This window comes from Elgaria multicarinata, chromosome 7 (genome assembly GCF_023053635.1).
Source record: "Elgaria multicarinata webbii isolate HBS135686 ecotype San Diego chromosome 7, rElgMul1.1.pri, whole genome shotgun sequence".
In the NCBI taxonomy this organism is placed as follows: Eukaryota; Metazoa; Chordata; class Lepidosauria; order Squamata; family Anguidae; genus Elgaria; species Elgaria multicarinata.
In genome coordinates, this window is record NC_086177.1 from 5,179,094 (window position 1) to 5,423,027 (window position 243,934).

At 42.2% G+C, this 243,934-nt stretch overlaps 8 protein-coding genes across 18 annotated transcripts; 4 read left to right on the top strand and 4 right to left on the bottom strand.

The window, feature by feature from the left end:
- The first annotated feature begins 8,151 nt into the window (after positions 1 to 8,151).
- Positions 8,152 to 25,417, top strand: STING1 (stimulator of interferon response cGAMP interactor 1). Its single transcript, XM_063129705.1, has 7 exons — positions 8,152 to 8,225; positions 11,744 to 11,988; positions 13,305 to 13,488; positions 15,275 to 15,383; positions 17,783 to 18,021; positions 21,811 to 21,997; positions 25,221 to 25,417. The coding sequence occupies exons 2-7, from the start codon at positions 11,744 to 11,746 to the stop codon at positions 25,406 to 25,408; spliced, it is 1,152 nt and encodes a 383-aa protein (XP_062985775.1). The 5' UTR covers positions 8,152 to 8,225; the 3' UTR covers positions 25,409 to 25,417.
- An 8,232-nt stretch (positions 25,418 to 33,649) lies between these two features.
- SMIM33 (small integral membrane protein 33) lies at positions 33,650 to 34,042 on the bottom strand. The gene has a single exon (XM_063129995.1). It carries the CDS (start codon positions 34,040 to 34,042, stop codon positions 33,650 to 33,652), a length of 393 nt encoding a protein of 130 aa, XP_062986065.1.
- A 10,227-nt stretch (positions 34,043 to 44,269) lies between these two features.
- ECSCR (endothelial cell surface expressed chemotaxis and apoptosis regulator) lies at positions 44,270 to 65,971 on the top strand. Of its 2 annotated transcripts, none has more exons than XM_063129706.1 (6): positions 44,270 to 44,438; positions 52,009 to 52,122; positions 56,635 to 56,733; positions 62,793 to 62,829; positions 64,567 to 64,653; positions 65,685 to 65,971. In XM_063129706.1, the coding sequence occupies exons 1-6, from the start codon at positions 44,381 to 44,383 to the stop codon at positions 65,710 to 65,712; spliced, it is 423 nt and encodes a 140-aa protein (XP_062985776.1). In that variant the 5' UTR covers positions 44,270 to 44,380; the 3' UTR covers positions 65,713 to 65,971. The 2 variants fall into 2 exon arrangements, with proteins under 2 accessions (XP_062985776.1, XP_062985777.1); XM_063129707.1 differs by having other exon boundaries at positions 64,567 to 64,643.
- Positions 65,972 to 70,605: 4,634 nt separating this feature from the next.
- On the bottom strand, positions 70,606 to 137,325 carry FAM193A (family with sequence similarity 193 member A). Of its 3 annotated transcripts, XM_063130139.1 has the most exons (16): positions 137,217 to 137,325; positions 128,651 to 128,795; positions 123,511 to 123,585; positions 106,884 to 106,996; positions 105,744 to 105,992; positions 99,355 to 99,505; positions 99,088 to 99,267; positions 97,558 to 97,809; positions 95,839 to 96,025; positions 94,094 to 94,366; positions 89,050 to 89,329; positions 83,250 to 83,436; positions 81,465 to 81,695; positions 79,270 to 80,047; positions 72,895 to 72,976; positions 70,606 to 71,428 (listed from the first exon to the last, which is right to left on the bottom strand). In XM_063130139.1, exons 2-16 carry the CDS (start codon positions 128,714 to 128,716, stop codon positions 71,335 to 71,337), a joined length of 3,198 nt encoding a protein of 1,065 aa, XP_062986209.1. In that variant the 5' UTR covers positions 128,717 to 128,795; positions 137,217 to 137,325; the 3' UTR covers positions 70,606 to 71,334. The 3 variants fall into 3 exon arrangements, with proteins under 3 accessions (XP_062986209.1, XP_062986212.1, XP_062986210.1); XM_063130142.1 differs by lacking the exon at positions 105,744 to 105,992; XM_063130140.1 differs by lacking the exons at positions 123,511 to 123,585; positions 128,651 to 128,795; positions 137,217 to 137,325 and adding an exon at positions 110,912 to 110,936.
- Positions 137,326 to 150,107: 12,782 nt separating this feature from the next.
- On the top strand, positions 150,108 to 204,487 carry KIAA0232 (KIAA0232 ortholog). Of its 7 annotated transcripts, none has more exons than XM_063130143.1 (12): positions 150,108 to 150,235; positions 166,142 to 166,651; positions 173,489 to 173,626; positions 183,075 to 183,141; positions 184,661 to 184,745; positions 186,342 to 189,612; positions 191,639 to 191,747; positions 196,721 to 196,825; positions 197,123 to 197,197; positions 197,559 to 197,660; positions 200,567 to 200,682; positions 201,839 to 204,487. In XM_063130143.1, exons 2-12 carry the CDS (start codon positions 166,421 to 166,423, stop codon positions 202,016 to 202,018), a joined length of 4,479 nt encoding a protein of 1,492 aa, XP_062986213.1. In that variant the 5' UTR covers positions 150,108 to 150,235; positions 166,142 to 166,420; the 3' UTR covers positions 202,019 to 204,487. The 7 variants fall into 7 exon arrangements, with proteins under 7 accessions (XP_062986213.1, XP_062986214.1, XP_062986219.1 ...); XM_063130144.1 differs by having other exon boundaries at positions 184,664 to 184,745; XM_063130149.1 differs by having other exon boundaries at positions 166,142 to 166,183.
- Positions 204,488 to 206,217: 1,730 nt separating this feature from the next.
- Positions 206,218 to 211,601, bottom strand: CFAP184 (cilia and flagella associated protein 184). The gene is made up of 2 exons (XM_063129996.1): positions 210,450 to 211,601; positions 206,218 to 206,802 (listed from the first exon to the last, which is right to left on the bottom strand). The coding sequence occupies exons 1-2, from the start codon at positions 211,599 to 211,601 to the stop codon at positions 206,257 to 206,259; spliced, it is 1,698 nt and encodes a 565-aa protein (XP_062986066.1). The 3' UTR covers positions 206,218 to 206,256.
- A 293-nt stretch (positions 211,602 to 211,894) lies between these two features.
- Positions 211,895 to 217,979, top strand: TADA2B (transcriptional adaptor 2B). Of its 2 annotated transcripts, none has more exons than XM_063130156.1 (2): positions 211,895 to 212,164; positions 214,363 to 217,979. In XM_063130156.1, exons 1-2 carry the CDS (start codon positions 211,895 to 211,897, stop codon positions 215,353 to 215,355), a joined length of 1,263 nt encoding a protein of 420 aa, XP_062986226.1. In that variant the 3' UTR covers positions 215,356 to 217,979. The 2 variants fall into 2 exon arrangements, with proteins under 2 accessions (XP_062986226.1, XP_062986227.1); XM_063130157.1 differs by having other exon boundaries at positions 211,895 to 211,939.
- Positions 217,980 to 219,855: 1,876 nt separating this feature from the next.
- GRPEL1 (GrpE like 1, mitochondrial) lies at positions 219,856 to 232,598 on the bottom strand. Its single transcript, XM_063130161.1, has 4 exons — positions 232,503 to 232,598; positions 223,628 to 223,793; positions 222,006 to 222,087; positions 219,856 to 221,090 (listed from the first exon to the last, which is right to left on the bottom strand). Exons 1-4 carry the CDS (start codon positions 232,583 to 232,585, stop codon positions 220,744 to 220,746), a joined length of 678 nt encoding a protein of 225 aa, XP_062986231.1. The 5' UTR covers positions 232,586 to 232,598; the 3' UTR covers positions 219,856 to 220,743.
- Between the last annotated feature and the right edge of the window lie 11,336 nt (positions 232,599 to 243,934).

Consider the following 243,934-nt stretch of genomic DNA (forward strand, 5'->3'; position numbering starts at 1 on the left):
TAAGATCACATGTTTTGTCCTCAGTCACAAGGAGGGTTTTTGTTTTTGAAAAAAGAAAAAGAAAGAAATACAAACAATAGCATTTTATTGCATGAGGTTTCACATGAAGGGGTTCCCCTCCATTATTTCTTTTTTTAATTGTCATATATTTTAAAGTATTCTAAGATGATACAGCTTATGTGGTTTCTCAAGCCCCTGTTGCCATGTGACTTGTGTGAAGGGGCAAAGTATGCTGAAGGGGCTGCTGGAGGAGACCTTTAGCCTGATGCCTCCAACATAGCATGGTTCCTCCCAGCCTTGCACCCACGGACATCTGAGGCATGGAAGCCTTTGGGTGTGTATGTGTTGACTTGCATGCTTCCCTGGCTAGAGAGATAAAAGTTACAGAAAATGTCAAGCCACAAAAGGAAAACTATTTTCATTCCAGTAATAAATGAAATTTGGTGTATGGAGAATTGAAATATATTAGGGTGACCATATTTTGGAAACCAAAAAGGAGGACAACATGGCCGCCCCCAAGGGGGCGTGCTCACCAACATGTCCAGCCCCCAAAGGGGCGTGCCCACCCAAGTATTGCCTTGGTCACATGTCTGATTTCACAGCACACAATTAAGACAAACTTGTTCTAAATAACACCTTAACGTTAAAGTTACTGGAATAAAGAACAAGTGAGACATTCAACATATCTGAAATTAACTTCACTCATTCCAACTTTTGTAGCTTTTGCTGTACTTTGAAGCTTTTGCTATACTCTGTGTTACAGTCTCCCCTTTCCGCAAATATCTTTTCTGACTGCAAATCCTTCACTGGATAAATATAGTCTCACCTTTCCTAACATTTAACACTCTTTCCCCATCACCTTTCTCATATGCATACTCACACATTCAGCAAACTGCTACCACTGAACAAATGACAAGTACAGAAAAATCTAGTACAACAAAACAGCAACCAAGCATTCAGAAAGAGTATAAACTATTACCCTGCAAACAGCCATGGAACAAAATGGACTAAAAGCTAGTACCTCTTAGCTTGTTTCAACTTCAACCAGACATAACAGTCAGAAACAACAAAGAAAAACACACCTACCTCATTGACATAGCAATACCTAATGACAAAAATGTTGCAGAAAAGGAAGAGGACAAGAGAAAAATATACACTGCTGGCTTTGGAAGTTAAAGAACTATGGCAACAGGAAAAAGTTACAATTATTCCATTGGTCACATCAGTCACCAGCATCACATCATTTATTTATTTTTACAGAAAACCTTCAGAAATGAGACCTACCAAAATACATGCACGTCAACATCCAGAAAGCAGTCATACTTCAAACATGTTCAATAGTCAGGAAATTTCTGGATCAGTAAAAGACACCATGACTTGGAGAAGCTCATCATGTTCATCTAGAAAAACCACCACAAGCAAGGAAAGAGAGATAGATGATAATGATAATAATAATAATAATGGCAACCCTGTTAATTTTTTAAAAGGTTTTTAAGAAGGATGAACAATTATCAGCCGTCGTTAGGAATGTTCTTTATTCCAGTGATTTTAACATTAAGATGTTATGTAGAACAGGTTTGTCTTAATTGTGTGCTGTGAAATCAGACATGTGACCAAGGCCGTGCTTGGGTGGGCAAGCCCCCTTGGGGGGTGGGCATTTTGGTGGGCACGCCCCCTTGGTGCGGCCATGTTGTCCTCCTTTTTGGTTTCCAAAATATGGTCAACCTAAGTTCTTATGCCAGAAGGAAAGGATGTATAATACACTCAATGAACAGTCCAGAATCAGGTCCTTTAACCAAGAAAATTGCCGACATCATCCAACATCAAAGTTTGTGTAAGAAATTTGGTGGAATGATGATGGAGGGTCTAGTGAGTTGGAAGGGGAAATGAACAACTGTTCCAGATGTCTAATTCCTTCCTTGCAGATCACTGAAAATGTCAATGGGCCATGAACCTGCAGGACATGATGATACAATGGAGTGGATTTTCTGGAAGAAACTGTTGTATGGAAATGTTGGGTGCTGGAATAGTATTGGCTAAGAGTGGGATTGGAAGAGATGAACTAAAAACTGGATTATTAACTTGCAACCAGTAAAATTAAAGATGACTCATGTGTTCCTTGAGAAAATACTGCAACTTTGTATGCAGATAGCAAAGGGTTGTGTGTATTATCATTTAAATCTGTAAATAATAAATAATAAAATAGCCTTTCTATTTGCAATGCTCAGAGAGCAAATTATACTTAGTAAAACAACAAACAATAAAACTAGGAAGAAACAAAGTTTCCATCATGGTGGCTCATATAATTCAGAGTGTTATGTTTACTATTAATCATTTACCATCAATGATTGAGGCTACAGTGGTCAGAATTGTCCATTCTAAAGACCAGTTCATGCATCTGAGCCCATGAAAGTTTATGCCACAATAGATATGTATAGTAAAGAGTGAATATTGTATAAATCTTACTTTTAATTATCACAAAACTATTTTTGTAAGGGGGGTTGCAATGGACTAATATGGCTACCCTTGTGGAGGAACCCTGAAAAGGCAGGTTCCCTCTAATTGGGATTCGCTGAGTGGCGGCCAAAAACTCTTAAGACATGGTTTCTCTCATTTTAGAAAAAGTTTATTACGAGCAGCCTGCAGTGCTGCAAAGTGGGAAACCCTAGAGGATCTGAAGGACTGCCCAATATTTTCAGGCAAAGCGAACGTACTTATAGGGTAACATCCTCAGAAACAATGGCAGAACTTCCTCATATAATTCACCAATCATAATACAGTAGTAGATAAGCTTTTCTAACCAATGGTAGGCAAGGATTGATATGCATGTGCAGAGTTCTAAAGATAGGAAAAACAAGACGATGAGTATTGCAATCCTGGAACATCTGTTTCTTTGTGGTTACTACTCTTCCTGTCCTCGCCAGGAGCTCACATTCTGACTAATGTGTCACCACTTCTTGTTGGTTGAGGAAGTGTTACTCAATATATTTTCAATTACAGCTTTTATCAAATTGCTACAGAAGGTTTAATGGAAAGGGCTTACACAAAACAGGGTGAGCACATATAAAACAGCCCACCTACACATTTCCTCGACACCTGTGGCGTTACACCCCACAAGTCAATTCCAAATATATGTCTGCAGTTTGTAAGTCTGTGGTTTTTAGAATGTTGGCCTGAGTGGGCGGAGTTAGAATGTCTAGGGAGGGGGAGGAATGATATATAATGTGATATATAGAATGACTGAGGGGATTGAGAGATCATTTCAGGGGGACTTGTTAGGTACTCTTAGAGTCTGTAGTGCTCTCTGTGTTTATGGTACTTAAGTTCTGGGAAATTTGAGGGTCAGTGTAGTGAGTGGTGTCTTTAGAGTGTAGTGTGCACGTAGTGGATGTATATTAATACTGATAATAAAGAAAGTTCAAGAGTGATTGTGTGAGAAAAAGGAAAGCGCGTATGTGAATGAGTGACAGGATTGTATGAAAGGTTTCAAAAAGGGTTTTAATTGTTTTATTTGAAACAAAGCTTGTTAACTTTTAAAAATAAATTTTGATTGTTTTGTTTTTAAACTACCACAAAAATCCCACTTGTCTGTTTGGCATTTATCATCTTAAGTTTACACATTTAACACTCACTCTGACAATCATTCACCTAAGCAGATATAACTCACAGCACATTATTATATATATTAAAATCCTTCTCCATTTTAAACCCCTTTCTCCACATAGTTTGGAGGAAGGTGGTTTTTATCCCTTGCCTCAGGCGTATCAAGCGGTGGTGCTGGGCTTGAGCAGGGAGTAGCCGCGGCCGGGTCTGGTGTTCAGAGCCTGTGTCGTGGCAACACCCTCTAGTGTTGGGGGCACAAAAAGGACAACACAGATATACTATAGCAGTGGTTCCCAATTAGCTAAGTACTGCAGACCCCTTGTTTTTCAAATGCCAAGCCATGGACCCCCTACTTTTGAAAAATTTGTTATCTCTATGGTAGTTACCTGTGCGAAGCAATTTTTTTGGAGAAAATAAGGGGTAGCCCCTAATAAGCAAAGGATTTTAGGGATACTAAAAAGCAGACAATAAAATTTGTGATATTTGTGATATTACCACATAAAAATGACAATGATTTAGTTAGGAATATAAAGTTAGTTAGGTTAGTTTACAATTGAACAAATTATGACATGTTTAGCAGCTACTAAACCTAAATGTGATGGGAAAATCATGCCTCTTTTTGTCCCGAACAATCCCTTCCACATCTGGTTCAATATTTCCTACTTTTAATCTCAAATCTGGATCAACATCGAGCCGATTTCTATGCTTGTTCTTCATATAACAAAATGTTGAAAATGTTTGTTCACAAAGATATGGGGGGGGGGGAAAGGGAACTAGATGTTTCAAAGCTTTTTCACTTAACTTCTTATAATCAGGAAAAACCTTCACCCAGAATTGGTCCAGTCTCTATTCCTTGAAAAATGATTTAAATGAACCATCACAAGTCACGTCAACAAGTGCATCTTCCTCTTCCACAGACAGAGTTGTTAGCTGTACATCACCACATTCAAAAGGATTCCTTCTCCATGAGTTTTCAGGATTAGGTGCAGGGAAGTAATCTCTGAAGCGAGTCGCTAAATCACGCAGGTGCTCAGTGATGTTATATTTTACTTCTGGTAGGAATTTGTCGTCATTGGACTCCAGAAATGAATGGTGAGTATGTGAATGGTGCCATGGACCCCCTGGGTGGGTTATGCAGACCCCCTGGGGTCCACGGACCCCCAATTGGGAACCACTGTACTATAGCAAAAGATTATTACAGTCAGAATATTTTGTCAGGATATTGTAATCAGTTATTGCAAAGGTAATAACAAAATAGGATTACAAAACTATGTTAAGGCTGAAATCCTAAATAGACTTACTTTTTTGAACATTGTTGGACTTGTTTCCAGGTGAACATGCATAGGATTCCACTGTCAGGCTGCAATCCTTTTCACACTCACCTGGGTGTAAGTGCCACTGAAGTCCAACTTACACGGGAAGAAAGAGGAAGTAAATAATGACCATGTGGACCATTCAGTGGCCATTTTTATCATGCCACTTTTCCTGAACACAACCGGAAATGGTGGCACATTTCATATTCATATATATATATATATATATATATATATATATATATATATATGATTTGAAGGGGTCTATTTTGCAAGGGAAAGAAGGCAAGAAGGAGCGGGAGATGCATTGGAGGCAGATATTGTCGTCAAAAGGACCCTTACGCCTGGAACACTCTTCCAGAACATCTGAGATCCACAGGTTCAATCGCAGCTTTTAAAGCTCAGCTAAAAACTTTTCTTTTTCCTAAGGCCTTTAAAACCTGATGTTGTTTGGACTCTATACTGTTAGTTTTACCCTACCCTGTGCCTGTTTACCCTACCCAGTGCCTGTTTGCATTCTCTTCCCCTCCTTATTGCTTTACTATGATTTTATTAGAATGTAAGCCTATGCGGCAGGGTCTTGCTATTTACTGTTTTACTCTGTACAGCACCATGTACATTGATGGTGCTATATTAATAATAATAATAATAATAATAATAATAATAATGAGTGTGCAAGAAAATGCTTGTCTGATGACACTCTCTGCCAGATGTTGAGCAAGCACGTCACTGGACTTCCTTCTGCCTTCAAGGTAGTGACCTTTAAGTACTGTTCATTAGATGCAGAGTACTTCCACTGTGTTTTCTGTCTTCAACTTGCCCATTTTCTTCAAAATTCTTTGTGACATCTTGAACACCACATCTTGAAAATCCAGTTCAGCTCATTAAGTTGAATCAGATGTGCTGGTGGTGGAATTTAACAAATACATTCCATGGAATGAAACTGTACATGGCATGGCTGGGGTACCTGGAGGAGAAGTTTGGGAAACAAACCTGCGTTCTTCTAGCCATCTCACAAGATATCAATAGCTCTTTGGGAAACACAAGGAATTCTTGTTACTTTTTAATTGTATTAATGTTTATTTGTATTTATTATAATGTTATATAGTGATTTTTCTGACCGAATAAACACTTAATGCCCACATAAACAACTTTAAACATAATTGTCTTGGGTAACCTAAGACGTGTGTGTGTGTGTGTGTGTGTGTGTGTGTGTACGCACGCACACACACATATGACTGAAAGAGCTAACCTGGTGGTGATGGTCACTTTAAAGTGCAGCAATCTGGACATCACCTCACAGGCAAGGTTGGGGAATGACACAATGGAGTTCCTGTTAGATTTCTGTGAGGCAAAGAGTTGTCAGTGGGTATCCCACAGACTTGACCAAAAAGAAAAAGTGATGGTCGATATCCCTGCAATGTATTCCCATGAAGACTAATGTAGACCACAGTATCTCTTCCTCTGCTTGGCTTATTTGATGGGTTTCTGCTTATTCCTAGTGTCACCTGCCTGCATGTCTGCTGAGATAAGCTTATTTATTTGAGATGCAGAAGACTGGTAAATCACACGCTGGGAGTTCCAAAATACTTATAATCCTGTTATTAGGCCAACTGAAACATCACAAAAAATGTGCTAGCCATCAGGCAAGATGTTACATGCATGCACACACGCGCACACACACACACACACAGACAGGTTGGGTTGTGTGGTGTGTAGACTTTCCAGACGTTAAAGTCAGACCATGTTTGCATGGTCAGAGCCTTAAGATGCTGGGAGCTGAATACATTGTCCCTGCTGTGAAACAAGTGGGAGCGCCAGCGCCCACCCACCCCTATCCCAGCTCCACCACACCACTGCTGTTCTCCAATGGAAAATATCTCCTGTCTGCAGGGCCAGGCAAAGCTGGTAATAGGGCCGGGCCAGATGGGAAATGTAGGCCTCATTTCATACTGCTCACTAAGTGTTTTTTTAATCAGTTCTAAATACATATGAACTAGAACGATTTATAAAACAGGTAATGGCAAGCACTTTTATTCAAGATGTATATAGGACATCAATCCTTCACATTCAGAAATGCGTTACGTAGGGTAGGGTGACCATATGAAAAGGAGGACAGGGCTCTTGTATCTTTAACTGTAATCGAGAAAAGGGAATTTCAGCAGGTGTCAATTGAAGAGGGTGAAATTCTCTCTACATCAACACAGTTAAAGCTGCAGAAGCCCTGCCCTCTTTTGTATCTGGCCACTCTACTATAGCTAGTGTAGCTTTAACTGTTGTGATGAAGAGGGCATTTCACCCACTTCAATTAACACCTGCTGCAATTCCCTTTTCTACATTACTGTTAAAGATACAGGAGCCCTGTCCTCCTTTTCATAGGGTCACCCTAACGTAGGGTGACCCTATGAAAAGGAGAACAGAGCTTCTGTATCTTTAACAGTTGTATTGAAAAGGGAATTTCAGCAGGTGTCATTTGTATATATGTGGAACCCGATGAAATTTCCTCATCATAACAGTTAAAGGTGCAGGTGACCTGCCCTCTTTTAAATCTGGTCACTCTAGTATAGCTCCTGCAACTTTAACTGCTGTGATGAAGAGGGAATTTCACCAGGTTCTCCATATCTACAAATCATACTTGCTGAAATTCCCTTTTCTATGCAACTATTAAAGATACAGGAGCCCTGTCTTCCTTTTCATATGGTCACCCTACTTTACGTGCTTTTCTTTAGGCAAATTCATCATCAACAATAGAAAAATCAAGCAACTTTGCCCAGGGGGACTTGGAGTAGGCCCCCTCAAAATCGTAGGCCCATGCCAACTGCCCCCCCCCTGCCCCCCCCTGCCCAGCCCTGCTTGTCTTGTACAGCTAGTCTCTTTGAGGGGGCGGGGGGGGGCTGCCCTTCGGAGTTGTACTCTCCCCTCCCCCTGCCTTTATTCTCTGTTTAATTGTACGGGTTAGCCTACTCCCTAATGGAGTACACTAATTGCCTGACACATTACACAAGAATCTTATGAGTCTGTGGAAATAGAACAGGAACCATTTGCTAGTTTTTCTTTCATTATCACATCAGAACCTTCCTTTTCCAGTAGAAACATGTATTGGAATAAACTCCACCCTTCTTCATTTCCCCTCTACAGAATCTCACGTCTGTCAGCTGGCAAATCAGAGCCCTTTTTTTACCACAACGAGCATCCGCTCCTGTTTTATGAAGCAGACGGGGCCCAGCCCAGACACCAGAGCAGCGGGCGGTGGGGGAGCAGCTTAAAAACACCGATTGCTCTCAGACACGTTCCTTTCAACAGGCTCAGGTGAGTATTGAGAGGAAGGTTGTCACATTAATTTCTTAGAAGGGTCACGGATAACTGGTAAGTGTTGATTCTTTGAAGGTCTGGAAAAGGTTTCCTCAAAAGTGAAACTGACTAAGCTCGAAGCTGCTTTCAAGTGCCTGATTGTGAAGAAGCGTTCCAGCAGAGAAACAGCAGGCTGATGGAGTTCACCCTATCAAGTAGAGCCACTGGCAACAAGGAGACTTAGGGCCAGTTGCATTCGGATTGATTTGATATGACAGGCAAGCCAGCGTTAGTTATCTGGGAGTGGATCTACTGATGAACAAACAACTTAGCTTTCTGTTTCAGGCTAAATGTCCACCATGGTGTCTGAGGAATGTTGCAGGGGCAATAAATTTGGGTGACCCTATGAAAAGGAGGACAGGGCTCCTGTATCTTTAAATGTGGAATTGAAAAGGGAATTTCAGCAGGTGTCATTTGTATATATGGGGAACCTGGGTGAATTTCCTCTTCATCACCACAGTTAAAGCTGCAGGTGCCCTGCCCTCTTTTAAATCTGGTCACTCTAGAATAGTTCCTGCAGCTTTGACTGTTGTGATGAAGAGGGAATTTCACCAGGTTCCCCATATATACAAATGACACCTGCTGAAATTCCCTTTTCAATACAACTGTTAAAGATACAGGAGCCCTGTCCTCCTTTTCATAGGGTCACCCTAAGTAAATAATGGAAAGTAAGAAAAAACTCAAAACCCTAAACACACCTGGGATGTAGAGAAAATATTTCTATAATATATTAAATGGTGTGAACTGTGGGGCAATATTGAGTGAAGGCTGGGGTACATAGTTCCTGAAACAAATAGAAATGAGGGGATCGCTGAAAGGGACTGTAGTAACATGCCCTTACAGTGCAATCCTGTACATACCTACTTGGAAGCAAGCCTCGTATTAAATTGTTTGGCAGCAGTAGTTACAAATGAGCTAGCTGTGACCCTTCCTTAATAAGGAATTGGCCACAGAAACGTCTTGGACTGACTACTATTGTAATTCAGTCTTACGTGGATCTATCCTTGAAGATACTTCAGCTGATCCTGTATTCTGCCCAGTTGCTGTCAAGGGAAAGATGTAGCAAATGAGATGGGGCTGGTGTTTATCGATTAGCTTTGAGGCTTAATCCAAGGTACTCTTTAAAGCCAAGATTTAAAGCCAATATGCTCTTTAAAATCAAGAAACTTAAAGGTATCTTCTGGGGTGGGAAGTGTACCTCTTCAAAGATATGTTTTCCTTTGCATGAGTAAAGAACATCTGGCTCATCATAGTAAAAAAAAAAAAAAAGGATTAACTTCCCCAAAGATTTAATGGATGCCTGAACAGATGGCTGTGCATTAATCTGTGCCCTCTCTTTTTGAAAGATAAAACAGTGTTATTGTGTGTTCAAAGTTCGCACAGTAATCACCAAGCAAGCTTTCAGTGGTCCCCTGCTCAAGCACGCCATAAGCAAGTGGAATACAATGGTGTGCAGTGCCATCACAGGGAAGGGAGCTGCTGCAGATATACTCATAACCACAACAGGATTTTTTAGGATTTTTTTAAAAAATCCCTCGTAAATGCTTTTCGTGGAAGTTTACAAGTGCGATGGATCGCTTTTCCTTTTCTTTGATCATGTGAAGCTGAGCATCTCCAAGTTTATAAAATAGAGCTCTGCTGGTTCCCTTCCTCAAGAGTAAATCCCATTGATTTCAACTACATTTACATCCAAGTCATACTAAAATCCCTTGCATGCTTACCTTTGAGTTAGGGTGACCCTATGAAAAGGAGGACAGGGCTCCTGTATCTTTAACAGTTGTATTGAAAAGGGAATTTCAGCAGGTGTCATTTGTATATATGGAGAACCTGGTGAAATTTCCTCTTCATAACAGTTAAAGTTGCAGGTGCCCTGCCCTCTTTTAAATCTGGTCACTCTAGTATAGCTCCTGCACCTTTAACTGTTGGGATGAAGAGGGAATTTCACCAGGTTCTCCATATATACAAATGACACCTGCTGAAATTCCCTTTTCAATACAACTGTTAAAGATACAGGAGCCCTGTCCTCCTTTTCATAGGGTCACCCTAAGTAAGTCTGTCTCTGTTCAATGGACATGAAAGTGCCCAGCACTCAATTCTCTAAGGAAACGGAGGGAGAAACCCCGGATGAAAACTGGATTTAAAAAAGGAGGTGTGATGGAGCCCTGTGTCAGGCAGCTCCCACATGGGGTGCTTCCAGAGGGAGGCTGCTAGCCCTATTACTCAGAAGGCCAGGCACTACACAACTACTCTGCCTCTTTTTCTTAAACAGAGTTTCTGTGGTAGGACAAAAAGACAGAAGAATTGGGGGGGGGGATGCAGGAGGGCTGTGAGGGGAAGATGAGGTTATCTGGACTTCCCGCATTTAATGATGGCGCATTGAAGCCTGGCCTGGAAGCAGCCCTGGCTGGAAGAATGGCTAAAAAGTCCTGAGTTAAGCTGTGCTCTGAAATACACTTACTACGTTCCATTGAAAGTGGACTCTTCACATTCAAATGTCAGCTCACATGTGACTGAAGGGCACTTCAGGGAGTCATTCTAGTGATGATGTTCACAGTCCTAAATAAGGGGCAACCAGGAACTGAGGAAGGGAAACAGAGGGGAAGACAGAAGAATGAAAGGTGGTCAGAAAAAGGGGGCACCAAAAGTAAATGGAATCCAGCTAGCCCATTTCTGCCCCAAACTCCAAATCTCAGAGCTATGCCAGTTGTAAGACTACAAGACAGGGAACCAAAAGGTGATGTGCTTTTCATGAGCTTATTTTCTGACATAGGATCTCTATGAGATCTTAAATCTGAGGATTTAGATTTAATTGGGGCCTTGCTAGACAAGGCTTTAGCCCAGTGCGAGCCCCGGGCTAATCCCTGTGTGTCCAGAGGGAAGTGGGCGGGCGGGCAGGGCATCGAACGTTGCAGCAGGGGAAATCGGGGGCAGAGGGAGCGGGGAACCCTTTTTTGTTTTAAACTACTTTCTCGTTGATGCACTCCTGCGCACATGGCCCCTTTAAACAAAAAAAATGGCCGACGTGACGGGGCTTTTCTTTACCCCATCGTGTGTTACATGTAGACAGGAGCGACAGACCATGCTACTTCTAGCATGGGCTGGCCTCTCTACAGGCCCGGATTCCCAGGTAGGTCTAGCAAAGCCCTTGGTGGCCTAATTTTGAGGTTTTGGGAGTGCTTGCAAGCAAGGTGCAGTTGCATGGCTTCATTCATAGACTTTTATTGCGCGGGGGGTCGGGGGTCGGGTCCAGGAGACAATGTCTTCCATTTGTAGCCCTCCCATGTGGTGGGGAGTCTGTTAAGGAAAAAAGGCGAAATAGCTTCACCATGCTTTTGATGGTTCATGCTAAGAGCCCTCTGCCTGGAAGCATGCTTGCTATGAGAAGAGACTGCTGAGCATCCAATTAATAGTGGACCACACTGAAATCTGAAGAAGCAGATGAAGGGAAATCTTTAGAAGGTTCTTATGTTTTGCAGATGCCTTATGAGGAGGATCAACCCAATGAAAAAACCTACGCTATTATCCCCAAACCTCGGGGAAATCGGGCTCAGCGTATGAGCTATGTCTTGCTTGCCCTGTGTGCCTTCATCCTGTATCTCATTGAACAAAACTTCAGTCACATACTCCGGTGCCTTATTGTCCATTTCACAGCCCTGCAGGCTGGATCACTGTTGAAGGGTATTTGCAACTTCGCAGAAGAAATGGATCATGTGACATCCAGGTGACCGAGCTTCCAGGAGAAGATGGGTGCTAGCAGGGTGTGGTGATGATCCTCAAGCAGACTTAAGGCTAGCTGATTGGAAGTACCATGGGCCAGTGATCAAACACTGCAAAAAGAAGAAACACCAACAGGCAGAGAACTTGCTGGATCTGAGAAAGCAAGGCATGACAGGCCTCGCTTGCCCAAAGAAGCATGTCATGGCTTCTCTCTCTTACCTTACAACCTTGAGGAGCAGCAAAGACAAAGTTTACCCGCTAGGAAAGAAGGGTTGGGGTCTGTCGGGGATGCTTTAGGGTGGATTCCTGCATTGAGCAGGGGGTTGGACTCGATGGCCTTGTAGGCCCCTTCCAACTCTGCTATTCTATGAGTGTGAGATGAACAAATGCCTTCTCAACCTGGTGCCTTCCAGATAGTTTAGATTTCAACTCCCCAAGAGCTCCCATCAGCCCCAGCCAGCATTGGCAATGGTCAGGACTGCTGTGAGATGTCATCCAAAACATCTGGAGGGCAGCAGGTTTGGGAAGGCTGTCACTGAGCTGAAAGCTCTGGTGTAACATGGCTTTCGTCAGTGGGGCCGCGCTCTTCCAACTTGAGTCCTGCTGTCTAGGACTCTGACTTTATGAAAAGGGCATTCTAGGTCCCTTGGACCCTGCTGCTGCTAGGTAATGTAGGCTTCCCTACTGCTTACCAGTACTTGCTGACCTGCTGTCGTGTGGATGTTTAGCATGTGGAGAAGAAGCACACAGGGGACCGAGATGTTTGGCACTAAGGCATGGTTGTGATAAGCAAAGATGTTTGTATCATCTGCACAGCCAGGGCCAGGCAAAGCTAGTAGTAGGCCCAGGCCAGATGGGAAATGTAGGCCCCATTTCAAACTGCTCATTAAGTATTTTTTAATCAGTTCTAAATACATATGAACTAGAACGATTTATTAAAAAAGGTAATGGCAAGCACTTTTATTCAAGTTGTATATAAGACATACAACTACTCTGTACAGCACCATGTACATTGATGGTGCTATATAAATAAATAAATAAATAAATAAATAATAATAATAATAATAATAATAATAATACATCACTTCTCATTCAGAAATGCTTTACGTGCGTTTCTTTGGGCAAATTCATCATCAACAGAAAAATCAAGCAACTTTGCCCAGGGGGACTTGGAGTAGGACCCCTCAAAATCATAGGCCCATGCCAACTGGCCCCACTGCCACCCCCCGCCCCCACTGCCCAGCCCTGTTCACAGCATGGAGAGCTGTATCGAGGGTTCTTGTCGTGCTGTTCTTTCATGCCCATCTCTCTTTCCTACAGGTATCATGGGAGCTACGGAAGGGCCCTGAGCGCCTGCCTGGACTTACGCAGACACGCTCTCTGCTTTGTGTTCTTGTGTGGGGTGGCCTACTTTTTGTGCCTCGAAGAAACTGGCCTGCCAGTGTATTTGAACCTGACCCTTATGAGCCTTTGCCAGCTTTTGAGCATTATCTTTGGCATTCAGGTAGGAGCCGAGCCAGGGATCCACACTAAATAGCAATTTGAAAGTGGGTGTACTTCTGCTTAGCGTAAACTGCTTTGAGTTTTGTGAGAAAGGCTTTCAGTTTTGTGGGAATGCAGTATTAAAATGTTAAAAGTAAGAAAAAATGTTACTTTTCACAGGCATCCTATAGTACATGAATGTGCTTTGTGGCCCAATCCAAGGTGCTAGTTTTAACCTATAAAGCTTTGCATGGCCTGGGATCGTTAGACCTTAAGCCAGGGTGGGTAACTTCAATGGATCTGGAGGCCACTTTTGATACCCACTCCCAGGGCCGGTGCCAGACTATTTTGCGCCCTAGGCAAGGTGAGCTACTTTCACCCACCCATCCAAAAAATGCCAACTTTGATTTTTAAGAACAGATGTTTCCTGGAAAAAAATAAGAAGCACAAAACTTGAAACTGCTAAATTTATATTAAAGTGCAAGAAATACGTCATGCCAATTACAGCAAACAAATTGGAAAGGAATGTCTATGGGTCTAAAATGCATTATTTAATAGGAATATCACCTCCAAATCATCCCCCCCCATTCACACACGCGTGCACACACACACACACTCAGCATCACTCACTCCAAACAAACACATGCATGAACACATGCATTCACTCAAAGACCCCATGCACCCCATTCAAGTTCCGGAAGTCCAAACGTGGAGCTGCCCCCCACCCCACCCCAGAGTCCCTGGCTTCGCTTCAGTGGACAAGATGGCGCCCTACGCCCGTCCAGCCAAAGCAAAGCCAGGGCCACCGGGGTGGGGCGGCAGCTCCACGTTTGGGCTTCCGGGTGGCCAACAACGCCCGTGAGTGCTGCACTGCACCCAGTGCCCCTCTTAGCTTGGCGCTCTAGGCAGCCACCTGAGTGGCCTCTATGGTAGCACCAGACCTGCCTGCCCACCCCTGCACTCCTGCTACTGCCATACAGTCTACACACACACAGAGCTGCGAAGCATTTGGAGATTGGCATGAGGGGATGGAAGGAGCTTGGGCCCTTCCCTGAGGGCAACAGGTAAGCACTTTCCATCCCCTCGAGCCAATCTCCACACGGATCACAGGGCAGGATGTGTGAAGGGATGTGGACGTCCCTGGGAACATGTGGAGAACCCCCAATCGCTCCACTCCACCAAGGGACAAGATGATTGATGGCTGCCGAAGCACTTCCTGGGAGGGGATTATTTCCCCTGTTGATAGAGGTGCATTGGGCAAGAGCGCTCAATGAATGAATGAATGAATGAATGAATACCTTTATTGAATAAGTCTACTGACCATTTCAAAAAATCACTGCCACTTTTGTCTGGCAACTCTGTAGACGTGGGGAAAACACCACAGAGCCCACCACACGACACGCAACACAACGGTTGTGCAGGAGCTGTCCTCTGCACAGCATTGATATTCTGCGTGGAGTGTTTTAAAAAAACATGGAGTTTTCCCGCCAGACAACACATTTCTCAACAGCGGTGTAAAAACTCCACCGTGGAGTTCTGAAACCACTTTTGAGAAATGTGCTGTCTGAGCTGTGTCTTCATGTGACCTACCTTGTGCCCTCCGAAGCTAGCTTGCTGCCCTTAGATGTGGTGGAGGACGCTTTCATATTGCCAGGACTGAAGTAAGATTTCAGTCAGCCTTTGTGCATGGTGGAATGGGAAGAGCGCCTTTGCCTCAAGCAGAAAAATGTCTTACGCCAGCCCTGGAAGCCAGCTGCAATTTGCTTTGGAAAACATCTGATTACAGCTTTTATTCCTTCTATATGCAGCATCCCTCAGCCGCAGAGATTTCTGAAATACATGAACAAAACAACTGCAATGTAGCACAAGGACTTGCCTGGTCATACTATATTGGGTATTTAAAAGTCATTTTGCCTTGTAAGTAGTCATTTGTAAGTGAGTCTCATCTATTAGCTAGTAATATAAAATGACTTATAATGTCTAAAATTCTACAGCAGAAAGTCAGATTTCAGGATATTTTTCCTGCTAGAGCATCTACCCTCTTCATGTGTGACAAAGTCCTTAAAAGACTGATTAATTAGGAGTAGAGTAATTCACTGAATTCCCAGTTCACATGTAGCTCTTTGCTTCTATTCTGCACCCACCCCCCAGTTTAGAAACCATGAGTTAAAACTCTGAGTTGTTTCTCCCTCTTCTGGGTTCGCATGTCATGGAAACTGGAAAAAAAGTGGAAGTGGCTAGCAGTCAGGTGACAGGATGCTCGTTTGCTCCCACATGGCCCCAACTACCCATGAGTTAAGCAGCCGCATGGTTAGTCCCTACGTGTGAAGTAGGTCATGCCCCTTTATTCCCATTAAATCCCCTCCCATAAGGACTCTTCTAGCTTCAAAGAGCTCAGAACCCTTAAAAGTGAATAGCCTCCTGTGGAGGGGGGAGGAGTTAGAATGCGGGTGGGGGGGGGTTGCCTCTTGGTGCATGTCCAATGGCCATAATCCATCTTCCCCAGAATACTGTAAACAGTTTGGGACTCAAGCAGGCCAACCCCCTTTGACACTTCTTGTTCCCATTCGATGGCTTCTGGAAGGCGGTGAACCAGTTAGGGAAGAATTTCTTTTCTTTCTTAAAAAATCTACAGGGGAGGCTGGGTGAGTTTCATGTTTGTTGTCCTTTTTCTGCCAGGCAAGGATGTTTTTATTCATACAAGCTTTTGGCTTGGTTGATTGCAGTAGGTTATAGGTGGGAGATGCTATTTATTTCTTGTTATGGATGTGTTTTTAATTAATTTCCTTTCATATTTTAATTATATTTGAGTATTTTAACACCTTTGGCAGGTACATGATAGACATGGGATCACCAGCTCTATAGGTTGGGGGACATCAAGGAATTGTGTGGTGATCAACAATTGTTAAGTTCTCCCCATAAGTAGTGAGAAACCTCTGAGCTCTGGGGCAAGATGATCCTCTTGAGGCCCTGAAACTTAGCAATCAGTCTAACCCTCAATCCTCCCAGAGTGCAGGACACGGAATAACAGGCTCAAGTTAAAGGAAGCCAGATTCCAGCTGGACATCAGGAAAAACTTCCTGACTGTTAGAGCAGTACAACAATGGAATCAGTTACCTAGGGAGGTTGTGGGCTCTCCCACACTAGAGGCCTTCAAGAGGCAGTTGGACAAGCATCTGTCATGGATGCTTTAGGGTGGATTCCTGCATTGAGCAGGGGGTTGGACTCGATGGCCTTGTAGGCCCCTTCCAGCTCTGCTATTCATGATTCTACCTCCCCATGTGATATGGGAAAGTTGGAAGGGGGCTTGAGATCAGGGTTTATATGCCTAATAACTCACACCCTGAATTCTAATTTTACTTTTCTTCCTTCCCAGATACTTTAAGATGATGATCTCCACAGTTTATAGAGTTCTTACAGGGGTGATTATTCTCCAGCCTCAAAACAGGAGCCTCGTAATGCTAACCAGGGCTTAAATAGTGGGCAAGGTTTCAGGAAAGGGGAACAAAAACAGCCCCTTCCCCTCACACTTCTGAAGCACTCGCCTGTTGTGCTACAGTTTCAGAGATGCTGCCAGCTCCAAACCTTGAACATTTTATTGGTATTATAGCCAGCTAGAGGGAATGTGTTGTGGTGGGAAGCATCTGAGCTCCTTAGAACAGCGTTTCCCAAACTGGTTCCCACCAGATGTGTTAGACTACGAGCTTCATCCCATGTACCTGTTTCCCTCGAATTATCCCCTACAGCGCTAAGCTATCGCTGTTGCTGTTGTTGCTACCGGGTGGCTAGATCCTTTGCATACCAGGAAATGGGTTTAAGGGGGGAAATGTAAAAAAAATCATTAAAAAATCAACGGATGACCCAATCTGATTCAAATTTGGTATGCTTAAAGCTCTCCTTAATATCTATTACTGTGCCAGTTTTTATCTTTAGCTTTAAAGCTTACACAGTGCGCCCCAGTGACCGCTCATAAAACAACAAATGATACGCTCGAAAACTAGTACCCAAATATTGCACTTCTTTTGGTTAAGAAGCGCAATTAAAGCAGGGTGCATGGGAGTACTTCACATTCCCACCCAGCATTTGGAAGGCACCAAGTTTGGAAAAGCTTATTTAGACGAAGGAGATGGTACAAATGTAACCTGAAATTCTCAGGATTTGGCACTGTTTGTCAGATACCCCACATTATATTTATTTTTTCGGCAACAAAACTCAATGTTTACAGATGCTTGGCAAACTACCACCCCTGGTTGTAATTAAAATATTGACTGACAGTGCACCCCAATTGTCTTTCCTCAATGCATTTTGCTTTGAAGCCCTGAAAGACTTGATCAGTGATTTCAACAGAAGTCATGGCGAGTTGCTGACATGCAAGAAGACTTGGAAATTGCACATTCTGATTCCCCTAAGCTGTGATGTGTATGATGACCTGCAGAAAGTTGACAGTCATATTCAGTTCATAAACAACCTCCCTGAACTGAGAGTGGATCGTGCTGGTGTTAAACAAAGAAGCTACAAAAATAGTGTCTATGGAATATTGGGTGAAGACCAAAAGGTATGTTTCTCAATATTTACCTCCAGTGGTACAGCTAGATAACTTTAGACCATGGACTCATGGGGAAGGGGGCACTGAGACAGCCTCGTGTATTCCTTCAGTTGTGAAATATGCAACAACCATTTCTCTACCCACCACCACTGTCATTCCATGTTTTACAACGTTCTGCATTCTGTATATGTTAGAATGTTCGCTAACCCGGTGTGGTTGAGAGGAATACATTGAGTATTTTAAGCTCACTATGGGGGAATCCGCACATCGTTCTGAGATCGCTTCTAAGCGACCCCAGTGCGGCGTGAAAGCGATCGTGTAACTGGCCTTTGGAAGAGCCGACGAAGAGACGTCCTTCCCGCCGCCCCCCGCCACCTGCAGACCTCCTCGCCGACCGGCGAGGAGAGCTCAGCTGAAGAAGGCGGGGTTGAGGGCGGAAGAAGCTCTTCCCCCGAGCTCTCCGTCCCAGCCAGCGAGGAGGTCTGCGGGTGGCGGCGGCGGCGGGAAGGACGTCTCTTCGTCGGCTCTTCCAAAGGCCAGTTACACGATCGCTTTCACACCGCACTGGGGTCGCTTAGAAGCGATCTCGGAACGACATGCGGATTCCCTCTATAATTATAGCACCACAATGACTACAGGAATAAAACGGAGTTTTCTTCTACTACCTTGATGCCCTCATCACCTACCACTTTCTGGGGATAATGGGGGTGGGGGATGGGTTGCAGGACCTTGGATTTTGCACCATTGTCCACCTCCTTCAATTCAGTTCTCAAAAAATAAATAAATCATTCCTTAATCAAGATCCCTAGAGTGTGTGTGTGTGTGTGAATGAAAGCTGAATTTCTCAGGATTCCACATTCCATGCCAGACATCATATTCTGAAAGGAGAATTTGTTGTGTTGCTATTTTAAAAGGGTATAACAAAATAAGCAATTGTTTGACCCTTAGGGTTAAAAACTGGGGCCGGAAGGTGAGGGGGGAGCTTTAGAACTTCACATATTACTGGAATAATTTTTGTGAACCGCCCAGAGAGCTTCGGCTATTGGGCGGTATAAAAATGTAATAAATAAATAAATAAATAAATGAAAAGCTGGATCCCTTTCCTGAAATGTTTTTAAAGGTACTTCTGTGCTTTTGTTTTCATTATTATTGATGTTCCACACATAGCCTCCTCAGGACAGAGAATTCCATCGTGATCAGGATGTTGCCTAGGCTGCCAGTTCTTCAGGTGGGGTGGGGTGGGGTGGGGTGCAAGAGCTCCCCTCTGCCGTTTCCCAGGCTCTCCCACCTGCCTATTTGAAGCAGTGTTCTTTTGAACACCTCTCCCCTCTCTGTGCAAACCTACTGATTTTCCTGCCTGTAGGGAATTGAGGCCCCCTTGCCTCGATTCTCACTTCCGGGTTGGCCTGCGGCTTGGAGTGTCCCAGGCTACAACTGAGCCAGGTTGGCACTGCTGTGACATGGGGCTGGCAAGTGAGCTGGTGCTCATATGGCACTCTGCTACCAGAGACCAGAGTGAACCTAAGGGACTATTTAGCTTTTGTCACGGCTTTGTCCCCTAGTCTTCCTCTATTTGTCTTTATCTGCTGTTTGCTGCTCCTGCTGGCTCTTTTATTGTTTTCTGTTATTACTGAGGGTTTGTTTGATTTTTTTACATTTCTCCCTGATCCAGCTGTACTCATGTGTAAAAAGTCATTAATGTATATCTGATTGTGCAAAAATGTGGGTAGTAGTGAACATGTGAAAGAGTATCAAAATGTACCTCCCACTCAGAACATTGCAATGTGGCTAGACTGCATTCTCTTACTTAGGTGTATGCTGGGGTGTGCATTTGAGTGGACATCTGATTTATGCCTTCAATCCAGAAAGCAATACATACACACATATGGGAATACACATGCTTAAGCTGTTTATATGCATGGATCTCTCCAGCTAGGTTAGGGAGAATGCCTTTTGAGGTTGTTGTCGTTGTTGTCCTTCTTTTCTTGCTGGGTTTTCCTTCTAGTTTGCTCCCTTTGTTCCTTCCTTTTTTATTTGCTGTTTTACTTGCCTTTACTTTCTTCTTCTATGGGCCTGACCCTTCATTATAACTCAGATTTTCCTTAGTTTTAAAGGAATTTGTGCTAAATTGGTGCATAATCTAGCCAAAGGTAAGCATTTTTAAGTTTCATCGATATAATCAAGAAATCAGCATGCATTGCAGGCATCCAAATACAAAGCTATCAGCACATGTATGATAGACTAAGAACTTTATCACACCAGAGTTATACTGTGCAATAACTGCAAATTGCATGCAAAGGACTCCGAAGTTTTCCAGTTTATAATCTGCTTTGACTGTGAAGTACTCCCATGCATCCTGCTCACATCTGCATAAGTTTTAAAGATAAAGACATCAAAATTGGCACAGTAATAGATATTAAGGGGGGCTTTAAGCATACCAAATTTGAATCGGATTGGGTCGTCCGTTGATTTTTTAATGATTTTTTTTACATTTCCCCCCTTAAACCTTTTTCCTGGTATGCAAAGGATCTTAGGAGCGCTGCCGCCCAGGGTTTGATTTAGCAACAACAACGGCGACAGCTTAGCGCTGTAGGGTATACCTGTTTTGAGGGAAACAGGTATGTGGGATGAAGCTATAACAGTGTAATTCTGTGCATGTCTACTCAGAGGTAAGCTCCATTGAGTTCAATGTAGCTTACTCCCAGGTAAGCATGTATAGAATTGCAGCCTAAGTCATCTTTACCTAGACAGAAAAGAGCTGATAAACTAGCCAAAGCTGCTAATAAAAAGGTTGTAGCCACAGTTGCTAAGTTCCCACCATCAACCTTTCTAGTGATTTTGATAGATGATAATTAGCATGGGAGACAAGATCAATCTTTTCAGGCAATAAGTTAAATTCCTTTGCATCCCTATGTATTTCTCCTATTTATTTATTTATTACATTTATATACCGCCCCATAGCCAAAGCTCTCTCAATCAATATAGTTTACAACAGCCTTCCCTATCCTGGTACCCTCTCCCTGGGAATGTTGGGAGTTACAGTTCAACAAATCTGACGGGCAGCAGGTTGGGAAGTCTGGCTTTACAATGACAAGCCTAGAAGATCTAGGTTGATCAAATAGGTCCAGGGAGGGTTTCTTAAGCAGTTATTTCTCATAACCATCTCTCTCAAATGGATGTATATTCATAATCTTTGGGTAATTCCTACTAGTCAGTCTCCCACAGAATTAGCCCTGATGCGTAAGGCACACATGTGCTACACCGAACCTCTCCTGTCCACATATTTAGGCAACAACAGCTGAAACGTACACAACCTAAAATGGCAGACAGGCACACTGAATACCTCTGCATGACGGAGACAAAGTGAATGAGGAGAGGAGGCAATGCAATAGTCTTTCCCTGTGCTCTAGGTGTTCTATCTATATCAGCCTTCTCCAACCTTAATGCCTTCCAGGTGTGTTGAACTACAACTCCTATAATTCTATTGGCCATAGTCACTGGGGTGATGGGAGTTGTAGTCAAACACTTCTGGAGAGCACCAGGTTGAATGCTATGCTAGATTTTGCAGATAGATGGTTCCTGTAGGAGTCCAGCTCCAAGCCACATCCCAGAGTGATTTCCTGCTGGCCATGTAAAGCTTCTCTCCTTCAGTACTACATTTTGGATATTTAACCCAATTTGCCTGCTGTAGGTTAAAAAAAAAGCAGGGAGAGAGGAGCTTGGGGGTTGATTTCACTGGGAATCAAGATGAATCGGAGCAATTTGTTGATCGGCCTTCCCCTTTCTCCATTCCTCTAGATGAATTATTGTGTTTTAGAGTATGCCACCCCTCTAAAGTCCCTCTATGCCATGTCCCAAGATGAAAATGCTGGCTTCAGCAGTCAAGACCGTCTGGAACAAGCCAAGCTTTTCTGCAGAACACTGGAAGAAATCTTACAGAAATCTAAAGAGTGTTCTGACTGCTACCGGCTCATTGTGTATGATGGTAAGGAGTGGGGTGACCATCCAGCTCTTCGTTTTGGGGGTGGGGAGGGCAGTGGGGTTCAATTGGCCTCCACAGAGAGTTCCGCATCATTTCAGTGTAGCTTAAAAGGGGCACTGAACCTAATGTGCTATAAGAAGAAGGGAGCTTAGAAGGCGCTGCATCTAGGTTCTTAGGTTTCCTTGTCCCTGGCTTTAGAAGGAGTCATATTCTGTTCTTATCTCAGGGTAGTGATTCGTACCCCCATCCAGAGATCCTTACATGCAGCAGCAGACAGTATGAATTCAGTTGCATGCATAGCTTTAGCAATCTAAACCATCTTACTCCAGTGCCCTCAAAATCTCTTTTATAGCTAGTTCGGACCCCATACACTCTTCACTTTAGAATGGAATGGAATGGAATGGAAGTTTACTTTAAATCACTTTATACTTTCTTGCGCTGAATGTCATTTGACAGCTCATAGTCAATTCATCCAGTTTAGACAAATCCTTTTGGAGTTCTTTCCAATCATTGTTGAATGGAGCACCCAAATATACATAGGTACAGGCTGAGTTCAGACAACACATTTCTCAACAGTGGTTTTAGAACTCCATGGTGAAATTTTTACACCACCATTGTCTGGCAGGGAAACACCATACAACAGTGGAGGGTTAGTTTGTTTTTTAAAACACTCCATGAAGAATATCCATGCTGTGCAGAGGAGAGTTCCTGCACAACCATTGTGTTGCCTGTTGTGTGGTGGGCTCCATGGAGTTTTCCGTTGCATTGTAGTGACTTTTTCCACTGGCTACAGAGTTCACTGGCAAGAGCAGTGAAAGGAGCGAGTGCCGCTTTAGGAGAGCTGTCTGGATTGGGTTTTTTGGCAGCAGTGGCTGATGGGATAACCATTGGGAGTACTGGGGGAGGACAGAGGAACTGTCAATCAAATGCCATGTTGAATTTTACACAACTCCTCAGCAGCCCACAGTCACACAATGGTGGAGTTAGAACATGCTGTGTTGGGAGGACCTCCTAAAAACTCAACCGTTGAGTGGAGTTTTCACACTGCATTGACTAATGTGTTGTCTGAACTGAGCCACAGTGTAGGATTTCCTCATTGGATAATCATTGACAGTTTATCCTTCCCAGTCTTTCCTCACCTAATAAGGAAGGTATGGGGAAAATAGTTTTTCCATAGAATTCTGTAAAATATCTTCTTAAACAAATAAATACTTTTCTCTTGAGTGAGAATGATGCCTCTCTGAGAAGACAGTATGTAGTCTCTTCCTCTTGTGCTGAGATGCTTCCAAATATATGTCAGCATATTTACTAAGACCCACTTTTTAAATGGTAGGTTCTTTTTCTGTAGAGCAGCTAATCACTGAACAGCATTAAATAGTTTTCTATATATATATTAGTTGAAGAAAAAGTTTTGATTATTACTTGGTTACTTATATTGACATATTTTAGTCTTGCCTTCAGGGCTCTTTAATGAACAGGCACACCCTCCTGCCTTCCGTTCAGGGTGGAGCCACCTGGAAGGTGCCTTGTGTATCATTTACACATGAGTAACTGCCACCACTACAATAGATATCCTAAATCTGGACACATGAAAATCAGTTCTGCAGGGGGGTGGGTTGTGGCAGTGGGGAGAGGCAGACCTGAATCAGTACTGGCCCCTTTCCATTACTTAAGTATTTAACATTAGATGAAGTAGTCAGCTGTGGGTGAGATCATCCGAGTAAGAAAAATGGAAGATTGCACAATAATAAGATAAACAATAAGTGCATCTTTTTACCCCAGGCAAACAAAGACAGAAACAAAACCATGCGACTGTGTTTCCAAGAAGAGCTATAACTGACAGATGAAGGAAGGGGAAACAGCCATTCAGACTCTGGGTCTTGCCAGATCTGCCATGTATGCAGGATGACAGTACTTAGCACCTGGCTACTCAGGGAAATAGCTTTTAGGAAAGTATTTGTTCTTAAGCTGAGCATCTCAGAAGATGAATATTTAGCACTTTGCCGTTTAGAGGATCTAGGGAAAGAGGTGTGAATTTGGAAAGATCCCTTTCTGTGTATTTAAGAGTAGGAAAGAGGGGGAGAGGAAGGAGAGAGAGAGACACTTGCAACAGGTCTTAGTCCTTTCTTTAGAGAGTGTCTAGCAAAAGAAATAAATATTTGTAGAAAGCGTTGAGCTTTGTAATTGTTACAGCCTCCATTAGTAAGAAGAAAGCATCCTTCCTTATCAGAGATCATAACTGCAAAATTCAAAGTGAGACCAGGGCCAGATCTACACTAAACAGGATATAGCACTATGAAAGCGGTATATGGCATGTGTCAATGGCCCCCAACCATTGTTAGTGCACTTCAATACTGCTACAAAGCAGTAGTGTGGCTCCTGCCTCTTATATACTGCTTTCATAGTGCTATATCCTGCTTGGTGTCGATCTGGCCCAGGACTGATTCCCATAATACTGCTTTTTTTAAAAAAAAAATGTTGAGGAGTGGAAAATATGGCCTTGATGGTTTTAGTAAAACATTAAAATACCTTTTGTTTTTCAGATTAAGGATTGTTTGCTATGGCAACATTTTGCATCTCACCCCTCCTGGTGCCACCACTCCCCTAAGTTAATGAGACTTTTTAACATAGAAAAGTAAACATCATGTAAGATGTTATGCTATAGGTCCAAACCCGTGCTATAGGTCCAAATGAGATATCTACATAGCTCCCAAATGTGATTGCTGGTGTAGTTGCGCATGTCTGCAGGAATGATGTTAGTGGTACATCACCCTTTACAATGTGCTCTAAGGTTTCAAATGTGTAATATTCTAACAGTGCAGTTTTGGTTTTTATCTTATGACTAGTGGTCTGAACAAAGAAATATGTATCTCTCTCTTTTTTAAGTACTTTGCAAAGCCTCCTCTCGCATTTTTCTTGATTGAAACAAGAGAACGTGGTGCAAGCATTGCCTTTAACAGATGCTTTATCTTCTTTGACAAGCAGTCTTCCATATATTCTACAGAGACCTTATAAAACTCCCATGCTCTCTTTTTTCATGCGGTCCTGTCTTCTAACAGGCAGCTTCAAGAATCAGGATGGTGACAGACAAAAAGAAAGAGGTTAAATATATATATATATACTGTGTGCTGATGCAACTGTGAGTGGGCATTTGCCAGTTGTCCCCAGAGTTTCACATTCTCTTCAGAAAAGACCAATAAAGTGGTATCTGATTTTGTTTTTCCAGATTCAGAAAACAACGACACGCACTGTTTATCCAAGGCTCTCTTAGGACACATAAGGCAGCAGCACCAGGAGGAGTATAATGTGCATGAAAGGCTGCAAGGCTGCATAGAGTCAGAGAACTTACCATCTAACGGGACCCAGCTCCTGCTAAGTGGGTCAGATCAACCCCAACCTTTGCATAGTTTTTAGGGATGTGCTCCGCTTCTCTTCGGTTCAGAGAAGCAGGAGCGAGGCGGCCTAATTCGCCTCCGGAAAAGGCGGAGGCGAAGAGAGTCAGGGGGGCTGCGGATCGAGGCGAAGAGGATCGCCTCAATCCGGAGCTTCACCTGCAGGTAAGTGGGGGGGGAGGGGGACTAATCTTGCGGCGGCAGCACCAGGTAAGGGAGCAGGGAGGAGGGACGCTTACCTTCCTCCGTCACAGGCTTCAATTGAGGCCCTGGTTGAAGCCGGAAGTGAAGGCCGAGGCCTCTTCCGGCTTCAACCGGGGCCTCAATTGAAGCCCGCGACGGAGGAAGGTAAGGGGGCGGGGGCGGGGGCCTGGCCTACCTGGCGCTGCCAGCGCCGCCATCCATGCAGCAGCAGCAGCGCCAGGTAAGGGAGCAGGGAGGAGGGGCGCTTACCTTCCTCTGTTGCGGGCTTCAATTGAGGCCCAGGTTGAAGCCGGAAGTGAAGGCCGAGGCCTCTTCCGGCTTCAACCGGGGCCTCAATTGAAGCCCGCGACGGAGGAAGGTAAGGGGGCGGGGGCCTGGCCTACCTGGCGCCACCGGCGGCGCCATACATGCGGCGGCAGCGCCAGGTAAGGGAGCAAGGAGGAGGGACGCTTACCTTCCTCCGTTGCGGGCTTCAAATGAGGCCCCAGTTGAAGCCAGAAGTGAAGGCCAAGGCCTCTTCCAGCTTCAACCAGGGCCTCAATTGAAGCCCGTGATGGAGGAAGGTAAGGGGGCAGGGTGGGTGGGTGGCTTATCTTGCACTGCTTGCACCGCTGGCACCGCCGCCGTCCATATAGTGACGGCGGCGAAGCCGGATCTCGCTCTGCAGAGCGGAGCGGGAGACGGGCGGAGCGGCGCGAAGAGGATCGGGCCCAATCCGGATTTTCCGGATCGGGCCACGAAGCGGATTGGGGGGTCCATGCACGCCCCCAATAGTTATGGCTACTGAAATAGTGGGAGTCCTTTGCACTCATCTCACATCTCCATGACCCTCCTCCTGGAAATTAGGATTGCTTCCACGGAATGAAGGCTAACAGTACTAAATTTTAATCTGCGAAGACAGAGGTCAGCAAGACTTAAAACCCTTCTAGATAATATGAAGATGTTGGTGAAAATGGAGGCAGAACCAGTATCATGACTTTGTGGGTGCAAAGATAAGACGAGACTTAGAGGACAGCAAGCTAAGAAATTTGAATGAATCTCCATCGTAATCTCCTTTTTTTACTCGAAAAGAAAGTGAATTCATGACTGAAACCAACTTGGACTTTCAAATACTCCCAATTTTCAGCTTTTAAGATTTTTCTAAGAGTATTGTGTAATCATATTCGCTCTCAGTTACAGTTTATATTTTTTATTCACACATCTGCTTCTTTGCTTTGGAGGAGAATTTGATCATGACTACACTGAAAGTGAAGAAAGACTCAGGAATGCCACCTACCCTACCAAAGTCTCCAAAGCTGAGCCCAAAGGAAAGGATCTGCTTGCTCTGGTAAAAAATATATATCATTATGGTTATCTCACCAGTTGCAGCCAATCCAGGATTCTATCAAAATTCTCCAGAGGTCCATCTTAAACTGAGGGAGTCAAAAGGTAACGTGTTGGAAGAGCAGTTTACAGCTTCTCACAGTGCAATATCTGCTTGAGTGGTAATTTGCGTTTCCCTGGAGTTTGGGAACAGCCTACAGAGGTCGGTCTGACAGGGTCCAGAGCGGGCCTGTTTACGGGCTTCAACCAAGGACTTTCTGCTTCACACGGCCAGGCAGAGAGGAGAGCTTTGGTGGGGCCTCAGCCAAAGATCAAATCATGCTTTATCCAGATTACACCAAGGAGGTTTCAGACCAAAGAAGAGAATTAATTATGGCAAGAATCTTGGCAAGAGAGATCAGGTTGCAATATCATATTTGCTACCAGACCAATTTTTTATGTCACCTATCAAGATCAACTTAAAAGGATAAAAATCATAGGTTTCTGCCTCTGGTGTTGTTCCTTAAGATGTTGAACGTGGCCTTTAGTCAGGCCACAGCTAGACCTCAGGTTTCTCCTGGGATCATCCAGGGTTCGCCCCTGCTTGAGCACTGGATCCCCTGTGTGTCACCTAGGCTGTAACTAGACCTAAGGGATAAACCTTAGGCCTAGCTATGGCCTCAGTTTTTAGTTGTTAGCTCATGTTTATGCCATGCTTTATTCCACTTCAGAGCCTTCTTCTCACACTTTTTCTTTCTCCCTTAATTTTCCTTTATATACCTTTATATGCTTATATATGCTTTCTATATTTACTCATTATAGGTTATATACATTTAATATACTTACAGCCAGATAAAAATATTTCCCAAAATATCTATTTGTCTTTCTTTTTCGATTTGTGTATGTATTGAATAGGGGGTGGTGCAGGATGAGGGGACTGCTTTACTGTCCTTTTACTGGAAGGCAAAATTTTATCTTTAATTTTTTGTTTCCTTTTATAATAGTTTCATTATATTTTGTGAGGGACATTGGTACTTTTTGGGTTATTTTTTTATTATTGGGTATTTCCATTTTTATTTTTTCCTAATTTTAAAGATTTTGTAATAAATATTAGCTTGAATTGTTTTGACAATTTTAGATTGAAATGTATCATATTAATGATTTGTATGTTGTAAGATCTCAACATAGGTAACTTCTGCAAAATTGGTAAAATCTGTTTGAGTGGAGGGGCAAAACAATACGTTGGGTTTTTTATTGGTTCAGTGTGATTTCTTGGGGCTTGCGGAACTTAACGTCAAGGGGTTGTGGAACTTAAATAAGCAGAAGAGAGTGCTTCCTAAGCTAAAAGACCTTAACTCTGACGTTTTACAAGAAACCCATTTGATGTCTGTAGATAAACATTTGTTGAGAAAAGATTGGGTTGATGAGGTTTATGTAACAGATATTTCAACAGGGTTTAAAGAGGTTACAATTTTAATACATAAGCAACTTTCTTGGTTGGTTTTTTTTATTCTGGTTGGGAAATATATGGATAAAATAGTTGCTATGATTAATGTGTATGGGTTATGTTTCATGAAAGTTTTGCAAACTGGTTGACATTGCTTATGACTATTTGTGGGTGGGTATTTTAATGAGATTTTAGATCCTTTGCTGGATAGGATTCGCACTTCAGGCGTATCAAACTCAGTTTGATTGATGTTTAGAGAATCTTTTATACTGGGCCAAGTAATCACCTAGTTTCCTACAAGAAAAATAAATAAATGACTGAAATCAACTTTTTCAACCACTCTGTACTATGCTGCCACATTTAATCCTCAAATTGTCTATAAATCAATACAGGTTTAGATTGCAACTCAACTTGCGTTCTAAAGTCTTTCAAAAATCAAGATGAACAAAAACATGTTGTCCTGTGATATACCAGTCAGGTTGCATAAATGTTTTCTGAAAGGGCAGATGCAGAAAGCTGCCATTTGAATCAGAACTTTCTGGGAGGGAAGTTTGGGGGACACTTTTCTCTTTCACTGAGTGCCATATTTTAATTAAAACACACACACAAAGAGAGAGAGAGAGAGAGAGAGAGAGATTGTAGACTGAACCAGATATTACCATAATTAACAATTCCACAAATGTTTTTAAAGTAAATGTGGGAAGATTCCCCACCCTTGCAGAAGGCCAAACCCACTGACAGCCTAAACTTTATGGTCATGGTCTGCCCATGACAAAGGAATAAACCTGAACCACCCAAGATAAGGTGGTTGTAGCATAGATGTTGAAGTCCCCTACGATGATAATACTGGGAGTCCTCAACATCATGTTCAAGACTACTTCTATCAGCTCAGGCAGGAAGTCTGCAAGGTAGTAGGTTGGTACTTATACCAACAGCATTAACAACCTGTCCTGAATGCCCAATACAGGGTACAAATGCTGCAGATTAATATTGCCTTGACCCAGATGCCTAGAGATGAAGATTTATTATTATTATTATTTTATTATTTATTTATATAGCACCGTCAATGTACATGGTGCTGTACAGAGTAAAACAGTAAATCGCAAGACCCTGCCGCATAGGCTTACAATCTAATAAAATCATAGTAAAGCAATAAGGAGGGGAAGAGAATGCAAACAAGCACTGGGTAGGGTAAACAGGCACAGTGGGGTAGAACTAACAGATAATTGATAGTGACTCCTACTCCCCAACTCCAGCTGATGCTGTACTAAATACCCAGGCAGGTAGCTGTCTATATGCAGGAAAAGCCCCACAGTGGCTGTGGAACTGAGCCCCATCAGTTACACAATGCAGGCACAGATTTGCAGCCACCATGGGGCTTCTCTGTGATGCTGCGTTTTGAAAAAGTCAGGGATTTACCCCAAGTTTTTCAAAGGGAGCAACATCAACATGGTGCTTCCACTGTGTAACGTCACTCCATGACCAATCCAGTGCCAATCTGGAGGTGGAGCCTGGTGGAATGCAACCAGTGATTGGTTGTCTTCAACCAGGAAGAGGGCGGGGGTGACTCCGGGACCCGGATGGCTACCCCAAACCCCCGTGCTCCCTTCTCAGCATCGGGATTACCTGACACCCAGGAGAGGGAAAGTGTGGGGTTGAGGAGGGAGGTGGCACTAACCCGGTGCCGTGAAGACAGATTAATTCCCTCCACCTTCTACACCCAAATCCCAGTAATACAAACCAGAGTAGCCCCGTCATCTATGATTAAATCATGGATTAAAACATGAATGATAGAAAGATGTGGCATTCAAATGCACCACCAGCCAGTCAGAGGATCGTTTCCACTTTGGGAATGGCTGGAAAATGTCGATGAATCCCTCTTCCTCTCTCCTGGCTTATATAAACCTAACCGCTGTATATACCCAACCTAGAAACACTCTGAAAGGGCAACCCATCCCCCGCAATTAACTCAATCATCCATGCACATTATTAAAAGAGCAATAAAAACAACAATACCCTTGTCCTCGTGGGTACTGAAAAGTTTGCAGTTCCTGGAAAATGGAGTGTTTGATGTAAAGGCACAATATTTCTGATAAGCTTTATTATATGCCTATTCACATATGCACAGGGTGGTTTTCCACCTGGCTTGTGTTTTATTACCCCCAAAAAATCTCAGCACAAATCCAATCTAGAACAAACAAAACAACCACAGGACAACACAGAAAATAGTGAGTTCATAGAATCATAGAATAGCAGAGTTGGAAGGGGCCTACAAGGCCATTGAGTCCAACCCCCTGCTCAATGCAGGAATCCACCCTAAAGCATCCATCCCTGACAGATGGTTGTCCAGCTGCCTCTTGAAGGCCTCTAGTGTGGGAGAGCCCACAACCTCCCTAGGTAACTGATTCCATTGTCGTACTGCTCTAACAGTCAGGAAGTTTTTCCTGATGTCCAACTGGAATCTGGCTTCCTTTCACTTGAGCCCGTTAGTTGTGACAATCTGTCAGCCACATCAACTCAGAAGCAATGGGCTAATATGTAAACAACTAGAGAGAGGACCTCAGTGTAGAAATGGGAATGGGAGATGGAAAGGCAAGGCAAAACAAGGAAAACCTCTCCCCCCCCACCCCCATCATTTTCTCAGGGATCCCAACATGTAAGAACTAAAGGCTCTGCTCTTGTGAATGATTTACCAGTAGCTGTGAAGCTGGTTCTGTTTGGGAAGCAGCAAAAGGCATCTTTCTAGGTCCCTCTGGTTAGAGTATTATGTATGTTGGAATGCTAATACACTATATTAATCTATGACAAGAAGATTAATCCAGGTACCAGTCCCTACTCAGCCATGAAGCTCACGGGTGATTTGGGGCTGGTTAGTGATTCCCAGCCTAACCTACCCCAGCTTGTTGTGAGGATTACATGGAGAATAGGAGGGCCATGTGGGCCGCCTTGGTTTCCTTGCAAGAGGGGGGGAAAGCAGGATAGAAATGTAATAATATATTTTTTAAACATTTTACTGGAAGCGGAAGTCTTTTATTGGTTATTGAAATGTACATTATGTTGAATTCAGAAAGCACAGCAACGTGTGTCACAGAGTGAACAAGCAACACCCCTGCTTTACATAAACATATATTTTTCATTATGATTGTGGCTACTGAACAAAAAGAAACAAAGAAATCTCCAACTCACACCCTTTCTGACAACTGTTTAGGATCCTCATTTGGATCTCATTATTTGTACTCTATGTGTCACCTCCTATGGATGTTTGATGTCATTCTTGATAAGAATGCCTGAGTTTCTACTGAAAAGCCTAATCATAGATGTCTCATAGGGTGTGTCTCATCAATCTCTGAGGGGAGAAAAATAACACCATTCAAAAAAGAAATCAATATAGGCTTACTTGCATTGAAGCATACTTCGAAACACACATCTGTGTTACTTAATTGGAGCTTTGTCCCAATAATTCTTGACCATGTCATCTGCAGATGTTAATATATGGGGATAGTAACACTATCCCATCTTGGGTTGTTGTAAGGATGGTGCTATATGTCAAAACCTATGGTGCTATATTTATTTATTTATTTATATAGGAACATAGGAAGCTGCCTCATACTGTCTACACTGACTGGCAGTAGCACTCCAGGTTTTCACATAGGAATGTTTACCTGGAGGTGCCGGAGATTGAACCGGGTACTGTTTGTGTGCAAAGTATGTGATTCATCAATTAGCAACACCCTTAACACTTTTTTATTTCCTAATTAATACATTACCAGCTGTATTCTGGACGAATTGAAGGTTCCAAACAAATACCCAAAATCACAAATCTGATTCTTTGGGGAGACTGCAGCCCCCATGCAAAACAGTCTGGATACCAACTCCATGGTCAACTTGGCCCCTTACCAAAGAACCTCCATGCTGTCTGAATTGACCCACAGTTTACACACCAGCATCCAGCTTATTAATTAATTAATTAATTAATTAATTAAATTTATATACCACCCCATAGCTGAAGCTCTCTAGGCACCTGTTCATCCATATCAGATGAAAAAGACTGAAACAGACCCAGGTCAAGGAAGGTTTTATTAAAGAGTGATCTCACAGCTGCCCCCTTTAAAGAAGCTGGGATCACCCCTTCTCTCAAAGTCAAGGGGCCACTAACCACCTAACAGCCCCAGCCATTCACTCCCTTCAAATAGATGTTACCAGCTATGATTTATTTATAACATTTATATCCCACCTTTTTTCCTCTAAGGAACCCAACGTGGTGTACATAATCCTCCTCCTCTCCATGTTATCCTCACAACAACAACCCTGTGAGGTAGGTTGGGCTGAGAGTCTGCGACTGGCCCAAAGTCACCCAGTGGGTTTCCATGATCAAGTGGGGACTAGAACCTGGATCTCCCGACTCCCAGTCCAACACCTTAGCCACTACACCACACTGGGCAAAGTTAGACTATACAAGTGATAGGTCACGCCTTTCCAATCACACTGTCAGCTGACAGAATGTTACATATCTGTGCTGCAAATAATGGATACGAGTGATGTTATCTGTGAAATGTTTGATCAATAAGTCTCACCAGGCCAACCAAAGACTTTGGTAGTCCATCTTAGGGATGCACATGGCGAAGATCTCCAATCACTGGATAACTTGGACTTGAATTAGGGTGGCTGTGTGTCCTACTTGACAGAGGACAGTCCTCTATTGAAGGTGTCCTCTGTTTAAAGATCTGTTCTGTCCAAGTCCAGTTTAAAGATAAGGAGCCACAAGAATGAAGAACAAGAGGCGCCTAGAGGTTGCCCCTCATCAGCTGGCTCCTGGAGAGCGACAGAGTAGGCCACACCACACAGGGCATCCAGTCACAGTCTTCCCCAGCATAGTGAGATGTATTGCACTTCTATTAAAATTATAGTAATCATTTCTAAATTTGCATCTATACATATAAATTAGCACATGGAAATTGTATGTGAATACATGCCCACTTTTGTCCTCTATTTGGGGTGGTGTGATGTGTAAATGGCTACCTCGTATTGCATGGGCACAATGGTAGTGGAGAAGCATTTTTTTCTTCACTGCCATCACCACTACAGAGTAGCCCCCCCAAATGTGCTCTTGCCCATATGTTTACTCTGAGTTTTTCAGCACTTTAGCTGTTGTCCAAACTGGAGTGTGGGACAGTGCCCGAGAGTGGCTGTATCAGTTGCCTGAGTCATCTCTGTGTACCAGAGACCAACCAGGGCTTCCACAAATGCACCAATCATGTCAGAGGAAACCCCCTGTGGGACGCCAGGAAACAGTGAGCCCTCCAGAGGTTTTCATAGGTAAGTGATTTCTATGACATTTGGCTCTCCACTTCCACACTGAATGTTTAGGCCAGCAGCAGCAGCAGCATTATTCTCCAAAGCCAGAGCAGATTGCATGTTACATTTTCTCTGAGAATCTAGTTTCTTCCATTCCGTTAAGTGGATCCCATTATCCATGTCCTGCGGCATAGGCTCATGGTAAAGAGTGATCTGGACTGTTCGTAGCTGTGGGCCGTAATGAACTGTCACAATGATGATAATAGCCAGGAAGACAAAAATGGCAACAATGATGGAGATCATGGCGAGGCCATCTCCTTTCCTTGTTGTGACAGAGCCTGGGGTAAAGTCAACCAAGCCCTGGACTTCGTATTGCTTCAGTTGATTGTTTGCAATGGAGAAATTCATTGCTTAAGGTTAGAAAAGAAGAGTATTCACCTGTGACAAATAAAAACAGTTTTTCAATGTATACAATGAAACGGGGCAACATTAACAGATTGCTTCGGTTAACTATCCCCCAAATTTACCATTTATCAGAACATGTAAAGTTCTCCCTGGATTTTAGGTTCCAAATGACCTGATTTTATTTGCAGAGCAATACCAGTGCATGAGTGATCCAGCATCCCGCCCTTTTTATTTTTTTATTCCAGACTTAGGATCATAGGAAGCTGCCTTAAATCAGGCTCAATACTGTCAACATTGACTGGCAACAGCTTTCCAGGGTAACGGTCAGAGGTCTTTCCCAGGCCTACTTAGAGATGCCAGGAATTGAACCTAGGATCTTCTATATGCAAGGCATGTGCTCTGTCACTGTGGCACAACCCTACTTTTCCCCATGCCAATCCCATGCCAAGCTCTCTTTCTCATCGTAGGGATCTACGTTCAGTGACTGGACCTTCATTATGTGTCATGACTTGTATGAGCAAGAGAATAAATGGGATACTTCCAAAATTCTCCTCATTTTATTTCCCCCTTGGAATTTGGAGTTCTGAATTTGCTGGTCATGTTTTCAAAGTGGAACCAATGCATTAGAAATCCTCCCTTGTTCTGTTTCTTATTTCCACATTTTGAATAGAGACTGCACATTTGCAATGTGTCACAGCTTTGAATTTCCTTCACACCACCCGCCACACTGTGACAGTTATGCATGCCCACATTCATAACGCATTGCAAAGCAACCTCTCTGATGTGATTGCCATTGGATGTGATTTGACTGACTGCATCAAGATTCTTATTATTATTGTGATTTTACTCATGCATTTATATACATTAATAAAACCTTGCAAAACAAAAACAAAAAAGTGCTCTTGATGTAATAATAACCAGTATCATATCAAAACTGCTGTTTTGTGTGCAGAGTTTTATCAATGCACACATTCACACTGATAGCACAGAGCATGGGAAAAATTAACTGAAGGAATAGAATGCTGTAGCAATCTATGCATAATCCAATTCTGGGATTAATTTTAGAAATTCTGCCTGTTAAACTGGAATTCAGAAAGAGTGTATTGCAGGGCAGACCCAGTCCACAAAACAACAAAACTATGGAATGGGGGAAATCTGCTCATCCTTAAATATATAAGAGACAAACTGAGACCAGTGTGGTGTAGCAGCTAAAGTGTTGGACTGGGAGCCGGAAGATCCAGTTTCTAGTTGGCCATGGAAACCCACTGGGTGACTTTGGGCCACTCACAACCTACCTCACAGGGTTATTGTTGTGAGAATAAAATGGAGAGGAGGAGGATTATGTACGCTGCCTTGGGTTCCTTTGAGGAAAAAAGACAGGAAATAATAATAATAATAATAATAATAATAATAATAATAATAATAATGAACAAACTGCAGTAAAAATGGAGGAATCTGATTGCATTAATCAATGGGAACAATTTGGGAAAGCAAAGGAATAACTGTGACTTTTATTTGTGCAGCACGTTATGAGAATAATGTGGGCTGATCCTCACATCATAACCATTATGGAAGATCAATAGATGTGCTTCCATGCAGTGGAATGTGCTTGAGAAATCCGGACTGCATCCCTCACCATCTGGTTCTCATCAGAAGCACAGCATGGCCCCATCAAACCCCACACTGACCAGTATTGGAGGGGAGAATTCCTTTACCTGGATTCCTGTAGAAGTGCCAACTCAGCCTGGAAGGGGTTCGTCCACCGAGAGGGCGGTTAGTAAAAGTGAGGGGCAGGACGAAGCCTTTTCATCCTCAGCCTGCCTCTTTGTCTCAGCAGCAGAGAGGCCAAAGGCTGGTCAGAGAGAGGCATCAGAGCCAACTCAGAGCCCATCTGGCAGCTCTGTCATTTCCCAGCAAGTCAAGGAAACTGCCCAGCATCAGGTGAAGACTGTCGAGGCAGAAAGAGCACAGGGAGAGTTTAAACCCGGGTGTAGCTTTAGCGCTGACGGCAGAAGTTGCATTCTGGGAATCTGACAGCTTGTTCTCGGTTGTGATATTTGCTTATAGGAGTGTCTGTTTGCATCTACAATGCTCTGATTGTATATTTGTAAATAAAGTAAATATTGCAACGTCACCAGATGTTTTCAGTGCTCTCTCGTCCAAAAGGGAACTAAACACTGTAGCACTCAGCCTGGGGTTTTTCCCCACTCAGAGGACTGGGGAGCACGTAACCGAATTCACACACACGTAATTGAGGCTTGGGTGGAGAGATGCAAACCTACAAAACCAGGGTTTTTGATTTGTTTTTAAGTAGTTGGGACGATACAACTGATTCAGAAAGATTCTGTTGCTTACTTACTTACCTTGTGGTTTGCTATTAGTTGCTGTATGATACGCTTCTATTTTTATAGTTGAGGGGCGGGGAAGCAAGACTTGTTACTTATGACTCCTGAGCAGTACAGGGGCTTTAAGGTTAAGGAAGTAAAATGAAAATAAGTCTTGAAACAAATGGGACCTTCAACAATATGTTGCAGTGCAGAATGCTTCCTGTTCAGGTTTCCATCCACTCCATTCCATCTCCCCCCTCCAGGTTTTCTTCTCATCCACCCCCAAGAGTTAGTCAGCTTTCAGTCTCCGTTGAGCTACTTGTGAATTTCCCCCACTTAGGGTTCTCCCTATTTTTTTTCTTTTTGTACTTCTGCAAATGTTGATACTTCCCTCTACTAAGTGCTGTCTACTGCTCCAGCCTGGCTCTGTCACCTTATCTCTGTGAGTGTCCCAACATTAAGGGGAAATTGCAGTGCTTACTGGGAGTGCTTACTGGGAGCTTTTTGCTTCCAGCTTCTTTTGCATGATTGTTAGGGGCAGCATTACGTGGGCAGAGAGGGGCAACGACGTGGTTTGAATTGAATGGACCAGCAAACTTCCATGAGTGGCCAATCACGAGTGTGCAATAAATCACTCATTTAGAGATGGTCTGTGTGTAAAATAAGTGCAGGGGCTATGTTTGCACCTGGTGACTGTCTTGCTTTCAGAGTTGGAAACATACACTTAGGCCATAACTAGACCTAAGGTTTATCCCTGGATCATCCAGGGGTCAAACCTGTTCATCTAGATGACACACAGGGGATCCAGTGCTCAGGCAGGGGTGAACCCTGGAGGATCCCAGGAGAAACCTTAGGTCTAGCTGTGGCCCTAGTCTGAGTCCTGTTTACTCTAGGTCCATTAATCCTCTCAGGCTACTGCAATCCTAAAAACATCTATCAAAGATTAAGCACCATGAGGCACAATGGGACTTACCTCTGAAACGACATGTAGAGGATGGCACTGTCAGTGACTTCGAGGCACTTTAGGAGCTGATAAAAGCCTGAAAAGCCTGCCCATCGTTTTTAAAGCAACAACAACAACAACACAACTTTGAAATGTGAAGATACCACTTCCAAAATGCCATATTGATCAAAAGCATCTCTAAAAGTAATGGCCTCATTTGCAGGCAGTTAGAACAATGGGAGTTCGGAAAGCAGAATTCTTCGTGCTCTTTCTCAATCTTAAATGCTAATATACATGGAAATTTATATATGCCTCATATCACAGTCCTTCCTCCCATATTATATCTCTATACAGAAAAGGTTAAGGTTGAAACGAACGTTAAACTTGATATAGATCAACTGGAATTTTCTTTTGGAATATAAGGACACACTAATTAAATAGTTAATAAATCCTCTTCCCCATTCCTCCTTCCATATCATTCCTTACCTTGAGGTAGCTTCCAAAGAGATTGGAGGTTAGACTGAATGTTGATAAATATAATGGATATTTTTATACATATGATAAAGCTAAAGCTGAAAGAATATCTGTCCCTTTTCAGATCAAAAGGCTTAATGCAGAGATTTTGCTGTTTTGGTGATCAGCAGCGACTGAGAATTTGTATTTCAATCAGAGTAAAACCTTAATCTAGGAATCTAGAGATTAAGCTTCCATCTGTGAGGGAAACGTCAATAATGTACCATTTGTAAACTCAAGAATGCTCCGGAGTTCTCTGGTCTTGTGGTTTGGTGGATTTGGACTGCCTTAAAAATTACCAGTGAAATTCAACAGACTAATATAAAACTCACATCACCATCAATTTAGTTGGTACCAAGCCCTTGAAAATGATACTTTGAACCTTTTTTCTTTTCTTTCCTTTTTTGGTGGTGGTGGAGAGAAGAAGATATGACTAATCCTTCATGAATATATTGAAGATAACAAATTGAAGTCCTGTATACTATACAATGGATGGGTGTCAATGTTTGTCTTTGAATATTACTGTTTATACTACTTATACTGTTTATACTATAGAGCCTCATATGGCGCAGAGTGGTAAGCGGCAATTACTGCAGCCGAAACTCTCCCCACGGCCTGAGTTCGATCCCAGCGGAAGCTGGTTCTCAGGCAGCCGGCTCAGGTCGACACAGCCTTCCATCTTTCCGAGGTCAGTAAAATGAGTACCCAGCTAGCTGGGGGGAAAGGGAACTGCGACTGGAGAAGGCAATGGCAAAACACCCCGCTACAAAGTCTGCCAAGAAAACATCAGTGAAAGCAGGCATTCCTCTAGGAGTCAGCAATGACTCAAGTGCTTGCATGAGAGGCTCCTTTCCTTTTTCCTTATACTACTAGATCAATTGTTTGTGGTTGCAGCTTTATTTATTTATTTCTTTATTTATTTATATCCTGCCTTTCCCCCTTTTTGTAAGGAACTCAAGGTGGCTTAAGAGGTTCCTGACTTGGAGCTAAGCAGAAGCAGGGAAGAGCAGCTGGCCCAGCTCAAGTAGGAGCTAGAAAAGTAAGCCAGATTCCCAGGGAGCGAGCGAACAGGGAGTGAGCGAACAGGAAGAGCAAACAGGAGTTTGACAGGGGGAGTTCGGCAGGGGAGGCCAAAGGGGAGGCCTCTAAAAAAAATTAAAAAATAAAAATAAAAAATAAATAAATAAAATAAAATAAAATAGAATAAAATAAAAAATAAATAAAAAAAAGAGGTGGGGAAAACAAAGAAAAACATAAAGAGAAAAAAACTCCACAAAACCACCACCAAAAACCCCCACCAAAAACAACCCACCCACCCCCAAAGATCTTACTTTCCCTTAAGACATACTCATATAGTTGTGTATCTTCAGAGAGGACACAACAAAGCAAAGGCAATTCCACTATAATCAAAAAGGAAAAAACCAAAGCAGAAATCGACAATATGGATGGAAAGGAGTCCCTAGAGGTGGTGACCTGCAAAGGGTGTGCAATGTCCGTGTTTCTGCCTGAGCTCAACATGGCGTATACCTGCAACAAGTGCAAGCTGGTGGCACTTTTGGAAGAAAAAGTGAGAGGACTTGAGCAGCGAGTGTCCACCCTCTAAGGAATAAGAGAAGTCGAGGAGTTCTTAGCCCGAACGGTGGAACTGCAACAGCAACAAGAAGCACATGAGATTGAAGAACAACAGCCAGCTGAAGCAGAAGTGGAGTATGCTGAGGGGAGGGAAGCCAATGAAGAGGAAACTCCCTGGAAAAGAGTGACAGTTAGGAGAGGGGGAATTAGAGGGCGTTCTGCACCGGTGGAGCCATTGGAGTTAAGCAACCGCTTTCAGCTTCTAGAGAATAAGACTGAAGGACAGTTTGCAGAAGAGGAAGTACAGGAGACACCATGCAACAGTGACCAAGAGGCAGAAGGTAGGTCAACCAAGAAGAAGAGAAGAGTATTCGTTGTGGGAGACTCCCTGCTGCGTGGGATTGAAACCCAAGTATGTCGTGAAGACCCATGGACTCGCCAGGTGTGCTGTTTCCCTGGAGCACAGATTAGAGATGTGACTGAAGGGTTACCGAAGCTCATAAAGCCCACGGACACATACCCCTTTCTTCTCATCCATGTGGGAACAAATGATGTCGCCGAGCAGAGCTACGAAGAAATCATTTCAGACTTTGAAGTTCTGGGAAGGAAACTGAAGAACTTTGGGGCCCAGGTAGTTTTCTCATCCATCCTCCCGGTTCTTGGAAAAGGATTAGAAAGGGAAAGAAAAATACTCCGGATGAATGACTGGCTTCGAAGGTGGTGCCGTCGTGAGAGTTTTGGATTCTGGGACCACGAGCTACGCTACTTGGAACATGGACTGCTGGCAAGGGATGGGTTGCACCTCACAAGGGCTGGAAAGAATGAGTTCAGCCACAGCATGAAGAACTTGATCAGGAGGGCTTTAAACTGAATCTTACGGGGGTGGGAGATGTAAATTTTGAGGCAACAATGGATGAAGGCCAATGCACCACAGTACAGAGAACAGCTCCAACAGTGTCCCAAAATAGTGTCTGCAACAAGGTAGGAACAAAGCCAGACTATAAAACACATGGTCTTCGATGTCTATATACTCATGCCCAGAGCATGGGAAACAAACAGAATGAACTTGAACTCTTATTACATGAAGGCAAATACGACTTGATAGGTATAACTGAAACTTGGTGGGATGACTCCCATGACTGGAATATAGCAATTGAAGGATATAACTTGTTCAAAAAGAACAGAAGAAACAGAAAGGGAGGTGGAGTTGCACTATATGTTAAAAATACCTATCCCTGCACAGAAATACAGGCGGATGAGACTGGGAGCCCAGTCGAGAGCGTATGGATTAAAATAAATGGGGCTAGGAATAAAAAGAATATGATAATCAGAGTTTACTACCGACCACCCAATCAAGGAGAAGACGAGGACGAAACTTTTGAGAAACAAATTGCCAGTGTTTCAAGGAAGTGTGATGTACTAGTGATGGGGGACTTCAATTACCCTGATATCTGTTGGGAGACCATTACTGCCAAAAGCGGCCCTTCCAAGAAATTCCTGACATGTATGGGTGATAACTTTCTCCTACAGAAAGTGGAAGAAGGAACTAGAGGATCGGCAATCCTTGACTTGTTATTGACCAATAGGGATGACTTAGTGGATAAAGTGGCAGTCACGGGAACTCTGGGGGAAAGTGACCACGTCATACTTGAATTCTTGATTATGAAGGAGACAAAAGTCGAGCATAGCCATACACGTACTCTGGATTTTAGGAAAGCTGATTTTAATAAACTCAGAACTATAATAAGTAAGGTCCCGTGGCAAGTGAGCCTAATGAGAAAAGGAGTGCAGGATGGGTGGGAGTATTTAAAAATGAAATTTTAAAGGCACAGTTACAAACAATTTCAACCAGGAGAAAATATAGAAGACAACAGAGGAAACCAATGTGGCTCCACAAAAAGCTTAGAGATGACCTGAAAACAAAAAGGGATACATATAGGAAGTGGAAAGAAGGCCAGGCTACAAAAGAAGAGTACAGACAAGTGGCGCAGAAGTGCCGAAATGGCGTCAGGAAGGCTAAAGCTGTGAATGAGCTGAGATTAGCGAGGGATGCTAAAAGCAATAAAAAGGCTTTCTTCAGATACGTGAGTAGTAAAAGACAGAGGAAAGAAATGGTGGTTCAACTGCTTAATGAGGATGGCAAATTGATAACAGACGACAAAGAAAAGGCTGAAGTGCTCAATTCCTACTTTGCCTCAGTCTTCTCCCAAAAGCGGGTCTATGATCCCCCTGGAAAAAGTGAAGCAGAAGTTGAGGGGGCAGGACTGCAGTTTGAGATTGATAAACAAATGGTCAAAGAACACCTAATTTCCTTGAATGAGTTCAAATCTCCAGGGCCCGATGAACTGCATCCAAGAGTAATGAAGGAGCTAGCAGAAGAACTCTCAGAACCTTTGTCTATTATCTTTGCAAAATCATGGAAGACAGGTGAGGTGCCGGACGACTGGAGGAGGGCTAACGTTGTCCCTATCTTCAAAAAGGGCAAAAAGGAAGAACCTGGGAACTACAGACCAGTCAGTCTGACATCCATCCCTGGGAAAATTCTGGAGCAGATTATAAAGAAGTCAATCTGTAAACACCTTGAAATCAATGCAGTGATTACTAGAAGCCAACATGGATTTGTCAGGAACAAATCCTGTCAGACTAATTTGATCTTATTTTTTGATAGGATAACCTCCCTTGTGGACTGTGGGAATGCTGTGGATGTCATATATCTTGACTTCAGCAAAGCTTTTGACAAAGTACCACATGACATTCTGATTAACAAACTAGCTAAAAGTGGGCTAGATGGAACAACTATTAGGTGGATCCACAGCTGGCTTCAGGGTGACTCGAGCCACGCTGTTTGAAATCGTTGCTGAGCTGACTCCTGCACTCCAGAGGAACCAGACGGCCATGAGGCAGCCGCTTTCAGTTGCTATTTGGAAGCTGGCTAACCCGGGGTTCTATAAAAATGCAGCAGAGCAGTTTGGGGTTGGCCACTCGACAGTTGGCGAGGTCTTTGTTGAAGTGTGCTTGGCAATGGAGCTAGTTCTTCTTCGTCGCACAGTCTTTCTTGGCGATCATCGAAAGGTATTTTTTATTTCTTCTTAGAAGAATTGGATGCACAAGTGAAAATGACGTTCAATTTTCCGCAGTCTTTCGCCATTCCCATTTTTTTTTAATTGTTCTTAGCTATGCGCATAGCTGTCGAGTGGCCAACCCCAAACTGCTCTGCTGCATTTTTATAGAACCCCGGGTTAGCCAGCTTCCAAATAGCAACTGTAAGCGGCTGCCATTAGGAGAATGGATACCTGCCCCCTCCCCCCTCCCTCTCGAAAGGTGAAGAGGAAAAATGGCTGCTTTTCGCGCCAGAATTGACCCTTGCCCCATAGAGTTCAATCTCCGCTGCAATCTGTATGGAGAATATTAAACGTATATGCACTTATGCTCCTAACTCAGAACAATTAAAAAAAAATTACAACGGGGAATGGCGAAAGAGGGAAGGCTTGGGAGAAAGGATACCTGCCCCCCCCTCGTGCGAAAGGTGAATAGGAAAAATGGAGGCTGCTTTTCGCGCCGGATTTGGGGCTTTGCCTATACTAACCAGCGCTCTGTAAAGAGCCTTTTAAACGAATATGCATTGATGCACATAAATCAGAACAAATAAAAAAAAAAATAGAAATGAGAAAGCCAAAAGTGGAAACGACTGAGGTAAATGGAACCGACCTCACCTGTCCTCGCACGCGGAAAAGTTGATGATTAAAGATTAAAGATGGATGGTGTTGTTCGGACAGGAAATGTAATCGGAAGAGGAGAGGAAGTCAAAAGGCAACAAAGTAAGTCTGGTGGGCGGGGCGGAGCGGAGCGGGACGGGGCAGGGAGGAAAGAGCGACTAATTGATTCACACCTTGGAAGAAGGGACGCCTTAAACTGACCTAAGACGGACTAAATAACAGCGCCCAAAAGCCGGGAAAAGGCGCTTTGAAAGTATGCCTGTGTGTACCGATGAGCTTCGGGGCGCACTCCAGACACAAGCAAGTGATTTCGGAACGACGTGTGGATCCCCTCATGCTTCAACCTTGGGAGGGGGAATCAGAGCTCCAATCCCCTTCTCCCTCGAAGCCAGCATGGGAATAAGTATGCCAGCTGCTCTCCAAGGTCAAGAATGCAACCTTGGAAAGGAGGAGAAGGGAGCGTTCCAGTGGGCAGAGAGGGGAGGACACTGTAGATGCCAGAATACAAGTTATCCTGTGCCTCCTTCAGCCTCCTTCCCTCCCCCTCCAAAATACCCCACCTAGATGGGCAAAAATGCCCAGCTAGTGAAAAATGCAGAGCAGGATGATGAGAAGGAGAACATCACCTGTGCTGCTCCTCTCGCCTTGCACTGGATGCTCTGGCTTATGATCATTGAGGATGCAACCCATAAGATTGCACCCTAAGGTGCTTTAAAAAGAAGACAGAATTGAAGGCATTCTGTTGGGTAACACTTCCTAAAACATTGTTATGTCCGTTCTATACACATACACACGCTGTGAACCAGTGAAGGGCTGTGAGGACTGGACAAGAAGAATGTGGTTGCCCAAAGCAAGCACCGTGGATAAAATTATTATGCTTCAAGAGCTCCTGACTTCTAATTTAGCACACAGGTTATTAATCCCACCTTCAAAGCAGGATTAGCGCTAAAAGTTTCTGTATTGTGTTACTATTTTCATTCTCCACAGATTTCTCATAAGTAAAGTATAGACTTTCCTGACAACAACAGTGCTGAAATTGCTTTTATATTTGGTAAATTCTGTCTCACATCCTTGGAAACTGTAATGGGCAGTAGAAGAATTCCACAGCGTCCGTCCCCTTGTTGATCCAGCCTGTTTCCTTCCATTATTCCACAGGAAGCCCCTGGACAATCAGCGCATGCAGGCAAACTTCTCTTCTCCTGTTGTTGTTTTTTCTGATCACGGAATGAACGGAGCTGTAGGGCACTAAGGAGTGGCAAGTGGAGGCACCATGGAATCTTTAAAATTGCTGGTGCTTTTGTGGATATGGAACTGTGTTCTTCTGCAAGGTAAGGGACTTCGTTGCCCCATCCTAGGCATGCCTGCTTAGAAGTGAGTCCTCCCGTTCAGTGGGGATTACTCTCTAGTAAGTGTGTTGAGGGTCTCAGCTTTAATCATGTTCAGCTGGCAGTCAAATACACGGTCTGCATGCCTCAGTTGCAGTCCTTGGCATTTAGAGGTAGAGGTCTTCTGGACTGGGCAAGACTTCTGACTGCCTGGGACTCTGAGGAGCTGTTTCCAGTCAGGGGATACAATGTGGGCCTAGATGCACCTACGTGCTGACTCAAAATAAATGCATCAAGAGATAAACTAAAGCAGTTCTCAGTATGCAAATTGGTCTCTTTCCACTTCACTGTCTGAAAGAGAACAAATCTGTCTAGAAAAAGCTGCAGTCCCCAAACCTCCTGCTGTTGTATTGTGCTATAAATAGATTTTGGCACTTGGGGATTACAGACTGACTACTATTTACTACTATACACAAATGATATGATACGATAATAAACTTTTGCAGAGTGGTTGTTTCACCAATTGGAAGATGGCATTTCACGCAGGTTTAATGATTACTAGAAGAAAACCTGAGGGAGCTGCTAAATAAAACAAATACTGAATAAATATAAGATATCGAACACAAAAGGCTTTTCAAATCATGTTTGTAACTATAGATTATTATCAGTAAATATGAATTATATTATCATTATACAAATTCATTTTTGTAACATAAGTAATGCTTCTTTTCTGACATAATCAGGATGTATGAATGTACATATTTTCCAAAACTTAGAAACCACTCTATACATAAAAAGCAATGAACAGTAAAAAATAAAAAAAATAATTAAAAAAAATCATTCAATCAAAATTTAAAAGGATACAAATATTTAAAATAAAGTTTTATGAATAAAATAATGACTAGACATTCAGTAAAAAAAACTTGTTTGAATAAAAATGTCTTTAGCAGACACTGAAAACAAAGCAATGTTGATGCCTGCTGGACATCGTTATTGAGGGCTAAAATACAGTTGGAGAACAGATTCTGATGTGTACAACCTTTATAAAGAATTGTCCTTGAAATCTAAATCATGTTTTAGCTCATAGCATGTCTTCTGGAAGTACCACTTTCTCTTTCACATGTGTGCTTACACGTTCTTACTTGACATCTAAAGTGAGTTTTGGAAGGCTCCCAAAGGATAGGAATTAAAATGTGATATGCAGGATTACCAACAACAATACCATGCAGTAGTCAGAGAACAATGACAGGTCTGGGGAGACATTGCAGGACTAGTAATCTGCACCCCCAGGATCTGTCTCTGATGCTGCCATGGCCTGGCAGGCAAATCCACACACAGTCTTCAGGGCGCCTGGAGTGCGGCTGCAGTGCGCCCCGAAATCGATGCTGTAGACAGTACCTTAACCGTTCCAAGAAGAGGCGGAGCAGGAGGAGGAGGCGGCCCCGCATCGCCCCTCGCGGGGACGGGGTGAAGAGTTGCCGGGCCTGGCGGCTTCGCCAGGGAATCGGCTGCGTCCTTGGCGCCGCCCACCTGCCCGCCGGTCTCCTGTTGCCGGCGAAAGAGCCACCCGGGCCCACCCGGGTCGGAGAACTCATCGGAAGAAGCCGCCGCTGGTTTCTTCCGCAGAGCTCTCCGACCCGGGTGGCTCTTTCGCCGGCAACAGGAGGCCGGCGGGCAGGTGGGACGCAGCCAATTCCCCAGCGAAGCCGCCGGGCCCAGCAACTCTTCACCCCGTCCCCGCAAGGGGCGATGCGGGGCCGCCTCCGCCTCCTCCTCCGCCTCTTCTTGGAACGGTTAAGGTACTGTCTACAGCATCGATTTCGGGGCGCACTGCAGCCGCACTCCAGGCGCCCCGAAGACTGTGTGTGGATTCCCTCGAAGCCGCAGAAACCAGTTTGGCTGGTTAAGGAGAGACCCATGAGAAGCATGAGGACCCCAGCAGCAGCCACTTCCAGGAAGCCGAGTTCTCCCCCTCAACAGGGAGCAATGAGTTGTGGGGGCAAGCACGTCAGCAGCAACGCAAGAACAGCTGGTAAAGAGTGGCTGCACAGTCCCAGCAGAAGCATCTCTTTCCCAAGACAGGACTGCTGAGCCAATCAGCGTGATGATGAGTTGGGGCCAAAGAGGCGGACCCTGCAGCAGAGTGAGGTCTCTCCTTTGTTCTGCCTCCAGCTCAACCTGAGGCTCCCAAAGGCAGACCTTTCGTGCGGCTCCAGGATTGCAGATGCTGCCTTCCCCACCCACTCACTCCTGGTAGGAAGATGTCTTGCAGGGGCAGAAGTAGTCGCCAATTAATGGGGCTGGGAAGGAATTTTACCTTCCCAGGGTTGCACTCTCCCTAAAGGATCGGGTCTGTAGTTTGGGGGTGCTCGTGGATCCAGAACTGTCACTTGAGGCACAGGTGAACTCAGTGGCAAAGAGCACCTTTTATCAGCTTAGGTTGATATACCAACTACGCCCTTATCTGGACAGAGATAGCCTAGCTACAGTTATCCATGCTCTGATAACCTCTCGTTTGGATTACTGCAATGCGTTATACATGGGGCTGCCTTTGAAAACGGTCCGGAAGCTTCAGCTGGTACAAAACAGGGCAGCCCGTTTACTAACAGGGACTGGCCGGTGAGATCACATCACGCCAGTCCTTTTACAACTTCGTTGGCAGCCAGTCCAGGTCCGGGCCCGATTCAAAGTGCTGGTATTGACATTTAAAGCCCTAAACGGTTTGGGGCCAGGTTATTTGAAGCAACGCCTCCTCCCATATGTACCTGCCCGGACCTTAAGATCATCTACAGGGGCCCTTCTCCGTGAGCCCCTGCCAAAGGAAGTGAGGCAGGTGGCTACTAGGAGGAGGGCTTTCTCCGCTGTGGCACCCCGGCTGTGGAATGAGCTCCCCAGAGAGGTCCGCCTGGCGCCTACACTGTACTCCTTTTGTCGCCAGCTGAAGACCTTTTTATTCTCCTAGTATTTTAACACTTAATTTTAACTTAAATTTAAATCTTACTGTTTTAAGTCTGTATTTTAATCTTATATCAATTTTGCTGCGTGGTTTTATCCTGGTTGTGCTTTTTATACTGTATTTTGTATTTGTGCTTTTCACCTGTTGGTTGTTTTATTATGGTTTTAATTTTTGTGAACTGCCCAGAGAGCTTCAGCTATTGGGCGGTATAAAAATGTAATAAATAAATAAATACAGTAAATACCTGCACAAAGACTTGGCGGGTTTTTTGCCTTCCCCCATTGCAAGATTAATTCTATTGTAAATAAGTTATCTGGACTATCAGTAAATCCTTTGTGAATGCTTCATTTTATAACACTTGTCACAACTTACATTAGCTTGATAGGCATTGGACTGGATCCACTGGGGAGAAGAATGGCATTGGGTCCCCTGCTCCCCCATGGAGAGGATTCCCATAAGGGATCTTGGGGAAAAGGTGCCAAGACAAGACCCGCATGGAGACTGCAAGCTGACCACAGAGAGTTTTGTGGTACCTTACACACTCATATTTATGATGAGATATGTTACATGAACTAGAGTCATAGAATCATAGAATCATAGAATAGCAGAGTTGGAAGGGGCCTACAAGGCCATCGAGTTCAACCCCCTGCTCAATGCAGGAATCCACCCTAAAGCATCCCTGACAGATGGTTGTCCAGCTGCCTCTTGAATGCCTCTAGTGTGGGAGAGCCCACAACCTCCCTAGGTAGCTGATTCCACTGTCGCACTGCTCTAACAGTCAGGAAGTTTTTCCTGATGTCCAGCCGGAATCTGGCTTCCTTTAACTTGAGCCCATTATTCCGTGTCCTGCACTCTGGGAGAATCGAGAAGAGATCCTGGCCCTCCTCTGTGTGACAACCATTTCATCAGATTTATAAAGAATTATTTTAAGCTGACAGGTATATAGAAACGTGTGGATAAACAAAATAAATTTCTCAGGTCAGAGGAGAATGAAATGCAAAACAAAAATAAAAATCCCTGTGGCCTTACCGTTAAGGACCCAGTTCATAGGTAATGGTGGCAAATCATGGGTTTCCCCCCAACAGAGCAATAGCAGCTTTGGGTGGGGCAGTTTTCTATCAGGAAAATAGTGAAAGGATAAAAGTTTTGTTAAGGTGTAAGAAGTCAAAGAGAAATGTTGTTGAGTTGGGCTGGGATATTTAAAACGTTTTGCTATTATGTGCAAAGGAGTGGGCCATTTGGAGACAAAATAAAATCAGATTTCACAATCATTACTTTAGATACCATACAATTTAGGGAAATGAACACTTCCCTATAAAAATACCCTATTTCTTCGATTCTAAGACGCACTTTTCCCCCCATATAAACATTTCTAAAAATGGGGTGCGTCTTAGAATTGTGAGTGTGTCTTAGGGTTTTTTTTGTTTCTGTTGGTGGTACTGAAATTAGTGTGCGTCTTACAATCGATGGCGTCTTACAATCGAAGAAATATGGTATATCCTAACAGATTTACTATTTTTCACTGGTTTTGCACTGAGCCACAGCTGCATCAAAAATTCTGGCATTGAACTAGGAGGTCAGAAATGTAGCAAGGGAAGAAGGCAACAACAGCCAACGGAATGAGTCTAAAAAATGAAAACATCAGAATGTATTTCTTAATTTAAAACTTCCCTCTCTGTGGCTTAAGGCAGTTTAACATGCATACTAACATGCATAATAATTAAAGCATACTAATTGATTGCAGCAGTGAAGACCCCCAACCCAGAGGGCTTTCTAAAGAGGTGCATTTTGGAAAGCTGGGTTGAATACACTGGTGACAATATAAGCGGTGATATTTTTGTTGTTTATTCGTTCAGTCGTTTCCGACTCTTCGTGACTTCATGGACCAGCCCAAGCCAGAGCTTTCTGTTGGCCGTCGCCACCCTTAGCTCCCCCAAGGTCAAGTCTGTCACCTCCAGAATATCATCCATCCATCTTGCCCTTGGTCGGCCCCTCTTCCTTTTGCCTTCCACTTTCCCTAGCATCAGCCTTCTCCAGGGTATCCTGTCTTCTCATTATGTGGCCAAAGTACTTCAGTTTTGCCTTTAATACCATTCCCTCAAGTGAGCAGTCTGGCTTTATTTCCTGGAGTATGGACTGGTTTGATCTTCTTGCAGTCCAAGGCACTCTCAGAATTTTCCTCCAACACCACAGTTCAAAAGCATCTATCTTCCTTCGCTCAGCTTTCCTTATGGTCCAGCTCTCGCAGCCATAGGTTACTACAGGGAATACCATTGCTTTAACTATGCGGACCTTTGTTGTCAGTGTGGTGTCTCTGCTCTTAACTATTTTATCGAGATTTGTCATTGCTCTCCTCCCAAGAAGTAAACGTCTTCTGATTTCCTGGCTGCAGTCAGCGTCTGCAGTAATCTTTGCACCCAGAAATACAAAGTCTGTCACTGCCTCCATGTTTTCTCCCTCTATTTGCCAGTTATCAATCAAGCTGGTTGCCATAATTTTGGTTTTTTTGAGGTTTAACTGCAACCCAGCTTTTGCACATTATCCAGCGGATATTGGCAATTTGGTCTCTAGTTCCTCTGCCTTTTCTAAACCCAGCTTGTACATTTGGCAATTCTCGCTCCATGAATTGCTGGAGTCTACCTTGCAGGATCTTGAGCATTACCTTGCTGGCATGTGAAATAAGTGCCACTGTCCGATAGTTGGAACATTCTTTAGTGTTTCTCTTTTTTGGTATGGGGATATAAATTGATTTTTTCCAGTCTGATGGCCATTCTTGTGTTTTCCAAATTTGCTGGCATATGGCATGCATCACCTTGACAGCATCATCTTGCAATATTTTAAACAGTTCAGCTGGGATACCATCGTCTCCTGCTGCCTTGTTATTAGCAATGCTTCTTAAGGGCCATTCAACCTCACTCTTCAGGATGTCTGGCTCTAACTCACTGACCACACCGTCTGAGCTATCCCCGATATTATTATCCTTCCTATACAGACCTTCCGTATATTCTTGCCACCTTTTCTTGATCTCTTCTGTTTCTGTTAGGTCCTTGCCATCTTTGTTTTTGATCATACCCATTTTTGCCTGGAATTTACCTCCGATGTTTCTAATTTTCTGGAAGAGGTCTCTTGTCCTTCCTATTCTATTGTCTTCTTCCACTTCCGCACATTGCTTGTTTAAAAATAATTCCTTATCTCTTCTGGCTAACCTCTGGAATTTTGCATTTAATTGGGCATATCTCCCCCTATCGCTGTTGCCTTTTGCTTTCCTTCTTTCTTGGGCTACTTCCAGTGTCTCAGCAGACAGCCATCTTGCCTTCTTGGATTTCTTTTTCTTTGGGACAGTTTTTGTTGCCACCTCTTGGACAATGTTGCGAACTTCTGTCCACAGTTCTTCCGGGACCCTATCTACTAAATCTAGTCCCTTAAATCTATTCTTCACTTCCACTGCATATTAATTAGGAATATTAGTGAGCTCATATCTAACTGATCTGTGGGTCTTCCCTATTCTCTTTAGTTTGATTTTAAATCGTGCAATAAGAAGTTCATGTTGTTTTTTACAACCATACTTTTGGATATATTTATTTTGATTTTAAGTAGGAATTTTTAATAAATAACACTTTTAATATAATGATGTCTTTGTATTTACAGGTTTTAACACTTCAATAGTGCTTTACTGATATTTGTGTTGTATGTATTGTGAATATATATATATATAGATTGTAAGCCTATGCGGCAGAGTCTTGCTATTTACTGTTTTACTCTGTACAGCACCATGTACATTGATGGTGCTATATAAATAAATAAATAAATAATAATAATAATAATAATAATAATAATAATAATAATTATACAAGAGTGTATGTTTACTATTACACCGAAGAAGACCATTGGACGAAATATCAGTTTTTAAATGTTATACTATTGAGTTTTTAGTGGCCCAATATATATTGGTATTTGTTTTCATTGATTAAATAATTTTACATTGTTTCATCATCATTGTTATCTAATTGCTACTATCACTGCTTATATGTCACCAATATACCCAACCCAGGCCACAGCTAGACCTAAGGTTTATCCTGGGATCCTCCCTGCCTGAGCACTGGATCCCCTGTGTGTCACCTAGATGAACAGGTTTGACCCCTGGACGATCCAGGGAGAAACCTTAGGTCTAGCTATGGCCCTAGTTGTTCTGTTTCACTGCTGTATTTTAAGGGGTTGGGAGACATTTCCAGTTTTTATAGTTTGCATTTTAGAAACCTGGCAGAATATCATGAGAATAGCTTGTACCCTGCGCCTCCTCCTTTGCCCTTCCCATTGCTACTGACAGCCATGCTTGTTTATGCTGTGGGTTCCATGTCCAGAAGCTGAGGCGAGGGAGAACAGTGAGCAGAAGTGAAGCTGGTGAGAAAAAGCACATGGCAAGTTGGGTTCTCGCACTCAGGCCAGCCACCCACAGTACCAAAACTCCCAGCTGTGCTGCTGCCTGTGTAGACAGGCCCAGTCTCTACCCTGCCTCATGAGCAAGGTGATGTAGGCCCTTACATTTCCCCCCTCTATAACTGGTGTATAGCTATTCTCCTCTACTTCTCTACTCCCTCCTCTTCCTAATTTACACAGGCATATCTCAAGTGGTGACTCCCACAAAAGGTTTCCAGGACGCAAGGCCAGATGTCCTCACCACCCCTTCCCCTGCAGAAGACAAATCAGCGGCACTAACAGTGGCAGCATTGGGTGAGTAGGAGCATCAGGAGGTGACATCACAGTCTGGAGAAGAAAGGAGTGACACAGATGATTTAGTCTTATTGGCATGGAGTTGTTGTTTTTTAAAAACTTTTTATACTTGTTAGACACTTTATAACAAGTTCTCTGGGCATCGTCAAAAAATTGATGAAAATATAATAATACTATAGTAAATAAAAATCCAACCAGAAATCTTAAAAATTGAATTTGGCAACAAGAAAACCAAATACACAATGTCAGCGCAGTAAAACACAAAAATACCACAATACAATACAATTTGCAATCGGGAACACTGCACAGAGCACTCACTCATCAACACACAAATACTGCCATGCCATACCATAAGGATCACAGTGGAGGCTGGTGACTTCGATTTTGGTGGGGCCATGATTCCATTCTGGGTTTCAGCCAGAACCAGAACAAACAAAGGAAGGGAAATGTACATATACCTTGATGCACAATGTACAGAAAAAGTCACAGGTATAACAATATTACTGCAATTTAAAAATCACTAATACAATCAACTATATATGTAGAGCACAAATTTTATTCAAACTGAGGATGTGATCCCCAAATATTTAAAAGATAATAATAATAATAATAATAATAATAGACAATTGTGTTCAGTACAAAATAATGTATGACAAATTTTCAGAGCCCAACACTGGCTACGTAAGAATGAAAAAAGTCAATATATGATTGATAAGCTGAAAATAATGGAATAGTGGTTCAAATCACTCCTTGCTGAATGCTCATGGAAGTAAGAGGGGAAAGAATTTTTGGCACGATGATCTCTAAATGAGGCCAAACGCATTCCGCCCCCTTTGGCCTTCCTCAGTGGCTTAATCAAAACAAAGAATAATTCTTCTAAAATAATGTATATTATTACACATATATAAAATTATAATGCTCACTAGTACATAAAAAAATTTCTCATCAGAATAGAGCCAGTTGCTGCTTGTATAATTCTTAATATGCAGCACACCTACCCAATTTTTATTGGTGTATCAAATAACAACAGTGCTCTGTAAGAAATAGTACATAGAGCAACAATGCCCTCATTTTAAGGTTCTGAACAGAACTATTTTTTGAAAAAAGAAATATTTAGAGCAAAGTTCTAACCACTTACCACTGCTTGTTCCACACTCAGTAAATCAAAGTCTGTGACTAGGGGGCTGTCTAAATGCTCTGAAAGTCCCAGGGTGAGTACTCAATGGTGCGGCGTTGATTATACGATGCAGCTGCAATCGTGCACCCACCCCGGGGCTTTCCACCAAAGCTTCAGAGAAAAAAAGGCGGGGATTTACCCCAACTTTTTTCTCTGGCGAGAGGCAAGGATGCGCAAGAGGACATCAAGACAGCCCTTAGCCTTGCTCCAAAGTCACAGCTGACGTGTGGCCCAGCGGTGCTTGGTGAAGGACAACCTGCAATTGGTGGCCTTCCACCAGGAAGGGGGTGGAGGCAGCTCCTCTTCCTGGATGGCCTCCCAGAAACCCTGCGCTCCCTCCTCAATGCTGGAATTACCAGCACCACCCTGACAGATAGAAGCTGCGGGGGTTTCTGAGGGACAAGGTGCCAACCTGGTACCATGAAGACACCCCCTAGGTGTTCTGGCAAGTGGAGTTTGTGATATATCAAGCCTCACTGCATTGCACACCTGATTAAGATGTTAATCAGGATCTAAACTGGTATTATTCGTGGTGCTCTATATTCTGAAAAAAAATACATTCAACTTTTGATCTCAACAATATTCAATCCAACCATGGCGAGAAATGTATTTTACTGAACAAACAAACAATCAATATCCTCATTCAGTCCTTGAGGTATGATGGTATTAAGTTCATAAATCCATCTATCCTCATCCTTTCCAAGTTGCATAAGTAGTTGTTTCCTTGCACCTAGTAGCTTTTCAATGCAACTAAATTTTTATGCATAGGGTGACCCTATGAAAAGGAGGTCAGGGCTCCTGTATCTTTAACAGTTGCATAGAAAAGGGAATTTCAGCAGCTGTCATTTGTATATATGGAGAACGTGGTGAAATCCCCTCTTCATCACCACAGTTAAAGCTGCAGGTGCCCTGCCCTGTTTTAAATCTGGTCACTCTAGTATAGCTCCTGCATCTTTAACTGTGGTGATGAAGAGGGAATTTCACCAGGTTCTCCATATATACAAATGACAGCTGCTGAAATTCCCTTTTCTATGTAACTGTTAAAGATACAGGAGCCCTGTCCTCCTTTTCATAGGGTCACCCTATTTATGCATTTGCATCATATTGTTGTTCAGTGAAATGTTTCATCATTGGTGCATGCACCATTTCAGTTCTGATGCAGCTTTTGTGTTCCCCTATCCTGACTTTGATTTTCCTAGTAGTCACGCCAATATACAAAGGCGGGCTGCATGGACACTGCACAGCATAGATGACTCCTGATGTATTACTGTTGAAAAATTCTTTAAGGTGATACTTTATTATTTTTGGAGTTCTTAAAAGATTAAACCAACACAGTTGTTGTAGATACTGCAGTGTAGGACAATTTGAATTATCCTACATTGATATTATCTATAGTTGTATTATTATTGTTATTATTAATATTTATTACATTTATATACCGCCCCACAGCCGAAGCTCTCTGGGCAGTTCACAAAAGTTAAAACAGTAAACATTAAAAAGTATACAAAATTTAAAACCATCAGAAACATAAAAACAACAATATAAAAACAACAGTATCCATTTAAAAAACAACAGTTCTGGGGTCCGTTAGAAAACAAACTTAGCATTGTTAAATGCTGTTAAATGCCTGGGAGGAGAGAAAAGTCTTGACCTGGCGCTGAAAAGATAACAATGTTGGTGCCAGGCGAGCCTCGTTGGAGAAATCATTCCACAGTCAGGGGGCCACCACCGAAAAGGCCCTCTCCCTTGTTGCCATCCTCCGAGCTTCCCTCGGAGTAGGCACTCGGAGGAAGACCTTAGATCAGTGGTTCTCAACCTTCCTAATGCTGCGACCCTTTAATACAGTTCCTCATGTTGTGGTGACCCCCAACCATAAAATTATTTTCATTGCTACTTCATAACTGTAATTTTGCTACTGTTATGAATCATAATGTAAATATCTGATATGCAGGATGTATTTTCATTGTTACAAATTGAACATAATTAAAGCATAGTGATTAATCACAAAAATTACAAATAAATGAAATTTTGTCTTGAAGCATGGTGTAGCATGGGTAACACTTTTAATAAAACAATAGTAAACTACATTGCTACATTTTGCGACAGTATGCGTAAAAAGCCAACGTCAGTACGAAGGTTGAGATTGCTTTTTTCTCACCAAATCAGAAATTCTCGGGGCAGTCTTAGGCGACCCCTGTGAAAGGGTCGTTCGACCCCCAAAGGGGTCGCGACCCACAGGTTGAGAACCGCTGCCTTAGATGCTGAGCACAGTGTACGGGTAGGTTCATGTCGGGAGAGGCGTTCCATCAGGTATTGCGGTCCCAAGCCATGTAGGGCTTTGTAGGTTAAAACCTGCACCTTGAATTGGGCTCGGAAATGTTTAGGCAGCCAATGCAAGTGGGCCAGAATCAATGTTAGCAATGTTAATGGTGAGTCCCACTTTTGTATGGAATAAGATGTCTTTCAAATTGGATGCCCATTTGTATGCAAACATAGGAGTATTTTTGCATCTTGGGATGTTGTCTAATAGAGACCAATAGTTCGCCTCGATCCGGAGCTCCGCAAGAAAGGTAAGTGGGGTTTACCGGGCCCTGCCGCTGTCGCTGTTGCCCATGCAGCAACAGCGGCAGGGCCCGGTAAAACCCCCCCCTCCTCTCCCTTACCTGCGTCCATCTGTGGTCACTCGGCTTCTTCAATTGAGCCCGCGGCTCAACCAGGAAGTCTGGGCCGCACTTGCGGCCCAGACTTCCTGGTTGAGCCGCGGGCTCAATTGAAGAAGCCGAGGGACCGCGGACGGACGAGGTAAGGCTCCCCTCCCCCTTGGTCTCTGCAGGTAAGGGAGAGGAGGGAGGAGGGCCTTACCTGGCCCCACTCCCCTCCACTGCGGAGCTCCGATTTGGAGCAGGAGCTCCGCGGCGAAGAGGAGCAGACTATGGGCGGAGCGGCGCGGAGCGGGCCGATCCAGAAAATCAGGCCACGAAAATCATGGCCTCGGCCTTCACTTCCGCCTTCAACCGGGGCCTCAATTGAAGCCCGCGATGGACGCAGGTAAGCGTCCCTCCTTCCTGCTCCCTTACCTGGTGCCGGCGCCGCCACCGCCGCATGGATGGCGACACCGGCAGCGCCAGATGAGTCCCCCTCCCCCCCCACTTACCTGTAGGCGAAACTCCGGATTGAGGCGATCCTCTTCACCTCGATCCGCAGCCCCCCTGACTCTTGCTCCTGCTCACCAAATCAGCGGAGCACATCCCTAATTGTCACAGATTCCAACAAGACGTTGAATGGAAGTCTAGTAATGGCTGTGATTATGGTTGTTCCTTTCCCCCATTACACAGGTGTTATCATCTTCATAGCAATTCTGGTGGTTATTGTGATCATCCTGGTCAGTGTGGTCAGCCTAAGATTCAGATGTCATCATTGCAAAGATGTAGAAGGTATTTAACGATGCTTTCCTTTGTAGTAATAACATTGAATGGGTTGTAGTAATGCCAGATTGTCAGTTTCATTTTATTGACCACCTTGCAGTTGTCCACAATAGCCCTAGTTCTCTGTTCCCCTTTCTTGAGTTTGATTCTGAGTCCTTTATTGCCTGTTTAGGGGAGTTTAATATGCATTGTGATTCTGCTGCTTATCCAGTGCCTTCCAATTTGCTATCCTTCTTGCTTCCTTCATTCTTATTGGCCAATACAATTTCACAGCTCATGCTGGAGGCCGTATTCTTAGTTTTCTCAGGCCATGGCAAACCACCCCGCTACGAAGTCTGCCAAGAAAACATCAGCAAAACCAGGCGTCCCTCTGGGAGTCAGCAATGACTCAAGGGCTTGCACGAGAGGTTCCTTTCCTTTTTGCTTCTCTAATACACCCTTTCTCCTGTCTCCCACCATGTTTCTCTTTCATATTACATTCCTTACTTTCCTCCCCTCCTGTTTCCAGATATTTTGCAATTTATGGTCTCTTAAACTTGCTAGGGTTTTTATTCCTTTATTCACTTTTTAAACCTTTTTCGCTTTTCAGTCTCTTGACAAATTATTCTCTATTCTTGTCACTGCACACTCTTCTTTCTTAGGCCACAGCTAGACCGAAGGTTTATCTCTGGATCGTCCAGGGGTCAAACCTGTTCATCTAGGTCACACACAGGGGATCCAGTGCTCAGGCAGGGGTGAACCCTTGATGATCCCAGGATAAACCTTAGGTCTAGCTGTGGCCTTAGAGTATCCTTAATTCTTTGGACTCACTACCTTCACTACCTCGGCATCTTTGCTTATACATCCACATGAGCAACGAAGGCATAAATTTGCTCTGAGGGTAACTATTTTAATTATAAGTTTATATTTGGATCTATATCGGTGCTTTGTTCTCCCTTGTTCAACACATTTGTTCTTTAATTTGCTGTCAACATTCATCACTTAAGCACCTCTTTCACATTCTTGAACCTCCCTTTTCTCTGTCTTTTTCTCCCAAAATGTTTGGATACTTTTTTCTTAATTAGTTTGTAGTTATCCACACTTTACTTGTTCCTTCTTCTCATTGTTCTGATATACCCTGTCCACCTCTTCGCTCTCTCTCCCATCTCAGCTTCTAATCTGGGTAGTATCTGATAGTGTCATTCCGCAAACCCAAATAGTGCTAGTGGAGCACCACCAAACCTTTCAGTTGTGTAAGTGGTTGCACATTACACTTTCACAACCCATTATTCAACCAGTTGCACAAGCATAAGGGGGAACTGCTTGCACAACAGGTTGCACACAAACATAACTTTAGTTGGGTTCTCCTCTTTCAAAGCTCCATCACACCAGCGTTATAGTCTGCTGTTGCGGTGAATTACATGCAAAGGACTCAGATGATGCTGACCATGTCCTGCTGTGATTGCGGTTGTCCCCCCACCCCTCTTAGTGACATATTTTGCCGCAAGGAAAGTCTGGTTCTTCTGGTAATGTGAAAGCACACCACTCAAATTTCAACGTGTATTTTCATCCATCGTTTTCAATCCAATGTTCTGTGGGCGTGTTTTCAAGGGGCTGTATTGCTGACGAAAGTGTGTTCAAGGGGTGGTATTGTTGATGAAAGAGAGGGGTGTGCCTTTTCTCTGGCAGGTGCTTTTAAATTCAAATTCAAATCCTTTCCTTCTGCTTCCTGCCTGCTGGGTTGAATGAAAAAATGGTCTATTGTACTTTTGATCCTCCACCTTTGCTTCATGACTTGCTTTGGTGAGGGGGGAGTAAGAGGGGGATGCTTTGGTAACATCATAGAGGGGGGCTGCATAGCTTTTCTCCCCCCCCTTTTCCCTCTCAAAGTACGTGACAAGGGGAACACAATGCAACCTCCAGTGGCGGGTGATAGGAGTTTTAGTTGATTAATCAATTAATCTATGGCTTAAATTTGCATGTGGGTTATAAGCAGTCCCTCTGGAGCAAGAAGAGGTCCCATTGAACTCTATGTTCTTACTCCTGAGTAGGCATTTTCACCTTAAAAGAAATGTGGATAAAGCACCCTCCTTGCCAGAAGTGCCCTCATTTTTTAAGATAAAGAGATCCAAATTGGCACAGTGATAGCTCTTAAGGAGGGCTTTCAGCATACCAAATTTGAATCAGATTGGGTCATCTCTTGATTTTATATGATTTTTAAAATTTCTTCCCTCAAACCCTTTGGAGCTTATAGTCTCACCAGTGCGAAGGATCGTAGGATCACTCTTCTATTCCTTTGATCGTGCGAAGCTGTGCATCTTCAAGTTCATAAGCTACAGATCTGCTTGTTCCCTTACTCAAAAGTAAATCCCATTGATTTCAACTGCCAACATCACATGCTGGCTTACCTTTGAGTAAACCCCATTGAACAGGGAGAGTCTTACTTCTGAGTAAACACATATAGAACTGATTTTTAATAGTGTGGTCACTTAGAAGCTTTCTTTTTAAAATCTTAAAACAGCAAACTGGAAAGAAGTACTCTGTAATCCCATGCTTACTTCTGAGGTCTTATTTCTGTTTACTCAGAAGTAAGTCTGAGAGCTTCAGCTATTGGACGGTATAAAAATGTAATAAATAAATAAATAAATAAATAAGTCTCTCTGTTCAATGGGGTTTACTCAAAGGTAAGATGCCTTCATCTGATTTTACTATGTTCATGCTCCAAAGCCTCCAGGCAGGGTGAGGGGAATGGGCATAGCCTAGGCAACAGGGAATAACAACGTAGAGAGGAAGGGCACAGTGTCCAACTACCAACAGCCAATGAACTATAGGAGGAGGTACAAAGGAGCTCAATGGGCAGAGGTGATGGCAAAAACAACAAGGTGAGAGTGAACCTCAGTGGGATAACAGCAATGCACTATGGACGTACAAGCACACAAGTCTAAGTTTACAAGCTTTCATACGCTATGGAAACGGAGTGGGATAATTCAAGGGAAAACCAGGACAAATGTGTAGGTGTGATGGAGCTTTCAGTCTCTCTGAACTCCATACTTAACTCTGTTGCCCCATTGCTCTTCTCTTCTTCACGGTTTGATCATTTCCCCCAGTCCTTCATTATCTCTGCTGGCTATCCAAGAAATTCTACATTCATTACAGTTTATTACTACTAACTTTAATATCTATTAATTCACTTAATCCTTAATACATGTTGTTATGTGCGCTTCTTCCAAATCCATAATTTCCACACTAATCATCAACCCTTTTTATTAGTGGTTCCTTACCTTCAGGTAGCCTTCCCCAAAATGGGGGCCCTCCAGATGTGTTGGACTATAACTCCCATGATCTCTACATATACAAGAGTAATTTATGGAAATGCTGTCTTCATTTAAAAATTCGAGAAAACAAATATTGAGATCCTGGTGGGATGAGAAAGATAAATGATCTGAAATATGGAGCATTGCCACTGTCTCACACAGACTATAAACCCAAGATCAGTTAATGCGGCCTAGTTATGTCCTAACAGCCTTTAACGGCCTTCCCTCAGAGAGGCTAAACCATGGTGGGTGAGTGTTTTTCATTGAGTCATAGTGTAAGGCCTACTTAGAGTAGTCCCGTTGACATAAATGAGGTTTAAGTTAGGCTAATAATGGATACAGCCCATTCTTTCAACATATGCTTATGGGTTAAGTAGGTGTATTGAAAATAAGTTGGTATTTAACTAGAATCATAGAATAGCAGAGTTGGAAGGGGCCTACAAGGCCGTCGAGTCCAACCCCCTGCTCAATGCAGGAATCCACCCTAAAGCATCCCTGACAGATGCTTGTCCATCAACAACTAGGGATGATTCAGTTAAATAACATGTGATCTTGAGTATAGGCTACCACGACAAACCTCCATTCAGAAAGAAATGTCCCATCCTTTCCTTCATTTTTGTATTTCTCCTCAACCCCCAACCTCCCCCCGCCCTGCCCCCTTATGGTCACAGTGAAGTGCAGAACTTGCCCAGTTGCCTAGTTTTGATTCCTGTGATTTGGGTGTGCTTGTGTGAAATAGTATACATTATATTAATAGCTATGGAGGATGCTCTAATGCAGCTGAATATGTGTTCCTATAAAACTCTCTGGAGTTCATCAGCCAAGGCTCAAAACACACACATGCCAAAAGCTGTCTCTTTAGCATCCAAAGCTCCCCAAGGTACATTGAAAATTGATTAGCTTCCTTCCTGAGGAAGTCTCTTTTGAGCAGTGACGTTTGTTTTTCTACACATTCTGTTCTCTTTCTCTGGATATATTCAGGTATTCATTTGTGTGGGATGTTATTTATTATCAGAACAGATAAAATGAATTATTTCTTCACACAGCGCATAGTTAAACTATGGAATTCACTACCGCAAGATGTGGTGATGGCCACCAATTGGGATGGCTTTAAAAGGGGGTTGGATAAACTCCTTGAGGAGAAGGCTCTCAATGGTTACTAGTCCTGATGGCCATGTGCTACCTCCAATATCACAGTAAGCCTATATACACCAGTTGCTGGGGAACATGGGTGGGAGGGTGCTGTGGCACTGTGTCTGTTTGCGAGTTCCTGGTTGGCAGCTGCTTGTGAACCGAGTGCTGGACTAGAAGAACCTTTGGTCTGATCCAGCAGGGCTCTTCTGATGTCCTTCTCCTCTCATAGTTTATACTACGGCTGCATAGAACATTTCCAGACGAACACTTTTGGCACAAAAGAGGAGCTTTAGGAAACTTGATTTCCCCCCCTGAAAGCACCCACCTATTCCCCCACCCCCCCGCACACACACACACAAAGCTGCCTACCTCTTTCACATTAGTTTGGATATTTGCCATATTTTGATGCCCCAAACAGCTGCTGTTGTGGCACCATTAAAAGAAAATAGGTCCTTTAACTCTATCAGCATGATAGTTTTCACAGCCACTCAGATTTGGCTTCATGACATCACCAAAGACAGACAAGACTAATTCAGTGTGAACACACTTAACATTGTTTTCCCTCAGTGGTATTGTCACATAGCCAAAACTGAGTGGCTATGCAGATTCACTGTTTCCTATAGGAAGAAAGGCTTGCTGTAAAATTGTGTCACAGCAGCCAATGATTGGGCTTACAAAGATAAGCTCACGGGGGCACCAGCACACCGCCACCTAAATGCCATATGCCTAGCCTCAAAGCCCCATCACATCTAGGTAGGAACGCGCAGCTCCCATGTCGCTTCTCCGTCGTCACTTCCAGAAAACAGGAAGTAACAAGGCCCATTCAGTCCGGCAGGAGAAAGCAGCAACTGGACTTTTTTCGGGGGGTGGGTGGGTTGCGGTGCAAGGAAGGCCGGAAAGGGCGGTAGACGGGCGAGAGGCAAACAGCGTCATGTGAGCAAACTCCGTGACTGCCCAGTAACGAGCGTATAGTAAAACGCTCGTCGGATGGAGCTTTGAGTGTATATGGGGAGAAAACACTTGCATATAAAGACGGGGTAAGTATTCAAAAGAGTGGCATTCCAAAATGTGAGCCCTCTACTTGAATAGAGTGACCTAAATTTAAGGAGGGCACCCACACACACACACCACACCACACCATACTGTCAAGCAAGCTGTTCCTTAACTTGGGGCTCACACCTCACCTCTGCAGCCCCCGTTGCACCAACCAGTGCTTTTGGAAGGTTCGTGGTGTCATCACATTTGGCATAACCTTTTGCACACCACTGAACGCTTTTACACAGCCATCAGCAAACCCACATTTACTACTCCACTTTGATATTGTTTATGGAGGAGCACTACATATTAGTTGAGTTGTGAAGTAGTTAAATGATTGTCTCATAAGGCGCTGAGAGGGTTTAACCTTAAAAGCTGCCTATAATATTTTAAAATAAATAAAAGTCAACATGTACAGAACATGTGTGTGTGTGTGTGTATCTATCTATCTATCTATCTATCTATCTATCTATCTATCTATGTATCTATCTGTCTATTCACCAGTTAGGACAAGATTAACAACATTATATTGACTTTATTTAGTATTTATTTTTACACATCTTCAACTTCTAATGTATAACTAATAGATTTTTTTATTCTTCACAGATAAACAGAAACTTCAACATCCAATGGTATCTTATAGGTAAATGTGTCTTTTTAAATTGCCTGCTTCTTAAAAATGACCTAGTATTATTTTTTTGTTCTGCTGTGAATTGGGATAAATTCCTAATTCTTCCCTCCTTTGCTTTTGAAAGGGGTCTTTTCTGTCTCTGTTTGATGCATTGTTCTAAACACAGATCTAAAGTGTTTACTGAGATTGGGTAACTTTTCTACTCATGTGGATATAAATTCTGCAGGAGGACCATCAAGGCTAATATATTCAAGTCAGCAGACAAAAGTCTCCCTTTCTGTCCATATCATCCAGCCATAGATACTGAAGATATTTTCCCACTGGTATTTTCCAGAAATGGAGGATCAAAAATTTATTTCTCCTTCTCCTTCTCCCCAGTAACCCTTGGGAGAGTCACAGATAAATCTGATGCCATTTCAGTATCTGGTAGAGTCTAATATGGTCTGCAGCCTCCTTCTGTTTTCCATCTTAAAGACTGTAACCAAATAAAGACTCCATGGCTTGAATATTAGCCATTTTTATCCCCCATTTATTTATTTATTTATTTATGCTTTGTTTAACATCTTGCCTGATGAAGGGTTTTCGAGAACGCAAAAGCTCGCACAGTATTTTGCAGCCCTTGAATTGGCCTAATAAAAAGTATTACCCTAATATCGATTTTGTGATTTTTCTTTTGGCCCACTTTGCTTCTTCTTTTTTTATTACTTCAAATGAAGGGGACTAACCCATCCCACTAACTTCTATACAGAAATTAGAGTTTTTAGAATCCCCCTTTTTTTTCTTATTCAGCTTCTTTCAGCCTTTTTCAGTTATTCATTTCCACGGTGAAATGACTAATTTGCCTCCTGTGGGTCCCCCCCCCCCAAGCTTTTCAGGAGGTGTTTTGTTTGTTTAGCAACTTTTTACACTCTAGGTTAGCCAAAAGCTTCTGATGAGTTTCGTTTTCCTCTAATAGGACTTTCCGTTTTAATCCCTGCAAAGGCAAGGGCCAATACAAAGTCATGTGCTTTGAAGATGGGAGGCGTGCGCGCTTCCCTGCTCTCTACCTCCCTCAGCTGTAGAATCTCAGCATGGCACTGAATTCATGGGGCACTCTGGTGGTCCTGTAAAGTCACATGCTTTTTTGAGAGAGTGAGCTAGGGGAGAGAGGGAAAAGGGGCTTGCACCCTGAAAGCAAGATGATCCATTACTGTCCTCCCTGACAGCACATATACAGTAGCACTGAGAGTGTTCCCAGCTATTTGATTAAGAACCCCATCACATCTAGGTCAAAATGCGCGGCTCTCGCACTTCTCTGTCGTCGCGCTGAAGTCGCTTCCTGAAAAGAGGAAGTAATTAGCCCCATTCAGTCCAGTAGGAGAGCAGCAACTGGACTTTTTGGGGGGGGGGGGGAGTTGCGGCGCAACAAAGACCAGAAGGGGCGGAAGACGTGCAAGAGGCAGATGACGCCATGTGAGCAATCTGTGAGTACCCGGTAAAGAGTGTGCAGTAAAACGCTCGTCAGATGGAACTTTAAGTAAAAGAAGTGACCCCAACACTAGTAAAGCACATATTAGATACACCCCTGGCTAGGCCCCAACATATTTCTTATTTTCAAGCCAAATCAATAAACTCCAGCTTTGGGTCCGGCTCGTGATTGATTCCTCCGCAACTGAGGTGTCCTTTTCCAAAGTGTCAGTAACCTGCAGGTAGAAACACATCTTATGAAACAGCCAAAGTAACGTGCTGTGCATTCTCTCTTTTTGGCAGCTGCTCTGAAGCCGATGCCACAGCTAGCAAGAAGAATGTCCTGCTGGTCTCCATGAAGGATTTAAACACAAGCAACAGTAAGGAAAGGTCTGCGGTGGGAGAGGGTGGACCAGTGACCTGGAGCTTTTTCTAACTTACTGGGAGGGGCCATTCCCCTTTAGGCTGACTAATCCAGAGACACAGCATTTATAAAGGCAAAAAGGCTGGCTTGCCTACTTTTCTCAGTGGGAAAATAGATCCATTACAGATGCAATATAAATTCTTCTGAAGTGTTTAGAGGCTATGATGCATTCATTTAGATCACTTTTAGTTTTATGGTCTGCTTAATCCATTAAGATGGCAGACTCAATGATTATAGGAAAGAGTTAAATCCTTCCTGAGATTTCTGTTCATATTGGATATACAATGGTGTTCCTGAAACCTAGTAACCGAATTTAATTCTGTTGTATTATTATTATTATTATTATTATTATTATTATTATTATTATTATTATTATTTATCATTCTTTAATATCCTTTACTAAGGGTGCAATTCCATGCATGTTTAGGCAAAAGCAAAGTTGCTGGCTGGGAAATGCTTTTCTCTGTCTAAACATGCATAGGTTTGCTCCCTAAGTGTTGTACACAGACTAAAACAAGAAAATCGCTACCTAGAGGATTACAACCTGAAGGTGTGAGGCAAAAAGAAAAAGGAATGGGGAGGAAAGAGGGAAACAAACTCAGGTACTAATTCTGAAGCATTACATATTTGTTTGCATCATGATCAGCTTGAATAGAACAATTCAGGGAGGAGGGAAGCCGAATGGCAGCTGTTCACTCAGCTGAGCCAATGGAACGAGCTGCCCTCACCCCATCTTGCCCCCCCCCCCCCGCTGCATCAAGGTGAATTGCAAAGTTAAGGAGAGTCTGTTCAGGCAAGTCCATTAACTTCCTATGTGGCCAGAGTTACTATTGTTGGCTATATATAGTTTTCTTATGAATTCTTCTATCCTTTAGATAATATTGATCCGCCTCGCCCCACTGGTCTAGTCACAGAAACCCCAAATTAAGAAGATTTCTTCATATTTTGTACCTAAATCACTGAAGTCTACTAATTTTGTCTTATTTATTTTTTCCAGTTGTTGGGAAGACAATGGTTGCGCATGAAGAATAAGAAAACATTACAACGTTGCAACTTCATTTTAGTCATGATGTGTGTTGTGTGTGTGTGTGGTGTGTGTGTTGATGAAATAATTCCTGTTTGTATCTGGGATATAAACATATGGATTTGCCTTCTCAATCAGCCCATTGGTCCATCCAGCCTAGTATTATTTATTCTGACTGACAGGGGTTCCCCATGGTCTAAAGCTCCAGAGACCCTCCCAGAACCCGTAACTGGAGAGTACGGGCCAGTTCACATGCCATGAGAAGTCATGCTGAGAATAAGGCCATAGCTAGACCTAAGGTTTATCCCAGGATTGTCCTGGAGTCAAACCTGTTCATCTAAGTGCCACACAGAGCATCCAGCGCTCAGGCAGGGATGAACCCGGGATGATCCTGGGATAAACCTTAGGTCTAGCTACGGCCTAAATCACTGTGGTTGGTTGTTGGCTCATCAACCCACGTTACTCCCGACAGACTGTTGGGCGCTCTGCGGCTTGCTGTGGCTTGTTTCCCCCTTAATGGTCCTAGCACATATCCCACCGGCCGTTGCGGACCTCAGCAGGACAAATTTCTATCCCTTCTGTGTGTGTTGAAATCCCACTAGTCAGTCTTGAAATGTCAAGTTTCATTGTCAGTTTCCTCCCCCGACTTCAACGCTTCCCTTCCCCCGAACTCCTAATGCAGCAGCTGATCAGAATGGAGCTATGTATGTGTGCACTTACCATGAAACAGTTTTTTTGTTTTGGGATAGGAAAAACAAACCAACCCATTTTCCGAGTAAGTACACATACTCCTGCAGTAAGTACAGCCGTCCACCCCAGTAATTCTGTCCTGTTCAGCTGCCATTTTCAGAGTTGGTGCCAAAGAGAGGGAGGAAAGTGACAAGGAAACTTGTCAGTTCAAGACATATATACTAAGATGACATTGACTAGTTGGAGTTTATTGGTCATTGTCCCCCAACAATCACGTTCCCTTTTCAGAGTAATTACTTAATGTTTCCTTTTGCGGTGCTTCAGAAGCGTGCAAATGAATCCTTCATAATTGCACAAGTGCACAGATTCACCTGTCAGCTATGTATAGTCTGCAGTAGTGCCATTGCCATGTAAATTTCCTTGTAGAATCATAGAATCATAGAATAGCAGAGTTGGAAGGGGCCTACAAGGCCATTGAGTCCAACCCCCTGCTCAATGCAGGAATCCACCTTAAAGCATCCCTGACAGATGCTTGTCCAGCTGCCTCTTGAAGGTCTCTAGTGTGGGAGAGCCCACCACCTCCCTAGGTAACTGGTTCCATTGTCGTACTGCTCTAACAGTCAGGAAATTTTTCCTGATGTCCAGCTGGAATCTGGCTTCCTGTCACTTGAGCCCATTATTCCGTGTCCTGCACTCTGGGAGGATCGAGAAGAGATCCTGGCCCTCCTCGGTGTGACAACCTTTGAAGTATTGGAAGAGTGCTATCATGTCTCCCCTCAATCTTTTCTTCTCCAGGCTAAACATGCCCAGTTCTTACAGTCTCTCTTCATTGGGCTTTGTTTCCAGACCCCTGATCATCCTGGTTGCCCTCCTCTGAACACGCTCCAGCTTGTCTGCGTCCTTCTTGAATTGTGGAGCCCAGAACTGGACGCAATACTCTACATGAGGCCTAACCAGGGCGGAATAGAGAGGAACCAGTACCTCACATGATTTGGAAGCTATACTTCTATTAATGCAGTCCAAAATAGCATTTGCCTTTCTTACAGCCATATCGCACTGTTGGTTCATATTCAGCTTGCAGTCTACAACAATTCCAAGATCCTTCTCGTTTGTAGTATTGCTGAGCCAAGTATCCCCCATCTTGTAATTGTGCATTTGGTTTCTATTTCCTAAATGTAGAACTTGGCATTTATCCTTATTAAATTTCATTCTGTTGTTTTCAGCCCAGCACTCCAGCCTATCAAGATCACTTTGAAGTTTGTTTCTGTCTTCTGCTATCCCACCCAATTTTGTGTCAACTGCAAATTTGATCAGCGTTCCCTGCACCTCCTCGTCCAAATCATTAATAAAAATGTGGAAGAGCACTGGGCCCAGGACTGAGCCCTGTGGTACCTACTCCATTCTGTGCTTCCCTTGGCTACAAACTCTGAAAGCACTAAGGTGGAGTAGGTAATTTACAAGGAAGTTAACAAGGTGACTATACTGTTGCTGACTATACATAGTGTCTAGCAAATCTGCACACTTGTGAAGACTGGGGGTGGGGGGAGGATAATTAAAAAATTACAAACCTGTTTCCATACCTCTGAAGCACCAACAAATGCATTTTTTAAAAGGTTGCTATTGATTTTTGGCCATTCCAAAGTGTCGTGTCGGTATCAGTGAAGGGGGCACTAGCAAGGCTGCAAGGAGCAGCACAGGCTTGCTGTCACTCTTCCCAGGCGGCTTTGTAGCTGTGCCGAGAAGATGCTGCTAAGCCACATCAGGTTCGGACATCATGTCAAACCACCCTGAGAACAAGCCTCCCTCAATAACCCACGGGCTCTCAGGGTGGCTTGTGCATGGTTCACAAGCCATGCTGAATTGTCTGCACAAGTAACCCACAAGGGCACAAACAAGCTCACAAACCACTGTGGTTTATCCTATCATGTGAAGCCAGCCAATGTGGATTGTACCTGGGACTGTTACCTGCTGACTGCACTCATGCACCTTACTATTGTCTATCATCCTTCCCAGTTATTCTCTTCAGCGAACTAATGAGACTAAAGATTGCATCCAGGGAGACGCCCATAACAGAGCTGGTGGAAGCCGACTCCACCAACCCTTCTCGCATGGCAGCTCCTTGCTAAAGCTTCCCTGAGCGTGGACTGGGTGGACTTAATTGGGTGCACTGTGGGGCTGGGAGTTGGCTGCTGCTGGAGTGCGGGGAGGGGTGGGGTTGTCAGCTTTCGCCAGATCTGCTACGTGTGCTTTTCTCTGGATCTAACCCCAAATGATGAATTTCTTTAGAAAGTTCAAGGTTGTGTGTTTTTAGTGTATCCCTGCCAATCCTTGAGGAGAAACAATGTCAAGCACTGCTTCCTTACCCTACGTTCCAGTTGTTTGCTGCACACTTTGGGTCTATATTACACTTTCCATTTTAACACAGCACATGTAGGTGTCATATTTTGATGCACAAGTTCCTTCTCCTTCGCTTACCTTGTTAGGAGCTTTTATTCCTTGCTGCCCCACTTGCATGAGTGGAGTTGATATTCCTGGTGGATGTTCCTGTTTGAAACCCTGGACAGGGGATCTGAAAAGATTGGTGCTACTATTAATTTGCCCTTTATTCTTTGTGTTCTCCCTGTTTGTTGTTTGTGCAAAGTGTCTCATCACCACCGTTCCTACTTGACTGCTCCTAATTTTCTAGAAGTGGGGGCAGAGTGGCATGGTCCTCTGTTTCATGTTTTGACATGAGCAGAGTTCCCTGGTCTTTTATACTCTTGGTGATGTACTGCAAATGGCTGCAAAGAATCACAGCCTCTCATACGACTGGGGGAAGGCTTGTGTCCCAGGTTCATTGACTCCAATGAGAATATTTTAATTTATGCCACCACTTTTGCAGGGGGAACATTACACTATTGTTGAGTGCAGGACCAACTTCTGAGTGAGCACAATATTCTGACTCGCTTCCATTCTTCCCCTGCCACACTCCAATTCAACCCAGTTTTCCCCATAGTACTGGTGAAGTCCTGCTAATGTAAGAGCTTTGCCAGAGACAGATTGCTCCCTGGACAAAGTTCTTACGTTGTTGCTCTACTAGCATAGTGTTGTGCTCCACTGCACACAAGGATTGGAGAACAATTATATCATACTAAATGGGCATGTCAGGGATAGGATCACAATGGTACATAGAATTTAAATTGAGATATTACATTAACTTCAACTTTTCCTTCTGAATTAATGTATTCTACCTGTTACACTCTGAACTCCTACCTAACAGCCTAAGCATATCAGATAATTGAGTGGCTCTTGTTCAGACAACACGATAGTCAATGGTAGGGTAATAATCAACTCGACAGTTGTTTATCTAGGGGTACTCCCCACACAACATGATAATTATCAACCGTGGTGTGGATTAGGATCAGCGTTGACTATTAGTCCACACTGAGTGGACTCACTCATCCCCCACCCTCTCTCCCCCCTCAATCCTTCTGCTAACATCCCATCAGCCATTGCTGCCAAAAATCTATCCTGCCAGCTGGAGTAGAGCAGCAGCCACCGCTTTGACCGCTCTTGCCTTGCAACTCTGTGGCTGACAAAATAACCAATGGTGGCCAATGAAATAACCAACAGTGATCTCCACACAACACAATAACCAGTGGTGGTTCAAATAGCCAACTCTGCACAGCGTTAGTTATTTGTGTTGGTTATTTTGGCCAAATAACCAACCATTTGTTTTTTAAAAAAACCTCCATATAACACGATAACCTGTGGTAGGTTAAATAACAGATCACTGACTATTTAAACCACCACAGGTTATCATGTTGTCTGAACCCAGACACCCCTGTTAAAGAGGTGTGTGAGTTGCACACTCTATTCTATTGTGGGTTTTTATCTCATTCTTCAAAGGAAGTTTTCTTAAGGCACTTTTACAAACACATAAAAACAAAATATACAAATCATCCATATATTGGCTCCATTCAGAAGACACCTTAAACCACAGGTTTTACCGTGTTGGTAAAGCCAGAAAGCCGGGCCGTGTTCAAGCCATGGTTTAAGGTGTCTTCTGAACACGGCCCGGCTTTCTGGCTTTACCAACACGGTTAAACCTGTGGTTTAAGGTGTCTTCTAAATGAGGCCATGGTCTCTCTCATCTACAATGCATTCGAAACACTGGCTTTCCATCACCTTCCACTATCGCAGCAAAAAACACAGAACAGAAAACTTTTGTGATTACTAATGTATTCCATCTTTCAACAAGAAAGGCATGATTTTAATATTACTTAACAATATGTTAAAAATTAGCCAGATAGTCTTCAGTGTTAATATAGCTATACAATTTTACTGATTAGATATACAAGTACTCTTGTTTGGTAAACTTTCTTCTGCAAGTATTTTTTTTTTACACAACCTGGCTATAAATCAGGGATCAAAACACAAATAGCTTAACTTGTACATTCTTAACAGTAGATTGTGAAAAACAAAAGTAGATGCTTGTCCCGGAAGATGAATTTTTCCACGACACTTTGTTCAGAAATGTCTATAATAGCAGAGAAGTGCAGAGTTTGATGGATCCATTACTCTATATAAAGGACAAGTCACAGCGAAATGGCAAACACCATGGCAGCTGAGGCAAATTAGGAGCTTTGTTTCAATGCAGGTGCTTAAAACCTTTGAGGCCAAGGTTTCCTCCCAAGACTGGAAACATGCTACTGTTTCAATTCCAACAACTGCAGGCTACAATCAGGAAAGTTCCATTCACAGACTTCAATCACAAAAACTAATAAATGTAGGGAGAAAGTAGCAATGTTTCAGTCTTCTAGAATAATCAGGGGGAAGGCTAAATTATCAGTGAAGATCCACACAGCACTGCCAATGAAGTTGTTTCAAGGCCACAGCAGTTTTCAGCAAAGGGGAAAGTGAAGTTAGTAATTCATACTCCATATTGTGCCCTCTACTGGGCAGCAAAGGTGGTTTTCTTCAAGCTAAAATTGGACCAATTGATGGAAAGTCGTTGCCTTGTTTGCCTGGCAGAATCCAAGCAGAATCTGTAGGAAATAAAAAGGAAATCAATCACTTATCAAGGAAGGATATTATCATCACAATTTCTTTTGATCAGTTACCAATGGCTAGCTTTCTAATTACTAGCTATTTAAAATATAACTTGTTAATGCTTGGTTAGAGTTAATTTTAACTAAAAAAGAAGAGATAATGTAGACACATAGAATCATAGAATCATAGAACAGCAGAGTTGGAAGGGGCCTACAAGGCCATCGAGGCCAACCCCCTGCTCAATGCAGGAATCCACCCTAAAGCATCCCTGACAGAGGGTTGTCCAGCTGCCTCTTGAAGGCCTCTAGGGTGGGAGAGCCCACAACCTCCCTAGGTAACTGGTTCCATTGTCGTACTGCGACAACGGAATCACTCTAACAGATGATCAAAAAGATCTGATATAATTACTAACTTGTTTGAATATTTTTCAAAGATAAAGGTTCTTTACAAGAATTCACCAGCCATTATCCTTTTTCATTCACCTGCTAGCAAGCAACCATCGCATGCATAACCACAATGCTGACATACAGGACTGGGCTGCACGATAAAAGTAAGCAACCATACTTGCCCTCAGAAAATGTATGAGACAATATGTTTGGTTACCTGGAAATAAGTCCTAGTGGGACTTAATCCCTGGTGAACATGCATAAGATTGGAGCCTTCAAAATATTTTACGAAAACGTATTTAAAAACGTATACCTATGACAGTTTCCACATAATACTTCTTTAACCATTTCCTTTTAAGAAAAAACAACAACCCCGACAGTCTAATGGACTCAAGCCATAATAGAGAAAGGCAACTGATAGCCCAGAAGTCCAGTTTACACCCAAGGTCCCATTTGATTCTCAGTAACTCCCATATTCCAAGGATCCTCCCCCATTATAAATCTGGATTTTTCCCATCCTCCCCACCCAAAGGGCAGCTCTTGTTCAATGGGAATTAACAAAAATGCTTACTGCTCCATTTTTAAAGATAAAGCGATGAAATGGCACCACGAGAACTCTTAAGTAGGGCTTTAGCCATGCCAAATTTGAAGCGTGTCTGTTCATCCATTGATGTTTAGGTTTTTTTAAAAAAAAGTTCAAGGTTTTAAAATTATTATTTTAAAAAACCACTGGAGCCATATCCTTCAAACTCAGGTTGTCAAACCTCCTCTTTGGGGTCTTGCACTTTGAGCAGTTTCAGCCCTAGGCATTGAGGGGATCTTCAGTTTATAGCTAAGAAGTGCTTGGTGAGCAGGGCACCTTTCCTGGTGCAGATCTGCTGGGCAGTCGGGCACCTGGAGCTCAGCAGAGGCGAGGCATCCACAGATCAAAATGTGGGAAAGGAAAGGCCAGTCAAAGCATCCCACAGGGCAAAACAGAACAGACCAGAGGCCTTTTCCTCAGAGTTCCACATCATGGGTAATGAAGGGTCATCCTTAGAGAATAACAACAAGGCAGGCATTTTTTATATGTTTACCTTTTAAAATATTCCACTTCCCGCTCCGTTGCATCCATTTCCACACTGTCTAGGTCAACGTCTTTGGGCAAAAATACATCGTCTGCAAAATCAAATAGTATGAAGTTTAATTTCAGATCGTACTTTTCTTTATAAAACAAATGAAAATATATACATTGAAGCAACATTGGAGATTAAACATACATTTTCTACTAGATGAAATTATGCATTTAAATACTTCACTTTAAGAACTTTAATTTGGTCTTTAAACTTAATGTTCATAAGTTTTAAGTTGTGGGATTTTGCAATATGAAACCTTTCATATCTGAGTTGTAACCTACAAACAATCACTATCACATGATGGGCTCAAGGGCGGTGATTTGCAGGTACCAAGAGACAATGCAGGTGTTTCTACATACGCAGAAGAACTTCAGAAGCCAACAGAAAGAAATTTTCCCATTAAAAACAGTATCTTTTCATTAAAGGAGACAACTCCCTTCCTGTTCTGGGGAAGCCGACGCATGCACAAAACCCTCCTGCAGGAACAGAATGTTCTGAACAATTAAATCAACCATGGTATCCTTCCACATTGGCTAGCTGAGTTAGGTTTGGGGAGCATCATGTTACAGTGGCTCTGATCTTACCTGTCTAGTCAACCACATTAGGTGGTGCTTGGGGATTTCTGCTCTGGCCTTTGGTCTGTGGAGTCCTGCAGTGCTGCATTCTGTCCTCCATCCTATTTAACATCTACATAAAAGTACTGGGGGACATCATACATAGGTTTGGGCTGCTGCGTTACCAACATGCAGATGACACATAGCTCTACCTTTGTTTCCACCTACTAAACCCAGGGAGCCTGTGGTATTCCTGACTAGGTGACTGGCGGCAATTCTGGAATGGATGAGAGTGAACAAGCAGAAACTTAATCCAGACAAGATGAAAGTACCTCAGCTACAGAAACCTTCAGATGTAGATAGAAGGATTCAACTAGCATTGAATGGGGTTGCACTCCATCTGAAGGGCCATGTGCATTGCTTGGAGACCCTTTTGGACTCAGCTGGTACAGAATGTGCCCGCTTGCATCTTTGTTGGGACTAGATGGTCGGATCATATTGTACTAATTCTGTATTAGTTGCCACTGCATTTCAGGGCCCAATTCAAAGTGTTAGTGTTAATCTATAATGCCCCAACTACTTGATCCAGGTGATTTGAAAGGCCCCCTACACTCGTAGGAGCCTACCCACACTTTAAGAACATCTCTGGAGGCCATACTCACTAGCTTGCCACTAAGATCAGTAAGGCTGACAGGTATTACAGAGTGGGCCTTCTCAATGGTGCCTCCACCCTACAGAATTCCGTCCTGAGACATACATGGTCGGCTGATTAACTGATTTTAAGAGGGTTTTAAATACATACTGGTTTTCTCTAGCTTTTAAATAGAAAGGTTTTATAGTATTTGCTGCTATTAGGTATTTGAAATTGAATTATATTTTTAACTGGCTTATTTAAAAATTATTTACATTTTAAGGTGCTTTTATAATTTGATATGGAATTCTACTGTTTTTATATTGTAAGTCACCTTGGGAAGATCATGGTCTTGAAAGGCTGCTAAGAAATATATCAAATATGTAAATAAATAAATATGTGAGGAGCTACCACCACTGTCCTCTTGGAGTATTTGTGGACCTCCCAACTTGTAAATCTAAATAAGGAAACAAAGCCAAACTAATCAACAAGTTACAACAAGAATTTTAAGCACATAGAATTCCCACAAAGTATAATACATGTTGTATGAAAAAAAAATTATATTTTATTTCTACCCTGCCCTTCAACAGGCTGCCAGGGTAGCTTGATTGAGAAATAAACCTGGTATTAAGAGTTGTGAAGACCCAGGAAAAAATGGATACTTGGGGGGGGGGATGTTCCTGCCTACCCCTAAGCTCCCCCCCCATATTCTAACTGAAAAATGGAAGCCTAAATTATATGCTAAATTACATATAATGTATTTTATGCCCTTAAAGAAATAATCTAAGTTGAGAACTGACTGTAAGAAAAGCATGTTTCAAACTCCTAAATATCCCCTCCTTATTTGCAAAAGTTCTAGAAATTTTATATCTCTACATATGCTTGAAGAGAAAGTTAAGATGTTTTTGCTTCACAAATCATTGCAATCCAGTGTTTGCATGAATGGAAGATGTCCCACTAAGTTCAACAGACTGAGACCCACGTGAGCATAAAGAGAACTGTAGGTTTAGCTAACACTACTGTTCAGTTGATACAATGTATGGGCATGCTCCAGCCAAAACTAAGCACTAAGGCTGCAATCCTATACCCACTTACCTGGAAGTAAGCTCCACTGAACTCAATGAGACTTACTTCTGACTACACATGTATAATATTGAACAGTTAGCCACACTGACTTCAACAGGAAATTGAATGCACTTAACTCTTCAACTGGGATAAGTGGATTTTTTAAGTGCTTTAACTTTGGCCTTACTGAATAGTTTATGATTTTCATACTAATTATTATTATTATTTATTTATATAGCACCATCGATGTACATGGTGCTGTACAGATAACACAGTAAATAGCAAGACCCTGCCGCATAGGCTTACAATCTAATAAAGTTGTAGTAAACAATAAGGAGGGAAGGAGAATGCAAACAGGCACAGGGAAGTGTAAACAGGCACCAGGAAGGGTGAAGCTAACAGTATAGAGTCAGAACAAACTCAAAGTTTAAAAGCTATAGGGAAAAGAAAAGTTTTTAGCTGTGTTTTAAAAGCTGTGATTGAGTTGGTAGTTCTCAGGTGTTCTGGAAGAGCATTCCAGGCATGAGGGGCAGCAGAGGAAAATGGGCGAAGCCGAGCAAGGGAAGTAGAGACCCTTGGGCAGGCAAGAAGCATGGCATCAGAGGAGCGAAGAGCACGAGCGGGGCAATAGTGTGAGATGAGAGAGGAGAGATAGGCAGGAGCTAGACCGTGAAAAGCTTTGAACATGCAGCATGTGATACAAGAAAATTGAAAATGTACATTTACGGCAAACTCTTATTCTCGAGGAAGGCAAGAGGGCAGTCATTATTTTTTGGGATACCCTCTCCTACTAGCTAGGAGGCAGAGCTGACTTGCTGATTGACTCCTCCTTGGGAAGAGACCTCAATTTCCCCAGACCAGGTGGGGAAAGTTGCAGGTTCCCAAGAAAAAAAGTGTTAACAATAGAACTAATATAGTAAACAAGTACATGCCAACTGGATTGTGTACTAGTAAAAGAAACCATAACGCTTCTTAAAGAAGGAGGCAGAAGACCCAGGAGACTTACGCTCCCTACATATTGTTATTGTCCAGAAGGAAGAGCTGATCCCAAGAACGCCTTCCTCAAAATCAAGGATTTACAGTAAATATTAAAATTCTCATTTTCTCTTAGGAAGGGCAGGAGGATGATGATTATCCTTTAAGATATATCACAGCAGTATGTAGCAGCATTAAAAAGCGTGGGAAAATGTTTGGATCATGAGTCCTTGCTGTCACAGAACATTTTGCAGAATCCATTGTCTGAATCCTGCATCAGCAAATGCAAACATGTCCACCTTGTAATGCTTTGTGAATGCACTTACCCCATTTCTTCGATTCTAAGACACACTTTTTTCCCGATATAAACATCTCTAAAAACGGGGTGCGTCTTAGAATTGCGGTTGTGTCTTACGGTTGTTGTTTTTTCTGTTGGTGGTACTGAAATTAGTGTGCGTCTTACAATCGATGGCGTCTTACAATCAAAGAAATACAGTACTAATGTCCATGCTGCTCCTCAAGAAATGACGGGAGGCGGACAGAATGCAACAGGAACAGTTGCACTCTGCAGGGAATGCACTATGACACTTTGAGGCGGAACTTTGTTCAGAAAATTATAAACTAATACAATATCGTTCTTTACCCGCAGAAATAATGTGTTCTTGGACATCATCTATCCTAACAGGAGATTGAAGGACACAAATAAAGACTCAGTCCTTCAGTTCTAGATACGTAAAACAAGGGGCCCAACTGACATCCGGTTCACACCAGAATTGTTCCTGTGTGTGAATGGAATTAGGGCAGAGGGGAAGAGAGTATCTCATGAATGGTGAAAACTCCAGCTGACCATTGGCATAAAGACAGGATCTGGCATCAATACCATGTTATCACTGTGAACAGTACAAAGTCCTTGATTAGATAAGAGTGCTTCTAGTTTGGAAACCTTTCTAGCTAAGTTATAGAAACTATAAATGTCATCTTAGAGCTAAGCATCTTTATTGGAATTGTAGTCATAGGCTCAAAAGGTGACTGCATGTTTTCAGCAATCAGTTTAGATTTCAGTTGAGGAAACAATCTATTGTGGAAAGATTAATCAAAGCAGTTCCCTTCAGGAAATGCCAAATATGCAGATGTGCTGCCATTCATTCTCTTTTAAAACCCACAATACTGTTGAGGGTAGCAGCCCAGCTTTTTAGGTTGTTACAAACTGGCCATTTGTAGACCATTCTGAAAGAATTCCAAAATCACAAGAATGTTGTCTTTGTCTGAGTACAACAGATCAGGTATGTTTTCTCTAATTAGTAGAGAGTCTTCAAGAAACCAACAGGGTCAACAAAACCAAATCTAATTAGCCAGATTTACTCAACCACTTCCACTCAGCCTACATTATTTAATTGAATATATTGAGATTTGGATGCTGTACTGGCTCTTGAGTCAATAGATCCTAGTGACTCAGAAGAATTCAGTGGAGGCGAACTGACAAGGCCAAAATCACAGGCAACTTTGGTCTCCTTGGCCAGTGAGGGGGATATTAGAATGTTTGATGGGTCTCAGAATATGCCCAGGGGACTATCTCACTAGCTTTGCTGTGAAAAGAGAACAAGAAAATGTGAAGAGCTGTGTCTTCCAGCCGCCACTGCTCACTTCACAGCCAAGCCGAAGCAAAAAGGCAGACATGAAGCTACTGCCTGCAATTCGTCCTCTGGTTGTACCAGGAGCAGAGGGCAACAACGTTGCCACTTGCATCACTCCTGCACAGCAGGACAGAAGGGAAAAAGGACAGTTGCTGGAGGGTTGGGAGAGAAGGACTGTCACCCCCTTCCATGCTTGGTATTCAGTGGGCCTACTGAAGAGCCTACTCACAAAATCCTGTGGAGGGCTTAATCCTACTCAGGATGTGTTGGAGCAGGAAGGAGAAGAGCCAAAGTAAAAACAAGGGGAAAGGAAAGGAAAAATCATGATTTAAATTTGAAACCATCTGGCTTTTATGGGGCCTTGCTGAGACTCTGCTATCCAGCTTCTAGGCAGAACAGGGCAGGGCAAGTTGAAAATCCCTCTCAGAGAAGAGTCAATCAGAAACCTGGCTCTGCCTCCTAGCTAGTGGGAGGGGATATGACTGCCCTGCCTCAAAGAATTTAAATTCGTTTATTATTTCTGTCAGCTGCAATCCTGCTCCATGTACGCAAATGGAACCAGGTGTGGAACGGCCTCTCATTGGTCGGTGTAGTCCCCTCCCACACCAATGCTCACTGCACTGCTATCGTGCCAAGTGTACGGCGTCACAGCAAGCCCATTCCTCTAACCGGAGGCCCCTCCTTGCCTCACCTTTAGGCACACAACTACAGGCTCCCTTCCCAGGCCATCCAGCACACAGACCAAAGATGTGCCAGGGATGCTCTAAGGCTAGGTGCTGTGTGGCATGTCATATGAGGCGGCATAGAAAGACAGCTGTATGACCAACACAAAGGCACTAGGGCAGGGGGGGAAAGGCCACACACACGCTTGGCTTTAGCTTGGGATGACAAAGGACCTGATAACACAGGGAACGTAAATGCAGGGTGAAGCATGTGGAAAAAAGTATAGAGAAATTAGACAGCTTTTTATAGCAACAAAGCTGGGGATTGTTTTAGATTGTTCCCACCTACCAAGGAACCTGTGTGCTTCATCTAAGGATGGAGGCAGTTCTGAGTAAAAGTTGGATTTCATATTTTCAACCATTTGTTTGTTTCCTCACCCCAGCAGCCCCTCACCCTCACCCTCACCCTGGTAAAGCCTAATTTGAATGTCTGCAAGCTTCTCCCACATTTCATCTCAAGACTGTCATCATGCAGACGTCACAACTTCAACACTGTCAGACTTCCCTCCCACCCTCCTGTCCCTCCTCCCATCCTAGAACCTGCTTTTTGTAACGTCTTACCTGATGAAGAAAGGAATCTGTAGATTTCAAAACCCTGCACATTTTTTATGACCTTTGAATTGGCCTAATATAAGTATTGCTCTAATATGGTTTTTGGGATATATTTTTTTACAGCCAATACAGCTACCTTTGCTTTTGGGGAAGCAGCAGAGCTGTTCAAAGCAAATCAATCTAATGGTTGAATACAGGCTTACCAACTGAGAAGTTGCCTTTATCACTTTTCTTTTTCTTATTTTTCTTGCTCTTGCCTTTTGGCTGAGGACAATCTTGTAATAGCAGCTTGTTATGCAACTGTTCACTTGGAAAAAAGGAACCTCTCAGAAAAGGTGATTTTGTTACAGGGTTCAGTTGCTTTGTTTTAATAGTGCTTAGTTTTTTCTCCTCTGATTTGGGGACAGTACATGACTGAAGTTCTGCCACTTGAGACTTGGACTGAATTTTGTTTTTTATTTTAGGCTGCACATCAGTCTTTTTGGAAGGCTTTTTCAATTGTTGAGCAAACAGCTTACTTATTTGTGTTATCTGCGGTTTGTTTTTATCTTCTGTGTGGTGGTGCATTATATTAAGGAGCAAAGAAAGGGGCTCATGTGATTTCATTGTCATCTCTGGCTTGAAGAGCAGCTTTGCGTCTTTACTATTTATTGGATTAGACACCTCACAGAAATTTTCAGAAGCAGGCCCCTGTTCAACATAGTTTACATGTTTTGCTGCTGAATCAGAGTAAGTTTCAATTTTTTCCAGTAGTTCATTCTGAATGCTTTCCGGGGTGTTTGGGAGAGACTTCGTCATTGCTTGACAATTCTGAGTATGCACCTTCACTTTCTGAGTGCTCATTCTCTCTTTTTTCTTTTTCTTTACAGCTTGTAGCTCTTGCAGTTGTTGTGCCTCCTCATCTTCTGGATGTTGCTGTTCAAGCAGCTGGTGATGCTCCTGTTCTCTAGCGCCTGTTTCAATGTGGGCCTTTTCTTTTAACTGTGAAAAAGACAATTTGTTTTTAAAAAACGACAATGGGGATTCCAAAATTAATTTGATATAGCTCTAAAAAAATTTTTTTGATATAGTTCATTCCTTTATTTATTTATCTTATTAATTATTTTATTAAAACATTTGTATCCCACCCTATATCATTGGGATCTCATGGTGGCATGCAGAAAATAACGATTCAACCAGTATAAAACATTAAATAATGTACACTGCTAAAAATGTATTAAACTATTAACAAGCTAAAACCATTAGAAAAATTAAAAGCAATGAAAAACAATAAAACTATGTGCAACTTTTAAGCAAATGTAGCCCTCAAAGGCTTTGAGAAAAAGCCATGTTTTAACTTAGTGCCTTCGCATAATGCATAACATATTTATATTTTGTCACAACATGAAATAGATTTATCATGTACATTCTCACACTCTGACCTTGTTTGCACAATCATTGCTACCCACTGTGGCTTGTTTAAGCGATGGTGGACTGCCTGCAGTGTCAACTGGCCGTTTTTGAATATTCAAGCCGCAGCTTGCGTCATTTGAACCTGGGCAGCGGGGGATGTGTGAGGGTTAAACGAGTAAGTGAGCAGCCGGGAAAAGCCACGGAACAGCTAGACTTTCCCGGAGCTGCGGAAAAACCCTGCCACAAGTGGATCCGATTATCCCGGGCCAAGGGAGGGTTTAGCCCAGCCTGACCCTGGGATCCCCTGTGCGTCATCTGCACGCACAGCAGGGAGCCCGGGCCTCGCACCGGGCTAAACCCTCGTCTAGGAAGGCCCTCAGTCTCATTCAAGTTTGGCATTCTGTCCAAATGCAACCCCCATCTCTCAGGGAATCTTGAAAACAAGTTTGTATATAAACTGAGGAGGGTTTATTTGCAAGTAAAAAAACTTTTGTGGTTTCATACATACATTTGCATATAACAGTTAGTTCATCCCTCACTTTTGTATTCATTAATTTTAGACACCAGTATCAAGCCATTTTCATTCATGCATTAAACAATTTATCCTACCTTTCCTCAAAAAGAGACCAATTCAGCTTACAATCAATAAAATATAAAAACAATATCATACACATAAAAAGCTAGAAAATACATTACAGAAATGAGAACAACAGATTAAAACAACTATGAAAATGCTCATTGAAACATTTTCCAGAAGTGTTTAAAATATAAAACCCCAAAACCTTCCTGAAAAGGAAGGTTCACTGTTTGGCAAAAAAAAAAATATTAATGAGAAGACAAATTAATTACTTCCTTTGGAGTAAACTCTTTTACATTCCTTAATAAGGGAACGCAGCCTACCAAAAATAGTGTATCATCTTGTGGATGTAATAATGCCTTTAATAACTCAATGCCTACTTTCATTCCTTTCACTGTATGGCTCCCTCTAATACAGATTTAGGCTTACCTTCTTTTGCTTATGCCTTGCTCTTTTGGCTGTCCGAGTGCTGCTTACAGGCTTAGTCTCAGGGCTGTTTATAAACTGTAGCAAATCTTCCACTTTTCGATGATCAACTATATTTTCCTTATCTGTGGTCAGATCTGGTTTCTGGGGTTGTCCTTCTTTCCTCTTTGTTAATCGCAAGCGAAGTTTTTCTCTCATTTCAGCATAATTTCTACTAGTTGGTGCCGCTGGTGGCTAATAAAGAATTTTAAAATCAGAGTAAACAGAGCTTCAAAATTTAGAAATAGTCCAAAGGAGGTGTAATATCAGAAGTTTAAACAACCTAGTGTAATAATTAGAAGCACAATAACAAAGCATTTCTGATCAGATATGAAGCTCCAACTTAATTAACTGCTAAAATTATACTGCGTGAACTTTAAAACAAAACAACACTCTATAGCTAGAAATGAGAGAAGTTCAAGAATAACTATTTTATATGTAAAATTTGGTCCGTTTATGGCAAAAGGTACAATTATTCAGTTAAATTGTGAGAGAAAGGAGGCAACATATAAAAATAATTTTAAAAATATCGGAATATTTTAAAGAATTGGTGTGCTTTCATTAATTTTTAGAAAGAAACAATACTGTCGTGTGTGTGTGTGTATGTATGAGTGTATGTATATATAATTTTCAGAACTTTTAAAATTTGTTTATGATTCCTTTGGTTTAAAATAACAAATGTTATTCCATTTTGTTCTCTTAAATTCACAATAAAAGGAAAGAAAGATGAATTAAAAAACAACCAGAAATAATATTAGAACCTGGGGACCTCCCGTAATGCTAAATAGTGGAAGATTCAGGACAGACAAAAGGATGAACCTCTTTCACAGAGCACATAGTTTAAAATTTGCTACTGATGGCCACCAACTTGGATGGCTTTTTAAAAAGTTTAGACAAATTCATGGAGGACAAGGCTATCAGTGGGTACTAGTCATGATGGCTATATATTGCCTCCAGTATCAAAACCAGTCTGCCTCTGTTTGCCAGCTGCTGGGGAACCCAAGCGGAGGAGGCTGCTGCACTCACGTCCTGCTTGTGGGCCTTCCCAAAGGCATCTGGTTGGCTACTGTGCATACAGAACGCTGGACTAGAGAGGTCTTTGGCCTGATCCAGCATAGCTTTTCTTATGTTCTTACTGTTCCAAGGCTCTGCCATTTGTTCCTTTAAAGCTGGGAGATTTTGAAACAGGCTGACTGGAACAGACACCCCGTCCTCCTCTCTGTGCAGTGGGGTGTTCCCCAGGCAATCAGGACAGGGAAAAGCAGAGGGGAACTGCCATGCATGCATTTTTTTATTTAAGCATTTGTATCCTGCCCTACATCACTGGGTCTCAGGGCAGCTGAATGTGACAGTTACTTTTACATGCAAGCTTTGCTAAAAAGCACAGCAGCACTAATTTGTTCAGAGATGTTTTTTCCTCCCTTCCAAAAGCACCCCCCGCCCCTATATTTCTTAATCATAGAACTATTAAGCCAAGGAGTGGGAAAGGACCAACAAGCCATATCAAGCCCTCCAATGCCGATGAGAGTCACACAGACCCCAGGCTTTGGAAGTGGTCAGAAGCCGTGAGTCTTTCTCTATCTAGCTTTGACGTTTTCCAATGTCCAACATGAAGTGTGGATTGCCTAACTAAGCTGGCAGCTCTAGCTAATTCAGTATGTTTTGCAAATACAATCAAAACTAAAATATACAAGTAGCAGTAACATATTTTAAAAAAACAAATCTGTGTTAGACAAACAGATTACTTACGCCTCCGTGACCAAAGAATTCACAGTAGCAACAGTCACAGTATTTTCCTTCTCTCTGGTTGGTGGATGTTGAGGTACTTGAGCTATGCTCTGAACAGCTGTCTTCATCTTCGCTGTCCTCACCATCGTACTGTTGATGGTCATACATATTGCTGTTCTCACAATGATGGCCTTCACAGTTCGGGTCGCTACATTACAGAAGAAAACCTCTCTTAAAACCCATTCTAGACATCAACAACAACAAAATTAGTTGAGGACAACACTCCATACATCTGATGTGGGCTCTACTCTACAAATGCTTATGCCATAATAAATCTTTTAGGTGCCACATGGGTCTCTGTTGTTTTTGTTTAAACTGACTTACACAGCTACCCCTCTGGAACAAAAGACCAGTAATTAAAACCAACACTTAGGCAGTGTAATTTGATGTGGTAAGGAAATAAAGTAAAACTTAAAACAATTTCTTGGGGGGTTGTAAAATTACCTGAATAATAGATGAAACACATCTGACTCCACCTATCCCGTTAGAGCCTATTGTAAAGGGGAAAGAGAAAAAGAGGACGGGGGACACTGTCCTTGGGAACAGAACCAGGATCTAGCTATGGGAATGCCAACAGAAATTCAGGGAAGGAAAAAAGGAAAGAACCTGACACCACTACAAGACAAGTAAGATACACCTCTACTTCGCAGGAAAGCGGCAAGGGTTATACTTTGCCTGCTTCACTTGTTCTTAATATTCAGTGAGCACATGGTTTGCCTGCCCCTACCACTAAACAGAATACCCAATGCCTTTATCTACTTCCAGTGGAAAAAGTGCAGTATGTTTGCCCCCCAGCTGCCTGAGCAGTCATCTCTTGCAGCACGATCTGACACACATTGACCCATTTCGCATGTCATGGTGGCAAATCATGGGTTTCCTACATTTGCAACCTAGAGCAGTGGTTCCCAATTGGTGGTCCATGGACCCCAGGAGGTCCGCATAACCCACCCAGGGGGTCCGTGGCACCATTCCAATATTCACCATTCATTTCTGGAGTCCACTGATGAGAAATTCCTACCAGAAGTAAAATGTAACATCACTGAGCACCTGCGTGATTTAGCGGCTAGCTTCAGAGATTAATTCCCCGCACCTAATCCTGAAAACTCATGGATAAGGAATCCTTTTGAATGTGGTGATGTTGTACAGCTAACAACTCTATCTGCGGAAGAGCAAGATGCACTTGTTGACGTGACTTGTGATGGTTCATTGAAATCATTTTTCAAAGAATAGAGACTGGACCAATTCTGGATGAAGGTTTTTCCTGATTATAAGAAGTTAGGTGAAAAAGCTTTGAAACATCTAGTTCCCTTTTGTTCCACATATCTTTGTGAACAAACATTTTCAACATTTTGTTATATGAAGAACCAGCATAGAAATCGGCTTGATGTTGATCCAGATTTGAGATTAAAAGTAGGAAATATTGAACCGGATGTGGAAGGGATTGTTCGGGACAAAAAGAGGCATGGTTTCTCCCATCACATTTAGTTTTAGTAGCTGCTAGACATGTCATAATTTGCTCAATTGTAAACTAGACGTTAGTAAAATTAAATTCGCCTTTATATTCCTAACTAAATCACTGTCACTTTTGCGTGGTAATATCACAAATATCACAAATTTTATGGTCTGTTTTTTAGTATCCCTAAAATCCTTTGCTTATTAGGGGCTACCCATTATTTTCTCCAAAAAATTGCTTCGCACTGGTAACTACCATAGAGATAACAAATTTTTCAAAACCATCTACTTTTGTTTTTCCATTTGAAAAACAAGGGGTCTGCAGTACTTAGCTAATTGGGAGCCACTGACCTAGAGCATTTCTACACCAGGGGACACGTTGCAACTTTATTGTGCCTTTCTGCTTCTGATTTCCTCACATGATCACAACATGCTCCCTTTACAAGCGCTTTCCCTCCCCCTCCCTTTCCCCCCCTTTATCCACGAGTTCTTTATGTTTCCTTTATACAGCCACAAGAAGGTGCAGCGGGGTCTGTCTCATCTTATTGCAGGATTTCCTCTTTTCAAACTGAGATGGAAAACGAGTCCTTTTGTTACTAGTTTATTTCCGTTTCAAATTAAGTCGTGGAAATCCTTGGAAGGTAAGAAAGAGGTGCTGAAAGTTGATGTCGTTATGGAAAGGACCCGCAAACCACTGTGAGTGGCTGATCACGAGCGTACAATCAATTGTTCATGTAGAGACACTCCTATTAACGTGGCACTCATGAGTTTGGTAGTATGGTACGGAGTTTTAAATGGACAATATGGCTGAGCACGGTTACCTCACATTTAAAAATTGCAACCCAGGTCATGCCAGGTCCAGGAGTAAATTCCTTGCATGGTGTGGTTTTGGCAAGTTCCTGCCTTATTGGGAGAAACAGGTCATATAATAAGCAGGGTGGGTCACGAAGGAGGTAGCATTGCCTATCTTTCCCTTGTTTGCACTCAACAGTGGTAACCTTTCTACAATGACACCGTAACGCTTTGTGACTGATTAGTTTAGGAAAAGGATGATTAAAGGGGGGGAGGGGCCCCTGATATCGGTTAACAAATTATAAACCAATGGAAGGGAGGGGTCTGGATATGACATTAGGTGGTCCAGTCTTGAAGAATGACTACTACATGCAAGGAGCTCTGTCTTCTTTGAATGAGTCATATGTAATCAAACTGTTTGATCTGCTGTTTTTGTGTTTATTGCTTTTAATCACTTTGCTGCATGCTTTCCTAGGAGGTTGCAAGGCAAGTGAGCATGCTAGATGAACACAAAAAGAGAGAATAGTCTCAGGATGACTGACACATTTCAGCCTCTTGCTTTTTATTAGGGCTTCTTCAAGGAGCTGTTATCTAGTGGATTTTGAAAATGGAGAAGCGTTGGAGTGGATCTTGAAATTAAATGCTCAGTCTCCATGGGGGCTAAATGTGCTCTATGAACCATTTATGGTAATATTGAAATTTTGTTATTGTTTACAGGTATGCACAGGCTGTGCTCACAATATGCTTTTCTACTTGGTTTCTTTTTTTTAGTTGTGTTATCTCATTCATGTTTTATATATGTATTGCTACAAGCCCTTGAAGAAGGCCTAATAAAAAGCAAGAAGCCGAAACGCGTTGGGCTTTTCTTCGATAAATTTGTTTATAGCCTCCTGAGACTATTCTCTCTTTTTGTGTTCTAGAAGTTAAAGGGCAGCACAGAAATATTCTACTTAAAAAAATAATGAAAAATCTGGGAGAACAGCAAATGGTATATCAGGCAAGAAAACATAAGCCTGACATCTCCCAGTTGGAAAAAATGCCCAGAGTAATGATTATGTGTAAAGCTGCAGGCTTGCACAAGACTCCACAGGATATTCAGAGAATGTACCTAAATTCATATATACCTTGCTGAAAAGCATCACCAGACAGTCTATTCAAAGGAGGCACAGATTTCTAAGAAAACCTATACGTGGAAGATGTGACAGCGTCATCTGTTGCCTTTGCTATTTATTTGCAAAATCTATACTGCTTTTAAGTTAACCTTACACAGTGGTCCAACATATGTACTGTAGTAAACCCAAGCTTTCTGTCTATCCCAATGCAAACTAAAGTAACTGAAATAATAAAATAAATAAGGAAAACAAAAAAAGAGCAGAAGAAAGGTTGGTGGTGATGAATAGGGAAAGCAGAGAAGATAGTATGGAAAATCCATCCAAACAGGTGAAATTCTGAATTTTAAATAAAGATTCTATCCAGTTGGAGTCATAGGTATCCAAAGCCTGACATTTGTGATGTTATTGTTTCCTTACTATCAAGATCTAACATGGTTTCCTACTTATAATTCAATTTTGGGAACATAATTTGATTTCCAGTGCTTGAAAACAGTTCCTCCAGCTTGAAAGGATGCAATCCTATATTCACTTATCTGGGAATATTTCCCACTGAGAGCTCAAGTTAAAGGAAGCCAGATTCCAGCTGGATATCAGGAAAAACTTCCTGACTGTTAGAACAGTACGACAATGGAATCAGTTACCTAGGGAGGTTGTGGGCTCTCCCACACTAGAGGCATTCAAGAGGCAGCTGGACAACCATCTGTCAGGGATGCTTTAGGGTGGATTCCTGCATTGAGCAGGGGGTTGGGCTCGATGGCCTTGTAGGCCCCTTCCAACTCTGCTATTCTATGATTCTATGAATGTTACATGACATATTTCTGCACATAATTGCTCTGTAAGGCAGTCTTTTGTATTCGGTACTTTGCCTGCTCTGATCACTCCCAGATACTAGGGCTATACCTCAAGGGTAGATGATGATGATGATGATGATGATGATGATGATAATAATAATAATAATAATAATAATAATAATAATAATAATAATAATAATAATTTACCCGCCTCTCCCTCTGGATTGATGAAGGAAAACGTGGATCAAAATTAATTTACATGGGTTACAATCTCTTGCCAGGACTGGGCTATATTTCTGTTACGCCAATACTTTTATTAGTTCACCTTGTAGGTTATACATGACTTTTAGTGATGCTGGAATGAGTTTGATTATTATTTTGTATATTTATGTTTTGTATTATTAGGCACCTTTTGCCTTTCTAATGCAGAAAGGCAGGATATAAATATTTCAAATAAATAAATAAATAAATAAATAAAGAGTAAATTGGCGTGCAGTTCCCTGCATCTGCAACTTCTATCATAATTAGAAATTCCACAGTTTTTAAAAAAGGACAACTGTAGTTTTATTTCTATGGGAAATAATCAAGACAGATTACAAATGATAGAAGTAATAATCTAGCAATGTGGTTTTAAGATTATGATCGTATCTATACAGCTTAACTTAACTATAGAGACATGTATATCACACCGCAGCCCATAAATTGGATCAATTGGCTGTCATTGTTTAAGAAAATATTTAAGCTTAAGGGAATAGTAATAATTCAAAGCCCTAAACGGTTTGGGGCCAGGTTATTTGAAGGAACGCCTCCTCCCATATGTACCTGCCCAGACCTTAAGATCATCTACAGGGGCCCTTTTCCGTGAGCCCCTGCCAAAGGAAGTGAGGCAGGTGGCTATTAAGAGGAGGGCCTTCTCCGCTGTGGCACTCCGGCTGTGGAATGAGCTCCCCAGAGAGGTCCGCCTGGCGCCTACACTGTACTCTTTTCGTCGCCAGCTGAAGACCTTTTTATTCTCTCAGTATTTTAACAATTTTAACTTAAATTTAAATTTTACTGTTCCAACTCTGTATTTTAATCTTATATCAATTTTGCTGCGTGGCTTTATCCTGGTTGTGCTTTTGATACTGTATTTTGTATTTGTGTTTTTAACCTGTTGTTAGTTTTATTATGGTTTTAATTTTTGTGAACCACCCAGAGAGCTTCGGCTATTGGGCGGTATAAAAATGCAATAAATAAATAAATAAAAATGCAAGGCAGCATTTCAGGTCTCAATATAAGCCACCAATTGTGGAGGTGATCTTGAAATGTCTTGCTTAGAATGAAAAACAGCAAAAAGGCAATGCTCCAAATGAGATTATCTGCTGTGTAAAGGTTGCATAGGTGTATCCTAATTGATCAACAGTCTGAGTCATATCTCTGGTAAAAATGATTATTATTCTTGGATTCAAATACAAAAAGAGAAGTCAAAGTCCAGTCTCAGAAATATACCTCTCGGATGCTGCAAGTGCTGAAAATAATTAATTCAGTAATTAATCATATATTGTGGGTGTGTTGCAATCTCTTATATTTTTATAGCGGCTTTTAAATCAGATGTGAAGACAAACAAAATCTCACCTGCAAACACTTGATGGAGCACTAATTAAGCTCTCTTTGGCTGAAGGAGATACAACTGCTGTGGGACAAACACCTGAATGGGGATCCACAAAGCAAGGAACAGTTGTGTTAACTCTAGAGAATGATGGAGCATTAGGACTTGAGAGATGGGCAGTAGAAGCTGGAGAAAGCACCACAGGAGAAATGGAAGGAAGTGGTGCTAAACTAGTGGGATTGTTTTGTGGTGAAGCTGACGACAAACATCTGTGATCCTCAGAACTGATTTTGTGGAACACATCACCTAAATATGAGAAAGAAAAGTTACTCAGTTTTCTCAAATTAGAGTTAACAGATATCTTCATTTCAGTGGCAGCCATTTTAAGTAATCTGGTTGCCTTCACTTTTAAAAACAGCTATTCTAATTAATATCTGCAATTAGAAATGTTTGGTTGAGTGAATTGGGACTTTAACTTTAACATGCCTTTTGGCACTCCATTTGTTTATTCCATAGTATTTCTGAACATTTAAGCTGAAGCAAAAGCAAGGAACCTTTGCTAGGAACCTTCTCCTCTTCATTGCCTGAAACCCTCCCTGTTTGGGTCCACCATTGTCTGAGCCTGTGGAGGCACCCTGCACATGAACTCTCCTTCTAATGGGAACTTTGGATTGCTAAGAACTTGCCAGGAAAAGTACTGTGATGCTTTTCATAGACTTTGAACTCTTGTTTGCTGCGTTTTGTGTTTCTTCCTTGTCGTCAGCTCAGAGTGCTGGCAGGCTGGGTTTGATCCTGACTCTTAGATTTTTCCCTGTCTAGACTCCTGCAGCGTGGAGTTACCAAGGTGAACGTGGTGGCCTGGAACTCTCTGCACGTGTAGATTTTCTCTTGGACTTAATAGGCCTTGACCATGTAGAGCAGAGATCCCAACTGAAGTTCTAGGTGGAATGAAGTGTCTCTGGGTGTGGATGTGTTTGGGCCTTTGCTAGAACTTTGCCTTTGATTGCCTGGGAAGGATAAGCCTAGGAATCATTCCAGTTCCTTAGGCTGTTTGTGCAAATTCATGTCTTTGATTGCTTGGGAAAGTTGACCCCAGGAATCATTCAGGTTACTGACTATTATCCTCCATTTCCTGGGAAGGATGACCCAGAAATCCTGAGCCCCTTTCCTGTGTTTTGAGCCACAGAGATTTCAGTGGGGAAAACCTGTTATGTGGATCATGGTTCTAGTTTTTAGCTTGTGACTGTTCTGGAATTACATCAGTTATATGATTTCTGAAGAGTGTAATCATTAAACTTTGGCTATGGGATTTCCTGCAATGAAGAAAGTCTTGCTGATTTGGTTGTCCTGTGTCAGTTCGCCAGTGTGTGTGTGCTGGAAGGATCAGGAGTCACGACAGTGACTGTTCCCAAGCTCTGAAAACCTCTTCCAAGGAGAGCATCTTTACTGTCCTTCCACATTTTTATTCAGGCAGGCTTCTGGTTGTTAAGCTGTCTTGTTTTCTAAACTAGGTTTTAAGCAGTGGTGCTGCTTATTTTATTTTTTTACTTCTCCTGCACTGCTGTGTGTTTAACTGATCTGGTCATTTCTTAATGGTGTTACACTTTAACAGTATTTTATTGTTAGCTACCATGAGCACTATTTTTAGTGGAAATGAGGGGTATAAATTAGTGAATCAATTAAGGGAGCAATCCTATGGCCACTAGACACTTTCTAAGGGGCTATCGGATTCTTTGGTTTCTGGGAACCGAGGTCAGAACCAGGGTTCCAAACTTGGAGCCCAGAAACCACTCCCTATCTCCTTATAGCCAGCATGGTTCTCACCGTGCCAGCTATGTCTCTGCACTTGGAAGTGGAGCATGGAGAGGGTGAAATGGGGACAGTCCCATGTGTGGGAAAGGAAGGAGACTGCAGAAGCTGCTTTATTATTGGGTCTCGAGGCCCCTTTCCTTCCCCTCCCTGAAGCTGTGCCTAGACATGCAAAATCGCTGATCTGGGCAAAAAGTAAGGGCAGCTGGAGCATGGAATAATGGGCTCAAGTTAAAGGAAGCCAGATTCCGGCTGGACATCAGGAAAAACTTCCTGACTGTTAGAGCAGTGCGACAATGGAATCAGTTACCTAGGGAGGTTGTGGGCTCTCCCACACTAGAAGCCTTCAAGAGGCAGCTGGACAACCATCTGTCAGGGATGCTTTAGGGTGGATTCCTGCATTGAGCAGGGGGTTGGACTCGATGGCCTTGTAGGCCCCTTCCAACTCTGCTATTCTATGATTCTATGGAGGAAAGAATCCCCTCTGTGTTCCAGCCAGCCTGCATAGAATAGCCGGCAGCCTTCAATTTTGGAGGCTGGCAAGTATCCGGATAGGACTGCACATGAAATAAATAATAAAGTAACCTATAGAGGGGCTGGATGAGGAGAAAAGGCTTGCCAATTTTTCAAGAGAAATGGGGGAAAACAAGGGAAGTGTTGGTGGTAGCGTATGAAGAGAGAGCTGGTAAAGGAGGGGCATGGTGGAGAAAACTCATTAGAGTGGATAGTTTCAATTTTAACATTGAAGAGAGGCAAAATCGAAAGTAAAGGATGAGGAGATGGAGGCAGTAAGGCATGGTTTAATAGAGCATCAAAGGTAGAGAAAGGGCCCTGGAGTTTCACCAAGCTGGCATAGATCAGGATAACAGAGTAGTGTTGCTTATTCAGGCAGAATGCACAGAAAAAGTTTTAAACTTTAAAGTTCACAACTTGAACCTTACCTGAGTACCTAAGAGACTACCTTTCCCATACATGTGCCATCCTGTACACTACAACAGCAGCGGCCCTGCTCCAAGTGCCTCTGCTAACTGAGTTTTTGAAAATATCTACTAGGAATAGGGTCTTTCCAGTGGTGGTGCCATCAGCGTCAGACACTACAGAATTAAATTTAAAGTACCAGACAAAATACTATCATTTTCAACAACGTTTGGATTAAAATAAAATCGTTTTGCTTTGGCCATTTTTATTTTGGCTGGCTGTTGTGGATTTTATCTTTTTTATTAATTCTTTTGGTTGCCTGTCTTTGATAAAAAAAAAAATCCCTTGTGATAGATCTGCTTTAAATGCTGTATTTTTGGTTTGTTGTTGTTTTACAAGATAAGGTGGGATTTAATAAAAAATGAATTTATAATAGAATATCTTTTGTTGAGAAGTTAAATGGCACAAGAGCAAAAACATAGGCTTGGAATGAAGGGAGGAAGCCATGGCTGGGGATTATGGGGCTGACCAGCGTTTGAAGATACAAATGACTTAAAGGAGCAGACAGAAACGTTAATAGAGAAGGAGAAGGAAAAGGGCAAACGGTTTCTTAATCAATAGACTGTAGGTTACTGAAGGCGCAAGAGACAGTGTCAGACAGGATCAGTTCTTGGATGCTGCTGGGATATATTTGCTTCCTGCTTCAGCAGTGTTCCAAGACAACTGTGTTGGTGGCACAATTTTTCCTGTCTCTTTTTCATAAATGGCCTTATATAAAAAAGAAGTGATTCCTTCAGAACCAAACACGGAGAGAAGAAAATTCAAATTCTCCATTATGGCACCAGTGCCCTGTGTTTCATGAAACCCACCCCCTCGCTTTTAAATTAACCCTGGTTAAGACCATGGGCTCATCTACACCAAGCAGGATATTCCACTATGAAAGTGGTATATAAAAGGCAGGAGCCACACGACTGCTTTATAGTGGTATTGAAGTGCACTGACTACTATTGGGGCCCTTTGACACATACAATATACCACTTCCATACCGCTATATCATGCTTGGTGTGGCTCCTGCCTTTTATATACTGTTTTCATAGTGGAATATCCAGCTTGGTATAGATGAGCCCTATATTTACTTCGTAACTACTACAACAATATTCCTTAGCTAAATTTTTAAAAATAATTTGGATGGGTATATTAATAGTTCACTGCATATTGTTGTCACTGTACTCCAGTAGAAAAAGATAGAGAACTTATACGTCAAGCCCTTATTTATGAATCACTGAATGCCTTTCATTTGATTCTTGCAAAACTTACTGATTCCCCATAACAAATAAAATAAATTCAATACTGCTCATTTCATTCCAAGTAAGTTTCCAATACTTAATGGTTTCAACATTTACTGCTATTAATGTTCTCCTATTTTAATTATTTTAGCCTACTGAATCGTTTTAATTTGACGGTTTTGTTAGCTCTCCCAGAAAACATTTAGAGTTGAAGAGTGGTGCATACATTTATGTAAATAAAAAAAAAGGTGAGGGAGCAATCCTATGGTCTGCGCCCTCGCTGCCCCAAACTCAAGAGGCTTCTGAGATTCCTATGCCAAGATGGACTCCTTTATTTTTGCTAGATGGGCTTTTCAGCCCATCTAGCGAGGGCACTTTGGAAGGGGAGGAAAGGAGACTGGAAGAGGCTAGGATAAATCATATCCTGGCCTCTCCAGACTCCCCTCTCCCCGTCCATTTTCCAACCCTGCAGAGGCAGCTGATGTAGTTCTCTGCACCTGATGCAAGGGGTTGGAGTCGGATTTCCGACTCCCCCTTCCAAGATCAGAGCACTGTCTCCAACCTCGGAAGGGGCCTATGGTCCCTTGGATGCTCAGCCAGTGACCATAGAATTGCTCACTAAACCATTCTAGCAGCCTGCTATCAAATTGCCCCAATCTCATCCATAAACCACTTACTAGTAAGGGAGCAGTCAAGATGAGGAACAATATGTGGCTACTACCATTAAGGCATAGGACTATGCAGTGAAGGAGTGTAGCCTGATCTGATAACATGATAACACTGCATCAAGTGTTTTCAACTGTGGTACTCCATCTTTGGAACTTCCTCCCCCGGGAGGCTTGCCTGGTGTTGAGTCTGTTTTCTCTGTAATGCCAAGTGAAGACATTTTTATTTGCCCAGGCTTTTAGAGCTAATCAGATTAAACTTGTTTTAAAGCTGGAATTTTATTTGATCTGCTGGCTGTTTTGTACTGTGTGATGTTAAAATGTCATGTAAGCTGCTTTGGGAACTTTGTTGGCTAGAGAGCAAGGTAATAAATGAATTAAATAATAATTACCTAGTGATGATGATCTTTTAGATGAAACTTTAAACTGGTTGCTACTTGACTGTACTGTAGTAGCAGTGCATGAGACTGAAGAGGTTGCTGAGGAAGTTGCCATAACTACTTTGTTAGTGTCCATAAATGCATCTTGAAAATGATAGAGACATTTTTTCTTTGAAGTATTTTCCTTCTTTTTGCTATCAGTTACTGTCATTCCTTCATTTCTAGATGTTACAGGAAGTACATCAGGTCCCGGTTTTGAGAAAGTTGATGCTACCACATCACTCCCTTCAAACACAAGAGAAAAACATAAACTAATTAAATTGTGTGTGTCTCTCTATTTCTCTATATATGGACATTGATATATAGGAATAGCCATTATTACTTCTTCTTTTTTGTCTCTGTAGCTCTTTGTGCAACCTAAAATCTGTTCAACTCTAGTAAAAAATAATAAAGTCTGCACAACTCCTCCTGCACTTCATCTTATAACTATTACAAACTACAGCTTTTAGTGCCTTACCAGTATGCCATCATGCCCCGTTTATTTAACATCCAGCCTGAAAAAGAGTTGTGGAGAACTCAAAAGCTTGCCCATAACTTTGTAGCATTTTGGTTGATGTGGATAAGTGTTTGGGGTTTTTTCTTAGATGAAACTTTGAACTCTCATATCACAATTAACCTACACAAAAACGTCAGCTAACTATGAAATCCATACGTAACTTTTTGTAACATGGGTCTCTTAGATAGGCAATTACCTGTAACAAACAGTTCTCCTATGGTAGAGGTCTAATTCTAAACAGAAGGAAATACCTTCTGCTTAGATTAAAGTTTTAACTCTAAAAGAATAGAACCCCACTACCAGGTTATAAAAATGATCAGTTTAGCACTTTTTTGCATCTCTCATTTAGCTACTAGAATTTCTCTCAACTTTTGTTCTTCTGAACCTATGTTGTAGGTTCATTGCCTGGAATCTTTGCTTGTCTGTATGTCTGCTTCTATAAAGCTTGAGATCTAGGAGATGTGCAGTAGGAGCCTCTAACCCTAGATGAAGGATGGCCACCAATACTGCCTATAGCAAGGTGTTGAACCTGTTTCAGCCAGAAGGTTGAATTCCATTTCAGAGAAACTCTTGGGCAGGCCTGAAGACAAAGCATCTCCAACTGACAAAGCATTCCAGAGAAAAACACTGGACCAATGAAAATAACTTAAACATGCCTAACTTTGTGCCAGATTATGGCCATGACATTTACGATCTTACACCTTTAATAAAACTGTTGTTTACAAAAGTTTCTTAGCAGTATACAACATCCCTGAAATTGCATAATATAAATGACCAAAATAGTGCAAACATTTTATTTTCTTGTCCTTTGATCGAATGTGTTCTGCCTGCAGAACTAAAAATAATTCCCCATCACTGCAAAAAATTAAAAGCCTGCCTTTCACCCCAGAAAAGGAAAGAATGAAAGGAAACAGTGTGGAGAGACAGGATTGAGCTAATGATAATTTCCCTATAATTTCTATTACTACTGATGGAAAAGTTTATACACAAGCCCACAATCCTGACAAAACCAGCACACCTGTAAATATCACAGATGAAATGGACAGCTGTATTTGATTCCACTTTCCATCCTATTGTTCACACCATAACACTAAAAGAGAATCAAGATAGTAAATCTAGTTTAGTCAAGAAGGCAGGGCTTTACTAGGCTATCCAGAATCAAAATGCCATTTTTCAGAGTGAAGCAGAATAATACCCTCACCAGGAAGTGCATCTTGCAAAAAGGTGGAGGCATTCCAGTCCTTCTCATTCATTACTTCTGATCCCCAAATGCTTAGAAATTTAGAACTCTTCCAGTCTGTAGTACTTCCAAAACCACTTGGGTAGATATAATCTTGGAATGATGTCCCAAGGGCTTGCTGATTGTTTGTATGATTCTGAACCAATGCCTACAACAAGAGTATTTTCTAATTAGCATTCTGCTTGTTCACATCAATGCCAAAATTATTAGGCACATTCAAGGAAAAATGTTTCAACTGAGATGCCACTAGTAACACCATCTTGCCCATTTTAAAATAGCTTCAGGGGTTCCTGTCACAATTCAAAGTGCTGGTTTTAACTTTTAAAGACCTTATGATTTTGATATCAAAAGATTTCTCTCCCTGTTTCTTAAGAACACAATACCCCACTGGCCAGTGGGGACAGCCATCTTTCCTCCGCCCCAGCAATGCCTCTGGGAATGTGCTATGTCATGACATAGCAGTGTTCTCATTGGGCCTTTGTATGGGACAGAAGAATGCTGACAAGCTTCTGACTACAACTCCATCACTGCATCAAGTGGAAAGAGAAAGAAGCTGAAAATTCTCTGCTGCCTCATCTTATATGGATAAGTTTCTTACCCTCACCAAAAAGTATTAGAATATGGTGACACCCACCACTGTCTCAAACAGCCTCACAAAAGTGTGTGTATAGCAGTGGAGGGGGGAGAGATATTTGGACCAGCACTAGAAAAGTCCCTGGATAAGAAAAAAACTTTTAAGGAGAGAATGGACTTCAAAAATATATTGTAGAACCCTTCAGCCAAAGCCCCCTTCTGCCAAGAGGGTCCTGCTAGCTGCAGAGAAGAGAGGGCCCTATTCTTGAATGAACGCACATGGTTGCAGACCAGCTAAGAATGCTACCAGAGGACCTATGCAACTGCAACAATTGCCATGTGGGAAGAGATCCATTCAACAGGGTAGAGACATCAGGGAATGATTGTCAATACACTATGCTCAAAATCACACTGTTTCACAGAGAGAAGGTGATCTGCAGCTTGCTGTTTATGTCTAGGAATGCATGAATGCATCTTTACCAGAACATTTTGGAAGTAACAAGTACCACTGCACTCTTGAATAAGACTGTAATTTCAATACAAACCTAGAGCATCTCTACCAAATTTTCTTTTTCTGGGGGCTTTCTGTGTTTGCTATGGGCTCCTTTAGACAGTGACCAATGGCGACCACGTGATTTGTAATTGAAAACTTCCCCTCTCAGCAATGTTCCATAAAGTTCAATGAAACAGCCCCATCTAGTAGCTGCATTATAGTGCATCGCCGACTTTTCACACTAGGGATATCCCATGATAATTTTAAATAGTGCATTATCTCTGATCTTTTAAAAAGTGAGATTACTGGGGAAAGGCGCGAGAGCCATCCTTAACATTGACAGCATCATGTAAAGGACCTGGAAGCGTGCAATAAATTGCTTGTGTAGAGAAGCTCATAATTCCTTAATATTCTAGTACTTCATTACATAGATTCGTGTGTTTTAAAAGAGCTCAAGTAAATAATTTTTTGTAAAAGCTGCGAAAAACTACTACAAATCAGTCTCATTGATAATGATTTTTGATAACTTCTGCTTGCTCAAAGAATGAGCTAATAATTTTAACTGATTAAATGCAGTTATGAATGTCTGAAGACAACTACTCTGACAGGCTTACCTTATTCTGTGCAAAAGGGGAAGCTGTATATAATGAGGGGTGGATTAGTGGAGGAGGTAGGTGAGGAATAGTATGAAGTGGTATTTGTCCATGGATGTGAGGATAAAGATGAAGAGCAGGGTGGGCAGGTTTTTCTGGGATCCGAAATTGATGCCCAGTAGGAAGAGATCTCACTTCAGTGTCTGAAGCAGAGGGGCCTGGGACATCCTGTTTGCAGACATGGCACTCACAACAAGCTGTTCCCTGATCAGTCTGCCAGAAATGAAAAGAAAGCATGACTTATTAACAACACGGCAAAATTAAGAGAAACATTTTCTTCAACTTTAGAAGACGTATAAATTATTCAGATGAAATTTGTGGTGTATATGTGTGTGTGTTAAGTGACGCATATTCAATTCAGCAAGCTACAATAACGAAGCTTAAAACTATTTGAATTGTTTCTGGTTTAATAACTTGGTCTCAAATCTACTCTGACAATGGAATCAGTTACCTAGGGAGGTTGTGGGCTCTCCCACACTAGAGGCCTTCAAGAGGCAGCTGGACAACCATCTGTCAGGGATGCTTTAGGGTAGATTCCTGCATTGAGCAGGGGGTTGGACTCGATGGCCTTGTAGGCCCCTTCCAACTCTGCTATTCTATGATTCTATGATAAGTAAGGTAGCATGCTGCTGGTTGACCTGTACCTTTAGCCATTAAAGGACATATCATTTCAGGACCCCCGACAGCCCAACTCCTTACCTGAAAATTGCATTAACAGTACAATCCTATGCATATTTATAGAAGTAAGTTAGAATCCAGCAATTGGTTGCCTTCCACCAGTAAAAGGGTAAGGAGGGAGGCTCCGGGACCTGGATGGCCACCCAGAAACCCTGCACTCCCTTCTTGGCATCGGGCTCCGAGAGGGAAAGCGCAGGGTTTGAGAGGGAGGCGGCACAAACAACCGAGCACCTGAAAACAGCCCCCAGGAGTTCCGACGCTAGTGTGTCAACTGCCCTCATTCCTATAGCGGTCCAATCTGGGTATATGTTTTTAAAATAAACAATAAAAGATATTGAGCACAAGGGCTTTGAACTTAGGAAACTTGTGATTGACATGGGAGTGAATAGTGGGGTGGGTGGGTGTTGCCTAACCTAAACAATGAAAGATCTGAATGGTTCTGGCAGCAGAGATATGGTTTGAGGTACAAAGGCAGAGAGATGTTTGCTGTAGTCAAGGAAAGAGATGTCCAGGGCATGAAGGTTTTAGCTGAGTGGGCAGAAAAGTGTAATGTTTACAACGGTGTGCAAAAAGAAGTGGCATTGACTGGGCAATAGATTGAATAAAGGAAGAAAAGAAGTGGACGGTCAAAGGTAAAGCCACTCTTGAGAGACTGGGATGGAGTTTTCCCCTTACTGGTTTATGTTCTAGCAGATTTTCAGCCAAGCTGTTGTGCTAGGGACTGGTCCCCATTATGGCACACTATCTCCCTGAAGAACAGGTGAATAACCCAAAGTTGATGTGGAGCAGCCCTAAGAATTAAAGGATCCGTACCTGCTGAGTGGGGTAGGATGATAGAGAACTGTCCATTTCAGCTTCATCCTTCCTTATCACATTTCTTCCAAGCAATAAATCACCTTCTTGAATTCTTGCTAGATTACTGCCATTCTCCACATCTGCTTCTTCTGAATCTGCTTCTGATGAACTGCTACTAGTGCTGCTCCCCTGGGGAGACTGATAAATAGTTTAAAGACAAATTCTACTGAAGTTCTCATTTGACAAACACATCTACGAAATACATTTAATTCAAAGTGACAGTACCTCAAATGTTAACGTCATGTTCTTGACTCCACCATTTAACTGTTTGTGGATTCCATTCACATTTCCTATGTCAGCATTATAGTAGTGGTTAGTGGAGTAAATATCACCACGTTTTTCTGATATTGGTGCAATATCTTCATTTTCGATATTACTGTGAAGAAAAAGGCTTATTTATGTAACAAGCTCAGTAAGCTATGTAGCAGAAATGAAATTAAAATGCACAATACCCACTGGTCTAGAATTGAGAATTTTATCTAAAAGTATTTTATTTATTTATTTATTTATTTATTTATTACATTTTTATACCGCCCAATAGCCGAAGCTCTCTGGGCGGTTCACAAAAATTAAAACCATCATAAAACAACCAACAAGTTAAAAATACAAATACAAAATACAATATAAAAAGCACAACCAGGATAAAACCACGCAGCAAAATTGATATAAGGTTAAAATACAGAGTTAAAACAGTATAATTTAAATTTAAGTTAAAATTAAGTGTTAAAATACTGAGTGAATAAAAAGGTCTTCAGCTGGCGACGAAAGGAGTACAGTGTAGGCGCCAGGCGGACCTCTCTGGGGAGCTCATTCCACAACCGGGGTGCCACAGCGGAGAAAGCCCTCCTCCTAGTAGCCACCTGCCTCACTTCCTTTGGCAGGGGCTCACGGAGAAGGGCCCCTGTAGATGATCTTAAGGTCCGGGTAGGTACATATGGGAGGAGGCGTTCCTTCAAATAACCTGGCCCCAAACCGTTTAGGGCTTTAAATGTCAATACCAGCACTTTGAATCGGGCCCGGACCTGGACTGGCAGCCAATGAAGTTGTAAAAGGACTGGCATAATGTGATCTCGCCAGCCAGTCCCTGTTAGTAAACGGGCTGCCCTGTTTTGTACCAGCTGAAGCTTCCGGACCGTTTTCAAAGGCAGCCCCACGTATAACGCATTGCAGTAATCCAAACGAGAGGTTATCAGAGCATGGATAACTGTAGCTAGGCTATCACTGTCCAGATAAGGGCGCAGTTGGTATATCAGCCTAAGCTGATAAAAGGTGCTCTTTGCCACTGAGTTCACCTGTGCCTCAAGTGACAGTTCTGGATCGAAGAGCACCCCCAAACTACGGACCCGATCCTTTAGGGAGAGTGCAACCCCGTCCAGGACAGGGCAAACATCACCTCGCCGGACAAATGAACCACCCGCTAACAGTACCTCCGTCTTGTCTGGATTGAGTCTCAGTTTGTTAGCCCTCATCCAGTCCATTACCGTGCCCAGGCACTGGTTCAGAACAGTCACTGCCTCACCTGGGTTTGATGAAAAGGAAAGGTAGAGCTGGGTGTCATCCGCATATTGATGACACCTCAGTCCACATCTCCGGATAACCTCCCCCAGCGGCTTCATGTATATGTTAAACAGCATAGGGGATAAAATAGAGCCCTGCGGAACCCCATGGCTTAGGAGCCACGGCACAGAGCAATAATCCCCCAGCACCACCTTCTGGAATCGGCCATCCAAGTAGGAGCGGAACCACTGCAACGCAGTACCTCCAACTCCCAGTTCAGACAACCTATTCAGAAGGATACCATGGTCGATGGTATCGAAGGCCGCTGAGAGGTCCAGGAGAACCAACAGGGTCGCACTCCCCCTGTCTCTCTCCCGACAGAGGTCATCCCACAGGGCGACCAAGGCAGTTTCCGTTCCAAAACCAGGCCTGAAACCCGATTGAAATGGATCTAGATAAAAGTAGGTAGTTTGCGATTGCTTTTAATACCACTTCAGTGGAATTTGTAACAGAAACATGTACCAAGGCTAAAAGACAAACGTTCTTGGGACAAAAGTCCCCATCCAAACATGAACACTTGTGAGGGTGTGCCCAGATTTTCAATTTAAAAGGGAATCCCTATTGCATTCTAACTCTGACAGTATTGATTCAAACACATGGCACATACTACTTGCATAATGGATAGCTTGCTGTGGGATATGGATTAGTTGTGATGTTGTCCTTTTCCCTTTCTCCCCACTTTTTTTAAAGGAATAGTGATGTGTGCTCTGATGCAGCGGTCCCCAACCTTTTTGGCACCAGGGACCGGTTTTGTGGAAGAGAATTTTTCCACAGACTTGGGGGGGGGGGGGTTGAGGGGTTAGGGAAGCGCCAAGGGGTGGGCCGCCCCTTTCCTTGCCAGCCGCAGCCACCCTCCCTCCCTCCCTCCTCCTCCCACCAAGCATCACCCCACGCTGCAACCTGCAACGGCGCCGTGTGCCTCCAAGCCCATCCACGCGCAAGGCCCACTCCTGCCTGCCGACCCTGGCAGCGGCCAGGGTCGTGCCCGCCTGGTCCCCAAGAGGGAGGAGCGGAGCTGCGGCAGTCTCCCCACCCCCGCCGCCGCACTCGGAAGCCGCTCTCCCACAGCGGCTCTGAGAGATGCTGGAGTGGGGGGCGTGGCTTTGCTTCAGCTGGGTGGGCGCCCAGCTGAAGCGAAGCCAGGACGCTGGCATGGACGGGTGGCTTTGGAACGGCACGCCTGGAAGTCGCTCTCCCAGAGCGGCTTCCGGCAAGGCGTGCTGTTCCGAAGCTGCCCACCCCCACCCCCGCGTCCTGGCTTCGCTTCGGCTGGGCAGGCGAGATGGCGCCCTGCGCCCAGGTACGCTGGGGTGGGGGTGGGTGGGTGAAAGCAGCTCACCTGCGCGGCCTGGTTCCTAACAGGCCACGGAACGGTACCAGTCCGCGGACCGGGGGTTGGGGGCCCCTGCTCTGTTGCATATAAGGCGGAATGCTATGCCTACAAATATGGGACGTGCATCACAGCTGAATAATAATGAATCTGAAGGCACTTTTAAGCACATTACGAGTATCACCATGGTAGTCCACTACAGACTCCAGGTAACAACGGAAGGCTTGCTGCCAGATGTAAGATTGACACAGGGCTTCTCCCCACTTTACCTTGTGATCAATACATAACAGATCCCATGTAAGTGAAATTGCCCAGGAAGAAATATGTCATTCTACTAAAACAGGGATAGGCAACATGGTGCTTGTGGGCCCTAGTCTGCCTCTGGGCACCTTTCTTGGCACCCACCAAAGTGGCCAATTGCTCCCACTTTTTAAAAGCAAATAATAACAAGGTTTTGGTTGGTTCTGTAAAGTGCGGTTTTAAAGGAGCTGTTTAGTGTATTGGGCTCAGACCACACCTCTGCCTTGTACACAGTCCTTTGGGCAGGTTACTTGTTCTTTGTGACTAGCCATGCCTCCTATGACAGCCATTTTGTGGTGGTGGCCACAACAGTTTCCCATCTTGCCAAGTGTACCCTGGACCCAAAAAGGTTGCATAACCTTGTATTAAAACAATAACCTCACATGCTTTTTTTTTTTAACTGATTCTGGATAGAAGTTGGAGAACACAAGGCAATGAGTATGAGTCTACCATTCCTACTCCTCATTATTCTTCCCCAAAATAGATGTTTTAAGAAGTTGGGAAAAGGTGGAAAGAGATGCAAGTGTGTGAATTTAGGGTAGTGGTGGGTAACTTTAGTAGGTCTGCTGGCCAACATGAAATGATTATTTTTTAAAAATTAAGAAAAATAATGGTGTCCATAACACTACATGGCATCAGGATGATCAAATTTACTTAGTTTGCAAGCTAAATTTGACATTTTTCATGCTACAAATGTCATTTTTCCTTTCAAAAAACCTATTTTTGGGTGCAGGGGATGCAAGTAGCCTATGGAGCGCATATTGCCCATCCCTGATTTATTGCAGAACCTGGTGAAATTCCCTCTTCATCACAACAGTTAAAGCTGCAAGAGCCCTGCCCTCTTTTGTATTTGATCATTCTAGTATAGCTCCTGCAGCTTTAACTGTTGTGATGAAGAGGGAATTTCACCTTGTTCTGCATGCATACAAATGACACCTGCTGAAATTCCCTTTTCTACACAACTGTTAAAGATACAGGAGCCCTGTCCTTCTTTGCATATGGTCACCCTACTACTAATTAGCCTGGAAGTTCTAAACTTTCCATTTCAAGACTTCGACTGCATCACTAGATTATGCTTCCCCATTATCCAAAAGTTAATTTTCTAATCCAACTACCGTATTTCTTCGATTCTAAGACGCCATCGATTGTAAGACGCACACTAATTTCAGTACTACCAACAGAAAAAAAGCTTTGATTCTAAGAAATAATAAACGCACCCGCGATTCTAAGATGCACCCCGTTTTTAGAGGTGTTTATATGGGGGGGGAAGTGTGCCTTAGAATCGAAGAAATACGGTAGTAATGATAGTTATGATTTAGTAATAGTTTCATATATGGAGGGGAGGCATGCAGGCTTTGTTTGTGTTGGGAGCGTTTGGAAAGAAGATGAACCACTGATCATATCCATGCTTTTTATATTAAAAACACTTATGAAATCAGAACTAACAGGAGTAACAGTTTGTGCTGTTGATGAAATTAGTAAAATGCTATATTTAAGATAATATTAAGATAATTGTTGCTGTTTATTTATTAATTATATTACTATACATTTCCAATATCTGAAGCTCTCTGGGCAGTTCACAACCATTAAAACCATAAATACAACATGATAAAATACAATGTAAACGTTTAAAACTACAGTATAAAATAATTTAAAATATCCAAAATAAAACCTAGCAGCGATGCAAAGGTTTAAAATATGGTAACATATTTAAAATAACAGAAACTTTTTGTTATTTAAGAGTTATTATTATTATTATTATTATTATTATTATTATTATTATTGTAATTTTAATGGATCATAGTTATATTCTGCTGGTTTTATTTATATCTGTTCCAAAGTGGTTTGGGGATGGAAAGAGCCTTGGGCGACCCAGTGAATGGGCAGGGGGGAGCGCAACCCTATTGGTTCACCTGGACCTCTCAGCAGCTTTCAATACTATCAACCATTGAATCCTGGACCAACTATCTGGTTTGGCTTGGGAGGGACAGAGTTGTACTGCCTGGGGACCCTTGTTGAATCACATGGCCATTTAGGTGGTTCCCCAAGATTCTATTTTGCCCCCTCTGTTTTTTAATATCTACATGAGATCAGTGGGGGAAGTCATCCAGAAATTTAGGCTGAGGTATCTTCAATATATGAATGACACAAACCCTACATCTCATGTCCACCTACTTCATGATATGACCCTCGGTCATATTATGAGAGGGAGAAAAATGTTTCCTATCCACTTTCCCCCAGATTTTTACTAAGCTAAACTGTCCCAGATGCCATAACCTTTCCTCCAGCCCCTTGATCATTTTAGCTTCCCTTTTCTGCTGCTTTGCTTATTGATTTTATTATAATTTTATTGTCATTTTTATCGTTGTTTTATTATATGTGTGTTTTTAATTTTGTATTCTGCCTGAACAATGTTTTCCCCAATGGAAAGCTTTTAATTCTTTAGAAATAAATAAATAAATAAATAAATAAATATTCTTAGGCAAACTGCAAACTTCTTCCAGTGTTTAGATTCTAAAGCGGAGGATAAAGCCAAATATAAAATATGAGCAAAGTTTGACCACCAAACTACAGGATAGGATAATGCTTCAATGAGGGGGAAATCTGGCCTCAGCCCTTAAAAGTAGGATTGCTTGTAATACACAAACCTCCCCTCTGTGTATACAGTCATAATGTTGGTGTTTTGCATTAATGTCACTTTCTCATTAGAAATGACCAATTGCAGGGAAAAGATCAATGGGAAGAAGACGAACATCATGGCTAAAGAACTTGAAGGAATGGTATAGCAGTACTTCTATACAATTGTTTAGAGCAGCGGTGTCAAAAACAAAAATAACTGTAATAATAGCTAACCTCTGACAGGCGAAGGCACCATAAGAGGAAGCCCTCTGACTATTAAACATCTTAGGACATGAGTGAATTTAAAAAAAAAAAACACAATAAATTTTGCTAACTCAAAAAATAAAGTTCAGGTCAGAGTTTGATGTTTATTTCTTCGATTTAAGCTTTAGAAGTTAAAATTGGTGTGCAGAGTTAATTGCAAGTTTTTAAGAATAATTTTCCTACTATAAAATTATGCTCTCGTCTAGCTTTCTAATAATTGTTACAATGATACCAAACAACATCATTACAAATTTAAAAAGTTAAGAGTACTTCTAAACCTGATGCCCAAAAGAGCCTTGGGCTTTTACATATGCATCAACGTTTCATCTTTTGCCTTCTGACGTGCCGTTCTGAGCGCTATGCCAGGGCTGCTCCCAGGCTTCCCTTCTCCAGTTCCAGGAGCAGCTTGTCAGGGGGGCTGCCCCTGGAAAGGAGCAAGAGCCCAGAAATCCCACTGCACGTATAGAAGTTCTTTGCATTGCCTTTTAGTGTCGCATTCCAAAATTTCACATTTTGCTCTGATCAAAAGAACAGCTACACTTACAAAGGTGATTCGGAGTCGTTATCTGTCAGAATGAGTCTTGGTTTGTCTATCTGCTGGACAGTAAAAGGGGAACTGGAACTGGACCCTGAGCTTCCTGAAGACATACTAGGTAGGTGGATGTCAGAAAAATAATCCGGAGCAGAATCGATTTGTAGTGGTAGGTGGTTACTATGGATGTCATCGGTAACTGGTGCATCAGTGATTCCACACATCAGAATATGAGACAGACTGCAGTCATCACAAGTACATCTGTTCATAAATTTAAAATATCAGGAATGTTATTAACAGCACAGATTTTAATTCAATTCCTTTAAGTGTACTGGCTGCGATTTAGCTGTAATAGTGAGTAACTAATCACACATAGCTACTGGTGGCCCTGGATACAGATTCATTCCCACTCTCATCAAACAATGCATCCCGACAAATCAACAGGGCCTGAATTAACATCATATGTGGAAAGGATCCATAACATATATGAAAGTTCAGTTCTGGGCTCCACAATTCAAGAAGGACGCAGACAAGCTGGAGCGTGTTCAGAGGAGGGCAACCAGGATGATCAGGGGTCTGGAAACAAAGTCCTATGAAGAGAGACTGAAAGAACTGGGCATGTTTAGCCTGGAGAAGAGAAGATTGAGGGGAGACATGATAGCACTCTTCAAATACTTAAAAGGTTGTCACACAGAGGACGCCAGGATCTCTTCTCGATCCTCCCAGAGTGCAGGACACGGAATAACGGGCTCAAGTTAAAGGAAGCCAGATTCAGGCTGGACATCAGGAAAAACTTCCTGACTGTTAGAGCAGTACGACAATGGAATCAGTTACCTAGGGAGGTTGTGGGTCTCCCACCCTAGAGGCCTTCAAGAGGCAGCTGGACAACCACCTGTCAGGGATGCTTTAGGGTGGATTCCTGCATTGAGCAGGGAGTTGGACTTGATGGCCTTATAGGCCCCTTCCAACTCTGCTATTTTATGATTCTATGAAAGGCTGCTTATGTTCATTGTTCTCCCTTACTGGATTGAGGCCACCATGTTTTATACTATTTAATGTCCTATATTCTCCAAAGCTAAAAGGGCTAATATTTCACTATGAAATCATATTAAAATAATATTTTACGGATATAATAGCAAAACATATACTCACCTGCGCCTGTAATTGCAATTGGGACAATCAGAAATGCTCAGTCGTGATGACAACAGATGCCTCATTGTGTCTGTGAAGTTATTTTCGCCAGATATTGCTTTCTTGCCATTTAACTAGAATTAGAAAGAGTTTAATATATACTGCAAATTATTTTCAGAACAATTTTTATTATAAGTGACAAAGCAATTAAAAAATTCCTCTTAAAGCTAAGTTTAAAATGAAAAAGAGAACTTTATAAAACACATCTTGATAATAAATACATTGACAAGATTTTTTTAAAAAACAACAACTATAAAATACTTGGAAATAACAAATACTAATCCACACCTCCTAAAACAAGACCTGGGAGAGAAATCCTACAGCCCCTAGGCAATGTCTGGAGGGACCACAGGATAGTTTTGATTCCTGGATCTGAGGTCAGAGACTGAACCCCGACCTCGGACCCAGGAGACTGAGCTACCTTCCCTGTCCCCACTGTGGCTGGCACCTGCTGTCTCGCCAAGGTCACAAAAGCAACCTTGGAGAGGGGGGAAGGGGGCGGTTCTATGGGCGGGGAGGTTACTGTGGAAGCAGGGAGACAAGATATCCCCAACCCTACCCCGCCTCACCCCTTCCATCTCTGCAGAGCCCTAGCTAGATGGGGGAAAATGCAGAGTGGGAAAATTGGGGAAGCAACTATTACTTCCACGTTCCTCCCACTCTGCATAGGATGCCTGTCAGCCTCCAAGTTCAAAGTGTGACAGGCATCCAGATAGCTGTTTTAAAGACAAATTACCATTCGCACGTTCACCTTGGGTGAGTATAAATTGCCCCCAGATGATAAGGGTTTATCAAGACTTCCATGTTTTCGGCTTAACTTCTGCGTGAGTTCGGCCTTTTAAATAAAAAAATAAATCCATTACACATGCTCAATGCAACATTGGGAGCATTCAGTACTCATGCTTCACTTTGGTATATGAAGTGTCCTGATTTGTTTCACAAACACCAAAGTTATTGTAGCTGCCCTTTGTGGTCTTATATAGCTAATTGAGAGCCTGTAACTCAGGGGTCCCCAGTCAACATTGCTAAGTTGACTGTGTTATCACGTAACACTGCTCTTGTAAAGGATTACAGAACTTATTTTGAATACATTCAAGCTATAATTGAATTGTCCCTATCTGCACTTTTTGCATCTTATTTCCCTCTGACCTTAATGTTTACAATTCCCCACAACCATCCATGTGTATATATAACTGCATTTAATGATAACTCTCATTGCATCCACAAAAAGCTAATGCCATAATAAATTTGCTAGTCTTTAAGACACCACAAGACATATCTTGAAGGTAGAAATAGTAAAATATTATCTACCATTTGGTTTACTTTTTGTATACTAATCCTTTGACTAAAAATAGGGTGACCATATGAAAAGGGCTCCTGTATCTTTAACTTTTGCATAGAAAAGGAATTTCAGCAGGTGTCATTTGTATATACGGAGAACCTGGTGAAATTCCCTCTTCATCACAGCAGTTAAAGCTGCAGGAGCTATGCTAGAGTGACCGGATTCAAAAGAGGGCAGGGCACCTGCAACTTTAACTGTTGTGATGAAGAGGAAATTTCACCAGGTTCCCCATATATACAAATGTCACCTGCTGAAATTTCCTTTTCAATACAACTGTTAAAGATACAGGAGCCCTGTCCTCCTTTTCATATGGTCACCCTACTAAAAACAGCTTTTAGATACCAATTATATTTAAAGATATACTATACTATTTAAAGGATTTTTCAAGTCGTTTTTGTTTTGTGTCTATCTGTCTGAGCAAGCAGCTTAGTAAAAAAATGTGGGCTGCTAACTTTTATAAACATTTGCAAGGCTGTTCTCACATTAAACAATAAAGAATATATACAACTCAATATAATGTAGTTGTATATAGGTTGGTTTTATTAGAAATGAGAGCTCTAATACTTTGGCCTATAATTCATTAATTATACAAATTTGGATTTTTAAAAAACCCTTTAAATGCACAGCATGAAGGCATAGGGTATTTGTATGTATGGACTGAAGTATAGTGAAGAAAAAAAGTCTATCCTTGGGCACAACTCCTTGATATATCACCTTTTCTGGTGTAACAATGGAGAGAGCAGTTAGGAGTCCACGGCCTCTGACAATTGGCTGTTCCTCAGGTCTAGTACAATCATCACAGGTGAACTCAGCAAAGAGCACCTTTTATCAGCTTAGGCTGATATACCAACTACGCCCTTATCTGGACGGAGATAGCCTAGCTACAGTTATCCATGCTCTGATAACCTCTCGTTTGGATTACTGCAATGCGTTATACGTAGGGCTGCCTTTGAAAACGGTCCGGAAACTTCAGCTGGTACAAAACAGGGCAGCCCGTTTACTAACAGGGACTGGCTGGCGAGATCACATCACGCCAGTCCTTTTACAACTTCGTTGGCAGCCAGTTTAGGTCCGGGCCTGATTCAAAGTGTTGGCACTAACATACAAAGCCCTAAATGGCTTGGGGCCAAGTTATTTGAAGGAACGCCTCCTCCCATATGTGCCTGCCCGGACATTAAGACCATCCACAGGGGCCCTTCTCCATGAGCCCCTGCCAAAGGAAGTGAGGCAGGTGGCTACTAGGAGAAGGGCTTTCTCCGCTGTGGCACCCCGGCTGTGGAACGAGCTCCCCAGAGAGGTCCGCTGGCGCCTACACTGTATTCTTTTCGTCGCCAGTTAAAGACCTTTTTATTTTCTCAGTATTTTAACACCTAATTTAAACTTTGCTGTTTTAATCCTGTATTCTAATCTGATATCAATTTCTGCTGTGTGGTTTTATCCTGGTTGTGCTTTTTATATTGTATTTTGTATTTGGGTTTTTAGATAGTTGGATGTTTTATTATGTTCTTAATGGTTTTAATTTTTGTGAACCGCCCAGAGAGCTTTGGCTATTGGGCGGCATAAAAATGTAATAAATAAATAAATAAATAAATCACACAATAGCCAAACCTGTGCTGCTGGCCACCATGAAGCAGCTAACTGTTGCTCTTCTTCAGTCTGGACAACTCTCTGACAAGGAAGGGCACCAGACTATTCCTCTGTGCTGCTTGCCTGACTACCTCTTAAGGATTGGGTTGAAGGGTGTTGCTTTATCCCAGCCTTTCCCAACCGGGTGTCCTACAGATGTGTTGGAAAGTGAACAGGAATGCTGGGAGTTGTAGCCCAAAACATCTGGAGGGCATCAAGTTGGGGGAGGCTACTTTAGGCAAGACATCTTAAAGAAACCCCCCAATGCACCTTTAAATTACATCATAATGCATATTGCTGAAAGCTTAGTCAATTTGTGTAGAAAATGTGTTATAACCATCATATATAATGTCCAACCTAATGTTAGCATGAAATCAAATGATTTTCAAATTCCCCCAATTGAAAAAAATACATTCCATTCATGTAAGAAGTTATATGGCTGAGACCAATTTGCATGGAACTGTAGTAAAAAATATGAAGTCTGGCAATATTCTAGGGTGTGGGGGCGAGGGTCCTCAATCAGATATCATTTTTACACAAAAGGCCTTTTGCTAATCTGAAAGGATATGACAGAAACCATTCTGAGAGGCTTTATGAGACACCTGGAGACAAAATAAGACCAGATGCCAAACTAGCTTACATCCCTACTTGGGCAAATAGGTGTGTATTCCATTTAAATAGGCCTTTAGTCAAAAGGAAACAAAACAGAATGATAATTTCATAGCATATCATAAGTGGGTCATCAGATCTACAAAAGTTATATGATCATGATATGACTAATGCAAGTGCAAAACAACCTTCACCATACAAGGAAAAGAAACTCTACAGTTTTTCAATGCTTTGGGGAATAAACTTGAAAAATCTAACAGGTCCCATGTAGACACAGAATCTGGAATACTGGTTGCAGGATCACTGGAATAATTTATTTCAGTGTTAAATTTCAACTGATGCAAACATCTGTATCAAATATCAGTTTGAAATTTTCTATTTTGAAAAGTACTTGTAGAGCAGACCCTCATACCTGATGCGTTCTTCAGAAAACTCGCATCTTTTCTTGATAAATCAAGTATACTATATGAACATTCTTCAATACTGCATGGAATTATTGTGGGATATGAAGCATTCTGCAAAGCAACTGAAGGTGTTCAATTCGGGATGCAGCAAAGTACTGGATAACTTACATAAAGTTCTTGTATTTCTTTCATGAATTTTCAAAGAGTATTAGGAGACTCTAGCCTACACATTTAGGGCACATTGAGGCTTTCAATTCTTTTCTTTGCATTTAATCAGGCTAACAAGAGGGTTGATGTAATTTCACAATAACCTGCTGAAACCGGAGGAATCTCATTCAGGAATCAAAGCTGAATTCAACAACTACACCTTTGAGTTCTGAAGAACATTTCGCTGAGACCTGTTGTTTTCACTCTGGCACAGTGAATGTTGAACAGGCTATTTGCTAACTCCATTTCAACAAGACTTGTGGGCACAAGCCATGAATGACATCAGAACCTGCCTTCTTTTGTAACCGACCAATTTGGGGTTGTTTTTGTTTTTTAAACAAGGAGAGCTTTCAACCTCAAAGAACGTAAAGGACATGAGGTTAGTCACTGATGACACGAAAGAGCACCTCAATGCTTTTAATGGCAATGTGCTCAAGGAAATCTCTTAAATATCAGTTCTGGAAAGACTGCAAAGATTGCAACCAGGGTTTTCAGCCTGAATGTGAAGAACATGGTAACAGTTGTCAGGAAGCATTCATTACTAACAGATCTTTGTATAACTATTAACTATCTTCACAGCTGGGATGATGTCTATATCCAAAATGTCACCTCCCACACACAAAAGGGAGGCATCTGCAGGCTCAAGGGAATCCCAAGGTTTCCAGAAATATCAAAAATCTTTAGAAATGCTAAACCAGGAAAGATCCCAAAACAGCCAAGTGAAGACTGAGCATGCTCAGTAGCTAGAGAATGCTGACAGATGGTTGAGAGGGGGGAAATGTAGTAGAGGGGAGCAATGAAATGAAGTTGCAGGTCATATAGTAAGAGTGATATCAATTCTTCAGATACTAGATGTAGCCAAACAGTACCATCTATGCACAAGAGGGAAGAATCATCAGGCTTGGGGAAAGTTTTGCAGGAATACCAAAAAAACAAAAACAACCCACCCCCACAAAACAACTTTTAGACTGGTGGAAAGGGGAAGAATGGAAAACTAGGCAGCAGTAGGAATTGGATGGAGTGTTTGAAATCCTAAATAGGAGAACTTCATAGTACATGTTATTGCAGGTCCCACTTGCCCTAGCAGATCTGAGCATCTAACATGCTACACAAGTATCTTTTATTTCAGATATATGAAGACAAAGAAAATAATGTTAACAGAAAATTCTTCAAATGAAATTGGGCAGAGACTGAAGGGGAGAATCCTGCGGATTGTACTTGGGGGAAAAAAGTTGACAAAGCTTAGCTGTTCACAGCTACCAATTCATATACCACTTGATTCATGTCATATTGATGAACGAATGTGACAAGCCCTTTCTATTAAGGCACTGTGAAAGTTGTGTAACAAGTGATTCACCAATTACTGCAGTTTGTGTAATGTAGATAGCATTTATCTCATTGGAAAACTGCCAGTCATATTGGGGGAGCTTATTCTCTACATTTGTGAAACTGTGCAGTATAGCAGCTGAATAATTTGATGTACTAGGTGGAACTATTTCACCATCTATCAAAATGCTGAAGTGAGACAAAAGATATGACACTAAAGATGTGACACAGAGGATTAAGGATTTCAGTTTGTAATTTCTGATGCAGCTTAGCAAAGACTAGATAAAATTTCTGAAGGCACTAGGGAATAACTTTGAACACTGATTTCATACATGGTTGAAACTTGGTAGACTGACATTGCTCAGCAGCAAGGCAATTTATACCTCATGTAATAAACCTACAATAGTAATTTAGAAGTGTAAATACAAGCTAAGGTAGTGTAGTGGGTAAGAGACTGAGCTATAAATTGGCAAGTCCATGATTCAAATCCCACGTCTGCCCTGAACTCACTAGGTGGCCTTATGTAAGATACTTGCGTCTCCACCTCCCCACAATATCTATAATATGAGAAGAATACTAACCTATCTTATAGTGGACAGATTACAATGTGTATATGACAAAAACAGTGCTATATGAATGCTATTATTATTAAATGAAAGAATTATTTGAAAATTCCTAGAGGCCCAAATGTATTGCTAGAAACCACCCTCCAATATTTTGAAATGACCATTTCGTAATGACCGTTCAATGACCAATTGGGCTTGTCATTGTGTGAGGTCATTCCTGCTTTTCTTGCAGTGATCATTCTCCCACTTTCAAGAAAGGCAAAGGTGAAGCCACTTGCCACCTTTGAAAGGAATAAAAAAGCCCAGAAAGCCTTCATTGCACTGGTTATAGCAGATGTCATAGAAGAGGAAGAATACCTGGATTGAGAAATTACTCTTCACCACAAATGGTAAGAATGGAGTCCAACAAGCTCATTTCAAGGAGGATTTGCAGGCATTCTGAAATGGACCTCCAATTTTTGTGATAGGAAAAGTAGTCTCCTTTGTTAATTTGGAAGCCATTTCTCCAATGCGGATATATGCATTGGATTACTTCATGTGTCAAAATGAATCTGAACCAATTCCTTTTTATATATATTTAAATTATTTATATTTTTTATTGTAAACTGCTCTGGGGTCATTTTTGATGCAAGGTGATATATTAATTACCTAAATAAAATAAAGTTATCACAAATGTAGGTCTCTCTGCCATCAGAGAAATTTGATACCAAGAGACAAAATATAGTTTTCTATAGCTAATTCAGTAGGTCAAATTATTTCTTCTCATACAATAATGTAAGTTTTCAAAGGGTTAATTCTTTATTTAAAGTATACAATAAGAAAAAGGAAATTAAGTGCTACAAACACAAATGAATTATCAACTTTTCTTACAATACTGTACATGTAACCTGGGGTTATTCCAATAAAGTACAAATCTATTCCACTGTTTACTGAAGTAGGGAAATTTATGAGACACAGCTAGTCCAAGTTAATTGTAAGTAGTTCTTACAAGTATGTTTTTGTTCCTAAATATAGAGTTTAAATGTTTGATATCAGTAAACTGTTAAGACCTTGGGACATGTGTCTAGTTTGGGATTTGATTGTATTAAGTAATGCAATTTACTTCATTTATAGATTATCACTCCTCCATTTTTACCCTTTTATACAGATTCTTATAGAACATTTATACAATTACTCAATAGAGATGCATAGATAAATTTTTTGAGTAGGCTTCAATTTTGTTAAAAACACACACAAATATTAAACATGGTTATGGAAGCTGTTCATGTGATTTAATTAGAAGGGACTTTGATCATACAAGTTGAACCACATCAAGTAGATGATACAGATTGGTCAATTCCTCTTGTTCAATTTCTCATTTTCATGTATTCATAATTGTGTATTCTCCTGTATTTGTGTGGCAGCTTTGCACTGTACCACCTCTGGTTTCATAATTAAGGCATCTGTCAAATTGGACAACACCGGCACCCTACTGAAGCTCAGTTTCATCTCATACTAATACAATGGGCTAGTTCGCACAACATGGCAGTCTCACTGCGGGTTATTTAACCCAAAGTGAAGCCACAGTGCACACGGCCACTGTTTTAAATATGCACCCCCTGCTTCGGGGGTTATCATATCGTGCAAACTTGGTAAGAATGGATTAAAGAACCCCTGCATAATCCATGAACAGAATATAGGTGGTGCATGGGTTGTTGTTTAACCCTCACATAACCCACATTCACCCGGTTTGCACAACACTCCAACATCAGAGGGGGGTTGCATGTGCAAAGTTGCACCTGCTCATCAGTTTAAATAACCTACAACGAGTTCTGCCATGTGATGCAGACCAAGTCAATGCTTGAATTCAGACCTAGCAATAACAGCCCAACAGAGATGTTGGCGTTGAGTTTGTTAACTGCAGGTTATCTACGGCAGCTGGATAGTCTCTTAATAACATACGAACTGTGGAAGAGTATCAGTACATTTGGGACATTGTAGATTGTATGTTTAGTAACTGTAGGTTTTATATATTATGTTGCTATATTATATCAGGTGGTCCATGATTTATTGAGAGGGCCCTCCTTCTATTTTCTGTGAAAGCTAGGCATATGTTTGCAAAAATAGCCAAGCTCAAGGAAGGCTGTTCCACTGCAGCAAAGGGATCAAAGGAAAGTATTTTTCTCCATGGGGTTCTGTCACACACTTGAAGATTTGGCACATCAATTTAGTCTATGGATTTTTTACCAAATGCAATAATAAGACATTGATCAATTTCCCTTCCACATCTATTACAATCAAGTGATTGGGAACTACTAGTATATAAAGTATGCTTGCAGCAGGTTTGATGAACAACAAATTCCATCCTCACTTCAGGACATTCTTCTCAGTCTCGACATAGTTTCTCCTCAGTTTCTGAGGATGAGAACAACAACGTGGAAAGGGAAATGCTGGCAGTGATGATGATCCAGATGATGACATATTCAAGAGAATTTGTTCTGAACTGTTCAGAATCCCTATATCATAGATAAAGTTCTTTTCCATGTTCATATAGAAGCTCAGACTCCATTTTGGCAGCTCTCTTACCTTATTTTATTATTTATTTCATTTCTATACCGCCCAATAGCCGAAGCTCTCTGGACGGGTCTTACTGTCATAAAAAATATACACTATATATCTGTAAACTGATGCAACTCATTAGGCTTGCTATGCATTGTACATATTCTGTATGTTACACTGTAAATAAATAAAAATGTTTAGTAGATCTATTTGCTTGATTGACTTAGGAAACATTTCCACACAAAATAGTACAGATTTTAAGCATGTACCTCCTGAGTACATGCCAGACATGAGAAAAATGTCTAATTGAACAATACCCTCTAACACAGCGGTTCTCAACCTGTGGGTCGGGACCCCTTTGGGGGTCGAATGACCCTTTCACAGGGGTCGCCTAAGACCATCGGAAAACACATATTTCCGATGGTTTAAGAAACTGTATTGACTGAACTATGTCATGTATCATCTTTTGTATTATTAAAGCTATTGTTATGTATTATTTTCATTAGCAAACCATCCCATGACAATGGATCGTGTAGAGAAGAACGAAAATAATTTTATGGTTGGGGGTCACCACAACATGAGGAACTGTATTAAAGGGTCGCGGCATTAGAAAGGTTGAGAACCACTGCTCTAACACATCCCAGACTATGTTTTATACATTATGATACATATCCACAAAAATTAGTGTTTGTTTCAGCCATGTGCCTTTTGATGCAAAATAAGATATTGGAGGTGGGGCACACTAATGGTATCAAGTTTAGTTGAGCCCTGTTAAAGTTTTATTAGTACATTTCTATATAAAATAGTGCAGGTTTGGTGTATGTAATGAAATCAAGAATTTCTGCTGCTGCTCTGTAATTGAAATGGCCACAATTTTGCTTCATGAGATTCACATTTCTTGTACACATGAGTAAGAGCAGAATTTATTGCTTTTAACAAATGCTTGGAAAATAGGTACATTTAAGGTAGGCAAAAATATCACAGACATGAAGAGCCACTGGAGGAATTCCAATTCACTTCTCAGGAGAGCACTGAAGGAGGATAGGTTAAGATGATGTAGACCCAAGATAGCAGCAGTACCAGACCAACAACATATACGTACATTCAGTGGTGTTCGCTTACAGATTCTTATAGTTTTAAATCCTACTCTGACCCTGAGGGTCAGGGCAGCACAGAGTACTCAAACTAACCATTATATAAAATTAAAAGTTTTGATTATAGAACCACATATATACAACAAACACGGCCCATGTTTATTTCTGGCCATCAATTTCTTCCCAAATAAGACCAATTAACACACTCTCCAAAAGCAACTTTAATCACCCTATCAGGATGTCAACAATCAAGAATACCTGACTGCTTATACTTTACACACTGAGAGCATTATTAAATAGCTATCCCTAGATAAATAATGTCAGGACATATTATTTCAAGCAACAGATCAAACGCAACCTCCTGAATTGTGCCCAGAAGCTTTAAAACTTGATTTTGATCTGACTTTTATTCTGTTAGTTTTATTCTACCCTGTGCCTGTTTGGTGCATTCTCTTCCCCTTCTTATTGTTTTATTATGATTTTATTAGAATGTAAGCCTATGCGGCAGGGTTTTGTTATTTTATTGTTTCACTCTGTACAGCAGCATGTACATTGATGGTGCTATATAAATAAATAAATAAATAAATAATAGACTAGGGGGGTATTTGGACGAACCTCAGAGACCACTTCATGGATGGCTATTTGCATGGCTCACTTGAGCGATATGCAAATAAATCCTCTGTTGAGTAGGCCATAAGGGGGGTTGACTATTGCTCTTCCGCCCCGCTCCCCACGGAATCCCCTTACCTGATTGAGGCACTGCCATTCCGTGGGGATGGGGGAGAGAAGCCCCCTGCCCCTTCTTGCTGCAGAGGCGCCCACGACACATCTCCCTCCAGAGCCATAGAAACAAGGAAGGGGATGGCTCTAGCAATGGTAGCTGAAGTCACTCCCTTCCTTGATTCTATAGCTCCGACAGTGGTGCATCTCCCTCCACAGCCACCACGGCAAGAACCAATAGGCAGAACTTCTCAGGAAGAAGCTCTTCCACCTCCTTTTTGCTGCAGCCAGCAGGGATACTGCACAATCAGACCATGCAGCATCCTTGAGTTCCCCCTCTTTCTGGCTGTAGTGAGTACCCACAGAACCCACAGCAGCCAGAAGGAGGCATGCATCCCTGTCGCGGATGCATGCGCCATGGAGCTTGTAACTTCCCACAGCCCATGACTCTCCCATTAGTTTTGATGCCAAGATCGAGTGGAGAGCTGCTGCTGATACCCCTAGCCTCGGCGTCAAAACAAACACCATCGACGTTGCTCCGGCGACTGCATGTCTTTCGCCGCAGACATCACTGGAAAAACAAGTGGTGGCAGAGGCATTCCCCTTTCAGGGAGGTGCATTGATCCCATCTCCTGACAGAAGATGGGATCAATGCACCTCCACTGACAGGGGAAGCGATCTGCCTGCCAGTTCTTGCCACAGCACAGCCTCTTTCTTCAGCAAGGCCACAGCAACAGAGAAGGGGGCGGCTATAGCAAAGGGGGCAGCTGTAGCAATGCACCCCCTTCCTTGTCTCTATGACCCTGCTGAGGAAGGAGGTGTTGCAGAATGCCTCCTTCCCCATTTGTTGCTTATGCCTGACACTGTCAGGAGACTCTCTCCAGATAGCTTCCCCCCGCCCTTGGCACAGCAACAAATCACAGAGGGCAGGACGCAGGAGGATGCACTCACTCTTCCTGTGCCCTGCCCTCATTTGCCACAAAGTGCTGGGGACAGGGAGCAGCAGCAGGAGTTCCTAGCATCCCCTATCCCCAGCACTTTGTGGCAAATGAAAAGGCATGGTGGAAGGATATCTCCTGCGGTTTGACATTACACATCAAACCATGGGAGACATCCTTCGCCCCCTGCCCAGCAAACCATTTGGAGGTCAGCTCAAGGGTATGGAACAAGCTCCTTCCATCCCTTTGAGCCAATATCCAGATGGATTGTGGGGTGGGGTGGGGGGCAAGGGAGGTGCATGTCCCTGGGAAAATGTGGGGTGCTGTGATTGGTGCCACCCCACTCAGGGACGGCCTGTGCCCATCCTGGGAAGTGCATGGGGCACTGCCAATCGCTCCCCAAGAGCTTCCTGGGACAGCATTATTTCCCATGCCTATAGGGGTTTCTGCCACTCTTGCCTCACAACTCTGTAAGCATGTGAAATAATCAATGGAGCCCACTACATGACACAATAATCAACAGTTGTGAAGATAATCAACTCTGGAAACTGTTGTGTGGCTAATCATTAATTTTTATTTTATATTTTTGTATATTAAACATTATGGTTTCATTGTATATATATCCTTAACTTTTTGTTGAGCATTGCATTGATCAGGAGGGCTTTAAACTGAATCTTACGGGGGCGGGAGACATAAATTTCGAGGCAACAATGGATGAAGGCCAAGGCACCACAGTACAGAGAACAGCTCCAATAGTGTCCCAAAATAGTGTCTGCAACAAGATAGGAACAAAGCCAGACTATAAAACACATGGTCTTCGATGTCTATATACTAATGCCCAGAGCATGGGAAACAAACAGAACGAACTTGAACTGTTATTACATGAAGGCAAATACGACTTGATAGGTATAACTGAAACTTGGTGGGATGACTCCCATGACTGGAATATAGCAATTGAAGGATATAACTTGTTCAAAAAGAACAGAAGAAATAGAAAGGGAGGTGGAGTTGCACTATATGTTAAAAATACCTATCCCTGCATAGAAATACAGGCGGATGAGACTGGGAGCCCCGTCGAGAGCGTCTGGATTAAAATAAATGGGGCAAGGAATAAAAAGAATATGATAATCAGAGTCTACTACCGACCACCCAATCAAGGAGAAGACGAGGACGAAACTTTTGAGAAACAAATTGCCAGTGTTTCAAGGAAGTATGATGTAGTAGTGATGGGGGACTTCAATTACCCTGATATCTGTTGGGAGACCATTACTGCCAAAAGCGGCCCTTCCAAGAAATTCCTGACATGTATGGGTGATAACTTTCTCCTACAGAAAGTGGTGGAAGGAACTAGAGGGTCGGCAATCCTTGACTTGTTATTGACCAATAGGGATGACTTAGTGGATAAAGTGGCAGTTACGGGAACTCTGGGGGAAAGTGACCATGTCATACTTGAATTCTTGATTATGAAGGAGACAAAAGTCGAGCGTAGCCATACACATACCCTGGATTTTAGGAAAGCTGATTTTAATAAACTCAGAACTATAATAAGTAAGGTCCCGTGGCAAGTGAGCCTAATGAGAAAAGGAGTGCAGGATGGGTGGGAGTATTTAAAAAAGGAAATTTTAAAGGCACAGTTACAAACAATTCCAACCAGGAGAAAAGATAGAAGACAACAGAGGAAACCAATGTGACTCCACATAAAGCTTAGAGATGACCTGAAAACAAAAAAGGATACATATAGGAAGTAGAAGGAAGGCCAGGCTACAAAAGAGGAGTACAGACATGTGGCGCAGAAGTGCCGAAATGGCGTCAGGAAGGCTAAAGCTCAGAATGAGCTGAGATTAGCGAGGGATGCTAAAAGCAATAAAAAGGCTTTCTTCAGATACGTGAGTAGTAAAAGACAGAGGAAAGAAATGGTGGTTCAACTGCTTAATGAGGATGGCAAATTGATAACAGACGACAAAGAAAAGGCTGAAGTGCTTTGACATCCATCCCTGGGAAAATTCTGGAGCAGATTATAAAGAAGTCAATCTATAAACACCTTGAAATCAATGCAGTGATTACTAGAAGCCAACATGGATTTGTCAGGAACAAGTCCTATCAGACTAATTTGATCTCATTTTTTGATAGGATAACCTCCCTTGTGGACTGTGGGAATGCTGTGGACTTCATATATCTTGACTTCAGCAAAGCTTTTGACAAAGTACCACATGACATTCTGATTAACAAACTAGCTAAAAGTGGGCTAGATGGAACAACTATTAGGTGGATTCACAGTTGGCTACAGAATCGGACTCAAAGAGTACTTATCAATGGAAACTTCTCAAACTGGGGAGAGGCAACGAGTGGGGTGCCGTAGGGCTCAGTCCTGGGCCCAGTGCTCTTCAACATTTTTATTAATGATTTGGACAAGGAGGTGCAGGGAACGCTGATCAAATTTGCAGTTGACACAAAATTGGGTGGGATAGCTAATACCCTGGAAGACAGAAACAAACTTCAAAGTGATCTTGATAGGCTAGAGTGCTGGGCTGAAAACAACAGAATGAAATTTAATAGGGATAAATAGAAACCAAATGCACAGTTACAAGATGGGGGACACTTGGCTCAGCAATACTACAAACGAGAAAGATCTTGGAATTGTTGTAGATCGCAAGCTGAATAGGAGCTAACAGTGTGATATGGCTGCAAGAAAGGCAAATGCTCTTTTGGGCTGCATTAATAGAAGTATAGCTTCCAAATCACGTGAGGTACTGGTTCCTCTCTATTCGGCCCTGGTTAGGCCTCATCTAGAGTATTGTGTCCAGTTCTGGGCTCCACAATTCAAGAAGGATGCAGACAAGCTAGAGCGTGTTCAGAGGAGGGCAACCAGGATGATCAGGGGTCTAGAAACAAAGCCCTATGAAGAGAGACTGAAAGAACTGGGCATGTTTAGCCTGGAGAAGAGAAGATGGAGGGGAGACATGATAGCACTCTTCAAATACTTAAAAGGTTGTCACACAGAGGAGGGCCAGGATCTCTTCTCGATCCTCCCAGAGTGCAGGACACGGAATAACGGGCTCAAGTTAAAGGAAGCCAGATTCCGGTAGGACATCAGGAAAAACTTCCTGACTGTTAGAGCAGTGCGACGGTGGAATCAGTCACCTAGGGAGGTTGTGGGCTCTCCCACACTAGAGGCATTCAAGAGGCAGCTGGACAACCATCTGTCAGGGATGCTTTAGGGTGGATTCCTGCATTGAGCAGGGGGTTGGACTAGATGGCCTTGTAGGCCCCTTCCAACTCTGCTATTATATGATTCTATGATTCTATTCTTGTTTAAGCATTTCACCTTTCCTTGCTCTTAGTTTTTCCCCGACAAATGACACAGTAGTCAACGGGGGACTAGTTAAGCAACTGTTGCTTAAATAGGCCACCGTTGACTAACGTGTTGACTGAACCGAGTCAAAGAGTTAGACAAAACTGGAGAACATCCGAAGTTATCCAGTGAAAGCAAAAAACTGAGTCTCAAGATGTAAAAACTAACTTTGTTCCTCAAATTAGCCCAACACATTTCAGCCCTGCACCCTATGTTTCTGGGCCTTCTTCAGGGCTTAAAATTAGAGTGTAGCCTGCAGAGATCTTTGAAAAATGTCCCCAATGATAAATACTGCAGGATTTATAAAACTTCAGTTTTTACATGTTGAGACTCAGTCTCTCGTTTCATCAGGTACATCAGAGACAAGCCATCGGATGCTTAACAGCAGTCCCATATGCAACACAACACTGTTAGTATCTTCATATCAGACAGACAGTCACTTGCCCTTTCCAAAACTTGCAATGCAATTTACCCAGAGTAGCTTTCTCAAGAGCATTATTAGCTCATATCTCCTCCATCACTGCTGTCTATTCCCTAGATTCTGAAGTCTCCATCTTACACACATTTCTGTCCTCTCCTCCTCACTCTTTTTGTCCCAGCCTCCCGTTTGTTTGCTCCACTAATCCTTAGGCCTAACTTACTATCTACATCACTATCTCTCATGCTTTTGAGCATCTGAGCACTTCTGGAAGACATCAAGACATCCAACTTGACTGCTCACTTTAAATTTATGCATTCCTCCTCCACTACCTGGCAAGCACCATGACCACCTCACCCAAATTCAGACCTATTCTACATATTCCTAGAGTTCAAATGTGTTTGATGCTTTAATGCAGGGGCGGAGAACCATTTTTGTCCTGCAGGGTGAATTGGCCCTGGGACACGACATCGAGGCCACATGCCAACAGTTAGCAGAGCCATTGCAGACATGCCCCCTCCCCATATTTTCTTATACAATTCACACACATACATCTTCCCAGACACCCACTTCTGAGCTGATTCATGGGCCCTCTCCATTCCTTTAAGAGAACCTACCTGTACCCAGAAACTTTCTATATAATGACCTAGTTCACACAATATGGCAGACCACTGTGGCTTAATTAACTCTCAAGCAGCTGAGGTGTGTTAGTCGCCATTACGAATAAGCAACCCCCAACTGGTGGGTGTCATGTTGTATGAACTCTGCTGCTGGGAGCTATTTGAGGGTTAAAACAACCCTCGCATTACCCATGCTCTGTTGCAGCATTGTTATTTTTAATCATAAGACTGAACTGCTCATTTTTCCTTCCATCTCTTCCCAATATCTACCAACACCTTCATCTACTGTGTTAACAAGGCATGGAGCCTTGGCTTTATCTTCATCTGCATCCCTCCTCCACCAGTCCAATTGGCACTAGCCCGCTAAGAAGCCTGAGTTTCTATTCTGACCATGAAGGAGACTTCCCTTCCTCCACAATCGGCATAGAAACAGGGGTGGGTGGGTTAATAGCCTCTTAGCAAAGTAGTTAAAAATTTCTAGGCTATAAAATGTAGCTTTATTTATAAGGCTGTTATAAAGGTAAGTTTTATAGCATTATAGATATATGTGTACATTGTAGGTTTTTGGTATATTCAAAAAAATGTAAAACAAATGAAACAAAACATGTTCTACGTGTTGGTGGTTTGTGGAGCACACAATGGGGGCACTTGGAGAAAAAATATTCTCACCAAACACCACACAAGGGATCTTCCATTTCTTTACATATGAAGACGGCAACAATCCTATGCACATCTGCCTGGGGTAAGCTCAATTGAATACAGTGGAACTTACCTCTAAATAAATGTGCATAGGATTGAGCTGTGCATGATGCATGTATATAGCTTTACCTCTTCTATGATATGCCTCTGTTTAAAAACTTCCCAGTCTTCTTTCAGAAAGTGTTGTTTTGTTCTCAGTGCCACCTGGAACAAAATTAAGACAAATTCATTGATTAAATGCTGTTTAATTTCTACTTCACTGATTTCAGAATATACATGCTCATTTATGATAAAGAAACATATTGGTTTCAGATCAAGGAATTTAGCAGCTTAAAGCCATAAGGAGGCATGATCAATTTGAATTATGGTATTTGGAGGTAGAGGAAAGATATGGATGACCCATTCAATTACATGTAATTGAGTTGGTTTCTACCTTTTGTATTGTAGAAGCTACCATGGTTAGATACTTGATAAATACATGATAAATACTTGTATATATAAACCAATAAAGGTGCAATCCTATGGGATGTGCCCTGGCTACTCATAAGCTTCTGAACTCTGGGGCTTACTCCTGCTCTGCATTTAAGCTAGATAGGCATTTTTGCCAGTCTAGCAGAGGCTTCGGTGAAGAGGAGAAAAGGAGGCTGGGGTAGCCATAGGAATTGTCATATGGCTGCCACCCCAGTCTCTTCCCTTCCCTGCCCCTGGGAACGCCTCCTTTTCCACATGGCTGCACTCTATATTGCAAGCACAGAGAGGTAGTCGGCATGGTTACCAGAGTAGGGAGCATGGCTTCCTGGTTCCCAGTTTGGAGCCCTCTCTATGAGCTCAGAGCCAGGAAACCAAACAATTCCCCCGGACAACGTCTAGAAGACATAGGATTGCTCTCAAAGTAGTACGTTTTACATGATCAAACAGGGTGGATCAGGTTTACTATTTCCTGAAGCTCAATAGAACCCCCAATTATCATTTCAGGTGCTCAGAGAAGCTGAACATGCTTACCTTATCGTTTCCCACAAAATTGTTACCAAAGGTCTTGTACTAGGGCCTAAATGTTTTGAGAATATTCACCTCCAGAATCAGGGTATGGGATCTAAATATACCTTAGATTCATTTAGCCGAGGGGGGGGGAGGGAAGGACGGAGAGAAAGGATAGGGAAGATGACACTGATTTTTCATTCCAGAAGCAATGTCTTGTGTTTCATAAAATCAAACCCACAGCTCCAAATATACACTGATTAAAGCCATATTTTAGTTAGCAAACTGGAATGTATAAGTGTGAATTTGTTTTTATAATTCACTTTTTCGTGCTGTCCCTATACTCTAGTAGATAAAAACAGACAACTGATGGAAGGCGGTGCTGGGTAATTATTGCTCTGTGCTATGCTATTGGATTCCATGGGGTTCTATTCAATCCCCTATGCTGTTCAACATCTACATGAAACCACTGGGGGAGGTTATCCAGAAGTGTGGGCTGAGGTATCATCAATATGTGGATGACACCCAGCTCTAAATCTTCTTTTGATCTAATCCATCTGAGGCTGTGGCTGTTCTGAATCAGTGCCTGGGCATGGTAATGGACTGGATGAGAGCCAATAATCTGAGACTCAATCCAGACAAGATGGAGATTCTGTTAGTGGTGGTTCATCTGCCCGGCTAAGTGATGTTCCACCTGTCCTGGAGGGGGTTGCATTCCCCCTAAAGGATCAGGTTCATAGTTCAGGGGTGCTCTTGGATCCAGCATTGTCATTAGAAGCACAGGTAGAGTTGGTGGCATGGAACACCTTTTATCAGTTTAGGTACCAACTATGTCCTTTTCTGGACAGAATATCCTAACTACAATTATCCATAGTGCAATGATCTCTCATCTGGGTTACTGCAATGTGTTATACATGGGGCTGCCTTTGAAAATGGTCCAGAAGCATCAGCTGGTCCAAAACAGAAGATTGTTAACAGGGTCTGACCAATGTGATTGTATTATGTCAGCACTCTTCCATCTGCATTGGCTGCCAGTCCATTTCCAAGCTTGATTCAAAGTGCCGGTATTAATATTCAAAGCCCTAAATGGCTTGGGGTCAGGTTTCCTGAAGGAATGCCTACTTTCATATACACCTCCCTAAGATCATCCTCAGCGGTCCTCCCCCGGTGGGGGGCACAAAGGAAGTCAGGTTGGTGGCTACTAAGGAGGGCCTTTTCTGTTGTGGCACCCCGGTTGTGAAATAAACTTCCCAAAGAGGCTCGCTTGGCACCTACATTGTGCTCCTTTCAGTGGTAGGTGGAAATCTTATTTTCCCAGATATTTCAGTCTTTCAGTTTCTGTTTAAAATCTGTTACTGTAATTTTAAAACTTCAAATTGCTGCTAGGTTTATTTTGTTTTTAGTTTGTACTGAAGTTTTAAACTTTTATATTGTATTTTATGGTTTTAATTTAATTTATTTATTAAATTTCTATACCACCCCATAGCAGAAGCTCTCTGGGTAGTTTACAAAAAATTGCTGTGAATCACCCAGGGACCTGCTTAAGTGTTATTTTAATTTGATTATTTTAATTTAGCCTCTCTGGAAACCTTTTCGAGCTGAAGTGCAAAGTATATATTTATGTAAATAAAAAGTTAAAAAATACTTAAATAATTTTAACACTAGCTATCAAATTCTATATGCCTTATCTGTGAACTTCACCAGTAATGTGGTAATCAAGACAACGAACAGTGAGTGCCACATAAGTATATGAACGCATGGAGCAGGGCTTCACAGTCCTGCAATCGCCTGATTTGATAACACCATACTCAAGAATCACTATTACTTTTTCTGCTGCCACACCCAGGCTTTGAAATGTAAGAACATATGTAAGAGCCATGCTGGATCACACCAAGGCTCTATCTAGTTCAGCACTCTGTTCACACCAGCCATCGACCAGGAACCCGCAAACAGGACACAGTGCAACAGCACCCTCCCATGCATGTTCCCCAACAACTGGTGCATATAGGTTTACTACCTCTAATACTGGAGGTAGCACCTAATCTTCAGGACTAGTAGGCATTGATAGCTTTCCCCTCCAGGAATTTATCCAACCCCTTTTAAAGCCATCCAAATTGGTGGCCATTACCACGTAGTACTGAATTCCATAGTTTATGCGCTGTGTGAAAAAGTACTTCCTTTTAACTCTCCTGAATCTCCTACCAATCAACTTCATGGGAGGACCCCGTGTTCTACTATTGTGGGAGAGAAAAATGTCTCTCTATCTATATTCTCCTTACAATGCACAATTTTGTACACCATTATCATTTCTTTTTCTAATAATGTCTAACATGAAGTTTGCTTTCTTTACAGCAGCCACACAATGGGTTGATATTTTCATCAAATTGTCCAACACAACCCAAAAGTCTCTTTCTCTGTCAGTCACTGTCAGCTCAGTTCCCATCAGGTTTTACTTGAAGATGGGATTTCTTGCCCCAATGTGCATAACTTTACACTTGCTTACATTGGGCATCCAAGTGGCAGATGTGGTTTATTCTCTGTTTGGAGAGATTCTTTGGAGTTCTTCACAATTCCTTTTTGTTTTAGCCACCTTAAATAATTTGGTGTCGGCAAACCAGTCCATTATCCAGGAAATAAAACCAGACTGCTCACTTGAGGGAATGATACTAAAGGTAAAACTGAAGTACTTTGGCCACATAATGAGAAGACAGGACACCCTGGAGAAGATGCTGATGCTAGGGAAAGCGGAAGGCGAAAGGAAGAGGGGCCGACCAAGGGCAAGATGGATGGATGATATTCTGGAGGTGACAGACTTGACTTTGGGGGAGCTAGGGGTGGCGACAGCTGACAGAAAGCTCTGGCGTGGGCTGGTTTATGAAGTCACGAACAGTCGGAAGCGACTGAACGAATAAACAACAAAACAATCTTGGCCACTTCACTGCTCACTCCTAATTCCAGATCATTTATAAACAAGCTGAAAAGAATTGGTCTCAATACCGATCCCTGTGGAACCCCACTATTTACTTCCCACTGTTGAGAGAACTTATCATTTATTTCTCCTACTCTCTGCTTTCTGTTCTTTAATCAGTTACTGATCCATAAGAACTGCTTAGGGATATCCATTTTATCTCCTCCTTGACGGCCTTCCACTGCAAGTAGTAAAAGCGTTCTGTTGAAAAGAAACTTTAAAGGCTTGACTTTACCTCCTAGCCTATGAGATTTTTTTAAATGATATTTTATCACTGTCTTTTTTACCTGGGTTTGTTTATATTTTAATAATCTCTTGTTCTGCCATTTTGTTTCATTTTGTGATTTCACCCCTCCCGCTCTGCATTTTACAGAGGCTTCGGGGAGTGGGAGGGCAGGAGGCTGGGGACAGCTCAGGATACTTTGCTGCCCCACATCCATAGTCTCCACCCCTCCCCATCCCGGAACAACCCTCTTCACCTCCTACAAGCTCGCATTTGCAAGCCTGGAGCAGCAGCCAGCACAGTTCTTTCCGCACTGGCTGTGAGGGGGCAAAGGAGGGTGCGGGGAGCACAGTTACTTCTCTCCGATCTCAGAGTCAGGCAAATGAAATATCCAATATCTCCCAGACATTGTCTAGTGGGCATAGTATTGCTCCCCACATGGATGTTCATACATATGATGCACACATAAATATTATATAAATAGATCTAGCTTTCACAAATTGTCATTGAAATATATCTATCTATCTATCTATCTATCTATATATCTGTGTGAAATGGAAGTGATAAGGAGCAACAGGGAAACTAACCCCCACCCTCACCAACAACCGTAGTAGAAGAGAGTAGAAATCTACTGGAAAAGATGAGTGTTCCTCAGCATATCATGCACAGTTCTTTGGGCTGCTAAAATTAATTAGTGTCAACAGTTTTCAATACATTTGTTTGTTTTTCTTAAATTTCAACAATGTAAGGGAAGTAATGTTATTGTCTTTACATTTTTACAAGTATTCTAATACTTGTCAATATAATATATCATTGAAACCACATGAAATCTGCTTTAATTTTTCCACCTCAAATATTTCAGGTTAAAAGCTTGTGACAAAAAATTAGCATGGGGTACTTTGTTGTTTATTATATACAAATAAAATAAAGACATTAAATTAGATCCCTCTTTAGAGCATTTGAAATTTTTCTGATACAAGCAACCCTGTGTAAATTTGCCTAACTTATTTTTCTCTGAAAATCCTTCATCACTGCATATATCTTTACACACTTCTGATAAGACAATAAGAAAGCAACACACCCCAATATAATATTCTTACCTGTTCATCAACATAATCCTCTATTCTCTTCTGGCACTCAAGCCATGCCTCAGCAACTTGTCCCATCTCCTCTTCCAACTTGCAATATTGTTGAAGCAATATACTATATGTATCTTCACTGTAGGAGTCATGTGCTACCCCTAGCCTAAAAATTAAGATAGCAATGGGTGAATAGCCTGAACTAGAACATATTAACGTATTTAATAATGTCAACTAGTATTTTATTATATCCAGAAAATCTAGATATCATGGGAAGTTGCCAAGAAAACAAGTCTTAGTTGTAGACAAATTAAAATTCATTAAAAAATATTTTGGGACTAACTCAGCCCAACTCTTACAAGGATAGGATCAAACAAAGATAGGAAACTTACTTAATCTCATTTTTTGTGTAAATTTCTGTACTATATTTGACTCACATCCTTGTGTCTCCCATGATCTATGATAGCAAACTATTAGGTCTTTAGATAAGAATTGGGTTTAAGTCTAGATGATCACTGTCATTTCTGGTCAGAAGGGGCTGCTGTTTCTATTATCTCTAGTCAATTGCTCTTCAAAACATATTGTACACTCTGCAGTATTTGAACTAGCTTAGCTGAAATTATTACATACTGCAGTTGAATAGGTTCTATATACCTATGAGACGTCCCACTGCTGAGGTGGGAAATCTGTGGCCAAATATTGTTCAGGTATATACGATTTCATCAAGATCCATCTTGGTGGGTACAGCCAAGTATCCATAAATATTTAGAGAGTGCCTCAGAGAAGCTATGGGGAGATTCACTATTAATTGAACACATTTTATTCACAGGGGGCAATATGAAGTTTGAAATGGGTAGATAACCCCTTTTTATACAACACATTAAATTTTTTGGAAGAAATTAAAAAATAAATTTGTGAACTGCCCAGAGAGCTCCGGCTATTGGGCGGTATAGAAATGTAATTAATAAATAAATAAATTCCAGAAATAGCCCCATTGCTTCAATTTCTGTTGCATCCAGATTTTGCTTGTGAAGATAAACAAGATCAGTAAGTAAAACGGAAAGAAAAAGGATTTTCTAGAACAAGAGATTTCTATGAAAACGAAACCTCTCTTACTGTAACAAAATTAAACATGCGTCAGGGAATGCAAATTAATTGAATTCTCCTTCACCAAATATATCTTACTATGAATCCTCTAGTATATCCTTCCCCATCCTGGCTGGAATTATAGGAGTTGCAGTTCAACACATCTGGAGGTGCCAGGTTGAAGAAGGCAACACAAAGTAACACAAAGTATGACTAGAAATATGACCAAAATTTAAACGTATATTATTATAACATATGGCCAATACAAAGCATTAGTCTAAAATGTATTCACATCTTTCTGAAAAATAATATGGGAAGATGATGTTGGGATAACAATAGAGCAAAATGTATGGATTATGGATGACTCAATGAAAGCAATCCTAATAATTCTTAGGGAGAATTTGTTATATTGTTACCCTGATGATACATTACACCCGTACATCTGGCAAGGATAGCAAACAGAAATAATTCAAAATGTTAGACAAATTACTATCAACAAGGTTTATATATTCATGTGTGGTGATCATGTCCTGATTGCTTCTATTTTACATCTCTAAGTGAATCTTTGTGGTTGAGTGTTATCACCCTTATTATGTTTTAATTTTGGAACATGATATTCTCAAAAATGGTAAATATTACATATCAATCTATATCTTACATCAGCACTGGTTCTATTACCAAAATAGGAAGAACAAGATGCAAAAACAACATCTAGGGAATAAATTGTGATCACGCTGATGACAGTTCGCAGGTTAATTGCTAAAAGCTGGGAAACTGCAGAATGTCTAACACTGAACTCTGGGTACATCGAGCTATAGAAAACAGTCATGGCAGAAAAACTGAATTACCAACTGAAATTAGCTAAAGGCAAAGGCAAAATATCTGTGTATGTTCTATAAAATATGGCATGATTTTACTTTAGATACAAAACATAAACATACAAAGCAATATTTATCAAAGCCTTTCATCAGATTATGGAACAGAGACTAAGGGAGCAAACCTACAGCCCCTAGACAGTGATTGAGGAGGCACAGGATAGTTTGGATTTCCTGATCTGAGGTCAGAGGCAACTCTCTGACCTCTGAGGGAGGAATTGGAGATCCACCCCCCTCCAGCTCACAGCCAGGGCAAAAAGAACCGCACCATCTGCTCTCAGAGGTTGGAAACCCGACCTCAGAGAGGGTGAAAAGGGGGCATTTTAGTAGGTAAGGAGGGGAGGAAACTGGAGAGGCCAGGAGACAAGCTATCCTGAGGCCACTCCAGCTGCCTGCCTTCCCTCCCCTCCGAAATGCCCCATCTAGACAGGCCAGGAGGGTGTGGTGGCAAAGATCACATCTGCCGCTCCACCTGCCCTCTATTGTATACTCGTAAGTCTCTGAGTTTGGAGGGCTTATGATAACTGAAGATGCAACCCATAGGACTGTGCCCTAAATATAATTTGTTATTATAGAGAACCTTAAGAAAAATTTGTAGGCAGCCAATAAATTCCACCTATGTTTTTCCCTGTAAAGAGGAAAAAACATTACATGTACTATTCTCTGTCAATAATTTGATGTATTTTCTTGTTTGTCATTGTAAATAAAAAAATTAAACCATTTGTCAATGATGGAGTGACCTGGATATTTTTCAGTTATATGGGGTCGACCTTTCATAAAGAGTCTAGATTCAATAATAATATAGTCTGTGTGAATTATGGGGAATGGGGGATTCAATATTCCCTATGTGAGGTGGTATTATCACACTTACAAATCAGTATGGCTGTGATAATGGTTTAAAAAGATAAATTTATATCATGGATGTCCTTCAGAACAAAGTTCCATGAAATTACATCCGACGGATTTGGTTTGATTTGTCAACATTACCAAAACATGTATTACATTGCAAATAATTTTTAAAATGCTACGTAGCTGCATTGGATAAATATCAAAATAAGGTGGCATTTTAGTAAAATCAATATGGATGAACATTGTAATTTAGATGGACATCTGAGAAATGTTAATCGTTGGTTGAACTATGATATTGGTAGGTATGAACTGATGCTAAAAGTAGTTAATCCCATGATTAAGTTTTAAAAGAAAGGGGCAAGGAAGAAAACACCCTTTCCAGTCTGGATGGAGCCTTGCACAGGACAACTCCTAGGTCAACTCCTAAGTGAAGGTACACTACAACATTTTGCTGGAGGTCTCACTTGTGAATTCCCTATAGCTGAGCTTGTTCCTTCATGAAATCCAGGCTGAGCTGCCTTTGTCCTCTCTAGACATTCCACCTGACTGTAGCTGAGGGAGAGATGGGACAAGCAAGCCCACTCCATCCACTTGCCTGGGACTAACTACCATTTCACTCTATCATCATTATCATCATTTATTTATATGCTGTTTTTCCAGACTATGCTCAAAGTGGCTCACAAGAGCAAACAAATCAATATAAATGTATACACACATAGAATTATAAATATATGAAACACATTTCATATTATTTCCATGTTACAGCCAAACACTAGTTCTAATCAGACATTCAGAAAGTACTCCAAGAGGCAAGCAGGAAATGGGGTTGTGCTATACAGCTTCCCCACCACGTCATATGCATTATGTAGTCCACCCCCTGCCATCTGTATATACAATGCAAAAGTCTTTAGGGAGGGAGCCTACGTGCCAGTAGCTGTATTTGTGTTGGCTCCCCACCTGCAGACATTTGCACAGTACACAAATGCTGGCTACGCTGCGGGTTGAACTACATGGCATAGCCCTCTTCACATGTTAAGGTAAGGCAACTATTGACTGCCCATATAGGGCTGTAGAAAGATTTCCTCTACAACCCCCAAGGGGAAAGGGGTGACTTTACTCACAGTCCCTACAGCCTCTGCCCTACAGAGGGAGGGAAGGCTGAGTATCCTCACAAATGCCTACTGCGCATCCAGGTTGAGGGAGTATTTTTTCCAGCTGCGGACTATTACTAAATGCACTTTGTGTTTGTCTCTCATTGCTTTTCACTGGCCACTCTTACAGATACAAGATCAGTTTTGATCAATGGAGACCCCCATAACCAGCAACAGTGATCAAGATGTTCTGGGCTGTTCCTCCATGAAATTGTCTACTTGTTCCAGGCAGGTTCCTGCACCCTTGCATGACAGACAATTATGCAACAGTTGAAGCTAACATGGAGCTGCTACCATAAGGGACACAACATCTGCTATCTATTGAGCCACTAGGAATCTGCTGGGGTGACTGGGTGGCAATCCCATGTCTTTTCCTTTCAGTCCATGCCAATTGATAAAGGATGCAAGTTTTCCACATGTGGTGTTCCTTGTGAGCAGGGATTGATAGCTAGGATCCCTTTCCCACAATCTAGTATGATCTGGCTTTAGCTAGCCTCAGGATGGGACAGTAAGAGGGGGATATGGGGCTTAATGGGTTCAGGGGCAGTGACTCAGGTAGGTACCATGTACTACAATGTATTAAATGTCTTAGTAAACAGGCAATTAAACTTGAGGGGCCTAACATTAAGAATAATTCATATCAGCCAAATGCACCTGCAGTATTAGCATTAGTCCAGCTCCTGAAGTATAACTGCATGAAGAAGAGGAAATTGAAACCCAACCAGTTAGACACAGAACAGATATTGAGGCATCACTTCACATTTACATGACACTGATGTTACATGCTCCAACAAGAGAGAGGACGCATTGACAAGTTCTCTTGTTTTTGGTCTGAGCATTTCATACAATTGTGTTCTTCATCTCTCCTCTCAGTTGGACAGTGGTGTGTATGAGCAACACCACAGTTCACCTAGTTTATACAGAAATGTCTTTGCTACAGCAGTAGTTGACAACAAGAGACAACAACAATTCCAACTTAACAGTTGCAGCAGATTCTTTCCATGGATCAGAATTCTCCCTTCTCATATAAATGTGAGCATTGAATGCGGTTTTCTGAGGCTTAACTGTGAAGCAAGTGTTAAGACAACTAGACCACTACCATACTTCCATACAGATGTACCTCTGATCTTGTCAAGACTGTAAGATATACATTTGATCTTGTCACCATTCCAGTGACCATGATCACCACTTTGAAACATCCTCTTTACATTTCATGTGAAAAGAAAGAATAAGAATAAGAAAACTTATTTATGATCAACAACTTAGCTACAAGAATTCCTCATGGTCTATCCAGCAAGCTGTTCACCAGCCTGTGAAGAAAACTGCTGCCACTGTTTTTTGTGATGCTCCGTGCAACGATGATGGATGCTGTTAAGAATGTTTAACACAGTGGACAAATACCATCCATAACCTTTGATGAGCCATTGCATGCAACTGTTAAAACAAATTCAATGGAAATAGCCTTTTATAGAGAGATAAAGGCTTGGAAGACTGCAGGTGACTGGTTGTAAGGAAGTGGTTGGAGGAAAACTTTGCTAGAAGCAAATATTGCAAAAACTGGAAGAGCAGAATAATTCCTTAAAATATCTCACACTGAGAACACATGACATACCAGATTAAAGCTGCTGCACTGGATATCCTACAGCATCATGCCCATAAGCAATACATTGGAACAGAAAGTGGACATGGACGTCAATACTTGGTATGCACAAAAAAGAGGATGTTCAGTTTCATTGCTGGTCAACTGTATTGTCACTGGAACTTTCCATTCTGGTGTATGTGCATTCTTTGTGTGTAGAAAATGACAAGTACCTAGCTGTTCTAGAAGCACTTGTCACATGGCTTTTTACTCTTGACCACAACAATTATGCTTGATGGATTCCTAAGGGATATGAATTACTAAGAAAGCATCCAGATGTTTCACAGGCGTTTAATGCTGGAAAATTCACAGGACAGAAAAGCAAGTGGGCATTCTCAGCCACTCCTATCAATCAAGCACATAAACAGTTGAATGCATGTATCAAGGCCAAAGGACGAACTGTCATACTAGATGGAAAAGCATCAGCCTATAGACACTGGATGGTTGCTAGAACGGTAGATTAATTTGAGCAACAAAATAAGATGAAGACAGACATCATCATGACCAAATGCCAAGTGTGCAAAAAGTATTTAAAGTTGTCAGGGCTCTTTAGGAATTTGGACACCCATTTTGTCCTTCATACTCAACAGATAGCAGATATATCTATAATCAAGTCTATTCAGTGTATTGAATGTTGGACCTTATGTCAGAGAATGGGAAAAATTGCAAGCTACCTTGAGTGAAATATGCCCTAAATGATCCTATCTCACAATACATAAACATTTCTGGAGCAGTTCCCAAGGGCATATGTACTCAAAATACACAAATGGCCACATTTCTTTGCAAGACTGGCTTACAGAAATGAAGGCACATTAGCATTTAAGCTCTTCTTATGGGGATATGGACTCTCCTAAACAAGATTAGGGCAGCAAGAGGAATTAGGGACAGAAACACTCTGCATTGTTTACATTCAAATGGGCTGTTGCCATAGCCTAGCAGATGCAAAATAATAATAATAATTTGCTGAATATTATGTGTATGTCACCTGCAATCAGCACCCTAGATGGCCTTAAAACAAAGAACAGTTCTGGGAAGGGTAAGCCGTTCCCTGCCACATCTCCCTACACTTTCTACCACTATTACCAGTTACTCACTTCCATACTATTCTAGCCTGTCTTAGCCTTTTAAAGACCAACGTGGCAGTACAAATACCACACATTCAAGTTTCCAAGTTAGAAGCATAGTAAAAGTAGCTAGAAGCTACTCTTTCCAACACACATCCATACAATAGAATATTTTTTCTTAGTATGTATGGAGGAAACATTAAAGAGCCCATGAGAAACCAAAGAAACCAGCACCCTCCAGGCCTTTTGTGAAGCAACCCTATCCTTTCTGGCCAAGAGCACCATCCTTGTCACAATGGCATTGGGGCTCCAAAATACTGGGCCTACAGATACTGTTTTCCTATTGCCAGGCAACCAGTGCTATATCTGCTGCTGAACCACAGTCCAGGAACTGAAGATACACAATTCACACCTCTCTCCAATCCCAAAAAAGTGGGGGAGGGGATCCCCGCCAAAATGCAAGATCAGTACTTAAAAGTTTAAAGTTTTAATAGCTGAAGTACAGTTTTCTTAATCAAAATTTGAGACATATTTTTTTAAACTCTTACATCTAAAAAGGTTTACTTCTAGAGCGTGTAGTAATTATCTGCCCCAAGAGAATCTTACACTTTGTTTCCACAAATCACTGATCTGATAGAAGGGAGAAAAATCCAGAACAATGATTCATGCAGGGAAACAAAAGACAACTGTGCAAGCAAGTAATTTTGCTATATGTCTACATGAGGAGTGACCGAATTACACAGCCACATCCAATGTAGAGGCACAAGGAAAAAAAATCTGACCACAGAGGAGGCTAACAGAAAGGAGGCAGAGCAGTAAGCCATACAGAGATGTGATAAGTAGCATCCTCCTTGAAGGCTCACAGAAGCCTTTATTTCTCACATCGAATTTGTCCTCCACAAACATTTTAGGCATCCCTTGAAACAGTCTTCCCAGAAACATAACTGAAGAAGTTGCATTTTAACAAATTACTTCCCAAATATAAACATGCAAGTTTACTTTATCAAAAGATAGTCCCCAAGAACATAATTGAGTAAAATACTATCTATTCAGACTTAAGGATGAAAAACAATCAACGAGCAGAGAGAGGGTGAAGCAGATACCAAGTTATTTTGAGAAATAAGTACTTTACTTTCTTCCTCACATCTGCAGGATGAAAATAAATAAATCCTGGTTTTACTTGAATTGGACACTCACAGAAATTCTCAAAGTCTTGATTTTAACAACTATGCGCCTCTACCATCCTGGAGATAGTTTTAGACAAGTTTATTTGCGGTAGGGAGAGAAAGAGAGAGAGAGAGAGCTTTCCAACCCGGAGAACATGAGGGCAAACCAAAGAGCAAAGGGTGCCAAGGACCGCTATTCTAGAGATGAGCAAAGGAGAAATAATGCCATGCTATTTATTGCCTGGAGGAAGAACAGGCCTGCGGGCCCCTCTGCAGCTTCAGAGCAGCAAAACGCCCAATTTCAACTCCGGCAGCTCAATGTCGGCCTTCTCTGCGCTGCTGCGTGAAGCGCCTAAGAGGGAGGGAGGGAGGGAGAACCTCAAGCAACAGATTCCTTAGAAAACGGCCCTCGGGAGGAGAACACAAAGGGGATTCGGTTCTCCCCACTCAGAAGGAGCGGAACCGGGGGGGGGGGTGCGCCGTGGCCCCGTCCCCCAGCCCGGCCCGGCCCGGCCCGCCCTGCCCCGCCTTGAGGGCAGGCATTAGAGCAGACAAGCGGCGCGGACGAGCCGACCTCAGAGGCCCAAAGTCAAGGGGAAGGAAGCGGGTGGCTGCGCTAGGCCGCCCATAAGGCCGCCCAGGCAGCCGCCCTTCAACAGAGGAGGACGGAAGGGAAGAAGGGGCCAAGCAGCCTCACGCTCGGGCCCTGCGGCCGAGATGCCCGGAGACCCAAGGCGCCTTCCGCACCGCACCTCACCTCGGGAACCGTCCTCGGCGGCAGCGCGACTAGGCCAGAAAGCGGAGCTGCGGAGGAAGACAAGAAGGCGGCGGCGGCGAGGAGGAGGAGCAACTCCTGCCGGCTCCACTTGCGGCAGCCCCTCCTCTTTCTCCAGGTGCTCTGACCGTACCACCCCGCGCGAAGTGTTGTAGGCTGCGGCCTCTTGCTTGCGCCGGTAATGGGAGGATTCGCTTCGCTGGGCGGAGTGCGAATGAGCAAGCAGGCAGGCGCCCGCGCTTTGTTTATTTATTCCTTGCAAGAGGCGGAGTGGCACTACGGAGACGTCTTCCTCACGACGTCACGGGATCCCTTCGGTGTCTTTGCTCACCCAAACCGGTCCCGCCCGCGTCTTATAACAGAAGCAGGCTTGGTGCCACAGGACGAGGTGGCCGAGTTCTGAAGTGACGGGACGGGGGCGGTTTTACCACCTCAGTTTGCAGGGAGGGCAGGATGGGATTTTGAATGCTCCTCCATGTAAAACAAAACCCTAGCCATACTTGCATCCTGCTAGGCTAATTTTATACTTCTTGCTGAGCAGGGCTGGTGCCAGACTATTTTGCGCCCTAGGCAAGGTGAGCTACTTTCTCTCTCTCACACACACACACACACAAAATGCCAACTTTGATTTTTAAGAACATATGTTTCCTGGAAAAAATAAGCACAAAACTTGAAACTGCTAAATTTATTTTAAAGTGCAAGAAATACGTCATGCCAATTATAGCAAACAAATTGGAAAGGAATGTCTATGGGTCTAAAATGCATTATTTAATAGGAATATCACCTCCAAATCACCCCCCCAACTCACACGCACGTGCACACACACACTCAGCATCACTCACTCCAAACAAACACACGCATGAACACATGCATTCACTCAAAGACCCCATGCCCTCCATACATTCTCTCTCTCTCTCTTCCAGGCGCGTTCTGGAAGTCCGAACATGGAGCCACCCTACCCCCACCCCAGCATCCCTGGCTTTGCTTCGGCTGTGCAGGCGTGGGGTGCCATCTTGCCCGCCCAGGCCCAGCTGAATCCTCGGGCGGGCTGGGCTGACTCACAGCCAACGCGCATGAGTACTGCACTGTGCCCAGCGCCCCTCTTAGCTTCGCGCTCTAGGCAGCCGCCTGAGTGGCCTCTATGGTAGCACCAGCCCTTTTGCTGAGTTGTAGTAAAAGAAATGACAATATAAACCATACTTGCCCATAGGGATCCATGGGAAAGCACTTGCCCATAGGGAAACATAGGACAGTCCTTGTCCATAGAGAAACCATACTTGCCCATAGGGATCCATAGGAAAGCACTTACCCATAGGGATCCATAGAACAGGTCTTGTCCATAGAGAAACCATACTTGCCCATAGGGATCCATAGGAAAGCACTTGCCCATAGAAAAAGCATACTTGCCTACAGGGAAACATAGGACAGTGTTTGCCCATAGCAAACCATAGGATAATACCTGCACATAAGAAAAATATACCACCCCATAGGGAACCATACTTGCACATAGGGAAAATATACTTGTCTATAGGGAAACATAAGACAGCACCTCCCTATATTGAAACCATGGTTGCCCGTAGGGGAAACATGGCATTCTTAGTCATATGAGCTCTATGATTCCTGTGTTGCACAGTTATAAGCCATAGTTTGAATTATACTTGGTACTCTTATTGGGAAGCTCGGAGGATGGCAACAAGGGAGAGGGCCTTCTCGGTGGTGTCCCACCCCACCCCGACTGTGGAATGATCTCCCGGATGAGGCTCACCTGGCACCGACATTTTTATCTTTTCAGCGCCAGGTCAAGACTTTTCTCTTCTCCCAGGCATTTTAACAGCATTTAACAACATTAAGTTTGTTTTTAATGGACCCCAGAATTGTTGTTTTTAAATGGATACTGTTTTTATGTTTCTGATGGGTTTTTAAATTTTGTATATTTTTTAATGTTTACCATTTTTAACTGTTGTAAACCGCCCAGAGAGCTTCGGCTATGGGGCGGTATATAAATGTAATAATAAATAAATAATAAATTGAATGATATTGTTTTTAGTGTGTTCAAAGCACTTGGTTGTGCTTTTATATTGTATTTTATATCATGTTTGAATACAGTTTGTTTTATACTTTGAATGGTTTTAATTTTGTGAATCGTGTGGGGAGCTTTGGCTATTGGGTGGTATAAAAATGCAATAAATAAATAAATGAATGAATAATAAATAATCAGCCAATCGTACCCTAAGCAGTGCTGTGCCAAAAATTTCACTTATGAAAATTTCAACCATTCTCATTCAATTTGATAGAAAGGAAATTGCTTTTGAAAAGAAATTCAAAGGACAAGAAATTTTGGAGAAATTCTCATGGATTTGGTTTAGGGTTCTTGTGCTTTCCTTACACATGAGATGGCTGAGGACTGTGCATGATCGTCCTGTCTTTCATTGTACAACCATCTCTCTGACATCCTGTAGCCTCCTTGGCTTCCCACAATTCCTGCAAAGGGGAAGAGACTATGAATTTAATCCTCCCATTGGGCCTCTTCAGATCAGGAAGTGCAGGCAGCCTGGGAAATGACACAGCAGTGGAGAGATGTGTAATGAGGGGATGAGGGGGAATGATACACACACAGTGCCCTTGACCACCTCACAGTGATTGAGGCCAAAAACATCACCAACACACATTTAAAATAAATGACAAAACGCCCTGAGAATGAGGCAGAAAAATGGAAGTCTTTTCATGGAGGAAGAGAACTTTCTGGAAATTGGAGGGTGTATTTTGGCACAGTGATAGCTCCCCCTTTTACACGGAGATGGATGCAACACTACCTTTTTTTGTTGCCTTATTTTGTACTGTATTATTAATAATATTAATAGTGTCATTTGTGGACTGTTCCTTCAATCTCAGTTTTTAAGGCTCAGCTGAAACCTTTTTGTTTGTTGTTTGTTTTTTTTGTAAATAAATTTCATACAGAAATAAAGAAATGGAGACAAAATAAACTTGAACATGATTATCCCTCCCATCCCCCTATCTCACTGGAAATCAGTGAACCTATTATAACTATTACAGTATGTATTATATAACAAAATATATATCATTCTTCAGATCTTAAACATCTCCTTCCTTTCTTTATAGATCAGAAAAAAATTAGCAAAAATTAATCCACCACAGGAGAGATACTTTTCATTATGCCAACAAAAAAATTAAAATACTTTTGGGATTTTATTCTCTCATTCTAACCAAGTTGTATATACCACAAAGCAATGCCTATTTATTTATTTATTTATTTATTTGTATGTATTAAATGTGTCTTTAGATCTTGTTCCTCTTACAAATCCCAGTTTATTGGTCAGTTTCTCCATTAAGGCTGTGTGCCAAACTTTGCTATACCAATTTATTAGTGTGACGACAGCCAAATCCTTCCAGTATCTAAGAATTACCAATCTGGCAACAACCAAAAGAAATCATATTAATGACTTAAATAGAACTTTTTCATTATCCTCCTGAAATAATTCTAACAGTGCTAATACTGGGAATTTAATAACATTTTTCCCAGTTATCTTTTCAATTTCATTAAAAATTAAGTTCAAAAAACTTTTATTTTAGCTCAGTTCCACCACATATGCTGAAAAGAGCCTACATCTCCACAGCCCTATCCTGTGGATCCCTATAGGCAAGTATGATTTCTCTATGGGCAAGTACTGTCCTATGTTTCCCCATGTGCAAATGCTGTCCTATGGCTCCCTATGGGCAAGTATGGATTCCCCGTGGGCAAGTGCTGTCTTATGGATCCCTGTGGGCCACTGGGAGGCCTGAGGGAGGACATGGAAAGGGGCGGGCACAATGTCACTCAATCACCATGTTGATTATTAGCTTACTCAACAGGAGCCACAGCTGCTCGACTGGGGTGGGGCAACATGTGTGGGGAGTACCTGCGCATGCGCAACAAATCACTGTGAGTTGATTATTTCCTCCTCTGTTGACTAAAGTGTCATCCGAACCCAGCCTTTGAGTGCAAGCAAGTTTAACCCTTGATGAGATTTGGAATGCAAGCTAGTATTAGGCCTAGGAAAGGAAAAGAAGGAAGGCACCAAATGCAGTAGAAGAATGAAAGAAGCCTGTGTCCATGGTCTCCAAAGGAGATCCCAAAGTACCCCTGAAGAATAATTCATATTTGAAATCTGAGGCCTCAAGAAAACACTTGTGTACCTGGAGGTTTCCTCCCATTTCTAATATCAAGCCAAACCTTATTTCAAAGGTTTAGAAGCCTGAGGTGAAAAATTACAAATGGCAGCTAACTGACATTTATGATTAAGTTAAATCAAATAAATTTCAATGGGTGTACACTAAGGATGACTAAATCTAGATCCAAGCCATTATTTGGTATTCGGAATAAGTTCTAAAGTAAAGAATTGGCATCTGGTATTACCTTAGAACAAATCTTTATTCCTTCTAGTTCTATTTGTTTTTATTGGCATATTAAAAACTGTAGTAGAATGATATGAATAAAGCATTGAAACATATCAGTAGTATTTGGTATTTTGTAGAAAGCAAATGTTATTTATTTAATGCATTTCTTAGCTGCCTTTCTATAGTGCAATCTTCTCAAAGTGGCTTCCAATATAAAATATACAATTCTGTGTAACAAGTTCATAAAATCATAACTTAATTTTAAAACCAATTTAAAAATGACCCAACAAAAGAAGCATATAAACATTACAATTAAAAGTTAAAGAAAATAAATACATTTTAAACACTCTTAAAAACAACAATTGATGGTGCAAGCTGCATATCCCTTGGGCAGGAATTCCAAAGGCCACTACTGCAAAGGCCCAGACTCTAGAGCCCACCATTGTACAGATACTCATGGCAGGCCAATGAGTAGGGCCTCTGAAGATAATCTTAAAGCACAGGCAGGTTCATAAGGCAGTCCCAGAAATAAGCTGGACCCAACCGGTTTAGGACTTTAAAAGTCAAGACCACCACTTTGAATTAGTAATGAAACAGTACAGACCTAAGTCTGCTGTGAAGAAGGCAAACTCCATGTTAGGTAGGGTGACCCTATGAAAAGGAGGACAGGACTCCTGTATCTTGAACAGTTGCATAGAAAAGGAAATTTCAGCAGGTGTCGTTTGTATATATGGAGAACCTGGTGAAATTTCCTCTTCATCACAACAGTGAAAGCTGCAGGAGCTATACTAGAGTGACTATTTTAAAAGAGGGCAGGGCACCTGCAGCTTTAATTGTTGTGATGAAGAGGAAATTTCACCAGGTTCTCCATATATACAAACGACACCTGCTGAAATTCCCTTTTCAATACAACTGTTAAAGATACAGGAGCCCTGTCCTCCTTTTCATAGGGTCACCCTAATGTTAGGCATTATAAGAAAAGGAATCGAGAATAAAGCTGCCAGTATCATACTCCCTTTAAAGAAATCTATGGTGCAATCACACTTAGAATACTGTGTACAGTTCAGGTAACCACACCTAAAAATATATATTATAGCGCTGGGAAAAGGGCAACTAAAATTATCAAGGAGCTGAAGCATCTCCCCTATGAGGAAAGATGAGCTCCATCACATCTACTTTTTTTTTAATCCAGTTTTCATCTGGGATTTTCCCCCACCCCACCGTTTCCTTAGCAAGTCGAGCACTGGGCACTTTAAAGTCAGTGCATCGTTGCGCTCTTCTTTTCACCTGGAGTGCTACTATGCCAACAAAATCTCCCGCCCTGCCCCCTGCATTCTCCTTTTCCTTGCAGAATTTTTTATTTTTAAAAAATATTTATTTCTGCAGAAATATAATAGTATGGCAGCCTGAAACTGCACAATTACAGTAAAACAACACAACACACTTTCCCCTAAGAACATATTAAACAAACTCCAAGGAAGGGAGGCTGTTTGTAGGAAGCAGGAGGGAGTGCATGGGCCGAGACTGTTGCTGTCCCTTGGCTTGGGAAAGGTTTACAGGGGAGGAGGAGCAAAGTTTTGTTTTGCTCATTTCAAAGGGCGGGCAGCTGAACAATAATTTTAACTAATTTCTTTTGTAAAGGTGTTCAGGTCCCCTCCTTTGCTCCAAGGTAACCAAAATGCTTACATCTGTGTAATTTTAAAAAGATCAAACTTGGCATTGTGATAGCTCTTAAGGAGGGCTTTAGCCACCCCAAGTTTGATTTTAAGGGCTTTTTTAAAAAAATTGAAATTAACAAAAATGCTTACATCTGCGTAATTTTTAAAGATAAAGTTGTGACACTTGGCACAGTGATTGCTCTTAAGGAGGGCTTTAGCTATGCCAAGTTTGAATCAGATCGGTTCATTCCTTAATTTTTAAGGATTTTTTAAATTTCCCCCTTTAAACCTTTTTCCTGATAACCCAGAAGACCTCAGAAATAAGCATAGGGTTGCAGAGCACCTCTTTCCAGTTTGCTGTTTTAGACTTTAAAAAAAAGCTTCTGAGTAACCACACTAGTAAATCTCCCTATTCAACGGGATTTACTCAAAGGTAAGCATGCATCAGATTTTAGTATGACTTGGATGTAAATGTAGTTGAAATCAATGGGATTTACTCTTGAGTAAGAGAACCAGCAGATCTCTATTTTATGAACTTGGAGATACACAGCTTCACATGATCAAAGTAAAGGAAAATTGATCCTTCAGAAATGCAAACAGGTGGAATTTTGCACTGGTGGACTATCAGGAAAAGGGTTTAAGGGGGGATTTAAACAATCCTAGAAAATCAAGGAATGAACTGACCTGATTCAATCTTGACATGCTGAAAGATCTACTTAAGTGCTCTCAAGGTCCCAAGTTTCATCTCTTTATCTTTAAAAATGAGGGAGCTGCAGGCAAGAAGGGTGCATTTTCCACATTTATTTTAAGGTAAAAATGTATCCCTAGTCATGCCTACTCAGGAGTAAGAACATAGAGTTAAATGGGACCTCTATCCCTCCCCCTTCATGGTTCAGCGGAGAACTGCCCTAATGACAGCAATACACGGGAGGGAGGAGCGCATTTATTTTGTGTGGAGGGGGGGAAGACTTTCCCCACTCCAAAAAGAAATTAAACATGGAAGGGAAGAGGAGAGATGAACTGCATTCCAGGCGTGATGAGTGTATGGTAAATTGCTGGTGCTATGGCGCTTGATAACAAGAGCTGGGATTATTTAGCTTGTAAAAAACAAGGGTGACATGATATAGGTGTACAAAATTGTGCATAGTGTGAAGAATGTGGTAGGGATAAATTTTCTCTCTCATAATAGTAGAACTGGAGTCATCTCATGAACCTGATTGGTGGGAGGTCAGGACAAATAAAAGGAAGTACTTTTGTAGATATTAAACACAATGTGGAGTGTATAGTAATTGCTTGAAATGGAGGCACGAAGTTACTTAACAAATCTTCATAGTAATCCAACATTATCTTTGATACCCTACCCTGTGCCTGCTTACCCTACCCTGTGCCTGTTGGCATTCTCTTCCCCTCCTTATTGTTTTACTATGACTTTATTAGATTGTAAGCCTATGCGGGAGGGCCTTGCTATTTACTGTTTTACTCTGTACAGCACCATGTACATTGATGGTGCTATATAAATAAATAAATAAATAATAATAATAATAATAATAATAATAATAATGGTTGGATGTTGAATGTTATCGGTCCATCAATAACCCAAACTTCAAAGGAAGGCAATTGGGCTTGAAAGACCAAGGGAAAGTGTGGGTGCATGCATGCTAAGATATATGTGTGCACAATATATAAGACTATATAACACATTTATTGCTTACATGGAAGTTAAGCCCAAGTGCCTTCACTTACAATTTCATGCTTTTGGTGCTTGTGTGACTTAACATTTTTCTTAAGCCAAAAGCTTGGTTTTTTGTTTTCAAAGCAATTATTAATATGATTAATCACTGAGGGGCTAAATGGGGATATTTTTGGAGACTGAGACAAAGCAAATACCAAAGCTTTGAGAATGATTTAAAGGGATATGATGCAGCAACCTTGCTGCAGCTGGAAAGGTTTGGTTCTGGTCAATATCTGTTGGGAGACTGCCTAGGAAACCATTTATATATAATTGAAAATTGGGAGTTAGTTGGCCATCCCTTTTTGACTGCCTTCCTGTTGACCAGTTCTCATGAAATATATTGCATTGGAAAGTTCTTGACATGCATGGATTCCACGAATAACAATGGTTTTCACTATAATTCAAAGTTAGTATATTTATGTCCAAATAGGTTTTTTTTAAAAAAGAATTAGGCTATCTTCTCTAACTATGTGCTGTAAAGTTTTATTTTTAATATAAAAAATGTCAAGTATAATTAAACAAACTTAACTGCAAATCAGAGCAAAATGAAATATGAACACAAAAAAACTTTCTGTACTCCTTTATAAACGTAGGTACAGGTCAAAGTATAATGTAACATACGGCCTACTAACAAATCATGAAGGGATACATCTACAATTAAAAGTAATCAAGTCAAAGTTTAGTAATTGCTCAGCTGTTAAATGTTACAAAATAACATTTAAAAGTCTCTGTACAGCTTTAGTTAAGTTAAAAATTTAATTAGATTTGATTTTTCTCCATGAACTCCTTGTCTTCAGGCTTACAATCTAAAAGACATGACACAAAAGGAAATCGGATTGGGATGAAGGAGGAAAAAAGCAAAATTTAGGCACCAGTTCTTAGTTTCAAAGTTCTTACAGATGTTCTTTCTGGCAGGGAAGGGTGAAACAAGTTCTAGGCAGCCGTTCCTTCTCTGGGTGATACATAGGTCTATGTTGGTTTCACCCTTATTTTTATTAATTAATTAAATTTATGTGTCATTTCCCACCACAAAAAGCTGACTGAAATTGACTTACATGCACAACATAGAAATCAAAATTAATAACAGGGGAAAACAAAACAAAATAAAGATAAGCTATAATCAGCACAATACTACATATATAAATGAATATATAATCCAAAAACAATGTAATATGAAAAGTGTTCAGCCACAAAACCTTCCTCCATTCATAGCTTAGAATGAACACCACAAAAGCAACAATTGGGCCATAACTAGTGTCCAAATGCCTGGGAAAATAAGTACCTGGCTACAGAAAGATGACCACATCGGTGCCAGACAAGCTTCCTTGGGGAGAGCATTTCATAAACATGGAGCTATCACAGAAAAAGCATGTTCCCAAACTGACATCCCCGCACACAGACAAGCTTCTCTTGGTGTGGACACACAGCAAAGGTGCTTTGAAGTTGACCTCAGGGACTGGATAGAGTCATATGGGAAAAGGCGATCCTTGAGGTGCTGGGGTCCTAAGTAGTGGTGTGAAGGCCCAGAAAAAAAGCCAGAAAACGTGTGTGTGTGTGTGTGTGTGTGTGTGTGTGTGTGTGTGTGTGTGCTGTCTGAAAGCAACAAAGTGACTTTAGATCTGCAAAAAGTGCTCAAGAATTAAGTAATACTTATTTTCAATTTCCCCCCACGTTTCCAATTTTTCCAATCCATCCCTCTGAAATCCCTATTCCCCCCCTCCCAAGACCTCAAAATCTCCAGATATTTTACATCTCTAGTCCTAAATCCTTGCCATAATGTTCTTCCTGGAATGCAGCAGGTGCAGCCTTCTAGCATCCCTCGATTCTCTGGCGGATGGACAGGCCAGAGTCTGCAGTTTCAAGGAACCCTGTTTATCCTGCCTGAAGTTCCATCAAATTTCTGAAAAGATTAGTGGAATTGATACTTAATATCTTAATTTTAGCAATGATATTAATTACAAGATGGCAATCTACAAGGCAGGAATTAGTAGTATAAATCTGGGAAAACAGAAATGTTTTACAATTAAAAATGAGTGCCATTTTTCTTGGTAGAAAGGTGGGATACAAATAAAATAAAATAAGCTGGGAACATTCCTTTCAAGGTAAAATGGGTTTTATCTGCAAATTACTGGGATAATGACAATCATTGTTCAAAGTCAATCAGGACTGCACAGTTTACAGTGGATTCCTATACATGTCTACTCATAGTTGAATGTAAGTGTGTTTAGGACTGCAGCCTAAGCAAGTGGGCTTGCCTTTCAACACTCACAACTCTGTAAAACTATCATATTATAAGTCGATGTAATGCAACATCAAACCTGCATCATGGCCTGCTGGTTGCATGAAAATTTCCATGTTTTTTTTTTTCAGGCAGAGAACCAGTCTGATGTAGTGGTTAGTGTTGGACTGGGACCTGGGAGATCCAAGTTCTAGCCTCCACTCTCTGGATAATTTTGGGTCAATCACTTATCAAAATGGAGGGGGGGAAACACTATGCGAATCCAATGAAAAAGAAGAGATAGTCTCTAGTGTTGGAAAATAGAAAAAGTTTTTTATTGTTTGCTATGTATGTCTTCAATCTTTAAAAATTGTAGTGTTGTAAAAGGACTTAAAGTATAAAAAGCTCGACGTTTCAGATCTCCCAATCCTTCTTCAGGAGCTTCTGAAACAAAATAACATCCGTGAACCACAAGTCCAAATAGAGTAAGCTAAAACAGCTAGATGCAACAGTTTTTTCGTTCTTTCTCTGCTATAGACGTTCTATTGAACGAAAAAACTGTTGCATCTAGCTGTTTTAGCTTACTGTATTTGGACTTGTGGTTCACGGATGTTATTTTGTTTCAGAAGCTCCTGAAGAAGGATTGGGAGATCCGAAACGTCGAGCTTTTTATACATTAAGTCCTTTTACAACAATACCATTTATAAAGATTGAAGACATACGTAGCAAAAAATAAAAACCTTTTTCTATTTTCCAACACTAGAGACTATCTCTTCTTTTTCATTGGGGTCAATCACTTAGCCTAACCTACCTCACAGGATAAAATGGAGAAGAGGAGGGTCATGTAAAACACCTTGGGTTCTTCGCAAAAGGGAAAAAGGCTGGTTATAAATAAATAAATATATAAAATAGCAAAAATAGGTAGTTTAATAAGCTTAGAGTGTGTGCCATCATTCATGGTTGCTGCACTGCAGTCACATCAAATTGCACAGAAATCTTCTGCTTATTTTGGTAGTTATAAACTATATTGTTCTACACAGTTGTGTTTTATTAAAGGAAATTAATTACAAAAAAAAAACCACCCTTCTGAAATTATCTCAGAGATGATTATGACTTTTCTGAACACAAATAGCTAGAACTATTACTGAGTTTACAGAAAGGGGATTCCACAAATACCAAAGCAAGGAATGCCTGGAAACTGAGCACTTTTGTTTAGATTATGTTAAGTTGCAGTCTTATTATACATTGGCATCTCATTGGGACTAAAATGGACAAAAATTTATCAATGTCATTTTCATTAGTGTAAAACTGGAACGAATATTCTGCTTTAGGTTGTCCCTCTCTCCTATCTAAAATCCTTTGGGGGGTGGTGGTCAAGACTAGGGTGACCCTATGAAAAGGAGGACAGGGCTCCTGTATCTTTAACAGTTGTATTGAAAAGGGAAATTCTGCAGGTGTTGTTTGCATATAAGGAGAACCTGGTGAAATTCCCTCTTCATCACAACAGTTAAAGCTGCAGATGCCATGCCCTCTTTTAAATCTGGTCACTCTAGTATAGCTCCTGCAACTTTAACTGCTGTGATGAAGAGAGAATTTCACCAGGTACTCCATATATACAAACGACACCTGCTGAAATTCCCTTTTCTATGCAACTGTTAAAGACACAGGAGCCCTGTCCTCCTTTTCATAGGGCCACCCTAGTCAAGACGTTAAATAGGGTGACCCTATGAAAAGTAGGACAGGGCTCCTGTATCTTTAACAGTTGCGTAGAAAAGGGAATTTCAGCAGGTGTCATGTGTGTAAAGCAGTAGAGAAATGAGTACACGCCACCCGGTGGGGGGGAGCAGGGAAAACATGCCCTAACATGAAGGAGCTTATTTGCATACAGTGTTGTGCATGCAACAGTCTCTTGCTGCAGAAGGAGGAGCTGAACTTTGACATTGTTAGTGTTGGAGGTGGTTCCTGTTTTGGGCCTGCTGAATCAGCTCTCTTGCAGCGCACCCCAGTTCCTGGTTTGGGCCTACTGAATCAGTTCTCTTTGCAGCGCACCCCAGTTCCTGATGCTGCTGAGTTACAGCACCATGTACATTGATGGTGCTATATAAATAAATAAATAATAATCATAATCAGCTCTCTTTGCAGCACACCCCAGTTCCGGTTGCTGCCACCTACCATCCACCTTATTGCATGCCTGGAGGATCCCTATTCATTCACTGTCTCCTGGGCTTGTGAATAAGGCTAAAGGACACAGGCTTCCATTTTTGTTGCTTGTTGTCAAACTGAATAAATACCAGTACTTATACCTCAGGTGTGTGGGTGAGGTTGCTACTCAGACATCTCTAAATTGGTGTCCCAGGTTTCCTGGGTGGGGGCTTGAGCCTGAGCTAACCTTAAGGGAAAAACAAACAACCCCTAGACATAGAACCCGGCCCTGGGTACCGACCCAAGGGTTACATGTGTATAGATGGAGAACCTGCTGAAATTCCCTCTTCATCACAACAGTGAAAGCTGCAGATGCCATGCCCCCTTTTAAATCTGGTCACTCTAGTATAGCTCCTGCAGCTTTAGCTGTGGTGATGAAGAGGGAATTTCACCAGGTTCTCCATATATACAAAGGACACCTGCTGAAATTCCCTTTTCTATGCTACTGTTAACGATATAGGAGCCCTGTCCTCCTTCTCATAGGGTCACCCTAGGTAAAAGGACCCCACAGTTCCTCCTGCCTTCGAATTGAGCAGGGAACTCGAACTCCTCTTTCCTCCCGACCCCTGACTATGGCGGCACCAGAAATACACGCAGAGCCGCTGGGCAGAAGGATACGGGCGGAGTTAGTTGGCGACGGCACTGCGCTTGCGCAGTGAACGGCGAGGGCGGCCCGCCCCATCCTTCTGTCCCTCCCCTCGGCGGGGCCGGCGCCGGTTTACGTAACGCCTCTCCGGGCGAATTCCGGCTCGGTCCCGCCGCCTGACTCGGGACGGGTCGCCAGAGGCCCCAGCAGGTAAGCGCGACCTTGGGGGAGGCCGCCCCGCTTGCTCGAGGGCGACATTGTGCGCGACGCGTCTCGCCCCCCTCCCCGCTGCGGCCTGGGCGAGGCCTGTCGCGCTGTTGGGCAACGGGCAGGACAGGACAAGTAGGCCCGGCCGGGTGTCTTCGTTGGCTTCAAGGCCGCCGCCGCCGCCTCCATGGAGTGATCCTGAGGCGCGTCTGGTTCTCGCGGCGGCTCGCTACGGAGGTAGACTGGCTACGCTCCACGGAAGGGAACGAGGGAGGGACTGAGGGCCCTCGGCGCCTCCGTCTCCCGGCTGCCCTCTTCGCAGGCGGCCTCAGGAGGCTGGCGGGGGGGACGGGACGGGAGGGTACTGAGACGGGCAGCTCGGCCGCCTCAGCCTCGCAAACCCGCAGTGACCCGGTTTGGCGAGGCGGGCGGCGAGCAGGGCTTACTGGGCGGAGGGCCTTTCGGCGCCTGCCGTCTCAGCAGGCGGCCTCGCTCGATCCGAGCTTCCGTTGCAGGGCTTTCCCGACACGGCTCCGTTTCGCAAACAACAGGCGTGTTTTCTTCACTCTTCTAAGCAACGCCCCTGTGGCTTTGCCCAGGTTTGTTTCTCTCCTCTCCCCGCCCGGTTTGGCACCGCGGTGCTGGACTGGAAGAGGGTGGGCTTTGCGTGAGACTGGCTTCCTTTCATTGGGCCGCTCGCCCTAACCTTGCTGGTGTGTCACAGGCTTGCTTGACTGGGGCCTCCCTCGATGGGTGTGTTGGAATGCGCAGTTGGGGCGCCTCCATAAGTAAGAACACAGTCATGTTGTCAGTGCTTTGATGGAGTTGGGATTGATCTATTCAAAACGTCTATATGGTGCTGTTGTGTTAAGTACACTCAAGGTACACTCCCATATAGTCCGCCCCGCCCACTCAGGTCCTCTGGGGTGAACTTACTTCAGTCAGCTAAAACTAGACTGACATCAGTTTCCCAGAGGACCTTTTCTTCTGTCGCCCCCAAATTGTGGAATGGCCTGCCGAAGGAGATTCGTAAAATTAACTCTCTGTGCGATTTTAAGGCAGCTTTAAAAACTAGCCTTTTCCGGTAGGCCTATCCAGATCAATGTGAAATCAAGAATTTTTGAGATGTATTGATTCCTGTTCTAATGTTGTTCCCCGCCTCGATCCAAAGGGAGAGGCGGGTAAGAAATTATTATTATTATTATTATTATTATTATTATTATTATTATTATTATTATTGGTATCTGTTTTAGCTGTAAGGAAAGAGTGTCCAAAGTATGTAAAAGCTTCTTATTCTTGTATCTCGTTTCACCTCTCTCTTGTTGGGTTTCTTCAGATGTTGATGAGAAAATTAAAAAGCCAGCTGGTTTGGTCGCACACACTAGCTTAAGCAAGTGTTGATTTTATATTGGTTTTGGAAATCTTACTCTAACCAGAACCATCTTTTATAGATTGATCAAATCAAGTGTGTATTTACTGCAGCAATTCAAATAAGTCCACAAAATCTTATTAGTTTGCCTTCACATATACATCTATACTTAGTCGTTTGTGGCACGACAGTGGCTTGATGAACTCGGGTACCAGTGGTAAATTGCAGGTCATACACGCAAATTATTAGCACACATAAAAACAAATAACTGAATGAAACGGGTTATACAAGAATGGAGGTGATGAAAATGTGTGGTGTTAAGTCCTAATGCTGCTGCTTCAAGGTGAAATTTGTCTTTTGTGGTAGGGCTGCTTTTACATTCCTCTAAAATTTGGATTGAAATCATGAGCAATACACCAAAGGCTGCTCTGCAAGAGATGGTGAAAAGGCCTATGTGAATGTAAACATTAAAAAGGGGGTGCATGGCTCTGATTGAAAAGAAAAGCCAAAAGAAGAAAGTACTTTGCACCCTGAGATTTCAAAGGAGGAATTTTCTCTGTTATCCACAAGTGAGTGTTTCTTAGCCAGCTGACAACTATTTACAAGATTGGGGCTTTGCAGCTGAAACTGGCCCATTCCCATCCTTAATTGAGCCAAGGCTTACTTGGTCCTAGTTCCTGTATACAGTGTAAGCTTACGTAGCAGGGTAACATAACTTAACTTGTTCTAGGGCTCAGTCCCATCATCTGTTTTCAATACCAGGGCTTGAATCCTGAAATAGAAGAAATAGCAGTAAAGCAAAACACCTCTGAGCATTTAAGACCAAGTAACCAACTCTAGGTATGTCCCAACGCATAGGATTAAGTTGTAGAGTAGTGTTTCTGGGACAGATGGCATTGGTTTCAGGCATGCTAGAACTGAGGTGCCTCCTTTTTTTTTTTAAAGAATTAAACATTGGCTGAGTATATGCAGAATTCCACATCAGAGTAATGTTTGAGACTCTTACTTTAGAAAAACAGGCAAAAGGAAGTGTAGCTATTCTAGGAATATTTAAAAAAACACGTATAAGGAAAAATTAATTTTTCTCTTCCACCAGAGGTATCTATTTTACAATGCAAGGCATTTCATAACAGTATTTGGAAGCGGAAGGTTAAACTAGAGTGTAATTGAAGGATAAGGAACCTCTGACCCATGGACTACATCCAGCTTATGGTGGTTTCCTCCAAGCCCCATCCTTTCTCTTCTTTCTGAGAGGTAGCATTTTTCTAGCACTGAGGAAGAAACTGCTCTTTCTTCTGATCTCTGAAAGGGATTCCTTCTTTAAAGGGATCACCCTGATCACTGATTGAAGGTAAGAGCTGGTTTCATCACTCAGCACTAGAGAAAGGCAGCAGTTTTCCAGAGCATCCTTCCCCAACATGGTGTCTTTCAGATGTTTTGGACTACAACTCTCAGCATTCCTAACAATTAGCCATGCTGATTGAAGTTTATGGGAGTTGGTCCAAAACATCTGGATGGCACCAGGTTGGGGAAGGCTATTCTAGTGTTGAGGGTTCCTTTTCTATAAAGAAACAGGTGTGGATCCTCCTGGAAGGGAGAAAAGTACCCTTATGGGGTTTTGGGGTAAAGGGCGGGGCTTCTCTTTGGTCCCTGGGTTGCCATTTATGCCATTTATTTTTTTATTTAAACTATTTGTATACAACTTGATATTTTAAGTTCTCTAAGCAGTTTACATAAAAAATACATGAAGTACAATATAAATACAATATAGAATAATAAATACATTTTAAAAGTTACCAGAACTGTAGAACAGAACAGTACGATTACAAGTCAGGAAAAGCCTTAATAAACAGATGTCTTCAAGAGGCATCTAAAGCCCACCACAGTTTCTGCTTCTAAAGGCAAAAGTGAGAGACCATTTCAGAAGATGGGTGCCTGCTGTTACTCAATGACACTCTGTTGGTCATGGAATGACCAGTAAGGCCTCCCCAGAAGACCTGATGGGTCGATTTGGTGTATATAGAAGATACACCATTTAAGTGCATTTAAGCCTCTCCTGTGTGAAAGACAGAAATGTGATTTAAATTGCATATGTTTAGCACTTATTAAATTGACTGTTGTCCACAGTAAGATGGATTTATAATCGGCTTTCAACTTTCCTCCCCCGCCCCCCATTGTTGTAAATAGTTGTATTTTATCTGAAGTACACTTTTAGTGTACTCCTTTTTCCATATACATATTTTGAAATGGTGCTTCTCATATTTTAATGTCTACTTATTGAATAGGAAAGTGAATATTGGTCAGAATTAATGAGTGCAGTGTTGCTCTCTCGCCCAATACCTACTTCTTTTCCATGGTTGTGGGCAGGCATTGCTAGGCACTTAAAATATTTGGGGCATCTAAAAATGGCAACTTTTGCACCCAAATGAGTGAAGTCCTAATCCAAAAGCGGGCCACGGGCAAAGGGGGGTTGCCCCCAATTAACTTCCCAATTCTCACCCAGATCCTGCTCCAAGATTTAATGGATTTCCTTTCAATTCATTCATTCATCAGTTATCGTTAGGTGCATACATTAAAATCAAAATTAAAAAGTTGTGCACAATTCCATTGGGGGATGTTTCAAAACGCTGGATATATAGTGGCAGGAATAGGGCTGGATGGTGGGCTGGTGGGGGTAAGCAGGTAGAGGGAAAGGAGTAAGGAAGATTTGGAAGGAAAATGGAGTGGAAGGTTGAAAGGAAGGACAGGCAGGTTTAGTGGTGGGAATCAGAAGAAGGAGAAGGATGGAGCTAGGACTGGACAGCATGAAGGAGACAGTGGGAGCCGAGGAAGAGGTGGTACAGGCAGGGAAATGGTAGGAGAATATCTCTCTTTCCCGTTCCCTTTCTCTGCTCTGGAGCTCTAGGTGTGTGCCTCCATGTGGTAGGGATTTGTGACATTTTCTCCAAATCCCAGCGCATATACAGGAACAAAGACACAAGCAGAGCAGGCTAGGAAATCCCACATTATGTACCACCTCTCTATGTACCACAATCCAGGACAGGGAAACACATAAAAATCAGGGGGAGCCATATGACCCATGTGATGAGGATCTAATACACTCTTGAGGTACCTGGAAAAGGATATCCCACCCAGATTGTTGAAACTTTTAGGAGGACAAAAACATTTTTCTCTCTTTCTGGCCCACTACCCCCCCCCAGCAACAATGGAAATATTTTTTCAAAGTTTAATTGACATGCAAAGAAGGATGTCTGATTGCCCCCTGCATGCCAATTAAGACGAGGGCGGGAAACTTTTATTGTCACCAATTGACACAGGGCTCTGAGAATTGATCTGGCACCCTGGGAAATTGATCTGGCACATGGACCCAAGCCTAGCAATGCCCCTGGTTCTGGGCATCTGCCACATTACTGTGCACTTTACTTTCCCTTCTCTGCTGGAGAGGTTGAGTGTTAGCCTTGTCAATTTCACTGAATGCCTTCTAGTGTGTGTGTTCTTCCAAAAGCACCTATATCTGCACACCCGACATATATATAAATGCCCTTTTGAAATGGGGGAGGGAATTCCACCTTTGATATAATGGTCTTTTCCCAGCCCTCAACTTTATCAGTGTCACTGGAGACCAGAGATAGGGCGTGGTGAAGGAAATGGTGGGGAGGCAGATAACAAAGTAATGAAAAAAGAAGGCCTACATGCTGTTAGGTTTATGCAATGAGGTTGGTGCTAGCTGTGTCATGATGGGATTAAATCCAAGCCTAGTTGCACGTCAGCAAAGTCCAGCAAGCAGAGTAATTTAGTGCAGAAGGGCCTTCTGGAGGTGTGTGGTGACAAAGTTGGGAAACCATTACTAGTGAAAGAGGATAATGTGCATTAACTGAAGTGGGAAAGATTCCTGAATTATGTTAAAGTGCTTGACACTAAAGTGCCTTCAGCTTTAGTAGGGCTCAGAACCAAAACCAGTTTTGCATACCAATGAACATGTAAATTAAAAAAGGCAGCTGAATACATTTCCTCACAATCCTAAGTCTGCCTACAGCTAATGCTAGGCAAAGGCCTTACTAAGGAGTAAATGGCATGAGAGAGCTTCCTGTGATGAAACAGCTTAGTGCTTAATTTTTATAGCACATTTGCTTCTTCCTGATTATCAGTAATGACTGGCAGCCTTACCCAGGAGAAGATTGGAGTGAGATAAGTCTTTCCAAATCTAAGATCAAATAGGGTGAGCAATTGCATTTTATTTGTATCATGCTCCATTTCTGTAAAAGTTTGAATGTAATTGGCCTAATTCAAATGTAATTAAAAATTGGTGTCTGAAAGATATATTACTTCTGAACTTTCACTTCTGAGCTTCATGGACTTAAAAAAATCGAAAGCATTCATAAACTGAAAGCAGCCTCTCAACTTTTGCATATCAGTCTGTTTCTTGATTGCACATGAATGTTTGAACATTCATCAGTTTATTTCACTTGAAAAGGCAAGAGAGAAGAAGCAGTCAGACTTTGTATCATACAAAGGCTTTGCCAGCTTGTTGTAGGAGAAATGGGCTTGGCAAACTCCTAGATCATACTTTTGTGCCGATCACCTGATGATGATCTGCATTTTGTAGTATTTGAAAAGATCAAGCCCCCAAAATGTTGCTTGTTCAGTAATTCAGTCATATGTAGTGGCAATATTATGTTGATACTACCAGGTTCGGATCTTATGTCTATGATTTTCAGCACTTGCTGCAGCAACGTTATTTTACACTTAATTTTGTAAACTGCTCAGAAAGCTTCGGCTATTGGGCGGTATAGAAATGCAATAAATAAATAAACACTGCTTTAAAAGGTGTTTCCTTTACTCTGAAAGAAAACATTTCAAAAGATATTCCCTCATCCAAGTTTCCAGTTTTTCCATTTCGTGCTTTGGTGGGGGTGGCGTGGGCAGTGTTAGGGAACTTAGGTTTTGCAAGGGGGGAAATCCAGAAAGTTCTTAGGTGTGAACTAAGAGAGCAGGAACAACTTTCATTGAAACAACTAAAACCTGGAAGCTTCTTTCTCTGATGAAATGCTGATTGCGCTTTATACTCATGCACTCCAAAAGCTCTCTCTGATCTGTGTAGCTGTAGAGCAAGCTCATTTTGTGTTTGGATTTTTAAAAGAACCGTTTTCTGGTTCCATCGTAGCTATCAGTTAGAGGCTCTGCCTTTTTGCAGTGCCCTTTTGCTTATGGTCAACATCTGCTTGCCTTGGTGAGTGGGTATTTATCGAGACAGCATTGTCAGGCTGCCAATGTTGCCTAGTCCCAGGGCTTTATTTTTTTATATAAAATGTCATATAAATCTGGGGTTGGGAACCTGTGGACCTTGACCTAATTTCCTTCAGCCCTCAAGGTCATCTGGCTCTCTGGATGCTGCAGGCTTACACTTGTTCCCTGGACTGCTCCTGTGAGAATCACTTCTGGTGTGTGTGTGCGTGCATGCACAAGAAGTAGAGAAGGGATGGGGGTAGCACAGAGAACTATGCAATTCTGCAAACTGTGCCCACTTTGGGCCCTGGTTCCGCCCACCATTGGCTGTGACCCTGGTTGACTTTTTCCATGGGTCAGCGGTCCTTCTTTGGGAAAAGGTTCCTCACGTCTGGTAGTCTGTATGGTACAGTATAGGAAGTTGGGATATTGGGAAACTTGTGAAGCTGAGTATGGAGGGGCCTCAATGAAGTTACTGTTTTCTCAGCTGTTGTGTGATGAGGTCCACTATGATAAAGTGGAAATAAATAGGAAATGTTGGTGCTTGTACCCATATTATTTCTAAGTAATTACCAGTACTCATTAAAAAATGTTGGTATTGTAAGGATACTAACAACAAGTTTTGGTATGCCTAACATGTAAGATATATCAGGAGCTGCTTTATGTGGTCTCAGACTGCTAATTAGTACTGATTTAATGCTGTCTATTAGGGCTCCTTTCCATAAGAAAAATTGATTAGTCTTGAATAGTACTTTTGCTACTCCCCCACCCTCATCAAAATCATATAAATCCTGTGAAGAGAGAAGCAAGGAAGTCATTTTACCCTTGGACAGTGCTGCAAATAAGATGGCATTACTTGGGTTCTGCCCTCCCCTTCCTGTCTCCCACCCTAACTCCCCTGCTTCTCCAATACTTCCCCCACTACCTTTCATAGGCATGTTGGAAATGGGGCCCAGAAGGCAAAGTTGTGGACGACCCAAGAGCTGCTTCTTCAGTGAAATGCTGCATGAATCGACCCCCAGTCCCTTGAGGCTACAGTCACCTGAGCACATATCATACATTCCTCAGCTGTCCTTCTCTGTTGAGAGATGGCATGGGGAAAGGACAGTTGTAGAGCCTATGGCTTGACGCCTAGGCAGCTGCATGCCTTTGAGCTGCATCAGCCGTGATTAGTGTGCTCTGTACTTTCAGGTCAGCCTGACGATTGTGCTTTCCAGCCAGCATCCCTAGTTGCTTTTCAGAGGATAGCAGTTTCTGTGTGCCATGCACTCTGAGGCCATTCTTTCCCCATCACTATCTCTCAACATAGGAGGGTGCTGGGAGAAGAGGCAACTGAGTGTGTGTGTGGCTGAGCACTTGGCAACTGCTATTGATTGTGTCTCCCTCTTTAATGCTAGATCATAGTAACTGTATGGTCAGATAGCCACGTTTCCTGTCATGCTTAGCTTGTAAACACAGCAGGGCAACCAAGCAGCTGCTGGCATCAGCGTTCTTTGCTACTTGGACAGAGAGGACAATATTTTGGCTAGGAGGTGTATATGTGCGGCTGCCCCTTCCTTTCAGACTCAGACCTGTAGTTTGAAGGCTGTAAAGAAGAATGAATCCTTGTAATGCAATCTCCAGAATGTAGCCTTATTTAACACAAGTCTGCATTCTAGAGGTGGGGCTCAGGGCTGTTTCTTTCCCTCTTCAGGAAGAGTTCCTCACACACAGCCTCCTGCAAATGAAAATTTGGGACTCATCTGATACTCCGTAGGTGGCTGGCTAGTCATCAAGGTACAAAAGTCCAGCATGACCTCGCCAGGCACAAATTTACGTTCTGCCAATTTTGGAATTGTGACATTCTTCTTCAACCAATGATGCTTGGGTTCTATGGAGCATTTGTAGTGGTTGAATTGCTAAACCTCAGAGAACTACAGTCCCTTTTCTATAGCAAAGAGTTGCAATCATCAAACAACTCCATGACAAATATGTTAAATTGGTTAAAATATAATCATTTTTTTAGAGAAGAATGTATTATTGAATTTAAATTTATCGTATTTGTGTTTTATCAGTTGCTTTATAAAATACAATTTACTAAGCAACATACAAGCTAAAATAAAGTTAAACAATAAGTACAACACTTAACAATAACTTGGTGGCTGTGTTTATTTATTTATTTATTTATTTATTTATTACATTTATATACCACTCCCATAGCCAGGGCTCTCGGCGGGTTACAGAAATTCTAAAATTGAGGTAAAAACAAGTATACAAAATTTAAAACTCTAAAACACAGTACATACACACATAAAGCATTAAAAACCGATTAAAAACTAAACATTTGGGTAATTAGGATGTGCCGCCATATGCCTGGGCAAAGAGGAAAGTCTTAACCTGACGCCGGAAAGATAGTAGCGTTGGTGCCAGGCGAGCCTCATCAGAATAAAAAGCCGCTATAAAGCAAACTTTTGTAAAATATTGGAAGAATTCAAATAGTATTGTTTGGGGTAGAAGTCAGTGGTATGATACTGTGTTTTAGTGAAATGTTTTTGAAAGAAGTATCATTATTTTAGATAACTGATGTTACTTCAGTCCAAACATGAGATGATAGTTTCTGCACCACAAAAGTCTTGCTTGCATATTGATTTTGTTATTCTCTAGGTATAATGCAATAGGTTAAAGTAGTGATTAAACCAAAACCTATTCAAGTCACATCATAATGTTGGGATGGCATGGGTGCTTCCCCCCCCCCAATAAGTTTAATTAATAACAATTAATGGCTACCAATTTGCAAAGCTGAAAGAATGTTTTCCAGGTAATGATCCCTAGCAAGTATGTGAGAGAATACATACATACATCCTAATGTTGAAAGGAACTAATAAGTAGTGACAGTGAAACTGAATGTACCCAACAACCTTAGTGGAAGAGAGTTGAACTCCATTGAAATAGACAGTGGTTGTCAGTATATCATGTACAGTTCTTTGGGTTGCTCAAATAAATTAGTGTGGTCTTCCTCAACCTGGTATCCTCCTGGTGTGTTGGGCCACCCATCCCAACCAGCCCTGTTGACTAGGGGATGCTGAGACTTGTAGTCCAACACATCTGGTGGGGTTCAAGGTTGGAGAAGGTTTTCAGGACAGTTTTCAGGACCTTTGTTTCAGTACCTTTGCTATTGTCTTTAAATTTGGATAAGTAATCTAATACCTGTCTGTATAATGTATTATTTAAATCACATGGAAATATGCTTTAATTTTTCCACCTCAGATATTTCAGGTCAAAATTGACACAAAAAATTAACATTTTTCTTAGTTTATTAAATACTAGTAAAATAAATATGCTAAATTAGAACATTCTGAAAGGCATCAGACATTTTTCTTATGCAAAAGTCTTAATTTAATTTTTTTCTGGAAAACCCACATCTTTGGATGGCATGCAGGCTATGAGGATTTAATTTACCCTTTCCATTGCAAAAACGTATCTAATATTTCAGAAACTTAAAGCAATTTTCTCCCAATGATTACAACAGTAGAAACAAGTTGACTATATATTGGAGAGACATTAAAATCAGTAGTTAGGATGCTCCATTAATACAAAACTACATAAAAATGAACATAAAGCATGTCTAAGGGTCTATAAAAAGTTAGCATCATTTAGAAAATAACTCTTAAATTGCTTATTTATTCCAAAGATAGTATAGTAATTTTCTCAGGAAAATATTTGCTTGACCTACATAGGTAGTTAAGTATCATTAGTATTTTTGAAGTAAAAAAGTTTTCAACAGTAATAAAACAGATATCAAACATATGTTAAAGAAGCAGAAGATGAAAAATGTGCCAGTTCAGAGGAGTGAAGAATATGCTGGAATCTCATGAGAAGTGAGTGCATTTTATAAGAAACTGTTATGGTCCAGGACACCAAATCCTCATTCTTAGAGGATCCCTTGTCCTCGGAATTAGAGATGCCTGAAATAACGGTTCAGGGACAGGACTTGGTTACAGAAAGCTGGCATGAGGATTTTACCTCTGCAGGACTTTGTTCAACAGGAAGATCCCCAGGGACCTATCCCCCTGCATACAGAGGAAGTCACATTGCCATCCTTGGACACTGTGGACTCTGGCCATGAAAACGCCAGCACACCAGAGACATAACCACATTGCCGCAGCCTGAGGTTGCTAAAACAGACCACCACCCTTTAAGAGAAAAGCCTTGGTCAATGGGGAGATGGGGCTAACCAGCCTAAAGGCAGCCAGACTCCTACTTAAGGAGTTTTCTTGTTGGAGCAACACATAGACAAGGTTGTCTAGCTTTCAGCCCCAGCACCACTCTCAGTGGCTCTGTCTTATTCCTATTCATGCCTCCCTGGGAAACCTGATTCGCCCAAGACCTTGGTGAAAACTCTATCCATAGTGGACACCCTCTAACTCAAGCCTCGACAACACCCAATTACATTATGTCCTCGCAATGATCAAGACAGAACAGACACTGGATAGTTCAAATCAAGCAGAAAAAATGATGAAGTTCAGACCAAAAGTTTATCTAGTAGAGCATTGTTTTTCACAGTGGAGAATTAGAAACTCAGACTCTTGCTTGGGAATGCTAAACCACCTTTCTACTTCCCCCTGTCTTTTCCCACTTGTACAAAATTTCTGAATGGCTCCTTGCCATGTTTTTATTTTCTGATCTATGATTTCAACAAGTTCTGAAAGAGAAAGAAAAATCGAGTGCCACATAACCTTTATTACATCTGTTTTACCAAACTAAGATACATTCTTCTCCCAAACTTGAATATCTGTATGGATTTTATTCACAACAGAATCTTAATTGATGTCTGCTATTTGACTCAAATATCATGTAAACATAATTCCTAAATATCTAAGTGGTACTGTTTTCCATTTAGCTCCAAACATTTCTTGTATATCTACTCTTTGCTGAAATATTAAATAGAAACCAGTACACTCTTATTTAGTCAGGTTAATTTGTACCCTGAAACTGCTTAGATATCTTTATAATGCTTCTACTTTGCTCTAAAGCAAGGATGGGCTGCATTCTCCCCCCCCCCCCCAGCTCTGAAGCCCCAGCTTGACAGAAAAAAATAGCCATCTAATAAAAAAAGCAAGCCGGATGGAACACCAAGGAGAGAATCCCCTTTCTGCTGTAGCTACCCTGCTTTGTATAGTCATACCATCCCCAAGTTCTGGGGACTACAGATACACAGGGCACAACCCATAGGATTGCACCCTGAAGCTGTTATTGTTCATGTTTCAGGCGTATTCTTATAGTTCTTAACTTCATTTATTTGTATTAGCAGCTCATCTTTAAAGATTGGGTAATTTTGCAGGTAACCCATCAAATTCTAAACTATTATCTCTTGCTAAATTTGTCTTGCTATCTTCCCAATTTCTTTTACACCTCTCAACAGATTTATATTTCCCTCTAGCTTATTCAAATCTTTCACTGTCTGTCTGGATTATTCAGTGTGTATAATTTGGCGTAGCATTTTTCAAATTCTTTAAAAATATCCTATTTCTTAATCTTCATCCCATTTGAGGTTCATATTAATAAGCCTTCTTTTTTAAACTTTACGAACCAACAACATCCATGATTTTCAGGGCAGCTCGAAAAACCTTTGAGAAAGCCAAGCATTAACTTCCCACATGTCATTATTATTATTATTATTATTATTATTATTATTATTATTATTATTATTATTATATTTGTATCCCGCCTTTTGCCCAATGCTGGGCCTCAAGGTGGCCTTACAAAGTTTAAAACATACATGGGGGCGGGGGAACTAAAACCATAAACATTTAAAATACACAACAAAATTATAAGAACATTAACATAGATGGAGGACCAGATTATTCTCCAAAGGCCTGCTGGAACAAAAAAGTTTTAGCCTGCTTCTGAAAGCCCATCAAGGAGGGCACAACAAAATTATAAGAACGTTAACATAGATGGAGGACCAGATTATTCTCCAAAGGCCTGCTGGAACAAAAAAGTTTTAGCCTGCTTCTGAAAGCCCATCAAGGAGGGAGCCAGCTTAGCTTCCCCGGGAAGAGAGTTCCAAAGCACTGGAGCAGCCACCGAGAAGGCCCTCTCCCATGTTCCCACCAAGCGCACCTGTGAAGATGAAGGGCTTCTCCAGAAGCTCTCAAAGCACGGGCAGACTCATAAGGGAGAATACATTCTTTCAAATACGTCTTTAGCATCTTTAATTGTTCTTGATATTCTTTTTAATGCCTTCCACAATAAAGAGCAAAACTTTAAATATAAAAACAGCACCACAAAATATCTCATCAAGCTAAAAGGCCTGGAGAAACAAAAGGTCTTCCCCCGGCATCAGAGACATTAGTCAAGCCTCCCTAAGAAGAGAATCTCATAAGTGGGGCTCCACAGATGAGAAGGCACTCTCATCATGAGAAATGGGTGACGACAGACATGATGAGGACACTCAGAAAAGGACCTCCAGAGATAATCCTGGTACACAGGCAGGCAGGCTGGTATTGGAGTAGATGTTAGGTATTTAGGTCCTACATCAGGTAATTAGGTCCTGACTTTAAAGGTAAGCACCTAGCACCAGCAGTTCAAATTGTGATAAAAAATAGACCAGAAGCCCGTCTCTCATCATTGGTGATATGTGTTTTCAATGATTATTCCTGGTTAGTAGATTAATCCAGAAGATTAATCAGGAGATTGCCAGAACATGGATCACACTATGTCATGCAGGGATTGTAGTTGGCATACTAACGTCAGCTGCTGGAAAGTATCTATGCCACTGATAACACTTCAGCTTCCAGTAACTAAGCTGGCTCTTTGAGCACCCCTAGACTGCAGACGTGGCCCTTTAGGAGGAGTACTTGCCATTCAAAATAGACTGGGCACCACTTCCCAGTATCTCCTTGAGGGTTTTTCTTTGCCGTTTTGCTTCTAAATTGATGCTTTGTTTATTCTGCATTTGTAAATTGCTTCAAGACCTTGGATAGTAAGTGGTCTATAAATATTTTTTAACTTTAAAACCTTGTTCTGTACAGTTGTCTCTTAGTAATGTGACTATATAACCCAGAAATGTGTAGTCATGTATTTGCTAAAGGCCTATCAAACTGAGGGATGGAGAAGTGATGTCAAGTTGCAGTTTTTTCCTTAGCTACTCCCCATCTAGGCTACCCTCTTGGGCTGAACAAGAGGGCAGAGCCAATTGTATTCTTCCAAATCTAGCTCTTGCCTTTGTTCCCCACAAATTAAATAGCTTCCAATACAGGAGGAGAATGCACTAGTCTGCTAACTGCCGAAGCTGTATTTGGAGTAAGGGGAGAAACTTTAATGATGTCTGAGCCACCACAGTGTCAGGTGTTTATCATTCTTAATAGGGAGACCGCCTACCACTCACCTATATGAAAGAAAATAAAGGTATGACTCAGCAAAACCTTTGGGGTGGAGTGTTAAATCTTTTGCTGGTAATTACAGCATCTGAAGTGAGGAGTAATTTCCTCTTTAATCTGTCCCAGTTTGTTCCCTATTAATTTATCACTATAGAACCGAGAGGGAACAACTCAACCCCTATTTGCCCAGCTGTTCCTTGTTCTGTTGTTTAATCACAGAGTTGGAAGAAGGGGATGGAACTCCGGGAACTGATTCTTAGATATAACCTGCCTGTCAAAATGATGGGCATTTTGTTCATGTGCAAAAGGAGGGTTTGTGTGAACCCTGGGAGATGTACTGTGAGGTTTGTCACTGAAAACTAGGTTATTCAGTATCATAGATGGGTGTGTGTGTTCCCTAATCCCAAAATTGTTCCCAGGTGTGCAGCATATTTCCTTCTAGAGATGAATGGCAATCATTCACTGATACAGAAAAAATAAAGGCGTATACTTGGGGAAATGGCGGCAGAAGTAGCTAAATCTTCTATCTGCATAACTTTGATTCATAAGAATTGAGCGTGCTCCTATCTGTATAGTTTCTTCCTGGATACTGTTTCTTGGTTGCTCTAAAGTATAGAACATTGGGAAAGTGGGGCAAAGTTGAGTAGTGTTTTTTATAGACTTGAGAATATTTTATTGGCCACTAATGAATCATTTGCACACAATTAGTCTAAAGAGTATTAAATATTCCTGCTGCTCCTAGTGTTAATCATTCATGAAGAATCTTAATTCACACATTTTTCACATTTTCAGAACATATTGAAAGAATTTAGCTGATTTTTGTAAAATAGATAATTGGTAAATAGTTCATACAAATTTGAAACTTCATTCTCTAACTTCTGGGATTGGCAATCAATTGACCACTCACTGGAAGGACAAAACTTGTTGAAAACTGAAACATGAGTAAGATGTTTGTACACTCAGGGCTTGTCTACATCTGCCATTTATCCCTGTCTCGAGGTGGTCCCTGCACGTCCAAATGATGCACCGCTGATCCCAGGGTGAACCGGGGATGAGCACTCAGTTCTCTTGGGATAGCTGGGACAGCTTTTGTCCCTTTTTTCCTTCTGTCTCTGGACCATCTTGAGCTTCGCGGGTGGTGTAGCTCTCCCTCCTGGGGGCCTCCCTCTTCCCCATGAGTAGTGGGGCTCAGGAAATGGGCATGGAGCTGTACAAGGGGAGTCTGTGGGCATCGGGGGGGGCGACGGGGATATCATTTTCACCATCTTTGGGATGGCACTAAGCATCTTCCAGCACCAAGATTGTTGGGTTGGCTTTTTAAAAACAAAATAGTTCCTTCAGGCAGGATTGCACCCTCGCAATTGTGCAAATGTCTCCTCTTTTTTAAAAAATTAAAATGTTGCTCTGGAACATCCCTCTTTACTTCCGGGACAACTCGCTGGCATGTGGCTCCTGAAGGACGATCCCAGAAGTGGAAAACTGTGATCATCCCTCCCCACTCTCTAAATGGCTGCAGGTGTAGATGAGCCCCTAGTTGCAATTGAACATAACACTCTAGTAAATTCACTGTAAGGGGTGGAGTATGTTCCTTGCTCAAATCAATTGAGCTTACTTCCAAAAAAGGAGGGAGGGGCATCCATATATTATATATATATCCCAGGTACAAAACTGGCCATTGTGCTTACTGTTTTTTCCCCTGCCTTTGAATTTTTCCTCCTGCACTGCAGAACATATTTTGCCCAGCTGCCTCTAATTACTTAAGAACCTTCTCTCCTCTTCCCATTGTGTGTGTGCTCTCTCTCTCTCTCTCTCTCTCTCTCTCTCTCTCTCTCTGTGTCAGTTTCTAGGAAGTATTCAATTACCCTTATTCGTAGATGTTTGTGTGTGTGTTTTTACTTAATTGCTATTTGTTTTCTTGATATGCGTCACAACTTTTTCTTTTCCCTCTTATAGGTCCTGCTGGGGATTTACATCTGGCTTCAATGTGAAATTAAGGTAGAAAAATGCACATAAACATGTGTTTCCTGTTAAGATTTAGTGTACTCAGTGGTTATGCCTGAAGAGTGGGTCTTGTCTTTAGACTGATAACTGCCAGGAAGTATAAATGATTGTCCTAGAAGTCAAGCGTGTCTCCTCCTTATTGGAGTGAAAAAAATATCCACCTCCAGGTTCCCACGGAATATCATCTACAGAAAATGCATCACGGTCTAAGGATGACAGCCACCTAGATTCATGCACCCAATCAATACAGTTGTTGTGGATGGTTTGCCATCTGAAAGCTCCTCAAGTTCCTGTCTGGGTCCTGTGCCTGTTTCTGAAATGTCTCTGCTTCATGCTTTGGGCCCTGTGCAGACCTGGCTGGGACAAGAGCTAGAAAAATGTGGCATTGATGCCATGATTTATACTCGCTATGTCCTCAGTCTACTGCTGCATGATAGTTATGACTACGACCTGCAGGAACAGGTATTTACATATTTTAGATGTGTTTGAGTGAAAAATGAGTGCATGTTTTGCTTGTGTAATACTTGTTTGAAAGATGCTTGAAGTTTCATTTGTGTTTACTGGTTTCAGATTCCTATTTAAGTAATAAATTTTAGTTACAGATAGTCAAAGAAGAACACACAAGACTCAGTAAATAGCTCTGTAATCTGTATCTTTTTTTTTAGATCAATAGATATTGTGACTATTGAATCATGAATTAAGGTTCAACCATGAGTTGTTCATTCAGTCCTGTAGAACGAAGGTGCTGAACCTTTTTTTCTTTCGGCTGAAGCCAGCATAGCCACCCCCTTTTTTCCTTTCCTTTTCTTCCCACTCCAACGGGCTTCAGGGAGAAGGACAAATCGTCCTTGATACAGGTCACAGCTGATTAATTGGAGTGGGCTTTGAAAATGAATGAAGGGCTGCAGGTTAACCCCCCCCCCCCCCATATTATAGAAAAGTAACTATGGTGGAGAACTGAGAACATTGCTAAGTGAGTTATACCTATATGTGTACACACACACACACACACACACACACACACACACACACACACACGCCAGCTTTGCAAACATCACCAGCAGTGTTCCATTTCTGCTGTGTGGAGTGCCAGGGCCATGCAGCAGCAGTATGTGGGCATTGCACAAAGTGTGTTAGTCTAAATCCTTTTAGACTTTGTTCAGGTGTGCCCCAATTTCCAGGTGCAGAATGGAATTCAAAAACTCATGTCCCGAACAGGTCCAGAACAGGTATTAGCACTATCTCTATCTGTAGTTGAGCACTATCCATGCATCTATCTGTCTTTGTTTTTTGACTTTCATTTGAAGGAATTATCAACATATTCTCTGTCTTTGGGGGGTGGGGCTAGTTAGTCTAGCTCACTGTAATGCATCTGGTGTAGAGCAGGAGTGGTTCCTATTCCAGCATATCTAAGAATAATTGCTATGCATAAGGCTTAATAGTTTTGAAGTCTTACCACCTCAAGAGTGGAAAGGGAGTCACAGCAGTAAAATCCACAAAGGTTTGTCATATGCATTCATTTTTCTACTCTGCCATTAGTTGTTGAAAAGAAATACGCAATTCTGAAGATTTCGACTTTGGTCCTGCCAAGGCAATAAAATTTGTTGTTATTCTCCTCTGCTTTCCTTCCCCCATTAATACTTCATTGTTACAATTTATAGGTGAAAGTAAATATTGGTATATTGTATTTATTCTTCACTGCCTGACCACAGTCTTTGGATTTGATCCTAGGAGAAGCATAAAATACCATATGACAGTTTTGCAAGTCTTTATTCAGACATTGCATGCTGCACCTCTCGCCTGATAAATCTCTCCACCTCTGCTTCCAGCATTGCAGCACTCTTTCCTCAGCTGTAGTGCTTCTTCTGGCTCCTTGTTGAGCTCCGTGGTGCTATTTTTGGCAGTGCGGTGCTTTTTCTAGCCCAAACAGTATATGGCACCTCCCTGGCAAGTTGGAGGGGGGAGCACTGCAGTGGTATCCTGGCCCTCCCAGTTTGAGGATCAGGATAGTCCTGCAGTGTTCTTTCCCCAAGGCAGCATTGCAGAAGTATGCATTGTGTGCCCTCTACTTATAACAAAAAAGCACAAAGAAGCAGTTGCTTTCATTTGGTCTGACTCCAAGAAGGAGTATTCCACAGGAGAAGTTGTGGCTGATGAATTAGGCTACCTTGCCAACCCAGAAAAGTTATAAAATATACTTTTACTCATTTGGGGTCTGTCTGTCTGTCTGTCTGTCTGTCTGTCTGTCTCTCTCTCTCTCTCTCTCTCTCTCTCACACACACACACACACACACACACACACAAGTATTGTGAGATTTCAATTGATTGCTTAATTTGTAAGCAGGTATTGGGGTTCAAGTGGTGATTTCTTGCTTTGCTGCCTACTATTTGGAAGCCCCATCTCTTTCATTGGTAAGCTCCACCATGTTGAACACATCTGTACCTTACAGAAATGAAATATATGAAAATAAGATTTTGTTACAGAGTACAGAGTCTACTGCAGTTCAGAGACTTAATTCCATACATAGAGATGAGTCTTAAGTGGGTGAGAGAAGAGAAAAGCCGAGATCATTTCTGCTTCTAGTTCAGGATCAATTACTGGACAATCTGAGTAGAATGATTTTAGTTCGTTGCAGCACATGCTCTGCCACAGAATAAAATATCAGAAGAAGCATAATTGGTTAAATATGCAGGAACAAACAATGTAGTTTTATTTTCTTTCTCTGAATAAAGGTAGTATAGAAACTTTGCAGTAAGGTTGAAACAATAATCACACTTTGAACTAATCCATTATATTCAGTGGTGCCTAGTCCCAAGTAAGCATGCATAGATGTGATTATTTTACAGTCCTACTGTGGCATGGAGTTTTGTACTATTACTAGTATTTTGTTTTGTTCTCATATGTTTTAATTCTGAAAACCAAACTCATAATATTATGTTCCTCAGCTTTTCTTCTGCATTTGTTATTGCTGCACTATCATTGGCAGCCCTATTTCCCTTCCATTTATTTCAATGTTCAGATCTAGTATTTTTTTATTAACTGCGTTCTCTAACTAAACCAAACCAGTGAAGTGTATATCCCGATAGAACCCTTTACTAATTCTAGCTCTTTGTTCAATATCCTTTAGTCTAATTAAAGTTTTCTGACTTCTGTGGGAATTACTGTAATGACATTATAATTGATATTCCCGTCTCCTACAGTATAGTGAATGGTTTTATACTAGGGCCTATTCTAAAAATGGGGGACTAGCCCATGGTATAATTGAAAGGAAAGCCTGGAAGAAGAGGAGAGCCTAAATACAACTACATTTAGCGTACAAAAGAAAGACTGGGAGAGGAAAGACTTGAAAAGGCTTCTGTGAGACAGAAATGAGTGGGGAGCTCTCAAAGAGCAGAATGCAGATTGAAATGCAAGAAAAAAACTAGTAGTCATAGAGGCCATAATGAAAATATCTGAACCTTATTGAAAACAGTGAAGAGAAGAAAAGGAGCCCAGTGATCATTTCAAGCAACAGCTCCTCATGGTGCTTGAGTATGCTGAAATTTGATAGAGCAGCAGCGTGGATGAGATATTTTCTCTTGGAATTGAATGCCTGCTGATCTACCACTGCCCATGTTGATCAGTGGGTCAGTCTGGGTCTCGATGCTACCATGTGATACACAGTCATGTCATGCCAGGTCTGTAGAGTGGAATTCAACTTGGAAAGTGGCTGAATAAGAGACTGTTTGGGAGCATCATAGAAGCATTGGGGTGTTTATGCCCCGATAATGACACCTTGGAGTTTATTCTACAATTTGGGGGCTACAGTGAAAACACCCTTACTCCTTAATTTTATCCATCTAAGCAGTCAAAACTTGGATCAGGGCTCCTTGTTGACGTGAACAAGTGCATGTGAGTCGATGCTGAAAGGTATTCTTTGGGATCTGCAAGTTCTACTCCGTGTAGGGTTCTTCTAGATCAAGGTCAAGTTCAGGTTAGTTGGTATCTTGAACTCTATATCTTGAAAGTTGCACAGTAGTTTCTATAAAATGAATATAATACTTCAGGAATTATTATTTTTTTAAAATTATACTGTTTGCACACAGTTTGATCAATCACTAAATGAGAGCAGGTATGGACATTATATATACCAAAATAGTATATACATGGCAGGTTCTCCCCTATGATACTTATATTCTTTCACTATATGATGCAGCTACATCCTTTAGTGTGTGTTCTTGCCCTGTTCCACACTAGGGATTTGGGGTTAGAAAAGCCTTAGGCACAAATGAATGACTGCAGTCAATAATTTCAGAATAGAAGTGTTCTGAGATGATAGCTCTCAAAAATAGTTAAGCTTTGTCATTGTATGAAGCTACTCCTGCTTTTCACTTATAATTAGTCTACCTTTCCATATCCTGTTAACTCCTTATCATTATAAAGTTTCTTAGTGTCCCTGCTGTTTTATTTTTCTGTTCCAACACCCTTCTATATCCTTGCTCGTGACCTTCATTCCCATTTCTTTGCAGTCTAATGCTTCATGTTTTGAGAGGCAGGAAGAAGGAAAGCCTGCTCTTTCCCACTGATAACTTTTGGCAGGAGTTTGTGGATGCTGAGGCATTAACAACAAAATATGCTGTGGTATTGACTGAATGAAAACATTGCTGCATACCCAAGTTCCGCTACTCTCTAAATTGTCATCTGCTTTGTAGAACCATCTAGTCCATATAAATGATGGAATTAGCTGCAAAAAGATAATATTGCCATCCTACGCTTGGGAATATAGACAATAGCTAGGGTTAGAAGCAATAATGCCTTATACAAGAACTTTTGTTGGTATCAGAATGCCATGCGTTCAAACTGTGTTTAATTGTTCAGTACTTTTTTGACTGGATGTAGCAGTTGATGGCAGTAACAAACACAAGGCTTAAACTGCAACAAGTTGATGGCCCTGAATGGTATAAAACACTATGTTTCTAAAGGTTAATGGGTAGTTAGACAAGAATGGATTTCAATCTGCCCAATGGCATGCTGGCTCCCAGTATTGAGACCAAGCCTAGTGTGATGGAGCTCCTTAGTTGCCACCAGACATCAGACAACCATCTTGCTCAGCTGTTGCTTTAAAATATTTGGTTTACTCATGCCTTTACTGCCCATTTCCTTTTAATTCCCTTACCAATTTCCGCCTTGTCCTAGTTTTCCCTGCCAAGTTGGACATTATAACCAAACTATGTTCAAGCTTCTTAAATCATGATTTGTCATGGATGCTGGCATTGAATCTGTGTATCTAGAACTGTCCAAGGATCTCTAATAGCTGCAATCTTGGTTTGTACTCCTTGAACTCATCACTCAGGCAATAAGTGGAAAAATATAGAGGTCCATGTTTCTGGGATTGGTGAGCCAAGCTGACTTGACTTTTAAAACAAAAGATGTCACTTGCTTAACACCACTGTACATTCAGACTTGTAGATTCTGCACTTCTAATCAGCAACAAGAACATTACTATGAGCAGTGGTGACAATACAAAGGAAGGAAGCTCAGTCTGAGCAGCAAGTCCTGGATGTGAGCAGAAGCAAGTGCAGTAGGAATAGCCATCTCAGTGGGTGCAAGCTCTGCTGTTTCTAAATAGGGCTTAGCTTGGTGGGCGACGGTGGGCCCTTTTTCTGCTGCAGCTTTCTTTTGCCCCCACCTCCAAGGCCTGGAATAACAAGTTGAGCAGCTCCTGTCACTGGATTGGATGGATGTAGCAGGTGCTTTAGAGCTTTGTTGCATACCAGAGAAAAACTCTGTTGTGATAGTAGCTTGGGCTCAACTCTGCAGGCTGTGCTTGCAATGCAGGTGCTTTGGAGCAATATAGGGGATGGTGAGACTTACAAGCACCAAAACAACTTTAGGTCTGCACTTATTGCCAGGGCCTCTGCCTCTCCCTAAGCCGTTGCAATTAGGACCAATAAAGCAGAGACCCAGTCTGATCACTACACCATATATTGCAGGTATTTTGTTAGCTTTGCCCCTTATTATAACAGAAGTCAATACAATTATTAATTCGAATATTTCTAACCTTCCCCACATATGCTGGGAACTGGAGTAATACGTTGTGATGGTTCCATCCAATTCTGGATGATAGATTCCAAAAGGTGGTGCTGGAAGACAGGCTTCCATCTTGCCCCCTATGCTGATTAGTATCTACATGAAATGGCTGAGTGAGGTAATTCCAGCTATTTGGAATGAGTGGTCAGCAATATGCTGAAAACACCCAACTGGGTACCGGTCATTTTCTTTAGATTCAGATGAGGTAGTAAAAGTGCTACATCAGTACTGGGTTTGGCAGTGAACCAGATGAGGACTAATAAACTGAAGCTCAATCCAGATGATAAATGTGCTGTTGGTAGGTCATTGGTCTTTTCTGATTGTTAATATTCAGCCTATTCGGGTTGTTGTTTCACACTCCTAAAAGATCAGGTTCACTTTGGGAGCCTTTTAGGCCCAACTTTATTACAGGAGGTGCAAATGGCATCCATGGCAAAGGATGCTTTCCACTACTTTGACTGATATGCCAACTGTGAGTATTCCTCGACAGCTAGCCTAGCTTCTCTTATCAACTTGGGTAATCTCCAGGTTAGACTATGTAATGCATTGCATATTTGTCTGCCTCCTGAAAGCTGTTTGGAAATTGCAGTTAGTGCAAAATAACAGCTGTGAGAGTGCTAACTGGGGTCAGGTGTTAAGGACATGTTTGGATGGTACTGAAATATCTATGTCTGAGCTCAATTCAGAGTGTTGTTACTTTAAAGTCTTCCCCCCTTCACTGCTTAAGACCAGGTCACCTGATGGACCATCTATTTCCTTATGAGCCTACTTGTCTTTTTAGAGAGTCACCATTTGTGCCCCTGCTATCACAGATACAGCAAAGTAAAGACCAGGAAAAGGGCCTTCTTAGTAGTAATGCCCCAGTTGTGGAATGATGAGGCTTAACTAGTGCCTACTCTGGTATCACTGGGGCACCAACCAAGGAATTTTATATTCTCCTAGGCATTTTAACTGTGTGTATTACAATTGGATTCTATTACTTTTGTTATATTATTGCATTTTTAACCTTTATGGCAAAGCTGTCATGAAAAATCAATCTTTGAAGGGCAGAGTATAAAATATCTACTATAAATATAAAACCAGGAGTTGAGAGGAGATAGGATCAGTTACTTTCTTGTTTTCTTTCCCTATCCCATATGGTATTTTGTGACTTCACTTAAAAAAACGTCTTGAACATCTTGTGAAAAATAGTGCAGTTAATTTTTATTCTTTACCTTTATTTATTTTAGGAGAATGACATCTTTCTGGGCTGGGAAAAAGGAGCTTACAAGAAATGGGGGAAGAGTAAGAAAAAATGCTCAGATCTAACACTAGAAGAAATGAAAAAACAGGCTGCTGTTCAGTGTCTTCGCTCAGCTTCTGATGAAGTAAGAATTAGCACTATTGTTGAATCGTATTTAACATCTCATTCTTAACTCCGATACAAGGTTAGATAAAATTGCTGGATTTTTTGTTGTTTAGATAAGTCTTTTAAAAATTGTTTACAATTTAAATTACACTGTGTCCTAATTTAAAATGAAATTTAGCACATGTGTATGGAACTTAAAGCCTGCATTTCCAGTCTCTTAAACCTGAATCCATTATACTTTATAAAACAAAGGGAAGGGTTACATGTAACGCTAAACCATGGTTTAGTGCATGAAGAGAAAGGAGCATGAGCAAAATCCCAGTTGTTTATGCTTTCACCATTCTTCTCTTCCCAATCTCAGAGGAGGAATAAATTAGGATTCGTGTTTGCTGGCTTATTAAACAAACTACAGGTTATTTTAAAACACAATTGCCAGTTCATACATAACAAGAAGCTATGAGTCAACTAAAGTGAAATTGAATTCTGATTTATTCCTCCCCTGAGCTGTGCAAGAGGAGTGGGGAATGTGCAAACCCTGTAACTTTGCAAGGGCTGCTTTCTGCTTGTACACATAGTTCTAAACGATTGTTAAGCACTATGTGAATGCAGCCATAGCTACTGGGTACAGACAGTGGGGGAAACCATGCAGCATTGGTTGTTTCCCTCTCCATGACGGTTATGCAACCTGGATTACCCTAATGTGTGCCAAGTTGTGGATTGCCGTGTGTCATCTGAACCCAGCACACTCCATGGGCGGAATGACTTTTCGCTCATCCTACAACCCATGGCTTCTTCTTTGTGGTCTCTGCATCTCACATATGGGCTCTGCACCTCCACGGAGCCTTGTTTGGGAGCTTTCTGTAGCTGAGGGAGTTTTGGCGGAAACCCTCCCCCATTGACCCACTGCTCATGTCCAAGAGGTTCCCGCCCACCTCCTCAGTTCTTCGACCACCATTGCAGCAACCTCGTGAGGAACTTGCTCGTCTATGGACTGTGTTAGTTAGCTGATAATTTCCTTTTTTTTCTTTTTTGCTTCACTTACTAAATAAATAAAAGTAATTTACTATTCGTTTCTATTTTTCGTGATCCTAGTCACGCTTTGCCTAGGGGCGCATGGCCCTACGAGGGGCCTTTAGAAAATGCTCTAGTTACAGGGGCAAGTTACAACTGTCTGGTGGTCACCACTTACGCCTATTTTGCCTTGGTGAGAATCATAAAGTTGAGACCTGCCAGTCTTGCCAGGCATTCTTGAAGCAAATGAGACAATATCACATCACACAGATCGCCTCAGGTCGGAGTTGTGGAAGAGAAACCTTGAAGCAGGATCCACAAAAAGGCTAGTAATGCCAGTAACTGTCTTGCAAGAGCAACCATCAATGAGCACCTTGTCTGCCCCTAGTGTTTTGGCCAATGAGGGGAGTAAGGAAGCAAGAGAGATGCCTATTACATTGGGGTCCTCCCTTGTCTGTGTGATAACGAAGAAACTCTCCAAAAAAAGTTCAGATGCCAGTACAAGCTGAGCAGAAAAAGAAGAAACGGAGGCGTTTAGAACACTTTGATGAGCTTGTCCAAGATTCCTAAGGGAATACTGACTGCTCTGCTGCTGTTAGACTCACCGATATTGGTGACGAGTCAACAGCCATTATTGGGTGCTAACCCTACTCAGACGGCAGTGGATTTGTCTATTCAAATGGTTGAGGTGGTCCCGACGGTATCAGTACGTGATTCCTCCTCACAAACGTCTGTGTTGTTTGTACCTCAGCAGTATGACTCCCCCAGGAGATCTCTCCAGAGCAAGTCAGAATGCCATTCCGTGCTCGAGCCCAAGAGAGACCATCGAGACACGCCTGAGTCAGACCGACATCACCCTCGAGATCAAGGAGTCAGGCCACACCATTGTGCCCAGGAACAACATTGGTTGTCCAAATGGTCACTAGTACTGCCCAGACCTTCGTACTACTGAGGTCCCTGCCACCATCCGTAGGATCCTGTTCAATAGGCATATGCATACCCACTGTCTCCTCGACACCAAGGCACTCCTTCAGCGTCGATCTTGAGGCCACCGTAAGAGGTGTTCATAGTGCCACAGCAGCCGTCGGCACCAGCCCATCGATCACCTGCGCCTCCATATCCACCACCTAATATGCTTCCAGCACCGACGGAATTGAGGCCAGGGGTGGCATCCATGTCGAGGGCATCTTCCCCAACACAAGGCAACAGATAAAGACATGTCGTCCTGACAGTTCACCTGATTCAGTGACTGATGGCTATCAATCAGATTTGCCTTCTTGTTCTTCAGTGGCTCCCTCAGTGTCGTCACCTGATGCCCTTGTGTGATCTCAAGACCCGATTTCACCATCTGAGGACCTTAGTCACTTTTCTGACCAAATTCAAAGAATGGTGCAATCCCTAGGTTTAGAGACCTGCCACTCAGCACCAAAAAATCCCTGACCTGGTGTTTGATGCTGTGTATGTGGAGACTGCTATGCCGGTTACGATTCTGCTGCCGCCGCCCACCTTACAACAGACAATACAGCAAGCGTGGAAGTCTCCCGCGTCCCTAGCTTCTACCTCTAGGAAGCTCAAAAACATGTATACGGTGTTGGAGAAAGATGCTGAATTCCTATTCGTACACCCACAGCCAATTTCAATAATTGTCGAGTCAGCACAGGACCGTTCCCAACACATGCATACTGCCCCAGTGGATAAAGAGGGCCGTCAGTTGGACTTAATGGGGCATAGACTTTATTCCCCTTCATCCTTGAGTTTAAAAGTGTCAAACCACCAGGCTTCTATGGCCAGGTACCAGCTCTTCCTGTGGGACAAGATAAGCTCCCTATGTGACCACCTTAATGAAGATCTCAGAGAGCTCGCCCGACTGTTTCAGACGGAGGCGGTGTGCTTGACTAAACAGCAAATGAACACTGCCCGACACCAAGCGGATTGTGGAGTGAAGTTGATAGTGGGTACAGTGGCCCTGAGGCGGCATGCATGGTTAAGATCCGTGGGTCTATTGCGAGAGACCAGGTCCTGAATTGAGGACCTACCCTTTGATGGCATAAGTCTGTTTAATGCCAAGATGGATGGGGCTATGAATTCGGGCCGAAAGGCTAAGGCAACTGCTAAAAAGATGAGATTAGCTCCTCCGCCTCAGCAATATAAGCCGGGAAAATGGTACCGCCAGCAGTCATCTCAATGATCTCGTTCCCAGAGTAACCAGTCTGCCACAGACAACATCAGCAAGAATTTCAGCCTCAGCGTAAACGGCATCCTTCATCATGCAAATACTGTCCCCAGCATTGAAAGAATGACGGCAATGACAAGCGCTGTCTTTGACTCTCTTTCGCTCCAGCATATTGTGACCCCATTTGACGTCGAATCCCCGCTTTCCTTTCAGCATGGATTCAAATAACTTCCAACTCTTGGGTCCTCAAGATCGTGGCAACTGGATACCATTTGGAATTCCTGTCCACCCCTCCACTCAGGGAGGTTCAAGTCACGCGCCCTTCACCTCCTCTGCAGGCAGAAATCCTCTCTCTTCTTCAAAAGGGAGCTGTCATTCCAATACCTCCAGACCGTATCCAGGAGGGGGGGTTATTCCTGCTACTTTACTGTGCCAAAAGGAGATGGGGGACTGCGTCCAATCTTGGATCTCGGAGACCTCAACCTTTTTGTGAGAACCAAGAAATTCTGGATGACATCGCTAGGCCTTATTCTACTTCTGCTGACCAAAGATGTGTGGCTCACGTCGATTGACCTTCAGGACACGTACTTCCACATTAATATCCACGAATCCAGCCAGAAATTCCAATTCAGAGTGCTCCCCTTTGGCTTGTCAACCACACCACATTTCTTTACCAAATGCATGGCGGTGGTATGTGCGTATTTGAGACAAATGGGGATCCAACTGTATCCCTACATAGACAACTGGCTCGTCGTGGGGATGTCCAGTAGCAGCAAGGGATATTGATATTATCCTGAACCTGCTGTTTGACCTTGGTTTGTGTCTAAACGAGGAGAAATAGAATTTCATCCCGTCCCATTCAAAAAAGTTCATTGGAGCTTCCTTCCTGCGTGTTAGACTCTGTTCACCATGTTAGAAGATGGATAAAAATCTTTGAGTAAATGCTAAAGCATACTGCCCATCTAAATAAGTAAGCTATTGGTCAAACACAGAAGTCAGTGCCAAGAACCCTTCAGTCAAGTTTGTTATATACATTATTTGCAAAAAGAGATTCTCGCAGAGCCAAGAACCTTTCAGCCTGTGATAGATACCATTTATAATTGTTATTCTGATATATCATTAGAGATTATTATTATTATTATTATTTATTTATTTATATAGCACCATCAATGTACATGGTGCTGTACAGAGTAAAACAGTAAATAGCAAGACTCTGCTGCATAGGCTTACAATCTAATAAAATCATAGTAAAACAATAAGGAGGGGAAGAGAATGCAAACAGGCACAGGGTAGGGTAAGCAGGCACAGGGTAGGGTAAAACTAACAGTATAAAGTCTGCACAACATCAAGTTTTAAAAGCTTTAGGAAAAAGAAAAGTTTTTAGTTGAGCTTTAAAAGCTGCGATTGAACTTGTAGTTCTCAAATGTTCTGGAAGAGCGTTCCAGGCGTAAGGGGCAGCAGAAGAAAATGGACGGAGCCGAGCAAGGGAAGTAGAGGCCCTTGGGCAGGCGAGAAACATGGCATCAGAGGAGCAAAGAGCACGAGCGGGGCAATAGTGTGAGATGAGAGAGGAGAGATAGGAAGGAGCTAGACCGTGAAAAGCTTTGAAGGTTAACAGGAGAAGTTTATAGTGGATTCTGAAGTGCATTGGAAGCCAATGAAGAGATTTCAGAAGCGGAGTAACATGGTCAGAGCGGCGAGCCAAGAAGATGATCTTTGCGGCAGAGTGGTGAACAGAAACCAACGGACTGATGTGAGAGGAAGGAAGGCCAGAGAGAAGAAGGTTGCAGTAGTCCAACCGTGAAATAACCAGTGCATGAACAAGCGTCTTGGCGGAAGAGACAGACAAAAATGATCGAATCCTGGCAATATTATACAGGAAAAATCGACAAGATTTAGCTACTGCCTCAATATGAGGAATAAAGGAGAGCGAGGAGTCAAATATAAAGCCAAGGCTACGAGCTTCCTTGACCGGAGTAAGCGTAACATCATTGACAGTAAGAGAGAATGAGAGATGAGGAGAAGGTTTAGGAGGAAAAACAAGCAATTCAGTCTTTGCCATATTGAGTTTCAAACGACGATGAAGCAGCCAAGCTGAGATATCTGAAAGACATGCCGAGATACGATCGTGAACATCAGGAGAAAGTTCCGGAGATGACAGATATAGTTGTGTATCATTGGCGTACAGATGATATTGGAGGCCATGAGATTGAATAAGCTTGCCCAAGGGCAACATGTATAAGGAAAACAACAACGGGCAAAGCACCGAGCCTTGCGGAACCCCTACTGAAAGGGGAAAGGAGGAAGACGAGCTGCCGTTAGCCAACACGCTGAAAGAGCGACCCGCTGAAGTGAGAAATGGTGAATTACCTAATCTTTCTTTGTAAAACATCTCATACCTTTATCTGTATCATCAACTGTGATGATATATCATTTTGTATAATCTACTGTTGTGTTTTCTAGATTATATTGCTGTTTCATTAATAGTGCGTACAACTGTGTTATATGTTATTCTGTAATTACTATTGTGTAATTTTCCAGTTTGTATTGCGAAAATCTGACGATACAAGGTATGTGGTCAAAAAGAGAGAAGGACACTCACATCAGTGTTCTAAAGCTGATTACTGTTCAGAAGGTGCTCAAAGCGTTTGTATCTGTACTCAGAGGCAATCATATCCAGGTGACCTCTGACCACCTTGGTGGTTTTTCACCTCAACAAACAAAGAGGAACGAGATCCATCCGATTGGTCAACCTGACGGTGCAGATCTTAGAGTGGTGCATTCGACACAGCATTACTGTCACTGGTCTTCATATAGCAGGCAAGGGCAATGAGCTGACAGGCCATCTGAGCAGGGCTATCCCAACAACACGCAAGTTGCAAGTTATATGAACCATTTTTCTGATATGGGGGATGCCGACCACTGACTTTTTTGCGACACAGGACAACTCAGTGTGCATCCAATTCTGCAGCAGAGTGGGACTGGGCATGTGCTTGAGGGGAGATGCCTTCCTTCTGACCCGGTCACACAAACTCTTTTTCCTGTTTCCTCCCTTCCCTCTACTAATGAGAGTATTGGAGAAGATCACGATGGACAACAACTGCACAGTGGTAACTTCATGGTGGCCCAGGCAGGGCTGGTTTGCTCCTCTACTACACAGGTCTTCAGGACACTACTTTTGCCTCCCAAGGCTGCCAGATCTGTTATATCGACAGGAGGGGCATATTTACCACCCCGCGCTTGACAGCCTGGAGACTGTTCCCACAGGAACCGATGAGCAGGCAACCTTCAAAATACAAGAGGTTCTGAATGTAGCACTAAAACCATCAACATGTTTTTCACATTTAAGAAAATGGTTGAGGTTCAAGGATTTTGCCTTGTCAAAACAGTTTGAGCCCTGTTCGTGCTCAATTCCACAAGTTTTATTGTTCTTGTTAATGTTGGGAGACAATGGCCTTCAGTTGTCCTCGTTGAAAGTCTACTTGGCTGCCATATCTGCATATCACAATCCCTTAGATGGGTACTCCATCTTCTCTGACTCTCTAACCCAACGGTTTCTAAAGGGACTACGGAATTTAAAGTCGCCCACCAAACCATCAATACCGTCATGGAGTCTGTCTGTTGTACTGCATGCCCTTGCTACCAAGCTGTTCGAGCCTATGGCTACATCGGATCTGAGGTTACTAAACTGGAAGGTTGCTTTCCTTATATCAATAACATCCACAGGGCAGGTGAGTGAGCTTGCAGCACTGCGGATTGATGAACCCTATCTTTTGTTTCATCGTGATAAGGTGGTGCTACATCCAAATACTCAGTTTTTACCAAAGGTAGTATCAGATTTTCATGTAAATCAAGATCTGGTACTGCCAACTTTTTTTCCTTCTTGCTCTACGACTATAAAGTCTGCTGGACATCAGGTATGCATTTGTTTTTTACAAGGCACGCACTGAAAGTTTTCGAGAGTCTCCCCGCCTGTTCATTTGCTGTCCAATGTTGGTGCGATGGGTCTCTGCGTGGCTAGTGCAGATGATCTGCTTAGCTTATAAGTTAGCCAAACTGGACCTAGCCAAACTGGACTTGCCAGGCACAGTAAAGGCCCAGTCTACTAGAGGCTGTCTCAACGTTGACAGCATTTGGCCGGGACGTACGCCTTTTGCAGCTGTGTTGTGTGGCAACGTAGTCTACACCAACTACATTTATCAGACATTATAGACTGGACGTCCGCTGTAGAACAGATTGCTTTTTTGGAAGGGCGTTCCTTTCGGCTATTGTGCAATGAGGCACTGACCCACCACTGGTAAGTAAAGTTGTTAATTGCCCGCCTGTGTGGTGCAGAGAGACCACGAAGAAGAAGAACAGGTTGCTTACCTGTAACTGGTTCTTGAAGCGGTCATCTGTGCAGTCACGCAACCCACCCACTTTCCCCGCTTTGGTGTCTAAATTGTGCTGTGCACTGAGATTGGGATTTGATCCTAAGTCCTGGGGGCAAAATGAGGTCCCAGGTGAACTGAGGAGATGAGCGGGAACCCTCCTGGACATGCAAAGTGGGTTGGTGGGCAAGGGTTCCCGCCCAAACTCCCTCAGCTATAGGAAGTCCCCAAACAAGACTCTGCGCAGACCTAGAGCTCATATATGTGACTGCACAGATGGCCACTCAAAGAACCACAGTCACAGGTAAGCAACCTGTTTTTTTCACTCATCCTACAACTACGCCTGCTGATTGTCCCCGCTAATCATCTGAATTTGGCCGGTGAATTTAAAGCTGCTGTTCCATGTAAAAAACAGCCCCAGGAGAAAATATATACTACCACATGTATAACATTTCATTACATATCCATGATATTCAACACCTGTGTAGCATTTCCTCATATAACATTTGCATTTAGTATCCAGGCCCATCAACATTCAAACACATTTAACACTTGAATCTAAATCATTCATTATAACAAGGCCAAAATGATTTGTTTAACAAGGTTCACGCTATTCCTTGTTTCGAAATACCTTCTTCCAAAGCGCTGGTCCTTGTACTCGCTGGTCCTTGTGGTAGTAGCATTGTATTGTAAAGAGGTTACTTTAGTAAAAAATTACTTGGAGTAGAATAATTGTTTGAATGACTATTTAATTCAATGTGTTGAATTTGTTTCTATGGTGGTTGCCTTTAGGGTTCTTTTTTGTACATTTTAGTTGTTCAGTTTCTGTTGTTTTAAATTTTTTTACTGTTTTTTTAAATCTTTACACTGACGATGGGTTTTACTTCGATTTTATACTGTGTTTTTAAACTTTTAAAAGCTTGATACTATGTTTTCTTTTACTGTTTTAATTGTTCTGAACTGCCCATAGAGTTTCAGCTGTTTAGTGGTATAGAAATGTAATAAATAAATTCAACACTATGTAGTAGTAGATAATTGCTTTGTGGAGACTTGCTATAGAGTGTGCTTGGTGCTTTACAGAATACAAATGGACAGGTTCCTGCCCTGAGGAATTTAAAGTCTAAAATTTGACATAGGGAAAGCGTAGCAAGGGGAGACAAGTGGAAGCCGGAGTAAAGCAGGAATCAACATGAATTTATTTTTGTTGTATCTGCTTAGGCTTAATTACAGGCCCAGCTACAGTAGGCCAGGGGGACTAGGAGGTTGTATCGGATTGGATGAGTGATTGGAATTTACTCTAGGAGGGAAATGTCAAAGAAAATAAACACTGGGTGAAGAGATAAAAGAAACGGTTGATCTGTAGCTTTTTGACTATTATCTCTCACTATATTCTCACTGTACTTCTCCATCTGTAGTCTTAAATCTGACATTTCTAATATTTCAAAATGTAGTTGGTTTTGGGGAGGATTATCTTTCATTAAATTGGGATAGAGGTGAAACAAATTTTAAATTTGAATTTTTGGTGTGGAAAAAAAAATGGCCCTGGCATCTTTGAGTTGGGCTACACGGCCTTCCAGTCCATTTTAGATGCACTCCTATCTTGAGGCTAAACTACATGTTATGTGGAGATCCATGAGTAGAGTCTCTGATAATTTATTTGCTTAAAAGTAGCTGCGGGGGCAGTAGCTTCAAATTTGTTAGAGCAGCTGGCTGGGAGAGGGTCTTACTGTAACCACAATTTTCCTAGCTAGAGGGAAGTCTATTTCCTTAGCCTCTGCATGCATTACCCACCACCTCCGCTCCAATAGCTACATTCAGGGCCATTGTAACAATTTTTGAGATAATATATGGGAAGAATTTTGAAAGTTTCTAATTCAGTGCTAAACTGTAATTATGCTTTCTTTATTGTACAGAGCTCTGGGATTGAGACTTTAGTGGAGGAGCTCTGCTGCAGGCTGAAAGATCTCCAGAGTGAACAAGGTGAGACTGTCTTTTGGAATAAATAGTTTTAGGGATTAGATCTCTTTGACATATGTTAAGCCAGTATCTTACACACAGTTGTTCAGTTGGTTCTGGTAAACTAGAATAAGGCTTAGTTTTCACGAAGGGTAGGAAAGTAAACCTGTGCCTAGACAGTGCTATTTCAGACTGCAGGTGAGAGTTAATATGATGAAATGTTCTCTGCCACCCCTGCCTTCCATCCTACACATTAAAGCCCTAGCCTTCTCCCTGACATCTAGTGTCCTATGCGCAGGGATGTATTTTACACTGCAGAGCGTTTAATTTATGAAACCCCCCAGCTACAATCTAAAATGGTACAATCCACTTCATTGGATGTTTGTGAGAAGTAGGCCTGAATTCTTTCAGGATTGTAGTTGTAATATTTGGTCATAATTTGTCACGTTGCTTAGTAGCTTTGAGACTCATTTGCACATTACAAGAACCAATGTAAAACCACATGGGGAGAGAGAAATCAATGGCCAGACATCTAGAATTATTAGTGCAGGTTGTTAAAAACATGCATTTGAAAAAACTAAGAAAATAAAGTATATTTGACTTTAGGTTAGTGTTGTAGTGTAAAGCCTAGTTTAGAATGAAATCTGAATTTGGCTTAATATTATACAAACATAAGTTTAACATCTTGAATCAATCACTCTCAAATTATTTCAGTTATGGCTGTCTTGCTATGTTAAGAAAGAATAGTGATGACAATTCTTTGTCCAAGACCTGGACTAAGTTGGACATGCTTTAGTTTAGTCCCATTTGAAATCCACGGAACACATTAATCATGGATAACTAAAGTCCCACTAATTTCAGCAAGACTTAAGTGGGAATATCATAATCTGGATCTATCTTAAATATTTGCTTTTTCAGACCAAATAGGCTACTAAGTGAAGTATTGTAATTATAATTGTGGGATTGATATAAGAGACCAGAAACCTGCAAGTCATCTCAGGGTTTCTCCCTTGGCTCCAGGAGATGACACATTGTATCTCAGCAGTGTCATCCACAGGGTTGATGGGTGATCACATACTCTTTTAATTACCTGAACTCTGCATTTTGTTAAGTTCTCAAAACACAAATGTTTCAGTGCACTTTTCAACCAAACAGACAAAATGGACATTTTTTTTCTATCTTTAAATGTCAGCTCTTTCTTCTGAAAAGTTTGAGTACATAATCTTGTTAATCTTTGAAATCCTTTAATTTTATAACTGCACCCCCACCCAAACATATGTTTCCAAACAGATAGGATACTGCATTGCAAAAGGAATGTGGGTTACTTGAGCAAAGGTTTGAATTATACTCCTGGGTGATGTAAAGACTCTTTTTGTAAATCCAGTATATTTTAATGGTTACGTGAACCTATTCGTGTGTTTAATTACAGAATGAAGCCACTTAATTGTGGAATTATATTACTGTTATTCTCTTTGTAATAACAAAACATTTGAAATCAGAAATCTAAGATCACATTTTCAGTTTGACTGTGTTATTTCTGTAGCAGAGGAGAAGATTCACAAAAAACTTGAGGGCTCTTTGCCTCCTGAAGTTGATTTATCTCCTGCAGCAAAGGATCAAGTGGAAATGTAAGTCTCCCCTTTTTAAAAAACAACAACAAACAAACCCCCAAAAACTTAATCTGCATATACAGATGTAAATATAAGTACTGTTTTGAATAGGCACTTGAATATTGTCACTGGCCTTGAAGTAAGGATTTGAATTTTGTATTAAAATATTTCCTTCTGCAAATAAATCATTGGGCTGGTTCACATAATCAAACAGCCCAGAGTGGCTAATTTAAGCCACAATGGGTTATGGTGTGTGGGTGGCCATTTTGAATATTCAACACTTGATCACAGCTAATTGTGTCATGTGAACCTGGCAGATTAGTGCAGATTAGGCCACCTTCCGCTTTAGTCCTACGTGAATGAATCAAGGCAAACCAAATTACCTAAACTGATGTCTCTATGGATTAATTACAAATAAACCTGGATTGTATGCACTTTTGTGTGACCTGGTTCTCATGATCATCGCAGCTCACTGTGGCCTTTTAGCCACTGTGGGTTGTGGCACCCTGAGGCGCCAAGTTAATGATTCAACTCACTACCACAGTGCCCCATTGCATGTGAGCCCAGCGATTGCAAACCTGGACTGTTTTAGGGTTGTGGGTGGGTTGTCATCCACCCCAACAACCCACACTTGCTGCGTTTGCATGCAGTAAGAAGCTACAGCATGTCGCTGCCATACCCCAAATATTCAAAATGGCCACTGGCTGCAAGGAGAAGCCCAGCAGCAAAGTTCAGCCAGGGTGGCTTCTCATTATGTGTGAACCAGGCCTGTTTCTGATTATGATAACATTGGCCATACAAAGGCTCTAGAAATATCCCTGTGACCTTGTATGACATGGATGGGACTCTTTCTGCTGCCCCATCCCCTTTTTGCTACTTTTCAGAGGTGGCAGAAAGATTCCGTCCATTCTTACAGGGAGACTTTGGACACACTTGTACATGTACGGTGCATCCAAAATGACTGTGTATCATGAGTCATAGTTCCTTTGATACCCAGCTTCCTCCCTCAAATACCATACAAGTACAGGAGTGTTTGAGACATTTCACTGCGCCTTCAATCCAAACGGTGACATATATATCTGGGGGTGTAAAGAAGTGTGTCTGATCCTAGAAGCCTCAGAATGTATTGTGTCCCTCTAGTGCAGATTAGGCCATTACTGCCATCTAAGAATGAAGGGGAGGCATCTTAAGGATGTAGAGGAGGTATTATTATTTGTTTGTTTGTGTGTGTGTATATATGTACAGATTATGTACAGATTATGTACAGGTATGGATTATCTGGTCTATGTCACAGGAAGCTTGAAGGTCTTTAAACCCCAATTAATATGTCAGAGCCTGGATGACCTCCTTGGACTTTTTTTCCACCTGGCCACTTTCACCTAAGCTACAAAATGTGGAAAAATCCTCCCCCTGCCACTCTGCACCATAGAAGTTTGCATGTAATCCATGTGTTTTCAGAGTTTGGCACTATAGTACAGGATGAGAGCTCTGGCATCTGATAAAATAGATGGGATGCATAAATGTGGGAAATATAAATGCTCTTGGCAAAACTGGTTGCTCTTGATTGAATAGGCTGTAAGACTTAGTACTGAATTTTTGTCCTTTCTTCCTCAGGTATTATGAAGCATTTCCACCTCTTTCCAAGAAACCAGTTTGCCTGCAAGAAATTATGACTGTATGGAATAAATCCAAAATTTGTTCTTACTCAAGTTCCTCCTCATCTTCTACTGTCCCAGCAACTAGCACAGATACATCATCTCCAAAGGACTGCATTAGTGAAAGTGAAGTATCCAAAGAGAGAAATAGCAACAAAGTACCTGTCACTGTACACGAGAGAGCTGCACAGAGAAAAGATAAAGATGAAAAAGAGAACAAGTTTGGGAATAGCAGTTTTGAAGAGAAACCTGTTTTATACAAAAAGCAAGTGCGACATAAATCTGAGGGAAAGATACGTCCTCGATCCTGGTCTTCTGGCTCCAGTGAAGAAGGTTCAAATTCTAGCGATAATCAAGGTGAATTAAAAGCAGCTACAAAATGTGTTAAAGTAAGGCATAAAACAAGGGAGGTTCGGAGTAAAAAAGGACGGAATGGACAAAGCAGGCACCTGGCAAAAGCTGGTGATAAAGCTGAAAGAAGAATTCACGGCAGCAGCAGCAGCAGCAATGGATCCATTAAACAACTGTGTAAAAGGGGTAAACGGCCATTAAAAGAAATCCGAAGGAAAGAAGCTGGCAACTACGAGAGAAAAGAGCTATATTTCGATAGCAGAAACGAAAAGGAATATAAGGAAGAGCCCTTATGGTATACTGAGCCAATTACAGAATACTTTGTTCCCCTGAGTAGGAAAAGCAAGCTTGAGACGACGTACCGCAACAGGCAAGATGCGTGTGATGCAACATCCGAGGCTGTAGAAGAATTAGCTGAATCAGTGCAAGGTCTTTGCATCAGCAACAATAATATTAATAAAACATACCTCGCAGCAGGTACTTTCATCGATGGCCATTTTGTGGAAATGCCTGCAGTTCTAAATGAGGACATTGGCCTCACTAGGACCTCAATGTGTTCTCAACCAGAGGACGATACACACTCAGATGGTGTTCATCTGTCAGAACTAACACACTTCTATGAAGTGGATATTGACCAATCCATGTTGGATTCTGGTGCCTCAGGCAAGATGCAAGGAGAGAGTCGGATTTTGAATATGATTCGGCAGAAAAGTAAAGAGGGGACTGATTTTGAGGCAGAATGTTGCATAGTGTTTGATGGAATGGAGTTGCAAGGGGAAAGTGCAATATGGGCGGATTCAGCCACCTCTGGTGCTGAAGGATGGTTCTTGCAAGATCTTAGTAATTTAGCTCAATTCTGGGAGTGCTGTTCATCTTCTAGCTCTGGTGATGCAGATGGGGAAAGCTTTGGCGGAGATTCTCCCATTAGACTTTCCCCTACTTTAGACAGCACAATGCTTAATTCACACATGCATGCAGGCAATCGAGAGCTGTTTTCAGATACTAATGAAGGGTCTGGTTTAAATTCTTTTTCAGTGTTTGAAGTGCAATGCAGTAATTCTGTCTTACCATTTCCTTTTGAAAAACTCAGTTTGGGAAATGAAAATACAGATTGTAGTAGCAATGTTGGTATGTTTGGGAAAACACAGTCTAGATTGTTAATATGGACCAAAAATAGTGCCTTTGATGAAAATGAACACTGTTCTAATCTGTCCACAAGAACTTGTAGTCCATGGTCATACTCTGAAGAAACACGTTCAGACAATGAGACTTTAAATATTCCATTTGAAGAATCCCCTCAATTTAACTCGGATGATGTTAATTATGTAGTCCCCAGAGTATCTTCAGGTTATGTAGATGAAGAAATTGGAGATTTTTTGCAGGAGGAAACCGGCCAGGAACAGTCTGCAACTTTAGGAGAAATGCCTACATTAATTTTTACAAAAAAATCTAAACTAGAATCTATCTGTGGTATTCAGCTAGAACAAAAAGCTGAAGAAAAAGAATATGAAACTACACAAGTGTGTAGTGACAGCAGTCCACATGAAGATGACTATGGCTCAGGGGGTATTAAAGACATCTGGACAAATATGACAGATGGAAATTCTGCAGCAATTGTAGAAATAGACGGAATAGAAGAGGAGTTGTTTTCAACCGATGTAAATCATTATTGCTGCTGCTTAAGTGACGCAAAGGTAGAAATTCTTCAGGATCCTAACAAAGCAGTGCAAAGATCGGAATATCGTCTTTGGGAAGGCCAGAAAGAGAATTTGGAGAAAAGAGCTTTTGCCTCAAACAATTTATCCAAAGTGGATTGTGGAGATTATACTACACCTTCAAAACCATGGGATATTAACCAAGATAAAGAAAGTTCATTTATTCTTGGTGGTGTGTACGGGGAGCTCAAAACATTTAACAGTGATGGAGAGTGGGCAGTGGTGCCACCCAGTCATCCAAAAGGAAACTTACTACAGTGTGCAGCTTCTGATGTAGTTACAATAGCTGGTACAGATGTCTTCATGACACCAGGAAACAGCTTTGCCCCTGGTCACAGACAATTATGGAGACCCTTTGTATCATTTGAACAGAGTGAGCAGTTAAAGTGTGGTGATCATGGATTAAATAGGGGTTTTTCATTTATCTTCCATGAAGACTTGTTAGAAGCTTGTGGTAATTTTCAAGGTGAAGAGTCTGGTCTCGAATATTCATTCTCTTCCTTTGACTTGAATAATCCATTTTCACAAGTTCTTCATGTAGAATGTACATTTGAACCAGAAGGAATTGCATCCTTCAGCCCTTGCTTTAAACCCAAATCTATCCTTTGCTCTGATTCTGATAGGGAAGTTTTTCGTCCTAGAATATGTGGTGCTGGGAGGACACAGTACAGAGCAATACGGATTTCTCCTAGGACTCACTTTCGCCCCATTTCTGCATCTGAACTTTCTCCATGTGGTGGAAGTGAGTCTGACTTTGAATCGGAGAAAGATGAGGGGAATATTACTGCCCCTTCTCAAGCGGAAGTGTTTGATGATCCACAAGCAGATCTCAAACCACTGGAAGAGGATGCAGAAAAAGAAGGGCATTATTACGGCAAATCAGAACTTGAGTCTGGGAAGTTCCTTCCTAGACTAAAAAAGTGTGGGATGGAAAAGAGTGCACAGACATCTCTGGATTCCCAGGAAGAATCATCTGGAATATTGCTGTTAGAAAATGAAAATTCTTGCTTAGAATGTGGTATGAAAGACCTACAAGACGTGATGGCTATGGAAAATTCTAAATCTAGTTGCAGTGCTGCGGAACCGCGAGAAGAGGAAGACAAGTTTTGCAATTGTAAAGATAATGCATACGAAAATCTTGTTTCTTCAGCACAACTGAAAGAGGTATGCTGTTGAAAGATGTATAATGTACTACACTGAGTTCGTATGATCACAGCAGGGGAAAATGCCTTTGTGTCTGCTCATTTGTTGTGTGCACGACCGCTTTTTGCATTATTGCCTGCACAGAAGTGTGGGTTGGTGGGTTGTTTGAATTCAGCACATGGCACAGCCAGGGGGGCTTCATATGCACAATTATGGAGACACTTGGTATCATTTGAACAGAGTGACCAGTTAAAGTGCACTTTGCAGGTTGTAGGGTGGGTACGACGCACCCCCCATGCCACATTTTGGGTTCAGGCGATACGCCAATCAGCACTGCAGCACGGGAAATACTGCAAATGGTGGGGGTGGGAGGAGCAGCCATGATGGTTTCGTCACCCGCTGTGATTGTCCAAACCCAGTCTTTTATTTGTAATTCAAAGATACAACATGGTTCAGTAAAATGAAATGTAATTTAATGGATCCATGATATCATTACGGAAGACATACCTGGAAAATACAAATTAAGTCCAGTGCTTTTTTTAAAAAAAACACACCAAAGTGAGAGCCAGCGAGCATGCTGGTGTCCAGTGCTCACTCCCACTGCAAGTGCGGGGAGCAAAACAACCCAGGGAAACCCTGTCAACTCTGGGTTGTTTTCTCGCCCAACAACCTAGAAATCCCACTTTGTGTGTCACACTTGGCCCTCATTTCTCATAGATCCCAGAGTGCATCAGAGAACATATAAGGGGTGGGCAGCCATCCAGATATGTTTTGGCCTGTAACTCCCATGATCCCTCACCATTGGTTATGTTGAGAAAGGCTGAGGGGAATTGTAAGCCAAAATATTATTATTTATGTATATCTTGCCTTTTCCCCAGTACTTGGACTCAAGGCAGTTTACAAGATTAAAACATGTACAATTAAAATATCCGGCAGGCCATGAGTTGGCCACCCCTGATTTAAAACATTTTGACTTCACTCTTTAGCCTAAAAGATTGCCAGAATAGCTTACAAATATCAGCTTACAAGCTGTGGAAAAAGCAAGTTGAGGCACTAGTTTTTATAATTGCAGTTCTTAATAGAGACTAGCTGGAATAGAAACAGTTTAGGTAGCCTGGTGAAATGGCTGCCACTAGGTGACAGTTGAGGGAGGGCCAAAGGTACCTGGGCTCTTGGCAGAGGCGGTGGCAAGGCCCTGTTTCTGTTTCCCCCCTCCTGCTCTGCAGCCTGATGAAATGGCTACCACAGCCATTCTACTGTCACTGTGTGTGGTTTTTTTTTCTAGTTTAAAACAGTTCAATTTAACAATTGTGTTTATAAACTCCTTAACCTGGCCTCAAGCAAAATCGACTGTGTTCAAACTGGGCATCTGCCCAATATCATATACACCTCTCTCATTCATCAACTCCTTTGGGAAAGCTATATAATTTTGTCCTAAATATTTCTCTGAAAATGAACTTTCAAAGGAAAAGAAAAGCAGCTCTTAGATTAAGGGGGAGAAGCATAGGGTGTCTGTAAGGAGAGCACGTCTTTCAGTTGGTAGGGGTTGATGTGTTTTTGACAAATTAAACATTGGCTATGCATTAGGCTTTTGTGCACTTACAGTCCAAACAAAATATGCAGTTTTGGTTGCAAACTAAAAACATTTAGTTTCCAGAGAGAGGAAGAGGAGAACGAGAGATGCAGTTTAATATGAAAATATACAACCACATGCAAAAACAAGAGAAATGCACTTATAAGACTTCTTTGTTTTTTTCAGGGAAGAACATGGGATTGCATTCATACACATTGTTCAAAAATGTTGTGGCTGCCATCCTAGGATTAAGCCTCAGTGGGACAGATCTCTGAGTAAAGTGCATATCATTGTGCTGCACAAATTTAGCAGGACCAAACTGATGTATACAGCCACTCCATGAAAAAGCTTAGTAACTTTTTTACAGCATCACAACTTACTTTGGCTACAGATTACTCTATAACCAGAAGTGTAGCATAGTATGGTGTTGTGTTCCATTTCTTTTAAACTAAAATACAATTATTCTTAAAACAGTTTCCTGTATTGAATAATGATCGTCAGAAGATAAGCTACAATCAAGCAAAGCAGTGTTGGTGGGAGAAAGCTCTTTATACACCGCTCTTTCCTGCATCTCAGTATGAAGGTAGCCGCATCTTTTAACTTCTTTATAAAGGACCAAACCCATGAGTTGAAATAAAAGATGAATGTAGATGAGCATGTACCAAGCTGTATCCACTTAGTAAGCCCGTCACCTTCTGGAAAACCTTCCCATTCATCTGCTCCCTATGCTTTCTGATCCTTCAGTAGTGTAATAAAGTTCTCAGTATTTGATAGGATGATACAGTTGATCAGCTTATGAAGTTGTTACATGCATACCATGGCAAACCATTACATGACTAGTGACAAGCCATATTTAATCTTGGCTGCCATCTGACAAGTAATTATTGTCACTCCAATAGCAAACTGAGGTAGTGAGCGCTGACAAATGGAGCCAAAATGGGGCTACTGAAAAGCAAGAGTGTGCTTGTGGGGAGCTCTGAGGATTGCAGACAAGGGCTTGGCTGTGGCAACCAAGTACAAATCAGCTGTGAAGTCCATCCCTCCAAGATAGCACAACAATATTACATGCATTTATGAACACAAATATCTGGACTTTATCAACCCCAAAACAAGAAGGTTCCCAGAGCAGGCTACAGATATTATAAGACATTATTAATAAGCCTCAGGCTCACAATATATAAAAAAACCTGCCACAAAAGGAAAAGAGGATTTGGTGGGAGGTGGAAGTAAACCCAGGCATGAGTTCTTGGCTACAAAGTTCTCATATTCATATTGGTGTAAAACCTTTATTAGACCAACTCGGAGGTCACCAAAAATGTGCAGGCTTTTGTCTTTTCCAGAAATCTTCGTTGGGCAAGATGTTAGAAAAAGCAGTCTGGGGGTGAGGGAAATCGCAGGGAAAGGGCTGATTTGTTGTTGAACTCATGATGAACTTCGGGCTCAATCCCATGCAGATTTAGACAGGAAAAAAGTCTCCCAGCATCCCCTTGGGAGTTGTAGGACTTTTTTCCTATCTCGACATGCGTAGGATTGTGCCCTTAACATAATTTGGGCTTTAAGTAGGTTGATGAACCCATAAAATCTCTGATACTTTAATTCCATCATTTATTCCACAGCTTTTGACAGTTATTTTCTCTTTCAAATTTTTATGACTATTCATTTTTGCACATGCGCGTGCACGCACACATACACTTATAAATTAAAATATTTCAGCATGCGGTTTTCTTGTACAAACATCAAAATTTTGGGAGATACCTATTTTGGCTAGTAAGATGCCTAGTTTCATTTTGTCTATTGCAAAAATGAAGGTGGAATGACCAGTTTTTCAAGAAGGTCTGGTAGCACCTTAAAGACTAAACATTTTTGTAGCATGACTGCAGTCCTGTGCATATTTATATGGGAGTAACCTCCATTGAACTCACTGGTGCCTGCTTTTGAATGCATGCGTTCAATTTGTAAAACACACTGAGCTTTAACAAAGGATCTTCAGCCAGCTGAAATGCAATTTAATGAGAAATGCAAATCATCTTACAAAAAAGGTTGCTGTTTAAACTGCTAGCTTACAGTAGGAATCTCATCGAAGCAAAGGGAAGAATTATTCGTTGTTTTTATTTAAAGCATTTTTACGCCACTTTTCAGCCAAATAAGCAAAACTTCCCAGCGCAGTATTAATAAGACATTCCCTGCCATTAGACTTATAAGATATGACACAAAAAGAAAAAGGACTGGGAGGGAGGAGGAAAAAAGGAAATCTAGACTACAAAGTTCTTATATCTGTATTGGTGTACATTTTTTAGGCCAATTCAAAGGTCACAAAAGTATGCAAACGTTCAAGTTCTCCATATCTCTTCAACAGGTGGGATGTTGCAAAAAGTAGGTGGTGTGAGTGGGGTGAATAGGAGAGGAAAAAATGCTAAATGGTTGTTGGAAGTCATGGTGTCCACATCATGGCCAGTGCCTTAAGATGAAATGAGGGAGGAGGGTTTGCAGACATTCAAATTGGACTTCATCCAGTGTTGTAATGGTTTCAGGTTTTTATAGGTGTTCCTTCTGGCAGGGAGGATGGAAGTAATCTCCCTGCAGCTGCTCCTTCTCTAACAGATATGTTTATGAGTCCAGGTTGGTCTCTCCCTGTACTATGATGTTCTTCCTGAGCTGCATGGGGTGCAGCCTCCCAGTGGCCCTTGGTTCTCTGAATGATGGATTATGGATTTCACTTGATTCTCTTCCTCACTCCCTCTTTTATTTCTGTTCCTTTATTTTATATTGGTATTTAGTCCCTCACAGGAAAAGAGCCTTCAGTTCTCGCATGACTGGAGACCAAAAGAGATTCAAGTTCCTCCCTCCCTTCCTCCAGTCTTGCTTTTAAGCTGGAATGCTTGCTTCCTCTAATTAATTAGCATAGATAAAATAAGCATTAATCCTACACAGAGTGATAGGCTTTGCAAGCTATCTCTATCTCTACACCTTTTGAGTTTGAGCTAATCTGTCACAAGGAACTTGAAAGTGCTGTTCTTTCATTCACTCGTCAGAGAAAGGAAGACTCTTCACTATAATTACCCTGGTGAGGGAATGGCTGGCTAGAACTGTGAGCAGAAGCACTTCTTTAGGAAGAAAGATATGCCACAACATCTAGTTTAAGTCTCACTCGGTTCCTCTAATAGCTGAGCCAAACAGCAGCTGAGGTGGGAGAGGAGTTAAGGTGCAAACCGGTGGGAAAGGAGGGGGTTAAACCCTCCTTTCCCCTTCAGTTCTCCCAAGTATTGGCACTTTGGGGCTATAATGCATATGGCTGCATTGTAATATGTAGTTTGCTTCTGATCTGCAGCCTATTGAGGAAATGCAGCAAAATTAGACATAACTGGTTTTGTTAGACTTCCTTGTAGTACACAATATCTCATTTTTGTTTCTTAACCCTACATTCATTGTGTATACTCCCTTTCTCTTCAAACATCTGTGTCTTGAGAGATTAACCTTCTGTTTTGGGGGTAGAGCTGTAGGAACAAAGAGCAGAGGAGACCTGAAAAGAGCAGTGAAGTGGCCAGGTTGGCTGATGGCACCAAATTACTTAAGGTTGTTAAAACACAAAGGGCTGTGATGAGCTCCAAAGGGATCTCTCCAAGCTGGGAGAGTCCAAATGGCAGATGCGGTTCAATGTAAGCAAGAGTAAGGTGATACATGTTGGGGCAAAAAAATCCAACTTCAAGTATAACCTTATGGGATCTGAGCTGGCGGTGACCAAACAAGAAAGAGATCTTGGGATTGTGGTGGACAGCTCGATGAAAATGTCCACCCAGTGTGCAGCCACTGTAAAGAAGGAAAACTCCATGTTAGGCATTATGAGAAAAAGAATTGAGAATAAAATGGCCAGTATCGTACTGCCCTTATACAAATCTATGGTACGACCACACTTAGAGTTCTGTGTACAGTTTTGGTTGCCACACCTAAAAAAAAGATAGTATGGAGTTGGAAAAAGTGCAGAAAAGGGCAACTAAAATGATTAAGGGGCTGGAGACCCTATGAAGAAAGGTTACAACAGCTGGGACTGTTTAGCTTGGAAAAGAGGAGGGTAAGGGGAGACATGATAGAGGTGTACAAAATTATGCATGGTGTGGAGAACGTAGATAGGGAGACATTTTTCTCCCTCTCAGAATACCCCCACCATGAAGCTGATTGGTGGGAGATTCAGGACAAATAAAAGAAAGTACTTAACACAGCACATAGTCAAATTATGGAATTCGTTACCATAAGATAATAGTGATGGCTGCCAAATTAGATGGCTTTAAAAGAGGGTTGGATAAATTCCTGGAGGAGTAGGCTATCAATGGCTACCTGATAGTTGTGTGCTATCGCCAGTATCCGAGGCAGTAAGCCTGTGTGCACCAGTGGCTGTGGAACATGAGTGGGAGGGTGCTCTTGCACCGTGTCCTGCTTTGTTGGTCCCTGGTCGACAGCTGGTTGACCACCATGTGAACTAGATGGACCAGCATGGCACTTCTTCGTTTCTTATGTTTTTAACTGTTTCTTAAGGCCCATCATATTTCAAGTCAGAGGATTAATCAAGAGCAACTGAGCCCGTTTTATCAAGTGGTAATCAGTTGTATAGCAAGGTTTTATTAGGATTTTAATACATTTTGTAAACTGCCTTGGTACCATAAGATAAAGGGCAGTAAATAAATGTATTAAATAAGATGAGCTTAACTGTCCCTGGATGGAATTCGCTCCATTACTCCGCAACAGTTTTTAAATATTTGAGGTCTAGTCTTTATTCCTGTGCTAGTACCTTCCTTTCTTTGTGGGCAGGGCTGTGACAGCAAATATACCATTTGGAAAGGTAATAGAGGAAGAAGGACGTTACACAAAGAATGTGAGATAATGCTCAGTGGAACATGCTAACATGCTCTAACTTCCCTTCCACAGTGTTTCCTTTTCTCCCCCCCACCCATTTTCTTTACTGCCCCTTTCCCGTTGGATTGTATTAATTACAGAGAAAACGCTGAGAAACAATGTTTGGAATTAATGCATATGTTTAAGACTGTAAATATAAATAAGGAAATGCAAAATCAGGCCTTTTTTTTTTTTTGCTAATGTCCAAAATGATGATGGCTGTGATGTAAATTAGTTGAAGGAATGTACCCTCCTTCAAACCTAATGGTGCAATTGGATCCTTGGATCCATCCTGCTTAATGGGAAATGATCATACAAAAATCCCTCTGCACCAGTGACCAGGAGAAAAAGCTGGCATAACAATACCATTGCCCCGTTGTTAGATACCACCATGACATCATCACTGCAAGGGTGAAATGGGGCTAGAGGTGAAAATGTGGGGGGGGGGGGAGTGGGCTTTGCTCAGGCAGGGCTTGCAGCTACCCTCTGTACCAGTGTAACGAGTTCAAACATTTGCCACTTGTAGTCAGTTGAGTGTTCCAGATGACTGCATCACTTGCCCATATGCCCATATTATATTGAGAACTTGGCAAAAAAGGTACTTCGTACTAATAGCCAAGGCTAACATCAAATATAGAAAGGGCCGATAGATAACTCTTGCGTTCTCAGACTCCTTACAGGTACTCTGCTTCTGGACTCCAGATACACACAGGTACCAGGAACCTCAACTCCACTGCTGCAACTGGGGATTAAAAGACAAGGCAACCCAGATAGGTAATTAAGGAGGGGGCTATGCACCTGGGAGGGGGGTCCAAATCTCATAAGCACCCCCAAGATGCACAGCACACTCACAGCCATGGAGAGAGGATCTTCTCTGTCACTAGGAATAGACACAAACTGTACTGGCTAGACTCTCCCTTACTTAGTAGATTATAGTAGTGTCTCCCACAACCAAGATGCTGGGCAAGTATGCTTTTTGCAGAAAGGGCCAAATTCCGGTGACATCCTCTTTTTAAGAAAACCAAGCAATCTAGTGCCAGCCAAACACCAATAATATATTATTCCTTGCAGGATCAGACCTAGGACACACTGCAGAAGAAGAGTCACTGAAGAGAGAGTTCCAATGCAACTCCCTAGATTTGATGAGTGAGTATTTTGTCTGGAGCAGCAACTTTATCTCCCCACATGTAGACACCAGGAGGACTAACAGGTAAGTGCATATTTGCTGAGAGAGTGGAGAGACTAGCTGAGGTGCGTGGAATGGAAAAGCTGCTTTCTCACTAATCAGTACTCTTTGACTAGGGCCGTTTCTACACCGTCCCAGGATCATCCTTGTGCATGCAAATGACACACAGGATCACGGGAGCTGGCAGGGACGACCCCTCCATTTTCCTGGGATAATCTTATCCCAGGATAAGGTGGGATAATCCGTAGGTCCCATGGAATGGCTTTATCTGCAACAGAACTTGGGCATCATCTTGTCCATGTTTCTCTTTTCTCTCTACAGGTAACAAGGCAGCCATCCAGCATGCACAGAAGTCAGGATATTCCCCCCCGCACACCGTGCCCTGCAGGCTACCAGAGAGGTCTACACCTTCAGCTGCAACCAGTGAGAAGCCAGCTATTCCTATATGGAGTTGCTACCATTTTGTTCCTACATGTTTTCTAGGTCTTTGAAAGCTGCATGACAGTGAGGGGGCAACTGTACTCCACACAGGAATGTTGTGTTGGGGAAAGCTGCTTTGTCTGTCGTGCAACTTGAAAAGGCGCAGGAATCGTACAAGAATGAAATGTGGCAACCCCCACTCCATGGTCATGGCAGAACCCATTCCGCAACTGATATTGCTCAATAAAATCTATGACTGTTTCACTTTTCTTACTGTGGCTAGCAGGAAAGGAATCTCTTCCTCTTGTTACTTCAGTTGTCTTCGCAGGGCAAATGATGGCAGGAATTATCCACCAGGGTCGAGGCTCTGCATCTTTTCCATGACCTTGCCACTGGGAGCACCAGCAAGAGTTTGGGATACGATCCAAACAACTCCTGCTGACGCTTCTCTCCTCCTTCCCCACTCGCTGCTAGTGTGATAAATGAGGCAGTACTGTTGGCATAAGGTGGAGGTGGGAATAATTAGCTATCCGACCAAATGAATGTAAGAGATTAACTTGTGGGCTGGGTAACATGAAAGATGTTCCTGGGCATGAATGAATGGGGTCGTTTGCCTGAATAAGGCTGCAGGTCCATGCCTTCCAGTCTGTAGCCAGGGACACACCTGGGACCTCTTAGGCACTGAGCCTGTGGTGGTCCACCTAGGGACAGCTCTTCAGGGGACTCCTTCAGTACTGGGCTATATGACTGGGAGCTCTGAGAGCATCTTTTGTCTGCTTCTGTGGGATTAAGATGCTGTGTTTTGGACTGGGAGGCTTGGGTTCTGGTGTCATTGCTTCTCTTTCCAAGCAAACTTGTTTGAGGCAGGCTGCCCAAAGGGTTGGCTCTATGTTGTAGCAGCCACACTTACTATTTCTGGGGAGAGAATTGAACCAACGTCTCCTGTTAATAGTTGCATTAATTTTCCCCACTGAGCTATCGGCCAGGCACTGTGTTGCCTCCTGCAGCAAGCTTTTTTCAATGGCAGAGATCACATAGACTCTAGCACCCAGCATGGTGTGTGCAGTTAGGCACATATGGTCTACATCAGGGGTGGGGGATATACGGCCCTCCAGATGTTGAACTGCAAGTCCTATCAGCCCTAGCTAGTATAGCCATTGGTGAAGGATGATGAGAATTGCAGTACATGAACATCTGGGGAGCAGCAGGCTCCCCACTGATGAGCTACATGGAATCTTTAATGTCTCAGCAGGACTGGAACCCATCTCCTGGGGGCCTGTTGCCCGTGGGTTATGTGTGCAGGCCTCCTCCCCAACCAGTGAGCTTTAGAGTTAGCTGGCGGCTATGACTGGAGTGGCCGTTCTTCCTTCCCTGTTCAGCCCTGGCTTTTCCCTGACACAAGAGTTGCTTGCAAGCTGCTGCATTTAAACTACCAGCGGGCTTGAATTCCTGATCAAGCTTTGGGCTGCAGATAATGGTTTCTCCCTTCCTCTTCACAGAACTATGGGAGACTCTGATAGGGGGATAGTAGGGGCTCTTTCTGGGTGTATATGTGGAAAGAGGTGTAAACTGGGTTCTGTTCCAGCATCATACTATACTGGCCATCAGTACATGTTGATTGTGGCTTTTATATATGAATAATGGGGGAGCACATAAACTCAGACATAGCAAGTTCATAGGATTGTCCTGCCCAAGAGGCTCCTGTTCTACCTATTTATTTAATGTATATTTATATCCTGCTCTTGCTCACAATGAAACCCCAGAGAGATAAATATCAAATTTGTAGATGACACAAAATTGGGTGGGATAGAAGACAGAAACTTCAAAGTGATCTTGATAGGCTGGAACGCTGGGCTGAAAACAACAGAATGAAATTTAATAGAGATAAATGCCAAGTTCTACACCTAGGAAAAAGAAACCAAATGAACAGTTACAAGATGGGGGATACTTGGCTCAGCAATACTACAAATGAGAAGGATCTTGGAATTGTGGTAGATCACAAGCTGAATATGAGCCAACAGTGCGATGTGGCTGCAAAAAAAACAAATGCTATTTTGGGCTGCACTAGAAGTATCGTTTCCAAATCGCATGAGGTACTGGTTCCCCTATTTGGCACTGGTTATCTTGAGTACTGCGTCTAGTTCTGGGCACCACACTTCAAGAAGGATGCAGACAAGCTGGAGCTTGTTCAGAGGAGGGCCACAAGGATGATCAGGGGTCTGGAAACAAAGCCCTATGAAGAAAGACTGAAAGAACTGGGCATGTTTAGCCTGGAGAAGAGAAGGCTGAGGGGAGACATGAGAGCACTCTTCAAATACTTGAAAGGTTGTCACACAGAGGAGGGCCAGGATCTCTTCTCAATCATCCCAGAGTGCAGCACACGGAATAACGGGCTCAAGTTAAAGGAAGCCAGATTCTGGCTGGACATCAGGAAAAGCTTCCTGACTGTTAGAGCAGTACAACAATGGGACCAATGCCCTAGGGAAGTTGTGGGCTCTCCCACACTAGAGGTATTCAAGAGGCAGCTGGACAAGCATCTGTCAGGGATGCTGTAGGGTGGGTTCCTGCATTGAGCAGGGGGTTGGAGTCGAACTTATAGGCCCCTTCCAACTTTATTATTGTATGGTTCTATGATAAGACATAAAGAAATAAGATACACAAAATGTAATGTTTCTAAATCATAATTTTATTCAGTTGTTTGTGACTGATAGTACTGGCTACAGAGACATATGTTTCCTGTGTTTGCTTGTGTTGCAATTCTATTTCCCTTTTGACATTAATTGTCCAAACTAGAGGCTGTTTATTTAACATTTAATAAACAAATTTGCCATTTAATTTAAAAAAAACTTTTGTAATGGCATTCCTGTTTTTCCTTTCCCCTCCCCAATTCTCTGAAACAAAATATAAAGAATGCTGTACAAATGTCAAGAGAGAGAATGGTGTTGGAGAATTCGCAGATATAAAAGAAATGCCACACAGTGAAGAAATGCCACACAGTGAAGAACATCTTCTAGATTTTAATATGGTAAGTTTTTTTAAATTGTTGTGTCATCTGATTCACCATAGCCAGAATGACTGGAATTAAGGTAAAACCTGGAATACAAAATTTGCCTTTCTTCGTTGTAAATGTATTTCATTCATGAATTTGTAGTCTGATGTTGCTTGAATAGGACAGATTAATCTGAAATAAATGTGATTCCTGCAGAATAAAGCCATGTAAATTGGTGATGGGATTGGAGTTGGGTCAAGGAATCAGCCTTTAATCTGAAAGCTTTTTTATAGAGGTATAGTCAGTTTATTTTAAAAGCTGGGATCTAAAGTACTCTCTTGAGGGACTGCTGATCTTCCTTTGCAACCACGGCCCCTCACACCACATTAAATCCTGCTATAGGTCTGAGGAGACCTGGGGGTACAGAGTTAGGGCAAAGAAGGGAAGTTCCATAGTTTGCATGAAACTCTCCTTGGGTCCTGGCCAAGATGTGTAATTGTAATTCAGTAATCCTAAAATTTAATAATGAGTTGGTTCCAGACCTGCCCTTACGTGAACAGGAGTGCCCCTTCAGTTTGTGGAGGGAACTGAGATCCCGTGGAGGCTTTCCGCTGGCGTGACAGGCAGGAAAGTGATTTTTACCAATTCCCAATAATTATTATTATGAATAATAATAATAATTTATTACCCTTTCCCCAGTATCACCTCCCATGCTGTTCAAGAGGATTCTACAATCCTCCAGAACAGCGTGGGAGGTTACACTGGAGACTGTGGGGGGGAGGGGGAATGGAAATCAGAATCTCTACCAGTGCTGGCAGAACTCTACTGAGTGCAAACCTGGATCCAACCCTTTGGAAACTAGGATTATTGATTCAGAAGACATATGAAAGATCTGAGAGCCAGTGTGGTGTAGTGGCTAAAGTGTTGGACTGGGAGTTGGGAGATCCGGGTTAGGGCCAGGCACAGACTCTCAGCCCAACCCACCTCACAGGGTTGTTGTTAAGAGGATAGAAATGGGGAGGAGGAGGATTATGTACACTGCCTTGGGTTCATTGGAGGAAAAAAGGCAAGATATAAATGCAGTAAAAAAAAGTTAATGCATTTTTATTTACTCTGAAAAAGTTAACCTTTTCACTTTTTGCAAAGCTATAATTTTCTATGTTACCATAACTTTTAAAATGCAAACCCGTAGGTTTCTTCTGTGCATGAAGCAAGGTGTGCAGATCTTAGAAGTTCTGGAATAAAATCAAATGGCTTTAGGAAGAAGCTATACTCCAGTGACAGCTCCAGCTCTGAAGGCACAGCATCAGAAGGTGGAAATGGATGGACAGATCCTTGTGAAGAAGAACTTTTCTCTCGAACTCACCTGTAAAAACTGCAGAATAAAAATAGTTGGTGTAAGGAATGGCATGAGATGGGAAATTCTTCCAGAGGGCCTGTAACTCAACAATTAATTGAGTTTCTCCCTTCAGTTAATGGATTCAGAAGTGTATTTATCTTTCTCTTCTTGATATTTTATTTTCAATAGTTGGGATCTTGGTCCCATTGAAGGCTTTTTTTCCTCCCTCCAAACTGTTAGCTCCTTGGCTATTTGGACCTAGAGTAGATTGTGTTGTCAAATCAAGAATGGGTGTGCATGTGATTGTCTTGGTAGTATCACTGCTCATTTGCATCCTAGCTGCAGTTACTTTTATTTTTGACTGTAGCCCTATCAGTATTACGATCTTACTAGCATTGCAGTGTCTACAACTATTCAGAGATTTTATCTTTTGGCACATTTAGGCTTTTAAGATTTGGGAGATAAATACTTAACACTGTAATCTATGAGTGCCTTTCTGAATGTGAGAGGAAAGCATGTATGGCTTGTCCTGTCTTTGAAGATCTTATAACTTTGGAGTAGGAATACTTGGGCTGTGCTTTAGAGACTTTCAGAAACTGTGTTTTCTATTCTAGGATCTCCTAACTCTCATATAAACTAACACAGTTGAAACTATTGTTTGTTACCTTCTTGCTAACTGAAGAAGCTAAGGATTTTTGCAGACATGGGGTAAAGAAATATAGGTTTCTCTCCTCTCCCCCTCTTGTTTTCAGGGCTCAGTATTTCATCTATTTCAGGGCTCAGTGTTGTAAAGTAGGGAATTAAAAACACGTGACACTACGTGACCCCAAGCACCCTTACTTTAATGGTACATACTTATAAGTGTACTTAGGGTTGTATCATTAAACCCCATGGGGAAACTAATGGACAGTACAGTTTGTTACAAGCTGCAAAGGTTTGGTCTGAATGACTGAAACGATCTAAGAGTCAGGGCATGTCTACACCAGCCCTATATCCCAGGATCGTTTCTGTGCATCTAAATGCCACACGGGATCCCGGGAGCAGGGAGGGACGAGCCCTCCAGTTTCCTGGGATAACCCTTAGGTGTAGAAAGGGCCGCAGTGTTCAACACTTTATATGCAGAGGGTTAGTGTATCACTCAAAATAAATCCAGTGGCTCCTACAGTTAGCTACTGTTGTGGCTCTAATTTAGTAAAACTTGTAGCTAACTTCGTGTCCTGAGAGAATGTTAGGAGTAAGTTGTGTGTTGTGGGTGGGAGTGGGGAACATGACTTACATGTGTGATTGCAGTAGTGATTGTTGCTTTATGTGACCTGCTCTTAAAGTTTATTTTAACATAGTCAATGCATCTGTCGAGTTGGAACTGTGCAAGACTATCAACTCCCTGTGCTACTAATGTATTATGCAAATCATAAAGCCAGGAGGAGCAATATTGGTTTATACCATTTCATAGTTTTTAAACAATGATCTATACAATAGCAGCATGTTTAAGACATCAGAAAGTACAGAAAGTTTACTATTGACTTGAAAATGCTAAGCCATTAATTTTGATAGGCAAGAAACTCCTAACAATTATAGTTGTTTGGAATGATAAGCTGAGCTGGCTTTGAAATTTTATTCTGTGCTAGAGAGCTAAACTGAATCTGAGTTTTGTTGCCTTTTCTTAATTGATAGTACATGACTTAAGATCTAGGGTATCAACACCTTGTAAGGTTGCATGTATTCTTTCTGTTGAAACTTTGACTCCATTGGCTTGGTTTGTACTTTCCAGGGAAATGTTATTAATAACTGCTTTTAAGCTACATTATTTTAGCATTCATACAACAAATCTTTACAGTGTTGGTTTCCCCCCCCCCCCTTATTTGAGATTCTGGATAAGTTTTTAAATATTTACTTTCTTCTGGAGCTTCCTTTAAAAAATGTTGTATAGCACATGCACTGAGAATATTGTCTGTCAACATGAAAACAAAAAGAACGAAACTGATAAATCCTAAATTCTAGTGATTAACGTAACTAGAGAGTCATTGTTAGAGTAATGAATGACCAAATGGGAATATTTGTGGGGGGAACCCACACCTTTTTAGCTCAGCTTATTTAGATAGAAATCTCAGTGAGAGGGTGGTTCGTTTCATTATGATTTAATATTTTAACACCTTTGAAAATGTACATGTTACAGGTGTGGGCAATAACAAATAATATTTATTTGTTTTCTAATTGAATGGGATAAAATTCTGAAGCTTTCCAGTGAGAAGGTTGATGTGTGAGTTTGTGGTTTTCCCCCCCCTGCAAGAATAATTTAAAAGTGGAGATGCTGAAATGCACTGTGGTATGAAGCGGCATTGCATATCCATAGCACTGAAGTATCGGTTTTTCATTCCTGGGCTGAATTTGTTTCTACTTTTTTGCTTCAAGTGGTTGTATTGTTCTGATTTCACATACACCAGAGTAACTGAATTTGTTTTTTGTGGAGTTACTTAACACCAAATAAAAGATAAAAGGACAGTTGCATTATTTTGTTTTCTTAAATTAGCACTGGTACAGGTCTGGACCTTCTAGTACACTGCAGTTACATAGCCAAAGACTACGTCCCTCTGCCATTTCATTGGTGAACATCTCACAGAAGCCTATAATATTAATCTTTTGTGTTTGCCATTGCAGTGCTCATGTGTGTTCCCATTCTTGCTTCCTTTCTCTTCCTCATGCGCAGGTCTCTTCCTATCCCATCTCTGTTACCCTAGAGCACACGGTTTGTGTTTGTTCATTCTCTCTCTCCACCCCTATAAGGATGTCTGCAGCCTCTCTGTTTTCCCCTGTTTTTCAATCACCTTTGCTCTCTGTTCTGTTTCTACCTCACCCCTTCGCTTGTCTAGTCTTTGCTGACTTTGGCAACAACAAGGAATTTTGCACTCCCAGGAATTTACGTTTTGAGGAAATTGCAGGCAGAGGTGGGCTATGCAATCTGGCTGGCTGGCTACATCGGGCTGGAAAAATTTGCACCAACATCCTTGCACACTTCTGAATACAAGGAGAGGAAGAGCTCTGCAGGTGTTCTCTCCCCTTTTTGATGGGCTTGAGAAGGCCTCACTGTTCCCATAAAGTCATAAGACAGAGAGAGAGAGCTGCAAGCAATGAGTACCTGAAATTCCTCTAGATAGGTCAAAAGCGCCCCCTTTCTATTGTGGATATCAGCTTTGCTGTACAGGCCTGAAGTAGCCACCTCTCACTTGAAGAGCTGTTTAATACAATTACGTGGCAACAAGTTATTGCATTGGATAGGGAATTGTGTGCAGCCCGCTCATCCTTGGAGCGTGTTTTATAAAATACACTTCAAATGTATGGTGCAAAAGTCTCAAGTGCGGTAATTATGTGCACACATAGCTGTTCATTACACATGCCCCTTAAATCTAGGAGACTATATTGGGCTGGTTCAGACCACTCTGGGGTTTGTAGTTAACATAACCATGGCCAGCTGTGGTTACGCTAAACGGGTCCAGACGACACATTTAACCATTTTGTGGTTAAGTTTTCCTTAACCACAAAGCGGTTAGTGCAGCACCTTAGTCCTCCATTGGGCAGAAATCATAGAGCTCAAAGTATAGAGTGGCCGAAATTGCCGTGGCTGCTTTATACTGCGGGATCCATGCCCATTGGGGGTAGGCTGCGGGGGAGGGGAGGGTTTTTTTAAAAAACAGATTTTATCACAATTTCAAGGGCAATTTTTGGACACAAAGGGGCAAGGCATGAAGGTATTTTATGTATGATGATGCTTGGTGAAACACACCAAAGAAAAGCGGATGGCTCAAAAAGGTGAGGTAAAGCACCTGTAATAATTTTTAAATTATCATTATAATGAAGGTCATTAGCAGTACAATCCTATACATGCACGCGTAGAAGTTAAGGCCCTCTGAATTCAGTGGGGCTTATCTCAAGTAAATGTGTATAAGATGCAGCCCAATAGTTTCAAACAGTTCTTTGGACACAATCCCCTTTAAAATTAATGAAACCAAGCACTTTGTGTACTTAGCTATGAGTTTTGCTTTTCAGAAATGTTTTTAAACCAGTTGAATAAACTGATTTGGTTTCAAGGCATAGGTAACTTCTAACAATTCACAGAATACATATACTGTAGGAACAAACAGCAAATATGTGCTATTTCATAGAATCATAGAATAGCAGAGTTGGAAGGGGCCTACAAGGCCATCGAGTCCAATATTTTATTCACACAAACATGAACACCACTTTGTCCATTTTAACACGTAAACCAAAGTAATTTAGAATGGTAGAAAAGATTTCACCCCTCTGATTTTCTTCTTGACTCCTTTGCAAGTAAGAGAGAGTCCAGCGTGATGACGTTTCAGTAGCTCCAGCCTCTCATTCAGTAACTCAGCAGTAGCCACCTTGTTCTCAAAGTCTCTCAACAACAGTGTATTCCCAAGTAAGCCACACTTCTGGTGGAGTCTCTGATTGTCTATTCGCAACTTATCCCGAGCTTGTTTTGTCTTAGTTAGGATATCTCTCTTTTGGGCCACCAAAGCCTCGACTGCCATTAGCTGAACCTTCTGGCCTTGATTCTGTGCTTCCACAAACTGCAGTTTTTCCTTTACTTGAGTCAAGACTTGAACTGTGTTTGTGATTTTTCTCCGGAGCTTCAGAAGCTCCTCATTGCGCTCTTCAATCTTCTCATTGTATGTCTGGTTCTCTATCTTCAGCTGCTCAAAGTCTATTAAATGCAAACCTTCTGCTAACTCCTCCTGGGCTTTTAGGCTTGCTTCAAGTTTTTGGATCCTGTGTTTCAACTTTATATTTTCTAGACGAACCTAGAACAATAATAACCAAATTGATGTGCTACCAAAATAACTTACTTAAGCAACATTGGTTTGAAGGATTGGAGGAATGGAACCTCTGCAGCCACAGTCCTCTACTGAGAGAGTGTAGTACAGTTGGTTAGGGATGAAACTCCTTCAAATGAAAATGTATACTATGGGAAGTGAAAAGGGTGGGATAGGAAACTTGGGAGCTAAATGGGATTTCCACTGGCAAGGAAGCATGGAAAACAGTGTTGTAGAGCATGAGTAATAAATTGTTTTGTTCTTAAATTGAGCCATCTTTCAGCCAAAACTGATGTTATTCTCCCAAATCTATATGGTTTATCTCCCGTATCCCCTAATGTGTTGGGAAATGGTTGGAATATCCAACCTAAAGATATACAGTGGTGGCCAAAATTGTGAACACTTTTTGAAATGTTCATGTTTTGCAACTTTGCATGCTTATAAAAACGTGTGTCACGAAATTCAAAAGTTTATATATCAATTGAAAAAGAATTTAATGCTGAATTCAATACAAAAAACAATGCAAATATCTGCAGTACAAAAAATGTTATGCTTTAGTCTAAAAACAAACAGGTGTGATTGAGTGAAGAAGCAGATTGGAATTGCAAACTCTACTGGCTAATCACAGTCCTTGTTCTGGGGACCAATCACATGGCAGTAGCTGCGATACATCATGTTTCAAGTTGGGGAAAGTCAGTTTTGCTGTTTGTTCTGTAACAAGCGCAATTGGAGATTGTGTGAATATTTAAAGTATTTCTCAAATTAAAAGTGTACATACGTACATCATAAAAAGAGCAATGGTACGAAAGAAAAGAGTTGATTGGAAACCCAGGAAAAGAAGCAGGATTGTTGTATTACATGAATCAGGTCTTTCAATTGATATATAAACAGTAGAATTTCGTGAAACAAAACATTTTCTATAAGCATGCAAAGTTGCAAAACATGAAAATTTCAAAAAGCGTCCACAATTTTGGCCACAACTGTATGCCTATATTGTTAGATTTACCTATATTGTTAGGTAAAGGCAATCTGAGGTGGGTGGGTGGATAAATGTGTTATTCTTATAGTGGACAGAAGGAGAAAATATTTAGTTATTGCTCAGCTTATTAGGAACACATGAATTGCCTTGCTAGATAAAAGTCCATCTAGATCAAAATAATATAAATATATCTCAAAAGCTTAGCCAATTGCCTGTAGGCCATACACAACCAAGGTGTGATAGTGAAAGATATCCCATTTGTGTCCAGCATATTATATCTCACACCTAGGGATTCCATTTAATTGTCAAGGCTAATGGCTATTAATAGGCAATTGTAGTCTTTGGATTATCCAAAGACACAGATTCCTGCCTTGGGGTCCTCCACACCTGAGGGCAACAGGCTAGTTTAAAGAGTGGCATACTGCTCTATCCTCTAACAGAATGGAATGGCTGGAGAGTACAGGAGGAATAGTTGGGTGGTTGCCACTGCTTGCCCCTCCAACCCCCAGGATTGTCTGAAGCAGTGGTGTCACTTTGCCTAATGGTAGAGCCAGCCTTGGTAAGATGGTCCCCATGGTTGGAGTTTGCTCATCTCCCTGGGAGTTGTGCTGTATGATCACAGGTATTCAACCTACTTCCCCTCTACTGTTTTTCTTTTGGGGGGTGGGGTTGCCTACAAGCTTCCTGAGTGCCTTACAGAAGTATGTCATTAGCTGTCAACTGTATATGGATGACACAGAGGGTATCTGACACAGGTCCTGTAGTGATTGGTTAGTGTCTGGCCATGGTGAAAACTAAAGGCAGATGAGCTGACTGAAGTGGACTCCAGTCCTGATAGAAAGGTAAGTTGCAGATCCTGTGACCTGGATCTTTCTTGTGACCTATAACATCCTTCCTTGATGGAATCCAGCCTCTTCTGTTCACTTAGTTCCATAGTTGTGGTGTTCCTGGATTTTCCAATTGTGTCAGTGGCCCACAGTGCCTTTCACTATTTGAAAACAAACAAACAGTGATGCCCATTTTTGACAGATGAAGACCTGGCAACCTTCTTTCCTGCTTCTATCTCATTGAAGAAATGTGCTTGAAATGGGTCAAGAGGGAAGGGTTGTGAGGTTCCCAGAGGCATCTGATTAGATACTGATCAGATATCTAAATAGATGAATTCATAATCTGATCCAGCAGACTGCTGCTTATGTTATTGGATAAATTTATGAAGGAGAACCTTGTGATCCACTCAGCATAGGGAAAACCTTTCACTCTCCTATGTGTGTGTGTGGGAGTTCTTGTACAAGATGTTGTATGGTACAGAGATTCACCTAGTGCAATCTCCCTTGGATTGATAAGTAAGTGGTGAATTTTGTTGGCATTCAGGAAATGAGGAAATGTTTTGCCTGTGGACAGGTTGGAAAGTGATGGCTGGAATATTATTTATTTATTTATTTTGCCTTGTCTAACATTCTACTGCTTACTCAGTTTAGCAGATGGATGCATCTTTAGGGGAAAGTGTTATGGCTTTAACAGAAGCTGTAGGAATAACCTTATTAAATGCTGCTCCTTAGATCTGAATAATAATAATATCTGTTTCAAATCTACCATTCCTGTTCAGCATGTTTATGTGTAGTGGTAGCCCAACTCCCAAGTATTTCCTGATCCTTTTCAGTCTAGCTTCTAACCTGGTTAAGGAACTGGCCTTGGTCACCCTGATCAGTGATCTAAGTAGGGAGAACAATGGCAGGGCTGCATCCCTGTTGGTTCTCATAAGAACATAAGGGCATGCTGAGCCAAAGGTCCATCTAGTCCAGCTGTCGACAATCCACAAGTAGGACCCAGTGCAACAGCAGCCTCCTACCCATGTTCCCCAGTAACTGGTGTATATAGGCTTACTGCCTCTGATACTTAAGGTAGCACATAGCAATCAGGACCAGCAGCCATTGATAGCCTTCTCCTCCAGCTCTTCTGGGTCTCCTTTCTGGGATGAATTTGGGGGGTGCTGTTCTGTGGCTCTGCTCGTTCCTGAAAGTGGCAGATCTCAGAAACTGGTGCTGTGGGGATTGCTGCTCATGGCCTTTGGTTTACAATATTCCACAGATTTCCGTGTTGTCTCCCTGTCTACTATTTAACACCTGTGTAAACTGCTAGGTGAAGTTACTTGGAGGTTTTGTGTGCAGTGTCATCTATATATAAACTCATCTTTCCAGCTAATCCCAGAAAGGAAGTGGAGGCCTTGGATCAGTTTCTGAGGTTGGTGAAAGTCTAGATGTGAGGAAAAAATGGAAGCTTAATCCAAATAAGATCAACTGTAATAAATGTCCCCAGAGAAGGGAAAGCCTTTGTAAACTGGTAGTGAATTGGCTGTGCCCTGCCCTCAGCCTCTTAATTCGCACAAATACTAATAAAGGCAATTGAGCTGCTGAAGTTTTACGGCCTAGTAAATTTAGTGGGATTACTTGCAAGGCTGGCTTCAACCCTGCCCTGAGCTGGATTAACATTTGTTCTCAGCACTGCGTTTCTAAAGCTCTTATAATGGTTTTAAGGGGGAAAGAAACTGCCAGCAGTTTCATGGGGCCTTTGGGGTTAGTAAGTCTCGATGCCAAGCAGATTAGACTGAGCAACAGAGGGCGATTTAAGACCGCCGCCTCCTCCAGACTGGGCCCACCTCCGTCATCTCCTTCTCCTTGTGCTGCTCCCGTGCTTGGATCTGGTCCACTTCCTTGATCGCAGCCTGCTTGCCTCCCAGCTGCCGGCCCAAGGTGTACACCGCCACTTCCTTCCTGACTGCCAGGCAGGCCTTCCACTCGCGGTCCACCTTGGCCAGCTTCTCCTCGCAGGCCCGCTGGAGGCCGTCGAGCTGCTGCTGGTACCAGGCCCGCTCCTCCACCTGCTGGCTGCGCAGCTCCTGCAGCATGGCGAGGTAGCGGTCGTAGCGCTGCTCCTGGTCCGAGACGCGCTGCTCCAGCTCCGCGCGGCCCCGCTCCTTGCCCTTATTCAGCAGCTCGCCCAGCTTGCCCTGCAGCTTGGTGTTGTAGTGGCGCAGGCGGGCGCGCTCGGCCAGCAGCTGCCGGTACTGCTCCACCAGCTCGGCCCGCTGCCGCTGCTGCTCGGCCAAGCGCTGCTCCCGCTGCTCGGGGGTCTCTTCCTCCGCCTCTCCGCCCTTCTCGCTGTCCGGGCTGAGGCCGGTGGAGAGCGAGGCGCGGCTGGCGCGCTGCTGCTCCAGCTGCCAGAGGCTGCGGCTGATGGTGCGGCCCAGCTCCACGGCCACCTGCAGCGGCGGCGGCTCCTCCAGCTCCCCCTGGCTGAAGGAGACGGTGCTGGGCAGCCCGGCCAGGAGCGTCGCGTTGGAGGGCGCCTCCTCCGGCAAGGTTTCGGGCCTCTCCCCCGCCGGGAGGCCCTCGCCGGCCTCCTCGGGCACCTTGGCCTCGCCTCGCCCGTCGCCCTCCGGCGGCTCCTCCTCCGCGGCTCCCTCGCTCACCGGAGGCTCTTCGGCGCAGTGCTCCGGCGGCTTCTCTTCCACGACGGCCGCCGCCCCCCCCTCTTCGGCGTCCCCTTCGGCCGGCCGGACCTCGAGGGGGGCCGAGGGGGAGCCCTCCACGCCCTTCGCCGCATCCCCGGGCGCCTCCTCCGGCTCCGCGGCGACAGCGGCCTCCGGCTCCGCGGCGGCCTCCGGCTCCGCGGCGGCCTCCGGCTCCGCGGCGGCCTCCGGCTCAGGGGGAAGCGGGGCGGTGGCGGCGGCCTCCAGCTCAGGGGGAAGCGGGGCGGTGGCCTCCGGCTCGGGGGCGGCGGCGGCCTCCCCCTCTCCTTCCCCCTCCATCACCGCTAAATGAGCGACCCACCACTTTCGCGGCCTCCAGCCGGTCCGCTTCCGCTGGTGTCTAGGCAACGAGACTTCAACGGCTCAGCCAATGGGAAGAGAGGAAGCGGACGCGTCTCCGTCGGCGGTTGCGACGGGAGACGCATCCTCGGGCCCGAAGGCGATTGGCCGCCCTCCGCTCGGGGCTCCGCCCACAGACCGCTTCGGCCGCTCATGGGAGGCGCGCCTGCCTCTGTCGCAATATCGGGCGTCAGCTCTGCGCCCGACTGCTTTCCTTCGAGGGGGGAAGCAAGATGGCGGAGCTCGGGAAAAAGTATTGCGTGTACTGCTTGGCCGAGGTGAGCTCGCTCCGCTTCCGATGCACCGAGTGCGCCGACATCGAGCTCTGCCCGGAGTGCTTCTCGGCGGGCGCCGAGATCGGCCCGCATCGGCGCTGGCACGGCTACCAGCTGGTGGACGGCGGGCGCTTCACGCTCTGGGGCGCTGAGGCGGAGGGCGGCTGGAGCAGCCGCGAGGAGCAGCTTCTCCTGGACGCCATCGAGCAATTCGGCTTCGGCAACTGGGTGAGGAGGAGGAGGAGCGCGGGTGCTTTTCAAACCCCTTTGTGAACGGGGCAGTCCCACAGCGGGGGCGGGGGGGGGGCTCCACAGGCGCCCCCAAGCTTCCCTCAGACTCGGTTTTTCATCCATGGCCCCTTGCTAATTTGTAACGGGCACGGCTGAACATCCCCTTTCAGCACCGATGTGGTGGTGGTGGTGGTGGTGGGCTCATCATTTGCAATATCTGCGGTTTCTCTTTTCATTGCCCAGTTTTAACTCCCTGCCCCTGCCCCCGCCCCAAAATATTTTAACCACATCATGGGGAAAAGAAGACTGTACTGAGAAAAGTTGAAAGTTCGTTGCAAACTGCAGGTCTAAACCCAGTACTCGCTTTTTCAGGACTTCAGGTCTGTACAGGACTTCTTACTCTGTAGGGCACCATGTACACTGATGGTGCTATATAAATAAATAATTGCTGATTCTTGGAGAAAGTAGATCTGTTCACTGTCACATGAGTCTTGATAATATGCAAGTTAGGCTATTGTAGCATGCTGTATTGTGGCCCAGAATGCTGCTGCTGATAGGCCTGCCTTTTTGCGCATGCTTAACAAATGGTAAGAGTTCACTGGCTTTTGTTTCATTTCAAAGTCCAGCAAGATGCACTTTTGAAGTCCTAAATGGTTTGGGTCCTAGTTATGTAAAGGATTTCCTGTTCCTACATGATCTGGCCAGACCTCTCCTTAAGGAAGGCCCTGCTCCCTGTCCCACAGCTGGAGGGATGTGGGGTAAGACCTTTTTTTTTTTTTTTTTTTGGTAGCACCAGATTGTGGAATGTCCTCTTCCAGGAGACTTAAGTCTAGTCCATTCTCATTAATCTTCTTACTTCAACAATACAGTCTTACTTCAATATTAGTTGAAGTACTCCTGAAGTACAATATTAGTACTCCTGATTGGTCAATTTTGATGCAGTGGCCAAGAACTGACCATTTTGTCTTGCTTACTCATGTTTTTAATATTTGATATCTTAAAACAGTCATGCATTATTGGAGTCTGCAGCATACGAATAAATCTGGTTGGTTTGTTTTTTGTCTCTTGCTAGAACTTTTAAAAACTTATTCTCTGGCTCTGTAACTTAAAACATTTCAAAGTAGCCAAATGAAATTCTTAAAAATCTGATTTATTCCTTTGGCTTACATATTTGAAATAAGACCATCCTATAGAATTTATTTTATTGATAATTAAGTATACTAAAATGTACTTTTAAATTATTATTATTTATTGCATTTTTATACCGCCCAATAGCTGAAGCTCCCTGGGCGGTTCACAAAAACTAAAACCATTCAAAGTATAAAACAAACAGTATAAAAAACATGATATAAAATACACATTGAAAACTGATTAAAAACAAATATGAAGGTGAGATGAAGAGTACTTGCCAGGTTTAAAAAAAGAATTGCTTGAGGGCTAAATCCTATGCATGTTCAGACAGAAAAAAGTCCTACAACTCCCATGCTTCGAGTTGTAGGAGTTTTTTCCCCTGTCTTAACAAGGATTGTGCCCTAAAAATATATCTGAAATTCTTATTTGGCATTTGAGTATCTGCCCGAAAGTTAGTATTTAAGCCAGTAAATAATATTTGGTGAACTATTTTTTATATTGTTTCTTGAAAACAAAATAAAGATTTGAGGTTATTTGTCTTAGCCACTTGACATATTTTGTATTAACATTAAAGTAAAATACAATCTTAATCCTTTAAACTTGCTTCCCTGAGAACATTCCAATAGTTCTGGAAACTCTTAAGCTTACACTAGTTCCATCTGGTATACATGAGCTTTTGTGAGTTGGAAGCAAACTAAATAAAATACTTTCCATCCCTGCCTCAGAGCAACTCTGTAAATATTGTGCTTTGTTAGAAAGTTTTTTATGTGCCAAATGTGAATTTATAAGGAAAGAAAGATATGGATATAACTGCCTCCAGTTTAGGATTTAATTTTTATATAATTACAAATAAACTAGAGTTGCTACTTTGCGGTAGTCCATTGGTATGAACAAAACCTGGTGTCCTGAAGTATCATTATATCAAGAAGAATCTGAAGTAAGAATAAACTCTCTCCAGTTTATTTTATAAAGCAGCAACCCTGTACTTCTATCTATATTTAGGACATATATGGGATGTTCTTGTATAGGCTCCTTATAGTTTGTTTTGTTTTGTTTTATTCTAGGAAGATATGGCTGCTCATGTTGGAGCATCACGAACTCCTCAGGAAGTGATGGAACATTATGTAAGCATGTATATTCATGGTAATCTTGGAAAAGCCTGCATCCCTGACATTATCCCAAACAGAGTGACTGATCACACCTGTCCAAGTGGTGGTCCACTTTCTCCTAGCCTAACCATGCCTCTGCCGCCTCTAGACATATCAGTGGATGAACAACAACAGTTGGGATATATGCCACTGAGAGATGATTATGAGATTGAGTATGACCAAGATGCTGAGATTCTAATTAGTGGACTTTCAGTTAATTATGACGACGATGATGTGGAAATAGAACTAAAAAGAGCTCATGTGGACATGTATGTAAGAAAACTGAAGGAGAGGCAGCGACGAAAGAATATTGCCCGTGACTACAACTTGGTTCCTGCTTTTTTAGGGAAGGATAGACGAGACAAAGAAAAACCTTCAAAACGCAAAATCACAAAAGAAGAAAAAGAGCTGAGGTTAAAACTGAGGTCGCTTTATCAGTTTATGTCTTGCAAGGAATTTGATGATTTCTTTGAAAACCTGCACAAGGAGAAGGTACTTCGAACCAAGATCAGGGAACTACAACGATATCGACGGAATGGTATAACAAAAATGGAAGAGTCTGCAGAATATGAAGCTGCTAGACATAAACGAGAGAAAAGGAAAGAAAATAAAAATATTAGTACTTCTAAGAGAGGAAAGGAAGATGGAAAAGATGGGGAATTTGCAGCAATTGAAAATCTACCTGGCTTTGAAATGTTATCTGACCGAGAGAAAGTACTTTGTAGCTCTATTAATCTGAGTCCAGCACGTTATGTGACTGTTAAAACTATTATCATTAGAGATCATCTCCAAAAGAGACAGGGCATTCCATCAAAAAGCCGCCTTCCTAGTTACTTGGATAAGGTGCTAAAGAAAAGGATTTTGAATTTCCTAACAGAAAGCGGTTGGATATCCAGGGATACTTCTTGAAGCTTGTATGACTGTTTCGAAATAGCATTAGAATGGACAAAGGACCCATCATTGGTCAGAGTAGTCGGTTTACCTGCCTCCTTTTTTAAAAAAACAGTAACACAAAACTCCTTAAGGTTTCTCTTGTAAACGCTCAAAATCCTCCACAACTGGAATTTTCTGTAGTGGATCATGCAAATGCTAGATCTTACCCTGTGAACCCACACTGGGAAGTAATCTTAAAAAACTGTGGGTGAAATGGCTCATCGTTTATTAAGTAGTCTATCAAAGGTAAAATGTAGAGCCCTGATGGTAGTTATTCAACTCCACCTCTGCTGTACAAGCTATTGGTGTAAAGGGAAAAGACCGTCAGCTTGTGTTTTGGGTATAGCGCTGGCAGGTTGCTATCCTCTGTACATTTACATGGGAGTACGTCCCATTAAATTATGTGGTACTTGCTGTTGAATAAGCCTGAATAGAATTGGGCTGCATGTGTACTAAATCCTGGATACCGAACTACAGAAGCACAGAGACACTAGGATTTCTTGCTGAATATCTTTTAACTTTTTTTATTCATTAGCAAAGCATTTTGCTATACCGGAGCAGAGAGTATACAATGTAAGAGGGCATTAAAACTTTTCTCAGCTCACTTGCTTGAGTACACACGGTGACACATTTTTAGTGGGGGAGACTGGTTCCATCATTTTAGTTGAGACCCATGGGAAACCTTTGGCAAATAATTGGCATCCCTATTCTAAACTTTGTGGTGGCTAGCCAGGCACTCTGATGTGCATACTAGTACTGCTATTTCCTACAGTTAGAGAAATGCAGCAAGGAATCTGTGCATGCACTTTTTTCACTGGATTCAAAAGAAATGTTATGCACAGAAACGGGTGTGATCCAAACCATGTGGCAGTATGGCCTACTACATTCATTAGAATTGGCTGCACTACTTATGGCTGATTAATCCAAGTCCACCAGCCATGTACTATGACCTGGCAGGGGTGTAGCAGTTGCCTTTTTCAGTATTGGTCAAGCATCGGAAGTGGGATACTACACTTGAGCTTAATGATTTGTAAGTTGCGCCAGCCAGATTTAGTTTAAGGTGCTTCATGCTATTGTGACAGCAAGTCCTTGATACAAAAGCAAATATGGGCTGCTGCCCTGAAAGTGGCTGTGCTTACTCATCTGTTTCCCCTTTCCCAGCAATTGGAACAAATCAAGCTTCACTGTAACTATAATCGAGGGATCTTTATTCTCTGCAAAGTGGCCTTCTCCTTTTATGAGAGCAACACTTCCTGCACCACTCTAGAAGGTGCTTTTTAAACTTTGCAATGTAGTGTACAAAAGCACGCCTGAATGCATGCAAGCCCCCCTCTGTACAGCAAAGGTTGTGGTGATAATGCCAACGCGAAAGTGGTGCATCTGGCCTATTCTTCTGGAAATTATGAGCCTTGCTGAGTGTACTGAGTTTGATATCCACAAAAATAGTCCTAGAAAAACACAGGTCAGTGTATCATACATGCAGCACAAATGTTACTGTTTCTTCAGCTGTCTCCTTGATTTTAGTGGGACACAGTCACTAGTGGATGTGCTTATGATTACAGCCTTAAAAGTTTTCTGTGGTCTAAGACACCTGAATTCAGAACTGATATACAAATTACATAGAATCCTGGATCTCTTCTAGGTATTGGACTGCATTTTAACTGCTTTCTCCATGTAATAAATTACAATATCAGCAGGAAGTTTCGCATAATCTTCTTGCTGATATATGCTAATTTAATATATGTTGGAGGGAGGAGGGAAGCATTTAAAAATTACATACCATTACTAGTCAGTGGTATATTCGACCATCTCATTCTGCTGCATTTATAGATCTGTTGCACTTGGCACAAGTAGCCTGGCTCCTGCTGTTTAAGCACTAATCTTTTGCAACTCTGTACAGCTGTAGCTTGGCAACTTTAGCAGATCCCACTTTCCAGCAATTAGTAAAATAGTAGTACTGCAAATGCCACTGTCCCTGAGGAAATAAGTAGTGTTCATTTTCAGTTTGTATGCTTCTCTTCCAGTGGACGAAAGTTAAGCCTTTGCCTCTTTTGAGTTTAATTGTATACTCCTTTGACAAAACATCAACTGGTCACAAGCTTTGAGAAGTTACATAGTAGATACACAGCTATAGATTTCGGCCTTAGGCCATAGACAGTTAGTCCTGCTTAAGACTCATTATCTTCAGTGAGGCTTAAGTATAACTAACTCAGGAATGGCAGAGTTCTCTTGTTCTTCCTAACCTTTTAAAAATTCTTAAACGTTTCATGGGTGACATTCTCTAAACATTATATTTAAGTCTAGATCCATCAATAGTTGTAGTTTCCAGTGTACTATCCATACATCTGAAAGATCATTTCAGAGAATCTCAGATAGACAAGATTTATGTACGCCTTAAATTTTGTTGTTAGCCCTTTATTGTTGCCAGAGAAGAGCAACCGGTGCTAAATATAACTTATTGATAATCTGAACAATGTTTAAATGTGTGAATATTTATTACACTTTTACAAGGCTTTTACACTGAGCACTTTCATATGAAAGCAAACATTCCTGCAAAGCCTCTTACTAGAAATAGTGAATAAATACTTTAATATTACTAATATATGATTTACAAGTAAATTACTGAACTAGTTTTCAAAATTAGCGATCGGAATCTATTAGAGAAACATGGGCATACCAAGAGCACACAATTATTTCATAGCCTACCGCAGTCAAGAGAATACATGCACATCATTGAGATTTTATTACTTACATAATTTGGAAGGGGAATAAAGTGTACTCAATATACATATTTTACCAAACTAGCACTACTGACCAGGCTCATAATTTGTGGGGGGTGTTAAGTTGTCCTCACCTTATTACTTTCATTTTCCACCTAGGTTCCTCCTACTGCATTCTTCTAGTTTAACCCAGCCTACATTATTTGTGCACATCTGAGGCAAATCATTTCCAGGCAATAGTATCATCCTATGCCATTTAGTATACTAGATGACACCATCTAGTATCATCCTATAAATACTTACCTCTTCTTCAAGGGGCTGATAACCTTCACTCTCAAAGTTAGAACCTAGCAACCACAGAACCAAACAAAGTACAACAGAAGTGTAGAAAAACTTAATTACTAGGGCTGTGTCTGCTCTAGACTGTATATTTAAACAGGGGTCCTGCTCCACTGCAGATGCCTGGAACTAGTAACATGCAATGGCTGGCCACAGAGGGGCATGTCCATACTCATTAAGACATAGATTTAGAAAGCTCGTTCAACATGATATGCATCTGGCTGGTTAACTTGGGCGCAATGCAACACACCGAGAACTCCTGTGATTGAACTAATGAACTCTTCCAAATCTGTGTAGAAACACTGTCTGAAGAACAAGTTAGCATACAATATACTCTAGAACCCAAAGGACAATTTGTTTGGTACAAATGACTATATTCATACCCCAAGAAAAACCAAATTAGATAATAGTACTTCACTTAGTAGATTGTAAAATATTTCTGTAGCAAAAAGAACAAAATAGAACAAAAGTTCTATTATTACCCCTGAATTAGAAAGAAAAGCAAAACCCGCGTGAGTTGCTAGTACCCCTTGCATTGTTTGATCAGTCCTACTTAGATTAGACCCCCTGGAATTAATCAAACTTGTTAGACATGCCTTAAGTCTCATTCATTTTAATGTCTAATTTAAATAGGACTAACACTGGATAACACCTAGAACAAGAAAAAATATTTTTGCCCCAACTGGCAGTTACAACAAAGAATATATCTGTATAGCTAGAGCTGGATACCGCCATTCTATCTCAAGTTCTGGTGCCAGCATTAGATTTCCTATGTCCTTCCTTTTAAGACTAATTGCTACAGCTTATCATAGGACACAAAACAACCAATCACTAACCTTTCCAATAACTTTAATGCCTCCACCTCAGTGTGAAAGAAAATATCTTATTCTCACATCAGGCACAAACTGAAGTACACTAGAAGCTCACTACGATTATGCAATAGATTTGATTTTTAGAAAGCTAGACTCTTGCTGGGGACCTACTATAAACTCAGGTGCCTGGATCTGTAACTGACTAGGATGAACAGAAACGGGCTGGTGCAACCAGCTTATTTGCAAACCCGCTTCCTTGTCAACATGATACATAGGCTGCTGTGTATGAAAATGTATACCTTAAATCAGCTTCAAAAAGGAATCGCAACCATTTGTCATGCTTTTGGATGTCTGGAATGTGTTTGATAGGCCTACAGAAACCATCATTGGCTGTATGATTCAGCTACAGAGGAGAGATTTCTACACGTTGGGCAGGGGGTGGAGAGAATATAACACACAAGTATTTCCCTAAACACTAAATTGGTTGCCACATGTTCAGTGCAACATCTAATCTTGCCTTTTAAAAGGCACGATTAACATACAAGTCTCGGTTTTAAAAAACACACCTGTATCCTCATTTGTCTTTTTGAGATCAAATATTGCAGTTCAATCCCAAGATTTAGCTTTAATACAGATGTAGAAAAGAGAGCCTTGCAAGAAAGAGTTAAACAGAAGCATTATATTGTTTCATTCAAAGTACCTACATTGTTAACAGCCATTAATCCACACAGTCATTACCTGCAATCTTCTGTAGGCAATTGTGTTGGTGGACAAGCACAGACACACTTACCGTCCGCATCAAGACAGTGTTCTCATTTTGCATCAGGCAGGTGTTCAGCCCAGCCCTCCCACACTCCCCTGTATATGCCGTAGGAGCTTCCGGATGGTCGAAGTGTATGGATTCTTATCTGTATGATCTAGTTGAATGTATCCAAACAGTTGCCTATTTGTTTCTTTGAAATTACTTCAATTAGTTTGTATAGCAACACTGCACAACTTTGGAATCACATTTAATACTAAGCTAAATGGAAAAGGTTGATAGCATTTTAAAGTTCTTCTGTTATTTCAGTGTCATACAATTATTAGATGCCTTCCATGAGAACAAAAGCAATTAACTAGCTGTTAGACTGGTGTACAATCCATAAAAGAATGAGCAAAAAATGCTACTGTAAAGATATAAATATAACATGACACTAAGAGTTTAAAGGCTTTCATTATGGACAACAATCTACACTGCATTATTAATTTGCCCAATTACAATACAAAATACCTTTGATTAATCACAGTGAGTTGTACTTGTAGTTTAGACCACTGACTTCGTAGTCTCTCCACATTATATGTATTCATTTAAAAACAAGTTTTCAACATCGCTTCATCTGCATTGCTGCCCCATTTAGTTTGGCCTTTCACATCTTTTCTTGAATCATCGTTTAGTGGGCCATTATCCAGGAATCTAATAGCTTTGTGGCATTTTTAATTTTCAAATTGGACTACTAAGGTTCTTTTGCAACACCTACTAAAGCAGGCCTCAAAGTACGGCCATGCAACTTATAGCCAACCTTGGATACTAAAGCGACAATGCCAGGCTCTTTGCCTTCCATGGGAACATGGAATAATGCTTCATGTTCATAAGGATCAAATTTGGCTCCAAGAGGATTCAGTTTCATCAAGCCATGTTTTTTGAACACTTTCTGTATTTGAACTTCTGTCATGGCAAGACCTTCATACAGGTTTTTCAGATGAGGGTTTTCATCCTTGAGTTCTTCTTTGGGAACAGACTCAGTTGCTTTTTCCAGAACATCAGCAACTTCCAGCAAGTCCTTGCAGAAATTTTGAATTCCTAAAGTGGGAAACCACATTAAAATTTTAGTCTACCTTTAAAGAAGTGTTAACATTTCAACTGACTGTAAAACAAAACGATAGTCTTAGATTTGCTTCCAGGATTCAGAACTCAGGGTTGTAAACACCCAAGTCATTCTTTAGTCCCATTTATTTCAACAGGACAAGTCATGACTAACATAAGAACTGTTTATTTCAATGGGATTAAACTTTGACTAACTGAGTCTGGATCCAACCCAATGTGTTTGTACATGTTCACAGAACTGGAGCATAACCAGCAACTTAAACCTCTTGAGACTTACCTTTAGCCTGTAATATGGGACTCCTCTGCAATACAAAATTATGTTCATTTTGCCTTTAAAATGACCAGATGCTAAAGATGGTAGCAGGTCTCCTATACCACAGGGAAAATGTTTTTAACCCTCTCTATAAGAGTCCCAGCATAGTTATTCCTATTCCAAACCTACTATAAGTATTGCTTTTTTCAATTTTCCTCAAAATTCCCATTTACCCTTGAAAAAAAAAGTTGTCGTCCCCCTCCCCATGGCTTCAAAATTCCTAGAAATTTTACATCACCACCTGTATGTTTAATTTTTGTATATGAAAAGGATGTCTGACTGACACAGTCTGTCATTCAGGGGTGCACAAATTTGCATCTCTTGAAACTCTTCTCTATAGTTATTTAAGGTAAGTAATCAGTCCTCCTTGGCATTTGGCCTCATTTTCCTCCCATTTTTACAAAACCTAAATAAGAGAAAATGATGGTTTTGCCCACTGATACAACCCCCAGCTTAAAGTAATACTTGTACAGTCTACATGTTTCAATTTCCCCTTAAAGCATCATGACACTTGTAATACGATTTCGGAATTCCCATGTTTCACTTAAGTTACGATGCCTCAGTTATAGCACACCTACCATATAACTTTGCTTCTTCTACCAGCTTTTGAGTTCTCTGCCTCAGATTTTCCACATCTGCCAGGGCACGTTTATACTTGTCCTGGAAAAGAAAAACCCCCAGTGATATTAAAAGACCAACTGCCTTCTGCTGTAAGACCTAGAAGGGTCAGACAAGCAAAACATCATTTTATGCCTGCTCCTGGTTCAAATTGGTATCTCTCCCACCACCCCTTTAATTCTTAAATGTAAAGTTTTAAAATGGAACTTTATGAATAGTATAACACATGGGGGACACTAGTCAAAAGCAGGATACATAATTTACTTCAACTACTTGCTATTCTGTAATCCTACAAATATTTGCCATCTTTTAAGAGTGACTTGTTTTATTCCAGGCATTTCCAACTCATAGACCCTGTGCCATGAGCAGATCATATATGCAGACCATTAGTCTATGATGCAAACAATGTGATAGTCTCCCATTTTTGTGATTTACCAAAATAATTATAGTCAAGATTTAAAATACAATTTAGAAAGCCAAACACCAGCGTGTTTTTTAATTAATTGGATACACAATAAAACCTAATTCCCTGTTTTTATGAAGAGGAAACTTAACTTTTTCTCACCACTAGGGAAAAGTTGAAGGCTATGTGTATTGACTTTAGAAGAGTCTAAAGCCATTTATATATATATTCTCTTGCATCTTGTGGACAGATGGAAAACCTACAGTGAGCATCTCTATTTTGTCTGGATTGAATCTGTTTATTGGCCCTCATTAAGTTCAGTAACCTGCCTAGGGACTGGTTTAGATCATCAACTGCCTCACCTGTATTAGATGGGAAGGAGAGGCAGAGTTGGGCATCATCTGCTTATCGATGACACCTCAGCCCACATCCCTGGGAAACCTTTCCAAGCAGTTTCATGTAGATTTTGAAACACGTGGGGGATAAAACAGAGCCCTGAAGAACCCCATGCCACAATTGCAATAGGGCAGAGCAATAATCCTCCAGCACTTCCTTTTATAATCAGCCATCCGAGTAGAAGCACAACCACTGCAATACATTATCCCCACATCCCAACTCAGGCTGCCTATCCTAAGTATCAATACCTGTTGGAAAGTCCAAGACAACCAACAGGAAAATACTTTGCCTGTTCCTTTCCAGGCACAGGTCATCCTGCAGGGTAACCAAGGCAGTTTCTGTACCAAATCCAGGACTGAAACCAGATAGAAATGGATAAGAGAAAACCAGTTTCAGCCAGGAGAGGCTACAGTTGCTCAGCAACTACTTGCTCAAGCCCCTTGCTCAGGAAGGGGATGTTAGCAATCAGCCCATAGTTGTTTTCATCTTCAGGATCCAGATTAGCTATCTTAAGAATTACCTGATTGCTGCCTTTTAAAAGTGCCTGGTACCACCCCCTCTCTCAAAGTACTTACAGCCACCTGGACCCAAGGATACAAGCAGTTGGCACCCAAGCACCTTGTCCACATCCTCAGGCCTCAACAACAGAACTCATCCAAGACAACTGGATGTTGTCACTTTCAAGTTCCAATTTCTGAATTAGTTACTGAAAATTAATTTGAGTATCACACATAGCCACTGAGTTTGGAGACAGCAAAACAGACAAGCTAGAAGAATCCTTACAGTAATTTCTTGTAACTGTTCTTCCAGTTTGGTCTTTTCCTTTGTTAATATCTCTGCAGCGGAGCCAGAATCAGACTTTTGTTCATTGTGGCTCTGATTTGGTTCTTCTTCCAACTTTGGTCCAGTGCTTTTCTCTTGCGTCATTGTGCAAAGCGGTTGAGAAGTCCTGAAACAAAATCAGGTTCAATAGAACTCAAGCAAGCAACTATCTGAGAGTACAAGAGAGCACTTTAGTCTAGAGTACATCACACGAAGAAACTATGCGAGGAAAACAGGTAACACATTGCTTAATACAATTTGCTCTAGTACTGGTGCAGTTTGTCTACGCAACTTTCTTGCCATTAAACAACTAGTTCCTGAATAGTTCCATTATTACAAGATGGTGTTTCCATGTGGAGAAGCTAGTCTGCAGGAATTGATTAGAAATAAGCTCAACCATTATTTATTTTTAAAAACAAAAAAAGTTAGACACATGCTTTTCAATACCCACAATCTGGAGTAAAATAGAGGGAAATGATGGTTTAGTCATCTATATGAAAGGAAAAAAAGACACTCCATTATCAGAAAGCATTTTGTTATTCAGATTTGAAAAGGAGCTAATCTCCCTGTTCCTTTGCAACAGGTGCTAGGAGCTACTACTAGTCCTAAGGAGTATAGAACTCATTTGTCTCATCATCATCATCATAAATTTTTTACCCGCCTCTCCCTCTGGATCAAGGCGGGGAACAACATTAAATACAATACAATACATAAGACAGTTGTCTATACCAACCAGGAGGTTTAGTTCTATTTGGTGGCAAGTAGAAGGGGTAGGGAAAAATCCCAACAGACAGGGTAACACTGTTGCCATTTCATTCTAGAAACTCATGTTGCAGCAAAACCAATGAAGTGTTGATTTAAAGACTAACAAGCACAAACCCCCATATGGAAGAGCCAGTTTCATTAGGTGTAGGTGAAGTTGCCAACTCTCAGGATTTGACCCAATGGTCCATTTCACCCAGTATTGCTTACACCTGCAGAGGGCAACATCTGGTCCTTGGATGCCAAATGCAATGCAAGCAGTAACCGCATCCTGCAAGTGCTAGCTGAATCTTCTTCCATGCAGAGAGGGACAGAGGGAAAAATTATTTATTTATTTATTTATTTATTTATTTTATTACATTTATATACTGCCCCACAGCCGAAGCTCTCTGGGCAGTTGTGGGTGGGGTGCCACCAGTGACGTCACTGGAGGGGGTCTCCACTCCCTTGATGTCATCCAGCAGGCCAGGCTTGGGCCTCTGGGCAATCTGGCCCCTAGATCAAGAGACTGCCCACATTGACTAGCAGCCCTACCTGGAAACCAGCTACACCCAAAACAGGTGCTTTACTATCAATCTACAAGTCTTAGGCCACCGAAGAAAATTATGTTTAAAGTTATTTATCTGAGCATTAAGTGTTTATTTGCTCAGAAAAAACACTATCTAGCTTTAGAATAAATACAAATAAATATTAACCTCATTTTTTTTATCACGTAACCTTGCTTGTGGACTGTGGGAATGCTGTGGAAGTAATATATCTTGACTTCAGCAAACCTTTTGACAAAATGTCCCATGATATTCTGATTAACAAACTAGCTAAAAGTGGGCTAGATGGAACAACTATTAAGTGGATCCATAGCTGGCTACAGAATCGGACTCAAAGTGTGCGATGCTACCTTCTCAAACTGGGTGGAGGTAATGAGCAGGGTACCACAGGGCTCAGTCCTGGGTCCAGGAGGTGCAGGGAACGCTTATCAAATTTGCAGATGATACAAAATTGGGTGGGATAGCTAATACCCTGGAAGACAGAAACAAACTTCAAAGTGATCTTGATAGGCTGGAATGCTGGGCTGAAAACAACAGAATGAAATTTAATAGGGATAAATGCCAAGTTCTACATCTAGGAAAAAGAAACCAAATGTACAGTTACAAAATAGAGGATACTTGGCTCAGCAATACTACAAATGAGAAGGATCTTAGAACTGTTGTAGATCACAAGCTGAATATGAGCCAACAGTGTGACGTGGCTGCAAAAAAAGGCAAATGCTATTTTGGGCTGCACTAATATAAGTATAGCTTCCAAATCACATGAGGTACTGGTTCCCCTCTATTTGGCACTGGTTAAGCCTCACTTTGAGTATTGCATCCAGTTCTGGGCACCACACTTCAAGAAGGATGCAGACAAGCTGGAGCTTGTTCAGAGGAGGGCAATGACGACGATCAGAGGTCTGGAAACAAAGCTCTATGAGGTGAGATGGAAAGAACTGGGCATGTTTAGCCTGGAGAAGAGGATTGAGGGGAGACATGATAGCACTCTTCAAATACTTGAAAGGTTGTCACACAGAGGAGGGCCAGGATCTCTTCTCGATCCTCCCAGAGTGCAGGACACGGAATAACAGGCTCAAGTTACAGGAAGCCAGATTCCGGCTGGACATCAGGAAAAACTTCCTGACTGTTAGAGCAGTGCAGTACAACAATGGGACCAATTACCTAGGGAGGTTGTGGGCTCTCCCACACAAGAGGCCTTCAAGAGGCAGCTGGACAGCCATCTGTCAGGGATGCTTTGAGGTGGATTCCTGCATTGAGCAGGGTGTTGGACTTGATGGACTTATAGGCTCCTTCCAACTCTAGAATTCCTTGTGTTTCCCAGAGAGTTATTGATATCTTGTGAGATGGCTAGAAGAACACAGGTTTGTTTCCCAAACTTCTCCTCCAGGCTCTCCAGCCATTCCATGTACTGTATTTGTTAAATTCCATCACCAGCACACCTGATTCAATTTAATGAAGTATTGATTAGCTGAACCAGGTGCGCTGGTGGTGGAATTTAACAAATACAGTACATGGCTGGGGTTCCTCGAGAAGTTATTTGGAAATGGCTACACTAACAGATTAACAGACATCAAATTATAGTTTTGCATCAAGGCAATCCTCAGTGAGCAATAGCCCACCCAACCATATTTTCAAGATGTAGCGTTCAAGCTATCATAAAGAAATATGAAGAAGCTGGGCAAGTTGAAGACAGAAAATGCACTGGAATACCCGAAAAGCACTATCTTGAGGGACAGAAGGAAATCCAGTTAAGTGCTTGCTCACCATCATGTGGTACAAAAGTACACACTTCAACCATGAGAAGAAGTCTTACAAGATATGGTCTTGTAGGGCATGTCGCAGCTAAGAAACCAACCATGTGGAAAAGCAACAAGCAGAAGAGATTGCAGTTCACGAAAGATGATAATGATTGGAGCGACAACCTGTGGCAGAAAGTCTTATGGAGCGAAGAGTCCAAGTTTGAAACCTGTGGTTCACGTAGATGCCAATATGTCAGAAGAAGAGTTGGTGAAAAGTACATTGATGCCTGTCTGCAGCCTTCTATGAAACAAGTGATAGCTCTGTCATGGTCTGGGCCTGCATTTCAGCCAACGGTGTAGGGGATCTGGGGAAGATCTACACTACTGCTTTATGGTGGTATTGAAGAGCACTGATAACTGTTGGGACACATTACATATTCCTTCTACCACTTTCATAGTGTTATTTCCTGCTTTTTAATCCACATTATCCAAAATACTCCATCAAATGTCATCGCGTATCCTACGAGATATAAATGAGCAAGGGATGTTACCACGATGGGATCATAATGATTTGACACAAGGTGTAGATCTGCCCCTGGTCAAAATTGATGGAATTCTGAATGCTGAGAAATATAAACAGATCTTGATTCATCATGCAGTACCATCAGGAAAATGGTGGAAAAACTTTATCTTTCAGTATGATAATGACTCCAAACACTCAGCAAACACGATCAAGGCCTACTTAGAGCAGAAGTGTAAATTGGAACACTCACAGTATTAGATTGGCCACCTCAGAGCCCTGACCTCAACATAACTGAAGCGGTGTGAGATCACTTGAACAGGGAAAAGAACAAAAACCAGCCAAAGTCAAAAGAAGAGTTATGGCAAATTCTGCAAGAAGCTTGGAAGAATTTACCACAAGACTACTTGAAAAAAATTACAGTCTACCAAAGCGAATTGCTTCAGTTTTGCATTCTAAGGGAGGCCACACAAAATACTGACTTGTTTTAAAAGCGTAAGTAGTTTTTGTTATTTTTCATTGTATTAATGTTTTTGTGTTTATTTCAATATTATATAGTGGGTTTTAAACAAATAAACACTTACTGCTCAGATAAATGGCTTCAATTTGCATTTTTCAGAGTGGCCTAAGATTTTTGCACAGTATTGTACTTCTCAGGGTTTCTAGGGCAACCAAATTAATATGTTTAATACACCTTTAGCCTACTCTCTTCACAAAGCTTAGGGTGGCAGATAAAGACAACACCAGAGCCTGCTTCAGCTGGATGCGTGTTGGTTTTTTTAAAAAATCAAGTGAAAACAGATTTCAACTTTTGATCAACAATAAAAAAGTTGAAGAATTCCTTTTGATCAGCCACCTGTCAGGGATATCTAGTTATAAAGTGTACAGGCTGGATAAAATAATCAATTTATTCCTTCCAACTCTTTCAGAAACTGCCTAAAGTAGGACATTTAGGCCGGAAGCCTACGTTCACTTACCCAGAAGTAACTTGTATTGAACTCAATGGGACCTATTTCCAAAAGTACATTTATAGGATTACATTGCTAACTGGGTTCCTAAGGTAGGTTTTGATTATTGGGAGGAACGTATTACAGAAAAATTGTAACCGTTTAGATCCAGACATGCTCTTCTGCAAATGGAAGAGCTACTTGCATTCAGAGCTCCAGCATGACCTCCCATGCTCTGTGGGTGGGACCCTCTGGAACAGCATGGGAGGTGGAACAGGATAAAGTCTCCAGTGCGGGCAGAACTCTGCTGAACCTCAGCAAAAGTCTGGATCCAAGCTAATGCTTTTACTTATGCACAGTTGGCCACATGCATTCAAGAATTTAATTATAAAAGCTCTTGAAAAACAGGTTAAGGTATCCAAGTACACAAATCTCCCAAGAAATTTAGGGGCAGTTCACATGCATCTTTATTTCAAATATTTTTAGTCTCACCATAACAAAGTTAACTTGGCCACAGTGGTACATGTGCTAGTAAACTCAAGACTGAATACACTCTATGTGGGGCTGCCCTTGAGGTTGGTCTGGAAGCTGCAGCTAGTGCAGAATGCAGCAGTTTGATTTTCAGGAACTGTCCCTTTTAGCATATAACACCTCTACTGAGAGAATTGCATTGGTTGTCTAGTTGCTACTGGGCCATGTCTAAGGTTTTGTTATTGCTGTATAAAGCCTAAAAAACTTGGGACTAGGATAATTGAAAAAGTACCTTCCCCCCTACCAGTTGCATGGTTAATGAGGTCATCAGAATGGTCAACCATGTTGGTTAAGGGTTTTTGGTTAAGCAACAGTGTCGTCTGACGTGTGTTTCCTTAACCAGGTGACTCCGCTAACTAAATTGTGGTCGACTTCACTAATGCTGTTCTGAAGCAGGGCTAGTGGCACTAAATTTGGCTTAATGTGTCATCTGACACGCACCTGTGGTTAAGGGGCCGAAATGATAGAGCTAGCAGTATAGAGTGGCCTAAATAACACAACTGCCAGCTCTCTTAGCACAACAGCTGATGGGATACGGGGTGGAGCATTCAGAGGACTCAGGCGCTCATCTAACTGCTTTGTGGTTAGCGTGTGGTTAAGGAAACCAGGAATGGTCAGGGTTAACAGTGTCGTGTGCGAGCGTACGGCTTGTGGTTAGTGCTAACCACAGAGAAGCATGGTTAAGCAAACCACAGAGCCTCAGGGTTGTCTGAATGGGCCCACTGAGGCACTCCTGGTAGTTCAACACGGACCTGCAGTCTGTTTGGAGTTCACTCAGAGTAGAACCTTGTATTGGCTCCCTTTCTACAGAATTCCCTGCTTGTAGACGTCAGGCTGGTACCAACATTGTTTCATTTTCGGCACCTGCTAAAGACAACTTTATTTAAACAAGCCTTCCCTGACTAGCCAGCCATGGTTTTCTTAGCACAATCTTTTAAAGGGTTTAATTCTGTATTTCAATCATTTTATTGTTCACCACTCAGATATTTTATTTGATGTAGAGTGGTATATAAATTGGGTAAATAAATAAATAAATAAATATAAGATTGCAGGGCAGCAAATGATAAAGCATATCAAAGTAACAACTCACTGTAGATGTTACACATTCTGGCAGGCTGCCTTGCATAAAAGCCAGAGACACTCTGCTCAAGTATTTTATATGACATTGTGCTGACACTTTAAAAAGCTCAGCCTGGCACTCTGTGTAGAGACAAGCATGGAGGGCATGCATCTCCAGCTGAAGGAAGTGAAAAGGCCCAAGCAAGCAATTGTGTCATGAACTGATGATGATGTATTCGGGCCAAGATTTAGCAGTAAGACTTAATTAGCCACACTAGAACTAAACATTTCACAATTAGATTACAGACATTAATCAAAAGGTAGGTATGAATATGCCCCACACAAAGTAGTCGTATACCCCAACAGTGTTGTATAATTTGAGTCAAGTGTTAGGCACCATTAAGTACAGTAACCTCAGGGAAGTCTTGCCTTGTTTAATTTGTGACAAAGGACTCAAAAGAAGTCTACTTTCATCATTTCTTTCACCCAGGGATATCGTGGAAAGCTTTGTAGTTCCTTACCTTCCCAAAAGATCCATTGGCTCTCAGTACTAAACATTTCTGGTGCATGGACAAACTCAACATTCCCATCTGCATCCATTGGATCTTCTTCCCTTTACTAAAATCACTCTCAGGTCACAGGACCTGGGGCTCTGCCAGAGAACCTCTTAAACCATTTCCCCCCAGAACACCCAGTTCTGGATGCTTAAGTTCACTTGTGCTAAAGTGGAAACCTGCTCCCAGCCATTTCAAGGCTTCTTTCCACAGCAACTGCAGGAGTTTCTCTGCACCCCAGCATTGTCTTCAGGAAGGATTAATTGGGATCCCTGGAGAAGTATCTTTCAAGCCCTGTTCTTCCTTCTAGAGATCCTTTCCCTTCAAATTGTAGCCTCCACCCCCTCTGTTTGCTTTCCCATTTTGTGTGTGTGTGTGTGTGTGTGTGTTGCAAAGTTAATCCCAATATATTGGTTAGCAAAAGAGAAAGGCTTTGGCAGATGAACTTAAAGTATGAGCAGGCTGGTATAGGACTAGGCACTCTTTTAGCTATTTGGTCTCAAGATATTTATGGGTGTAAAAGTTAAGAACTAGCACCATCTTCAAGTGAAAATATTCATATAAACTTTTGGGCTGCAAGTTGCAGAGCTGATGTGAATCAAAGCTCTTAAAGTAAAAGAAAGGTTAGCAGTAAGGCAGATGTGTACATTTCTTCAAAATGAATTTTATAAAGTAAACAAAAACCACCCTATGGACAAACAGCTAGGCTACTGGAAAGGGCATGAAGAATAGTTGCAGTCAGGCTCATGATCTCAAGAGCAGGGCCAGCTTTACCTTTAGGTAGAGCGAGGCATCTGCCTAACATTTACTGCTCCACCTCAAGCAGCCCTATACGAGGTACACACTTGCAAGCCAGACTAGAGACTGTACACCCTTGACTTTCGAGAACTACGACCCTAAACAAAATCTTCTTTGAAAAGAGACAAGTATTCCCTCAAACCCATAACTTGCTTTAAATGCTTCACACAGATATGCGGCAACAGGCACGTTGAGCAAGATAAGACCAGCAAGGCAGGAGCGCAGCGATACAGAAGGCACCCTGGGCGGATCTACACCAAGCAGGATATAACACTTTTAAAACAGTATGAAAACAGTACCCTATTTCTTTGATTCTAAGATGCACTTTCCCCCCCATATAAATATCTTTGAAAATGGGGTGCATCTTAGAATCGCGGGTGTGTCTTAGGGTTCCCCCCCCCCCTGTTGGTGGTACTGAAATTAGTGTGCATCTTACAGTCTAAGAAATACGGTATATGTAATGTGTCCTGGGCCTGAACAATTGTCATAACCCTTATAAACCGTTATACAAATACAAATTTTATTCATGGCTACCCTAAATGGGTTTTAGCCGAACACATATCACACATTATTACATAAAAAATTAAAATTAAGTGATGATGATCAGGGGTCTGGAAACAAAGCCCTATGAGGAGAGACTGAAAGAACTGGGCATGTTTAGCCCGGAGAAGAGAAGATTGAGGGGAGACATGAGAGCACTCTTCAAAGACTTAAAAGGTTGTCACACAGAGGAGGGCCAGGATCTCTTCTCGATCCTCCCAGAGTGCAGGACATGGAATAACGGGCTCAAGTTAAAGGAGGCCAGATTCCGGCTGGACATCAGTAGTGTAGATCCTGCCCCTAAGTCTTGCTCAAAGCCAGGCAAGCGCTTTATTAGCTGGGCTTCCTAACAATGATTTTGTACGCCATCCCGAACAGTGCCCACGTTATTGTATTTCAAGGTCTTGAATTTTGTTTCGTGACCCGTTCGGAGAGGTTTGGCGTGTGTGTGTGTGTGTGTGTGTGTGTGTGTGTGTACAGAAACGCAATAATAAATATCCAAAAAGTAAAGGGCGGGGAGAGGGGGGGCACGCATTCCCCCGAAGCGCCTCCGTTGCGGAGGAGAGAAGACGGGAAAGGTCGCCTCTTTCCCCGCCATGAAGAGGAAGCTTCCCGAAAGGGCGCGCGCGGCCCTGCTCCCAAAGCACGTTCCGGCACCCCCAGCAGCGGCCTTTCCTCCCTCCTTCCTTCCCGCCCGCGGCTCCGGCTGAGCGCTCCCACAGGCGCCGAGCGGCCCCTCGCCCCAGCCAGGCCTCTCCTCCCTCCCAGCCTCCTCCATTCCCAGCCGCGCTCAGCTCCCCAAAGGAGAGAGGAAGAGCCTCTGCCTTCCTCGTCTTACCATCGCCAAAACTCCGGGAAGAGCCTCCCCGTTCGCACCGTCTGCCCCACGAGCCGCTGCACGCTCCGGACGGCCGCCGCCATGTTCTCCCTTCTGCTTCTTCTCCTTAACGCCCAACGGAAACCAGCGCCGTCCAATCAGCGGGGAGGTCAAGAGGGCTCGGCGGACCACACAGCCAATCGGCAGTGCCCATGGGAGCACGTGGGTATGGAGGGGCGGAATCGGTTAATATCTGGGGAGTGAAGTTCGTTGCTGGAAAGAGAACCGACCTCGTTTCCTCAGGGGCAGAACTATAATTGGCTGCGGACGCAGTCCTATGATGGCGTAGGCGGGGGACGCCTACAACTCCCAGCATCCTTTTAGCCAGCCATGCTCGCTGGGGCATACTGGGAATTGTAGGTCTTTTCCCCCTGTCTAAACGTGGGCAGGATCTACACTACTGCTTATAATGGTTTATGACAACTGTTCAGGCCCAGGACACATTACATATACCATTTTCATACTGTTTTTAAAGTGTTATATCCTGCTTGGTGTAGATCGGCTCCATAAACAGTTACTGCAGCCGAAACTCTCCCCACGGCCTGAGTTCGATCCCAGTGGAAGCTGGTTCTCAGGCAGCTGGCTCAGGTCGACTCAGCCTTCCATCCTTTCGAGGTCGGTAAAATGAGTACCCAGCTAGCTGTGAGAAAGGTAATAACGGCTGGGGAAGGCAAGGCCTGCCAAGAAAACGTCAGCGAAAGCTGGCGTCCCTCTAGGAGTCAGCAATGACTCAAGTGCTTTGCGTGAGAGGTTCCTTTCCTTTTTAAACATGTATACGACAGCGTCCTAAAGGAGGCAAGGAGAAGCTGTGCAGGCGCAGGAGAGCCCATCGATAGATTCTAATAATTAGTTAGACCCACACTGTTTCAAAGATAGGTTTGTTGCAAATGAGGAATGCAGTATTATATAAAAATAAAGCTTTCATTGCCTCAAACAAACATAGCTTCTAACTTCTCTCCAGCCCTGACTGACTCCTGAGAGTGCTGAGTCACTGACTGCTGTGTCCCCTCCTGATTGGGCGAGTATTCCTTCAATCAAAGTCTGTGTCCCTGACTTCCTCTTCCATCTAACTTCCTGTGTGTCTCACTTAGTTCTACCTATTGATACACACACCAGCGCATAACTTCTGGTTTCCATTCGCTCTTATGTTTTTTCCCCCTCACAAGCGACAGACATCCATTGAAAACAATGGAGAAATTCACGATTTTGAAGAACAGTGGCATGGAGCCCGCTCACTTTCATATAATAATAATAATAATAATAATAATAAATGTATTTCTTACCCGCCTCTCCTTTTAGATCGAGGCGGGGAACAACATTAGAACAGGAATCAATACATCTTAAAAATTCATGATTTAACATTGATCTGGATAGGCTTGCCGGAAAAGGCTAGTCTTTAAAGCTGCCTTAAAATCACACATAGAGTTAATTTTACGAATCTCCTCCGGCAGGCCATTCCACAATCTGGGGGCGACAGAAGAAAAGGTCCTCTGGGAAACTGATGTCAGCCTAGTTTTAGCTGACTGAAGTAAGTTCACCCCAGAGGACCTGAGTGTGCGGGGCGGACTATATGGGAGAAGGCGATCCCGCAAGTAACCTGGACCCAAACCATTTAGGGCTTTAAAGGTAATGACCAACACTTTGTACTTTGCCCGGAAACTAATTGGCAGCCAGTGGAGTGATTTTAATGTTGGTGTAATGTGGTCATCCCTAGGTGTACCGGTGACCAACCTGGCTGCCATATTTTGAACTAGTTGAAGTTTCCGAACTAGGTACAATGGTAGCCCTATGTAGAGCGCATTGCAGAAGTCAAGCCTTGAGGTTACCAGCGCGTGCACTACTGTCTTTAGGTCTTCTGACTCTAAGAAGGGGCGCAGCTGGCGTATCAGCCGAAGCTGATAGTAGGCACTCCTGGCCGTCGCATCTATCTGGGCTGTCATTTGGAGTGACGGATCCAGGAGCACCCCCAAACTGCGAACACAGTCTTTCAGGGGGAGTGTAGCCCCATCCAGAACTGGCTGACACACCTCCAAACCTAGGTCAGAGCCCTTGACAGCAAGCACCTCTGTTTTGTCTGGATTCAGCTTCAGTTTGTTTTTCCTCATCCAGCCCATTACTGCCTCCAAACATTCATTCAGAGGAGACACACTATCCTTAGCTGATGCTGTTACTGAAGGCATAGAGAAATATATTTGGGTGTCATCAGCATACTGATAGCACCCCGCCCCATGCCTCCGGATGATCTCTCCCAGCGGTTTCATGTAGATGTTAAACAGCATTGGGGATAGGATGGCACCTTGTGGTACGCCATACAACAGCTCCTTTTTTGAGGAGCGACTATCCCCAAGCATCACCATCTGGAATCTACCTGAGAGGTAGGACCGGAACCACTGGAGCACAGTGCCCCCGATTCCCAAAGCCCTCAGGCGTTCCAGAAGGATACCATGGTCGATGGTATCGAAAGCTGCTGAAAGGTCCAAAAGTACCAGCAGGGACACACTTCCCCTGTCAATACTCATGCGGAGATCATCCACTAAGGCGACCATAGCTGTCTCAACTCCGTATCCTGCCCTAAAGCCAGTTTGAAATGGGTCTAGAAAATCTGTATCATCCAAGACTGCTTGGAGTTGGAAGGCAACTGCCCTCTCAATCACCTTGCCCAAAAATGGAAGATTTGATACTGGTCTATAATTATTAAGGTCCAGGGGATCCAGGGAGGGCTTTTTGAGAAGTGGCCGTACCACTGCTTCTTTTAAACATGGTGGAAAACTCCCCTCCCTGAGAGATGCATTAATAATATGTTGTAGTTGTAGTCTAACTGCATCTCCTCCCTGGGTGACCAGCCAAGAAGGACAGGGATCGAGAGGACAAGTTGTCCTCCTTACTCGTCCAAGCAGCTTGTCCACATCATCAGTACTCACCAACTGAAACTGATCCAGTGTAATCCTACTCACAAAGTTGCTGGACACTTCAGCTTCAGCTTCTGTTGTAACGACGGCATCTAAATTGGCTCTTATCCGAGAGATTTTATCTGTGAAATGATCATTAAATGCATCACAGCGAACTACCGAAGGCTCTAAAACTGGGTTCAGGGGAGGAGGTGCCCGAGTTAGACCCCTCACCACCCTAAACAGTTCTGCTGGACGTGAATTCGCAGACGCAATGCGGACAGAGAAGAAAGCTTTCTTCGCTGCACGTATTGCCACCCCATAGGAACGAAGATGTTCTCTATGACGTGCCTTGTCGGATATGAGACGAGTTTTCCTCCATCGGCGCTCCAGTCGTCGACCTTCCCGCTTCAACTTCCTGAGATCTTCTGTGTACCAAGGTGCCCGATTGGAAGCAGGTCGGAGAGGACGTTTGGGGGCAATCGTGTCGATAGCCCTAGTTAGGTCTTGATTCCATCTATTGACCAGGGCTTCAACAGGATCGTCGACAATACCAGCCATAGTACCCTCTAAGGCTTTCTGGAATCCAAGAGGATCCATCAGCCTTCGAGGGCGGACCATCTTAATAGGTCCGCCACCCCTGCAGGGGAGGATGGTAGCCATGATATTAACCCTGACCAGAAAATGGTCTGTCCATGACAACGCAGAGGTATTTATCACCTCCGCCCACAGATCTATCTGTTCGGAACTGAAAACAGCATCGAGGGTGTGACCTGCTGAATGTGTGGGTCCAGAGACCAATTGGGATAGGCCCATGTTTGTCATGGATGCCATGAACTCCGGAGCTGCACCTGATAAACCACTCCCGAAAGGGATGTTGAAGTCGCCCAGGACCAAAAGCCTGGGCGACTCCAGCACCAACTCCGACACTAGTTCCGTAAGCTCGGCCAGGGAGTCTGATAGGCAGCGGGGTGGCCGGTACACTAACAGAATCCCCAGTCTATCCCTGGTCTTTAGACTCAGGTACACACACTCTATGTGATTCAATTCCCGGACAGGAAGTCTGGTCAAGTTGAGATTATCCTTATAGACCACAGCTACTCCGCCCCCCCGTCCACTTTTCCTCACCTGCTCGATAACACAGTACCCAGCTGGGAGGGCCTGGGCCCATGTTGGGCCACTGTCATCTCCCAGCCAGGTCTCTGTGAAACATGCCAGGTCGGCCTCCTCATCTGTGAGGAGATCATAAATTATATTTGTTTTGTTTTTAACCGACCTGGCATTGCAAAGGAGCAAGGAGAGGGTCCGTGGTTGGCTTGGTTCATTCTCCAAGTTCCCCAGGGTGGCAGGGCGACCGGAAGGAAAGATGGGTGTTAAATATCTATCTCTCCTTCCCCTGTAATGGCACTTCACCCTGCCATCACCATATCTCCCTCTGCCCTGCACAACTTGAATTGTCGCCTCCTTTCCATTATACATTATACATCTACAATAACTTCACAATAGCAAATTAACAACAATACACAATTAATAGGGGAAATTAACAGATTATTTAGCTCAATTTGACCGGGGGGTGGGGGGAATTGAATGGCTGCTGCCAGGTGACCGTTGCTGGAAGGGAGCAGGAGGGATGGCTGAGCAGGTGTCTTCTCAGCAGAGCTCCCCTTCTCTGTCTCCTGCAGCCTGGTAGAATGGCTGCTGCCAGGTGACAGTTGCTGGAAGGGAGCAGGAGAGATGGCTGAGCAGGTGTCTTCTCAGCAGAGCTCCCCTTCTCTGTCTCCTGCAGCCTGGTGGAATGGCTGCTGCCAGATGACAGTTGCTGGAAGGGAGCAGGAGGGATGGCTGAGCAGGTGTCTTCTCAGCAGAGCTCCCCTTCTCTGTCTCCTGCAGCCTGGTGGAATGTAGATATAGATATAGAATATAGATGCGCTGTGCTATAATCTCTTTCTCAATGTGCAATGGAGACTCCAAATTAAACAAAACTAGAGGACTCTCATCGTTCTAGATGAGGCCGACAGAAGGCGCCCCTTCCTTCTCCATGTTGTCAGGAGGGAAAGCCTTGCCTTTTTGTGTCATGGCTAGAAGGCAAAGTCCTGCCGGACAGAGAGTACCGCTATGCATTAAAAATGCCTGTGGACGGGGGCTCGGGGAAAGCCTTACTTTTGCTGAACTCCAGTCACTCAAGTGGCAACCTGATTATGTACAACAGGAGCCAGCTCCCCGCTCCCTTCTCCAGGACTTAAGGGAATCATAGAATCATAGAATAGCAGAGTTGTAAGGGGCCTAAAAGGCCATCGAGTCCAACCCCCTGCTCAATGCAGGAATCTACCCTAAAGCATCCCTGACAGATGGTTGTCCAGTTGCCTCTTGAAGGCCTCTAATGTGGGAGAGCTCACGACCTCCCTAGGTAATTGGTTCCATTGTTGTACTGCTCTAACACTCAAGACGTTTTTCCTGATGTCCAGCCGGAATCTGGTTTCCTGTAACTTGAGCCCGTTATTGCGTGTCCTGCACTCTGGGAGGATCGAGAAGAGATACTGGCCCTCCTCTGTGTGACAACCTTTTTAAGTATTTGAAGAGTGCTATCATGTCTCCCCTCAATCACCTCTTCTCCAGGCTAAACATGCCCAGTTCTTTCAGTCCCTCTTCATAGGACTTTGTTTCCAGACCCCTGATCTTGTTGCCCTTCTCTGAACCTTCTCTCTGCCCTTCTCCAGCTTGTCTGCATCCTTCTTGAAGTGTGGAGCCCAGGATAAATTATTGATCTCCTGACTTAAATTCTTAAATTCTTCTTCATTGATTTTGAAAGATAACTAGTTTCTCTCCCTATCATGGAGAGATAGGGAGAGAAGATTTTGGAAGAATCTTTGGGAGATTTTGATATACATATTGATCAGATTTCAGATCATTGTATGCTTCGTTTTCTTGCTTTACTTAGTTATTTTAATCTAATTCTTTCTCCTACCTCATCGACTATACATATTTTGGACCTAATATTTCCAGTGTACTCCTTTGTACTCTTGCAATGCTCTTTTGCTACTGTCCTGTCAGATTTACCATTTATCATTAACTCTTATTCTTACTCGCCTTCAGTTTCAGGCTTTTTAAAGTAATCTTCAAGCTCTTGATCCAGTTTCCTCCTTTCTGCCTCCCTTGCCATCATTGTTGATCTAGCTGTTAAGCCAATGAACCACTGGATTTGAGATCGACCACAATGGACTAAAATGGATGACAGCAGTGGAGAATTGGAAAGAGGAAAGGTGTCCTTTTGGCTTCCTTCCTGCTGAATTAGTGAGGGAGGTTTTCTGACCTTAGGGCACACATACCCCTCAGTAAGAGAACCTTCTCTCCAGGATACATTATAAGCTGTTAGGGACTTGAGCAGGTCAGTTCCCTCTCTTATACTGTCCTCCGTTCTTCTCCGGTCCTGCCTCTTGCAACTTACACCCTGACATTCAGAGGGCTCCATCACACCAGTGATTTATTGCACACTCGCCATGCCTGCTATGCTGTTTTGCAGCCCGGTACTCACATGACGTCCATGTCCTGCACTCATTTCACCTCTTCCCCTCCATGTTTCATTTCATTTTGGAGTGGGGAAAGTCTGAATTGTTTTCCCTCCATGTGAAATAAATGCGCACCTCCTTCCCATGTTTTGGTGTTGTTGCATTCTCTCAGACCATCCTGTTCTTTGTTGGAGGCTTGTGTGTCTAAGGGCGGTCTTGCTAACAAAAGAGGAGGGCTGCGCAGTTCTTCATTCAACCATGAAGGGGGAGGGAGAGAGGTCCCATTTAATTCTATGTTCTGAGTTGGCATGACCAGGGGTACGTTTTCACCTTAAAAGAAATGTGGAAAATGCACCCTCCTTGCCTGCAGCGCCCTCATTTATAAAGATAAATTTATTTTTTATTTATTTATTTTATTTATTTGTTACATTTATATACCACCCCATAGCTGAAGCTCTTTGGGCGGTTCACAAAAGTTAAAAACAGTAAACATTTTAAAAGTATACAAAATTTAAAAACATAAAAACGACAGTATAAAAACAATAGTATCCATTTAAAAACAACAGTTCTGGGGGTCCGTTAAAAAAAAAAATTAGCGTTGTTAAATTATGTTAAATGCCTGGGAGAAGAGAAAAGTCTTGACCTGGCACCTAAAAGATAACAGTGTTGGCGCCAGGCGAACCTCATCGGGGAGATCATTCCACAGTCGGGGGGCCATCACCGAGAAGGCCCTCTCCCTTGTTGCCATCCTCCGAGCTTCCCTTGGAATAGGCACTCTGAGGTGGACCTTAGATGTTGAGCGCAGTGTATGGGTAGGTTCATGTCAGGAGAGGTGTTCCATCAGGTATTGTGGTCCCAAGCCACAAGTAGAGCTTTCAGCATGCCAAGTTTGAATCAGATTGGTCCATCCCTTGATTTTTAAAATTTATTTCCCCCCCCTGAAAGGTTTTCCGAATAGTCCACCAGTGGTGAAGGATTGATTTTCCTTTTGTTTGATCATGGGAAGCTGTGCATCTTCAAGTTCATAAAATAGAGATCTGCTGGTTCCCTTACTCAAGAGTAAATCCCATTGATTTCAAATGTATTTACTTCCAAGTCATACTAAAATCCCAGCCATGCTTACCTTTGAGTAAACCCCATTGAACAGAGAGAGACTTCCTAAAATGGGGTTTACTCAAAAGTAAGCACGGATTTTAGTATGACTTGGATGTAAATGCAGTTGAACTCAATGGAATTTACTCTTGAGTAAGGGAACCAGCAGATCTCTATTTTATGAACTTGAAGATGCACAGCTTTTGTACATGTCCCCCTTAGCCTCCTTTTTTCAAGCTAAACAATCCCAGTTGATGTAACCTTCTCTCATAGAGGAGGTGCTCCAGCCCCTTAACCATTTAGTTGCCCTTTTCTGCACTTTTTCCAGCTCTATAATGTCCTTTTTTATGTGTGGTGACCAGAACTGTACACAGTATTCTAAGTGTGGCCACACCATAAATTTGTATAAGGACAGTATGATACTGGCAGTTTTATTCTCAATTCCTTTTCTTATAATGGAGTTTGCCTTCTTTGCAGCGGTCGCACGCTGGGTGGAAATTTTCATCGACCTGTCCACCACAATCCCAAGAACTCTTTCTTGTTCGGTCACCGCAGCTCAGATCCCATCAGGTTATACTTGAAGTTGGGGGTTATAGGAAGTGGAAATTACATCCAGAATGATGTAAAGATCTGGTCCCACCTCTGATCAATATAAAGGAAAAGGGAATGGGAAGGAAAGAGGAAGAAAAATCAAATCTTTCTGCAGGGCTGTTAGAATGAATGGCCCTGCTTTCCCTTCTGGAATGGCTGCTGGAGGTAACAGTTGATTTTATTCAACTTGCTTTCATTAGTTGCTTTGTCAATATCATTATTATAATTATTTATTTACTTACATTGCCACAGTATTATTTCCTCATTTCTTTACTATTTCTTGATGCTATTCATGATTATTATGATAGTTATTTTTATTCCCTTAATTTCATTGTAGTGTCTGGATAGATTTTCTTTAATGTGTTTATGTAGTCATTTGATCTATAATTTTATTTACATAGTGTTTCTGTTTTGAATGTTGTATATCAATAAATCGTTTACTTCATTTCAGTTATGATCTTTCATCTGTGGCCATTGCTACTGTTTCAGTTTTGAATGCAGTTTTACCATTATCCTTACCTATCTTGACTATTTCTGATTTTGCTTTAACTTTGCTCTCTCTTGACTTTTTTGTTCCTTTTTCTATTTGATCATGGTGCTCTTCTCCAGCACAACCTTGGTTATGTTTACTTTTGAACACAAATTTGCAAAATGGTTATGGCCAAAAACTTGAGGTCAAGGTTCATAGATTAAACCAGAGACATTTGAAGATAGAATACCATGAGTGATGGGAGTTTCAGTATCCTCCATCCCACAAGGCCAGCTGATAATCACTTCAGTCTTGTTCAGATTTAAATTATTTTTGCTAACTCATATTAATTTATATTAATATTAATTAATTTAAATTATATTTGCTAACTCACATTTCACATTGTGTGTGTGTGAGCCAAGATCGCAGGTGCTTGAATGGGGTGTAGTGCTTTGGGGGTATGTGGTTTCTGTGTGGGACACAAAATTGGGTGGGATAGCTAATACCCTGGAAGACAGAAACAAACTTCAAAGTGATCTTGATAGGCTGGAGTGCTGGGCTGAAAACAGAATGAAATTTAATAGGGATAAATCCCAAGTTCTACACCTAGGAAAAAGAAACCAAATGTACAAGTACAAGATAGGGGATACTTGGCTCAGTAATACTACAAATGAGAAGGATCTTGGAATTGTGGTAGATCACAAGCTGAATATGAGCCAACAGTGCGATATGGCTGCAAGAAAGGCAAATGCTATTTTGGGCTGCATTAATAGAAGTATAGCTTCCAAATCATGTGAGGTACTGGTTCCTCTCTATTCGGCCATGGTTAGGCCTCATCTAGAGTATTGCGTCCAGTTCTGGGCTCCACAATTCAAGAAGGACGCAGACAAGCTGGAGCATGTTCAGAGAAGGGCAACCAGGATGATCAGGGGTCTGGAAACAAAGCCCTATGAAGAGAGACTGAAAGAACTGGGCATGTTTAGCCTGTAGAAGAGAAGATTGAGGGGAGACATGAGAGCACTCTTCAAATACTTCAAAGGTTGTCACACAGAGGAGGGCCAGGATCTCTTCTCGATCCTCTCAGAGTGCAGGACACAGAATAACAGGCTCAAGTTAAAGGAAGCTGGATTCCAGCTGGACATCAGGAGAAGCTTCCTGATGGTTAGAGCAGTACGACAATGGAATCTGTTACCTAGGGAGGTTGTGGGCTCTCCCACACTAGAGGCCTTCAAGAGGCAGCTGGACAACCATCTGTCAGCGATGCTTTAAGGTGGATTCCTGCATTGAGCAGAGGGTTGGACTCGATGGCCTTGTAGGCCCCTTCCAACTCAGTGATTCTATGATTCTATGATAATGTGTATACTGGGACAGCATCTACCTTCTAAACACTGCAAAGGCCTTTAGAAGTGGGGAAATATTTAATGTATGTGCCCAAGAAGGTTAGAGTTATTATAGGAGAGATTTGGACTTTTACTGGGCACCCTGCTCAAAATTAGAAGAGATATGCTATCCATGCTGGAGCCCTTTGCTCATAGCTCGGCTCAAGCAAATGCTTAACCTCACCAGCTTCTGGTGCTTAGATTATGTTTTTATGGCATTTTATAGCTACATACAATAGGGGTGCAGGAAAGGAGCAATTTGCCAGGTAAGGGGAAAAGATTGTTTACAGTTGATTTAATGTGAGGGGGAGTGAGGGAAGAGCAGCTGACTGAGGGAGAAGCTAAAGAAAATCTTCATGAGAGAAAGAAGAAAACAGATGAAGTCAAGAATAAGCACTTGAGACAGCAGAAGACCAAGAGTAGCAGATCTGACAGAGAAAGTCACACTTACTGTGAATAAAAGAAGCATCTGTTCTTGAGAGAGTGAAAGACCTGTGCTGTGTCAGGTCTGACTGAAGCAGAAAACAGGACTTTGGGAGTTTGTGTTTTCTGAAGCGACACATATGGAGGTTGGGGAAAGGAAGGACAGGACTGCAACAAACTTTACTGTGTTACTGTTACCATTTGTTGAAAATGTATTTATTTTACTGCTGACATCAGTGTTCTATATTTCAACTCCCCTTTATTTACTGAATTCTGTACTTGCTTTTCCTTTATTTTTTAAAAATATGTTTATCTCACTTTGTTGTTTGGATGTAATTGCATATGTAGGAACCTGAAGTTTGTTACAATATGTTATGTATAAATTTTTTAAATATGAAAACTCAATAAAAATCTGGGGGAGGGGGAAGGAATGAAAAAACATCTTTGATGTCTGTTACAATAATGTAACAGTCTAAAAAAATTGAGCCTGGTGTGGCGCAGAGTGGTAAGCGGCAGTTACTGCAGCCGAAACTCTCCCCATGGCCTAAGTTCGATCCCAGCGGAAGCTGGTTCTCAGGCAGCCGGCTCAGGTCGACTCAGCCTTCCATCCTTCTGAGGTCGGTAAAATGAGTACCCAGCTTGCTGGGGGAAAGGGAACTGCGACTGGGGAAGGCAATGGCAAACCAACCCACTAGGAAGTCTGCCATGAAAACGTCAGCGAAAGCAGGTGTCCCTCTAGGAGTCAGCAATGCACGAGAGGTTCCTTTCCTTTCCTTTCGTAAAAAATTACAGAAATGTACCAATAATAATAATAATAATAATAATAATAATAATAATGTAATATATTTATTTCTTACCCGCCTCTCCCTTTGGATCGAGGTGGGGAACAACATTAGTACAGAATCAGTACATCTTAAAAATCCTTGATTTTACATTGATCTGGATAGGCCTGCCATAAAAGGCTAGTCTTTAACTCTTAGCACTAAGAAGTAGCATTTGGCACCATCAAGAGAGCAATCCCAAAGCCCCTGGGGAGAGGATTGCT

Coding starts and splice junctions, on each gene's coding strand:
- STING1 (XM_063129705.1), top strand. CDS start 11,744: ATGCCTTATGAGGAGGATCAACCCAATGAAAAAACCTACGCTATTATC. Junction 13,489..15,274: donor GCATTATCTTTGGCATTCAG/GTAGGAGCCGAG, acceptor TTCTATATGCAG/CATCCCTCAGCCGCAGAGAT. Junction 21,998..25,220: donor CCGGCTCATTGTGTATGATG/GTAAGGAGTGGG, acceptor TTGTTTTTCCAG/ATTCAGAAAACAACGACACG.
- SMIM33 (XM_063129995.1), bottom strand. CDS start 34,042: ATGAATTTCTCCATTGCAAACAATCAACTGAAGCAATACGAAGTCCAG.
- ECSCR (XM_063129706.1), top strand. CDS start 44,381: ATGGAATCTTTAAAATTGCTGGTGCTTTTGTGGATATGGAACTGTGTT. Junction 62,830..64,566: donor CATCCAATGGTATCTTATAG/GTAAATGTGTCT, acceptor TCTTTTTGGCAG/CTGCTCTGAAGCCGATGCCA. Junction 64,654..65,684: donor ACAAGCAACAGTAAGGAAAG/GTCTGCGGTGGG, acceptor TATTTTTTCCAG/TTGTTGGGAAGACAATGGTT.
- FAM193A (XM_063130139.1), bottom strand. CDS start 128,716: ATGGGACAAGTTGCTGAGGCATGGCTTGAGTGCCAGAAGAGAATAGAG. Junction 123,586..128,650: donor AGGATTATGTTGATGAACAG/GTAAGAATATTA, acceptor ATTTTGTTCCAG/GTGGCACTGAGAACAAAACA. Junction 105,993..106,883: donor AATTGCAATTACAGGCGCAG/GTGAGTATATGT, acceptor ATTTATGAACAG/ATGTACTTGTGATGACTGCA.
- KIAA0232 (XM_063130143.1), top strand. CDS start 166,421: ATGCACCCAATCAATACAGTTGTTGTGGATGGTTTGCCATCTGAAAGC. Junction 191,748..196,720: donor TCCTGCATCTCAGTATGAAG/GTAGCCGCATCT, acceptor TTGCGTTCTCAG/ACTCCTTACAGGTACTCTGC. Junction 197,198..197,558: donor CAACTCCCTAGATTTGATGA/GTGAGTATTTTG, acceptor TTCTCTCTACAG/GTAACAAGGCAGCCATCCAG.
- CFAP184 (XM_063129996.1), bottom strand. CDS start 211,601: ATGGAGGGGGAAGGAGAGGGGGAGGCCGCCGCCGCCCCCGAGCCGGAG. Junction 206,803..210,449: donor AGGAGAAGGAGATGACGGAG/GTGGGCCCAGTC, acceptor TTATTGTTCTAG/GTTCGTCTAGAAAATATAAA.
- TADA2B (XM_063130156.1), top strand. CDS start 211,895: ATGGCGGAGCTCGGGAAAAAGTATTGCGTGTACTGCTTGGCCGAGGTG. Junction 212,165..214,362: donor AATTCGGCTTCGGCAACTGG/GTGAGGAGGAGG, acceptor GTTTTATTCTAG/GAAGATATGGCTGCTCATGT.
- GRPEL1 (XM_063130161.1), bottom strand. CDS start 232,585: ATGGCGGCGGCCGTCCGGAGCGTGCAGCGGCTCGTGGGGCAGACGGTG. Junction 223,794..232,502: donor TTCCCGGAGTTTTGGCGATG/GTAAGACGAGGA, acceptor ATTTTGTTTCAG/GACTTCTCAACCGCTTTGCA. Junction 221,091..222,005: donor AGAAGAAGCAAAGTTATATG/GTAGGTGTGCTA, acceptor TTCCCACTTTAG/GAATTCAAAATTTCTGCAAG.